The sequence below is a fragment of the Pieris napi genome, chromosome 20 (genome assembly GCF_905475465.1).
Source record: "Pieris napi chromosome 20, ilPieNapi1.2, whole genome shotgun sequence".
Classification (NCBI taxonomy): Eukaryota; Metazoa; Arthropoda; class Insecta; order Lepidoptera; family Pieridae; genus Pieris; species Pieris napi.
The window spans coordinates 2,133,741-2,343,280 of NC_062253.1; the positions used below are offsets into that span (position 1 = coordinate 2,133,741).

General features: G+C 34.3%; 7 protein-coding genes, 1 long non-coding RNA gene, 1 other non-coding gene and 1 pseudogene across 13 annotated transcripts; 5 read left to right on the forward strand and 5 right to left on the reverse strand.

Moving 5' to 3' along the window:
- Window positions 1-15,459: 15,459 nt before the first annotated feature.
- LOC125059535 (trypsin-4-like) lies at window positions 15,460-26,392 on the reverse strand. Its single transcript, XM_047663990.1, has 8 exons — window positions 26,005-26,392; window positions 25,013-25,202; window positions 23,352-23,448; window positions 21,476-21,649; window positions 19,355-19,504; window positions 18,254-18,344; window positions 17,452-17,581; window positions 15,460-15,873 (listed from the first exon to the last, which is right to left on the reverse strand). The coding sequence occupies exons 1-8, from the start codon at window positions 26,240-26,242 to the stop codon at window positions 15,549-15,551; spliced, it is 1,395 nt and encodes a 464-aa protein (XP_047519946.1). The 5' UTR covers window positions 26,243-26,392; the 3' UTR covers window positions 15,460-15,548.
- A 2,802-nt stretch (window positions 26,393-29,194) lies between these two features.
- Window positions 29,195-33,090, forward strand: LOC125059548. Its single transcript, XR_007118686.1, has 3 exons — window positions 29,195-29,327; window positions 31,138-31,265; window positions 32,824-33,090. It is a non-coding gene; the product is annotated as an uncharacterized LOC125059548 (long non-coding RNA).
- Window positions 33,091-43,513: 10,423 nt separating this feature from the next.
- Window positions 43,514-103,523, forward strand: LOC125059532 (facilitated trehalose transporter Tret1-like). The gene is made up of 10 exons (XM_047663985.1): window positions 43,514-43,549; window positions 91,084-91,154; window positions 95,112-95,308; window positions 96,251-96,414; window positions 96,573-96,723; window positions 97,527-97,737; window positions 98,764-98,935; window positions 100,235-100,349; window positions 100,699-101,100; window positions 102,220-103,523. Exons 1-10 carry the CDS (start codon window positions 43,542-43,544, stop codon window positions 102,472-102,474), a joined length of 1,746 nt encoding a protein of 581 aa, XP_047519941.1. The 5' UTR covers window positions 43,514-43,541; the 3' UTR covers window positions 102,475-103,523.
- Window positions 103,524-109,126: 5,603 nt separating this feature from the next.
- On the reverse strand, window positions 109,127-131,566 carry LOC125059530 (long-chain fatty acid transport protein 1). Of its 4 annotated transcripts, none has more exons than XR_007118683.1 (13): window positions 131,467-131,566; window positions 130,694-130,947; window positions 123,478-123,628; window positions 121,774-122,011; window positions 120,867-121,101; window positions 119,266-119,467; window positions 118,280-118,472; window positions 116,609-116,687; window positions 115,470-115,543; window positions 113,647-113,842; window positions 111,545-111,635; window positions 110,009-110,366; window positions 109,127-109,699 (listed from the first exon to the last, which is right to left on the reverse strand). XR_007118683.1 is itself a non-coding variant. In XM_047663983.1 (12 exons), exons 2-12 carry the CDS (start codon window positions 130,906-130,908, stop codon window positions 110,061-110,063), a joined length of 1,980 nt encoding a protein of 659 aa, XP_047519939.1. In that variant the 5' UTR covers window positions 130,909-130,947; window positions 131,467-131,566; the 3' UTR covers window positions 109,929-110,060. The 4 variants fall into 4 exon arrangements, 1 of the variants encoding a protein (XP_047519939.1); XR_007118682.1 differs by having other exon boundaries at window positions 109,127-109,723; window positions 110,001-110,366; XR_007118681.1 differs by having other exon boundaries at window positions 109,127-109,725; window positions 109,990-110,366.
- A 1,049-nt stretch (window positions 131,567-132,615) lies between these two features.
- On the reverse strand, window positions 132,616-146,391 carry LOC125059534 (facilitated trehalose transporter Tret1-like). 2 transcript variants are annotated; one of them, XM_047663989.1, is made up of 8 exons: window positions 146,092-146,391; window positions 140,661-140,890; window positions 138,766-139,086; window positions 138,002-138,116; window positions 135,840-135,911; window positions 134,393-134,610; window positions 133,230-133,412; window positions 132,616-132,876 (listed from the first exon to the last, which is right to left on the reverse strand). In XM_047663989.1, the coding sequence occupies exons 2-8, from the start codon at window positions 140,793-140,795 to the stop codon at window positions 132,637-132,639; spliced, it is 1,284 nt and encodes a 427-aa protein (XP_047519945.1). In that variant the 5' UTR covers window positions 140,796-140,890; window positions 146,092-146,391; the 3' UTR covers window positions 132,616-132,636. The 2 variants fall into 2 exon arrangements, with proteins under 2 accessions (XP_047519945.1, XP_047519944.1); XM_047663988.1 differs by lacking the exon at window positions 146,092-146,391 and adding an exon at window positions 144,096-144,224.
- Window positions 135,158-135,276, forward strand: LOC125060057. Its single transcript, XR_007118789.1, has one exon. It is a non-coding gene; the product is annotated as a 5S ribosomal RNA (ribosomal RNA).
- A 1,690-nt stretch (window positions 146,392-148,081) lies between the features above and the next one.
- On the forward strand, window positions 148,082-170,445 carry LOC125059545 (dystrobrevin beta). The gene is made up of 20 exons (XM_047664005.1): window positions 148,082-148,343; window positions 149,109-149,284; window positions 150,542-150,758; window positions 151,625-151,710; window positions 152,772-152,923; window positions 154,830-154,938; window positions 155,452-155,618; window positions 156,154-156,281; window positions 156,423-156,526; window positions 157,527-157,618; window positions 159,153-159,191; window positions 159,708-159,820; window positions 160,184-160,355; window positions 161,431-161,528; window positions 162,503-162,591; window positions 163,099-163,161; window positions 164,143-164,238; window positions 165,000-165,056; window positions 167,058-167,140; window positions 170,080-170,445. Exons 2-20 carry the CDS (start codon window positions 149,116-149,118, stop codon window positions 170,131-170,133), a joined length of 2,088 nt encoding a protein of 695 aa, XP_047519961.1. The 5' UTR covers window positions 148,082-148,343; window positions 149,109-149,115; the 3' UTR covers window positions 170,134-170,445.
- Window positions 170,446-176,211: 5,766 nt separating this feature from the next.
- LOC125059533 (facilitated trehalose transporter Tret1-like) lies at window positions 176,212-204,779 on the reverse strand. The gene is made up of 7 exons (XM_047663986.1): window positions 204,646-204,779; window positions 187,632-187,861; window positions 186,518-186,841; window positions 183,423-183,558; window positions 180,024-180,247; window positions 178,976-179,161; window positions 176,212-177,873 (listed from the first exon to the last, which is right to left on the reverse strand). Exons 1-7 carry the CDS (start codon window positions 204,716-204,718, stop codon window positions 177,622-177,624), a joined length of 1,425 nt encoding a protein of 474 aa, XP_047519942.1. The 5' UTR covers window positions 204,719-204,779; the 3' UTR covers window positions 176,212-177,621.
- LOC125059538 lies at window positions 189,314-191,605 on the forward strand (annotated as a pseudogene).
- On the reverse strand, window positions 189,440-192,180 carry LOC125059536. The gene is made up of 2 exons (XM_047663991.1): window positions 191,617-192,180; window positions 189,440-190,510 (listed from the first exon to the last, which is right to left on the reverse strand). Exons 1-2 carry the CDS (start codon window positions 191,967-191,969, stop codon window positions 189,598-189,600), a joined length of 1,266 nt encoding a protein of 421 aa, XP_047519947.1. The 5' UTR covers window positions 191,970-192,180; the 3' UTR covers window positions 189,440-189,597.
- Window positions 204,780-209,540: the final 4,761 nt, after the last annotated feature.

Here is a 209,540-nt window from a genome sequence, read left to right on the forward strand (position 1 = left end):
AAGGTGCAAATTCAATTGAAAATTCGAACAATACACAATGGTGTTGCTGTAAGCGGATTGCCCTACAATGAAAAGTGAAAGTGCAGTCCGCTTCGCTCACGGAGGGGGGCTGCCTGAGCAGAATAGAATGTAAATACGGATTTTGGCGTTTGATGACCCGCACATAATCAAAGGGATTATGAAAATGAAAGCTTTGTACGTGTCATGCGTGCCTGGTACTTTGTATTCATCATACGGTGATCTATGAAGGGAAAACTGGGAGAAAATTAAAAAAAAAAGAGAAACTCGAATTAAAAATCCAAATTTAAATTTTTAAAATAACCAAACTTTTTAAGTCTGGGCCTCAGATTTCTGTATCTGTTTCATGATCATGTCAATCGAATAGGCAAGTAGGTGAGTAGGCCTCCTGTGCCTGACACATGCCGTCGACTTTTTAGGTCTAAGGCAAGCCGGTTTCCTCACGATGTTTTCCTTCACTAACGCGCACATATAAAGAAAGTCCATTGGTGCACAGCCACATCGACTTCAGGATGCGAGTCGCTGCTCTTATCCAACAAGTAGGTAATCATATTTCTTAAACAAAAAAAAAGGGTGCGTGTACTATAAAGTTATACTTCTTTGGCATTATTTAAAATAGTTTTTTATTGCATGCAAATAATTAATTACAATTAAATAATCAAAGACTGGAAAAGGAGTCATTATAGTCAATAAAGTTCAGTTTACATTTGAAAAATTAAATAAATAAATATTTATTATTATTCTCTTACATTAAGTGTAACATAAATTATATTATTATTCGAATGTTGTTTTTAAATTATGTCCAATGCCGTAGCATCTTTCGTGGCCAACTTCATTCTGTTAATTTTGTGTCACGGTGCGCGCGCATCGTAAAATTTCACTCTCATCAATTTTTCATAACGCGCCTAAAGAAGTATAACTTCAAAAAGCTGCAGGAAACGACAATTAAATATTTTGGATTTCGTTTGAGCTCACGGGAGCAATTACTTATTATTTGCATAAAATAGCTTTCCTGTGCCCGTCTTCCTGGATTTCCCTAGACCCTTCAAACTGTCATGCCAATCTATTTAAGTGACGCAGTAAGTGTTTTAAAGGAGTATTTTGACGAATAGTATATGTACCGCACTGTTCGATAAGGTGTGACTTTACCGGGTTTTTTATTATTATAATACTCTACTCTGCCATTGTGTACAGGGACTTTTGGAACGAAGTTCCTTATCGCGCGTTGTGAAAGGGGGCTAGACGGAAAAAATTCTTACGAAAAGTTGTCACGACACTTTTTTGCTATTTGCTATTGTAATACACCGGTTCTCGTCCGATCACCGAAGTTAAGCAACGTCGGGAGAGGTCAGTACTTGGATGGGTGACCGCCTGAGAACACCTCGTGATGTTGGCTTTTTTTTTTCGTCGTAAGATTGGTGTCGAGAAAATCTATCATACTGTTATGATACCAATTAACATATAAATTAATCGAAAGGAATTTCGTTCCATCCGGGTGTCCCTTGACACCTCTAAAGTTTTTTTCTATCTCTCAAATTTAAAAAAAAGATACATTATATTAATTACAATAAAACTAGTTCACGGATGGTGTGTTACGTGTCTCGCGAAATACTCGGCTACATCGGTAATATTTTTATTTACTTTTATAATAATATTCATAGGCGAGCCGGGGAGCAATTCCTCGCGAGACCTGCTCTTTTCTACATTTTTGGGTTAAAAAAAGACTTGAAAAGACAGACGCTTGAAACATTTCAACTAAACAGACAACAGAAATGGAATACCAGGCCAACATATTCGTAAATGTCATGTACTAGGCGCTCATAATTGTCTAGGAGTTCTAGTTTCAGTGTGGGAACACTCCCACGACTACTCAGTGTATTACAATAACCTTTAACACAAGGGAATACAGTCTAAAATACAATTAAATAATTATGTAATCACAATTATTTAATTAAGCTACAGAGTCTACTAGTCATATAATAAATCGTGATTTTCGGACTATTAAAGTAGACCATAAACTATAGTCTTCAGATGTGGGTTTCTTATTCAAATAACTAGTCGTAATTTCTTACGAGTCGTAGATTTTTAAACCATGTTTTTCTTCTAATAAGTATTAATTATGAATATTGAAAAATCTTTTGATGCACAGGGTTCTAACACTCTGCTACCAGGAACACTTTTTATAAAATTGTTTAGTATGGACACAAATCAGTGTATCTTGCAAACAAACAAATATATATTACTAGCTGTGCTCATTTCAATCCTTTACGAGATATTCGAAAATAATTAACATTATTCAGCCCCAGATTTAGTGGAGATGGGTTATAATTAGGCCTCCAAAAAGAGATCCCCCCACATACTTGCTGAAAGAACTTATCTAGTTTTTTTTGGAAAATAAATTGGAGCCTTCACTTCTTTTTTACAGCGAAGACTAAACCTCTAAATCCGGCATTGTGTTACCAATATAATTAGATAAACTTCTGCAGCGAATCCAAATTTATTGACATTTTCCAAAAAATTCAAAATATCACATTATTTGTTTAAGGGCCTGTTTCACAATGTATGGATAAAGTACCAAATAGCTATGCGACACATAAATTATTTGGAAGATAAATTGTGCTATTTGACATTGATCGGACTCATAGCTTGTGATGGACTTTATGTGACGAATAGCGCTATCTGTCAGTCGTGAAACGCAACAATAGTGTTTATCCTACCAATAAGTAATAAATAGCTAATTTGGAACTTATATAGAATTTATCCGTACATTGTGAAACAGACCCTTACTATACAATAGTAAGAATTCAAAAATTTAATTAATTCAATTCAAACTTAAAATTAATACGTTTATGTAATAATATTTTTGAGAGTTTTAAAAACTCATCCTTCGGTATAGCTTACGGAACCTAAAATAACACGAAAAGTAATTTAAAAAATAAAGTTAATTCACGTAATAACGTAATAATTGTCAAACAAAACAGTAATGTAACACCAAAGTTTCAGGGTCTGGAGAATTATTCTTTTAAACTTTCTTCTTAATTTTACGTAATTTAAGTTTTTAAGTTTGTACGGAAACGGCTTCACAAAATGAAATTGTTTATGTAGCGGCGTATATGTATTAATTATTACGTTTTAGAAGTGAAACATCTATAGGCGCATGAGGGTAAAATTTTTACGGAACGTCACGAAGATGTGCAGCGTTCTAGTCGACAGGGAGAGGACTATTGAGACCGATTGACAGAGAGTGAGAAGGGTGAATAAAATTAAAATATAATATATAAAATTTCGTAAAGAGTGTTTATGAAATGTTAGTATTTTATATTTTATGCAAAATAATTTATTGAAATCTCAAATGACGAATTGTAAATTATAATGCCACGTGTTTTTATTATCAAAGAAATAAAATAGAAGAATTTAATGACAATTAAATTCTTCCTTTTTCCCTCCCTCTAAGTCTCGGAAATCTAAAGTTTTAGATTTGTATAAATATGAACAAGAGTTAAAAATTAGTTTTGCCAAAAAAGTTTCACTTCTGACATGTGTACTTTGTACGCACGCACTTTTTTGTTATATTTTTTTTTCGTCATTATCTTATTGGTATTTTTGTTAATGAATAACCTATTAAACTACAAACCAAATCTAAAGGGTTTGTGTACAACTAATAACCACGCGATGGAAATAGGAAAAGAGGAAGACAGACCAAGAGATGGGCAGACGATATAAAGAGAATAGGAGGCGCAACTTGGACAAGAAGAGCTAACATCAGAAAATAATGGAAGCAGCTGGAAAAGGCCTATGTGTCACAGGACACGCTGATTACCAAAAATGTGTTAGATTAATTTACATTACATAACTTAAATAAGTGTTAATATACTATACTGAGTGTCAGCAATAAAGGCTTCATAATAAAAAAATATATATTTAATAATTATATAGAATGATTATACTGTTACAAAAATATAAAAATTGATTTTTAATTCAAGTAAATAAATATATATGGGCGCAAATTTATATATAATGATGATATTGTAATTTAATTTTTTTTAATTTAATTAATAAATAATAAAATCTATGCTTAAAAAGGTTTTAATGTTGACTACATTAAAACCTTTTTGAGTATTTTTTTATTCTGTGCCAAATTCAAATTACAAATTACAACTATTCCAAATTCAAAATATCATAGCACAAAAAGAGTTCAAAATAATTCCTATTCTTCTATGCAGAAGTGCATTGGCCGAGGGTAAGGGCCTGCAGGGCCTTCACCTCGGTGAAAGTACCAGTTCGGTGCATCTCTCATTTGGTTCATTCACTCTGTTTGGAACAGGGGATCTATAGAGCACATCAAGTATTTTAATAGATCATTATTGTCACAAAAACCTTTTCCTTATTTATTGATTAACCAGCTTTGAATTTGAATGTCGCTAGTGGCTTCTGCGTGCGACTCTCATCCCTGAGGTCGGAGGTTCCATCCCCGGCTGTGCATCAAACGGCGAAGAAAAACATCGTGAGGAAACCGGCTTGCCTCAGATAATAAAAGTCGACATTAGTCCTGACTGGTATATATTACAAACTCTTTTATCTAAAATATATGACAATGTTTCCTACATTACACTACAACATAAATATTACAAAAAATAAAAATTCCTGCAGTTTTTGTTAGGCAAATAAAAAATTATCAGCAAAACAGCGGACTAGGTATGAGATAGGCACTAAACAATGCTTTCTTTAAAATTGTTCAGCCCACTACCGAATATATCTAGCTCCGGAAAGTACTGTTTAATCCATTATAATCGCGAAGAATATTATACAACAAATATTACATCTGATTAAGTATATTATTTTCAAACTAAGAAATTTGTAAGCGATAAATATTTTTTAACTATGACAAGAAATAAATTGAGAAAGCTCCACGGATACTCTGTGCCAAAATTTCAAGGCTGCGCCGGAAGAAAGCTCGGAAAGCGACAGTGGAATTCACCGGCGCCCGCGCACAGCCTCAGGGCATTTCTCTACAATTGTTGATTTGTGAACTTAACATGGGCGTGCGTCGAATTATTTAGATTTTTGAGTGTTATTTTGAACCTTGTGTTTTCCTCACAATAAATTATTAAAAATAAATGGCGCTGCAACATTTTTAGGTCTGGGCCTCAGATTTTTATATCTGTTTCATGTTCATCTGTCAATCTAATAGGCAAGTAGGTGATCAGCCTCCGGTGCCTGACACACGACTTTTTGAGTCTAAGGCAAGCCGGTTTCCTCACGATGTTTTCCTTCACAGTTCCGGCGTGTTAAATGCGCACATAAAAAGTCCATTCGTGCACAACCGGGGATCGAATCTACGACCCAACGATCCAAAATTAAATCCTAATGTACAAAATATAGAATATGATACATCTTTTAATTCAGTCCAGCACAATTTAATTACAAATATTAGAAATTAAAATTAATTTAACTAAATTACTATATTTAAAGAAAAAACTTTTTAACCGGATTAAAGTTATGTATTATTATAAATTTACAATTTTTTAACATAATTTTAAATTACGTGACCACGCACGCTGTAAAGCACGCGAAACGTCGGATAAATTTAAAATTATGTTAAATAATTGTAAATTTATAATAATACATAACTTTAATCCGGTTAAAAAGTTATTTCTTTAAATGTGTAAAGGTTATGTCAATCAAAGACAATACTAAATTACTATAATTATTGAATGGCGCCGATGTATTAACCTGCCGTAATGGTCACTTTCACTGAGATGTTGGTTATTGATTAGTCTTAAGGACCTATATGGTCGCCTAACTCCAAAAAAGTACATTGGGTCTTTCCATTTTTCATCATTTCTTGAAGTAGGAATGGAAAAAATATTTGGTGAAGTTGAGTAGCTTATGTATCCATTCTGAAAGATCGATACACGATTTAAATAAGTCCGCTTGATAGAAAAATCCAAACATAGCCAATTTTTTAAACTTTGAATTCATTTTATGAGGAAAATTTATATAGAACATGATTTTTATCGCAAGCCAAGTAATCCATTTCAAAAAAAAAAAATTAAATTACATTAATTTAATGTTTTACATAACTAATTGTTATTACGGGCCAGCGCGCCTCGGTGCTCCAGCTCTCCACTGCGCCCCGTAGTCCACCCCGAGACACTGACAGAGCAATTCATGCTGGGATAGGGCCTTAAGGTGATTTACATGTCATACTAAAACACTTTTATTCCCTCTAAAGATGTATACAACTCCACTGAGACCTTCACCGCAGTCAGGAAGAGTCGGAGGAAGAGCAGCCCCTTCTTAGACAGATCTTATACCCTTGTGTTGGTAACAGTTGCAAAATATCAGCCAACATAGGTACTTTATACTATGAGGTGAAGAACCTAGTATCTCCTTTCTGGGATTAAATCTGGAGTTACATCTGTCGACAAAGAGACATTGCGTCTCTACAAAGAGTATTATCCCTGCTATCTCGTTTCCGTGGGGTAGGCTCACTCACTAGGGTTCTTAATATCACTCTAGGTATTAAAATTAAATAAATCAGTGGCGCTATAACCTTTTTAGGTCTGGGCCTCAGATTTCTGTACGTGATTCATGATCATTTGTCAATCAAATAGGCAAGTGATCAGCCTCTTGTGCCTGACACACGACTTTTTGAGTCTAAGGCAAGGCGGTTGCCTCACGATGTTTTCCGTCACCGTTTGAGCGAATGCGAACATAGAAAGAAAGTTCATTGATGCACAGCCAGGAATGAACCTACGACCTCAGGGATGAGAGTCGCACGCTGAAGCCACTAGGCCAACACTGCTCTTGGTAAATATTTTTAACCAAGAACCAAGTGATGTCGCCGACATAAGACCGTAACACGAGCATTGTTGTTCTAATTTTCTTCCTAAGCCCTATATCTCCCTCGCTCTAACGTGTAACGCTAATGTGCGAGTGAGACAGCTGTAATCCAGTTTAAGTACGTCACAGCCTGTTCCCGAAAACTGCATAATGTCAACGCACAGGTCAGCGTACGCGCAGTACACTTAGACGCATAATTACTCTTTCATAGTATTGTCTATGTTTTATGTTTTACCATTTATTTTTACAAGAGTTAAATATAATTTGGTTGTCCTTTAAATATGTTTTTACTCATCTTAATGCTGTAAAACTGTTTTAAATTTATACAATGTTTTCGTTTAGTTTTTTGTATTAATTGTATATTTTTTAATCTTTAAGGAATTTAAAATTTTACCATTAGGTGTTTCTGTACTTTTAGTTTATATATGATATAACAAGCAATAATACATTAAAAAAAGGGATTTAGTTTTTCACTTCTTGCGCTCACCTTATCTATTTTTTTTCACTGTGGTTGCCTGGAAGAGATCGCTCGAAAGCGATGAGGCCGCGAGTAGCCCTTATTATATATAGTATTACTGCAGCGAAGTGTAAATAAATAAATAAAATTAACTGTTGGTTGTACATATAGTCTAAGCTCAAATTATTTCCATATGTCAAAATTTAATTTGTAACATTTGTCATACGTAGTTAATATTGCCTTGTCTATGAAAAGTCGTAACAAATCTTAAAGCAATTTCTCAGTCGGGTGTACGCACCACGTGCAAGGCCGGGTCGGCGACCGTAAGCTAGAGCCCAAATTGTAAACCTTATCAGAGCTTACGGAAGCTTTCGGAGCTTTTAAAGAAAAATGCTTTGTAAGGCTTTCGTTTACCTAAATAAGCTTATAAAAACTTGTATATATCTCACAAATGTTTTTAAACAAGTTGGTTAAAGTAATGTAGCCCTTGATATCCTCCTTCCGCGGTCTTTTCACATTTTCTTTTGCTGTGGAATCAGCTCGCAATGGTGGTCTTCAAACTCAAACTCAAACTCAAAATATCTTTATTCAAGTGAGTAACCAAATACACTTTTGAATTGCCAAGTTAAATTAATTGTAAATTTACATTTACTACCAGTTCGCAAGTCAAGAAGAACTGGCAAGAAACTTTCCGCCACTCTTTTTAATCGCCAGGTATTGTCATACAAATTGTTTGAAGTAGAGCAAATCATTCCCAAGGATTAGGATCATTTAAGTATTCCTCAAATTTATAAAACGCGTTATTGATTAATTTTCGTTTCGTAGGCAAACGGAAGCCATTGCAAGCGATACATAAATTAATTTGCTGCAATTCTCCAATGACAACATCCCTCTCCTAGTACCATGAAAATACGCTGACGAGAATTCAATTCGGTCAAGAGAGGTCATTGAAAAGAACAATTACAAATTGCACCGTCAGTAACCACCGACTGAGACAATTCATAAAAGTCCGCTCAGCAATTTAAAACAATGCAATATTCATTATAAATTCGTCACTGGCCACCTGGTTAACTCAAATTCTTTAGTTAATTTAATAAACATATTTTTAGCCGTCTAAAGCATACGTAGAATAAGGGCAGGTCTTTCGGTGAAATGTAGAATTAAAAGGCCGGCAGCGCACTCACGAGCCTTTGGCGAGGTGAGCATCCTGCCTGTTTGCCCCCTGTTCAATAAAAAACTGTATAAAGCATATATTCTGTTAAACGAGCTGGTGGATATCCATAGTTGCTCCCCTCAAAAGTAAAAAATCATGTAGGTAACACCAATGTACACTTATGAACGTCAAAAAAGAATACATTAAATTCTTCTAATTTTACATTTACTGCCAGTTCTCAAATCAAGGGCGTAGAACCGAAGAGAAGAACTGGCAATAAACTCTCCGCCACACTTTAAGATCGATTTTCGTTTAATTTTTATATAAATTAGATTATTATTTGCTTAATTTTCATTATATATGTTTGCCTGTAAGTGCTTGTCACATTAAACATTTTATTTTATTTTTCTTGTATCAATGTATCAGTGTGCCGAGCGTTGGCAAGCTTTTATAAATAAATAAATACATTTTTATTATTTTTTATAGAACCAGAAGTCCGGCTTTGAAGGAATTGGGACGCTTTTTCGTGACCCTAAGTCGAATTGTTTCGGAAATAATTCAGTGTATATCTGGTTCCACATAGTGGTGGTAGGCAACACAAATAACGGAACGACGGACGTGATACGGGTGGAATTTCTGCCTCGAAAACGAAAGAATTTTACCTGATCACCAAAGCTTTCGAAGGGGTTCGAGTGGGGCCTAAGAAAGCTGTCCTCTCCTCTCTTCCTGTCCCGCCAAAGATGGAGCTATTTTATTTTAATTTTGCTCTAAAACAATTCACTATATTAAAATTACAACCAAATACTTATGAAACTATGTCATAGTAAGGAAATACTCGTGTGAAAATGACACGAGAACTTTTTTTTTTAATGGCTCTGGCACGATTTGTGTCAAGTATAGGATTTTTTATAATTCGTGCTTGTCTTTAGAAATTCGACCGTGTCCCCCATGTACGGTTTAAACAATCGCCCTGTACCGCACAACCCTCCCAAAGGCCGAGAACAAATTTAAATTAAATTAAAACTTGTCCTCGAACCGGGTATCGAACCCGGTACCCCTCACCTAGCTGCCACTTAACAAGACCGCTAGGCTATGAGGCCCCCAACATGAGAACTTAAGAAGGCGACAGACCAGATGCATGCAATTTCCTCACAATCGAGTAGCCCACTATATCGCAGCACACTTCCGAGGGAACTCTTTGTATCGGAGAAGTCGCATTGGGACCCATGACACCCACGCTCACCGCATTTTACGTTGCGCCCGGCGGAAATTAATTTCCAAACAATTTTAAAGGATTGAAGAGGCGGAAGTTCCGATATAAATTAAATAATATTAAGTAAAAAGTAGGGTATGATATAATAATTAAATGATTTCGTAATCACTGACCGTGACAAAGAGATTCAGTTATTTTCGTGTCGTGAAACGTATACGTCAATTGTCACGTAATAATTAGTGTAGGAGCTAGCGTTGAAAAGGCTGCGCATACGCATATTATTTAAAATACGATAAAAAAAATAAAACACTGCAGCTTAGTTTAATAATCGGACGTCGATATACAATATTCCACCCATATTCAACCTCCGTCGTTTCACAACTGAGCCTTTTAAAGTACTTTTTGCGCACCACCACTTTGTAGAATCCTCTGAAGTATTTTCGAACCAATTCGACTTAGAGTCGATCAACATAAGAGCGTACCAATTCCTAAAAGGCCGGCAACGCACTTGCGAGCCCTCTGGCAATGAGAATCCATGGGCAGAGGTATCACTAATCAACAGGTGAGCCTCCTGCCCGTTTGACCCGTGTTATATAAAAAAGAATAGATACAGAAATTTGAGGTCCAGACCTAAAAAGGTAGCGCCACTGATTTATTTATTTATATATGTCATCTCCTAAACTATCCGTGGCAATCAGATAGCCATAAAAAGGCATTGCCACAGGGTGTTATATAAGTCGCGATTGTCGGGCAACAATGCAACTAGACCGGAACGCAGTTTCTTATAAAGGTTGTTATCTAATTCGTCTATGTAAAGTAATTCATTATTATTTATACAGCAGTGAATTGTTTTAGCTTATATCTGAAATGTAATCATCACGCCTTTTTCCCGAAGGGGTACACCAAGAATCTCAACTTGCTATGTTCCTATTCCTCTCTCTCTTCATCCACTTTCAAGACCATGCATGCGCGTCGGTGGGGTCCTTTTGGCACTTCTCGAGTACCCCTTGTATATGCTTCTTTTTTTATATAATAGGAGGCAAACGGGTAGGAGGCTCACCTGATGTTAAGTGCCACCGCCCATGGACACTCACATTGCCAGAAGGCTCGCAAGTGAGTTGCCGGTCTTTCAAGAATTGGTCCGCTCTTTTCTTAAAGGACCCTTAGTCGAATTGGTTCGGAAATACTTCAGTGAGCAACTGGTTGAAAGCTTCTCATTGGTCTACATGGCACACCCACCGAAGAATTCCCTTTCGCATCATTGTCCTCTTTTAACCCACACTACTCTTCACCATAACTCACCCTACCACACACACTTCTGAACGCTTTCATTTCCACGGCATATATTCTTTCATTTCTCTGCCACACCCAAGTTTTACTCCCGTATGTTAACGTCGGGATAAGCACTCCCGACACCCGGGTACAGCCGAGAGTTTAAGATTTCTTGGCTTAGAAGGAATTTTACACTAGATTCAGGTCTATTCTCTCATTGGTTTCAGGTTTATATAGCCAGTACTTCTTAAAAGATTTAACGTGTAATCTCTACGTGTATAGATGATAGGTTATTGAAGAAAGAGTCTTTTTGGAATCATTCATAATAGTATTTCATATACGTAAGGTCCCAGAACGAAGTCACCTGACTTCTACACGATATGAACACGCTCTGTTTTGTCGTTATATTTTTGTCGTCAACATTATACACATATAATGTACAATTTGGCTGTGAATTTTGATCAGAGTTTATTCAAAATAAACAAACATAGTATTTACAATATTTTTTAACTACAAAGTAATAATAATAAAATAATTGATAAATAGAAAATTAAAACAAATTTAAAAAGTTTGGTACCTGTGGCGTATACCTTTAATGCTGGCAGCGATTCCTCGCTGTTTTGCGATACTTATTCGTCGAGCGAGGAAAGCACCACTAACAGGTGCCCACATAAATCTTTAATTAGCGTCTGTGCACTTAAACCCCACGGCCCAAGAGTCTCTTCTCCAAAACAGGTGATGGAAAGACTTGTATGATTTTATTTATTGAGCCGTTTATTATTTTCCACCTGCTCTGCGGCCGCGCCAACATTTGAGCTTGTGGGTGGTGATGCTTTTTAATTGGTTTTTGGTATAAACAATTATCTACTAATTAATTCAATGTGAACTTCATCCAACAGTAAAAAAAATGGATGAAAGATTTCGCCTTGGGTGAGAAACCGTCGAAGACAATGGTCATATCGGTCGGCAGGAAATGTTCAACTATTTCTCAATTTTTTTCTTTTGTGTCACAGCCGTGAGTTCAGCAGCCCGAGTTGGGCTTAGTGAAAAGCATATTAAAAAACAACACTGTTTTCATTTAATTTTCTTATTATATGGTAGCAGAGTACTAAAGCAGCCTCCTGTGTTGTGAACGTATGTACGTTGTCAAGTATTTTCCTTCTCAGTTCAATTAAGTGTGAATATCAGAAATAAATCCCGTATCCAATATATTTTTGCCGGTGCACAAGAGTCAAAAGCACGTATCCATAGCTTCAAATACACAAGCGTTAAAAGCACTCTTCTTTTTCTAGCCATGTGATTACAGCCTGTATAATCTATCTCTGCAACCAGTTTTACGCAAGAGCGTGCAGAATGGCCACAGCGGATCATTTCCTTCACGTTGTTGGCCCACTTCTTGCGATTCGTTTATTTTTGCCAATTTACCGGTTTTTCGGTCCATTTTGCACAGAAAACCTTTTGATTTCAGTTTAGTAACTGATACTTCATAAGGTTTTTACGTAAATTGTTTAACTTTGTTTTTTTTCACATTCTTATGATGTTATAAGTTTAAGTTTCTTCGATCGCAATGCGGAATTTATTGCCAGTTCTCGCCTTCTCTATGGTCTTGATTTAAGAACTGGCAGTCAATGTGAATTCTTTTTACTGTTTTCTTTCTTTTATTTACGTTTATAAGTGTATATTGTGTATAATTAATATTTTGTTTATTTAAAGTTCACTTGAACACACAAAAAATACATTTCAATTCTGTCCCGACGTTCCAATTTTTTTATATTCTTTACGGCTTGAATGTAGTACCCCAAGATATATTACGGAGGTGCATGGCTTTGGACCCCTTAAAAATAAAAATAAAAAACGATAATATTACATGCATGATGTAAATAATATTATCTCAGTTCCCTGTGTGTTTTACATTAGGTTAGCTTAGCCAAAAATTTGTACCTTCTGTCATTCATTTCACAAATCGTGATGTTTTAATGAATTTCTATGGGGTTAGAGCATACGCCACCACATTATTGCATAGTACACCATCACCGTCTTATGTACGCGCGTAAGAAGTTATACTCCTTTGGCATTATTAAAAATAGTTTTTGGTTGCATGCAAATAATTAATTACAATTAAATAATCAGACTGGAAAAGGAGTCATTATTGTCAAAAAAGTTCAGTTTACTTTTGAAAAACTAAATAAATAAATATTTATTATTATTCTCTTACATTAAGTGTTACATAAATTCTATTATTATTCGAAAGTTGTTTTTAAATTATGTCCAATGCCGTAGCATCTTCCGTGGGCAACTTCATTCTGTTAATTTTGTGTCACGGTGCGCGCGCATCGTAAAATTTCACTCTCATTTCATAACGCGCCTAAAGAAGTATAACTTCAAAAAATTTGGAACTGTTTCGAGGTAGAGCCATGATTTGATAAATTTACCGGTTTTTCGTAGAGCAGGTAGAAAATAAACAATTTTCCTTTATATATATATATATATATATATATATATATATATATATATATTATATATATATATATATATATATATATATATATATTATATATATTTGTACAAAATATGTGTATAAAATAAGGTCCACACACCACAAGAGTTGGGAGGATTTAAAAAAAACATATACCGTAGAAAATGCATTATATATTATGATGTGGTGTACTTTTGATAAACACGTGCATTGACCTTAATGCAATTTTATCAGTCAGTGCATTTTTTATCGTTCTTTGATCTTGCAGTTTTTCCTGAAGTGCAATCATTTGCATCGCAAACATAGATACCGCGTGTAAATATTATCATGTTACAGATATCAGTGATATATCGACTTTTTAATGTATTTAAATGTTACAGTAATTATAACATAATTTTATAAAGAGTAAGTCTTTTTTGCTTTAAAGTATTATCAATGACGTCTATTCCATACTCCTTGGGTGGGTTACGCGACGTCAACTATCGTTTTCAAAGGGGTCCTGGAATTCCTTTAAATTTGTCTCTATTAATGAAAAGTATTTGTCTAACAGTAAATTTAACTAGCTCGTTGTTTGATTGATTGAATGATGATTTGATTGAAATATATGACAACCTGTATTATTATCGAAACATCTATAAAAATCTAGTTTCACTTATGAGCTACAACATAAAATGCATATGGTCTTAGGCATAAAATATATTTTCTTATCTCAAAAGTTTATTTATAAAATGACGAACGAACAGTACGCTTTTTAGCCTACCTATATAATATACTATCTTAGTAGTAATATATCAATAAACTCCTGCCTATTTATTGACTTTAAATGGAATAAATAAGCTACTATAATAATACCTTCTTACTAGAGTTTTTCTCGACTTAATCTACTTTTTTTGTAATATACTTTTGGAAAAAAATTGTATTAATCAATATTTGTGTGAAACATTATAATTGATATTATTTTGATAACATATATTTTATTACTATTATAGATAGATATTTAAATAATGTGATAATTTGTTACTATAAATAATATAAGAATTGACTATAATAATATGACTCATAATGTATGTAAAATTCCTTTTAAGACAAATTAGCACGCCATTATGTGAGAATATGCGAACTTTAGATTGTACCACTATAACATTTTTGTACGATATTCTTGCAAATAAATTATTATTACCCATGGTGCTACTGTGCTTTCAAATCCATTTTGATTTTACATAAAGTCTTTCAAGTATTTATGTGCAACGAAAGAAATGCAGAAGCCTGCATTTGATTGTGGCATATAAAAACATCTACTAACAGACAAAAAAATAATAATTACTTTTAGTTCTTCGATAATTATATCAAAATATTTCATTAAGACTATATTTTTAGTTAGATAAAATTTAATGAATAGATTTGCAATTCTACTTTAAAATGTTAATTTCAAAGATTCGGTCTATTGTCTTTATATACAAGACTGCATCCGCCATCTAGTGTTAGCTGATCGTAACTTTTACAAAGCGTTTTATTCAATGACGCCGTACTTTTGTTACTCTCTAGTAGATGGCGCTGATTTAAACTTATAATAAGTTAGTAAAGTTTTGTAAAAGTGGCGCTAATAATAATAAAAGTAAATAAGTATTAAAAAGCAAAATTAATTAGAAATATATTAGACATGTTAACGTAAAGATTATTTTAAAGGTCTAAATGTTTGGTAGAATTTGAGAATTGAACGTAATAAAATAGTTGTATAAATCTTACGCTAGAGGGCGTATCTACTAATCACAAAGATTCACCTCATTATAATGCACATTTACTATCATATTTTATTTTTAAATATTTATTATACTTAGTTGAATGTATTGAATAATTTTTATTTTTTTGTTTCCTTTTGTAAATTTTTAAACCTTTTTGTAGTTAAATGTATTATGTATTTCCATCTCTGGCTATATTTTCAGTGTAACTGTTTCTTATTATATATAATTTATGTTAGCTGTAGGATTACGAAATAAATAAATAAATATTAAAGTAGCGGAATAGATATTTTAGTACTCGTTGCGCTTTTGATTTCTTATTATAAGTACATTAAGGCTTGTACAGACACAAAACAATAAAATAATTATTCGATTTATTTTATCACCAGCGCTTCAATCACTTTCTCACTACTCCAATCCTGTCCATCATTGATAACCTCCTTCAGTGCCAATGTACTCAGAAAAACCTCTGCTTCATTTTTGGAGTCACTCTCAAGTATCCTATCATGTATTAAATTCTCGAAATTAACTTCATCTAGCGTGTTATCATCCATTAGGTTTCTTCTGAAACTCTTTCGAATATTGAATCCAGCTTCTTGTAGCTTCTTCTTGGCTAATTCTAGAAAGCTTGGCGAGTGTAATGTTTCGCGTAGCCAATTCTTGATTTTATTTTTCTTGTCCTCCACGCGTGCTTTGAATCTAGGAATTTTTTTGTTGAGTTATTTATGAGTAAGTATATAAAATAATAAACAGTAGGAGCCAGTGGCGTAACAATAGGGTGCAGGGCTGGCAAAATGCCACGGGCCCCCGATCCAAGAGGGCCCCTGCCCAAGAGCTATTATGTTCTATGGATAAATATGAAGTCTCCAATACGCATTGGGCTAGCGTGGTGTCTACAGACCATTCCCTCTCGCCTAAGAGACGAGGTCTATGGCCATTAGTGGGACATATACAACGTGTAATTGAGTACGCTGAAAATCTCGAAGTTTATTAATATTAAACTAAGTACAACGTGATGATTTTTACTGATAAGGCCCCATCAAAAGAATTTGCCACGGGCCCAAGATGATAGTTACGCCACTGGTAGGAGCTGTCACAACTCCTACTGGACCGTATATCATATCCTCAGCGAAAACTTGCCTCTCGAAAATGGCACACATGTATGGAAATAATTAATGAACTGCATTGACAGATGTTTTTAATTGTCCGTTGAGTCTGACAAAATCTCTGTTTCATGTTAGTTCCTATACTGTAAGAAATAGTTGGTCTTTTTGTACATATTTTAATCTATGACTGTTAATTGTTGTTGTTTTTCTATGTATTGTTTTGTTTGTAATATAAATGTTGCCGCATGCCGTGTAATCGGTAATGGTAGTTATTTGTTAAAAAATATATCCTTCTAGAATTATCTTCTTGAAGAATATCTCATATAAAGATGGTGATCTGAAACAAATGGAATCTGAGGCCATACTAACATACTACAAAAACTTTTTCATTTACAAAGAACCTTCCAAAAGTAATATGGCTTTTAATTTGTTTTATTTCCCCGTTCAGTTGTGGTTACAGTTGAATATTGCAGTTACCACAATATATTTTAATACAACCTGATAATTGCGACTTTATTTAGCTGAAAAAGAATTTTAATTCAGCAATTTGTGTTGTTTCATATCTACTATCAACCAGAAGAATCTTTTTATATGTCAATAATTCCAAAAAGCTTTTGTTACTGTATTTATAGTTATGGGTTTTTTGGCCCATTGTTGTTTCTAAAAAAAAATCAGTGGCGCTACAACCAATTTTAGGTCTGGGCCTCAGATTTATGTATCTGTTTCATGATGATTTGTCAATCTAATAGGCAACTAGGTGATCAGCCTTCTGTGCCTGACGCACGCCGTTGACTTTTTGGGTCTAAGGCAAGCCGGTTTCCTCACGATGTTTTCCTTCACCGTTCGAGCGAATGTTAAATGCGCACATAGAAACAATGTCCATTGGTGCACAGCCGGGGATTATACGACCTCAGGGATGAGAGTCGCACGCTGAAGCCACTAGGAAAACACTGCTCCATTGTTGTATCTATGTAGATATTTTATACATGTGTCTGTCTGTGTGTATGTCAACAACGACTTCTGGTCTACATCAGCACGTTATATTAAAATGTTGAAAAGTAAAAAAAAACGTAATTTGTACGCGCTCCAAGCATCACTCACACATGAAGAACGCAACACACAGCTATACAAAGTCGCAAGTTACGGAACTTAATATTGACAATAATTTTACTTCTGCAATTCCTTCTCTCTTTGCCTGGCCTTCTCAATCTTCGCCTTTAATTCGGGAACACTGGACGCCTCATTCGCCGATATGGTTTTTTCCACCCAGTTCGTTATTTCTGTCACTCTGCTGTATACACCTGCGAGGTTATGTATGTATGTGTAAGTATAGCAAAATATACTTTAAAATTAAGCTTATAAACAATTCGACTTAGGGTCCTTCAAGAAGAGAGCGTACCAAATCGACTTAAGAGGCTGGCAACGCACGTGCGAGCCTTCTGGCAATTTGAGTGTTCATAGGCAGTATCACTTAACATCAGATGAGACTCCAGCCTGTTTGTGAATCAATAAGTGTTTTATCTGCGTTGTTTGACGCATCTTCGCTTCTTTTTATAAGTATTTTATTGACTATCGCTCTGGCACTACAACCCTTGGTGCTGGTCTCAGATATGGTTATTTGTTTCGTAATGATTCTCTTATAGGCAAATAGATGATCAGCCTTGCGATTCTGTAACTCACTTTTCGAACTCTCACAGCGGTTTTCGCAGCGGCGGTCGCGCTCGAATCAGTCGTAAAGCAGTCATTTTACGATTTGGCATTCTGATAAGGAGGGAGCTTGTAGTTTATTGTTACAAAGTGAGTTACAGAATCGCAAGGCAGGTTTGAAGTAGGTATACTTGATTTTTGGAGCTAAGGTTTTCTCTCAATGTTTTTGCTTCTGTTGTTATTAAAAAATGAAGCGTCTTCTGTGAATACAATTTTGACTAAGTTATTTGCTGGGTATAGTGAAGTAAATAATATTAATAATTTACCAGGTGAGCGAGGGTCGCCGCACTGTTTACCACCGAAAGACACAATCCCCAGAAGTACACCGTCACGCACTGCCGGCCCACCTGAGTCGTGCTGAAGATTATATATGTATTGAATTACCTCATCATAAATACATAATACTATCTCTACGGTACATGTTACAAGCACTTTTATCGAAAATATATGACTATTTTGGCAGAAAATAACCAGCAAAACAGCCCTGCGATTCTGTAACTCACCTTTCGAACTCACATCAATCAACAACTCATACAAGCTCCACCTTTTCAGAATGCCAAATCATGAAATGACTGCTTCACGACTGATATGAGAGCGACCGCCGATGCGAAAACCGATGTGTGAGTTCGAAAGGTGAGTTACAGAATCGCAGGGCAGGTATGATAGGCACTTAACAATGCTTTCTCTAAAACCGACCAGCCCACTACCGCATATATCCAGTTCCGGATAAGTACTGTTTAATCAGTTTTAATCGCGAAGAATTCGAAAGGGTGCCTGAAATCCTAAGTTGGTTTTTGCAGACGGAATTTGGAAAATTCTGCTTATTATTGATATACTTTTCTGATATATCATTGATTCGTTAATTTTTAACTATTGGCATTATAAATAATGCAACTCTTGATTGACTCGTGAATTCTGTTAGTGTTAAACTAATTCCCCAATTTCAGTAACAATCCAGAGCACTGTTCCCTTCGATAGGGAAAACGGTGTTAAACGGTAAAAGTTAGCGAATAAATTATTATTATATTAAGGGTTGATTTATTTTTACAACAAACTCCCAAGCGAAATTAGTGAATGATCATTGAATAAATTCAAAACTCTCGTTAAACGTAAATTAATCTAAAAAGATTCTATAAATTTGACGATTATTTAAATGATCCCAATACTTGGGATCGATTTGCTCCAGTTCAAACAATTTGTATGACTCAGAGCTTAGCGATTAAAAAGAGTGGCGGAAAGTTTATTGCCAGTTCTTCTTGACCGCTCTACGCCCTTGACTTGCGAACTGGTAGTAAATGTAAATTTACAATTAATTTAACATCTTCTCTGACATTCATAAGTAACTCGTGATACATCCAGGTACTTACATTGCAAGCATCTTTGCCCCCTGTAGCGTAACCAGCACATATCATCCTTGGTGTGATGTAGAAGTTATAAGCCTTCTGACAAGCCTCTACTTGCATCACCGGCACGGGGACAAAACGGAGCCGATCCGGGATATGGCCGTAACCAGATTCCTGAAAGAGTTCGATGTTAAAATGTTATTTTTTGAAGCTATACTTCTTTAGGCGCGTTATGAAAAATGTATGAGAGTGAAATTTTACGATACGCGCGCACCGTGACACAAAATTAACAGAATGAAGTTGCCCACTAATTGAAGTTATACTTTTGTAGGCGCGTTATGAAAAATTGATGAGAGTAAAATTTTACGATGCGCGCGCACCGTGACACAAAATTAACAGAATGAAGTTGCCCACTAAATCGCTCATTAAGTTGAGGAAAAAATGCTACCAACAAAACAGAAATGGAACCTCTGTTAGTGGCGCATGTTGGCACGCACAGCGCCTCTGTTCACTGAGAATTTATCCACATGCTTTGAGTTTCTACATTTAAAACACGTGTTTTTATTGTGTTTTTTTATATACAAGTGAGAATTTTATATGTGCGTCTGAATTATAATCAGAAGTGATTTAAAACACGTGTTTTCATTGTGTTTTCATTATACAAGTGAGAATTTTATATGTGCGTCTGAATTATAATCAGAAGTGATTTAAAACACGTGTTTTCATTGTGTTTTCATTACACAAGTGAGAATTTTATATGTGCGTCTGAATTATAATCAGAAGTGATTTAAAACACGTGTTTTCATTGTGTTTTCATTATACAAGTGAGAATTTTATGTTTGCGTCTGAATTATAATCAGAAGTGATTTAAATTGAATATTTAAATCAATACTAATTAATATTAGAAAATATTTGTGAAAAGACTGTGCTCATCAACCTTCCTAAGCGCTTCAATACAATTGAGATTAACTATCCGTATGTATTTAGCGCGTATTAATTATCCGCGCGTATATAAGTACACGCACCCTTTTTTATATATAATAGGGGGCAAACGAGTCAAAGGGCAGTCATCGTAGCTCACACCTATGTTTAGCGGGTGCGCTGCCGGCCTTTGAGGGAGGAGTACACTCGAATTTTTAATAATTGGCGGTCGAATCTCTCAGGGAAAACCCCCACCGGGAGTCGATTCCACAGTTCGCTAGTTCAGAAAAGAAAATGCTTTGTGAAACGGACTATGGCAGACTTCCAGCCATCAAGGTGATGTTGATGAAATTTTGAATTCATACGGCTGGTACGGTTAATCCCATCATAAAGATAACTTGTTAATAAATAATAGTTTAAAAAAACTAAAAAACACGCTTTTAAAGCACATCAAACTAAAAAGTGAAAAATAATTCCTAATTTAGGCTGTAAATGGTAATGAACAAAAAATACTGTTATTATTGTGAAAAAGCGTGGGGCGCTCGATAGACGAAAAATATGGCACAGAGATTTTTTTTTTTTTTTTTTCATTTTTTTTTTTTGGATTATTGCATTGTCATCGATCTTTGATAGGTGCGCAAAGTTTGAATTAAATCTGTCCGTTAAAAGTGGGTCAAAATCGAGTCCGAAGGAGTCGGTTACATACATACATACATACATACAGGTGAAGCGTGTAAAAAAACAAGTCTCGCAATGCAGTTCCATATATATACCATAAAAAGATGTGAGATCCGTGTCCAAGTCCTATTCAGTCCCTACTTAAGAGACCTTCTGTCTTAAGTTATTACGTAATTAGCTTAACAATATCTTATACTGACCATATCAATATTTCAAATCTTTTATATTTTTAATAGATAGATATATATTGATTGACTTGGTAACTGAAAATTCAGGCTCATAATTTTATTCACAACGAAGTTTTAGGGGCGCTTTTCTGCCCTGCCAGAAGATACTAACAGTACACAGTATGAACATGGTTCTATTTTTTTAAAGAACGGGCAGGAGGCTCACCTATTAAGTGATACCGCCGCCCATGGACACTCTCAATGCCAGAGGGTTGGCGAGTACGTGACGGCGGTATACAGTGCAGCTGCAGCGGCGCGATTAAACGCGGGCAAATGTTTTGAGTTATGGTGACTTATAAAAATCTCGCCGAAAACTTACGTCAGTGCTCCCCCAGCCGGTAACAATAAGAATATCTTCGGGTTTGATATCATAATCCTGTGAGGGTAGATTTAAAACAGCTATATTTCTACCAATCGGCATGGGCCTGTCAAGGCGAATCAGGCTGTAGTCAAAGTCTGCAGCGCCAGGGGCAAATTCATTATGAAAGAATACCTGGAAATTATCAGAACTGCTATTAGCAACTGCATGAAAATGCCCAAAAATATAGTAAAGAAAATATTTCATCAGGGTAGGCCGTTCATGGCAATTCTTTATTCTTATTCAATGTATGTATTAAACATTTACACGTGGTTTTATAATTTTTATAAAAGCTGTTGGTGACCTTATTAACAAAAATCTAGACTTCTCCGAAAACATTTATTATTATTTATTTCTTACTTATTTAAAAAATATTCCTGTAGCATTTTATACAGTAGGGTCTTCTGTCTTCTTGAGTCTGGATATTTTATTAATATTTCGCAAATAAATAAATCCTATTTCAATCAGTCAAATAGTATTGAGTTTTTGGTAAATATATATGTATAAAAACATTATGTTAAGGTTCTTATTATATGACATTGCAAAAAAAATATATGACATTTGCATGCCTATTTATATATGGCTGATTGTGCGGATTTTCTTGTTGTTCAATCTAATTGTACTTTATTTATCTTGGCAAATAAAGGATTTAATATTATTTATTATTATTATAAAACCTTACCCTATTTTATTAATAGTAATTAGTTTTATTATATAAATTTAGACTAAACCTACAAACTGTTTACTAAATACATGTACATGTATCAACAAGTAATACCACATAGATTATTACACACAGTACATATATATTAAATTTAATCATAAAAAATAGAAGTTATGAAACATAATTGAATGAAACATGTTTATTACACTCAATTCCTTTCAGAATATCTTTTTATCGCGAGCTCTTCAAGGGTGCCCAAAGGCGTCTCGAAACATTTGAGCTATACAGCCTTCTCAATGGGTAATCATTAATTAAAAGATAAGTCTGGAATCTCCTTCATTTATCTTTCATCTTTCCTTTGATTTCAAATGCGTTACACATTTTTTAATTGAACAAATCTTTTTGTTTAAAATGTGGTAAATTTGTTAATTTAAATGCAAATTAACTTCAATATAATATCTAATAATAATAGAAATAATAATAAATATTTACTTAATAAAAATTATTAATTAATAGAAATTTCGTGCACCGTTTTTTTGAGAGAACGTGGGGGCCGGAAGATCACCTGATGTTAAGTCGGCAACGAACTTGCCAGAAGGCTCTCAAGCGCGTAGGTTTTAAGAACCTGTACATTCTTTCCTTGGATCCTAAGTCGAATGGTTTCGGAAGTACTTCAGTAGACAAGAACTACCTTAAAAACGCTCAGCTGTTGTGGAACGACAGACATCGAGTGTAATTTCGTATTTCTTTTGTGTAATATCTGTTTTACTCATGTTTACTCACTATGTACTATGTAAACTTAAAAACTATTATGCGTACCTTTTTGATAGGAAGAATAAAATTAAAATTGACAATTATGAATTTATAAAACTACGAAGCAATTAAAAGATTAAAATTAAGTTTGAAAAAGCAGCATTAGTAAAATAAACATATATAAGATTTCCTTAAGACACTGGCGTAAACGTCGTGAAAGAAACAAAACAGCGTGCATTTTTCACCATGTTTAATATTACTGCAATTCGATTTTCAAATCTTGTTAGGTATCGAACCTTTAAGAAAGGAGCGCACATTAAAAACAGGCAACACATCCGCACGTGTGCGCGCACGTGTCCATAAAAGCATGATGATGTGTCTACTCATTTGTCCCATTAAACTATTAATAATAAAACAAACCTTATTGATTCTGGCCTGATACCCGCCACGATTGTGAAACGAACTACCAGCTCTTACAATGAACTGTGTCAATTTCTTCTTATCATCATCATGAATACTGAAAGGGTAAACTTTTAAATTTAAGGCTTAAAACTTAACTGTAGAAATTTATATTCAAATAGTTTAGTTAAAAAGCGGGTTTGCTACACAATAAAAAAGATAAGATACAGGTATCACTTATTCCACGTCATTAAATTATTAATTAGGTCTCATCGGCAAATAAGACAGAGGGTGTATGCCGAGAGAAAAAGCCGGCGTAAAATACTCTCGGTACTCTTTTAAAATTGCAAATCATCAAACAACACGCAAATTGATTAGAAGTAGCCCGTCTAGCACTATTCCCAGGCCCTTTTATCAACTAGATAATCGTTAACTTTATAGTAAGCTATTTTTTAACAACTGGCTTTAATTGTTATTTAATTAAGGTAGTTGTTAAGGGTTCTTAAATCTAAGTGACACTTATTATTGGACATTATCGGAAACGAGAATGTTAAATTACAATTTATGAGTGTGGTAAAAGCTAAAGGGCTCGTATTGGCTTCAAGTGTGAGATTATTTCTTACATTTTGTTTATGTTTATGTCTAGTGGATTCAGTGTGTGACGTCCCTGAGGTTGTAGGTTCGAATCCCGTTTGTGCACCAGTGGCATTTCTGTCTATGTGCGATTTTAGCACAGGTACGGTGAAGGAAAACATAGTGAGGAAACCGGCTTGCCTTAGACCCAAAGAGGCTGATCACATTCTTGCCTATTACAAAACACAAAACCATACAGATATAATATCTGACGCCCAGACTTTTAAAGGTTGTAGCGCCATGTGTTTTTCTGGGATATGGTAAGTGAAAAAAAAAAAACAAGAACAGAGTGTCTCCCCCTTAATAGACACTGTTATTGTACACTTTCTTATATTACCTACATATCTACATTAGTTAATTAGACTTTACAATCTAGTAACTTATGGCTTAAAACTCTCTCAGTTTCTTTAGTCAGCCCCCGCGAACTTCGTTTCTCCTTAATGTGATTTTACTTCCCCTACCATTTTAGTACCTCTCTATATAAACCTCTGAGTTCAAGTTATAAGTTTTAAATTAACAAATAAAAAATAGGGGTTGAGAAGTGAAAATTAGGGGTTGTATGTATTTTTGTATGCTGTATCATAAAAAAATACTAACAAAATATTTTATCTAAAAATTAAAATTTAGGTGTATGAAAAATAGATAGTAGCCGATTCTCAGACTTACTTAATATGCGTAAAACGTTTCATAAGAATCAGTCGATCCGTTTCGGAGGAGTATCGGAACGAACATTGTGACACTACAATTTTAAATATTAGATCATAGTGATTTAGCTTTAAAAAATTTGCGAACTAATACGGTTGTTTAATATAATAAATAATAGTTTAAAAAAGAGTTTTTTAAACTATTATTTATTTTTTAGTTAATTTTTTTTTATTTTTTTCATTTTTTTTTCGGATTATTGCATTGTCATCGATCTTTGACAGGTGCGCAAAGTTTGAATTAAATCTGTCCGTTAAAAGTGGGTCAAAATCGAGTCCGAAGGAGTCGGTTACATACATACATACAGGTGAAGCTAATATAAAGCGTGTAAAAAATGAAATACATACGATTCCAAACAGTGACCTGCTGTCAGCACCCACTGCTCATCAATAATAGAGCCTCCACACCAATGCTTCCCATTCCTGGATATCGCAACGTTGTATGGATACATGCATATGCTAGTCTCCATGCCGCCCACGATTCGACGCACGGCATATGTCCGAAAAGCCCATGCCAAGTGACGATCACTAGCTGATTCTGGAAATACCGTAAGAACATTTATTCCAGAATATACAACTTAGGTGAAAATACTTATTATTATGAATTCAAAAGTAAGTACTATAATTAATATATCCTCATAGGAATGAATAATGACTTAAGATCTTATAATTTAGTAGGAATTTAATTGTTTATGGTTGTTGTATGATGGCGTACATCTGGGTATAACACTGCGTCCAAAAATTTCGTAAACTTTAAATTCAGTTTCATTGTGTGCGCTGTCATTGTCTATTATAAATCAAATCTAAATTGATATATATTGGTAATTTGTACAGTTATGAACGTCAGGATTAAGAAGATCTATATTCACATTTACTACCAGTTCCCAAATCAAGGCGTAGAGCGTGAAGATGAGAAACTTTCCGTCACTATTTTATAATTGCCAATATTTTGGGTTACTATGAAATTGTAAAGAAAGGTAAAAATTGTGGATTGCGGATGTTGAACGGATTTAAAAAAATATTTTGCTATTAGAATGCTAGATGAATCCACAATAAGCTATACGTCCAAAATATTTAAAAAAGCGCGATATTCCAGTCAAGTCTACGTGTCTATAGAACAGGTTCAAAACCATAGTCCATATAAAAATTGGTACGCTCTTCTCTTGAAGGACCCTACGCCTAATTGGTTCAGTAATACTTCAGTGGGCAGCTGGTTCCACTGATGAAACCATGTGCATCTACTAAACCGACAACTTGAACACTCTCCATTGTAAATAAGGTAGAAGGTGCAGAGTGACCCCACATCTCGGAATGGAGATCAAGCCGCTCAGAATACTCACTTGGATCTAATCTTTCCCCAAATTGTATTCTATACCTCGTTGACGTATTATCATTTCTAAATTTATATCTCTCTTCTAAGAATGTTTTGATCTCTTCTTCGCTACCTGTATGTCTTACGTCCAATTCACTCATTTCAGCTTCTCCTGTTTGTAAGGATTCATCCACTAACTCAACCAGTTCTAAAGCATTTACATTTAATATAACGGCTATGATTATTATTATATATGTTTCTTTCATCGTATTCTCGTGAAATTCCTTTTATTATATCGGCCATATTGAATTATGTTTCATATTCGTTTTATTGTTTTTGGTTTGTTAAAGAGATTTCTAATAGTAAACGGAAATTCTAACTATTGTTTTACATGTTTTATGAACAATTTTTATTACGAAATCTTTTGCAAAGACTATACTGAATTTACAAACTGATTTTTTAAAGTGTACTCAGAGAACAGCTCAATTTGTCTTGATGAATGAAATATTGGTAATGCACGTCTTTTGTGTATTTTTATACTGTTTGCTAAATTGTTCTAAAAATAGATTTATATCTTATATCTATACTAACAGACCGGCCAAGCGTTGCTGTGGCTAAGGTTTTAGTTATATTATATAGTATAGTAACCTATTCAAGGGAAACGGCAGGAGAACACCCCATGTCTGGTGTTGGACCATGCTTTTTTGGTGGTTATGCCATTAAATTGTAGCTTTGTGAAACGTTGGTACTTTCAACACAGCGCCATCTGTTAGAATTGTGACTATCAAATAATCAACAAATATTTCGCAATAAAATAATATTGCGGGTATAAATTGAGATGTAAGCTATCCTTTCTTTTAAGTTAGATCAAACCGCACAAGGTGTGCAAATTTGATTGAAATCGGTTCAGTAGTTAAGGGGTCCACAGCGGACAAACAACGTGACACGTCATTTATATATATTAAGATATTATACACCCTTGATTTGAGAACTGGCAGTAAATGTAAAATTAGAAGCATTTAATATGTATTTCTATAAGTATAAGTATACATTGTGTTCAAAAATGAATAAATGATGCTGAATTTGAATATATCTTTAAAGCAAGATTTTAGACGCTTTTTAAGTTCAAAAATAACTACTCACAAACGTACAGAACCAGTTTTTATGTCCTTAGTGCAGTGTCTACATTAAATAAAAGTTTAATGTACATTTTACGAGCGATTTCATTATTCAGCTAGATGGATTTTCCGAGTACTGTTTTATGGAAAGCGGAATTCGTGAACAATTGATTTTCATTCGATGTTTTAAAATGATTATGATATTTCAAATATAGATCTATATAAATTACTAGCTGACCTGGCAAACGTCGTTTTGCCATGTATATCATTTATAATAAACAATAGGGGTTGATCGTAGAGGGGTGAAAATTAGGGGTTGTATGTATTTTTAAATGCTGTATTATAAAAAAATTTTTTTTATCTAAAAATAAAAACAATAAAAATTTAGGGGGATGAGAAATAGATGTTGTCCGATTCTTAAGCCGCATTTACATTTATCTGACGTGTTGTGTTGTGATGCATCAGAACGGTATCAGTTTCATACATTTAATATGGAAGCGTTCACATTTATTCAATGCGGTGTGTTATGACGGCTTCTGATGTGTCGTGTCACAGGCGATCCCGGTCCGCGTCAGAAAGGGTGAGGTGCGGGGGGCGGTGCCGTGAGACGTCATACCGCATCAGACTAGTGTGCACGCGCCAGTGTTGTGTTATTACGCGTCAGAAATGGACGAAGAGCAACTAATTGAATACGTAAGACAATTTAAAGTGATTTATAATCCAAAATGTAAAGAATATAAAGATCAAGTTATGAGAGCAGCTATTTGGGAAGAGATAGGAGAAAAAATGAAAATTCAAAATCTGAATCAGAATCGGATGATTCTTGAAAAAACATTGCAAATGTGTGAACTCTCTGGGAGTCAAGACGGAACTGATACAAAAAACCGTCATAATGCATCATAACACGTCATATCAATGTGAACAGTAGCCATCACGACAGAGAGCATCACAACACAACACGTCAGATAAATATAAATGCGGCTTTAGACATACCCAATATGAACACAAAATTTCATGAGAATCGGTCAAGCTGTTTCGGAGGAGTTTAACTACAAACACCGCGACACGAGAATTTTATATATGAGACTACACATCTGATGTAGTACTGAATGGATTAGTAAAACCTAGACATAACAATCAAATATACAGTATTTACAATTTTCTTAACCTACGTAGGAAAAATTAATAAAAATAAAATTAAAACAACTTTAAAAACTTTGGTCCCTGTGGCAGTGTACCTTTAACGCTGGCAGAATTTCCTGCTGTATTGCGATACTTATTCGTTGAAGAAAGCACCAGCTCTACGGTCACCGGTACTATCTACCAGGCGCCAACTTAAATCTTTAAATAGAGCCTGTGCACTTGAACCCCACGGCCCTAGAGTCTCCTACTCCAAAGGGAACAAAATCGAAGTTGGAGGAAAGACTCCTAAAGACTTATTATGTTCCGTCTGCTCTGCGGCCGCCCCAACTTTTTGCTTGTCCGAGGGAGGTGAGACGGGGCGGGGCTATCGTGTCAAGTAGCATCCCACCAAAGCCTGTCCCATCTTCCAAGGGATCAACGACATCCCATCCGGCCGCTTGCCATCGCTTGTAGTAATTTAATTTCTATAGGTATGTTGCTCTTACCAATGTGCCGAGCAGCTTCAGCGTGCGACACTCATCCCTAAGGTCGTAGGTTCCATTTTTAGTGCCCGTATCACCTCGAGGTCCCTTCCCCAACTGAGCGGTTTTAAGGCAGTTTTTGCCGCGCACCACCACTATGTGGAACCAGCTGCCCACTGAAGTATTTCCGAACCAATTCGACTTTAAGAAAAGAGCGTACCAATTAAATGTCACCGTGACCACGCACGCTGTAAAGCACGCGAAACGTCGGAAAATTTTAAAATTATGTGAAATAATTATAAGCTTATAATAATACATAACTTCAATCCGTTAAAAAAGTGTTTTCTTTAAATGTTCGCTTTGTTTTATCTTAGTTTTCTTTTTCGAGGAAATTTCCGATTTCACTGAATTCTCGCTTCGATTAAAACCTTCATGGTTGGAAAATTATTATTCACTGAAGCTGCTCTATCTAATCTTGACTTGGTTTTTTATTCTGTATAATTATGGCTTCCAAAATGTCAAATAAAAATAAACTAATCATGTGTTTTGGAACTTGGAGATGACAAACTCGAGCGCCGTTTTAGTGGCACTCGCATTAATTGTTAGCGAATTAAATTTATTACACAATGGTGAGTTTGAAGTGTTTATAAACGTTAATTATACAATATAAACATAACCCCGTGCTACCAGACGTATTACCAGTAACATGAAAACAGTCACAATTCCTGAAGATACCTTTATTTCACGTGATCTCAGATTTACTAGCCCAAGAAGGCTGATGCCAGGACGTTTTATCGCCGGTGAATTAACTTAAAATCATCCCACCATCTAACAGAACCTCGTTCTTTGTGTTTCTGTTCCCGTTAATAGTCACTCATGGCTGTACTGAACTGCTTATTTGGAACTGGCACCATAAGATTTATGCACTATCCTGCTATTTCATGCTTTCAACAACAGGCCAATAACTCAACTATGACGTGCTACCAAAGTTCTTGTGCTCTATATTTATTGTAGTGCGATCTATAATAATTTAAAATGTAGATCTCTGAGGGAATTCAAGAAAATTAATATACGTACCTTTCCCTCGCAATATATTTATGAAAATATGTATGTATACAAAAATAGTGATAAGTTTACTAGAATACATACGCACAATGTTAATACTAAGACTATCTAAAGTTAGTATTTTTTTTTTGGAAAAGGGATACTTTTCTTTAACAAAAACCACTCTTTTATCTCTGACTTTTACTAAATTTAAGAAATGTATTAAAGAAAAGCTGTGTAAAAAGGCTTAATATAAAGTTAACGATTATCTAGTTGATGAAAGGGTCTGGGACTAGTGCTAGACAGGCTAATTCTAATTAATTTGCGATATTAGTTTAAAAATAAGTGTTGTTTGATGATTTGCTATTTTCAAAGAGGTTTTTACCCTGGCTTTTTCTCTCAGCCTACACCCTCTGTCTTCTTTGCTGATGAGTAGGGATGTCTACCGATTCAAATTTAATGACGTGGAATAAGTGATACCTGTATCTTATATTCCATAATAAACATTTTTTATTTTTATTTAAAACAGTTCTGGTGTAGTACAGTGTAACATTAAATTCATGGCAAATATTAAGTATAAAGCAGTCGGCGGCTACTTGACTACCAACGTTGTCTATATTTACTGTTTAGGTACCGTTCTTGTGGTCTATATTTATTATATGCTGTAGGATATTTGCAGGGAATATCTGATTCACAGGTCTCGGAAAGGTCAGGTCGCGGAAATCACTTCATTAAGCTAGTATTTTTCACCCCAATATAGCAAGCAACAGTATTCAAGATTCAAAGCCTTTATTTCAACTAATACAAGAGAAAGTTTACAAAAAATATAAATGTATATAAAAAAAGTTCTTTACGAAGGTTTAGTTGTACTCTTGTACAGCTTGCCTTTGTGGCACAAAGGCCTCCTTCAGCTGTTTCCAGTGCTTCCTATCCCTGGCAGTCAGCAGCCCACTGCGCACATGGTCTTCCTCTCTTTCTGTTGGTGTTGCAGCGAGGTGTCTATGGACTGACTTTTTTCGACCATTTTGCTCTCTGGCCTCTGAGCAGGTGTCCTGTCCATCTCCATTTAAGCCTTCGGAGATCTACAGCTCTTTTCCTATCATTCCGTGTGTATCCTAGTATGCTCCTTTCCGTACTATATATATACTAGTGGACCGGACAGACGTTGTCCTGCATGATATTTCAAGCAATTAGTAAAGCAAAGTATGAAAGTACCGACTGCAGCGCCATCTGGCGGGCTGATTTGTGAATCTAAACCATTCCCAGATCCCCTTGAACACACACAAAAAATTTCATCAAAATCGGTCCAGTCCTTTGAGAGAAGTTCAGTGACATACACACTCACAGAAGAATTATATATATAAAGATAATATAATAAGATATTCATTGTTACAGTAAACCTTTTATTAGAGGACTTCTTTCCGTCAAACATAGTTTTTCTTCTCAGTATCTGTATCCTCCTGGAAGAGCTGCGAGTAATCTCAGTGCTACGTTTGTACTCACCTATAAGCTTTATATTTGAGGTAAGCAAGCTCTTTAAACTAATAAGGTCCTGGTAGTTTTTACTTGTCTGTATTTCAGCGTGCGACTCTCATACCCGAGGTCGTAGGTTCGATACCCTGTGCACCAATGGACTTTCTATGTGCGCATTTAATTCGCTCGAACGATGAAGGAAAACATCGTGAGGAAACCGACATGTCTTAGACGCAAAAAGTCGACGGCGTTTGTCGGCTGGAGGCTGATCACCTACTTGCCTATTAAATTTAAAAATGATCATAAAACAGATTCAGAAATCTGAGGCCAAGAACTAAAGAGGTTGAAGCGTCACTGATTTATTTATTGTGTGTTTAGAATAATCAAGTTGTGTTAATATTTATTAGTTACAACATAATTAATTAAATACTACCCAAGCTCTAGGCTTAATGGAAATGTATAATATACAATCTATTTTAAAGTCTTGGATTTGATTCAAATTAGATAGACAAGCCGGATCTGTAGGTTTTGTAGTCTAGTAAAAACAGCTCAAAAATAAAATTTCTTGTTAAAATAGATACCGATGTCTCACGTCCCTGGGTTTCAGGTTAAACCAATGAAATTCTAATTCAGAAATAGACATCGGACAGTATCCGATTTATTTTAGCGCATAATCCAATCTCCACAGATATCATTCTTAGTTATAATTATAAAAAGACAACTTGAAAGAAAATTAAGTATCGCAACGCAGTTCTTCTACCGTAAAAAGTTGTGAGATCCATGTAATACCAAGTCGGTTCATTCTGTCCATACTTAAGGGACCTTCTGTGTTCTAACTTAAGGTTTAAGAATAACTTTATTTCTCATAAGAATTACAGACATAATTCACTTACTGAGAAACAATCTGTAAAACTAAGATTAAAAAATTAGAGCGCACAGATGTTGGTACGTATATAAAATAACAAAACAAAACAGAAACAAAAATGTGGATAGACATAATAAACTTGATCAGTAAACCAAGCAAAACACAGATGTTCGAATTAGTTTTTTTTTTTGAAGCTTCTATGTCTGATAGGAGTGCCTTAAAGTTCCGATGATCCGTCAGACAAAATTAAGAAATTCGACTAGTTATGATTCTTAAACTACTAACTTCATTCAATTTGAACCATCAAATTGAATGGAGTTTAAAATATACCGTGTTTGTACAATCCCTGCTTGGTATCTTCAGGCTTTTAATTTTATAATAATATGTAATCATAATTAAGCCTCATTTATTCCTTGAAAAATTTACAAAATTAAAATTTAGAAAAAGTTACAAAATATACACACACACATAAAATACATATATATATATATATATATATATGTATTTGGAAAAAAGAAAAGGACCTCTTATTGAGTATAGGCCTCCTCCAATTGGTTCCATCTCTCTCTGTTTTGAGCATTTTTCTCCCAATCCTCTCCACCAACTTTCTTAAGCTCGTCGGCCCACCGTGCAATTTTATCCACCACAAAGTTACAGGTGGAAAATGGTCTGAACTGCTTCGAAAACAGGATAGAACGCCGGTGCCGCTTTATTGCAGAACTAACTCCAGACACATATTTCAGATTCTTCTCTCGCTGTTTCTTTTAGAATGTTCACTGCTATACATCTGGCGGCCTCTACAATTATATCTACTCATCAACGCTGATGATATCCTAGTACAATTATATGAGAACGAGACATTTAACTGGCTAGTTTGTCCCCTGTGTTGTGGCACCCATAACCCTGCGCCGGACTTTGCACGCCTGGTACTAAAGATTTGTAGTTTTAGCTTTTTACTGTCTGTTATTTTTGCGACTAAATTAAATAAGTAGTTTTAAGTATAAAATTTATATTTCAAATGTGTTTTATTTCAAATATATTCAAAATTAAATACTAATAGTGAAAATAATCCAGCCCTATGATGTTTTTAATTTTTTTAATAAAACACGCATGCTTAAAAATAAGAAAATATGACGTTGCAAATTTTACATACTAATATTATTCATATAAATAAGTGTTGGAGTGGCTTCAGCGCGTCTCATCCTTGAGGCCGTCGGTTCGATCCCCAGTTTTGCACCAATGGACTCAAACTGTGTAGGAAACCGGCTTGCCTAAAGGCCGATTTACATTATCTTACGGCCAAAACCAATATGCAATCTCAATCCAATTTTAGCTGTCATAGACTGACAATTCAATCCATTTCTAAAGAAAAGCATGCCAATATTCAATACATGGACTGAGATACCAATCTAATTATTCAACCAATCGTTCAGAGGGCGGATAAGAGATTGAAGATTGCCCTCTGTATGAAAATGAATGTTTACTCATGCCAACAACCTATCTGTCCATTTTGACAGTGCTTCGATTGGCCAAATCAATCTCGGATTGCTATCGGTGAAACTCGTATGATTTGGGTTTGGGATTGCGACCTAACTTAATATTCATTGGGAAAATTTATTCATCTTCGTCATCTTCCAGTTCTAGTGATAGTGATTTGGAAGTTTAAATGCAATTATCCGATTGGGATAGTAATTCTGAAGCTGGAAGAAGACAACGTACTTCTGTGCGAAGACATAAGAAGACAAGAATTTATTATATCCAGGGCCTGAATGACGCCGAATTCACATTTAACAAAAGAAGCTTTGGAGACACTTTTACACAAAGTGATGTCTATCATATATGACTTCTTGCAGGTTTCATCTTTTCATCAACTTTTGTAAAAAAAATTTAAATATTAGCTACAACCAAAAATATTTGTTACTATAGATACTACCTACTAACTCCACTTCAAAACCTCAAGACTCCAGCAGAACATCTTTATAACGAATCTCAAATACGAAGCAGAAATGTGGTGGAAAGGACATAATATGGTGTTTGGAAAAAATCGGTTTGTCAAAAAAGGTTTTGCTTCAAGTATCTCGTGTACAAGCCGTGATAGTGGCATGTGCAGTGTTGCACAATATTGCTATTGATATGCGAGATGAACATTTTGAACTACTGCAACAAGTAGATGAACAAGCTGATGATATTGATCAAAGCGCAATTGACAACGTGGGAAATGCAAGTGTACGAAGTAATCTTATAAGTGATTATTTTGCTTTATTACTATAATATTTAATAAATTACAACATTTTTGAGATAAATTAAATAAAAATTCAATGCTTTTATTTAAATAAATATACAAATTTTTAATACAATACATCCTCGCTCCAGGCACAAAATCTATTATTTTTCTAATTTATTTAAGAATATATTTTTTTCTATGGCCCAGAATTCTCTTTTATGCTCTCTTTCTTCATCTTTAAATGCCCATTGCTTTCTCTTACTTAGAAGCTCTTCCTTTCAATTGACTTTAATTTCCTTCGACAGACAACAATATCATGTCTTTGACATTTTCCTCGATAGGGGGTAAGAGGAGTAGCAGCACTTGGGCCACCTCCTGTACGATATGTTTCAGCATGTATCAAGGCAGACTTTTTTCTTGTAACCCTCTTTAAGCTTTAGCACTGCGAAAGTTTACCCCACTTGTGTTATTAAACAGCGCCTCCAGCGTCTTCCAGCACTGCTCTTTCTCCTGCCAGGTGACTGAGTCACTCTTTTTATTTTCTAATATATTTTTATGGTCAGCAACAAGCGAAGTTAGAAGGTCAACGTCTTTCCGGCTGAAATTGACGCTTCTTTCACGTTTTTGCGTAGACATTTTTTTAAGTTAAAGAACCATCCTCGAATCACAAAAACAACATACACAAACAACTCAGAGAAAATTTATATTTGTAATAATATGTACTAAAATACTCAATAACCTAACAAACAATAATACCATATGAAAATGACAGCCCGTTTCGTTACAAGTAATATTAAATGACCAGCAAAAAGGTTAAGGTTCTATGTTTTTCTATAGAATTTTGTAACTTTATTTGTTCGTAACAAACAAAACGTTGCATAGCTATTTGCTACTTTATCCATACATTGTGAAACAGACCCTAAGTCTTACTTATTTTATTTCGTTCCAAAAACGCGAACTTTTGGTATGCTTGAACACAACATATTGCATTGAACGAAACGCGGTCGAGAGGCAAGGATCACGCAAAAGATTGCTGTCAATCTTTTGTCAAATAAACAATCGGATAGCAGAAATGTTTATTGGCATGCAGATTGGAGATCGGTCTTTAGATATGAATCAGTCCAAGATTGGTTATAATCATAGATTGAGGATACATTATTAATTTTGGCCGTTAGTGTATAGGAGAGTGCTTTAGGATAGTACTTTAGTTGAAACATGTAAACGCTACTTGCTTTAGTAAACGCTACGCTAAAGAACTTGCCTTTCAAGTTGTACTAAAGCACTCTCCTAAACACTAATGATAATGTAAATCGGCCTTTACACCCAAAAAGGCGACGGCGTGTGGCAGGAAGCTGATCACCTACTTGCCTATTTGATTGACAAATGATCATGAGACAGATACAGAAATCTGAGGCCAAGACCTAAAAAAGGTTATAGCGCCACAAATTATAAATCGACCTTAATAAATACAATTAAATTAATTTCAATAATAATCTATCAGTACAATTTCATTTTATGTTCGCCAAGAATAATAAAAGATTGTCTCAGACCGCTAAGAATCTCTCAACTTGGGTACTCGATATTTCAAGCTCTTCTCATAAGATTTTCAATAGATTTTTATATTAAGAAAGCGATATTCATTCTTATCTCAGGCATTGAGGTTTTATTAAATTTTTGTATTTCGATTTAATATTAAATCTGTTACATGAAAATAGCTGCTGGTTTAATATTGAATATTTTTAAAAGAAAATTTATTTGTCGTGTCCATTAATAATTAATAAAGCTTTATTTAATTCCATGCATAGTACATAAGTAAGAATACAATTTGGTATTTATTAGTCTATAATAATCAATAACAGTTTTTTTTTATTTTTATGATTGGACAATTCACACCAATTGACCTAGTCCCATGCTAAGCTGGTGAAGCTTGTGTTATGGATACTAGGCAACGGATATACATACATATTATATAGATAGATAGACATATAAATACATATTTAAACACCCAAGACCTAAACACAACACCAAATGCTCATCACATCGATGTCTCAGCCGAGGATCGAACCCGGGACCCATGGATTCGCAGTCAGGGGTACTAACCACTAGACCAATAAGCCGTGTTACGCTTGTATGAATTATTTTATTTCTAATCATGAATTGTATTTTGTAATTATTATTTGTTTAATTTATTTATTGTTTGATTATTTATTTATTTATTTATTTTAATATAATTATTATTATTTTTATAATTGAATGCCCCCATTTAATGGACCCCATACGGGTAAAAGTATCCCCCAAGGAATTCCATTCTTCTCTGTCGTTACCTCTATCTAGCCAACTTCCACCCGCGCATGCTACAATTTCGTCCTGTCCTGTAGGCATATAAAATGCAGTGTTTCCCAACGATTTATCCCCGAACCCCTATGTAACATAATAATTAATATTAAAAAATTGAATTACTCATTTAAGAAATTTAAGTGATAGGTTTTAGGAATAAATCATTAGAAAGTTGTTAACGAAATACAGTTAATAAATTTTCAAAACAGATAATGTAAAGCTGAAATTCAAATTTTAAATAATTTTAATAAGTTTTGGAATAACCCCCTTAACAATTAATTGATATATATATACTAGCAGACCGGCCAAGTGTTGATGTGGCTAAGGTTTTTGTTATATTACATAGTAGCAAACTATTCAAGGGAAACGGTAGGAGAACACCAGTCATGACCACCATGTTTTTTTGGTGGTTATGCCATTAAATTGTAGCTTATGTGAAACTTTGGTACTTTCAACACAGCGCCATCAGTTAGAATTCTGACTATGAAATAATAAACAAATATTTTGCAATAAAATAATATTGCGGGTATATATTGAGATGTAAGCTATCCTATCTTTTAAGTTGGATCAAACTACACACGGTGTGCAAATTTGGTTGATATCGGTTTCGTAGTTTAGGAGTATAGCGGACAAACAACGTGACACATAATTTATATATATATTAAGATATACATATTATACACACTGGCCTAATGGCTTCAGCGTGCGACGCGTCACTGGGGTCGTAGGTTCGATGCCCAGCTGCGCCAATGGAGTCTATGTGCGCATTTAACACCCGTACAATGAAGAAAGACATCGTAAGGAAACCGGCTTGCCTTAGACCCAAAAAGTCGCCGGTGTCAGGCAGGTTGACCATGATCTCCAGCTTGCCTATTAGAAATGATCACGGAACAGATACAGATATCTGAGGCCAAGACCTTGAGGAGTATAGTAATTGGCGGAAAACTAACTAGAAAATTTTTAATACTATTATTTAGTATCTTAGGCTTAATAATAATAATAATCTTTAGCTTAAAAGGATGGCTACATATACAAGTGTCGCTAGAGCAAAGATACATGAACAAAGTTCAAAGGAATATGACAACAGTCAGGGCCAGATTTAGGGGCTACAGCCCCGGGGCCTCCACAAAAAGGGGCCACAGTAGACTTTGTATTTTTTTTATATTTCGTATAGTTAACAACTTTTCTTTTTATACATTTGTATATTATGTTATTAAATACTAAAATTTACTTGGTTTTAACAATAACTTATTGATTGAAAAAATCTACTGAATTTTTTTTCATTTTATTTGGTAAATAATTTGGGGTCAGACCGCCTCCACTCCTTTGTTGCTCCGAGGCCTCCAGACCTCTAAATCCGGCGCTGGACAGTCGCAGGCTTTAAATTCACGTGCGTCGAGCCCTTTAAAAATATCCAGACAAGGACGTTGTGAAAGTATTTAAAATAGCCGAGTTTCATTTCGTGCCACAATGAGTTATTAATGCGAGTTTGTGAAATGTTTTAGTAATATTTAAAAGTAATTTAACACCCGCTGTATTAAAGTGGTTCAGCTTCGAGGCTATTTTATAGAACAAACGTTAAGGCCTGCCCTGCGATTCTGTAACTCACTTCACGAACTCACTCACAACTCACTTCAGTTACAGAATCGCAGGGCTGTATTCACTTTGATTAGTGATTAGTGCAAGTGATTAGTGCAGGTGATTAGTGATTAGGAGAAAACAAAGGGCTGTATTCACTTTGATTAGTGCGAGTGCAAGTGATTAATGCAGGTGATTAGTGATTAGGAGAAAACAAGTGTGGAAAGTGACTGATTAGTACAGGTGATTAGTTGGCTGCGTAGTAAAGTGATTAGAAGCGTATTCTATTTTTTGGCAAGTGAACTGCGAGTAGTGACGTCGCGTGCGCCCTCCCTTCCCCTTCACTCGCAGCGTGCCTGCCAAACTATATGACAACTGAATTTACTTAACAGAGCCACTAAACAATAATTGGACACCACTTGCACTACACACTTTCGTCGTCACGTCAATTACTAATCACTTGCACTCGCACTAATCAAAGTCAATACAGGCCTTAAACTCACCTGATGTGAAGTGATATGACACTCTCAAAGCGAAAAGGGTCGCCTTACCGGCCTTTAAGGAATTGGTACGCTCTTTTCTTGAACCCTAAGTCGAATTGGTTCAAAAATACTTCCATGGGCAGTTCCAGCCCCAATTGTGCCCGAAAGGATGAGCGCAATTCACACTTGCTCTTAGTGTGAAGGAAACTGAGATTGCGTACATCATACAGATTGGAGCTATGCTGCCAATTGACAATTATAACACACCGAAAGTGGATGGGCTCGCTCCGGAGGATTCCATGTCTCATTATCAAGCAAACTCACAACAGGAACCCCCTAAGCATTAGGAAATGTGGTGCATCATAGGAGAGGCAAAAGAAACTAACCTGAAACGAAATTAAAAGGGCTGTCCAAGGTATACCATGTGTGTTGAACACCTGGTGCCATTTGGATGCCGAACTTGATCTGGGAAAATAGGATGTAAAGTCAAGTTTTGGATTATACGTGAAAGGAAAATGTATGACACTCGTTTTATGCTTTTTATCACTCAGAATTCTTCCCTGGTTGAAAAGTTCGTAGGCACATAGATGTCGCTCCTTTTAATAATTTAGTATGATTTTTAGTTTGCCCTAATCTTCAAAAGACATGTGCATACATTTGACTATTAGTTTGTGTGATATATTATTTTGAGTAAAGGAACTTTTGTTTATGTAAAAAATGGATACAAAGGAATTTCTTTTCTTTCTCTCTTTCTTTTGTTTGTTTGAACAATAAAAAGGAAAAAGTACTTGTATACATCGTCATGATCGTAGAACAATTTCGGATTTGAAGAACATCCAAAATCCTACGATACTACGTTGACTAAACATTACGGCTACATTAAAATAAAATTCCATGTGTTATTTAAATTTCAAATTAAACAGTCGGTAAAGTGACGGATTTGATAGAAGCATGTGATTTTTCTAGAAAACTGTGTAATTTAATGATATTATTTTTATTTTGTTTCAAAACAAACCCTTTTGTTTGCTTGTATGCCAATTTTCATATTAACAGAATATGAATTAAAATAGTTATGACTAAAACTAAAATCGTTATATTATTTTGAAATGGCTGCCCTGTAAAGTTTACTATTTGTTAGATCCATCACTATTCTACGGCTATAAACGCGTGTTCCGTATTCTGTCATTTCAATTCTGCTTCACTCTTTTTGCTGATATTCCAAACAATAAAATGAAGGGCGGAAATGGAAATGCAAACAATGATGAAAGTGACCACTAATTGGCGATTCAATTAGTAGATGAGTCGCACCCAACACATACATATATTGATATCTGAACGCAATATCATTACGACATTAATTAAATGTCCTAGGATTCTTGGTACTTTTTGCGTCACAGAGACTGGATTGGATTTTTATTGACAGCATTACTAATTGACACATGACACGTTGTCATATTATGACGTCCATTTATCCAATCACAATTAAAGATTCGGCTTTGTAATTATTTAGACTTCGTTGCACGAAATACAGTACATAATATTTTTTCACAAAGCAAAACATAACGACACATAAATCATAGTTACGATGTGGACAGGTTAGGTACAATAGAGATTTAAAGGAAGATAGAGAAGGAGTTAAGTAGATAGGACAGAAACAACAAGAACAGGAAGTGAACTCTGAAAATCCTCACTAAAATGTTTATTATAACGTAATGCGATGTGGGGTCACTTTATCTGGTTATCACTGCATCTTCTACAGCATTTACCACGCAGAGTGTTCAAAGGAGTTGTGATCAAGAAAAGAGCGTACCGGCCGGCAACGCACGTGCGAGTCTTCTGGCAATGTGAGTGTCCATGTATCGCTTAACAACAGATGAGCCTTCAGCCCTTTTGCCCCCTGTTCTACATAAAAAAAGGAAATATTTTACATTGTAAAAAAATGCATTGATACATAATTCTAATCAAATATCTTAATTTATTATACTAATAGTTACACTTATAAACTTCAATATTTAAAAAAGAAAGATCTAAAAGATTTACTCTCTCTTCTCCTTAATCGGCAGCTCATGCGTGAGCGTCGTGGTCAGCAACAAAGCGTCTGGAGTCTGGAGTATCACCTAAGACCAGCGTTTTCTTAGCTACCATTAGGAACACTTTACTTTAAAGCTAAAGATTAGATCAACACAAAGAGCTATGGAAAGGAGTATACCTAAAAGAGACTATATTAGAAAACATTTCCTACCACTTCCCAAACCAAGGCGTAGAGCGAGAAGATCTGGCAAGAAACTCTTCCCTGTTCTTTTTAATAACAGCCGAAAGCTCGACCCCAGATGCGCTTAAGTCTCGTAACAGCAAACTAAAGATATACCGTCTATGGGTATTATATGGTGAGGCACTTGCGGGGGAGCCCTAACAGCATGCTGGCAGTAACAACAGGAAGGCTGGATTGCCCTAACGTGGGTCATTGACACCGTTGCAAAGCTAATATAATATCTAGGATAATATTGTAAACAATACTAAAAATAATTAAAAATTAGTAAAAAGAATATTAAAACAAATTTAAAAAACTTGGACCCTGTGGCATTTATGTGTTTAGCGAGGAAAGCACCAGCTAAAGACTAGTACTAAGATAGACTTTTGATTGTCTACTTAAATACATAAATTATTATTATTAAGCTGTTAAAAGTATCTATTATACTATAGCGTTGTGTATTATAACCAGATGGCCAGATTTATCTGACAAAATAGCGATGCTATGTTCGACACGATCAAATTTCCCACTAAATTGACAGCGCGTAGCCGCCTTGATTGATGTGATCAATTAAGATCCTTACATAAAGAGATTCCCTTAAAAACAAGAAGAAAACTCACCATTTTAAACCCTAACACAATGTATTAAAACCCAAAACAACTTGGCAGGCCTTCGAGTGTAATACTAAAATATTAAAGACACAGTTATTAAGACGCTTTAATGTAATACTGAGATGCGTTTCATTTCGGTAGGATTATACACGCTTTCGCGGGAGATAGAAGTGTTGCCAGGTGAATGTTTTCAGTTTTATAAAAGTAAAACATCACTACAATTACATTCTGTTACAATGAAATTGGTTATTAAAACCTAAACATAACAATCAAATATACACTATTTACAATTTTCTTAACTGACATAGTAATAACAAAAATAATTAAATATTAATAAAATTAAAATTAAAAAAATATTAAAAAGTTTTGTCCCTGTGACAATGTACCTTAAACGCTGGCAGCATTTACTCGCTGTATTGCTATACTTATTCGTTGACCGAGGAAATATTTTTTTTTAATTTTCACTTATATATTTTTAATTAAACAGCTAGAATGATTAATAATATTCTCGAAACAACTCAAAGTCTCCATAGGTATGTCTGAAAATTTTTCGATTGCAACATAATATGTAATATGAAATCCCGCTTAACCGACTCTAAATCTTCATAAACATTATAACTCTTTTTGCTTTATTTAAAAATAATATATAATACTTAAATAAATATAAAAGTTTGTGCCTGTGGCAGAGTACCCTTGCTGGTATTCCTTGCTGTATACTTATAGGTTGAGCGAGGAAAGCACCAGCTCAGGTCACTGGTTCCGATGTTGATGTCTTTCTTGCATACTTATAGATAATGTAATTGTGGCAACTTCCCTATTATAGGTAAAATTTTCAATTCTGGCAACCCCCGTACAAACTGTTGCTGGGGCGGCAGGCGTGGGGCTGATTGCGAGAGGCTACCATTTCCCTTGATTCAGATTGTAATTGTAGAGAGATGTTCTTACGATGTCACACATCAGTCGATATTACAGTTACTAGATGCACATAGAGAAGAATTAAGTCGTATGCTTACGTGGTGGTGACCCCAGACTTGGTGTAAGCGTCTTGAAATTTAACAATTTATATATTTAACTTTTAATAATAATAATATAGCCTTTATATTTCGAAACTCTGTGATCTTCAATTTATTTTCACTACACATATCTTGGAGACCGGTGTGCCTCTTGGCAAAGGCCTCCTCTACCAGTACCACTGTTCTCTATCCTTTGAGACTCTTCTCCAGCTGTAGCCTGCTGTTCATTTTAGTTCGTCCTCCTATCGGCGTTGTCAGCCTCTTCTTCGCTATCCATCTCTAAGGTACCCTTCCGTCAACTAAGCTCCATTTTCCATGGGGGCTCCGTAGAATATGACCCGTCCATCTCCCTTTAATTTGGTCTATCATAGTGGGAATGCTTGTCACACCTGTGTGCTAGCATGTCCCTGTGCTGGTAACTTTTAACATACATAGATTTTTCATGTTACTCTTTGGTTTATAGTATATAAGCTTTGTTATATAGTATAAAATAGAAATAGCAGCCCCATGCCCCTATCAGTGCGTCCCCATATAGGGGCAGAACCCCCCCACCCCTGAAGGCCTAACGAACCTTTATGTTTAATAATTAGTTTGTCAAATATATGTTTTATCGCTTACTCTAAGAAGAAGTTTGCACTTGCTTTATACACTAAAATTCCCAGCCTTTGTAGACAGAAGGTACGGTTACCCTTCCCCCCCCCCCCCTTCCCCTGACAGATGGCTGGCGAGGGTTGTGTGCAGCCAAAAATGTGAACAAACTCACCTAATAACAGCATCATGCATATATTTCGTATAAACATATACTAGAGCAAATTATTCTTTCACAGACACGAGAATTAGCACTGAACTTGAAAATTAAACGCTATTCATGGAGTAATAGCAGCTCTAGACAAATCCACTACCCTTACTTCAAGGCGCGGGCGTTTTCAGTCGCCCATTACATTTCACAGTGAGCAGACGCCACGATGCAACGGTAAGTATTATCGAAATATCTAGAAAATAAAATTCATTTTTATGCTGTGGTAATATGATGGATATTGACATTCTATAGATTTATATTTATATAATTTAAATTGTCCTTGATTAGTTTTTAATTTATGTGCTGACGTCAAATTGAACGAACATTACTATTAAAGTGTTTAGACTTAATTGTAACGTTCTTATCGTGTATTATTTTAAAAGTCTGTGTCTCCAAACTGGACATGGGACCAACGTTGGTCAGAATAGGTCCTAACACAACATGTATGTTTAAAAAGAAATAAATTTATTTTATACTACAAAAAGGTTTCTAAGGACACATAAAAATATGAGAATCAAACCTTAGATGTAAGAGAAACCATAGGATTTTTGGAGAATAATGCTAGCAATATTTAAATTAAAGTAAATTTCAATATAGATACAAATATTATATATACTATAATTCCGTTTAAATTTGGATACATTCACTAGGATTAAATGAGGAGAGTTATGTAGGCACCGCAAACATACAGCCGATTATCAGCCCTGCGATTCTGTAACTCACTTTTGGCATTCTGAAAAGGTGGGAGCTTGTAGTTTATTGTTTATTAGAATGCCAAATCATAAAATGACTGCTTCACGACTGATTTGAGAGCGACCGCCGATGCGAAAACCGCTGTGTGAGTTCGAAAAGTGAGTTACAGAATCGCAGGGCAGGACTTAAGGGGAGTCCAAGCTTTTCTGTCCAAAATTCCTTAATTTTATAAGCAAGCGTACCGTAAAAGTACCGCAATCGTACAGCCGAGTAATCAACTATTATGAGGACTTGATGGGAATCCAAGTTTTTCTATCAAAATAAAATCACAAAAGTCTCTTACAATGCTTTTAATGTCTTATGTAGGCTTTCATTACAAAAATGATTCTCTATATTCGCTTACGCGACAATTTTATATTTCCGACACGATTGTACTCGTACAATATGTTTCATCCGCGTTTGTTTATAGTCTACATCAATAAATATATACAGTGTGAACTCTTTATGACGAATTTCAAGGACCGAGCATTGTTTTTCGTCATATAGAGTTTTCGTTATAAGGAGAGAAGAGAAAAAAAACCAAATATAAAACATAACACTTTTCTTTTACTTACTGGCTATATACAGGGTGGCCAAAAAGTCGTGGATCAAACGCAAAAAGGGGATAGATGAGGTCAACAGCTGCAAAAAACTGTTTTACGGGAGGTCCTTAAACTCAATCCCTGCAGAGTTATAATTTATTTTGCGTTTTTATAAGAAAATTGACTTTTCTTACTAATTCTTATTAATACATAGGCTGCACTAAAAGTATCGGTAATGGAATAATACCACTGTTCCGGTCATATTTAAATCTTTTTAATTGTTAACTCCTTTTTTTTTAAACCGAATACCATGTTTTTTCGAGATTTAAGATTCTCGATCTTTTCATAAAGTTTTGTCAAACTTGAAAGTACCAACGTTTCACATAAGCTACAATTTAATTTAACCAACAAAAAAACATGGTGGTCCCCATGACTGGTGTTCTCCTACCGTTTCCCGAATAGTTTGCTACTTTGTAATATAACAAAAACCTTAGCCACAGCAACGCTTGGCCGGTCTGCTAGTAATAAATAAATATTGATAAAAAGTAAACATAAGCTTGAAAAAAGTTTGGTCCCTGTGGCAACGTACCTTTAATGCTGGCATTCGCAGTATTGCGAATCATTTTAGTTGAGCGAGGAAAGCACCAGGGTCAACGGTACTGTCTACTAGACGCTAACATAAATCTCTAGCGTGTGTGCACTTAAATCCAAAGTCTCTACTCCAAAGGGAACAAAATCAAAGTTGGAAAAAAGACTATATTGTTGCCGTTCATTATTAAAGTATTAATTAAACTAAACTATTAATATTATGAGTTTACTTTTACTTATTATTTGTTAATACTTATTAATAAACTTACCTTCAATTATTTAAAGAATGTTTTGTCTCAATGACACGTGAATGAGGAACACAATATTCAATTATGTCTCTTAATCTGTATGAAAATCCGTGAAGATATAATCTGTGTTAAAGCGGATTAAAAATCCGCTATTATTTCTGTAAAGAGAGATATTGCCGAGCAAAAAGTTTGTATAAGCCCGCTCGCTCTAGGTAATCTTCGGTCTCCAACATACATCTCAATTCGAACAATGTCAACACGCTATTTGACAGTTGAGAATAAAATGTTATTCAGAGGAATCTGTGTGTCTTTAGAAAGCGTTTTCAGCGTAGATAGAGTTTAAAACTAGATGAGCTTCTAAAATAACAATAATAAACATTCTGATAAACAATAAAGTACAAGCTCCCACCTTTTCAGAATGCCAAATCATAAAATGACTGCTTCACGACTGATTTGAGAGCGACCGCCGATGCGACAACCGCTGTGTGAGTTCGTGAAGTGAGTTACAGAATCACAGGGCAGGTCTACCAGTTCCGAGTTCTCAAATAAATCAATAATTGAATTCTGGTTCGTGCCGCGTGCAGCGTTTTCAGCGTAGATAGAGTTTAAAACTAGATGAGCTTCTAAAATAACAATAATAACTAAAGAGAGAAGGCATTAACGTGAAATACTTAAGTGCGAGCGAAACAGAGTATCAGTTTTTCTGTCTCTTTTTGCGTTTTATTTGTTTACCACCGAGCCCTTGGTGGTAAACAACGGTTACGGTTTTCAGTAGAATAACTGGAAATTCATTAATTTGTCAAGAAATCCACCATAAAAAATATCGTTTCTACGTCAAATGACATAATATAACGGTCACAGATTAGTCGACACGACAATAGCGTGTAATATGTTAATAATAAATCTATACTTGGAGTTTTATTACGCTGGAGATTGTTTTTTTGATCGAAATAAATTATATTTGGAATTTAAGAATGATAATATAATAAAATACTTGAAGTTTTGCGTGTTTACAAACGGTACGTCATAGCGAGAGCGACGCCATCTTGCTCAGAGAAGCATTTTGGCGCGTTCCTGAAATAATGTTTTTTTTTTCTCTTTATGGCTGTGGCACGGTTTGTGCATTAGCCAGCGTCAAGTATAAACGAAATAATGTTTGATTTGAATTATAGAAGTCTACACAGATTAAAATAAATTGCAAAAATAAATACTCTTGTCTTTGACACCAATAAAACTGAAATAGTTATTAAAATCTTATAAAAGAAGCTTATTGTATAGACCGTACCAGCCATGAGTATTACAATGTATTACAAAGTTGATTACAAAACCAGTGACGCAACAAAACAATATCCTTCTGCCTTCGGCCTAATCTAATAAAAAAATCTTTGAAGTACAAGCATGTAGATTACGCAGATAAAAAGAATACTTCATACGTTAGGAGGCTTATCTGATGTTAAATGATACCGTCCATGGGACACTGACATTGCAACAAAAAAATCCTTTTAAAAAATTGGTACGCTTTTGTTAAAGGATCTTCTGCCAAATTGGTTCAGAAATACATAGAACTGGTTTCATATAGTGGTGGTGCGCGGCAAAATCTGACTTAAAACTCTCAGTAGTGGAACGACAGTTGTCGACAGTAACATAAAATCGCTTCTACAAGTTAAAAAATACATTAATACAATGAAGGTTATATTTCCAATGATGTAACGTCGCTCGTTATCGCTGTAAATTGAAAATAATGTTGGGTTCATTTTACAAATGAGAAATACGATTTATTCGTTCATTGTCCGAATATCACCGTCTAGATAAACAAGCTTGGGAGGGGGGAATTCTGTGTCAGAGGCGCCGATATGTCTCCATTGTATGTGGCTCATGCAAAATCTGTGTGTACTTTATATTTATCTATTAGTACGGGGTTCTCGGTAGAACAACCTTTCCAAAACTTCTGATACACTTGCCGGTTGCTTGTGTAAGAGAATGGTTTTCATTGGTGGAGACCATTTAATCTGAAACTAATAATTTAAAAGCCTAATTATAATATGTTTAATATGTATTAAAAAAAACGTGTGCGTGTACTAGGTGTACACACGTAAGAAGTGAAACTTCTTTATGACCTTATTTTTCGAAAAATGATCTACTATATGCAACTTAACGAAATTGGTTAAATAAAGTTTAACAAAAGGCTTTTATTATCATAGACATGAATACAAATACAATTATTTCATTTTACCTTATTACTACTAAGAATATTACAGAATTTCATTAATTGTAATAGAATTATTACTATCATTGTTATCGTTATTATATATTTTTGTTATTAATGGCTTCGAATCTCTTCGGATCAACCGTGGTAGGGACAAGAAAAAGATGGCGCGTAACCGAAAAACGTGACGATTTACTACAAAATTTCTCCCATACGTCGATAAAGAACTTTCATTCCAACGCCGATAAAGAAGTTTGACTTCAAACAGCAACATGGCGCGTAACCGAAAAATGTGACGCGTAACGAAAAAATTTTACACTAAATTTTTTTCCCACCCCGATAAAGAAGTTTCACTTCAATAAATTTTTATAAAAATAAATCACTGGCGCTACAACCTTTTTAGGTCTGGGTCTCAGATTTCTGAATATGTTTCATGATTATTTGTCAATCAAATAGGCAAGTAGGTGATCAGCCACCCACACGTGCCTGACTCAGGCCGACTTTTTGGGTCTAAGGCAAGCCGGTTTATGCGAAATTCGAATGTTAAATGCGCAAAGAAAGAAAGTCCATTGGTGCACGGCCGGTGATCGAATCTACGACCTCAGTGATGAGAGTCTCACGCCGAAGCCACTAGACCAACACTGCACAAACATTTACAAAAGGAAAAAATAAAATAGTCAATAAAAATGATCAAATACATTTAACTAAGTAATATATTGTGTGAGGGGTGGGGGGAATGGTGTGTGCACATGATGCATTATTTAGAGCAATGGATATTCTTAATTCCGCGATAGCTTAAACAAGTATAACATATGTATAGGCGAATAGCAGCAGGTTTACCAGTTCTCAAATAAAACAATTGAATTCTGGTTCGTGCCGCCGTTCGAAAAAGTATGTATGTGGAAATATTCGATTTATTTTGCAAATATCAAAACCAATACATAGATATTATAATAAAACGATAGACAATAGTTTTACGATGCATTAAACTGAATACACGCTACTAAACGAAATGATAGATAGCTCTAGTTGGATTTACGATTCGATTGAAATTTTCCATCAAAGTCAAATCATAGCCGAATCAAAAATGTCACGAATTTTTATATAACCGGTTGTTTTGGCTTTCGTATACCTCCTCCTCTGAACGTGATGCATCCGACCTTGTCATTCCAGATTAACAGCTTCCATCTCTGACAATATCCAGCTATGTGATCGCAGAAACCTTAGTGCCCAGGTTTTGTGATGCCTGTTCCATCGTGTTGGGCTGCATCCCCTTGTTCTCTTTCCCGTCATTTGGTTATTATAAGTTTTGAAAGATTGCCATGATTCAAGGTGTGGGCGAAATATTGCAACTCTGAAGACAAATGCTTGAAAGATTCTTGGTGACATGCAGTTCCTTTAGATGTCCTATGGTCTTTCCACCAGCATGCAGCCCCACATTTTGAAAGCTGAAGAATAGAATAGCTGGTAGACGCCGGAAAATGGGAAAGTCAAGCATTTTGACAATGTATACTTTTGTCTTATTTGATATACGTATGTATAATTAATAAAAAGTTCTATACAACAGACGGCGGAATCAAATAAAAAACTTGTCTTATTTGATATACGTATATTTAATAAAAGTTCTATAACAGAGGGTGGAATCAAATAAAAAATGGAAACAATCATCGGACTCAACCAAACACGGTGAGATTTGCACATTTTAGAAAGAATAAAGAATGAAAAAACATTTATTTGATTAAAGCACACACACATACATATATATATTTAAAAGATATACCCAATCACTTTAATTAAAAAAGATCCTAACGCAAGCAGCGTCACTTGCAATACTGATTTTCATTGGACCCAAACTATCTTAGAGTGATAACTGGCTATGTCGCTCTTACAACTTAATTACAAACATTGATGAAAATATTGATGTGTTTTTCTTTTAAGACAATTCACACCAATTGACCTAGTCCCATGCTCAGCTGGTGAAGCTTGTGTTATGGATACTAGGCAACGGATATATAAACATATTATAGATAGACATATAAATACATATTTAAACACCCAAGACCTAAACACAACACCAAGTGCTCATCACATCGATGTTCGTCTCAGCCGGGGATCGAACCCGGGACCCATGGATTCGCAGTCAGAGGACTACTAACCACTAGTCCAATGAGTCGTACAAAATTCTACCAACTTACCGTAACTTTGTTTTGCAGGCTCTTAATGTGGTTTAAGTTTTCATTTATTTTTGTTTATTACTGTTATTGTTATTTTTTATCTTTTAAGTTATTACTAATTTTTGATTTTTAGTTATTTTTTTTTGTTTTGTTTTATTATTATTTAATAGATTTCTCATTTTCTAATGATGTGTGTTAAATTTGGATGTTATATTTTTTGTATTTTTTAGGCATACATTGTTTTATGTATAAATACATCAATAAACAAAACAAAAATTATCACAATTAAATTAAAAATTTGTAAAAACAGAATAAAAAATATTTCTTTATGCGCTCATAACTATACTATAGATATTTAAAGATACACAAAGGCTCGTTTATCCCATAAGCTTTTAATCGAAGCTTTTATCTAGAATAGTAATTATCTTCCATATAACATATCTATTGATTGTTCTCGGCCGAGAAAACGTTCTCGGTTCCAAGGTTCCATCACAAAAGCCATTGAGAGCTGCTGACTATATGAGCCATTTTCAAGTGCCCTTATGTTTTTACATACAAAGTACATTTTGGCGACTTAAAGAAACGTTAGCGAATGTTTGATGTCATGTGAAGTATGTTGTTGAGTTGCAGATTGTCTTTAAAAACACCTGACGAAGAGATTCACGGTAATTCGTCCCGTCTGTTCTACGATTTAAGAACTGGCAGTAAATATTAATTTAGATTTTTATTAGTAATCATAACAATCAAATATATGTATTTACCATTTTCTCAACCTACTTAACAATAATTAAAAGAAAATATAACCAAATTTAAAAAGTTTGGTCCCTGTAGCAGTGTACTTTTAACGCTGGCAGTATTTCCTCGCTTTACTGTGATACTTATTCGCGGAGCGAGGAAAGCACCAGCTCTGGGGTCACGGGTACCAGACGCCAACTTAAATCTTTAATTAGCGTCAATGCACTTGAACCCCACGGCCCAAGAGTCCAAAGGGAACAGAATCGAAGTTGGAAAAAAGGCTCTTATATTTAAAGTAGATTATATATTCATAAGTTTACACTGTTACCTGTATGATTAAAAAATATCTATATTTCCGGCAATTTCGAGCAGAAGAAAATATGAGTGTCTATGGACGGTTATAACTTAACTTAAATGAGAATCGCACGCTGAAGCTCCTATGCCCATACATATTTAGATTGTATTATACTGAAAAACTAAATATATTAAAAAAAAAGGGTGCGTGTACGTGCGTAAAAAGTTAAACTTTTTTGGCATTATTAAAAGTAGTTTTTGATTGCATGCAAATAATTAATTACAATTAAATAATCAAAGACTGGAAAAGGAGTCATTATAGACAATGAAGTTCAGTTTACATTTGAAAAATTAAATAAATAAATATTTATTATTGTTCTCTTACATTAAGTCTAAAATAAATTCTATTATTATTCGAATGTTGTTTTTAAATTATGTCCAATGCCGTAGCATCTTCTGTGGGAAACTTCATTCTGTTAATTTTGTGTCACGGTGCGCGCGCATCGTAAAATTTCACTCTCATCAATTTTTCATAACGCGCCTAAAGAAGTATAACTTCAAAAATATTAAAACAATCTTACTTAGACCTCGGGTCTTGTCAGGCTTTTAACGTAATCAATAAAATCTAACAACTAAATATAGATCAAAGTTCACGTTTTGGAAAGCTTTACACTGAAATTTGAATTGCAGTGCTTACGTCAATCAAGAGCAATTAATAACATGCAATTTCACAGCGATGACTATCCAAGCCAAATTACCGCGAACAGGGCCAAATTTATAGTCAAACATAGATGTTTTTGAAGCAAAAAGGTGTTAAAATAACCTTGTTCAGATATTGAAAGAACTATATCGAAAGTATTTGCGACAGCATTATTGTAATTCATTTAATGTAATATATTAGGTATTTCTTGTGAGATACTCGTATGTGTGTGATGGCCAAGTCGCGGTATCTATTTAAATAAAAAAAAATTGAAGTGAAACTTCTTTAGCCGCATGAGGGTAATTTTTTACGGAAGAAAAGCAATAATAATATTAGCGTCACGAAGATGTGCAGCGTTTTTGTCGAAGTGAGACTGATTGAGAGAGAGTGAGAAACGTAACATGAAGCAAATAACCATGGAGCGAAAGTAGGGAACAAGAAAGTGAGGAAGATCGAGAGAGAGAGAGAGTGAGATAGAGCGAACGTCACGCACAGTGCCATGCAGCGAGGGGTGGGAGAGAGCTATAGTGATAAATTTGAGTGATTTTTATTTATTTATATTATTATTAACAGCACGTACAGTATGTAAACAGTGTGCATATAGATATACAAATACATGGAGTGATCATATACTGGTACATGATCATCTATTGCGGATTTTACCTGAGTACTAATTAATTTACAAAGAAGTTTCACTTCTGACATGTCTACTTTGTACGCACGCACTTTTTTAATTATGGTCAAGATGTTGTTAGGTTAATTACGTAATAATATAGAATATAGGTCCCTAAAGTAGGGATTGAATCAACCGAATTGGTATCACATGGATCTCACAACTTTTTACGGTAGAAGAACTGAGTTGCGAGACTTGGTTTTTAGGCATAATATTTATGGTAAATTTGTCGAATCACGCCTCCAACTTAAAACAGCCCCAATTTTTTTCTATGGTACTTTACGATTTGAATGTAGTACCCCATGTAATATTAAGGATATGTGCCTCCTACATAATACTTTGCTTTGAACCTTATGGATATTGTCTCAGTTCCCAGTGACACTTTATTATTAGGTTAGGTTTTTGAAGTGAAACTTCTTTATCGGGGTTGGAAAAAAATTTAGTGTAACATTTTTTCGTTACGCGTCACATTTTTCCGTTACGCGCCATCTTTTGAAGTGAAACTTCTTTATCGACGTATGGGAGAAATTTTGTAGCAGGTTACGCGCCATGTTGCTGTTTGAAGTCAAACTTCTTTATCGGCGTTGGAAACAATTTTACACACATTTGTCACATTTTTCGGTTACGCGCCATCTTTTTCTTGTCACTACCACGTTTGATCCGAAAAGATTCGAAGCCATTAGTAACAAAAATATATTATAATAACGATAACAATGATAGTAATACTAATAATTCTATTACAATTAATGAAATTCTGTAATAATCTTAGTACTACATAGTAGTACAGTAATAAGTTAAAATGAAATAATTGTATTTGTATTCATGTCTATGATAATAAAAGCCTTTTGTTAAACTTTATCTAATTTAACTTTATTTAACCAATTTCTGTAAAGTTGCATATAGTAGATCATTTTTAGAAAAATAAGGTCATAAAGAAGTTTCACTTCTTACGTGTGTACACCTAGTACACGCACACATTTTTTTTATTTCTAAGTATAGCTGTGATCAGGTAAAGTTAATTTGAACCATCTTTCATTCCTTTCATATAATTTTATCAAACTTAAAAATTTCAATAACAAAAAAGAACAATAACTAACCTCAAAATATATTAGTAAACCCTTTAGGCAAGGTTCCGAAAATACTGGCAGCGTTCCTTTTGAATAGTTAGACTGAATCATATAATTAAGTCAGACATCTCAAAAAACTCTTGGAATTTGACATAGCGAAGTTCTTGAATCCCATCCTAAGTGAATAGATCTTTTTGACAATATTTAAACTTCAAAATCGTAATACAAACTCATGCTCCAAAAACTTCTCTCAAAGGGATTCAACATTCGCTGACTCGGAAATAACAACTTATTGTTTCGAGACAAATAGGCCGCGACTATAGTGAAAATAATCCAGCCTATATGATATAGTATATGTATTATGTATAGTATTTATTAATAAAAACACGTATGTTTCAATGCAAGAAAATATGACGTTATATTTTTATATACTAATATTATTATTATAAAGAAGTGAACTAGTGGCTTCAGCGTGCTATTCTCATCCTTGAGGCCGTAGGTTCGATCTCCAGCTGTGCACCAATGGACTTTAAATATGCGCTTTTAACAGTCGCTCGAACGGTGAAGGAAAACATAGTGAGTAAAACCGGCTTGCCTTAGACCCAAAAAGTCGACGGTGTGTGACTGGGCTGATCACTTACTTGCCTATTCATTGACAAATGATCATGGAACAGATACAGAAATCTGAGGCCCAGACCTAAAAATATTGTAATGCCACTGATTTAATTATGTAAAATATTACTTTATGTATTGAATATGTTTTGCTTAATTTTTATCAAGGTGTACAACTCTTTATAGATGCAATTGAGTATTGATATAATGTATATTTCGTTATAATGACATTTATTTCCAACATACAAATATATAGTATTTATAATATTCTTAACCTACTTACCTACTACTAGTTTTACTAGTTTCTATTTACTTCTAAATAATAATAATTATTAAAAATTAATACATAGAAAATGAAAACAAATTTAATAAGGTTGGTCACTATGGCAGTGTACCTTTAACGCTGGCAGCATTTCTTTATTTTTCGTGAAAATTGATATTTTAGCAAAATATATCGCAATCATTTGCCAGGACTGGAAAGAGATAGGTGACCATAATCCTATGGGCTTTAGAGTGTGTGAGGACTAGGGGTTGTAGCGCGATCTTTATAGAGTAATATTATCTCGTTAAATAGTGTAGTTAATAGCAGTGTTGCCAGGTGGTCTCGACGTATACCTAAACTAATTTGATTTCCCCCCAAAAATACAAAAAATAGGTTGCCTTGAAATACAAAAAACAATATTCTTGTATAGTGTTATTACTGAATTTTCATGTAGTTTTTTGACAGCTCAAACGAATATAATCAGTAAGGTAAACCACATGGATTCTATTCTTACGATGTGTTCGTACTTCAATTTAGCTCCAAAATCGGGAACGGGATATATTATATATATACAATAGCAAAAAATTGTATTTAGCGTATTTTTTTTTTATTTTCCCTAAAAAAGTCCCCAAATATTCTGCCCTTAGGGACAGAGTTAGCTCTGTTGAGAAACCCCTAAATCTAGAGGGAAATCCCCTGATCTGGCAACACTGGTTAATAAAAATAAATAAATCAGTGGCGCTACAACCTCTTTAGTTCTTGGCCTCAGATTTCTGAATCTGTTTCATAATCATTTTAAAATATAATAGGCATGTAGGTGATCAGCCTCCAGTGCCTGACTTTTTGGGTACACACGCCATTGACTTTTTGGGTCTAAGAAATGTCGGTTTCCTTCACCGTTCGAGCAAATGTTAAATGCGTACATAGAAAGAAAGTCCATTGGTTCACAGCCGGGGATCGATCATCGAACCTACGACCTCAGGTATGAGAGTCGCTCGCTGAAGCCACTAGGCCAACACTGCTTAATAGTTAACTTATTTGAAACTAACTAATCGTTATCACTTATCTTAATAAATGTGGAAAATGGAAATCTCAAATCCTAGTAAGAAAAAAGATTAAAGAATGTTAATAAAATAATCATTATAATTGGTAGAACTGACGCCTGTCGGCCTATAATTATTAATTGATTCACTATCAATTAAACGACCTCCAAAAGTTACTTTGTCTTAAATAATAAGTCCATTTGGTCTTATTATTTACGACAAAGAAGTATAGATATTTCACCGAAATGTGTTATACCAAACCATTTGAATGAAATGATACCGCGTGTTAAATTCGTGCAGCGCCATCTATTGAAATGTACATCTAAACTATTGTTGCATTCAAAATTTAGTACATTCGTTAATCGAGTCAAGTTTAAAGCCCTTAAGAACTTCTATAATAAATGTTTGAACTTTTGCTATAATTCGTATGGTTAGTTTTTAGTCCTAAAACTATATATTTATACTAGTGGACCCGACAGACGTTGTCCTGCATGATATTTCAAGCGATTAGTAAAGCAAAGTATGAAAGTACCGACTGCAGCGCCATCTGGCGGGCTGATTTGTGAATCTAAACCATTCCCAGATCCCCGTGAACACACACAAAAAATTTCATCAAAATCGGTCCAGTCGTTTGAGAGAAGTTCAGTGACATACACACTCACAGAAGAATTATATATATATAAAGATGTTACTAGCTGACTCCGCGAACTTCGTTTCTCCTTAATGTGATTTTACTTAGCCTACCTTCTTAGTACCAACCAACATATCAGAACATTTTGGTATGCTACCCCGGAGACTGATTGATTTTCCGGAATGAATACTTTTTAGGCTTTTCTGTGATTTTTTTCTCAGAGAGAGAAACACACATAAACACACACAAATAAAAAATAGGGGTTGATTGTAGAGGGGAGAAAATTAGGGGAAAATTGTATGTATTGTTATATGTTGTATTAAAAAAAAATATCCTTAAAATATTTTTTTTTGGGGTCACCTTATCACTTAGGGGTTTGAAATATAGATAGTAGCCGATTCTCAGACTTACTAAATATGCATAAAAAATTTCATGGGAATCGGTCGAGCCGTTTCGGAGGAGTATGGGAACGAACATTGTGACACGAGAATTTTATATATTAGATATTGATCATTTAAATTAGAATAATTGTGATAAATAATGGCCTTTAATATCTAATATATAAAATTCTCGTGTCACAGTTTTCGTTGCCATACTCCTCCGAAACGGCTTGACCGATTTTGATGAAATTTTTTGTGCTTATCCGGTATCTATGAGAATCGGCCAACATCTATTTTTCATCCCCCTTAATGTTAGGGGTAGTCCCTAATTTATTTTTTTTATTTTATAGACAAAATTTTTAATTTCTATTTTTTTTTATGATACAGCATTAAAAAATACATACAACCCCTAACTTTCACCCCTCTACGATCAACCCCGATTTTTTTATTTTATTATAAATGATATACATGGCAAAACGACGTTTGCCCGGTCAACTAGTGTACATATATAATCCATCGACACCGCGCAACAGCTAGTATATTTACTATATATACAGTCTGTATATGTAATCCGCTGGCGTCCCGCGAGATGGCGTTACAGGGGTAAAGGGGCCCATATTACCTATGAATTATGGGAAAGGGTGACCCTTTGAAGGAAGGAGAGATTTTTGCAATGGCAATGAGATATATTTAAATGTTTTCAAACAGTTATTAATAAAATTAAAATATATTAAAGCATATAAAATATAAATGTTGGGATGCACGCGAGTTGGGGGACTGAAGGATATCACTTGAGAATTAGGAGATATTCTGAATCCCTTCGAATGATATTTAATGATGTCTGTCCAAGATGAAATGCTTTCAAACGGTATGCCATTGATCTGCCCGACCAAATAGTAGATGTTTTGCAATATTTCAAGTTCCAACAAATGGCCAAGTATGGCGGCCATATTGTTTTTGTTTTTTTTTGGACCAAAACCGACAACCGGACCTCTCTAGGTTTCATTTAAATGCTGTTGAAATTTTTTTCGAATCTCTAGACCCTGGACTTGCCAGATTCTCTACTTGATTTTTTTTCGTATACTTTTTTGAGTATACGAAAACGTCAAATTCACTCTAATACGGGTTGCAGACCAAGTGCTAAGCTAAGTTAGTTTAGCTTAGCTCGCATAGCTGACGCAGTTTTCCATACTTGTGTGCAGACCGCAAACTATGCGAACTAAGCTATGTGAGCTAACTAAAATATGCGAAGCTAAGTTAGTTGTGTATGCCGATGCGCGGCTACTAGAGCTAAGCTAAGCCCCTCCCGCTACCCCGCACACCCTTTGCACATCCTTCGCCATACTGACTGAGCTTTGGCTTAGCTGTTGGTGTGCACGCTATTTATTTCTAGCTTAGCTTAGCCTAGCTTGCTTGGCATAGCTTAGTTTAGTCTTGGCATAGCTTAGTTTTCGGTCTGCAACCGGCTTTAACCTAATACAGAGGCCCTCGAAATAAAAGAATTAATGCCATAATTAAATAATTATGTATATGTATTTTAAATTTCATATGCATGAAATATAAAAAATGTATCACATAGCTTGACGGATTCGATTTCCTATTTGTGACAGATCAATTTGAGAATACCAGCTCAGACTTAACTCTTTTGTCTCTGAAGATTACCGTCAGATTCATGATTTTTCCAATAGATGAGAGACAGCTGTTACTTGCATCACACACTTTTTTTTCTTTTCGAGTCATTGTATATATCGTTTCAAAGAATAAATTTTCCAATTACTTGCTTGTACTCATCTAGCCAAAATTCAAATTAAAGACAGTTCTCTCTGTGAGTGTGGTATGGACGAGGGTTCGACAGACCATATATTTTTTAACTGTTCTTTAATTAATGACTCGTTATTTGACTATCTTTCTCCAGATTTCCCTCGTCCATGTAATTTTAACTCCCTACTTTCCCTCCCATCCAGCACGATCGTCAAAATTTTAGGGAAATTTATTTCTGTTAATAAATTAAAGTTATAAATAAGATTCTCCCCTCCATACCTTGTAGTAAAATGTTAACCTCTTGTATATATTATTAGATGTGTGTGTGTGTTATCTTTATTGTGATGTCATTTTTGTTTTGGGTAACCCTGCTTAGATTAAATTCAATCTATCAAAATTATCAAATCTATCCTCACTGTGTGAAGACTTAGAACGTGACATTGGCGGAATTGTGATTTACACAGATGTCGCCATCTATATATATAAAAATGAAACCCGTTTTCCGTTGTCACGACATAACATGAAAACGGCTTGACCGATTTGTCTGATTATTTTTTTATAATATTCCTTGAAGTACGAGGATGGTTCTTACGGAGAGAAAAATTAAAAAAATTGAGTAAAAAAGTCTAAAAACAACACTTTTCTATATTCCCATACAAAATATTCGTAGTAATATTTAAAGGCAATTTGAACTTTAATAACATATCATAAAGTTCAAGTGTTAGTGGAGGGGTTCCGGGAAGGTAAATTTTTATTTTTTGACATAATGTATTTGTTGTATTATCAACTTTCTTTTTTTTATCTTACTAGCTAGACCGGTGTCCTGAATAGCAGAATAAGAATTAAAAAAACATAAAGAATCGACTGTTAGGCGGTACGATGTTCGCCAGGCCAGCTAGTTATAAATAAATCTGATCTGATCTAAATTTTCCAATTGCCATTGGAACATAATACGTTTAAAGAAATAAGGAAAGTACGGTATGTTTAACACCGATTCAATTGAATTTAATAATTTTTAACCAATTATAAATATTGGTTAAAAATTGTCTGGTAAATGTCACTGATTTTCACTATCTCGTCTCGCTGTTAAATATGTCAAATATTATTTAATCACGAGATTCGAATCCGAGACTTCCGTCATGTATGTTAAATCCTTTACGTTTTTAGAGTATTGGTAAGTCTTGCGGTTTGTTATCCTGAGGAATTAGGCCGGTATTTATTTATATAATATATATACAGGTTGCCAAAAAGTCGTGCATCAAACGCAAATATGGATGTAGATTTTTTCGATTTTTTATAAGAATTAGTAAAAAAAGTCAATTTTCTTATAAAAACGCAAAACTCTTGCAACTTTGAAGGTTGAGCTTAGGGACCTCCTGTACAAATTTTTTTTGCACCTGATGACCTCATCTATCCCCTATTTGCGTCACACACCAACCATTCTCTATAACGAAGAAATATTGTCATATTTAGACATGAACAACATACTTAAGTGTAATTGTATTTATAATCAGCTTACGAAACTAACCTTTTGAGGTGCCGAAATTTCTAAGACACCTGAGGTCATAAACAGCCGTTTCGCCTTTGTTATTGTTAATTACATTAAAACGTGTGCCATTATTCTTAGATTACATTGCCTGTAGGAAATTTTGGTCTCAGTTACTAAACGCACCATCGTCATCTATCGTGTATTATCAGGCGCAAACAAACTTTGAAACTGTCAAGATAGCCAGTAAAAGAAAACCGTTATGTTTTATATGTGTTACCTATTGATAGTAATAAAATTAGAAATTATTGTAGGTAACTGGTTAAATTTGTTTTTTTTCTCTCTCCCTTTCTTATAACGAAAAAAAAAAGCTCGGTCCCTTGAAGTTTTGGCAGATCACTGATTGAAGGTGCACGAGATGGCTGAGACAGTAGGCATCTCAAAAGAAGTGGGTCATAGCACGATAGTCGAAGTCTGGGCATGATTATATAAACTAGCTGGTGCCCGCGACTTCGTCTGCCCAGGATTAAAATAATATTTGCCCAAATGTAGCGTGAAAAACATATTTATCTACTTTAAATACCAGAAGCGATAAAAGTATCTATCTTCGTTCAGGAATCAATTTATTACTAACAAAAGTGCATTTGAACCAAATTATGAATTTTATTGTAGTAATGGACTATTAAAGATAAATATTTTCATTACCAAACGATGCATATATGTAACTCTAGCAGTTTTGGCAGCGCACGCAATAGCTCGCAGATGGTAGATTTTGGTTTGCCTACTTACTTGATATTTCGGACAATTCACACAATATCTTTTATAAATTGTAGCCTATGTGTTATTCTTATATTTAAGCTATATAATTGTCAAGTTGTATTAAAATCCATTCAGTAGTTTTTACGTGAAAGACTCACAAACATCCATCCATACTTACAAACTTTCGCGTTTATAATATTAGTAGGATTAGGCCGAAAACTCACAAACTATACGCACGAAATTTATGATTCATGAGAAATGTTTAGATGAATTTTTTTTAAGGTTCACAGTTTCTAGTATAATGTAGAGTTGAGTTTAATTCAAATCTCTTTGAATATTTTCTTTAAGAATGAAAGTATAACGTTTAAGAACACTTTTTATTTTATTGCAATGTTTTAATTAGGCCGTTCTGTTTCAAAGTAGTCGAGAAATCTATTAAAGTATTTTTAATATTTAATTCTAGCATGTTTTTTAATCAAAATACTATTTTAATAAATTAAGTCTTGAGCCTAGAAAGACGTTCAAATGGGTGTCAAAAGTTATTTCTGTGTAATAGTGAAAAAACTCCCGCAAACCTACCAATAATATATACCATAAGAACAAAAGGCTCTCTATGAAAGTTATCTATGAAGTAGCTATCAGAAGAAGAATTGTTATCTCTAAAAGATATATTGAAACGTAGGCAAAAGATATATGGATACTCACACATATAAACATATTTAATGCAACTTTTATGATTATGTATTAAAATCCAACACTAATTATCATATAAGATATTTTGATAAAGAGTTAAAGAAAGAAGAAGAAGAAGAATAGATTACTCCTCCCTCAAAGGCCGGCAACGCACCCACTAAAATGGGCTGTGACGACTGCCTTTTTTGGCATCCCGTAGGCTCGTCTGAATGCCATAAAAAATTACTTTAAAATTGTACATCTATGGTTTATTACGAAGAGCATCCGGTGCTACGGCGCTACGCCGATGCTACGGAAAAAACGGAAATGACGCATATTTCCGGTCTCTGACAATATGAGATAATATCCTTATGACACGCGGATATTAGCGAATTGTTACGCTGTACTGTCTTTTTAGTAGAGTACATACTCTTGCCTTATCATTAAAATCCTGTCACGTACCGACCGGCTTGATCCCTTGGCGTTGCGTAGAGATGTAGGTTCTCTCTGTATCTTTACCGCATTTACCATGGAAAGAGTTCAGAGGAGTTGTTCGGACTAATACCATCAGGTGAGTTTCATCATCGGACGCCCAGGCAGAATACAAAATACCATCCGTATCACCTCGACGTCCGTCGTTCCACTACTAAGCGTTACTTAAGGCAGTTTTGGCCGCGCACTATATGGAACCAGCTGCTCACTGACGTATTTCCGAACCAATTCCACTTAGGGTCCAAGAAAAATGCGTACAATATCATAAAATAACGGTAACGCACTTGCGAGCTAGCAATGTAAGGGCGGCTGTATCACTTAACATCAGGTAAGCCGTTTGCCCCCTAATAAAATCAAAAAATAAATGCATTCAATCAAAAAACGGCAAAATGAGGCGGGATGTTTTCTATATTCTCTGAATTAACATCATCTCAATTTAGTTTACAAGACACTTCCGAAACACACGCTAAGAAGTCTAATTGTTTGGTGATTTGCTATTTTAAAAGAGTACCGAGAGTTTTTTACGCCGGCTTTTTCTCTCGGTCTACACCCTCTGTCTTCTTTGCCGATGAGTAGGGATCCCTACAAATTCAAATTTAATGACGTGGAATAAGTGATACCTGTATCTTATGTTCCATAATAACCATATTTTATTTTATTTTATTTAAATATACAGTTTCTTTTTGATCAGAATTATCTTGTAGATCATGTTGTCATTCGAACAGCTATCTCTGATATTAGATTTCACATCGTGAAGCCATTTTACAGAGTGCACTTTGCTTGCAACACGTCGCTCTGAGGCACAATTTTATCTTCGCAGCATCTGACATTTGCAATTTACTAGCAATGTTTGCACGAAATTATTAACGTAACATATGTAATATGTATGTTTGTTTAGTGGCAAGTATCGTGCACTAAGATTTCCTCCTTGATCTACAGGTAGCTGCGTAGGAAGTAGAATGAATTATTCCGAGCTAGGAAGCTTTTACAGTCTTTAGTCATGACGTAGGTCATCAGTATTACCTCGACGGCCGTCGTTCCACAACCGAGCGTTATTAGGCAGTTTTTGCCACTGTATTGAACCAGCTGCCCCCTTAAAAGGAAAGGAAAGAGCGTACCAATTCTTAAAAGGACGGTAACGCACTTGCGAGCCTTTTGGCACACTAAGGCCGTTTCTCCACTGCTCCGGTCCGGCAAACGTTAATTACCGATCCGATTTAGAAACTCACAACAGTACTTACGTGCTTCTCCACTACTCCGGCATCCGGTTTTTTACGATCCGATAACTTGCTAGATCGGAACGCGGTGTTTTATCGGTCCAAGTATATCCAAGAGGTTATAAATTATTATACATAGGTTTATTTATTTATAGTTATATTATATCATAAAGTATTAGTGAACTATTTATTAAGTAGATTATAATATTTCAAGATAGACAATATAAAAAAAGTAATATACTAGCCAGGCAATAAAATATTCAAAATTTAGAACGTTTTATTAATAAAATTAAGTAAATGGGTTTTAGTTAATATCAGTGTTGCATGATAAATATACAAGTATCGGTTATTGTCGGATCGGATATAGTGGAGAAGCGCAATCCGGCTTTCCGATATTTTTTTAATGACTCATTCCGGCTTCCGACGCCGGACCGGAGCAGTGCAGAAAGGGCCTAACAGTGTCCACGGGTGGCGGTATCACACATCATTTTTTTTAATTCATTATGGCTGATAAAGTAGCCATGATGAGCGCCAACCTTCGAAAGGAAGAAGAAGATTTCCTTCTTCGCAAAATTTTTGCTATCGTAATATTTTGTGTCACAGATGCTTTATATTAATTTATTTACACTTCGTTATCTTAAACATATAAAAGGTAACATACTTTATTAGGCAACAGCCGATAACAAAGGATATGTTCTAGGCAATCCTAGTAAGGAAACACAAAAAAAATAAAGTGCAAAAAGAACAAACTCAAATGTATATCCTTAAAATTAGTGAAACTGATTTAACATTTTAAAATTGTATTTTTGTATTTCTATATCAGGGACTCCAAAAGTGGTCGATATTTTACAAAAGCTTTGGAGATTGCCAAGAACCTTTATATAACGAATTTATAAATGTATTATTATTAACATGACGTATTCAAACTTGCTAGCTTAATTTTCCGGGATCATTCAAAAACCTCGAAGTATCATAAGACATCTCAGATTTGTCTGTTTTTTAATATTAAATATATCACAAAATTACTCACGACCTCAAGACTTAAGCACTAAGCATTTTTCTATTGATTATTCATAGTGTAGTATCACTGTATGTGTTCTATATATATAGTTTGTTGCATGTTCGACCATCGATCCAAGTATATTATTAACCTATTATGTCAGACACGAAGCGTGTTGTTTTGAAATTATTAAAAGTAGATTATAGTACTAAGGGTCTGTTTCACAATGTACGGATAAGTTCTACATAAGTTCCAAATTAGCTATTTATTACTTATTAGTAGGATAAACACCATCGTTGCGTTTCACGACTGTCACATAGCGCTATTCGTCACATAAAGTCCATCATAAGTTATGAGTACGATGAAGTGTCAAATAGCACAATTTATCTTCCAAATAATTTATGTGTTGCATAGCTATTTGGTACTTTATCCATACATTGTGAAACAGACCATAAATATAGAACATACAGTCAAATAGACATTATTTTAGAATAACTAAAATTTAAATAAAAGGTTTATTTGTATTTGATTATAATGTGTCCCTTAATAGACCAGTGCAGATAGCCTTCAAAATAAATAAAAAGTGAAAAAAATTACAGTAGGATGAAACCCATTGGAAAAGCAGGGGAATATGATCAAAATGAAAGGAAAAATAAATTACGGTCGATCTGAGGTCGGGAAGGGGTAGGGGGGGGAGGTTTAAGGGTAAAAAACGGTTTATCTCGATTTCCGGCAAAACTTAAAGTCCTATCGAAGAAAGTTAAATGGCAAAGTTGTAGGTAATAAAAAGATCTAAAACTTTTGTATTCACACATTTTTCACATAACCTCAAAATTGGTGTGAAAAATTCAAAAAACCAAGTTTTTGGTTTTTTATTTTTATCTTTTACAAAAATTTATTTTTTTAAACGAAATTTGGTGAAAACTTACCTTATTATGTCCCAAATATACTGTAATTTATTTGATTAAAAATATTTATTTTTTCACCTTATTTTGAATTAATATCGAAAAAACACCCTAATTTTCAATCGAAAATTCTGACGTCAAAATTTCAGCTTTTTTCAAAAAGTTGGTATGCTTTCAGTTCGTTGAAATCTCTACTTTCCTATGGTAAAAAAAATATATATATATTACCATAGTAAATCTTCTCAGAAAATGCAAAACATCGTATGCAGTAACGCCCAGACCCGTCATACCCTTCCCTACTTCTCTATGAATCTTCTTTAAATTATAATTAGATGCCTATTTATTACTATTTTAAGATAACTTATATATACCTGAGTGACCTAAAAAAAATGTTTAGCCTTTAGATGAGCTAAAATTTTCGTATTTCATAGAGAAGTAGGGAAGGGTATGACGGGTCTGGGCGTTACTGCATACGATGTTTTGCATTTTCTGAGAAGATTTACTATGGTAATATATATATATTTTTTTACCATAGGAAAGTAGAGATTTCAACGAACTGAAAGCACACCAACTTTTTGAAAAAAGCTGAAATTTTGACGTCAGAATTTTCGATTGAAAATTAGGGTGTTTTTTCGATATTAATTCAAAATAAGGTGAAAAAATAAATATTTTTAATCAAATAAATTACAGTATATTTGGGACATAATAAGGTAAGTTTTCACCAAATTTCGTTTAAAAAAATAAATTTTTGTAAAAGATAAAAATAAAAAACCAAAAACTTGGTTTTTTGAATTTTTCACACCAATTTTGAGGTTATGTGAAAAATGTGTGAATACAAAAGTTTTAGATCTTTTTATTACCTACAACTTTGCCATTTAACTTTCTTCGATAGGACTTTTAGTTTTGCCGGAAATCGAGATAAACCGTTTTTTACCCTTAAACCTCCCCCCACTACCCCTTCCCGACCTCAGATCGACCGTAATTTATTTTTCCTTTAATTTTGATCATATTCCCCTGCTTTTCTAATGGGTTTCATCCTACTGTAATTTTTTTTGGTTTCAAAAATTATCGGCACTGGTCTATAACGTAATGGCGTAATGTTATGCAATACATTTTATCTAAATAAATAAAGCAACAATGAAAATCATTGTTGCTGACAGCAACTTAAAGGTGTTTTTGGTCAATTGATTAGTGATTTGTATTTTTTTGTGTTTTTTAATTGCTTCCGTGTCTTTCTTAAAATAAATAGGAATGATTCTTACATTTATTTTTGTGGCACATAAACAATAAACAATTCAAAACAATTCAATACAGACAAACAACTTTAGACAATAAAACTACATTATAATCATTAAGAAAATCCATTAAACGCCAGAATAACACGGGGAACAAAAGAGAAAGAAGACCTTTTTGTCGTTCAGAGGGTTGCAACACAGTTTTAGCAAATTGTTAAAATTTTAAACTGTAATAGAAATACTTACAGTACAACCAAATCAAATAAACTATTCAACCTTAGAATCCTCTTGAAAAGAGTGGCGGATAGTGTATTGCCAGTTCTTCTCTTCCGATCTACGCCTTTGATTTGAGAACTGGCAGTAAATGTAAAATTAGAAGCATTTCATATATTTTTTGACGTTCATAAGTGCACATTTTGTTACCTATATGAATAAATGATTTTGAATCTTCTTCTCTAGTCACGTCTTCATTACTGAAGGTCGTTGGTGTTGCATATCTTCCTTTATTCCACCGTCTTCGGCAGGTATCAGCGAGTAAGGGATCGGCCTGGGGGTCTCCAAGATAGCACCTCTGCGTGCTATATTTCCAAAGAAGCTCAGGGTCCTTTGCCAACTGAAAGACGGTTCGTCTGTTGTAGTTATCTGGGAATTGACTTGTCCTTTTCGCTGTCTAGGAAATCCTGAGCATCCACTTCCAACACGCCCTTGAACATATTTCAAGGGCGTCTATCGTCCTCCTTTCGGATGCTCGCATAGTTGTGTCATGGCGTTTCCATTCATTTGTTATCTTCGCCGAATTTCCTATTCACAGCCTATATTAATTATTCAATCTTTATCTTAATATATATATTTCTTGTGTGCGTGTGTATGTGACTGAACTCCTCCTAAACGACTGGACCAATTTTGATGAAATTTTTTGTGTGTCTTCAAGGGGATCTGGGAATGGTTTAGATTCACAAATCAGCCCGCCAGATGTTAAGGGTAGTCCACCCCTAAATTTTTATTTTTATTTTTTAGACAAAATTTTTAATTTCAATTTTTTTATAATACAGCATTAAAAAATACATACAACCCCTAACTTTCACCCCTCTACGATCAACCCCTATTTTTTTATTATAAATGATATACATGGCGAAACGACGTTTGCCGGATCAGCTAGTATATGTATATAATTCTTCTGTGAGTGTGTATGTCACTGAACTTCTCTCAAACGACTGGACCGATTTTGATGAAATTTTTTGTGTGTGTTCAAGGGGATCTGGGAATGGTTTAGATTCACAAATCAGCCCGGCAGGTGGCGCTGCAGTCGGTACTATCATACTTTAATATCCTAATAGCTTGAAATATCATGCAGGACAACGTCTGTGGGGTCCACTAGTACTTGTATAATTTTTAACAAACTTAATTAACTATATACATTAATTGCTTTAGTTGTAAATTCTACGTCGTATAATTTAGTCGTATCATGTATGCGGAGGCCATAGTAATTACTGAAGCAACTAAAACTTTCCAAACTTTGGTTAATCGTTCACTAACTTTGGATGTTATAAGCTTTGAGCGCTTTTCATCGGTTAACTATATTCATAAAATTATTTATCAGAGATAATGAAAAAAGATGATCTCTTTTTTTCGATGTAATTTGTTTTATTAGAATCGCAAAACCACGCAATATCGTTGACAACTTACAGGTTGTAAATGGTCTATGCATATTGATTTCGAATTAACTAAAAAAATATTTCACAAACAAAGTGTTTATTATTCTAATGCTTTATGACATTCAACATTATTTGTGTGTTTTTCTGGATATCTGTAAATTCAATAAAACTGTATTCTTATTATTACCAAGTGTTATGTTTACGTAACGTGTATGTCTATCCAAACTAACCAAACTCCATATTAAATTGAACTTTTAATATTAGGCGTGATAGCTCCGAACTAAGAAATTCATTTTTGTTAGAAATCATAAATTAATTATTTTATATGTATTTTATCAATATAATAACTCCGATCGAAGCATTTGTTTTAAAGGATATTCATTTTTCTTACATCCTCTTTGACGATATTTGCAGCACGCATTCTGTTAATGTTATGTCAAACGCTATAAGGTTACATCAAAAATGTTTGAATTGTAAAAGCGCTCTATGCACTGAGAAAACTATCGTAACAAAAGTCAGGATTAGTACTTAATATTATAGTTATGTATTCTTAAATTTCCGTGCAATTTCCTTAATTTTTTTCATTCATAAGAACCTTCTTAAGAACAAACACAACAAAAAATAATTAGCGAAATCGGTCCAGCCGTTCACGTGTGACACCGTGACCAAGGGAAATAGGGATTCATTTTTAAATATATAGATTATGATAATTAATATGACATTGGAATATCTATTTTTATGTTGTGCGGTTATTTTATAATTCATCAATCTGAATGTTCTTTGCAAATCTATTGGTATATTGTAATCCCATTAAAATATCATAACCATGAAAATCATCGTAACCATGACAACGAACTCCGTCCATTTAAAATCATCCCTTGATAGATTTTCAATTTTATATTCAGGATTATAAACTTTATCTCAAACAAATTTATTTAAAGTAGATTTAAGTATTTGTTCTACATCGTGACCGCATCGCGGTTTTCTCTTAAACTTTGCTAATTCATTAAAACAGGATGGATTCAAGAGCGGTTCGAGTGAAATTTGTTTTGAGAAGAGACATTTATTTAACCTAAAGTTACGTAATGGGAATTGGCAGATATTTCTCTATATTTTATAAGCATTGAGCGTTGACGCGGCACTATGGAAAATGGTAGAACAACGGCATATCAAAAATAGTTTTTACTAAAGTTGTTATTGACGCACTTTTGAAAGTTTGTTGAATAATATAAGAGTGGAACTTATATACAATGAAGTAATTTTCAATGATTTTTATTTGGATATGTTTTGAGGTTATACTTCTTTAGGCGCGTTATGAAAAATTGATGAGAGTGAAATTTTATGATACGCGCGCACCGTGACACAAAATTAACAGAATGAAGTTGCCAACGGAAGATGCTACGGCATTGGACATAATTTAAAAACAACATTCGAATAATAATAGAATTTATGTAACACTTAATGTAAGAGAATAATATTAAATATTTCTTTAGTTAATTTTTCAAATGTAAACTGAACTTTATTGACTATAATGACTCATTTTCCAGTCTTTGATTATTTAATTGTAATTAATTATTTGCATGCAATCAAAAACTATTTTTAATAATGCCAAAGAAGTATAACTTCTTATGCGCGTACATAAGTACATGCACCCTTTTTTTTTCATTCAGTAAGTGTGTCAAAGAATGTCTATTTCAGATCTGTTCGCTTCAATCTCTTACAATTATTTGTTTAAAAATTTGTAGAAATAATTATAAAGTGTACATTTTTAGAAAGCCCATGCAGATTTTAACGCAAATATAAAATAGTAGGTTTTATGATTATATTTAAAAAAAATAACAGTAAGTGAGGGAAAAAAGACAATTTTTATACTTCGTAGAGACTTTTGACAGTTGCCGATGACTCCGGGCCCTTGATTCTGTTTTGTAGCGTAGATATTCAATAACATTTATTCATCAGCTGCGGATACGTGCAGTTTCGGATGCTATAAGAAACAGAAAACCTCTATATATTGTGGTTTCTAATGTTGAACTATTTAATTGATTGGTTTGCGGTTATTTATTGATAACGTTTTATCATCATTTTGCACTCATTTCGCGGTATAATTTACTCGTTAATGTACATTTTTAATAAATAAGTAAAAGTTTTACAAAATTTGGATTTTCTAACTTTAAATATTTTACGAAATAAAATTAATAATCATACCTTTTAATTACTTATTGAAATAGGGCTTTATTATTGTAGTTTTATAATAAAGTAATGAAAACATAACTTTTTATTCTCTATATTGTCGATAATAACGAAAATAAATGCTAAAAAAAAATTTCTTTAAACTGTTGTTTTTATCATTTATTTATACATACATACATAAAAGTAAAATCTGCTTTATTTGAAGACTTATTTTATACCCTATGCGTGTGCAAAAATTCAATTGTCTTTCAAATAAAAAAGTTATCGATTTTTGATATGAGATAGACCTCGATTTTCCATTTTCCAGTAGTAGCCTGGTGTATCGGTATGGACTCCCGAAGCGAACCGCTTTGTAGCTAACAATGTGCATTAAAGCACGCTAATTCGATCGTAGCATGATATAGGCAAAATTCCATGAATTGGGCTTCGAATAGCTTCCACATCCACCGTATTTAAAGGCCGGCAACGCACTTGCTAGCCTTTTAGCACTGTGAGTGTCATTACTTAACATCCTCGTGACCTTTTGCTTCCTAATACATTTAAAAAAATCTTCAGATTTTTCACTACTGCGATTTTTTTCTGTTCTTTGACCACCTGCGCTGATATAGAGGTAATACTATTTTGAGACTAAATACAAATCGAAGGCAAATCAAATTCTATAAAAAAAAAGTTTTTTTCTGTGTTAACCTACGATCTTTTCAGACCAGATCTATATGCTGCAAAGCCAATTCTTAATTGTTACTGAGTGTACGACTAAAGAACTTCAGAGATTCATTTATAACAAAACCTTTCATACTAAACAACAAAACAACTCACGTTATAAAGTACGAACTAACGTTACGATTCAGTCGAGAGTGATAGTATCTGAGTGCAAAGTTAAACACCAGTTTTAATCCACGATAGAGGGTTATAAAACTGTTTATATGTTATATATTGTGAGCATAAACCTTGCTATATTGCGGAAACCTATTAGAAATAATTTCTGCAAATGGCAACATTATGAAAGTCATTATTTATTGCCATATAGGTGTGTCGATTCGATTGTCTGTGCACTTACTATTGTAGTTAGAAGTGTATTAAAATACTGAAAACGATTAAAAGTCACTTATTATCACGAAGTATTTGTGACTAATGACTTTAATCGTTTAAAACCAGCCTTGCGATTCTGTAACTCACTTTTCGAACTCACACAGCGGTTTTCGCAGCGGTGGTCGCGCTCAAATCAGTCGTAAAGCAGTCATTTTAAGGAGGGAGCTTGTAGTTTATTGTTTATCAGAATGCCAAATGAGTTACAGAATCGCAAGGGCTTATAACATTAGTAGGGTTGCGACACTGGACTAACAAAAAACAAGAACATATTTATGGGTTTTTAAAATCTTTTACCTATAAAGGATACAAGCTATGTTATTGTACATTATCGGAAACGAGAATGTTATATTACAACTAGCTGACCCGGCAAACGTTGCCATGTATATTATTTCTAGGAAACATTTTTTTAGTTCAATAAAAGTAACTACTTCTCTACTAGAATAAAAAATAGGGGTTGATCATTTAGGAGTGAAAATTAAGGGTCGTATTTATAATAAAAAAAAATAAAAGTTTTACCTAAAAATAATTTAGGGGTGAACCGAACCACCCTTAACATTTAGGAGGATGAAAAATCGATGTTGTCCATTTGTAGACACAACCGATATGCACGAACCGAATTCACGAAAATCGGTCGAACCATTGCGGAGTTTAATTACAAACACTGTGACACGAGAATTTTATTAATTAATTAATGTATGAAAAACTAAAAGCTTTATTTATTACTAGCAAAACTCACCTTTTACAATTTATTGGCTTCAAGAATTTTGTCAACATTTGCGCTTATAATTAATAACTAAAATATATATGTAACTTAACTAATGTTAGATTAAACTTGCGTCATAAAACATAATTTTCCTTATATACGTTATATTTTCATTTTATGTTAAGATCTGTGCTAATCTTAAGAAAAGTTACCTTGAAGTTGTTCATGCGAGCTTCCAGCTGTGCAGCTATGGATTTTTATTTATATCTTTGCAATAAACACTCGCGTGAGGAAAGCACTGTGAACAAACAATTCTTAGGTTCGAATCTCTGTCAAATATATATAAAACAAATAATTTCATAACGCTTGAAACTAGATGTAGGGTCTGTTTCACAATGTATGGATAAAGTACCAAATAGCTATGCAACACATAAATTATTTGGAAGATAAATTGTGCTATTTGACATTCATCGGACTCATAACTTATGATGGACTCTATGTGACGAATAGCGCTATCTGACAGTCGTGAAACGCAACAATTGTGTTTATCCCACCAAATAAGTAATAAATAGCTAATTTGGGACTTATGTAGAACTTATTCGTACATTGTGAAACAAACCCTTATATTTGTCGTTCTAGATCTTACACGGGCCTTTTTTTATATATATATAATAGGGGGGCAAACGAGCTTGCGGGACGACCAATAAGGGTAGTCTACGCAACCCATAGACACCCATTTTTAGTGGGTGTTTTTAACAAAATTATCAATAAAGTAATTCTAAAGCCAGAAAACGAATTTTACTTGAATTCGTTAAGTATTCGTTTACGTCAATGCTAAGACTTCTTTTTTAATCCTCGTGTCTTCACCGAGACATTATGGAACATTACGATCTAGTCTAACTTAAGACTTATTAGTAATTTAAGTCTAAAGCTATTTACTAAATTGTATTGAAAGTGTCCAATAACACCACTAACAGTCTCTATTAAAGGGTGTTTAGCACTTAAGACTAACGTGGACTAACACTATAATACTATAACAGTTAAAAATAAGTAAATTAGTAAATCCAATTTCTTTAATCTATATATATAAAAATGTAACCCGTTTTCCGTTGTCACGACATAACATGAAAACGGCTTGACCGATTTGTCTGATTCTTTTTTTATAATATTCCTTGAAGTACGAGGATGGTTCTTACGGGGAGAAAAATTAAAAAAAAATTGAGCGAAAAAGTCTAAAAACCATTTTCTATATTCCCATACAAAATATTCGTAATAATATTTAAAGGCAATTTGAACTTTAATAACATATCATAAAGTTCAAAGGTTAGTGGAGGGGTTCCGGGAAGGTAAATTTTATTTTTTGACATAATGTATTTGTTGTCTTATCAACTTTATTTTTTTTATCTTACAAGCTAGACCGGTGTCCCGAATAGCAGAATAAGTATTTAAAACATATAAAGAATCGACTGTTAGGCGGTACGATGTTCGCCAGGCCAGCTAGTAATAAATATATATAAACATATAGTATTGATCTGTATACAATTTAATGTTTAAGATAAGGTATACATTAGATTTTGACTGAACTGACTGAAAACATCCATTATGTATATGTTTATTTACCTAACATAACATATATATGTTATAGTACACGTATTCCAATCGAACGTTGAATAATTGCTTTTACTTTAGTAACCAAACGCTTCTGACATTACTCATACAAAATACATCATAAATCTACTTGATCTAGACAAATCCAGTGCGAAAAACCTTTGAAGGTTAAATAGAAAAACTACTGTTAAAGCGAACTTCTCAAGTATACTAGTTAAAAGTTACTGTGATTCATACAATTCTTGCATTAATTTATGAAGTATAAAGTGTTGGATTGTTAAGAAAATTCTTTGGAAAATATTTCCATATTTTCAAGGAATTTGTTCGTATTATTCTTAGTCTTAATTATATACGAACGTGACTTAGCTGTCACGTTTCAGGTATTATAGGTAATAATCTTTATATATGTTAACGTAAAATTGTAAACACCGTTAGATTGTAATCTATCTCGCGAGATTATAAACTGTCGAAAGATTGTGAACCTCAGCGTACTGCTTACAATTTAACGTATTATTATTCGGTAGATTGTACTACACTAGCTTAGTTATCATTCATACTTCTTTGGTCAATTACAGATTAATTTTACTTCCCAACAATTTCATATAACTACCGAATAATAATACGTTAATTTGTAAGCAGTTCGTTGAGGTTCACAATCTTTCGACAGTTTACAATCTCGCGAGATAGATAACAATCTAACGGTTTTTACAATTTTACGGTGACATATATAAAGATACCTAAATATAATTATAATAAAAAATATATGAAAAAAATATTTCCGTTCGTCTCACTAAACTTCGAGAAAGGCTGGACCGATTTGGCTAGTTATGATCCAGAAATATTTGTTGTTGAAGTTCAGGGAAGATTTAAACGAAAACACATGGTTTCACAATTCAGTTGGTACTTGAAAAGAAAAAAAATATCAAGAAAACTGAGACAAGTGGTAGTAGCACCACTGATTTTAAACTCCCGCATTTATTGGTAGCAAAATACTATAAAAATATCATAGCAAAAAACTATCATAATAACATCTTACGGATGATAGTCGAGATAATGGAGTGCCCCTATTTACGACACTGCTCCGACATCTCCGCAGGGCTTTGTACCTAATATTTTTTTTTTAAATTACTTTTTTCTTATTTTTACTAATTCTACTAACATAGATCTTAAGAAACTATTGTTACTTAAAAACTTATCAATCACTGGACTGTATTTGTCTGATTAACAAAATTATTATTGTTATTATTATTACAACTATTTAAATCATAATAGCTATTGGACTACACCATAAGCATATATATTTGCTTTAATTTACTTAAAGCCAAGCCCTTTTTTGGATTGGAAGGGAAAATATCCAAGCGTAAATTTTAGTGCTCTTTTATGACCGTTATAGTCCCATATAACTGGTTATAACAGGTGTCTTAAAAGAAAGTTTACATTTACAATTCAGAGCGTTATGTGTAATGTTAGACGACTTCTTGGTACCAGCCTTGCGATTCTGTAACTCACTTTTCGAACTCACACAGCGGTTTTCACAGCTGCGGTCGCGCTCAAATCAGTCGTAAAGCAGTCATTTTACGATTTGGCATTCTGATAAGGTGCCGTAGTTTATTGTTTATCAGAATGCCATGCGATGCAATGCGCTGCGAAAACCGCTGTGTGAGTTCGAAAAGTGAGTTACAGAATCGCACGGCTGAACTTCAAAACTTTCCTGGCAATAACCAGCAGGTTGGATCAACGTTACACACGTTCAATATGTCTCTGCCACGAGTTCGTGAAATTTTCTCAGACAAATTGATTGAGGAGAAGTGATATAAATTGGCCTCCACGCAGTCCTAATTTAAACGCTATGGATTTTTGAAGTTATACTTCTTTAGGCGCGTTATGAAAAATTGATGAGAGTGAAATTGTACGATGCGCGCGCACCGTGACACAAAATTAGCAGAATGAAGTTGCTCACGGAAGATGCTACGGCATTGGACATAGTTTAAAAACAATATTCGAATAATAATAGAATTTATGTTACACTTAATGTAAGAGAATAATAATAAATATTTTTTTATTTAATTTTTCAAATATAAACTGAACTTTATTGACTATAATGACTCCTTTTCCAGTCTTTGATTATTTAATTGTAATTAATTATTTGCATGCAATCAAAAACTATTGCCATTACAAAACCAAAACAATGCCAAAAAAGTATAACTTCTTACGCGCGTACATAAGTACACGCACCCTTTTTTTCTTATGGGGTTATTTTAAATCTAAAGTCTACGCTAATAAGCCGACTTCTCTGGCGCAATTGAAAGAAAATATCCGTCACAAAATGGCAGCCATCACCTGCCGAGCCGTCATAAGTAATTTTATTGTTCGATTAAATGAGTGCCGCAAACACAAGGGTCTACATTTGGACGATATTATTTTTTTAAAATAAATTTCCAAAATGTGTCTTTAATAATGAATAAACACTTTTTGATACACGACTTACTTTTTTTTCAAATCGATCAACTAAATCTGAACTTTCTGTTGAACAACCTGTATAATGCATGCATACATGCTTGGATGAATTATGTGTAGCGTTTATCAAAGATGTTTAGTGTTTACTCCTATAAGGGTGCGAAAAACGTATCGATTTCAAATAAACCCTCAAAGTATAACAAAATGGAAAGCTATTTACTTCAAGCGTAACTTACATTTGACCCGCACTTTCGGAAACAAATACATCATACAGGGCCGAATTCGTATTAGATCTATTTTCTTTTCTTATATATGTCAATTATGAATAAGAAATAATAAGAAAGTGCGAAGTACACAAACCTATAAACATGAAAGTATTTTTTTTAATGTTACGAATAAACAAAAACATTATATATTAACATATATTTAATTGTAAACGTTCTTTTTTCTTTGGATAATTGTTTATATATGGTATAACTAGTGGACCCGACAGACGTTGTCCTGCATGATATTTCAAGCAAATTAGTAAAGCAAAGTATGAAAGTACCGACTGCAGCGCCATCAGGCGGGCTGATTTGTGAATATAAACCATTCCCAGATCCCCTTGAACACACACAAAAAATTTCATCAAAATCGTTCCAGTCGTTTGAGAGAAGTTCAGTGACATACACACTCACAGAAGAATTATATATATAAAGATATACCTTTATTGGTAATTGCTTTCGTAGATTATAGGGCGTGGTTTTAAAGTGTGAAGTAATAAGAAGTTTAATTATAGTTAATACAATACTGATCATTAAAAACCAATTAACACGAACAATGTTGGATTTGCTTTAAGAATCCCCTTGTCCTTATTTTGTTTATATTAACAAAGTTGCCATTACAGATTACTCCAAGGCGGTAACTTTATACATTTATATCACATACAAAACAATACATACACATAGAAAAAAAAACTCGACATTAAACAGTATTTACACTATTTCTGACAGTATAGGAACAGTCTTGCGATTCTGTAACTCACTTTTCGAACTCACACAGCGGTTTTCACAGCGGCGGTCGCGCTCAAATCAGTCGTAAAGCAGTCATTTTATGAGCAGTCATTTTATGTGAGTTCGAAAAGTGAGTTACAGAATCGCAAGGATGACGTGAAGCAGACATTTTGTCAGACCCAACGGACAATTAAAAACGTCTGTCAATGCAGTTCATTAATTATTTCCATACATTCATGTGTGCCCTTTCCGAGAGGTTAGTTTTCGGTGAGGGTAAGAATAGTAACGGCGGTCGATGTCGCCTCCTAATATAACCATTAAGCACCCAAATCGTGTTTGAATACGATTAATTTACATATTACTTAACTAATTTTTGTATAGTCTTCACAAATAGTCCGATTTAAAAGGTAAATGTTAATTTTCTTAACGCATTAAATGTTATATGTTTTTAAGAAATTACTGGTTATACATATAAATTATATATTTTCTTAATATATATAAATTACGCGTCACGTTGTTTGTCCGCTATGGACTCCCACCGAACCGATATCAATCAAATTTGCACACCGTGTGCAGTTTGATCTAACTTAAAAGATAGTATAGCTTAGGTACATATCTTAATTTATACCAGCAATATAATTTTATTATTTGACAGTCACAATTGTAACAGATGGCGCTGTGTTGAAAGTAACAACGTTTCACATAAGCTACAATTTAATGACATAGCCACCAAAAAAGCATGGTGGTCCCCATGCAGGGGCGTAGCTACCGCCGTATTTGCCGTATCAATTATACGGGGCCCTTTCTAATTTATTTTATTTTACAAATGACAAAATTCTATAAAGCAATTCCTTTTTTTCCCGCCTTAAGCGTGCGTTCAAAAGTTGGCAACACTACATCGTTATGGCGGGCTGCGGGACTTCCCCGTTTTACTTACTTCATCTTCAACTCAGCGGGGAATCCCCGGGAATCCTTCATCGATATCGCGATGTACGTGTACGTTGTTGTACTTTGCATTGGATGTTAAACCACGGAGTGCAGTGCACTGTTTATTTACGCGCTTTATATAAATGTGCATTACATTGTAATTCAGTACAAACAATATTGTTCTTCTGGTTTAGCAGTATTAGTAACGATTTGTAAAAGAAACGAGTGAAAGAAAAAGAGATTATCCCAGCGGCGCTGAGAAAAGAAAAATTAAACAGAAAAGGGACGAGGTTATAAAAAAAGTGCCCAAAATTTCTTCATTTTTTCAGAGATAAGATACTGTGAGTGATTTAGATTGGAAAGGTAAGTACTACACTACTACCCAACCCATTTATTAGGGGCCCGTAGTGATAAACAAGGAAATCTTTTTAATTTTGTCTCCCCCCTCGATTTTCACAATTATACTGTTTTTAGGGTTCCGTGCCTTGATTAAAAAAAACAAAATTCTAACTTATCTATAGGATCGATTTGTTTTGTTGTTTGTTTATCAGTCCGTATCGTATCGTTAATTGCGTGTTGAGAACTTCAGATGTGCAGACTCGCTTTCGGGTTCTCGTTTTGTATAGCCACTACACTACGCGCTGCGTTTAAATAGCACGCAGGTGTATAGTAATGCACGGACGGGCTGCAGGTGATTTTGTATCTACTAATAGGTACGAGCACAATCCGCGTAGTGTGATCTGTGTGCGTCTGAACTGAACACTTTCTAACTGTGACCCTTAGTAACGTTATTTATTTATATATAACTCTTTTTAGTTTAGTATCAAAGCATTCGTATTTATTTTTTAACAATTACTCGTTTATTTTTAGATTCTTCTGAAGCATGTTCTTCGTCACATATCCATCCGGAAATAGAAGAAAGCCAAGCACATATTTTATCGGATGTCCATCCAGAAATCGAGGAACCCCAAGTCGACGATTCTGATATATCTGCAGATAATGCAGATTGTAATATAATTTCATCAGATAGAGGAAATTTTGGTGGCAATTTAACTGAATGCGAACGAAAAATAATTTTTAAATTGGGTCCATTTAAACCACAAGGACCATTTCCAAAAGTTTCAGAAAATAACCGACCTTTTTCAGCTTATTATTACTCATATTTCAATCAGGCAGGCATAAAAATTATAAGACCATGGTTATGTTATTCTAACGTTTTAAACAAACCGTACTGTTACTTCTGTTGGTTATTAGCAGATCGTCAAAACAAATCGTACTCCTCTGCTTGGGTTAACGGTGTTTCGGTTAGAAGCAATTTCACACAAACTATTCTTGACCATGAAAAGTCACAGTAGCATATTAGTGCCTCACTCTCTTATAATAATTGGTTGCAAGGAAATACCATCGATACTCTATTGAAAAGTGAAATCGATAGTAAAATTACATTCTGGAGAGATGTACTGCATCGTATAATTAATGTTATAATTACTTTAGTATCTTGTAATCTACCTTTGAGGGGGCATGATTCTGATTCTGGCAATTTTATGGCAATTTCACGTCTGCTATCTAACTATGATGCAACTTTAAAAGAACTTTTTCTAAAACCGAAAGGTGAAATAAATTATTTAAGCCCTACGATTCAAAACGAAATTATTAGTTTGCTTGGTACTAACGTTAGGAACAGTATTATCTCAGAAATTAAAAAAGCTCCATATCTGACAATAATTCTGGATACAACACAAGACTTGTCAAAAATTGACCAACTATCTGTAGTTTTTCGATATATCTCGGTTACAGAAAATGATGATAATGTGCCTAAAGAAATAAAAATCTGTGAGTCCTTTTTAGGATTCATAGCAGTAACCGATTGCAGTGCTCCAGGTCTGAAAACTGTCATTTTAAATTTGACTAAAGAACATGGAATTGATTTGACTAAATGTAGAGGACAGGGATACGATGGAGCAAATGTTATGTCGGGTGTGTATGGAGGATTACAAACCCTAATAAAAGAGCATGCTCCAAATGCCGATTATGTTCATTGTTCAACTTGGTTTTGAACGATGCTGCGAGACATGTTCGTGAAGTATCGACTTTTTTCGATAATTTAGAAAAAATATATACTTTTTTTGGCAATAGTATAAAACGCTGGGCTATGCTAAGTGACGATTCATCTGAAAAATATTTGATTACCCTTAAAAAGGTATGTCCTACCAGATGGTCTTCTAGGAACGACGCTTTATTAGCAGTAAAGAAATTTTTTTTACTAATCATGAAAACTTTGTACCAACTAAATTTAATTTCAAATAAAAAAGATGAACGTGAAGAATGTAAAAGTATAATTAATATTTTAGAGAGTTTTGATTTCTTAGTGCTCGTTACATTTTTTTCTTCACTATTTGAAATTATTAATCCTGTTTCTAAAGCTCTACAGCATGAAAATAATGACTTACAGAAATCTAGTATTTTATTAAGTAATCTTTTAAATAGACTGTGCCAATTAAGAAATCAGAATTCATTTAATAGTTTGCTAAATGAATCCAAAGATTTAGCAAAAAAGTGGGGGGTAACACCTGTTTTTAAAAACAGTAGGCGAAAGATAACGAAGCGTTTTTTTGATGAGTTATCACAAGATGAGAGAATTTCCGACCCGGAATCCTATTTCAAAGTCAATGTATACTATTGCTGTTTAGATATATTAATTTCTCAAACTAAAGAAAGATTTCAGAGCCTTTGCAACCTGAGTAGTATATTCGAAATATTACAACCGGAGAAACTCCTATCTTCTTCAAGCGAAGAGATATTAAACGCTTCCGGAAAACTGTCTGCTAAATACAGTAAAGACATCTCACTTAATCTTTGTGACCAATTAAAGGCTCTAAAAACATGCTTAAATTCTGAAATTGAAAAAATTTATTTCATTAAAGAACTCATTGAATTATTGCTAGTAAAATTCAATAGTCTTGCATCCAGTTTTCCCGAGGTAATCACAGCATGCTTTTTATTCTTGACCCTTCCAGTTACAACCGCAACGGCAGAGAGAAGTTTTTCAAAATTAAAACTAATAAAAAATTACTTAAGAACTTCGATGGGACAAGAACGGCTGTCAGACATCTCACTATTGTCCATAGAGGCAGAAACTTTAGAAAAACTAAAATCATCATCAGCCATAAATGATTTAATAAATCAGTTTGCCGATAAAAGGGCAAGGAGAGTGAATATTTAAAATTCGATTTTTATTTGTAAAATGGGTAAATTATGTGATAAATAAATATTACTTCTCATAATATTTTTTTTCTTTTGTGAAAAATCTTTACCTCCATATAAGGGCCTCCAAAAAAATTTTTATACGGGGCCCCGACAAGGCACGCTACGCCACTGTCCCCATGACTGGTGTTCTCCTACCGTTTTCCTTGAATAGTTTACTACTAAGTAATATAACAAAAACCTTAGCCACAGCAACGCTTGGCGGAGTCTGCTTAAAAATCAGTAGTAGTAGCAGTATTAGTTAAAAATAACGTTCGATTAGCATTGCTGAACTATATTATCTATTTAGAACTTTGTTATGTTAAAGTTAACCGTTATTTTCGAAAAATATATTTATAACGTTAAATAGGTTGATTTGATTTCATTGATTGAGTTAACAATCAATCAATGAAATTTCTATGACGCTGATCTTAATACTATTATTATAAAAATATTATCTACTAGCTGTACCCTGCGACGCTTCGCTGTGGCACATTCTGATTGAATGGTTGAGAAATGAGAAACAACACAAAGAATACATTTCATATAAGTTTAATTTTGCAATACTTGTGGAAAAAAAATAAAAAAAAAACAAAAAAAAAGATAAAAAGGTTAGATAAAAACAATCCTTGATGCGGATTATAATATCATGCTAAAATTTCAGCTCGATCGGTGCAGAACTTTTTGAGTTTTTGAAGCGTATATATATATACAATAATAAATAAATTGATATAACTTTTATTACACCCCTCTAGTCTTATTCCTAAGGAAGGTAATAAATGATTATGGTATGAAAATTGCTTGAAATAAAACGATTTATAGTCAATTTTAGGCATTGAATTCGTCACTGTTAAGACAAACGCGGGTATCAGATACGTGAACCGCTTGAGCACGTGCCACAGAATAACGAGCACTCTCATAAATCCTTCAAATGTACCACAGATTATAGAACTTCAGTAAAATATTTATAGTAATTTCCGTTGAATTCCGTTAAGCATCGTTCTTTTTTTTAAACAACAGGGACAAACGGATGCGAGGACAGTCTCAATGTATATGCGAGTACGTTGTCGGCTTTTTAAGAATTGGTACGCTCTTTTCTTCAAGTCGAATTGGTGCAGACCTTTTTTTCGGTTGCTTCGTTCGTTTATTTCAGTCGACTGGACATAGGCCTCTTTTCTAAAATTCCAGTGCGGCTGGTTCCCCACGCTACTAAGCCTTCCACCAGGTCATTTAGGGGCTATTCAAGGTGTACGTAAGCAGATTAACTGCAATTTACCCCCCTCCCCCTTCCTCTTGTCAGCAAAAGTAGCAAAGCTCTCAAAAATAATGGTAGATAAACGTATTCATTTTTTGTACGAATCTTCGAAAATGCATTTCGTTTTCAAGCATAGACAATGTGTGGGTGATATGTGTAAAATGTAAATAATTACTGTTGACGTAATCACCAAATAAGAAAATCAAACACCCCCCTCCCCCCCTACTGTGGTTACGTAATACTTGAACGACCCCTTACCGACTAACCCTCGGTCTCTATTACAGGACTTTTTTGCCCCCTCGTCCATCATGAAAAAGATACAGAATTCTGAGGCTTAGAACCACAAAGGTTGTAGCGCCACTGATTTATTTTGAAAGCTTTAAGATGTATTCTGTGGTTTATAATGGCTAGAAGGTTAGTAAACTGTGGTGCATGATTAGTAGTCTGTGAGTCAAGATTTATGTAGTTATGCAAAAATTACCAAATTATGTTCCACACGTTCGAACGATATGTGTAATGTAAATTTGTAGAATATGAGATTTATTTAAAGGAGCGAAAAATTCTAATGTATTTTGTATTCAAACTCAAACTCAAAATATCTTTATTCATATAGGTAAACAAGTACACTTATGAACTGTCAAAAAGAAGTTAAATTAATTGTAAATTTACATTTACTACCAGTCGCACGTCAAGGGCGTAGAGCGGGTAAGAAGAACTGGCAAGAAACGTTCCGCCACTCTATTTAATCGCCAAGTATTGTCATACAAATTGTTTGAACTGGAGCAAATAAATCCCAAGGATTAGGATCATTTAAGTATTCGTCAAATTTATAAAAAGCTTTATTGATTAATTTATGTTTAAGGGCTTTGAATTTTTTTAATATTAGCGAATATAACATTTAAAAACAAAAATATCAGCCAGAGTTATAAATATATTGTCTAAACATCTCAGTGCTCCAGATGAGATGTCCAGACCTGCCTTCAATTTCAGTCAACGGAAGAAATTCTAAACGCCATAAATTCTTTTAAACCAGGGTCAGGGCCTATCCAGGTCAACATCGAAAAGATTTAACATCACACAGTATTAGAGAAACAAAGGCTCGTCTTTTAGAAGCATTAAAAAGCTTGTGTTTAAAATGCTACACGCATTTATCTCCCTGGAAGCGGCCAAATGGGATCCCTTGGAGCATGGAACGTCTTTGGTATGCGATACTACTTGTGTAAGCGGCGTCTGACCTTCTTCGGACACGCACAAAAGCTGGTGCAGCCGGAGAGGAAGTGGTAAATAATAAACGGCAAGAATATTAATCTTTCCTCCAAATTTGATTTTGTTCCTTTGGAGTAGACTCTTGGGCCGTGGGGTTCAAGTGCACAGGCGCTAACTAATGATTTGAGTTGGCGCCTGGTTAGTACTGGTGACCTCAGAGGTGGTGCTTTCCTCGCTCAACGAATAAGTATCGCAATCCAGCGAGGAAATGCTACCATCGTTAAAGGAACACTGCCACAGAGACCAAAAATTTTACATTTATTTTCGTTTACTATTTATATATTCTTTAATTATTATGACTATGTTTAGAACATTGTTAATATATTTATTAGTATAAGATTATTTGATTCAATCCGTGATTCAAATATACAAAGTCGAAAGTGTTTCTAAGTATTGTATTGTATAGAAGTCAAGGTGAGACATATAATTCATAGTTCGGCCAAAGACCTACCGCATTCTATTTACTCCCAAATAGACCTTGCCAAAATGAAAAACTCTTGCAAAGCGTAAATCGTTCCTTGACTGTGTAACAATACAAGTCAATTTCGATATTGGCAATTTACGATTCAGTCTCACGGGAGGTTCATAATACGATTTCTCTGTTTGTTCATTCTGTATTTTTCTTTAGCACTTTGGCCGTTTTAGTGTTAACCTTTTTTCGAGCAATTCTTTATTCAACGATAAACGATAGATGACGCCTACATGCTATTCAGGGTGGTACTCAGAAAGCGCCAACTATGACTCGTGTATGGCAAACTAAAACTCAAAATATCTTTATTCATATAGGTAAACAAGTACACTTATGAACGTCAAAAAAGAAATTAAATTAATTGTAAATTTACATTTACTACCAGTTCGCAAGTCTAGGGCGTAGAGCGGGCAAGAAGAACTGGCAAGAAACTTTCCGTCACTCTTTTTAATCGCTAAGTTTTGAGTCATACAAATTGTTTGAACTGGAGCAAATCAATCCCAAGGATTAGGATCATTTAAGTATTCGTCAAATTTATAAACAGCTTTATTGATTAATTTACGTTTAACGAGGGCTTTGAATTTATTTAGTTATAATTAAGATATATTAATTTTAAGATGCGGATATGAACTAATTTCTCATACAAAAAACTCTGTATCACCGAAGGTTTTTTCATTAGTTTTTCCGCTCCGTGAGCTGTTTGTTGTTCCCTTTTGTCGCTGTGAACAAAAACGACATATTATGTAAAGTTTTATTAAACTAGTAATCAGCAGTTTATGGTACACCCAAACTACATATAACTATACCTTAATAATAAAAAACTTTAGAGGTGTCAAGGGACACCCGGATGGAACGAAATTCCTTTCGATTAATTTATATGTTAATTGGTATCATAACAGTATGATAGATTTTCTCGACACCAATCTTACGACGAAAAAAAAGCCAACATCACGAGGTGTTCCCAGGCGGTCACCCATCCAAGTACTGACCTCGCCCGACGTTGCTTAACTTCAGTGAGCGGACGAGAACCGGTGTATTACAATAGCAAATAGCAAAAAGTGTCGTGACAACTTTTCGTAAGATTTTTTTCCGTCTAGCCCCCTTTCACAACGCGCGATAAGGAACTTCGTTCCAATAACAATGAATCCTAAGAATGATGATATTAAAAATGAAATGAAAAGGAGGGCTAACGAACTATCAATAGTTCCTATCATTTTGTCCACCACCGGAATAATCCTAAAACGGATATCAAATTGGTAGACCTCTAAAAATTCATTTAACTTCAAAAAGCAGTTATATTAAATATAGCAACGGGAATCAACATCTCGAAGTAGATATGGGGAGAAATTGGCTGTGCCAAAAATCAATCTGGAACTGTTTAGGTAAAATACCTTTTGTATGGCAATCAAGGTTTACAATAATTTACCAAAAGAATTAAAAGATCTTCCGACTAGAGTTTTTAATAATCGACTTGGTGCATTTTTGGAAAAAAGTATTATTCAATAGATGATTTGCGTGAGATACTGTAGTTGATATAAATTTAATAACGTATGATATGACATGTACGATACAAAAAATATAAGAATTGACCAATACATATGACTAATAATGTTAAATAACTTAAAATATAGTTTACTTTTGAGTGCTTTGATTACGGTACAATAAGATTCATTAATTAAAGAGGAAATGGCGCCTTATATATTAAAAATTTTATTTTTTCTACCATATTCTTGCAATAAATTATTATTATTAATACCCTTCGTTTATCTTAATGCTACGGTCGTGATGGACATCTGTCGCGGAGTTTACGAGATATGGAATGCGTAATAAACACTTGTGCATATCTCCGTATGGTCAGTTTCAATACACACACATAAGGCGCCATTTCCTCTTTAATTAATCAATCTTATTGTACCGTAATCAAAGCACTCCTTTAGTCACAGCGTTTATTTATTTACAGTATAGACACCAAACTATAACTATACCATATTATTATATACTACCACTAGCAGACCGGCCAAGCGTTGCTGTGGCTAACTAAGGTTTTTGTTATATTAAATAGTAGTAAACTATTCAAGGGAAACGGTAGGAGAACTTATGTGAAAGGTAGATAGCTTATGTGAAACGTTGGTACTTTTAACACAGCGCCATCTGTTAGAATTGTGTCAAATAATAAACAAATAATTTGCAATAAAATTACATTGCGGGTATAAATTGAGATGTAAGCTATCCTATCTTTTAAGTTAGATCAAACTGCACACGGTGTGCAAATTTGATTAAAATCGGTTCGGTAGTTTAAGAGTCCATAGCGAACAAACAACGTGACACGTAATTTATATACATATATTAAGATTAACTACTAACTAATTTTATTACTACTCAAAAAAACATCTTGCATTCGTTTCTTAGTCTTCCTGTCACATATATATTCACTTCTGGAGCACTGACCATTAAGTAGCAACATCCTAAGCGGAACTGGTGAGTGCTGGCGGAGGTCACTAAGCTTCAAACAGGGCATGCCTTCGGGCATCTAAAATATTTTGCGTGAACATAATTTAGCAAAAGCACTTTAGTTATAATGGTGCAGTTTTTTATCAGTATCACCTCGACGTCCGTCGTTCCACAATTAAGCGTTAATTCAGTTTTTGCCGCGCACCACCATTATTTGGAGCTGCCCACTGAAGAGTTTCGACTTAAGGTCATTCAACAAAAGAACATACCAATTCTTAAAAGGCCGGACCAATTCGACTTAGGGTAATTCAACAAAAGAACATACCAATTCTTAAAAGGCCGGACCAATTCGACTTAGGGTCATTCAACAAAAGAACATACCAATTCTTAAAATGCCGGACCAATTCGACTTAGGGTAATTCAACAAAAGAACATACCAATTCTTAAAAGGCCGGACCAATTCGACTTAGGGTCATTCAACAAAAGAGCATACCAATTCTTAAAAGGCCGGCAACGCACTCACTAGCCTTCTGGCAACATCAACTAAGCCCCTCTGGTTCAGTGAAGATGACTTTAGTTTTTCCACAGTTTTCTTTTTCTCTATATCAGTTAAATTAATTCTACTTTAAAAAAAACTAGTAAGACTATCTTTTCTATATTACCCCACTGTAATTACGGCGATAACTGTGTCCCACAAGGTTGAAATAACTGTAGTTTATTTTAATAAGTTCCCAAGAGAGCGGGTACAGCAATAAAGCCTTTGAAAATACAAGATTATATTTTATGAACGAACATTTACATTAAGTCTTTTGGATTCTATTACGCTTTTATGATTAAATTTGGCGAGTACTGATGGAAGATGTAGTCCTTGGGAAATTTCTTCTGTACAAACATTACCTGTCCACATCGTATCCCTAATTTTAATAATACTAACTAACCGACGTGAGACTGATCTTAAAATAAATTAAAATAATTCATGTTTTATTATTATTAGTATAATTTGTTTTTTTTTTTAATATCCTTTAATAGTTTAGTTTGTTTTTTCTTATTTTTTGTTGTTTTATTTTAAATGTTTATTTACACAAATACAGTATTTACAATTTTCTTAACCTATAAAGTAATAATAAAAATAATTAAAAATAAATAAAATGAAAATTAAAACAAATTTAAAAAGTTTGGTCCCTGTGGCAGTGTACCTTTAACGCTGGCAGCATTTCCTCGCTGTATTGCGAGACTTATTCTTTGAGCCAGGAAAGTGCCAGCTCTGCGGTCACCGGTACTATCTACCAGGCGCCAACTTAAATCTTTAATAAGCGCCTGTGCACTTGAACCCCACGGCCCAAGAGTCTCTACTCCAAAGGGAACAAAATTGAAGTTGGAGGAAAGACTCTTATATTTGTGCCGTTTGTTAGTTTCTGCCTGCTCTGCGGCCGCGCCAGCTTTTTGGCTTGTCCGAAGGAGATGAGACGGGGCAAAGGTGTCTACACAGGTGGCATCCCATACTAAAGCCCGTCCCATTTTCCAAGGGATCAAAGACATTCCATCTGGCCGCTTGCCATCGTCTCTTGCGATGCCTGTTGGCTCCAAAATTGCTGGAACATTGACGGAGGCAAGAGAGCGGCGTATAATGTCATTTAGCGCGGCATGGCGAGAAAAACGACCTGCACTCTTTTGGCAGTGTAGGCCATGGTGTCCAAGGCTACTTACTTCAAAACCACAGGGACACTTATGGGGAGTACATATGGGCACTCCTAAGCGGAGGCTGATGGCAATTCGAAGTGATTCAGGGTCTAAAAGGGTGCCAGTGTTTGGCGAAGGATAAGCATTAAGCCAATGCCCAGCTTCCCTAGACCCCACAGCCATCAACCTTGCACGGTCTGTTATTGGAATGTGACCTAATAACTTTTTGAATTCACTTTTGCAAAGAGGATCATCCCAGCTCCTTTGAAAGTTGACGCCAGAAGGCAAACTCAAGCCTGGGTTGGATGCTATATATATATATAATTATATATATCTATATATATATCTTATTTTTTTATGTTTCTGTTTAGTATCTTTTTCTTTACAAGTATATGTAATACATGTACACTTTTTACCTACCTCATGTAATTTAATACATTTTCTTTTGTTTTTCTTTTCTCACAGTGGTTGCCTGGAAGAGATCGCTCGAAAGCGATAAGGCCAGTTGCCTTTCCTTTACTTGTAATTTTGCTAAATTTTTATATCATTAAGCAACAAAGTGTAAATAAATAAATAAATAAATAAAATGATTTTTATACTTACAAATGATATGTTACATTTTGTAGCTTTAAGGTATATAAAGTACTTAACTAGCTGACCTGGCAAACGTCGTTTTGCTATGTATGTGTATCGTTTGGTATAAAAAATAGGGGTTGATCGCAGAGGGGTGAAAATTGGGGGTTGTATGTATTTTTTAATGCTGTATCATAAAAAAATATTTAACTAAAAATTAATAAAAAAATAGGGGTGGACTACCCTTAACATTAAAGGGGATGAAAAATAGATGTTGTCCGATTCTCAGTTATACCCAATATGCACACAAAATTTCATGAGAATCGGTCAAGCCGTTTCAAAGGAGTTTAACTACAAACACTGCGACACGAGAATTTTATATATTAGATTATGTATTACGTAAATGTTCGCACTTAAATGCTCTTTTGTTCCGTTGTGCGTAAATTATATTACATATGAAAACCTTTAAACATACGGACTGTCCAAATAGTCCAAATAACTAAATGTGTGTCTGCCCTAGACACATATCAACGTTTGGCATATAGTACAATTAAGGCACGTGGTAGTTATGGTCTAAAATCACCTCACGAAGACAGCTGGAGTTAGACATATGACATTTCAACTCTGGGGGAGTTGAAAGTGTTTTATTTATTTAGCGCCACTTTATCGGTTCGATCGTCACGTGTGACTGAATTAATGATGAAGGGACATGTTATAACGCGGCCTATTTCTTTGAAATATAAAAACTTATAAGTCATGTTAAAGAAGCTTGTTAATTTAATACAGGAGTAAAACAAAACCAGATCACAATAAATAATTTTATTCAATTTATTATAATAATACGTAATGTTTAATGTAAAAATTCCGTACTAGAGAATGGACAGGATAAAAGTAACCAATAACTAACAAGCATGGTGAGAATGGACCGTGAGAAATTCGTGGTGTCTGCCTTACATTATTTATATAATGTGTATCAGTTTAAACTAGTTATAATTTTTATGTATTTAAAATTAACACATTAAAAAATCCAAAACAATATGTTCATGGGTTTCGTAACTGTCAAAGATTTTAACAGTGTTCATTCCGTCGATTCGGTAATCACTGCCTTCAAATCAAAGAACGTAAAGTAATGGTCATTAAATCTTGAAAAATCATGTGTTTCCAACATATAAATATACAATATATACAATATTCTTAACCTATATAGTAATAATAATAAATTGAAAGTTAAAACAAATTTAAAAAGTGAAAAAACTTTTAACGCTAGCTCCTTGAAAATTTATCTAGCAACTTAAATATACAACAAATCAAAGCACATTGCAACTGTGAGTATTGCAATTCGTTGATAGCAGTGAACTTATTACTTTGTATTCACATTCATTGTAACACGACATTCATTGACTGTAAGACGGTACGAAATTCGCCGGGTCAGATAGTTTTTACTATGTTCCTGCCATAGATCATCTGAATTAATGACACACACACAGACACAGATGCTAAAATAGTTTTCATACACTCCATACATTATGTAACAGAGTTGCCAACGTTATTAACAAAACTATTATATTTCGTTCATGCAATATTAATGAGGTGAAATGCTAATTCTATGCAGCTCTTCCGCCTGAGCTAACTACGTATGGTGACCACGATTCATGGTGATTAAAATAGATGACCTACTTTTTAAAAATATTGATTTTACGGCTTATTTATTCAGAATTTATTGAACGTGTTCACAGTCATGTATACACGTGACCTCAGAGCTATGTTGTGTCTTAAAATTATCTATCACTAGTAGACTCGGCCAAGCGTTGCTGTGGCTAAGATTTTTGTTATATTACATAGTAGTAAACTATTCAAGAGAAAAGGCAGGAGAACACCAATCCACCATGCTTTTTTGGTGGTTATGCCATTAAATTGTAGCTTATGTGAAACGTTGGTAATTATTTTGATAAGGACAATACCTAGGTACGAATAAAGAGCCTTTTCTAGCGGTGGTATTTTAATAAAAAAAAATTAATAAAAGGACGCTTATTATGACGTAACTATAAAAGATAGAGACATGTGTCCTAAAAAAATGTAATACATCATTTTGTTCTATCATGAATAGTTTTCGCAGCGCACACGATTGAAGGAAGTTTTTTGTTTATTTTTTTACACCTTGGGTTAGATTATTCAAGTTTTAGTAAGCATCCCTATTTTTTTGTAAAAATGAAACATAGCCTATGTCACTCGGGAATAGTGTAGCTAGCCAACGGTGAAAGAAATCGATCCAGTAGTTTCGGAGAATATTCATTTCAAACAAACAAAAAATCAAACCTTTCCTCTTTATAATATTAGTATAGATATGGAAAGAGACAGAGGAGAGTTTGAGTTAAACCGGAATAATTAGACATTCTCTGAACATGGTGGTAAATTAATGTATTATTCTTTTGTATTGCATCGCAACAGCCGACTTCTCTGGCGCAATTGAAAGAAAATATCCGCCACGAAATGGCAGCCATCCCCCTGCCGAGCCGTCAGAAGTAATTTTGTTGTTCCATTAAATGTCTACAATTGGACGGTATTATTTTTAAGAAATAAATTCCCTAAATGTGTACTTTAATAATGAATAAACAATTTTTTCATACCAGACATACTTTTTTTAATCGATCAACTAATTATGAACTTCCTTTTGAGACACCCTGTAAACTAAATTGATTAGATATTGACTTATAACTTAGTTTGTTTTTGTTTCAGGAATCGAATAGAAAGGTCAGCTTCAAAACGATGGCGTGGCTCAGTGCGAAGAGTTATAGCGTCTTCAGTGTGTAAGTACTTACTTTTTATTATGTTTGTGTATGTTTATATATATATACTAGCAGACCGCCCAAGCGTTGCTGTGGCTAAGGTTTTAGTTATATTACATAGTAGTAACCTATTCAAGGGAAACGGTAGGAGAACACCAGTCATGGGGACCACCATTGTTTTTTGGTGATAATGCCATTAAATTGTAGCTTATTTGAAACGTTGGTACTTTCAACACAGCGCCATCTGTTAGGATTGTGACTATCAAATAATAAAGAAATATTTTGCAATAAAATAATATTGCGTGTATAAATTGAGATGTATGCTATCCTATCTTTTAAGTTAGATCAAACTGCACACGGTGAGCAAATTTGATTGAAATCGGTTTGGTAGTTTAGGAGTCCATAGCGGACAAACAACGTGACACGTAATTTATATATACATATTAAGATTAAGATATAGGTACTTAAGCTTGCCAACGCTCGGCACACCGATATAATGGTACAAGAATAACTCAATTAAATTTTTAATGTGACAAGCATATGCAAACATAACAAACACAAACAGATAAAAAAAACAAAAACTAAATGAAAATCGATTTCAAAGTGTGAGGGGAGCTACTATCTGGATATCGGTGAGTTTTGGCCAAAACGCGTTTCTGAACGAGTAATAAATGGAATGATGGGATAGGCCTGTATCTAGAGCAGTGATTCCCAACGTGGGGCCTGCGCCCCATGGGGGCAATTTAATTTTTAAGGGGGGCTACTTCTAAGACCAAGTCTGTGTTCAGCCAAATACGACTCACTGTTACAAAGACATTTCAAATGTCACACATATGTAGAAGAAGAAGAGGCACTTCTTCTGACCTAAAAGAAGGATCCTTGACCTAACTACTACATTGTCCGAAGGCCCTAGAGGCTTGTCGAGGAGTTAGGACGTTAAGTATATATCCTTGGTTGAAATTACTTTGTTAGCGCGTTTCAGTTTATGACGTCATCACAGTGATTGTAGCCATACATTGAAGGACCATTTGTTAAATATTATATACTTTCTTATCCTGTTTAATTATTAAAAATAATTGTTTAGTATTTACAATACAATAATAATAAAAATATATATAATTATTTATAATAAACATTTTTGATCCCTGTGGCAGTGTACCTTTAACAATGGCAGCACTTTCTCGCTGTACTGCGATACTTACCCGTTGAGCGAGGAAAGCACCAGCTCTGGGGTCACCACTATAGCCCAGGCGCCAACTAAATTCTAAACAATATAACCAGAAGACGCGAAGTCAAAAGGGTTACGGAAATAATATTAGTCTTTTATTGACATAACTTTTACACATTTAGTAAAACAATTTTTTACCGGATTAAAGTTGTGTATTTTTATAAATTTACAACTATTTAACATAATTTTAAATTTATCCGACGTTTCTCGTGCTTTACAGCGTGCGTATGAAGTAAAAAGTAAAAGTATCACAGCTGTAGGAAAAGTTGTACTACAGATTATTTATTTCCCCGGAGTTAGTTATAGACTAAAAGATGGAGGGTTTTGGCAGAAATGGTTCGCGGTGTCCTCTATTTTCGCGGATTGTTTATCTTGAGATTTTAATTTGGATATTATTGGATCCCAGGTGTTTGACAATTTAAGGCCGTCTTCTCTATTGAAAAATAATTGTAAAATACATAACTTCAATCCGGTAAAAAATAGTTTTATTAAAAGGGTTACGGAAATTTATCGAAGCAGTGGATTAATATATCTGTATACCCAATCGAATAATGTATGAGAATTTCGTTATAAAATATATGATATAATTATTCGCCATAAAATGAGTTCAGAATATTCGGGTCTTATCAATATGCCGCTTCGATGTCCCGTGAGTATGAAAGGTCAATTCGATATCATTGCATATCGAAATTAATACAACTCTACTATGTTCGCGATGTTATCTCAAAATGGTGTAGCTTTTCATTTTAATACTAGCAATGCCCCGCGGTTTCACTCGCATAGACACTGATGTCGTGGTAGTGAAAAGTCTATTAAGTCGGATAGATATATCTTTGTTAGTATAAAAGTTTATTTTACTTCCTTTCAGATTATTAGATAAACACTCACATAATCTAATCAATATACAGATTTTACTTTACAAGGAATATATAAAAAAAAACTTTAGAGGTGTCAAGGGACACCCGGATGGAACGAAATTCCTTTCGATTAATTTATATGTTAATTGGTATCATAACAGTATGATAGATTTTCTCGACACCAATCTTACGACGAAAAAAAAAAGCCAACATCACGAGGTGTTCTCAGGCGGACACCCATCCAAGTACTGACCTCGCCCGACGTTGCTTAACTTCGGTGATCGGAGCAACAAAAAAGTGTCGTGACAACTTTTCGTAAGAATTTTTTCCGTCTAGCCCCCTTTCACAACGCGCGATAAGGAACTTCGTTCCAATAATAATAATAATCAATGGCGCTACAACCTCTTTACGTGTGGGCCTCAGACTTCTGAATCTGTTTTATGATCATTTTTCAATTCGCAAGTAGGTTATCAGCCTCCTGTGCCTGACACATGTCGACTTTTTGGGTCTAAGACAGGTCGGTTACCTCACGATGTTTTCCATCACCGTTCGAGCGAATATTAAATGCGCACATAGAAAGTCCATTGGTGCACATCCGGAAATCGAACCTATTACCTCAGAGATGAGAGTCGCACGCTGGAGCCACGAGGCCAAACTGCTCATTATAATATATCTAATACATTTTTAAATTCGTACTTAGAAAGTCCGACATTAGTAAATTTAAAAATACCTAATATTAAATATAATATGTAGTAGACATTTGTAACAAAGCATACGTAAGAATGGGATTTGTGCTTCGAAGGGCTACGTTCACTAGTTTGTTAGTTTATTAGTTCAAGCTTGTACAACGCTTTGGTTAGAAGTATGTTAGAGTGAGTTGTCTGTTTGGGCTCCGCATGAAACTAATTACTGCCTTATGTTAGAGCGCATAAAGAATAAATTTACATAATACCTCTATACTCTCTCTCTCTGTTTGGCATCTATCCCTACTATCCTTTAATGTACCCAATAAATTATTTGTCTTAGGGGTGGTGGGGTACAATAAATTGGAACCAAACGGGACTTAGTTGGCCTACTACGTACTGAAAGTCTTGAGGGGTGTAGTGTGCAATCCAAGTGTACTCCAAGAACTGGGTTTTGTAGTACCTATGGGATATGTGCGACGGCGAAGGCCTAGGTTGCCATATCAAGGGCCAGAACCAGTTTGTTGCACAAATCCCGTCATCAAAGACGTAGCGCCTACTGAATGCTGTCTCCGACACTATCGACATATTTGTATGTTCGCAGAGTGCATTCATAGTAGCGATATTGTGTATATTATGTGTTTTAGTATATAATATTTACTTTACTTTATTATATTTTATTTTTCTACATTATCGTATTGCCTGTAAGGATAACGTATGTATTTCTGAAAATAAATAAATTTAATCAAACTAGAATATCTGCACAAGATACGATACATATTTTGTCATTTATTATGAATACTTCTTCAACATGACTATCCGATACATTGTTAAGTTCCATTCAAAAATCTATAATTGATTCTTGATAAGAGTACGTAAAATAAGAATATACTTATTTATTTCATAATCCTACAGCTAACATAAATTATATAAAACAAAAAAATATACTAAAGGAATACTTAATATATACAAAAAGATTCACATTTACGTAAGAAAAAATACTATAAAAATTATTAATATATTGAACTAAGTAATACCTAATTCGGCTGTGTTGTGTGAAAGTAGGTGAGTGTGTGTATGAAGGGTGTGCTCATGATGCAGGTTATATTAAAAATAACTTAGCAGAAAAGCAACTATAAACACTCAAGGTCACAAAATAGGGGTGGAAAGCTAATATAAGCATGCTAATTTACCAGTTCACTGCTTTCAGATAATCTATCATGCTTCACGCATGGCTGCAGCACAGGCTGGGTGTCTGGGGTTCTGGGAAACGAGGCCCTGACAGGCGGTGCCTGGCTTGCAGCTCTACCCTGCCTGGTGGCTCTGCCTGCCGCACCGATGTTCGCAGTACTAGCTGATGTTAAGGGAAGAAAGGCTGGCGCGTTTTGTATAGGACTTAGTTTTATTGTAAGTATTTTTTCTTTCGCCATATTAAATATAGAGGATTGGATCTTAAAATCAGTCGCCCGAATCAGATGATACTGGTTATGCAAGAGTCTCGGGGCATCTTGATTGGAACACCTCCAAGTGATTTTTGCTGCGGGAAATGCGTCTAAGTATTAAATTTTTTTTTTTTAAGTTTTGTGAAATGTATTGAAATTTGTAAACAATCCGCCATTTTCTACTTTTCTATTGGTTATAAGGGATGTGACATTCTCGGTAAATTAATCGATTGTTTTTTAGCATGAAATATCGATGAATAAAAATAATCGATTTATGTATTCGATTTTAATATTAAAAATAATTGAAAATCAAACATAGTTGATCAGTTTCAGTTGAACAGTTATTTAAAAAAAAAATATATATACTAACCTAACCTAACCGAGTGCATGGTCAGTATCATCAGATTCGGGTGACCGATTTTAAGATCGTTACTAATATAGAACGTTAATCATTTACCAGGCTGTAATAAACAAGAGGTAGGTGAAAACTAAAACCATTTTATTATTTTAGGCGATAACTACACATTCAAATAAATAATATCATTAATTAATTATTGGGAAGGTGATTAGGTTTTTAAATTCAAGGTGCTTTTATAGCGTGACCGAATATTTAGAACATAAGTTTAACAATTACTTATAAATGACTTGACTTCTTATTATGACATTTGCATGCCTATTTATCTATGGCGGATTGTGCGGACTTTTCTTGTTGTTCGATTGTTTTATGTTGTACCACTATCTTGGCAAATAAATGATTTATTTAATTGTTGCCAATAAGGCAAAAATATCGAAATAAAGAAGTAAAAAAAATATGCCAGCAATATTTATAATATACAGACTTACCTTCCATACTATCTTAAAGTACTAACAGTGTTATGTGAAGCTGGGTTCTCTCTATGAATTTCAGTTCAGCTGGTCTCTAGCAGCATGGTGTGGGGCCAGAGGTGTATGGGCGGCTAGGGTCGCAGCTGGGGCGGGCGGCGCAGGTGCGTTGGCACTCGCCCCACTTTACTGCGCTGAAATTGCTCCCAGAACTAGAGGGCTTGCAGCTATGCCAGCTTTGGCGTGCAGGTAATGCGTTTAATTGGTAAAAGAAAAAATTTTATGTTGTCAGGTGACGTCGAGGTCTCTCTCTTTCTTTTTTCTGTATCTGAAGTTTCTCTTATTATTATTTTATTGTACTTACTTCTCTATACTTCTATTATATTCTATGACACTTTATGTTTCAGTTGCGGCATTCTCTTCGCCTATTCTGCGGGCGGTCTTCTTTCTGCGCACGCGCTGTCTTTGTCAATGGCTATTGCACCCACACTTCTGCTCATATCTTTACTATGGCTGCCTGAAACACCTTCCTTTCTTATTAATGTTGGGAAAATACAGGTAATTTTTTTACAGGTTTTAAATTGAATAAAGTTTAAATTTCTTCTGTACAAACATTAACTGTCCATATCGTATACGTAACTTTCGTTCTAACTACTAACTGACGTAGAAATTTTAAATTAAATTATCATGATTCATGTCCACTTTTTACTTTTTATTTTTCATGTACCCTTTATTAGTTTAGTTTTTTTATGTAATATGTATTTTTACACTTCTTGCCTACCTTATCTAATTTTTGAAGTTATACTTCTTTAGGCGCATTATGAAAAATTGATGAGAGTGAAATTTTACGATGCTCGCGCACCGTGACACAAAATTAACAGAATGAAGTTGCCCACGGAAGATGCTACGGCATTGGACATAATTTAAAAACAACATTCGAATAATAATAGAATTTATGTTACACTTAATGTAAGATAATAATAAAAATATTTATTTATTTAATTTTTCAAATGTAAACTGAACTTTATTGACTATAATGACTCCTTTTCCAGTCTTTGATTATTTAATTGTAATTAATTATTTGCATGCAATCATAAACCATTTTTAATAATGCTAAAGAAGTATCACTTCTTACGCGCGTACATAAGTACATGCACCCTATTTTTTTTTCTCACAGTCGTTGCCTGGAAGAGATCGCTCGAAAGCGATAAGGCCGCCAGTTGCCCTCCCTTACATTTAATTATGTTCAATTTTTATATTGTTATGCAACGAAGTGTTGATAAAGAAATAAAGATACAAATCTAAAAACCTAATAACCTCCTCCATAACGAGTGTAACCTCCTTAACGTAATGGATTCCAGGAAGCAGCCAAGGTGATGTGCTGGTTTGACGGATCAGACTTCAGAGAAGATTTGACAGATGTCATTGAGCAGCAGGAAGTAAGGATACGAACTTCAGATTATGGACGACGGGAAATGTCATACGACTCTGAGACTTCTCAACCAATGTTGAAGAGGAGTCAGGAGTCTGATAAGGGAAATGAGAAGGAGAAGTCAGCTTGTAAGGAGTTGTGTAAGTATAATGAATTGGCAGGAAATAAAAAAATATACAACTTATAAAATTTACATTTGACGTTTCCTGTACAGCCTTGCGATTCTGAAACTCACTCTTGAAATTCTCACAGCGGATTCCGCTCTCAAATCATATTACGATTCGCAAGTCTGTTTTAAAATATATTAATATTGATACGTTAATTATTAATAATCAATAAAAACAATGTCATGTTTTGACTACCTTCAACTGATGACAACTGACATTTGTTTTAACTGAAATGTAGAAATAGTAAAAATGAGGGTAGAATCGTCTACCGTCAAACGGGGTTTCATATGAAATATATTATCGCGTCCTGTTATGACAAAAAAAATGCTTCAAGGTGATAAACCTTTAATGGGAAATCACTGAACATTCCGCCTTATGGAGGAACTTTCTCAAAGCTTTTTACCGTCGGAAAGGGTTTTCTGTACTTAAAATATTTTTATTATTATTTCAGTGTGAGTGCATGTTAGTGTTAAGTGCTAAACAGTGGTGAGTGGAAAAATAGTACACAAGAACAGAGTGTCTTCCCCTTAATAGATACTGTAGGTAGTGTTATTGGATAATGTTAAAAATCCTTTTAAGTAAATTAGATTAGTTTTTAATAACATATTAGTCTTAAGTTGGGAGTGGATCGTAATGTTAAATTGTGTCTTTGTGTAGAGACAATTTATTAAAAAAAAGTGTGTGTACTTATATACACGCGTTAGAAGTTATACTTCATTGGCGTAACAAGATAAAAATCATTTCAACAATTTTATCTTTCCCCTTTTTCTATGATGTACAAAAAACGACACTAACAATAAAAATTTACTCTCATAATTTTTCGCTAACGCGCCAAAAGAAGTATAACTTCAAAACTAAAATGTTAACTATAGCTAACTACAGGGTGTAGATTTTTGTGACGGTGCGCGCGCGCATCGTAAAAACTTATTCTCATCATTTTACGCGCCAAAAGAATTATAACGCCAAAAAATTAAGTCTACTTTATTCAATTCTTCATAGTCTCACATCGTCGCTCGCGTCGTGCACTTATTTCATGCTTCGTGGTCATCGGCGCGGCTGCGGGCACCGGCGCAGGCGCCTTCAACAGTTTCGCGGCTGCTGTGTTACGACATTCAGCTCATGAAATACCAGTACTTAATACAACTGCTTATAACTTCTCCATTTATAATGGGTAAGTTTGAACTGGAAATATCAAAAGTCTTATCTAGATTATATGTAAGCATGGCAATGTTGTTAGGTTCTTGTTTTATTGCGCTTTTAAGAATAAGCAAGGAAGTCCCACCAGACATAAGTTTAAACAAATAAGGTCCCTTTTAAGGGAGATTTAACACCGGGAGTGTTAAATTGTTAAACCTGCCAAAAAAAATTACAGGAAGACCTTAGTGATCCACATACAGGAATATTTAAAGTATTTGATACTTTATTAGATAAAATAGGGAATCGATAGAGTAAGAGTCTACTAGAAACTAGTAATCATTGATTAGTTACAAAGTTACGTGAATATGTGAGCACCATATTTATAGATTGATTTGATTGGTTTTTTTTATAACACCATGCGCCTTATTATATATATATTTTAGTATAATAGTTTTATTTTTTCTTGGCACATGGTCTTCACGTATAATTATCAAATCAATGTATACAAAATATTGTTAAAACTATTTTAATATAGTAAGTAGGTATGTAGTTTCTTGCCTATTCTTCTCCATATGAAAGTACCTTTTGGAAGGGGAACTAGAGTTTTCTTTTTTCTCAATTTTTTTACATGTAATTATGACTTGCAAAAGTGCCTAATTGAAATAAATGATTTGACTTAGTAGAGCAGTATTGGCCTGCTGGCTTGAGCGGGCTAATTCTTGTTTCTATGCTATTGTCACTTTCTCCTACGGTGAAGGCAAACCATGTGAGGAGACCGGCATGTCACAAACCCAAAAATCTACGACATCTGTCAACAAAGGCTGATCACCTACTTGTCTTCTTCATATTGTACCATCTCTTTGCGATGGTTGGTGATGATCATGGCTAGTTTAATTTTGAATGCCGCATTTCTAAACTATGACTTGGTATGACCAAACCATTATCTAAGGTTTTTCAACCAAGACGTGCGTCTGCGTGGTTCTCCGTCATACTTTGCCTTGTATTCATTGAAGGAGCTCGTAATTTTGGTGTTAGGTAAAACGTGTCCTCAAGTTTCCTCTACTTAACAATCATAAGCACTTCTTTGTTCTTCTGCATTCGGTCTGTCCAATTGTAAGCATACGTCTTTAAATCCAGGTCTCGAACGGTTCCAGTTTTTTGGGCATAGTCTCTGTCAGCGTCCAAGATTCTACGCCGTAGAGCAGTACAGAGAAGACGTAACATCGCGCGTTCTAAGCTGTAAATTTAGGCGCTACTGGTCTATGAAATAATAATACTCGAAGAACCACTATATTATTATTATTTTTACTTACTTAAGTGAAATAATTTACAGAACATTGCCACGAAATCTGTTCGAGTCATCTGAAGCTGGGTCAATGTTGTGCGGCACAGCGTTGGTACTAGGCGCAGCCGTTGCCACGGTGACTGTTGATAAAGTTGGACGAAAGGTAATACACACAGTTTTGTTATGACAGGAAAAATAAAAAGGTAATTTGACTATGTGACGGGAATGATAGATACGTGCTTCGCGTCTAAGTGTTTTTTTAGTGCCTTTTAAAGTAATCAATCTTGTTCTAAAAACATTATTTGCGTGTTTTTGATAGTTCTTACACCAAGAGAACGAAAAAAACACAGAGCGACTGTTGACATTTTTATTGAAATTTAAATGATTTTTCATACTTATTGTGAATGAAAATACCCCTTTTAAGGTCCTGTCACACCCTGGTGAAGTTTATATTTTTTCAAATAGGATTTATATTATTACTGAAGGTATAAAATATGGGCTATTATTTTCAGACTCTCCTCTTATGGTCGTGTTCCGGCATCGCTTTCTGCTTAGCCGTTTTAGGAGTGTACTGTGATCCACATTTACAAATGCACACGTTCTATAAACATCGATTCCTAACCAAAAAGATCACCAGAGATAAAAGTATCAGAGACAAGATAGAATTGCCAGAAAATTTGACAATTTACAACGATTCACTCAAATATGGGAACGACACAAAAGCGTGGTACAGAGTAGCAGAGAACTATAATGAGACAGAGGAGCAATGGTCTGTCAAATTTGAACAAACCATAGAGAAGGATGACATATCAATATGGCTGCCGGTTGTCATGTTGTCTTTGGTACTGTTTTTATATAATATAGGCCTTGGATCAGTGCCTTATGTGTTGATATCGGAGTTGTTTTATGTAAATGTAAGTATACAAAATATTCTTTTTCATTTCATGTTTACCTCCTACATAAGATTAGGTGTTAATTCTAGAATTACACCCATAAAAAAGGGTGCGTGTACTTATGTACGCGCGTAAGAAGTTATACTTCTTTGGCATTATTAAAAATAGTTTTTGATTGCATGCAAATAATTAATTACAATTAAATAATCAAAGTCTGGAAAAGGAGTCATTATAGTCAATAAAGTTCAGTTTACATTTGAAAAATTAAATAAATAAATATTTATTATTATTCTCTTACATTATGTGTAACATAAATTCTATTATTATTCGAATGTTGTTTTTAAATTATGTCCAATGCCGTAGCATCTTCCGTGGGCAACTTCATTCTGTTAATTTTGTGTGACGGTGTACGCACATCGTAAAATTTCACTCTCATCAATTTTTCATAAAGAAGTATAACTTCAAAAAAGTAAAGGATTAGGGTGTATATAGCAGATGACGAGGTACTGGATTCGATCCAATAATTCTAAAGCTACATACACATTATGTAAACAAAATGTCTATAAAACTACGTGTCTGTCATATGACCTATTTGAGGTGATTTCATTCAAATATTATACCCCGGCAGCAAATGTTCCACAACTGAGCGTTTTAAGGCAGTTTTTGTTGCGAACCACCAGTATGGATACAGCTGCCCACCGAAGTGTATTCGAACCAATTCGACTTAGTCCCTCAAATAAAGAGCGTACCAATTCAAAAAAGGCCTACTTACGAGCCCTCTAGTAGGTGATCAACCTTCTGTGCCTGACACAGGCCGTCGACTATTTAGGTCTAAAGCTTAGGTTTCCTGGAAAAGCACTTCTCTGTGCTGCTCTACAGCGTAGAATCTTGGACGCTGACAGAGATTATGTCCAAAACACTGAAAGCGTTCGAAACCAGGGTTTAACGACGTATGATTAAAATTGGACTTTAATTATTTACTTTAAAAATTGGATTAAGGCAAGCCGGTTTCCTCACGATGTTCTCCTTCACCGTTCCAGCGAATGTTAAATGCGCACTTAGAAAGTCCATTGGTGCACAGCCGGGGATCGAACCTACGACTTCAATTCTTGTTATTATAATATCTTTATAAATTTTCAGGTTCGAAGCTTAGCGTCCAGCTTCCTCATAACTTGGATGTGGCTCAGCAATTTCTTCGTGCTACGATATTACGGGACTATAGCCTTCTCTATTGGCCTCCACGCCACATACTATATCTGCTCCTCTATCACTCTTATAGGGGCTGGATATATCTATTTCACTCTCCCTGAGACGAAGGGCAAATCTCAGAGTCAAATCGACGCCTCACTCGACGGACCCTGGCTTTTGACGTTTGAGAGAAAGAATCAACGATGACAGCCGGAAGTGTTTACCATAGAGCCGAGTGAGTGAACTAAATGTGAAGTATCTAGTCGATAACTGAATCAAGAATGAACTTTTACAAAGTTTTTATTTTTGGATTGAATGATCATTATAGAAATTCTAAATGGCCAACTGTGAACTGTGTTGTCAAGTGTTATGCTATCATTTGGAGGATCAAACGGAAACTCCGAAATTAAATTTTATTAAAAGGAATTTAAAATAGCAATTATTGCGCCGCGTGTGAAATACAACTGAATTGGCTTATTCTAAAGGCGCGAGGATGCTCAATAAAAATTAATTACTTGTGTTGGTAGCATCACTGCAACATTTGACATACATTCTGTTCCAAAGAGTATTGTATTGAGTATTGTATTCTAAAGAGGTCCTAGAAAAAAGGTTTTATGCTTACGTAACCTACAATCCAGAATGATTTGCTCTTAATCACGTGACTCAATAAACTCGGTATTTCACGCCTTCCGTGAATAGCTTTTGTCCCAAGGCTCCTTGTTGTTAGGCAAAAGAGAAAAGAAAGAAGTGTTGTAATGGCGCGCTATTTAATAAATTATATTTTTACTATTGATATTGTAAAAAGAAAACAAATGAGAATCGCCAAAACTTTTGTTGGCTTCGACAAACAAGTCGTTTTAATTAGATATTTTCAGAAAGAAAATAAAACACCAATACCCTGATATCACGTAGCTCTTAATATATAGATTTTATAGATGTAGAAAGGATCTTTCGGAATAGTTCAACATTTCTGACAATCTAGTCAATAATTTGTGTCGCTGTGTGTATACTGTATAATCTCTTGTGGCAATTTGTGTTAGGTGTATTTACGAACTAAGTGTATACTGTACATCATTGTAAATTTAATGCTTGTTAAGGTACAGTCAATTATAGTGTCAAATGTCAATTGTGTACCTATTCAAAACATTGTTGTTTCGGATACTAAACTCTCTTATTTCTAAAAAAATATTTTTGTAATTTTCAAGTCGCTTTATCCTCGAATATTTATAATAAGACCAGCGTATTTTTCTTTGACCAATGATATTTTAATACTAGGATGTTTACGTAAAAACGTGTAACAGTTTGCAAGATGGCCGATCTTTGCCTCTACATATGGCCGTTATTTTAAATCTCCGTGTAGTGTGCAGAGTATCTAACTACGATTCATGCATGCGCTGTGGCAACGAATTCAGGCGTAGGATAGAAGAGCAGACGATTCCTAGTGGTGTCGTTCTCCGTCTCTCTTGCTCTCGTATACACTGGGGGATGGACCGTTTGCCTCTCTTTTCTTTGCCGCGACTGCTCCGCAGCCAAGCGGCAATTTAGGTCGCAAAAAGTTTGTCTTAAGAGCGCCTATAACTGTGCTTCTATACAACGTCTGCATTCGTTCGCTGTGGCCGGTCGACCAGCGGTAGCGACCGCACTGAAGCCTCGCGACATATTTCAATATGATAACGGTTGGCAACGCCCAACAGAGCGGATGTAATCGTGTATTTTTTAACGTTACTGATTTCATATACTTAACTCACAGAGAGCGAAAGTTAGCCGTGAAATTGGCGCCAAATTATATATGTTTTATTATTAATAATTTGAAACGGTATTTCTTCATATCCAGATTGAGTATTCTAATAAATGAGCTAGGTCTGGATATCCGTAACTCAATTGAAATCAATTTTAGTTTGGTTTAGTTTTTTTAGTGTTTTTACTTTTTATGTTTGCCTATAAGTGCTTGTCACATTAAATATTGAATTTTAATTTTCTTGTACCAATGTATCAGTGAACCTTTTGCAAGCTTTTATAAATAAATAAATTTAAGTTTTTATGAATAAGGGGGTATTTAAAATAATAATTGTTGTCGTGCTATAATATAAGGAAAATTACTCTAAGCAGCTACTCAGCGTCATCAAATTTATCGAGTTTTTCTAAGAGAGATGTTTATGAAATTACTTTTTGTATGTGTTTAATTAAGTAACGTCTCGTATTTTAAGATAACTAGTGGTATTGTAATAGTAAGTGTGTAACAAAATTATAATAGATTAAGACCGAAAAATGTAAACTTTGAGTTTCTATACTCTAATGAATCCTTCAAGATTTTCTTTACATTAATAGCTCAAATAACTTCGATATAGTTGTTGTCTATGTTAACTTTCTTAAAAGTATGGCAGATGTTCTATAAAATGTCCTGGTTCATACATAGCTCAATAAGTAGAAAAGTTTGAATATTCATAAAAACTCGTATAAGTCTTTGTCTCTTTCTGTCACATTGATTTGACCCTATGATGAAAAGAGACTTGCGTTTCTGTTAAACGGTGTAAAGGCCGATTTACATTATCTTAGTGTTTAGGAGAGTGCTTTAGTACAACTTGAAAGGCAAGTTCGTTAGTGCTTTAGTGCGTTGCGAGTCAACGTTTACATTTCTTCCAGTAGAGTATCATTACAGCGCCACAATGAACGCGCAACGACGTCGGCAAATACGCTCTATTCTACGCAAAATACCTACTAACTGTAGTTATGGAACAAACAGAAGACGAGATTTTATTCGAAATAAATAAACTAAATATAAATAATAAACAAAATAGCTTCTTTTAAGGCAGTGTATGCCGAATGCCTAGCTGGTTTGTTTTTGTATAAATTGTTTTTAACGTTCCACAAACATTCGTGAACAACATATTCAGACACAAATTTGATAGTTGTATCTTCCGACCATTTAGCCATCTTTAAAAATCAAAAAACACGCACGCGTTTCACGGCACTTATGCACTCTCCTAAAGATTTGACTAAATTACGTGTTTACACACAACGAGGGAAGATCTCGGGGGGTGCGCGGGCGCGGGAGGGGTATCACTTGAAAGAAAAATAAAAAGCGATTCTATTTGATTCAACTTAAAAGTCAAGTAGAACCGTACTAAAGCAAGTAGCGTTTACTAAAACGTTTACATGTTTCAACTAAAGTACTATCCTAAAGCACTCTCCTAAACACTAAGATAATGTAAATCGGCCCTAAGACGTAGTGTTTATTAGTAAATCTTTACATGTTATTATTGTGAACAAATAGCTCTTCGACACTTATGAGTGTACATATATCGCTTGCTCCGGTAAACAATATCGTAACAGCAAAAAGAAAAAGAAAAAGAGAAAAAGTTTTCAAGAAAAATTAAAGAAGCTTATTTATTACTAGGAAAGCTATTTTCCGATTCGGTAATTTAAAGATTATTGTTCTGTATTAAGTGTAAATAGTTAATAAATTACTAAATGTACATTACAGTAATTTATTTAGACAGACGAGCAAAAGCGTTTTAAGATTGTTTTACTGTTTAAACATAATTAAGGACGACTCGGTAACCGCACATTACGACGGTAATTTTGACGAAAATCTAAGTCGTAATAATTTATTACCACTTTTTATTTGTTTTTTAACTGTCGCTTTACATTTTATGATTATTTGGTAGAATTACAATCTAAACTAAATCTTTTTGATGGTTGCTATTTATTTCAGGATTGTAAAATTAGGCCAACGTTAGTAACGTTTTGCACAAAATAATGTCCGTAAATTAATTCGTCGTGTTTTTTTTTATAATGTTAAATTAGGAAAACATTAAAACAGTCGTAACAGTGCTTTACGACTTTGTTTCCCGGGGCAAGGCGATATACAATATATATTATAAATTAGATTATAAACTATAAGATACGATTGATATTCAGATAAGTGAATATTAGCATTTATTTATTTATTATCGGACCGTTTAATTTACGTACTTTATAAGGGAGTTACAACAGTTCCTTATTTACGCTTAAAATTTAAAAAAAAAATATTTTTATGACTGGCAATATACAGTCGTAGGTTTTGACTATAAAATGGCGGATTAAATTAATTAGTTAAATAGTAACCAAATTGTTTGTGGTCGTTGATTATACATATGATGACTAGGATTGCCACATGGACGCGATCATCAAACAAAATGAAAATGCTAACGCTTTTGCATACTTCTAATTTCTACCGAAATACATACTAAGGAAGGATATTTAATAATTCAATTCAATTCAAAAATCATTAATTCATATAGGTAACAAAATGTACACTTATGAACGTCAAAAAATAAATATATATGAAAGTATTTTACATTTACTGCCAGTTCTCAAATCAAGGGCGTAGAACGGAAGAGAAGAACTGCAGTCTGGTCTGAAGGCCTTGGTGGCCATTTTACTTTTGATGGAATCTCGCTGCTGGCCTGACTGACCAGCTCAGCTCAGCTTTGGCGAGCGTACCTCGGCTGGAACGGCCTTTTGCCCGCTACTAGCACAAGGTCAGTGCGTGACTCGAACCTCGGCTTGGGCCGTCGCGGGGTGGTCAACGCCTGAAGGGCATGACGGAAGCTAGGAGTGAAGTAGGAAGTAAACGTCCAGGTTCTAGATGAAGGCGGTTTTTTACATTAATCTGATTTTGCTTTGCCGCTTTTATTTGCCGCGTGGGTAACTTTCATTTTGTCATTGGTGATTGAATCATCCGGATCCGTTAGAACGTACGGGCCCTTTTGTCGGAAGTCATCAGTACTGATGATTGTGTCGCTACAATTGTATGGTAGCATAATACTATAAAAGCATGTAGCCCCAGCAAATTTTGTATAAAAGAAATATTTTGTAAAATAAATGTGGTCGCTTGCAGTGCCGCAAGTATGAGGCGTGACTTCATGTGTACAGTCATTTATATATTTGGTATTTATAATATAATATAGAATTATTTTGTCATGAGATCACTAGCCGTATTTTCGCACAAACAAAACATATTTTTTTAGAAACATTTGGATCAGTATTAAAGATCTATTTTGGTAAATTGTCTTAGCGTTCAGTGTCTTTAATAAATGTGTTGAATGGTAATGTGTTTTATTGATATTTTGTCTTCATTCATTACTAGAACATAAGCCTCCCACCGCAAAGTGTTTAGTTATATTCATTTACGGCCGCTTTCTACACTCAATCCCAATCCAATTTTTACTACTAGAGATTAATATTTCAATCCATTGCTCATATTCTACTTTTCAATAACTGATCCATAGATCGATAGTCAATCTGTTTTTGTGAACCATCTTTGGGTGGTCCAATCTGTATTTTTGGATTGAATTTGTATGAAAATCACAGATCAACGCTTTCTATAAAATATCTTTGAATTCGACAGATCGAATTTTGACATTAATTATAAATCTAAACTAGAGACATAAACACAACAAAAACAAATTTTTCTTTTTTCTTCTTGCCGGGTGGGATGTCCTTGATCCCTTGAAGGATAGGACGGGATTTAGTATGGACCGCAACTTGTGTGGACACGTTAGCCCCGTTTACCTCCCTCGGACAAACATACATATAGTGGATGACATAATATAAGAGTTTTACCTCCAATTTTGATTTTGTTACAGGGGTTTGATTTTGTGGAAGATTTAAAATAAATAAACCATTATATTATAATTTATTTTTAAATAATAATTTTATATCACATTTAATTATAATGTCTTCTAAGTGATCTTCTAACTACTCATTTTATTAACACCTAGGCTATTCATACTAATTTCAATCTATACATTTACAAATATTTTGTAACAAAACCTCTTTCATTGGAATGCTACATTATGAAACTTGACTTTATATTTCTTAAATATTTGAATACATGCCTAGACGAAACGGTTCACTCTTGTTTATTTATTCCCGAACCACTAAATAAAAAAATAAGGATTAAAAAAACTACAAACTAGAACCAATGCGTGTCTTCAATAATAGGTGGCGTGATCGACAGCTTATGATAAGTTAAGAAAAGAGAACAAAAATAACAAAAAAATACCAAAAATTACAAAACATGAGAAAAATAATATACTAAAAAAATGCCCTTCCTGTAATCAGATCGGCGGTAAAAAAATATCCAGATCTTTCAGGCCACTTATAAAATCATTGAAGTTATGAATGAATTCATTATTTAAACTAAAATAATCAATGAAACAGATGCAATCTAAGGCCTCCATGGTTTTAGCGCTGCTATCTTATAAAAAAAATATAAAAGGTGACACGCAATATCAAAATAATCGGTAAAAACTATGTGAAAGACAAACTCAAAGTACACGTACAAATATGTATGCACAAAGTATTATGTGAACAGGCTTGTATAATATACTATATATAATACATATATTTAAAATCAATAGAATTTAACAACTTTTTGGCGCGAGATTCTTAGCAATTTCTCTTAGAAATCTGTCAGAAAAATTTTGAAACTGTTTTAGGGATTTTATCTACAGGCTGTTTTAGGCTTTGGATCCCTTAAAAATTAAAAATTATTTATTTTATTTTATTAGGTTGTAGCCGAGCTGTTGTGGTGGAGCCGTGATTCGATAAATTTACCTTTTAGATTGATGTATATTAATATAATTAAAATTGTAAGTTTTAAAAACATACGAATTTTAGATTTGTAGAAAATCAAACTAAAGCATGAACGACAATTCGAAGACGAATTTAAATCGATTTAAAATTAATATTGTTTATTTATACAGTCAAAACCGTTTACGACGACATCGTTTAGACTTTAGAACAACATACCGGTTATATTGACCAAAAATATTGTATTAGGTAGTTAATAACGTCATCGGTTTTTACGACCAAATATGAGTAGTCCCGTCGATGTCGTTATAACAGATTTTGACTGCATTTATAACATTCTATTTAAAAAAACTTTGCGCAAATAAAATATAAATGTTGAACGCAATAGAATTAGAATAAGCATACATAGTTTTCAGATATAATGTTTTTAATCAAACTTAATTATAAATATAAAAATCTTATACGCTTATAATTTTAAATTACTATGTATAAATTTTTCTACCCTCGTTTTTGAGTACTTAAATGGAAAATATATGGGATTTTGGAATTTACCCGCAATTAATATTGTTTTTCTACGCACTTTGTGACTTAGCGTTCAATTCCCGTCTAAATATTTTTTTTGTGGGTAGACAAAAGTTGAAATTTCTTAAAAATAAATTTTTGGAACAAATAATACGAGACTAGCAATTTCGTTAAATTAATCTTTCTTCATTTTCTCTTTTATTACAAATATACTTATATATTTTTTTTATCGTAAATTTATAATTTTATTTATTCACTAATTGAGGCGAATTTAAACTCTAAATTTTTACAGCATGTTATGTATGATAATATATTTTTGAAATTTTGGTAAGAGTTCAAACTTAGGGCTAAGTATGTCTGGCAGCGTTCAAGTATTACGTAACGTATTTTGGGAGGGGGGGGGCGGTCCTTTTGTGAAACGTTACAATGCGGGGCGGGGATTAAATTTTATTTATTAGATATTGTTAAAAAAAAATTCGACTTCCACCACATAATAGTAACTAAAGAGTCACTAGGTGGTCACGAAACGTTTTACTGTACTTGGGTACTGAGTTAGCGAGTTCCATGGGGGGGGGGGTCAATAATCTCAAAAAATTGCGTTACGTAATACTTGAACGCTCCCTCTCTCGTATGTCAAAAACATTGGGTTAGACATACATGAGAATACTTCTAATTAATATATCTCCCAATAATCACAGCCGAATATTACCTTGCATTATATCATCATACATCTTTTGGGTCAACGGTACATACTTCCCAGTCTTCTGATCCAAAAAATATACAGGATCAGTTCCTAAACTAAACGCCTGTTCCACCAATTCCTTCTTCTTGAGCTTAAACGTCGCTGTTAATGGAGGTGCTGGTAGTATCCGTAGAAATAACGGTCTGGCGTAAGCTGGGAGGGATGTCTTGATGCCGGTCGCGAGAGATTCCAGGTCTAACTTCTTTTCTGGATCCGCTATTGCTGCCATACCTGCGCGGCCTTCGATGTTCGGTATCTGAAGATATAATAAATAATATCACCAGAAATTATATTTTGACTTTGACTTTGCATACGGGTACTCTCTTTCCTCAAACTCATATTGCCAGAAGGCTCGCAAATGCGTTACGGGCCTTTTAACAATAGGTAATTTCTTGAAGGACCCTAAGTCAAATTGGTTCGGAAATACTTCAGTGGGCACCTGGTTTCACATGGTGGTGCGCGTAAAACTGCCTGAAAAAACGCTCAGTTGTGGAACGACGGACGTCGTGTTAAGGGTGGAATTTCATATTATGCCTCGACGTCCGATGATGAAACTCAGCTGCAGGTATCTGAACTCCTCTGAACACTCGCCATGGTAAACGCGGTTTTACTATTGAGGCAAGCTGCTGTAAGGACTCGCTCCGTTACAGATTATTTTTGCGACCGTATTCGGTTCTAATTTTAAAACTCGCCACGGGTATATTTGCCGCGATATCGTAGGCTATACGATAGGGAGGACATCGTATCGTATCGTCGGATACTCGATGCTACCTGATTCGTAATGTTATTTTCTCACATATCTTACATATTTCATAATGGTTTGTCTGCTTAAACACGTGTTTGCGAGCAGAAATCCTAAATTGAGAAAGATACGTTACGGAAAGCCTGGTTGAGATGAACACAGGACAATTTCACAAACATGATGGGAAATTTATGCCTCCCAAAGAAAGTGAATGAAGAAGAGTGGGGGAGGCCTTTTAGACATAGAGATAATATTTATTATAAACAAAATCACACACACATAAACACACAAAATAACAATAATCAAAGAGAAAAAATAAAATGAGAGAATATCAAAAACAATAAAATAATTAAAAATTCCCTTTTCCCATTAGGTTCGTTTCAAGTGTGTAATGCGTGTGTGCTGTGGCTTTAATTGGCCCTGACTCAGCATTATGATGAGGAACAGAATAGTCCACAGCACTGGTCCTACTGCCAGAGACAACAGAAGTTAGTTTGCGCCTCAGTCGCAAAAAAAGAAAGAAAGATAATGTAATAAGCTAAGTACTTGTAGAAAAAAAAATTAAAGTAATGAAGTCTTGTGTATAGTAAATTTAATAAAAAACTTTTCTACTTGGCAAGTGGATGAGGAGGGAGGTAAATTCTCTATTAGCCGCATTAAAAATGATTAAATTGAAATAGTGGTACACTTACAGAAACTCCATAAACAACGGCGTCTTTCAGCCCGATTAAGTTACTGATCACCCCTTCCACTTCAGCTGTAGATACATTTTCCCCTCGCCATCTTAAAACAGTCAAAAATAATCAGTATCAGTGCGATATTTTTATATCAAACTAGCCGTTTCGCGCCCGCTTTGCTGGACGAATTAAAATAAATTTTATGTTTCATTATTTTATTTTTTTTTCATATTTTTATTATTCTTCTTTTTAACTTCCCGCTAAGAAAATTGAAATATTACGAAAATCGAGTTTTTAACAGATGTTGACGTTTTGCGGTTCTAGGAAGCCTCTTTTGTTTTATTAGCGGGAAAAATTTTCATAAAAGTAAAACAGAAATAAAAAAATGAAGGAACGTTGGAATTAAAAAAATAAATAGCCATAAACCATCTAGGAAAAATTTCGCATCGAATGGTGGTAGTTTCATGTCGACACGATCAGTGGTTTAAGCGTGAAAGAGCCTCAAACGAACACCATTTTCTTTTTATATATATAAGAAGCAGACCGGCCAAGCGATACTGTGGCTAAGGTTTTTGTTATATTACATAGTAGTAAACTATTCAAGGGAAACGGTAGGAGAACTTATGTGAAAGGTAGCTTATGTGAAACGTTGGTACTTTTAACACAGCGCCATCTGTTAGTATTCTATCAAATAATAAACAAATATTTGCAATAAAATAATATTGCGGATATAAATTGAGATGTAAGCTATCCTATCTTTTAAGTTGGATCAAACTACACACGGTGTGCAAATTTGATTTATATCGGTTCGGTAGTTTAGGAGTCCATAGCGGACAAACAACGTGACACGTAATTTATATATATTAAGATAAAAGTAATATTAAAATTCAGTGGTGCTACAACCCTATATGGGATTAAAGTTTTACCCTTCCCCTAGGAATATCTCGTCTCGTCTAGAAAATCCGTTTCTCGATCATTTTTATTATAGACAAATACAGCGAAACATACTTTTCTTGGCCGGTAGGAGCGTCGCTGTCATGGATATTACTATTGCCAGTAAATAAAAATTTACCATCATAAGGAGAATAATTTGAAGTCATCCAGGCATACTTAATAATTTATTGAAATGCCTAAATAAAACTATGTATACTAGTATCTAGTAAATACAGTTCTAGGCTTAAATAAATGTGACACAAACTTTTTTTTTTATGGCTCTGGCACTGTTTGTGCATTAGCCAGCGTCAAGTATAAGATTGTTTTATAATTCGCACTTGTAATTGCCATCCTAGAACGTATTGCTACGTTCTAAACCTTCAGTCTCCTTTCTTAGGTAGCATACTCACTGCTTGCCTTAGAAATTCGACCGTGCCCTCCATGTACGGTTTAAGCACTCGCCCGGTACCGCACAACCCTCCCAAAGGCCGAGAACAAATTTAAATTATGACACAAACTTAGGAACAACTGATGTGATAGGTTTTGTTACCTATACTATTAATATAATTTCTTTTTAGATACCTTGCAATCAGAACCGTTCGAAAATAAAAAAATTATATTGTAATTAATAATTCAAGGAATAATATAAATACATTTTAGATGGATTTTTATTAAATGTTGGTAGATACTTTTTTTTTATATGGCTCTGGCACGGTTTGTGCATTAGCCAGCGTCAAGTATAAGATTTTTATAATTCGTGCTTTTTGCCTTAGAAATTCGACCATGTCCTCCATGTACGGTTTAGGCACTCGCCCGGTACCGCACAACCCTCCCAAAGGCCGAGAACAAATTTAAATTAAAACTTGCCCTCGAACCGGGAATCGAACCCGGTACCCCTCACCTAGCTGCCACTTAATGAGACCGCTAGGCTATGAGACCCCTGGTAGATATTAAAATCATTTATTGTACGCACCAAGAAACTGTCAATGTCAGTCTGACATTTCAAAATGGCGACGGTTTAAGCCGCCGGCCAAGAAAAGTATGTGGCACTGTAGGTGATCTGCCTTTGATACGCTGACACATGTCATGTCATGTGTTTGAGATATGCCTGTTTCCTCACAATATTTTATAATAGAAGTATGTGGTGCACACAGAAATAAAATGTATGCAATTAAAAAACTTACCTAAAAGTATCTCCAGTCCGATCCTTAAAATAAAAGTATCCGAAATGGTCCATCACAAGAATATCTCCTGTGTTAAAGTAACAGTCTCCTTTCACTCTTACATCTCTTACCATCTTCTTCTCAGACGCGGTCTTGTCCGCGTAGCCAGCGAATGTTAGTATCGCTTTTTTAGGCTCTATTTTTCCTAAGAGTAGACCTATAAAGAACCGAAAGTTAAAGACATTATTTTTGTAAACATAGGATGTTTACAGCCTAGTTAGCCTTTTTGCGAATATTGTTTTACCGGGACTTGGAACATCAAAATTTTGTCTGATTTTATATCGATCTGTGTGTACGTACTATAGTCCTTTTCACGAAAGAAGTCCCCCAGACGCGGCGCTGCAATCGCATGACGTAATGTTGCCATTTATGAGTAAAAAATTTACCTATTTTATTTACATTTAGCAGATGTAATTTATCAAGTAGTATTATTTTCTGCATACTTCGATGAAACAATATTTCTGTTATGTAAAAAGTATATATGTATTTATTTACTTATATTAGCGGTGTTCTACCTACTTACAGGGAAAAGTTGAGAAAATAGGGTAAAGAAAAGCAATACAATTTTTTATTCAGAGTTTTATTGCATAATTGTTGGGTTACAATTTTTTTCGAAGTACACACCGCTGTTATACCTTCGTTTGTAATTCTTGTTACAGTTATTTCTGACACACCTGCAATTAAATTATGAACAATTAAAAATAATAATAACTTTAAGTTTATCATGCTTATGTAATATATGTTTTAATTTCAGTTACCTAGTTTCATCACGTTATGTATTTGTTCAATTTTGTCGCAAAAACGAATTTATATCATAAAAGTACCATCAATACAGCAAAAAAATATTAAATGGCAACTCTAAAAAGTACCTGTTATGGCGGCAATTCTCTTCCGAACATTGTTTAGTTGTATTTAAACACCTTGATTCTTATGTTCCGCTTCACAGAACTCTTTCACCTTTAATATCATTTCTCGAGCCGAACTTTTTACAACTTTTGGCATTGTAATCAATCTTTAAAATGCACTAAGCTAGTTAAAAATTCACAAAAATCTACCACAACAAACGAACTTGATAACATCGACGAATGACAACATTGCCGACCTGTCAAATTTAGTTCCAAAAATATCCGCGGGACTTCTTTCATGAAAAGCACTATACGTAGAAGTATTCCTCAACTAACTTACACAATAAAACACAGATTACAAACACCCAACAGAATATAATATAAGTGTGTGTACTTAGCGTATGGAAAAAATAACTAAAATGCAGTAGTGATTAACGATAAATATTAAAATTATTATTAGTAAATGCTATCACCGTCGTATATGAAATTGATTTAATAAAAACACCAAAATAATATTGATTTATTCACATTGTTTAATTGTACTGTTACGAAACACGTGTTCTAAATATAAAAATACTAGAATATACAACTTGAACATAGTTATTATCGATTTTCATGCCACCTAGAACTTTATTCTGTTAATTTTGTGTCACGGTGCGCGCGCATCGTAAAATTTAACTCTCATCAATTTTTCATAACGCGCCTAAAGAAGTATAACTTCAAAAATCGATGTATGATAATCAAAATTGAATTATAATATTTTTTTACCGCTATCTACTTCTTGAATCGATTTCGCTAATATTAGCATCATGGCAGGCAGAAATTCAGTTCATTATTTTTTTTTTTTGGTTTTTACTAAAAAAATAACCTTCAAAATGTTTGTAATATTTTTTGTTCGTTCATCTAATCTCACATTAAAAATCAAGCTATAATACCAACCGGGTTCATGAGGTCCACACGTGATACAACTTCCGCTCTCATTTCTCAGTATTTCACCCGTAATTTCATCGCACCTAAAAGTTATAAATAAATTGTGAAACAAATGAAACTTCATGTAACGTCATTCGATCGTCAACTCCCTAAAACGACATTACTCCATTTGTACTATAAACAAAGTTGTCAATGTCATGGTGTCAATTTTTTTTATGTAAACGGGCAGGAGGCTCACCTGATGTTAAGTGATACCGCCGCCCATGGACACTCACACTGCCAGAAGGCTCGCAAGTGCATTGCCGGCCTTTCAAGAATTCTTAATAAATTATTCGTATAATTGTTCTTACGCGGTGTAATGAACACCTTGGGACACTTTAGTATAAATTACTTAGAATTTAGATATAATCTAGACTTGTAAGAACGTGCACCTTGTAATTAAAGTATAAGTTTTAATTGAACTAAAGTAGTTTATTGAACTTTTTGGAGATTATTAACACCCCCCAAACCCCCCCCCCCCCCATGTAACGCGCTGTAACGTTTATGTACCCAAGTATAGTAAAACGTTTCGTGACCACCAGTCACTAAGTGGACTTTATACCTAAAAGTTACCATTATGTGGTGTAAAGTACTGGAAAGTCGAAAATAATATTAACAATAACGCGTAATTCAATCCCCGTCCCGTATCGTAACGTTTTACAAAAGGACCCCCCCTCCAAATTCGTTACGTAATAGAACACTATTTTGACCGGATTGAAGTTATGTATTATTATAAATTTACAACTATTTAACATAATTTTAAATTTATCCGACGTTTCGCGTGCTTTACAGCGTGCGTGGTCACGGTGACTGAAGACAAAAGATGTTGAATGTCAAAAAGTATCACAGCTGCAGAGAAAGTTGCATTATCTGTATTTATTTCCCCGGAGTTGGTATCGACTAAAAGATGGAGGGTTTTGCCAAAAATGGCTCACGGTGTCCTCTATTTTCGCCAAAACCCTCCATCTTTTAGTCGATACCAACTATACACTATACAATTTTCTTTTCTTTAGCACTAAGTAGCACTTCTATATGACAGAAAGATGTTGACATACACACCCAAGTCTCCGTGACTCTTAAATTTTAGATTCAAAATTAAATTAACTTACTTGACTAATGTTAATGGATAAATTGATGAAACCGTGCGACTCAGAAATCCAATGGCTCCAACCTTTGAGTCCAAATTCACTGAAAATTAAAGATATAATAATAAAAAAAACAATAAAAAATAATAAAAACTTTATTAATGACAGAAGGGTTTGTGACAGATACCATAAATCGCTAGTCCCCACACTAGGGAGGCCCTGTGTTGTGGGTTACTAGAAAAACTTAACTTAACTATATGTTACTTGTAATTACAACTTGTTGTGATTTAAAAAAAATCAATGGCGCAACCTTTTAGGTCTGGGCCTCAAATTTCTGGTACATGATAATTTGTCAATCCAATAGGCAAGTAGGTGATCAGCATTTTGGTCGTCGACTTTTTGGATCTTTTTGAATCCAATAGGCAAGTCGGTTTCCTCACGATGTTTTCCTTCACATACATTACTATTGGGCCGGAAAAATCTAATTAATACACACAAATTTCATCGATTTCCAGCCGTTTAGGAGGAGTTTAATAACAAACACATGCACATAAGATTTATAAATACTCTCTTTATTCTGTCAAATAGCCCGTTAAATTGTGTCTTATAAAATCAAAGGATTTTTCTCCTGCGAGAACTGTTTGTAATCTAACATATATCTAATATATAAAATTCTCGTGTCACTATGTTCATTCCCATACTCCTCCGAAACGGCTCGACCGATTCTCATGAAATTTTTTATGCATATTCAGTAAGTCTGAGAATCGGCTACTATCTATATTTCAAACTCCTAAATGTTAAGTATGGACCACACCTAATTTTTTTTTTTATGATGCAGCATACAAATATACATACAACCCCTAATTTTCACTCCTCTACGATCAACCCCTATTTTTTATTATTGTAGATAGTTATTTTTATTGAACTAAAAAAATTATTCCTAGAAATAATATACATGACAAAACAAACGTTTGCCGGTTAAGCTAGTTAATTACTACTAGTTATATATAAATTTCTCGTGTTACAATGTTCATTCCCATACTCCTCCGAAACGGCTCGTCAGTAAGTCTGAGAGTCGGCTACTATCTGTCTTTCAAACCTTTAAGTGATAAGGGGTGTTCACCCTTACATTTTATTTTATTTTTTTGTGATACAGCATACAAAAATACATACAACCTTTAATTTTCACCCCTCTACGATCAGCCCCTATTTTATATTTGTTAATTTAAAACTTACGACTTGAACTTGAAGAAAAATACACAGAAAAACATAAAAAGTTTTCATTCCAGAAAACCGAACAGTCTCTGGGGTCGCATAGCAATATGTTCCATGTTGGTATGTACTAAAAAGGTAGGCTAAGTAAAATCACATAAAGAGAAACGAAGTTTGCGGGGCAGTTAGTAGCATATAAAGATTTGTAAACTATATATATATACAGGGTGGCCAAAAAGTCGTGGATCAAACGAAAGATACAGGATGTAGATATTTTCGAATTTTAAGAAGACTTAGTAAAAAAAAGTCAATTTTCATATAAATACCAAAATAAATCAAGAGTTGACCTTAGAGACCTCCCGTAGAACAATTTTTTGCCGCTAATGATCTCATCTATCCCCTATTTGCGTTTGATCCACGACTTTTTGGCCACCCTGTATATATATATATATATTGTAGGTAGCTTAACATAACCTTTCTTACCAAGATTGCTGTTCCCCTCAGTAGCGCCGTAGAACTCCAGTACGCGTTCAATATTGAATCTCTCGACGAACTCTTCCCATATTTGGGGCCGGAGCCCATTTCCAATCAACACCTTCGCAGTATGAGCTGTGTCATACGCTGACGGTGGTACAGTGAGGAGGTAACGGCATATTTCACCAATATATTGCGCGGCCTGAAAATGTTTAATACTTATGTGTTATAATCGTTTATTCGCAAAGAAAGCCGTACAGTCAGTTTGATTGATTATAAAAACACCGCACTCTTCTTTAATAAAATCCCAGAGGCTCTTTTATCTCTGCCTTTTAATAAATTTAAGAAATGTATTAAAGAAAAGCTGTGTAAAAAGGCTTACTATAAAGTTAACATTATCTAGTTGATGAAAGGGCCTGGGACTAGTGCTGGACAGGCTACTTCTAATTAATTTGCGATATTTGTTTTAAAATAAGTATTGTTTGATGATTTGCTATTTTAAAAGAGTACCGAGAGTTTTAACGCCGGCTTTTTCTCTCGGCCTACACCCTCTGTCTTCTTTGCCGATGAGTAGGGATGTCTATTGTCTACCAATTCAAATTTAATGAGGTGGAATAATCAATAAGTGTCCTGTGTCTTATGTTCAATAATAAACATATTTTATTTTTATATTTTATGTAAGACATATCAACTTTTACAATGCAGTCTAAATACTGTAGTGCCTTATTTGTTGCCATCAGCCATGGTAATTTTCTTGAAAAACGCTAATGGATCATTAGTCCACGTTGAACGAGAAAAACACCATTTCTAAGGCTGTAAAAATACCTTGAAAAACTTATACTAATCTTAAATCAAAACAATACCGCGATTCAAGGTTCCACAGGCGACATCTATTGGTTGAACATAAACCTTTTATTATTTAAACACACGTTTTACAAAGTTAAATAGTCATTAACAAACTTATTTCGGGCAATATTATTCGTCAAAAGCATTACCGTGCATTTATAATTCGCCACATCCTTCCAATAGTTACTAGCGGAGAACTTCCTCCTCAGTACCACGGTGCAACCCAAAACGATACATTGACCGGCGCCGAGAACGCCGCCCGCTGTGTGATGTAGTGGTAGGGGGTCGTAGACAATATCAGACGAAGAGAGCTGCGCTGAGTTATGCACTCCTAGTGGTATTAGGAGGTATCTGTAGGAGATTATGACTTGTGAACTTTACTTATAAACGTCAATTAAATAAAGACCTGCAGCAATGTGAGTTGTCCATGGGCGGTATCACTTAATCATGTGTGCTTTTGCCCATTTGCCCGCTGTTATTAAAAAAAACTAATAACTACTCTAAATGTTCTCTAGAAACTAACTTATAAACGTAAATTAAATAAATAATGCCCTCCGGCAATGGGAGCACTTAATCAGATGAGCCTCCTGCCCGTTTGCCCCCTGTTATTAAAAAAAGTTATAATTACTCTAAATGTAATGTACCAGTAATGTAATGGTACCAATGTAGTAATGGTAATGTAAAGTAATGGTAATGGTGTCCATGGGAGCACTTAATAAGGTGAGCCTCCTGCCCGTTTGCCCCCTGTTATTGAAAAAAGTTATAATTACTCTAAATGTAATGTACCAGTAATGTAATAGTACCAATGTAGTAATGGTAATGTACTACCAAGTTGTGCCGTAGAAAACTTAGTGTTTTAACATGGACTTTGTACATTATAAATAAATTTTCATTGGGTTAATTGGCATCAAGCAATCAATCTGTAAGGTAAATAGGATTCTAGGCTTCTCATTACTCTTACCGCCGTAAAATCATTAATCGATTGGTTCATTAACCTTATTTTGCCGTTATTTCTATTAAAGATAATTTGTACAATGCGCATATGCCGCTCTCTTGCCTCTGTCAATTTTCCTGCCAACAGGCATCGCTAGAGAAGACGGCATGCGGCCGTATGGGATATTTTTGTTCCCTTGAAGGATAGGACGGGCTTTGGTATAGGATGCTACTTATGTGGACACATTAGCCCCGTCACAACTCCCCCAGCTTTTGCGGCCGCAGAGCAGGTAGAAAATAAACGGTTTTATTTGTTTACATAGGACTACAGGCTCTTGGGCGGTGGGGTTCAAGTGCACGGGTGCTAATTAAAGATTTAAGTTAGTGCCTGGTTAGAACCCCATAGCTGGTGCTTTCCTCGCTCAATAAGTATCGCAATACAGCGAGGAATGCTGCCAGCGTTAAAGGTACACTGCCACAGGGACCAAGCTTTTTAAATTTGTTTCTATTTATCTTTTAATTATTATTACTATTATTATGTAGGTTAAGAATATGGTAAATACTGTATATTTGTGTGTTTTAAACAATTTTTTTAAATCTACACTATTTATTGCGCACCGTATAATTAGGATGTCCCGAATTAAAAACATAGTAGGTAATTATTAACTGTATCACGTACAGCGGAGGAAAAACGAGCAGTTAGCTCACCTCATGTTAAGTAATCCCGCCACCCATGGCCACACATTGCTAGAAGGTTAACGCATTGCCCGCCTTTGGGCAAACAAATCTTCTGAAATAAAAATCCAGCGTTTTTTACCTTATGTTCGTAATGATGGCTGCCTTCGGGAACCCGGTAGTACCACTCGTGTAGATGTATAGCAATGTATCCCTGGGTTTGGCTGGTTCAGGGTCTGAGTAGGACTCGGAAGACATTTCAGTCAGCTCAGTAGATAGAGGAATTGTGTCCTGGAGTATTGGAGCAGACTCTTCGCCTGGCGGGTTGAATTGGAATAACGGTATGTCTGGTATTTCGTTCTGGATAGATTTTATAGCTGAAAAGAAATATAATCGAGGCTATTAATTACTAGTATATCAGTATTGGCCTGGTGGCTTCAGCTTGCGACTCTCATCCTTGAGGTTCGATCCCCGGCTGTGCATCAATGGAATTTCTTTCTATGTGCACATTTAACATTTGCTCGAACGGTGAAGGAAAACATCGTAAGGAAACCGGCTTGCCTTAGACCCAAGTCAACGGCAAGTCAAGGCACAGAAGAATCACCTTCCTCCGTCGGTTCTAACACAAAAAAAGTCGACAGCGTGTGTCAGGCACAGGAGGCTGATCACCTACTTGTCTATTAGATTGAAAAATTATCATGAAATAGATTCAGAAATCTGAGGCCAAGACCTAAAGAGGTTATAGCGCCTCTGATTTACTTATTTTTATTAATTACTACTACTATACTAGTACAGTAGTGTTGGCCTAGTGGCTTCAAGGTGCGACTCTCATCCATCATCAAAGTCGTAGGTTCGATCTCCGGCTGTGCAGCAATTGACTTTGAAGGTCTGGTGAAGGAAAACCTCGGGAGGAAAACTGGCTTGCCTTAGACCCAAAAAGTCGACAGCGTATGTTATCGTGTCGTTACTATTACCATCGTTACGATTACAGAACAAGCAAGAAGAGACTACGGCCTTGTCTCTCCACTTCAATCCTACTCCCGGCTTACCTTCAGTCATCTCAGCACCGAAGATCACAGCCTTACAACCAGCGATCCGCAAACAGTAGATCAGCTGAGATCCCCTCAAGTTGGTGTTCACCAATGCAGTTGTAACTCTCAGTTTCGCCAGACCGATCCAGAGAAAGACATATTCTGGTTGTGTCTCCATAAACAGGGCGATCACTTCACCACGCTTGAACCCTTGGCGTTTGAAGTACCATGCTATTCGGTTGCTAAGTTCATCACCCTGTGAATAATCATCTATATTAGTACTAGCCGTTTCGCGCCCGCTTTGCTGGACGAATTAAAATAAATTTTATGTTTCATTATTTTATTTTTTTTCATATTTTTATTATTCTTCTTTTTAACTTCCCGCTAAGAAAATTGAAATATTTCGAAAATCGAGTTTTTAACAGATGTTGACGTTTAGAGGTTCTAGGAAGCCTCCCCGAATGTTTCCGCGGTGAAGTCCGTATGGATAAATTTTCATAAAAGTAAAACAGCAATAAAAAAATGAAGGAACGTTGGAATTTAATAAATAAATAGCCATAAACCATCTAGGTGGTATTTCGCATCGAATGGTGGTAGTTTCATGTCGATACGATCAGTGGTTTAGGCGTGATTGAGCCTCAAACGAAGACCATTTTCATTATATATATATAGATAAATAGATTTGGCTTAGTGCCTTGCGCATGCGACCCCAGCTGTGTACTAATGGACCTTTCTTACTATGTGATCAAAACATCGTGAGGAAACCGGGATTCATTAGAAGTGTGTCAAAAAACATGTCACGAAACCAGTGGCGTAACTATACCATCTGAGGCCCGTGGCAAATTCTTTTCATGGGGCCCTATCAGTAAAAATGGTGACGTTGTACTCAGTTTAATTTTAATAAACGTTGAGATTTTTTGTATATGTCCCACTAATGGCCTCTCCTCTCTTAGGCGAGAGGGAATGGTCTGTAGTCCCCACACTAGTCCATTGCGTATTGGAGACTTCACATTCATCCATAGAACATAATATCTCTTGGGCAGGGGCCCTCTTGGGTCGGGGGCCCGTGGCATTTTGCCAGCCCTACCACCCTATTGTTACGCCACTGCACAAAACAGATATCTAAGGCCAAGTTATAATACCTCTGGTTATTTATATACAGTTAATAGGTATGCATATATGTAATGTTAGCATTGTTGGCTTAGTGGCTTCAACACGCGACTCTCATCCCTGAGGTCGTATGTACGATCCCCGGCTGTGGGACCCGGGTGTTCACCAATGGACTTTCTTTCTGTTTGAACATTCGCTCGAACGTTGAAGGAAAGCATCGTAAGGAAACCGGCTTGCGTTAAACCCAAGTCAACGGCAAGTCAAGGCACAGATGAATCACCTACTTGCCTATTAGATTGACAAATGATCATGAAACAGATACAGAAATCTGAGGCCCATGCCTCAGATTATAGATAGATAGCTATGGACCTAAAAAGATTGTAACGCCACTGATGTTTTTATATACCAATATAAGATACCAATCCCTAAGTAAGCTTAGTCAAAAGCTTACTTGAATGCAGTAGAAGATGCAGAGAGAACTAACATCTGTACGCAACGCCAAGGGATCAAGCTGGATCAAGACGGCGGGAAACTTTATGTGACCCGCCTGCTCCTGCTGTTCTGATCTTTATATAATACTTCAGGTTTAAGTTTTCGGTCTACCTCTCTTACCTCTCTAAACGTCAAAGATCTGTCAGCCATGATAAATGCCGGTTTGTCTGGCGTCATCTTGGCTACTTCCTCCCACCTGGTAACCACAGTTGTGCCATTGCGCTCCCATAGCCAAATACGAAACATCGTGGCTAAGAGAACTCGGAGACCTCTGGAAGTCAAAGCCAAAAATCATTTATTCATGTAGGTAACACAATGTACACTTATGAACGGCAAAAAAGTATAAGTAATATACATTAAATGCTTCTAATTTTATATTGCTTACTGCCAGTTCTCAAATCAAGGGCGTAGAACGGAAGAGAAGAACTGGCAATAAACTTATCCTATTGATTGAAAAATTAATCCTATTGGTTGAAAAAATATTACTTTCGTGAATTTCAATTGTTTTTGTGAAAAAGAAAAATACTCGTAAAAGCGCTGTTGATAGAAGCTTAAGAAATTAGTTTTTAGTCGATACCAACTCCGGGGAAATAAATACAGATAATACAACTTTTTCTACAGCTGTGATACTTTTTGACATTCAACACCTTTTGTCAGTCACCGTGACCACGCACGCTGTAAAGCACGCGAAACATCGGTTAAATTTAAAATTATGTAAAAATAATTGTTAATACATAACTTCAATCCGGTAAAAAATTTTTAATTAAATGTGTAAAAGTTATGTCAATAAAAGACTACTATTAAGAAATCTACTATATAATAATAATTTATACTAATATTATAAAGAGGAAAGGTTTGATTTTTTGTTTGTTTGAAATGAATAGGCTCCGAAACTACTGGACCGATTTCAAAAATTGGCAAGCTACGCTTGGCCGAGTCTACTAGTTATTTATAAAAACAACTTTTATTTAAATTTCTCTCAGTTTATATAAAAATAAACATAGAACCCATGCCACGTGTGTGGCATGGGTTCTATACCCATGCCACACCACTTCTTAGCCACGGAAGCATCAGCCAGTTAATAATTACAGATTAAATTTCACGTAACAGATACTTCACCGCAGTTTACCTTATAAACCACTAAGGTTAAACCATACTGTCGACATTTACTAGTCATTGGCGTAACTTTACTATCTGGGGCCCGTGGCAAATCTTTTGATTGGGCCCTATCAGTAAAAATCGTCCCTACTCAGTTTCATTTTAAAAAACTTCGAGAATTTTCTATGTCCCACTAATGGCCATAGGCCTCTTCTCATAAGCGAGAGGTAATCTGTAGCGTGCGGAACGCTAGCCTAATACGTATTGGATACTTCACATTCGTCTATACAACATAATATCTCTTGGGCCAATTCGAACTACTACTATACTAACACTAATACTTATATTAAGAAATGTTAACTAACCAATTTATGTATATTTATTAATAAAGCTCTGATTAATAAATAAATAGCACGTAATCATTTGATATATAAATCCGTTTCTATTTCGATAAATCTATATCAATTTGAGGCAAATTAAAGGATAAAAGATTTCGTATTCATCTAGCGTTACTCCGTGAGGGGACGCTTGACAAATAAAATGTGACCTTGTTCTAGGACAGGGACCTTAGCCATTCTAAAATTTGTATGTCCCCCCCCCCCCCTCCTATTGAAATATTTTTTATAGAAATACATAATTGAATGGTTCACTTAAGAAACATAAATGATAATAAATTACTGAGCTGTACTGAGCTGTATAATAAACTACCCAAAGATATAAAAAATATTACCTACTTCTATCAATTCATTCAAATCGAAGCTAAGTGAATATGTTAGACAAAATTATTAATTTTAATTAATTACTTTTAATCCATATTTCTTTGGTTACTTTTATTTTTAAGTTTATTGCTTGTACGTCTATATTTTATTGTGATTATTTTAAGAACGACTACAATGTTATGTTAATCTAAGGTATTATTCTCATGTAAGTGATATTTTTTTTGTCTTTTTGAGAAATAAAGTCTTTAAACCTAAATGATTGGCTTTAGGAATAAATCACTAAGAAATTAAAAACAAAGTTAAATTCCAATTCCAAATTTTTTTTTAATAGCCCCCCTTAACAATAGAATTGCCATGTAGGGCCCACTTTGGGAAACACTGTTCCAAGACATAAAACTCCACATTTTCGTAATGGTTTGTACAAATTATAAAATAGTTTGTCGAAAATCGCGCTTATTTTGGTCTGACTTCTTTCATCGAACCCCGAACTTCTATGTTAGCCTTATCGCACAACAATGGCTATTAATAAAACACAATTAACCTTGTCAATCGAGTCTCAAAGGGAAACTTTGAAGCATTACGAAACTAATTACTATGCATACATTGTAACTGATTGGTGAAATATATAATTCTGTATGTATACTTGTTCTATTAATGTATTATTGAAATAGATACAAAACAACCAATGGTATTTGCCTTCTCTACTATTTATGCCTACAAAACTGTAACAAGAATGATTTTTGTGTTTAAAACATGTTTGCAAACATTTTCTAACATAAAAACATTTACTAACAAATGTTGTCAATTATTACTTTTTGTTAGGAAATGTTACATGTTATAAGTGCTCCTACACTTATAGAAAATGTTTACTTATGTATACTAACATTTTATAACATTTAAATCTGGTATTGGCTCGCAGTTTGGTTTACGTTCTAAAGGCGTCTACACGAAAATGGAAGAGGATTTGCTCATTGGAATCAATTTTGTTATAATTTGTCAACTTGTTACTAAACATTTTCTAACATGAAAACATTTTTTAACATTTGTGATTAAATGTTTGCTAACAAATGTTTACTAACGTTACCAAACATTTTCATAAGAGGTTTTTAAAGTCGAAATATTTATAGCAAAAATCGTATTATTCGTCGACTGTCCCTGTTCCACCAATCTCCTAAAGATTGCTGCTCCCCCGGTATTTCTAGCTACTACGTTACGTCACATAGCCCCCTAACAAATACCAAGGTTGTAAAAATTCCATCGCCGGACGTTATTCATTATACCAGGATCGTAGCAAGCAAGAGGTGTTGGGTCTATTGAATGATTGCTCTATTAGGAACAACCTTTGATCGGACGATTTTTGTCCCAACACATATTTTTAGATAGATGGCCATAATTTTATAGATTATTAAAAAAATGTATATTATGTATAATTCTTTAATATTTTATTTTTCGAAAATAAATAATAAAAACATTTTTAAAATACCGATGATTTTACGTACCTACTTGAACAAACACGAATTATCTGCGTAATTCGCCTGTTTCGTGTTTTAGCTAACTATAATAGTAATAATAAATAAGTGTAATAAACCAAATATTAAAAAACAAAAATAACTATGTATAATAAAACTTTAAATAAAACAAATTTTCAAAAATTTCACGTTCCACCTACCTTAATTACCAAGGAGGATTTGAAGAAATATTGTTAAAAAGCGTTTATAAATTAAAAATGAATTTAGTTTTTTCTTTAAATATTAATTAAGTTATCCGTAAGTTTAATGTAGTTTCAGTTTTTTTCGTATATTTTGTTATATTAAATGAAATAATATGAATATTCTATACGAAGAAAGAACTTAAGTAATGATTAGTGAATTAGGTACATTAATTTTTTATTTATTTAACTTCCAAAATTTTTTTATTTTTAATTAAATACGGAAAACGGTTAAAAACTTCGTGTGCATTCAACGAAGGGGACTTTGGACTGCACAGTACCAGGACACAATGAGCTGTTAGAGATGTGACACTCTTGAACTTTGCACCAAGTAGTATAGAAAGATAACGCTTTCTCATGTTACATTTTTAAACTATGGTATAGTTGTGAACGAACCATAGAGTAAGACCCAAAAACGACAGTTACACATTTTTGTATGACTGACCATTTTATACAATTTGATTTTTCGTAGCATACAACATCGATTTCAGCTTTAAGGAACTTTAAGGAATATAAACAAACTGCATAAAAATGTAAATTTTTACTTACAAAACACACACACACATTCTTATGTTTAGTTTTTGAAGCTTCAGGTATAGTCATAATAAGCTTCATTTCATGTATAATAGTGTTGAAGAGGTCGAAAGTTTTGATTGTTTTTATTATACCAGTTCCTCATAAAGAAGAAGTAGAAGATGTATAGTGTAATTTAGGTATTTGAAATTGTGAAATAAATTTTGTTAAATGTAATTAAAATTGTTGTGTATCAAATTATAAATCTATTATATAATGAAAAAAATCTTTCAAATTTTTGCTGATTAAATTAAATTTTACCCATATAAATTGTCCGGTTTTGATTTTTTGCTGGCAATTTTAAGTAGCTCTGTCAATGTCTAGTGATGTTATGGATTCAAATTAAAAGTTATCCTGCCTGAGCAAAAACGAGTTTATTAATATCACGTGACATTTTTTAAAACTTAAGTTTTAATATCTGAAATGGGTACAGAAAATATCAGATATTTAGAATCTGAAGAGTTTTTTTTATTGTTGATATTTTTAATTACATTTACTTGTGTATTATGTAAAAAAACATACTTACTTATTAAAAATGAGTGCAACATAGACAAAAAATATTTGTCTATTTTTTATCTATGTGTTTCTTTGTCTTCCACAGATAGAGCGAAACAGTTGTTATGAGTTGAAGGTCAAACGAAATATTTACGCAGATAATGTTATCAATAGATCATTCGATAACAAATGTAAATAAAAATAATGCGGCCCTTATCAGTTATAAGTTGGCACGGTCACATTATGCAAAAAGTTTTATTAGTATCAGCCTTTACTGGCGATAAAAAGACTTAGACCAGGAATCTTATGACCTAGACTTAGTACTAAACAATACGGCACTCAGGTATAGTTGAGATTTATTGAAATGTTCACAAAATTCTAACCAGTTAAAAAGTAAACAATCGTATCCGATTATTCTGAATTTCTTATGATTGAAGTTTTTCGTTTAATTTTTGTAATTTTAATTGTTTTGTTTATTATTTGTATTATATCTTCGTGTATGTCATGTTTATCTAAGTGCTTGTCACATTAAAAACTGTATATTGTGGTTCTTTTACCAATGTATGTGCAGCGTTGTCGTTCTTCACTGATGTCTAGTATAAATGAATTTGCAAGGATGTTAAATTTATTGACTCATTTTACCTTAATTTCAGTGGCGTAACAATAGGGGGCGTGCCTTGGGACACTAAACTATAATAATTGTATACTAAATTTGAAGCATAAGCCGTTCATAATAAACGACTCAAATATAAGTCTTTCCTCCAACTTCGATTTTATTCCCTTTGGAGGAGAGACTCTTGGGCCGTGGGGTTCAAGTGCACAGGCGCTAATTAAAGATTTAAGTTGATGCCTGGTTAGTACCGTTTACCCCATAGCTGGGGCTTTCCTTGCTCAATAAGTATAGCAATGCAGCGAGGAAATGCTGCCAGCGTTAAATGTACACTGTCACAGGGACCAAACTTTTTAATTTTTTTACATTTTCTTTTTAATATATATATTATATATATAAACTACATAATAAGGTTAAGAAAATTTTAAATAACAGTTGATTGTAATGATTACTAATAAAACAATTGAAGCATCTATGTCTGCTAAAAGTGCCTTAGAGTTTTGATGATCAGTCAGTGAGCGAGAGTAAAAATTAAGTTACTTTAACTAGTTATAATTCCTAAACTAGTGGTTCAATTTAAATGAAATTTGACCACCGTGTTACAATGCTTGGTTAGTATAGGGTTCATGCACAATAAAGTCATAGGGAGGTCGAAAATATCCTGAACTGTTTCGAGAAGAAATAGAAGGATTACTTTTTACTCTTATTAAAACCATATTTTTACAGATTACTGTCCAATAACAATATATTTTTCAAACCTTATTAACAACATACGGGTTGATAACTGCCAATAGAGTTTTTTTATTGTTTTATACAGGGCCAGTTTTAGATGATTCAGAGGCCCCTTGGCCCCAAGGTATTTTGCAAATAAAATGAACCATTTTGAGTCAAGATTTTCAATCAAATATTTAGTGTGAAACATAGTATAACAATATACAGATCAATGATTTTTGTTAATATTTCAGAACGATATAATCAATCATGTTTGTACAAAGGTAAAGGGTAAAGGTAAAAAAAAACTGTGAAAAAAAGAGTGTGTGTACTTATGTATCTACACGCGTTAGAAGTTATACTTCTTTGGAACAACATAGTCGGAAGCAACAGAAGCAATAATTGAAAATTAATTTGAAATAAATTATTTCTCAATTATTCCTCAAATCTATAAATGCACTCAAAACAGTTTATTCAAATCAGTTTTATCACTAATAGTCAATTTAGGTATATAGATATACTAATAAATAATAAATTATTATTAGTAAATAATATCACCGTCGTATATGAAATTGATTAAATAAAAACACCAAAATAATATTTATTTATTCACACTGTTTAATTGTACTGTTACGAAACACGTGTTCTAAATATAAAAATTTGCTTCAATTCGATATATAATGAAAAATACTAGAATATAGGTACCACTTGAACATAGTTATTATCGATTTTCATGCCACCTAGAACTAACTTAACGATGTAGAATTTAGGTGTCGGTGTGCGCGCGCATCGTAAAAATTGCACCGGTACTGTAGTCCCGATTGCCCTCCCCTAAATCCAGCCCTGGTTTTATACTTTTTTTTTTTTAATAAAACAGCTTTATTTTATAAACAATGTTACGGAAACCGCTATGTATCCACACTGTTGTAACATAGCACCAATGTGGTTTAAAAACATCTAAGAATCTTAGAACTGAAATTTGAGTAAATTCCGCGTGAATGGTTGGAGTCTCGTTACTAGGAGAACATAAAATGTAAGATCTATAGAATTATTTTCTAAGTAAAAAAAAAGAAAATAATTTATGGATTTTCGTCAATATTCCAAGCGAGGCAAAAACATTATAAGACTATAACAATGTTTTTGCCTTTTGCCATTGTATTTGTTTATTGTAATTAGGTTGTATAATTATTGTAAAAATATTATTAATTATTATAATATATAATAATTGTATAAGTTTTCATTGTTATTTATAATTTAAAAATTTTGTATGGTAATATGCAATTATTGTAGTTAGTATTTCATTTTACATTTTTAAAGGCCGCGCTTGTCTCCCTAATAATGAGTGTTGCCTGTTTTATATGTACCTCCTATATATATATTATGGAACAAAGTGATTCGTGCAGACTAATAGTTAGTACTCACAGTAGATCCCGAAAGAAAGTCTTCTTGCAGATATAAATCCATTGATATCTGTCTCCGCTTAACAAAAACACAGTCAGAATAACCACTAAACTAAGTAGTGCCGTATAATGTCGAACGACAAAACATAATGTGCAACAGAGAATAGCGGTTAGAGTCAGAATCAGCCCCTTGCGTCTCTCTGCTTCCTCAAAACGAACTTCTGGTTTTTCTGACATCCTAGTACTTTATGTAGCGATGCACATAGTTTGAGAATACTGAAATTTAAATTTTAAAGCACAGTTTGGTTACAAAGAAGTGTTGGATATTAATTATTCTTTTTTTTAACTTATAAACAGTGTTCTAAATTCAAAATAACTATTTTTATATGTTTACCAAGAGCTCATTTGACAGATGTTCTTTTACTACAGAAAACAATCAATGACATCTGGCAGAATGCTGTTATATTTTTAGAAATAATTCATTATTATAATAATTATTTATAAAAGCAGCCTGAAATATTATATATTTCTGGACTAATTCCTAATTAAGTAAATAAATAATTCCATATTAATTACAACAAACAAACACTTCAAATAAAAAAAATCTTCATAAAGTTTCATTCTTCAAATAGATGCACTGAAGATTAATAAAAAGTAGCCAATGCACTAAGTTCGTGTCTACTTTTTAATTTAAGCCAGTAAATTAATTCCTATCAAATAAAATAAACGATTTGAGTCCATAAAATAATATATAAAACACTTATTAACAATAATTAATGTAATAATAATCCTTACGGAAAATACGTAACGACGTCCACTTTATACAAAAACAAAACAAGATAAGGTCACCCGTTTACTAGCACTGATTGTGAGTAACTGCGAGGGGAGGAATGACCCAGAGTGATAGTGACGTGCCATAACGATAACGGTTATTATATCGAACCTGTTACGTTTAATTTGAACTGCCTTTGTGCGTATGTCGTGTCCAATAAATGACAGATATATGATGCATAATAAACAGAATATAAATGACCTTTGATTTTCACCATAGTTAAAAAGTGTGGCGCATATGTGTCCAGTAATCTAAAATGGCGCCAATGCATAAATTGCTATTATTCTAATGACATAATTGTAACATTACTAAATTTTATTTTTTGTTTGTTATCATTACTATTCATTTAATATGTAACGTGATTAAGTTAATGCAAATTGCGTCATCTATGTTTAGCATTATGTAACTTGAAACATTGGCGTCATCTGTTTTCAATTATTGGAGAAACTTCCACTCTGTTTCATTGACTGAGATTGAGTGTCCATGGGCGGAGATATGTTTGCTCCCTGCTTTGTTTACAAAAAAAAATATTTTTCATTTCACTTATAAAAAGGATTTCGTAGTCTCCTTCAGATTTGTCTGTATTTAATTTGAGATTTGAGCCTCATCCACGAAAGAAATATTAGAAATATCGTTGATTCATAGTAAGATAACGTATCAGATATAATGACCACATCACTATGCCTCCTTTATCAGGCCACTTCATTCATACCGGTTGTCATCAAAAACTCGGTTTTTTATAAAATGTACCTTATGTTTCTAAATTTATGGTTCATTTTTACAGAATACAAACCTAAATTAAGATCAACAGATAATGTTACCTAACAATAAATAAATAAAGTGTTTATTCGATTAAATAATACCTTTAGGATATTATGTATGGTTCTACTATATAGTTTTTTTATATGCTAGGGTTACGTGAGTTAATCCTACGATTTCCATACAGAATTACACCATAATAAGTTGGCAGGTTAAAGTAGCCTATAATGATGGCCAGGGTGTATAACTCTCAACCAAAAGTCATCAGAATTGATTCGGCTAAAGGCGTGAAAGGAAATAGGATTACAATGCGTTCAATGCAAAACAGGATTGAGAAAAAAAAATCATTTTTTTTTAAATTTATTTAACTTAAATTATACATTATTAGCGTTCGTTTTTTTAACAAATAACGTTTGGATAACATCAACTGTCAACCCTTTAGTTTCGGGCAAGAACGAGAAGCAATATATGGCTGTCGCAAAGGCAACACTACCGAAGATGTAAAAGATGGGGCCTATACCCAGGACCGCCATAAGTGGGTTGAACATGAACAATATTATGAAATTGCATATCCATGCCCATTCGAATGCGATCATAGTGACTATGCCCTTTATCTGAAACAAAAATAATATCAGTCTTTGTTATTTGACATATTATGAAAGTCATACTTAAGTTGTGACACTGAGAGTAATTAGTCAAACTTAGCGCAGATGATAAGTTATAGTACGCGCTTCTGAATTTCACCTAACACTTCTGATATGATTAGAATCGAGACTTAATTATTAATACGCTAATTCCGACTCTGTATGACAGCCATTTTGGCATTTCGAATCTCAAATTTAATACATTTTTTAGTTAGACTTATTCTCCCATCTGTCAAAATCTGAGCATTAATTAAACAGGACTTAATTAATGGCATTAAACCGATGCAGTGTTAATGGTGTTTACCAGGAACTAATAAACTTACCTCAGGCAGAAATACCTCCGCAATAAGTACTAGGGGAACAGTGCCTGCGCCTAGCGAGTAGGCGACACAGTATGTGTATAGGAATATTGCAGAGATCCAATAAGGTCCCCAGTGCAATTGTAGCTGTGTTCCCAGTACTATACAACAGAATCCAGCAACCAAGGATGAACTTATCATAAGAAACTGCGAAAAGAATGATCTTCTTTCAATATTTATTTTAGTTGATTTTTTTATATTGAAATTTTTAAATTGTCTAGCTAATAATATCCCTTTAATATTCATTTTAAGAGTAAAATATGACATAATATGGTTTTTATTAATACATAATTAAGTTATAAAGTCTGTTAAAATAAACAAGGTCCTACAGTACATTAACATTTACGATTTCAAGCGTGCGCCCAAAAGAAAAATTGTTATAATTTAATAATAACAATAACTTTGTTAGGTAATAAATTAATAATTGCTAAGAAAATCTAATTATAATAAAATTAATAGAAAGAGAGAGAGAGAGCTAACAAAAACACCACCGACCGCTACCCGGCATAAGAAACTCATATTAGGAAAGTGACTGAAATACCAGGGTACCATAATATCAAAGGACATGTTCTCTTATTTGACGTAATCGCTCGCATCCAGCCAACAGTGCCAGTGGCGCTAAAACATTATATTTTGAGTTGCTTGTCAAACTTCAATTTTCGCGCCACTTTCATTGAAATGTTTTTGAAGTGAAACTTCTTTATCGACGTATGGAAGAAATTTTGTAGCAGGTTACGCGCCATCTTTTTCTTGTCCCTACCACGGTTGATCCGAAGAGATTCGAAGCCATTAGTAACAAAAATATATAATAACGATAACAATGATAGTAATACTAATAATTCTATTACAATTAATAAAATTCTGTAATAATCTTAGTACTATATAGTAGTACAGTAATAAGTTAAAATGAAATAATTGTATTTGTATTCATGTCTATGATAATAAAAGCCTTTTGTTAAACATTATCGAATTTAACTTTATTTAACCTTTATTTAACTTTATATAACCACGTACACATTTTTTTAAATTTCTCATCTATAAAGATAAAACTCACGCTTAAGCAACTATAACGCCAATAAGACAACCATACCAAAGTACTAGGGCGCCATAACGGCAGAGGAACTCACCCGCCTCCCAGCCTTCTCCATAAGATACCCAGCCATACATCCCGATACAACAACAACTATAGCGAATATTACGCTAGATATTGTTGTAGACACGTGAGGGATGGCCTCCTTGAATAAAGGCTGTGCGTAAACTTGTACTACGATGAGACCTTGGAAAATGGATGCCGTGTAGAGAATGAGACATAGCAGGAGAGCGCGTCTGGTTGAACGAGATTTTTCTGAAAAGATTTTATATGAGTCAAATTTAAACAATTTTGAAAAATTTTACATAGTTTGTTTCAAAATGACGCAGAAAATTGTTGTCGTCGAGGGTTGTATGTTGTATGAGTTATAAGTTTATTAATTTATAACTCGCTGATGTAAATTTAAAACGCCTAGTGACAAAAAAGTTTTGGAACGAAGTTCCTTATCGCGCGTTGTGAAAGGGGGCTAGACGGAAAAAATTCTTATGAAAAGTTGTCACGACACTTTTTTGCTATTTGCTATTGTAAAACACCGGTTCTCGTCCGATCACCGAAGTTAAGCAACGTCGGGCGAGGTCAGTACTTCAATGGGTGACCGCCTGGGAACACCTCGTGATGTTGGCTTTTTTTTGTAGGGATAAGAAATGAAAATTATTTTTGGAATCACTTAACTAAATTAGTCTTGTTGGAACGAAGTTATCGAGCGTTGCGAAAGGGGGCTAGACGGAATAAATTAAGACCAAAAGTTGTAACGACACTTTTTGCTATAGTTGTTATATTTTACATTTTCGATTTAGCTATCGCCAACGTCCATAACACGTTGAATACACCGGTTCTCGTCCGATCACCGAAGTTAAGCAATGTCGGGCGAGGTCAGTACTTGGATGGGTGACCGCCTGGGAACACCTCGTGATGTTGGTTTTGTTTTCGTCGTAAGATTGGTGTCGAGAAAATCTATCATACCGTTATGATACCAATTAACATATAAATTAATCGTTTTAATAAATAAATAATAAATAAATAAATAATAATTTAATAAAAGGGAATTTCGTTCCATCCAGGTGTCGCTTGACACCTCTAAAGTTTTTTTATATCCGCAGTTATACTGGCCACTTTTGTATAAAAAAAGTAATGAGAATTATTTGGTGCTTACATTTCCTCGCTATTGCAATAGCAATAAGTGCATTTTAATCGAAATTTAGTGACGACGATTTGACGACCTCAGGAATGAGTATCGCACATTGAAGCCACTAGGGCAACACTGCTCTATAGTCTATGGGTCTACGGAAGCCTTCAAAATATCGTTGTTATGTTGACCAGTAAAATGTCAATGCAAATTTTTTAAAAACGAAAAATTAATTTATATTTTACTATAATATTTAAAAAATACTAATAAATAAATATAGATTTAATGAAAATATCGTGTGTTTAATTATTATATTTTCCTGAAAATGAATTATTGCATTCCATACAAAATTACTTACTAATAAACCGCCAAAACGATAATTTCACCTTTTCTGTTGATTCTCTTAATTTTTCTTCTTCTGGTGTTACATCTGAAAGTTTTAACTCAATATAATGACAAATATTGTATAGTACATAGCAGTAGGTAATATAGATACAAAGTCTCGTTCTTGAAATTTTATTATCGGAACATTTTAAAATTTGAAATTAAAAGCTTATGTTTTCAGCGGCACTAACGCCGGGTGCTAGCGGATATGTTGCCGACCTATTACGGAATGGTACGCACTGTAACTGAAGGCCTCGTATCGGTTTGGAAATACCTCTAGGCTCTACTGGCAGTTCCACAAAGAGTTGGTGCAGAAAGTGAAATAAAAACACTGTGTTGTGAAACTCCAGGCGAACTAGATGGAATTTATATTACCTATTTTAAATATATAAATATACTAGCTGACCCGGAAAACGTTTGCTTTGCCATGTATTATTTTTAGGAGAATTTTTTTTTAGTTCAATTAAAATAACTATCTACAATAATAAAAATATAGGGGTATAAAAATTTAAAAAAAATTTTTGGGCCCCCTTATCACTTAGGGGTTTCAAAGATAGTTAAGTAAGCCGATTCTCAGCCTTGCTGATGCATAAAAAATTCATAAGAATCGGTCGAGCCGTGACGGCGGAGTATGGGAACGAACATATTATGACACGAGAATTTTATATATTAGATTTTGATTGAGTTTGTCCTTGTAATTTTTTTATAATCATTGCCTAAACTTAAAGATTCAAAATGTGAAATTAAATACCAAATTTATAAACCAAAATAAGGAAATAAGTTCATTTAATAAAGCACTCAAGCAATTACAGATAAGAATATTTGGAAATGGACGCCATAGATTAAATACGTTTATATATGTTATCTCATCATGCGTTAAGACGTGTAATTAAATGACATATAGCCTTATACACATAATAATTAAGATGACTTTAACATCTTTTATCGTATTGACGAAATAATGAAATTATTTTAAGCTTTAATGATTATATTGAGTTCAATTGAAGGTCCTTTTTATTATAGAACAAGGGGAAAACGGGCAGGAGGCAAACATGGATACTATCAATACCAGAGCATTCGCGAGTGCGTTGCCGTCGTTTTAAGAATTGGTACGCTCTGTTCTTGAAGGACCCTAAGTCGAATTGGTTCGGAAATACATCCGTGGGCAGCTGGTTCCACAATTACGAAGCTCCGCGTAGCTATTTTCGAAATGTCGCCTTATATAGTTGACATTACATGAGAAATTACAAGAGTGGAAAGTACAAGGGATTATTTTTGTATGATTTCGATTAATAATTGTGTAATGGACTTGTTAGAAACCATTTGGAACTCTATTTAGAAGGATTACAATAGAAGAAGTACTGCTCTTCTAATATGAAAATGTGGGAGAGGACTGCGAGCGGCGAGAAAAGCGTCCGCAATTGCGCGTGCGCATACAATGTGTGAATTAGATAGAACTCTTAAAGACCGGTAACGCACTCGAGAACTTTCTGGCAGTGTGTGTCCATAGGTAACCGTGTCTCTTAACATCAGATACACCTGGTCCTTTAAAATCGGTGACGCTACAACCTATTTTTAGGTCTGGGCCTCAGATTTCTGTATCTGTTTCATGATCATTTGTAAATCTAATGGGCAAGTAGGTGATCAGCCTTCTGTGCCTGACACACGCTGTCTTTTTGGGTCTAAGGCGAGTCGGTTTCCTCACGATGTTTTCCTTCACCGTTCGAGCAAATGTTAAATGCGCACATAGAAAGAAAGTCCATTGGTGCACAGCTGGTGATCCAACCTACGACCAGGGATGAGAGTTGCACGCTGAAGCCACTAGGCCAACACTGCTCTTGTTTTCCAGGGTATTTTTTTTTAATGATTGGACAATTCACACCAATTGACCTAGTCCCATGCTAAGCTGGTGAAGCTTGTGTTATGGGTACTAGGATAAACATACATATTATAGATAGATAGACATATAATACATATTTAAACACCGAAGACCTAAGCACAACACCAAGTGCTCATGACATCGATGTTTGTCTCAGCCGGGGATCGAACCCGGGATCCATGGATTCGCAGTCAGGGGTACTAACCACTTGACCAATGAGCCGCCAAAATATATTTTATTCTATAGAAAATTCTTACCTTCTTTAGCTTCTAATTGAGGATTCAAGGATCTTCGAATGTTGTCAATTTCTTGCATTACCACTTTAGATTCCACTTTCTCTCCTCTGTAAAATGCAACTGATTTTGCTGCGTCCTGTTTAATATTAATTAGGAATAGTTAACACATTCTACAGCAGTCACAGATTCCTTAGTTCTGCACCAGAACTGGATATATTTGTGACAAATTTGGGAGGACCACGAGATGATTGTAAGGTGATTTTTTGTTTGATGTTTTTTTTTAAGACAATTCACACCAATTGACCTAGTCCCATGCTAAGATATACATACATACATATTATAGATAGATAGACATATAAATACATATTTAAACACCCAAGACCTAAGCACAACACCAAATGCTCATCACATCGATGTTCGTCTCAGCAGGGGATCGAACCCGGGACCTATGGATTCGCAGTCAGGTGTACTAACCACTAGACCAATGAGTCGTTAGTAGTGACGGTAAGTATGTAAGTAGGTATGTACCTACTATATATAATATATATTATTATAATAATATATACTTACATACTAACTTTAACTACTAAAATTTTCTAATTAAAAATTTTAAAAAATATTGGTATTTTTTTTACTATAATTATTGTTTGGCATGTATGCTGTCAAAAGATAAATTAAAACCGACGTCGAGGGAGCAAATTTTTTTTTAATGATATTATTTGTATAAATTAAAAAAATAATAATATCTATTAAACGGCTATATATGAAATTCAAATAAAATATACCTTTTCCAAACCCTTCTTCATCAGATGCGTTGGGGACTCCTTCAGGAAACTGAGCATAACCACCCCAAAGACCGTCAGACTTAAGAACGCATAATTCATAGTGTGGTACTCCAAAGAGCCTCCCAGTACATATGACAATAGCATCCCAAGTCCATAGAAAATGATGGCAGATGACGTCATCATACCACGTATGGTCTCATCACAGAACTCGCATATGAATACTGGTACTACGAGGAAAATGCAACCACTAAGCCCAGATATAAACATGGCGATCAGAACTACCTCTACTCTGTAACATGTCGATATAATTGTCCAGGCTATCTGAAATTATAATGTGTGAATTTAGTTTCTGTGATTGGAATTCAATGATCATAGACGATATGTTGAACTTGAATTAAATCTGATAAGCCGTTTGGTCATCATGTTTTTTCGTTTTTATAACAAACACTAGCCGTTTCCCGCCCGCTTTGCTGGGCGAATTAAAATAGGAAATAAATAAAATTTTATGTTTCATTATTATTATTTTTTTTATTATTCTTCTTTTTAACTCCCCGCTAAGAAAATTGAAAATTTTCGAAAAGCCTCCCCGAATGTTAACGGTGAAGTCCGTATGTATAAATTTTCATAAAAGTAAAACAGCAATAAAAAAATGAAGGAAAGTTGGAATTTAAATAAATAGCCATACACCATCTAGGAAAAATTTCGCAGTGCCAAAAAAATGGCAGTAGTTTCATGTCGATACGATCAGTAGTTTAGCCGTGAAGGAGCCTCAAACGAAGACCATTTTTCTTATATATATATAGATTGTATGTATGGATTGACAATTTTTACAAGAGTGGGTGCTGTGTTGGGATACGCTTTTGGGCGAAAAGAAGGGACATATGACGCCGCGCTGGCCATAATCTTTTTACTACGTCGTATAAATCCCTTTAAAAAAAAGAACTGACGCCAAAATGGACTAGGCATTAGTACAAACCCTAGGGATCCTGTCACATCACTTGACAGTTTAATCTTCCTTCTTCCTTTCTAAGTAACGTAAATATTTGAACCTTTTTTATATTATGTATTCCATCTTTGGATATATCTTTAGTATGTCTTTTGTTGTATACAATTTATGTCAGTAGGAGTACGAAATAAATAACAAGTCGAATCGATCATCTATTTCGGCGGTACCCCGTGTTCTTAACTATATTCATTTGCGCATAATGGAATTAATATAAATCATTCGCGCGTGTGGTACTTCTATTATATAGTTTCTAGAAGATATATATTTGTTATATATATCTTTAAAGATAGTAATTCAATTGATATCATGGGTTACTTTCCATATGTACCTACGTATTTAAATAGGATTTAATGTCTTGTTCGCAAATATTGAATTATTTGAACAAATTTCATACATAACAATTGAATCAAAACTGTATTATTTCTTTGAAAGTTAGATATAAATGATTTACAGCATGTAAGTTTTCTAGATTTTGTGTGATGTGTATACTTTTGCTAGGAAACAACTAAAAAACGCTGCGCATCTAACATCCAACGTTAATGTTTTATTTTTAGCCTCTGCCCTGCGATTCTGTAACTCACTTGTCGAACTCACACAGCGGTTTTCGCATCGGCAAAACCGCTGTGTGAGTTCATAAACAATAAACTACAAGCTCCCACCTTTTCAGAACGCCAAATCATAAAATGACTGCTTCACGACTGATTTCAGATGCGAAAACCGCTGTGTGAGTTCGAAAAGTGAGTTACAGAATCGCAGGACTGGTTAAAGTTTGCGATAGAGATTTTACGAATTCATTCATTTATATTGTTGTTTATTTCCAACTGACTGAGAGAAGCGCTATCTACTTAACTCTAAATATATGTACAATGACGCTGTAATATATACTTACAACTTGCGGTAGCCCGAATAAAATACAAGAGTACTTCCTTCCCAAAACATCTAGCAGAATACCAGAGCATGGTGTACTGAACAAAGCAGCCACAGAAGTAAGACTTCCGAACAGAGACAGTTCTGTCTCAGACATTGGCCGGTTGAGGGTTGTGTTGGCTGACGCGAAGAGGCCTGACGTTGACGATGGCCAGGAGTTCAGAAGACCAAGGTTGGTGCAAAGACAGCATACTAGAAAACATTCATTTTTAGTCTTTGTCGATAGTGTTTAAAAATAAATACAAAACTTTAAAAAAATGTTTAATAAATTGGCCATTAGGCGAATAAGTTTCATTAAATTCAATAGTTTAAATAAATTTTTGAAGTTATACTTCTTTTGGCGCGTTATGAAAAATTGATGAGAGTGAAATTTTACGTTGCGCGCGCACCGTGACACAAAATTAACAGAATGAAGTTGCCCACGGAAGATGCTACGCCATTGGACATAATTTAAAAACAACATTCGAATAATAATAGAATTTATGTTACACTTAATGTAAGAGAATAATAATAAATATTTATTTATTTAATTTTTCAAATGTAAACTGAACTTTATTGACTAAAATGACTCCTTTTCCAGTCTTTGATTATTTAATTGTAATTAATTATTTGCATGCAACCAAAAACTATTTTTAATAATGCCAAAAAAGTATAACTTCTTACCCGCGTACATAAGTACACGCACCCTTGTTTTTATGACGCATTTTAACCATGGTCATTTAATATTTTGTAATAAACCAACATCCAGGAGCACGGCCGTACTATCTCTTTCTCGTTCAGGCCATTTTCGACCCCCTAACTTCGTTGTGGATAAAAGAAGAAAGAAGAATTGTAATATTGATACGGTGACTATAAGATGTTGTCAGGTTAGCTAATTACGTAATAACTTAGACAGAAGGTCTCTCAAGTAGGGACTGAATAAATTAACCGACTTGGTATGGTATCTTTCTACGGTAGAAGATGCGAGTTTTTTTTAAGTCTATACCATGTTCTGGTGATGGTATAAATGTTCATTCATTTGTAATAACAAAACTGTCACTTCAACACTTCTAAAACGGTTATATTTTCTTATGTTAATCACATATTTTTGGCATCTAGCACCGTGCTGTATTAAAAAAATCGGTTGTCTGTAAAGGTTTACTGACGATAGTTAAACGTGACAACGTCATAAAAAAATATTGATGGGATGGTTGCATTTTTCAAAAAAAAAATTACATTTTATGTGTTTGATAGGTATTTTGTATGGGTATAGAGAAGTAGGTAAATGGAAATCACAATTGAATAGATCAAGTTATAATTATAATAAATTATAATTTATTTGTACGCATAAATACAATTATGTCAATTTTAAATGGAACGCCTCAGAGCGAGGTAACGCCGCATGAGTCATGTTTTTTCGTGCGTGCAGCCGGCTCCATCGAATTATAAGACTTTGTCACGTCAAAAAGTGCGTACGTACAAAGTAAAACACACTACACAAAATGTCAGAATTGAAACTTCTTAGGCAAATTAATTTTTAAGTCTTGGTCATCAAGTATTTAGATATACAAATCTAAAACATTAGATTTCTGAGACTTAGAGGGAGGGGAAGGGAAGATATGTTAGGAATTTAATGAATATAATAGTCATTAAAATTTTAAAATTGTCGAAAATGAATACAAATTATAAATTTAATTTTTTAAATTTATTTCTTTGATAATAAAAACACGTGGCATTTTAATTTACAATTCGTCATTTGAGATTTCAATATTTTGCATAAGATATAAAATACTAATATATGATAAATTCTCTTTACGAAATTTTAATTTGAAAATAGAATTTCTATAAGGTTATATTTGCCCTTCTCACTCTCTTTCAATCGGTCTCAATCGCTCTCTCCCTTTTCTTCGACAAAAAGGCTGCACATCTTCGTGACGCTAATATTATTATTATTGCGTTTCATCCGTAAAAAATTTTTTAATACAGTTGCTCAAAAAGTGGCGTATTGCAGGGACGTATAGCGTTCGGGATGTGGGCTATTACACACTCGTGCTTTTTCTTTACCTTTTCCGAACTAGTGCGTTTTCTTTCCCAACTGTCAAGATAATGTCTATTAAAAAGAAAAAAACAACCACGAAGTTTTTACCAAAAAAAAATCATAGAAGTTTTTAGAATTCATGCAAATATTTCAAAAAAGAAGCTACTCATTTGTTTTAATATCAGATTTAATGATTTGATTAAATGAGTTTTAGGTTAGGTTTCATTTCATTTCATATCAATAAAAAAATTCTACTGAAGATTTGGCTGTATGGGCATAGTTCCCTTTGCCTACCCAGAATGGGTGAAGAAAAAAAAAATCTCTGCTCATATTCTTTTACAGTTGGCGCCATTTTCCAAAAATGTTCTTTGCTAGTTTAGTTGTTTGTTATATTATATATTAAATACACATGAACAATCATACGAAATTAATAATAGTTTGTCTCAAACAGTAAATATGCAACCTAAAACTTCCCCAGTAAGTAAAAAAACTGTAATTTCGATGAATATGTGAATTATAAATTTTATAAGAAATAACTGATTAGTTAGTTGAGGTTATTGTGTTTTAATATTTTATTAAATTGCTTAATTTTTTCGCAACTGTATTAAAAATAGTCGTTCAGTACCCGTGCGGAACCGTCATTGCAACTTGTTCCGACTGTCAACCCTCACCTTCGGCTGCGCCTCGGCTCGGGTAGACATTTGTCGGAACTCTTTGCAATGACAAGCTTTCCGCACTCGTAATGAAATATACTATACCCTCATGCGCCTAAAGAAGTTTCACTTCAATACGCGATGGCAATGAAACTATTTCATCACCTTCCCACAGAACACAACACAATGCTTTGAATGGGAAGGTGATGGTATTTTGAAAGGCACAGTGCTTCTATAAAGAAATCCCTGTTCTTAGTTTATAGGTATACTATCATAGAATATGATAATTTAACAAATTATCATATTATTTTTTTATTATCATTTTAATTTTATTTTTATATTTTAATTAATTTTTCAAAGAAAGTAAGTTCAAATTTTAGTATGAAAATCAATCATTTTAACATTAGAATAATTCGAGTTTTTGAACTTATTATTTATTCCTTGAACTCTGAGGAATGTTATTATGGATAGAGAAATTGGAGCAAATTTAGTTAGTACCATTAAAGCAATTAGCAAAATGTTCCATATGTTGGTATGTAGCTAAAAATGTTGGCTAAGTAAAATTATATTAAGGCGAAAAGAAGTTCAGGTTAGCAATAATTTAATTACTTTTAATTATTATTTGTCCAAAATATATTATGTACCAATTTCAAAGAAAATAAGTTCAAATTTTAGTATGAAATTCAATCGTTTTAATATTTTTAATATTTAAAAAAAAATTACATACCTATCGCCGTAAAACCTGCTTGCCGGAAGAACGACATCTCTCACGACAGAAAACAAATGAAGATCAAAATGATTCAATGACTGTCTTCGAAGTATTGTAAAGATTAGCGAGATAATGAAGTTTGTATCGTTTATTTGCTCGCGACATATAATTTGTAGTTAGCATAATGGTTATGGCCACAGGAATTTATTGAGTCCGTGAGTTATGTAACCTAACATTAGTTAATTTAGTTAATAATTAGCAGCGCAAACCAAATGTTAGCAATAACCGCACACTTGAAGCCAAAAGCCCTTAGTATTCCCACACTCTTAAAAAAAATCAGTGGCGCTACAACCTCTTTAGGTGTGGCCTCAGATTTCTGAATCTGTTCCATGTTCTTTTTTTAATCTAATAGCCAAGAAGGTGATCAGCCTCAAGTGCCTGACACACGCCGTCGACTTTTTGGGTCTAAGACATGTCGGTTTCCTCACGATGTTTTTCTTCACCGTTCGAGCAAATGTTAAATGCGCACATAGAAAGAAATTCCATTGGTGCACAGCTGGGGATCGAACCTACGACCTTAAGTATAACAGTCGCACGCTGAAGCCACTAGGCCAACACTGCTCCCACACTCATACATGCAATACATAAAATTCTCGTGTAAATTTCACTAAAATTCTCGACCGAATTTCGTAAAATTTTCTGTGCATATCTGTTAGGTCTGCGAATTTTTTTATGATACAGCATACAAAAATACATACAACACCTAATTTTCAACCCTCTACGATCAACCCCTATTTTTTATTATAAACTTATGACTTGAACTCTGAGGTTTAAGAGAAAAATTCACAGAAAAACCTAAAAACTTTTCATTCCGGAAAACCGAACCGTATCTGGGGTAGCATAGCAAAATGTTCCATGTCAATCACATTAAGGAGAATTATCACATCATTAATTTAAAAAAACTTTAGAATCAAGTTCATTACATTTGAAATTCAGCCAGGTGGTATTACATCACATCACAATATTTTGTTTTATGTGTACAACAACTTAACATAGATCTTTATAGTTTTCTAATATCTTAATATATATAAATTACGTGTCACGTTGTTTGTCCGACTCCTAAGCTACCGAACCGATCAATCAAATTTTCACACCGTGTGCAGTTTGATCTAACTTAAAAGATAGGATAGCTTACATCTCAATTTATACCCGCCATATTATTTTATTGCAAAATATTTGTTAATTATTTAATAGTCACAATTCTTACAGATGGCGCTGTGTTGAAAGTACCAACGTTTCACATAAGCTACAATTTAATGGCATAACCACCAATAAAGCATGGTTGTCCCCATGACTGGGGTTCTCCCTACCGTTTCTTAGCCACAGCATCGCTTGGCTGGTCTGCTAGTGTATATATATAATTAAATAACACCGCATTTACTCAATTCCATAGAAGCTTTTATTCGAAAAACGATGGCTTGTTTCGTTCGATTGTGATTGGTCACATTTTTAGTCCAATCACAGACACGACAAGTTCTATCTCTCCGTTTAATCAATCATCAAATGAAATGCGTCATCATTTCGTCTTTTGTTTTACATTCTCAAACTGTTTGGTTGTATGTACTATCGTACTAAGCCGTTAAGCAGTAAGAATTTTAAATATTATTATTTTACAATGACCTTTAGTCGCCGTGGCAGGTGTATTTAGCCCTTGTATTTAGTTATAAATAGACTTGCAAAGGCAAAGACACCATTCATGTTTATAACATACTTACCTATAGGTTGATACATAAACGTAAATTTATCAATTAATGTAAAGGGTACAGAAGGACGCAGCTGTTAAAAATTATATTTTAAAATATAGTGCTTAGAGTTTGGACTCAGTTTTATTCAAAGACAAATAAAAAGAGTATGAAATAAGTAATAGAAACGGTATCTTTTAATTTTGCTTACATATGAGTTTGAGGTTGATTTATGATTATGACAGTAGAAAATTGTACAAAATTATATTTACCAATTTGAAAGTCACGTACACCACATTATGCCAAAATCTATTTATACATTATATTGATTGTCTTACTATAGTGAATAGTATGTACAAATTAGCCATGTTATTAAAAACATGATAAATAAAAGAAATATTGCATAGTTATTTTGTCATGTTAAACATACGACATGTTAAAATCTCCCGCCATCGGTTGGCCGTCATTCGTCAGGCTGCGACTGTGCCATGGTTTAAATAGGGATGTACCATTTTACCGGTACTCGAAATGCTTTACACATCGCGTCTTTCGATCTTTCGATCATCGCATAGTAAAACGAATCATACGATAAAAAACTCAAGATAGAGAAAAATTTAATGATATGGATTAGTACAATAAAAGTTCATATTTTGTAATACTGCCTGTATTATAAAATTTGTATTTTTGTAGATATTATTATAGAACTCAGTAAATGAAAGGGATTACTATCCTTTTTCAAACGTTAAAGAATCAAAATAAAGTGGAAGACACTAAAATATCCTTTTTAAATACAAAAAATACACGTTGAATTAGTAACATACTTCGGTTTTTTGAAGTCGAGTATAAAAGAATCAACTCATGATCGATTATGGTTAGAACACGTCGCATCACTAATTTTAAATTTATTACTTGTCAAATTATGTGTGGATGGCACAGTGTTGCCAACTTAGTGGATATTCCACTAGATCTGGTGGTTTAGATATACGTTTTAGCGGGCGAATTTTGGTTTTAGTGGCTAGTGGATTTTTCTAGTGGTTTAGTTTGTTTCATTCGGTGGTATGCTACGACATTTAACCACTAGCACGATTGATATCTTTACAGGAAAAGACGAAAACGTTTACCTTATAAAGGAATATTTTGTCATTATGTAGGCAACTCTGTAAAATTACGTTCGTTATTTTCGGGAATTTCCCGAAACAAGTTTATCAATTTCTTAAATTATTTTGATTATGGACTTTATTCGTATGTCTAATGGGTCAAATTTGATTTGAATTAATGAGATTCGTTTCGTATGCATGCACAAAAATAGAAATACACAACACAGATACTTAGTAGTTTTGGTTATGCTATGCATCGGAGCGACCTTGTTTGTTTGCAAATGTTTAGTTTATTTTTAAAACAAAATGCCAAAACCGCAATATACGCAAAAGTTCCGTGATTGTTGGTTACGGGACTCCCAATTAAAGGACTGGCTGGAAGTGGTGGAAAGTACAGCTGGAGGCGGCTGGAATTTTGGTACGAGGTGCTGGATTTCGAAGACATTGCAGGAGAAAACCGATTTGAAGATTTAGCCACGTTTGCTATATCTTTATTAGTTTTACCGCACTCTAATGCTGAAGTAGAGCGATTATTCAGCATTATGAATATCGTGAAGACAAAACACAGAAACCGAATGAAGCTAGATCTACTGTCATCTATTATGACAATCCGCGCAGGTTTAAAACGCGAAGGAAAGTGTTGCAATAATTACATCTTGCCAAATTATGTAGTCCAGAAAATAGGAACGAAAGAAGTGTACTTAAAATCAGAAGGTGCAGAGGAATCCTCTGCTGAAGATGATTTTTAACGATTTTGTATGTCTTCTATAAGTTTTTTTGTAATGAAAATAAACGAATTTTATAATTCAATTTACAATATATAATAAAAGAACATTATTGTCAAAAAATATATCCTAGCTGTATGCTATCCATCTAAAGTAAAGAGTGACATAGTCCATAGACTACTGTTTACTTCAGTAAAACATGTGATTCCCGCGGTTAAAACAAAAAAATAGTGCTCGCCGGCTGCTTGCCTAACCTCCTCCTATCTGCGGACATAAAAATCACATCGATCCTATATTTCCTTTCGGCGTGAAAAAAGGATAATTAAACAAACACACTTACATTTATTTTATTAGTTAGTGTGGATTTTAGTGGTTTTCTGGTGGGTTGCGACGGCAAAATTGGTGGGTTCGTTAAAATTAAGTTGGCAACACTGGGATGGCATTAGAATTGTGTAGAGCGGGCTAAAATATTGCCGAAAATCGCTATAAAATTAAATTTTCATTCCTTTTCTACTAAGTAATTGAATTTAAAGTGTGTGAAATCTTTTTGTGAATAAAATATTTGTGAAATAATCGTCCATATTAGCGACAATAAGCTATAATTATTGCCGGAAAGTGGAAACATCTTTAGATCGATACAGCGAATCTTTGGAAGAATCCTTCCTTGCATAAAATATTCGTCAACAAAGATATGAGATAACGGTGAGTAATTTATTATACACCAAATTTTAGTTTAAACTAAGAAAAATCGGAGATAATTATTATTATTTTTTAAAGAGTACGTAAATTATACGTATTATCAACTTAAATTAGTACCTTTTACTTCTTTGTAGAAGAAACATTATAAAAAGAAGTTAGGTCTAATATTGTTTTCTTAGGAATAAATATGAATTATGGAATTCAAGATTATGAATTATCCTAAACCTCCTATGAAATTTTTACTTACTAAAAATTTACTAAAATATCTCGTCATTCAATATATTCTCTATATTATTAGTAAGTAGTAACTTTACCAGTTGAATTTACCAAGAGAAGAAATAAGACTAAGAAAATTAATAAACTTATAGTAAAACCTGTGACTTTCATAAAAACTGCATACATAGGATTTATTTCCATACTGCTTTTCTACCAAACTCGAGGGGTTAAGCGTAACTTAGGTTCTAGAATCTTCTGAGCTAGTAGATAAGAATGTTGCTTATTTAACAATATACTATACTGGGAGGACCCCAGAGAAACTATGGAGTATCTGCCTCTATTCCACTAAGCATTCTGATAACTATATCATCTGACATGTCTGACTGAAACATATGTTTTATTTAATTTTATAATATTTACCAAGAAGTAGAAGATTAGTTAAATTTAGTAAGAGAAAATAATTTTTGAAATGGTGATTTATTCTCTTAATATGCCAAAAGAATTAAGTTTGTGTTATTAATTTAATTAATTAAAAATATCAATTAATTTCAGTGCAAAAATGTCATTAGAAAGAGATAACTTGGGCATGATGCCCATTCCAACAACAGGATCTGTGGACCCTCGATCACAGTTATTACAAGAGATGCGGGAGCAGAACTTTGACATGATAAGATTTGCTTCCTACAGGACAGCTTGCAAACTTCGATATGTCCAGAAAAAATGCAATTGTGAGTTCATATTACATTTCTGTCTGTTTTAATACACAAAGGCTGTAAATTTTATTTATGAAACAACTTGCTATACGTAATATTCGGCCAGTGTTTGTGGGGAACAATAGTTATGCATAGTTGTTTTTTTGGTGAGAATTCTCATATACATAATCACTAAATTAAATCTTCAGTGGATCAAATTTTGTTTTGAAATATGTGGTATCACAAGTCTAACTTAAAATTTATATATTCCTATGGTCACGGTTCAGGCTGGTATGCCTGTTAAGAAAACATTTATTTGAATAATAATTAATGAGTAATCAAAATTATAATGTTCTTTAAATGAAATAGTGTTATAGATGCTTATATGTTGAAAAAGACAATACACCTTTATTTTTAAAGCATGTATTCCTGTTTATTGTCTTTAAAAATGAGCAATTACGTCTCACCCAAGTATGACTCATTGATTACCAATTGGTTCACTTGAGTCATATTACGTAAATTATTAAATCATTTCGGTAAACATTTTATATCAAAATTTTATGTATGTCAAGTAATTTATGCTGAGATTTAAAAAAAAAATGTATTTTTGCAATTTTGTTTATTAATTTTAATTGCTATGATGTTGAAACCACAGTGTAATGTTATTTGTTCATTTATTTTTCAAATAATTGTGTTTATCTAATCAAATTAAGTGATGCACTGTTTCTTAAGTACATGCTTGACATTCCATTAGATTCAGATATAAATGCTAAGTATCTAGGGTTATTTAGCATATTATTATTTCATACAGCTCCAGGGTGCGCCTCTGTATAACAATGTTTGTATACAAGGGTCCGTTCTCTATAAATCTAACAATAATTGTAGTTTAATAATTTTAATATGTTTACAGTAACTTAATACTAATACAATAGAAAACTATACTAAAATCATAATATAAACATAACAGGTAAAAACTTAAAATCTTAACCTTTTTATAACTAATTATAAATTATGCAATTCTTGTGAATTCAACCAGTGTGCAACTAAATATATCCGTCTCCGTTGTAATTATTATATTACCTAATGTATTTAAGTTGAATAACTGGACTAACCCCATACTATTTTGATTATGATACTCATCTGTCTCACTCAATGACTGAATAAATACAATCTTTCAGAAAGAGATATGAGACTAGTTGACTTAATATTGCAATTACCACGATAAAGTTTTTATTAATAAAATGTTAGTTTAAAATTTTTATAGCAATGAAATGGCCCATTTCTCAATTTCAGTACATGCAATAGATATTTGGAATGTCATAGAAGCATTCCGGGAAAATGCATTAAACACACTAGAGCCCAATGCTTGTGTTAATGTAACGAGATTAGAGACACTTGTGTCATCTTTGTACCACAATTTGAATAAAAGATTACCACCAGTTAATCAAGTGTCCGTAGAAGCATGTTCCGCTCTGCTCTTGAACTGGCTGTTGTCAGCTTATAGTACTGGGTAAGTAACCAATATTTTTCTAGGATATTCTAATTTTATATTTTATTTTAGAGTTTTTTTTACTTTTTGAATTTGTTTTTTGGTAAATAAGTTTAAAAATCTGATGAATAAAATAAATAAAAATATTTTACTGTTTCCTTAGCAATTTCATTATTTAAACAAAAGATATTTCTTAATCAACATAGTGTATGTCGTAAAAAATGTACCATTATCTAATAAATACATTTAGTCTAACTAGTATATAGTCTAAAAAATATATATATATATATATATATTTGACGTTTATAAGTGTACATTGCGTTACCTAAATAAATGACTTAGACTTTTCTACTAGTATATTTTTTTTGCCTACCATTTTGTATGACAGCCCGTTCCCACTAGTCGTAAGTCGCATAAGACTAAAAGTCGAAAGTCTGATGTCCCTGTTCACACTGCGTCGCGAGTCGTATAGGTCGTAGTTTCGCGCCATTCGGAATAAAACACGAATGTAGTGAGCAAGCAATGTGTAGCGATCTAGGAAGCGGGGCGGGGAGAGAGGTAACAACGCGCTCGAGTCGATTAGACGCACGACTAGTGTGAACAGCAACAAGCAGGCACCTATGCGAGCACGATTCGACGCGACTTTTAGTCTTAAAACGAGCGCTGGCCCGTCGGATGGTTTTTTGAGTCGTATTAGACTAAAAGTCGCGTCTCATCTAATGTGAACAGCTCCATATAAAGTGTATGGTGACCAGAGCATTCGACTTTTAGTCTTATGCGACTTACGACTAGTGGGAACGGGCTGTGAGTGTATTTGAGATTCATAGATATTTGGATATTTCATGATTTTCTGGAATAGATTTAAATTTATTTGTTTAAAATTACAGTGAAAACGTAGGAAAGATACGCGTTTTCTCCATCAAGGTTGCGTTGGCTACTATGTGTGCTGGGAAACTTATGGACAAGTTAAGATGTGAGTATTGCTTTTCGAAATCTCTTTGAAGATTTTATGGCTTGATGACGAGACCTTTAAGCCAGTCCGAACATTTAGTCGTGGTATTTATGCGTGTTAATATCACTAACTTCCATTATTTCACTTGCCAGAGAAAAAAACAAAAACATACTCCAAATAATTGCGGGAAGAAATACAATTTATTTACTTGCACTCAATATATATATATATGTATATACACTAGCTGACCCGGCAAACATGTTTCGCCATGTATATTATTGCTAGGATATTTTTAGCTCAATAAGAATAACTATCATCTATGATAAAAAATAGGGGATGATCATAGAGGGGTGAAAATAAAGGGTTAGATTAGGGGTACGGATTTTTTGTATACTGTATCATAAAACAATAAAAACAAAAAATTATCTAAAAAATAGAAAATGAGATGGGAGTATCACTTTCCTAAGCCTTCCAAACTACAAAATTCGACTACGACTAATTGGGTTTTTAAAAAAAAAATATTTGTGATAAATGAAAAGATCATATAAGTTTTATAACAAAATTATTTTTGTTTTATTTTTTTCGCAATAATTCAAAAGTTATTTCAAAATAAAAATTAATATTTGAATCCAGTACCGAAAACACGCCGAACAAACCCGAGCGCGTGTGACGTCATAATGTTAGTTTTCACTCATTGCAGTTGATAGAAAAATAATAAATACAGTGTTTTGATCTATTTAATTTTGTTAATTAATATTAATATTAAATATACTATAAATATACATATATATTAATAGCCGTTAACGCTGTACTGTTATTAAATAGCTTTAACATTATGACGTCAAAACTATGGTGATCATTCATGGCGCGTTTATAGTCACGTGATTTTTATTTAAATTTCATCAATTTTTAATTGTTTATAATTAATTGAAAAAGAATTTTTTTGAAGTTTTTTGCATTAAATATCAATATTATTAATAATAAAGTTTTAAAATACATAAAAAAAAGAAATATTTTTTTTTTCTCCAAAACCCAATTAGTCCAGGATAAAGCTTCGAATGACTTAAAAGAGTTCCTTTCAGATATCTTCTCCCAGTTGTCTGATGGCAATGGTCATTTGCTGATGAAGCGTTTGTCGGATTACCTCAGGGAGGTACTGGCTCTTCCTGCTGCTGTCTACGAATCCCCTTCCTTCAGTTATAATGACAGTCTGGCCTTGTCCATATTTAACCAGGTAAAACTTTGCTGTTTCAAGAATTTATTCTGGTAGTTAGACCTTAATTAGATTTGTATATGTCACCGTAAAATTGTAAACACTGTTAGATTGTAATCTATCTCGCGAGATTGTGAACTCAACGTACTGCATACAATTTAACGTATTATTATTCGGTAGATTGTAATCTATCGAAGTGAAACCGTCATTACAATCTTAAAATTGTCAAATTGTTAACTGTCCGAAGGCTGTCCCTGATTTTTTTTTTATTTTTTTTTAAAAGACAATTCACACCAATTGACCTAGTTCCATGCTAAGCTGGTGAAGCTTGTGCTATGGGTACTAGGCAACGGATATACATACATACTATTATAGATAGATAGATAGATATAAATACATATATAAACACCCAAGACCTAAGCACAACACCAAATGCTCATCACATCGATCTTCGTCTCAGCCGGGGATCGAACCCGGGACCCATGGATTCGCAGTCAGGGGTACTAACCACTAGACCAATGAGTTGGTTGCCTTAATATTAGACCGTTCTATGGCGAATGCTACACGCTCGATAATTATCGTGATATTTATCGTGATATTTATCTTGTATTTTTTTAGTATACTACACACTCGATACGGATCGCGTCAGTACGACGGTAAATTTCATTGAGTACACTCGTACATTTCGTGTTACAATATGAGTAACAATATTAAGAAAGCTTGCGTTGCCATTATTATTATTATTATTATCAGTATATGCTGATATACATCAATATCCAAGACTTTGAATTGTAAACATTTTCCGCTGCAGCACCAGATCGTTTCAAATCTGTTATTTTTTAAATTATTTTCTGTAGTTTGCCTAGTTTGCATTTGAGGTGTCCCATATGGCCGATTTACACGTATTAAGTTGACTAAAAATTTACTAAATACTATTAACTTAATTTTAAGTAACTTAACCCGTGTAAACAGTGAATTTAGTAAGAAGTTGCAAGTTAAAATTTAGTTGCAACTAAACAAGGTAGAATAGAATTTTGTCTATTTTTCGGTTAAGTTGGTGGGCGTGGCTAATCACTTGACACGTTTGGACAGGCAAAATTTAGTTAAATTTAAGTGAAAAGCATAAGCTGGCGGAGTCATTGCAAAGCTATGCTTTTGCTTTCGGCGCTGGAAGCTCAAAACTATTTGTCCGATATGCGTATACAACAATTAATGAACAGTAGTAGAACCCCTTCCCCAATGAATAATAGTAGCCGTTTTACTCCTTCGCCTTCTTCAAATACGTATTACGATGAGTCCCCAGAACCTTCACAATCATGTATTGGAGCATACAATACAGTAAATCCCCAATCAGGAAGAGAAAATCCTATAATATTTTGTTCTGTGGTCGTCCATCTTGAGCGAATAAATGAGTTTAACTAATTATTTAGTATTTTTATGTGTAAACGGTTACTTAACATTTAGTTAAGACTTGGCAACTTAATACATGTAAATCAGCCTATACTTATAGGTAATGTTTCTAATACAAGTATGAATTCTCTATATTATTCCGCCTCCATATATGCGCGTCCTCTTCCATCGCTGGCAGAATAAATACTGACGCGATAAATATCGAGCAGAGACTAGACGCTCGATATTTATCGACGATAATTGATACGGATCGTGGATTTTTAGATTTCTAGAAATCCAGCGATCCGTATCACGTATCGTGATACGCCTGTACTACACATCGTAATTTTGGATCACGATCCAAATATCACGATAAATATCGAGCGTGTAGCATTCGCCTATGTCCAATACTTGAACGCTCCGTTAGGAGAGGAGAGGAGAGTTGAGGACCGTGGCAAGTACAGATCCGTGGTCTCTGCCTACCCCAACTGTATAAAGGCGTGAATATATAAATGAATTTTATATATAATTTTTTCAGAACAACAAAGTAACTGTGAATGATTTCCTGGATACACTAATGTCGGACCCCGGCCCGCCCTGCCTCGTCTGGCTGCCTCTCTTACATCGACTGGCGAGCGTCGAAAATGGTGAGTGGCATATGGTAATTCGTATCTGAAGTCGCCATCTTGAGCGCTGTCATTATGTCAAACTTACGAAAAATTGGTTTGACAGATATTGATATTAGACTTAAAATTGATTGACGTTACGATACGAGCCTAAGTTCCCAAATTAGAGGAGAAAAATTAGCTATCTATTCAGACTATTTATTATATCTATCTATTTAGTATTTTTTATAGAACAGGGGACAAACGTACAGGAGGCTCATCTGATGTTAGGTGCTACAGCCGCCCATGGACACTCTTACTGCTATAGGGCTCGCAAGTGTGTTGCTGCCTTTTCAATCTTGTATCTATTTAGTCTAGTATGTGTGCTGATTTCTGTAAATGTATGTATGACCACAAATTCTCTTAGACTGTCATAACTCGCCAAGATTATTTAAAGTATAACCCTCCCAAATTTCATGAAATACTACCCAGTAGTTTTGTATAATATAGGTATGTCTGATATTTGGCAATGGTTTTATCTTTTGCTATTTTCAGTGGTACACCCGCTGGCCTGCAGCGTATGCCGCCGTGGGTCCCTGACGGGTTTTCGATACCGGTGTACGAGGTGTGCTGCGTACACGTTGTGCCAGGACTGCTTCTGGAGAGGGCATGTCACACCCCCTCACACCAATGAGCACGAGGTTAAGGAGTACGCAACTTATGTGAGTAATGTGGTTTTTTATTCGACAATTTCTTTTATTGTAAAAAAACTAATTTAAAACTATATTCGAAGGAACTTAATCACACCAGTACTATTGTAGGTAATCTTGCTAATTCAATGAAATTGAGGGTAGCTTCAAGAACATATCAAATCAATGTGTTTTTTATATCTTGGTGTTGAGAATTCAATTAAATTGAGGGTAGCTTCATGACAATATCAAATCAATGTGTTTTTTATATCTTGGTGTTGAGAATTCAATTAAATTGAGGGTAGCTTCATGACAATATCAAATCAATGTGTTTTTTATATCTTGGTGTTGAGAATTCAATTAAATTGTGGGTAGCTTCAGGAAAATATCAAATAAATATGTTTTTAAATCTTGGTGTTGACAATTCAATGAAATTGTGGGTACCTTAAAATAATATGAATACAATATATTTTTTATATATTAGTGTTGACAATTCAATTAAATTGAGGGTAGCTTTATTTTTTTTTAATTAACTTAGCATTCTTTATAAAGAAATAATTATTTTCAGAAATCCCCTTCCAAGCAAATAGGTGCGACGCTCCGTAAGTCCTTCCGTTGCGTCCCAGAGAGGGCGCGCGCTCCTTTACCGAGGTATCCCGACCAACCCGAACGTACCCTCAACCTCAGCCATATTGTGTAAGTACCCTCTATATATATATATATATATTTATATACATTAATTATTGTTCGTTTGTCTCGCAAAAACTCGAGAATGGCTGGAACGATTTGGAAGGTTTAAGCGGAGTAGTTATCGCTTTAATAAGATAAATATTTCAGTCCGCCATCCCCGGTCCCGGCACACAATGGATTCCCGGAATACGGTCCGGGATACGTCAACACAGGCTCTCTGGATAGTCGCTCTTCGAGATCTACACATAGAAGTATGTATATATGCCGTGTTTTTCATAACAATATGGGTAAAAATATGTCTTAAATATGGGTAAAAATATGTCTTAAATATGGGTATAAATATGTCTAAAAATATGTCTAAGAATATGGGTAAAAAATGTCTAAAAATTTGCCCAAAAATATGAGTAAAAAATGAGTTACAGAAACTATAAGTGTAATCTGTATAAGAAATAGCTTTAAATAGCGTTATGGAGTAAAATAATCTTTAAATTACCAAATTTATATAGATTTCATATGTTTATGATTACGAGGATTGTAAATAATGTCTACTGTCTTGGAATTTAATATCGTCGGAAAGTGATTGAAATAAAGGCCTTTATTCACTTTGATTAGTGCGAGTGCAGGTGATTAGTTGTCTGCGTAGTAAAGTGATTAGAAGCGTGCTCTATTTTTTTGCGAGTAAACTGCGAGTAGTGACGTCGCGTGCGCCCTCCCTTCCCCTTCACTCGCAGCGTGTCTGCCAAACTATCGACAACTTGCACTTGCTACTTGCACTACACACCTGCACTAATCAATGTCAATTACTTATCACTTGCACTCGCACTAATCAAACTGAATACAAACCTTATAATATATTTGTGTAATTTAAGAATAATTAAAAGTGTAGTGTAAGTAAGTGTAAATAATAAGTGCGTGCTCCTATTTCACCATGCCTCCTGCTGATAGAGGACAAATCTTTGTTTTTAATTTATTTTATTATTATTTATTACTTAAGATGTCATGTGGAACATGGGGTAATTAATGGTTGCAGCTCTTTATAAACGTTGTGTAAAAAAACATTGGCGATTAAAAAACAGTGTCGGAGAGTTTATTGCTAGTTCTTCTCTTCCGTTCTACGCTCTTGATTTGAGAACTGGCAGTAAATGTAAAATTAGAAGCATTTAATGTATATTTCATTTTTGACGTTCATAAGTGTACATTGTTACCTATATGAATAAATGATGTTTGATTGATTGATTGATATATATTCAGGTATAGCAGATCATCTCTCTCGTGGCGTAGATGATGAACACAGGTTGATAGCGAGGTACGCGGCCCGATTGGCTCACGAAAATCGGACAATGGTATGTATTTATTTCTGACAAAATTCTAATCAAGATGAATCTATGTTTTTTATATAACGGGGCTCACATGATGTTCAGTGATACCGCTAGACACTCTCAATGCTAAAGGCGAGTGCGTTGCCGGCCTTTTAAACTAAACTACGAGTACTCTACTAGTTATTCGTTCCACAACAAAGAGTTTTAAGCCAATTTTGCCGCGCACTACCACTATGGCAGCCAGCAATTCAAGAAATTTATTCTAAAACAGCAACGCACTTGAGAGCGCTCTGGCATTGGAAATCAGTTAACATTATAAGAGCCTCAGGTTTACCCCCTGTTCTTTGAAGAAAATCTTCGATAAAATAGAAAAATATAGGAAAATCCAATACATACTATATGTACGTACTCTATTATCACGGGGACAATCCGAAAAAATAGTGTCTGATAAAGTAAAATTTTTATTAAGAATAAGACATAACTTAATAAAACTATTTTCGTGGCCTAAAATACCGAATACCAACGAAGTAAGTTACAAGTTTTATTTATTTATATATGTGGAATTGCATAATACTTGCGTACGGTTTTGTACACGTGTGTAAACCTTCGTAAATGTATGTATTCACACAGTGCGTGTGTACAAAGTGCGTGCACGCATATATACGCTCGGAACGAGCAAGACCAGTTTTTTGTGGTTTCGTGTGTCGAATAAAAGATAAAATTTCAATAAAAATAATCTTGATATGTGTATAATATATAAATATTATGTGAAATAAATGTATAATGTATGTACATATATGCTACATGTATCCATAAAATCCTTGGAAACTGATCATATTGATTTAAATCACGTATATTTCTTAGTAAATAGTGCATCTATCAAAATCTCTTTTAATACTTTTCGAGATAACACATATCATAACATGACACCTAACAGAAAAAGTAAATAAATGTCGAGCACTTTTTTCGAGATTACATTAAAAAACGAGTTGATCATAACGTACATACCCGACATCGAGAGCAAACAACGTCTATGCTACCGCGGCTAATAAATTTTTATTAGATAGCCTAACGTTAACCAACATAAAAAGTAAATTGAAATACTTTTATATGAATTTGTGACGTTTCTAAAGAAGACTACTATGGGTACATTTATACACACCACAGAGGTTTTCTAATGTAACATATTATGATTTTATTATATTATTCTGTAAAATAAATAATAAAAAATATATTGGTACTAGGTACATACAGTACCAGGCCATTTATAAGTCGCATCGTGCTTTAGAAAGAGATACTCGCTTCTTAGAGCGTCATCTCTGTCCCACGAAACACTATCAGTCCGGTATCTATTAGGAGACAGAGACGGCGCTATACGAAGCCTAAGTTAGCCGAGTATCTCTTTCTATAGCACGATGCTACTTATAAATGGCCTGGTACTGTATGTACCTAGTACCAATATTTTTTTTATTATTTAATTATAAATTTCCGGGTACTGTTAATTATATAATTGTTATTTACTTCGGTATAATCTTTCATGCATTTTTATTACTTACAGCCTCGTGCAGGCAGATCGGCATCTTTAACTCCAGAATTGGTAAGAATCTTACTTAATTTGACACATTTCTTCCGAACCAATAAGGTTCCTTCACGAAAAGAACGGACCTATTCTTAAAAGACGCAACGCACTTGCGAGCCTTCTGGCAATCTAAGTGTCCATGGTCGGTATCACCTGCCCATTTGCCTCATGTACATAAAAAAAATGCTGGTTTTGTTATTTTAACGTGTGTTCGTACATATAAAGTATTCCTTTTATATGCGTAATCTACATGCTTGTACTTCAAAGCCATGTAAATATCTTAGATAGATTTTTTTCGTGAGTGACCACTCTAGCATTGAGATTGTCTATGGATGGCATACCGCATACTTGAAAACAAATAATAAAATAATTCATCATACTCTCAAGAAATAATAGTATCTCAAGAGTTATGTGATGTGTCAATGACCTTAGGGTGAATGACCTGTTAAAATATTTTTGGTGCTTTATTGGATAGGACCGTCACCTTAGGAAAAGATGTAATTTTTTTGTATTATACAAATGCTGTTTTTCTAGGGTCGTTCATCTTCAGAAGGTTCAGAGGTAGACGCAGCCCGGCAGCAACGTGAATTAATATCACAACTCGAAGCCAAAAATAGAGAGATTATGAGGGAAATTGCCAGGCTAAGGTACTTTATTATTAACTGTTTATTTTTCTTTTAAAAAAATCTTTTAGACGATTTTTTTAGGAATATTTTAAATGTAATTTTTTTTAATAACCTTTTTTTATTTTTTATTATGTCTCTGGCACGGTTTGTGCATTAGCAAGTATGAGATTTTTATCATTCGTGCTTTTTGCCTTAGAAATTCGACCATGTCCTCCATGTACGGTTTAGGCACTCGCCCGGTACCGCACAACCCTCCCAAAGGCCGAGAACAAATTTAAAATAAAACTTGCCGTCGAACCGGGAATCGAACCCGGTACCCCTCACCTAGTTGCCACTTAATAAGACCGCTAGGCTATGATAACCTTTAATAACTTTATCATGCAGACGTCAACAAGAAGCAGAGACATGCTCCAACACCGGTTCAGCCCCGCCCTTGGTGTCGGAGTTACGGGCTTTGAGGCAGAGGAAAGACGAGTTGGAAGGACATCTCTCCTCTTTGCAGGAATCCCGGAAGCATCTCATGCATCAGTTGGAAGGTCTCATGAGGATGTTGAAGGTAGGGAAAGTCAGAAATGTATTTATTTTCTACCACTACTTCTATAGAAAAAATCAAATAAGCATAATACAAAAATCAACCGGAACCATTTCATAACTAATAATGAACATAAAATACCAATACTTAAAAGGCTGGCACCGCATTCGCGAAAACTACCTATAATTTATAAATGGTTACTATATTAATATTTGCAGATAACTAATTTGCTGGTGTTTTTATGAATATGCTACATGCCCTAAACAATGGGTGGCTATTTAAGTCATATTATGTTTTAAACGTACATTTAAAATACTTACACTCAAGATTTTATAAATGAAATGATTAATGAGTAACTAAAAAATTAGGTAATCATACTTGCGACCCTGATCGAAGTACAATTTTTTTTTAATTTATTTAAAAACGTAAAGGCAGAAAAGCTCCAACAGAATATAATTAAAATACATTCAATACATCAACGGATAAAATCAACTATCATCGCTTTTCTGGAATTCTTAATCTCAAGATTTCGTACTAAGTTACCAAATCAAATCAAATCAAAATACGTTTATTTAATTTAGATGCTTCTTAGAGCATGCTTATGAATGTCAACAACGTTTACAATATTCACGAAAGAGCAAGTCTACGCCATCCGTTCGCAAAACTACCAGGAGGCCTTGTTCTGAGAAGAACGGGCAAGAAACTCAGCAAGTTTTACCCTCCCTCTTTATTACAATTATTCAAAGGAAAATGTTATAAACCACAACGTCATTAAAGTTACATAAGTAAAAAAAATAAAAAATCTGCTCTGTGATTTACCACATTCACCATTACACACATATTCATAACACTTCAAAGATAAAGAGTGATAAATACCGTTAAGAGAGTTTAAAAAAAAGTTATAACTTTACTGGTGTAACGAGCTCGTGTATGTACGTAAGTAGACGCTCATTTGGTCCGTTGCACAACGAAACCGAACGACCAAATGAGTCCAAGTGCGGAAATTAAATCCACAATACTACTACTATACTTCGTTTGTGGTTTTGCTTTCTGAAAATGCATTTTTTTTTAATAAATAAATTATAAATATAATTTTCAGACCCAACAATCTTCACCCAGATCTACGCCGAATTCGTCGCCTCGATCGACCAAAAGTCCTCCATTACCTGGATCACAGCCTTCGGCGCCTCAAGAAAGGTTCGATTTTCAGATTTACAATTAAAATCTACATTGTCCTATTATTTATTCTAAATAGACCTCTGGATGTCGAACGTTCTCATTTTGCTTTAAATATTATTTCTCTGAAATTGCTAAATTAAATGCTAAGTAGGTGCCTTTGCTATCTACGCTCTCGGGGCGTCCATACATTTAGGTAATCGCCTCGCTTCTAGAACTAAGAAAATCTGTGTCAAATAAAATCTACACCCTTCGCTCGTACAATTAGTAGATTTATGTGATGGGGCTGATTCTATTTAAAAATATATGATTTGAGTTTTCTATTCCGGTCAATCTAGACCAAAAAATGAGAGTGAAGGTATATAAAGTCCCAACAAACTGAAATTCAGTAAAATTGTTCAAAACATAATTATAAATAATATTTAAAAGTTCCCCATCATAACCGTGTATGGAATTTTTTTTATTCAATGTCAAATGTCAAAACATGGCGTACTCATCCATATTATGACGATAACAACTTTTATCACTTTTTTAATCGTTATATCTCAGAAACGGTGGCTCGTAGGAAAAAAATATTGACACAGTTTTAAGGTACCTTTATGGTAAAACTTACCGTTTTTCTGAAAATCGCGAAAAACTCATTTATGACCTTTGACATAGAATAAAAAAATTTCATACACAGGAATGATGGGGAACTATTAAATATTATTTATAATTATGTTTTAAACAATTTTACTGATTTTCAGCTTGTTGGGACTTTGTGTACCTTCGAATGTCTAAATTGACCGGACTGTTCGGTGTTGTTTTGAGAATTATTTTTGGAGTGAATTTCAAACTGTCAACTGTCTTTAATCAATATAATAATTATATTGTAATTTATGAATGTGGGAAAAACTAAAGGGCTCATTTATCAAGATAATTATTTCCATTATTAATATATAAGTAACGTTACGTTACGTAATTACGTAACTTTTGTTAATAATGAATGTTTACAGAGATTCCACACCACGTGGTACAGTCCGTAGCGCGCCGCAAACGCCATCTCTTGGTGAAAGGGAACGAATTGACATGACGCATAGCTTAGGTGAGTTACCTTTAATTCATTTTTAAGGAATCTCTCCTCAATACTCAAACTCAAACTTTATTCATATAGGTAAACAAGTACACTTATGAATGTCAGAATGGAAGTTAAATTAATTGTAAATTTACATTCACTACCAGTTCGCAAGTCAAGAGCGTAGAGTGGGCAAGAATAAGAAGCAAGAAACTCTCCGCCACTCTTTAATCGCTAAGTTTTGAGTCATACAAATTGTTTTAACTGGAGCAAATCAATCCCAAGGATTACGATCATTAAATATTCGTCAAATGCTTTAGTTATTACTAACTCCTATTTACTGCGACTTTCAGACGATAGAGAGTTTAAAATTAAATGTGTATTTATTTATTTACACTTCGTTACCTTATACAAAAACATACATATAACAAAGCAGGTAACATAAGTTATTAGGCAACGGGCGGCCTTATCGCTAATAAGTGATTCTGTGTATTAACCAAAGACAAAGATTTTCTAGAATAAATATTTTTCTTATAGGTGGTATGGATAGTATGAGCAATGAGAATAGAGGCTTTCATCAAAACCAAAGACCCACCACGAGTAAGTATTTACTAAGACATTTGACCGGGAATTATCAATTGTCATTGACTAAAGAAAACCTAAATAATAATATAATTTGTAATAGTATAATTTGTTATAATGAACGTCATAAATGTCCCGGCAACACACTTGAGAGCCTTCTGGCAATGTGAGTGTCCATGGGCGGCGGTATCACTTAACATCAGGTAAGCCTCCTGCCCGTTTGCCTCCTATTACGTAAAAAAAATGGTCTATTTCACGCGACTCTCAACGCTGAGGTAGTACGTTCGAATCACGGGTAGGAATTAATCAAGGATTTAACCCTTGTGCACTTGAACCCCACGGCACAAGAGTCTACTACAAAATGAAGAATCAATGGATATTAAAGAAAAAAAAAGGAGGCGTGTACCTGTGTACGCGCGTAAGAAGTTATACTTCTTTGGCATTATTAAAAATAGTTTTTGATTGCATGCAAATAATTTATTACAATTAAATAATCAAAGACTGGCAAAGGAGTCATTATAGTAAATTAAGTTCAGTTTACATTTAAAAAATTAAGTAAATAAATATGTATTATTATTCTCTAATATTAATTAGTATTGATTTAAATATTCAATTTAAATCACTTCTGATTATAATTCAGACGCACATATAAAAATATAAATATAATAAATATAAATACACAGTGAACAGAGGCGGCGTGCGTGCAACATGCGCCACCAACTTCATTCTGTTAATTTTGTGGTCACGGTGCGCGCGCATCGTAAAATTTCACTCTCATCAATTTTTCATAACGCGCCTAAAGAAGTATAACTTCACAAATTACGCGGTAGTTGTCGCATACGGGAATTCTTAAAGGAATTAAAGACAGCTAATATACTAATAAATAAATTAAAAAAAAATGTTTTTTAGCTAATATACTATGACAATTAAAAATATACTCGTTTTCACTGCAAAAAACCTATGGACTTCTACGCAATAATTTCATTTTTTTACTTTCAGTGGGCATAGACAATAGAAGTCTTCGTAGTGATCTATTGTACGCGGCCGATTCGGTTACAAATGCAATGTCAACTTTAGTGAGGGAACTCAATTCGGGTAAGTTTTATGTTTATTGCATGGTCATTTTCCATGGTCACTAGATTTTCTTAGAAATAGTAATTTCTTTAATATCAAATTATTAAAAGCGATATCAAAAATTTGGTATACAATTTTTATATGGAATGCTAGATTGCGATTTGAATAAAAATCCTTTTTGTAAATTTAATAATTTAATTTATCCTCATCCTATTTACATACAAAAAGAAATATATATCTACAATTTTATTACTCTAAGATGCTATTTTCCACCCTTGTGTATAATATACCGGGATGATGTGCAATTTAAATTACGCGATTTCTATATGTCTCTACTCATAATTTAATTTTCATTGTCTGTGTTTTGTTATAACTTTATTCTGTGATTATAAAATTATACGTATGGGAGAAATTTTGTAGCAAATCGTCACGTTTTTCGGTTACGCGCCATGTTGCTTTTTGAAGTCAAACTTCTTTATCGGCGTTGGAAAAAAAAGACCGTCACATTTTTCGGTTACGCGCCATCTTTTTTATTTATTATTCGACACTTAATATTTTAATGACAATTAAATTTATTAAATTCCTAACATATCTCCTTTTTCCGTCCCTCCTAAGTATCGGAAATCTAAACTTTTTGATTTGACACACCCCCTTGTTTTCAGACTATCATTTTAAAGTAGTGAGTTCAAACGCCCACTTTATCTACCCTATTAATTCGCTCTGCAAAGTAAAATTGCGAGAAAACATATCATTTATTATTTGACATTTTCATTATTTTCCAGAGGGTTCTGACGCTGAAGAAAATGTCAAAGGAAATATGGACGCTAGGAAACGGAGAGGTAAGGTCATTGGAGTATTATTTTTATTACTCATCGAATTAGTTGAGTTTTTTTTTCCACCAGAACTCATCAGCCCCACATTCATTCATCATTACAGTAGTAGAAAATAATCTTAACACTTTATAGCGGGCATGGCAAAGTCGTAAGGTGACGTAACACTGGATTCCAAATACAGTGTAAACTCTATATAACGACACTTAAGGGTCTGTGTCTGTGTTGGCGTTAAATGACAGTAGAAAAATCTAGAAAAAGAAAGAGTTTATTTCAGACTAGTGTTAGTTATTACATAAAAAAACATTATTATTTGAACGCTATTGCGTTGTCTGTTATTTTCGCCTGACGCCTTTTGCGGCACCAGTAATTATGTTGTATTTTTTTACTTATTTTATTCATATCTTGCGATATTGAGGCATCTTCGTGATAAATCACGCTCAAGCAATCCCAATTTGTAAACAAAAGAACGGATTTTTTAGAAAGTTCGGGACGTATAATGCTGATAGTCGAGTTTATTACGCGCTAGGACAATAAAGCGACAAAAGAACGTACACAGCTCCGCAGTTTTAACTATTTTCGGCAACTTAAAACGTACTTTTTATTATTTAATTGTCGTTATTGAGGGTAGGTGTAATGCTATGTAGAGTGTATTATTGTATGGTATTTAAGCTAAACCAACAAAGCAATTGATTTCGATGCTTTAGGGAGTTTGTCGTTAAATCGAGGGACGTTACATGGAGTTTACACTGTATTATCAAGTACCGTAGCTATTGAGCAGAAAAATGGTTTTTATAATAAAACAACTGGAACTAGATTGTGGAGAACGAGAACTAAAAGTGTTTTTATTCACGTAAAATTGTAGGGGCGATATAACACAATGAAAACTTTAAACAGATAGAAAGTTGACGCGCGGATGGAGTGCGGTTTCTCAAATTATGCTACTTTTTTATTTATTTATTATACATAATAATATAATAAAATCATTATTTGTTACATTGGAAAACCGCTGTGGTTTGCATAAATGTAACCATAGCAGTCTTGTTTACGAACGTGACATGTATAAAAGTAGTTTTTGAGGTTATACTTCTTTGGCGCGTTAGGGAAAAATGATAAGAGTAAATTTTTCCGATGCTCGCGCACACCGTCACAAAAAACCGACACCCAGAAGTTAGCATTGTCAATATTTAAAAAAAAAATCAATTTCTTTAATTATGTAGAAAAAGTGTTTTTTGTGATATTTAAATAAATTTTAACTAGATAATGCGTTATAATAAAACTTTCAATGTATTAAATACCTTTTTTCTATTGTTAGTGTCGTTTTTTCTACAAACGTAGAATCGAATTATTGAAAAAAAATTTATCTTGTTACGCCAAAGAAGTATAACTTCTAACGCGTAACATAAGTACACATATGTTTTTTATTTACTTTTTATGTTAGTTAACGTTAGGCTATCTGATAACTGACTGAGTAGTTCATATATTAGCCGCAGTAGCAAATACCTCAACGTTCTCTCGCCATATACGTTGTTTGCTCTCTATGTTGGGTTAATACATCATGCTCAACTCATTTTATGTCATCTCGAAGAAAGTGCTCGACTAGAAGACATCATTAATTTGCCCCAAAAGCAGGGTTTTTATTTTACTTTTGGGGATTTTGTAACCAAAACTTCCTTTAGTTCGCCTCACATAGGCCTCTCTCCTACCTATTTCCAGTACAAGCGCTAGAGCGCGGGGTAGCCTTCCCTCCACCCTCACTAGGTCAACTGTCCATTATTGGGAGGTCTTCCAACGCTTCGTCGACTGGTCCTCAGCCTTCCAGGGCTCTTTTCCCCATCAGTAAATTCGTTCCGCCCATGTCATGCTAATAATCATGTTATACCCCCTTTTTGGTATGTCAGTGACTAGTTCTACGGGTCTCTTCATTCCTAATTCCATCGCGTTAAGAAACAACGTGCATAGCCTAGAGAGGTAGATTTTTAAATAATACATTTCCTCTATTGTCAACAGATTTTGAGGAAGATGAGGACAGTGATGAACCAATGCCGAGACCGCAGTTGCCCAGGCATTATATACACGATAACAATGTTCAGGTAAAATTATTTATGGCAGGTTTTTTTTTTTTTTAGACAATTCACACCAATTGACCGAGTCCCATGCTAAGCTGGTGAAGCTTATGTTATGGGTACGAGGCAACGGATATACATACATAGATAGATAGACATATAAATACATATTTAAACACCCAAGACCTAAGCACAACACCAAATGCTCATCACATCGATGTTCGTCTCAGCCGGGGATCGAACCCGCGACCCATGGATTCGCAGTCAGGGGTACTAACCACTAGACCAATGACTCGTCGAAAATTCAAATTTCATGCACTTGAAACTTTGGTAATTAAACAAGTTTTTATACAGTCTTCTAAGAATTGTGTGAATTATTAGAATGTATAAAATCATAATGAATGACCTAAATTTAAAATTCTTCCAAAAAAGCATTTGCTGTGAACTGTTAAAAAATACGTGATAGTTTTTGAGTTTATCTGTATATATGTATTTTTTTGAAGTGAAACTTCTTTAGGCATATGAGGGTAAATTTTTACGAAAACGTCACGAAGTTGTGCAGCGTTTTTGTCGAAGAAAAAGGAGAGAGCGATCGTAATCTATAATATTAGTATTTTAAATTTTAAGTAAACTAATTAATTGAAATCTCAATTGATGAATTGTAAATTAAAATGCCACGTGTTTTTATTATCGAAGAAATAACTGAAATCAATTAAATTAATGAAATTCCTAACATCCTTTTCTCTATTATCTCTTTCTCTTTGATGGATCCCTCTAAGTCTCGGAAATCTAAAGTTTTAGATTTGTATAAATATGAACAAGACTTAAAAATTAGTTTGCCAAAGAAGTTTCACTTCTGACATGTGTACTTTGTATGCACGCACTTTTATTTAATTAAACACCAGTGAGTACAGCCTTTATTGATTTTTGCTTTTTAGTCTCACTTTGCACTTTTAATTTCAGAATTTACCTAGTTTGATATCGCAATCATGAGTACTGCTATAGAGGTTTGTGTTGCACTTTTTATTTTCACGCTTTTTTTTTGTTTGATGCGCTTTATAACTAAACATTTAAGAGTGCTTTTATTTCGTTATGATTGTGTTGATATATATAATAATAATAAAGCCCGTTTTATTTCCAATCATGACAAAAACAAATTATAATACACAGCTTAGATTATTTCAAATTTTTATACATATGTTTTTTTCTTTTGCTTGTTATCCTATATCCTAGCTTCCTTCAGTACCATCGATCGGAACCCCTTCACTGGTAAAGGCCTCCTCCAGCTTTTTCCAACTGACTCTGTCTATTGCTCTCTTTCTCCATTCGTTTCCTGCTACCGCTTCTATTTCTTCTATCCACCTTTTTTTTGGGCGACCTCTTCTTCTTCCTCTTGGTCTTTTCCATACTGTTGTCTTTTAAGTCCACCTGTTATCGGTGTATCTTGCTATATGCCCCGCCCATTGCCACTTCTGTTTTATGCAATGTACGGCATCTTTATTATATATATATATATATATATATTATTTTTTCGCTTTTAATTTTATGTATTTTTCTTATTTGAGGAAATTTGGACCATTGTTTAGTATTGAAGCGCTTGTTCAAGCTACAGCTTTAAAATTAAAACTATAGCTTTTTTTATTAGCTTTTAAATTCGAGTGTACTCCTCCCTCAAAGGCCGGCAACGCACCCACTAAAAATGGGTGTCTATGGGCTGCGATGACTGCCCTTTTTGGGCGTCTCGAAGGCTCGTTTGGCCCCCTATTATATAAAAAATAATATACAAGTCTCATTAATCTAAGTGTCAAAATGCATTTCACAATAGTTACAAATTCTACTTAATATAGATATATTCCTCAACTGCTTATAAGTATTGAGAGGTTAAGGGTCTACGTCAAAAATGTTTTGACATAATCATAATAATTTATTTCCAAGAATGGAATAAAAAGAATGGTGGCACAATCTAAAATTCGCATATTCTGCCACACATAATGGCGTGCATATTTGTCTTAAACGGTAGAATAGAAGTTACAATTACAATATTAGTCAATTCTTATATATTAAGATAGGTCGGTTATCGAAAGCTGGCGCGTTCACAGTACTCACACTAATGCAATTTCACTATACAGTATGTTTAAAAATATTACTTTTTTGCCAAGCTATATATTTGAGTCTACTCTGGTTTTAGTAAGGTTGGGTGGGTTGTAAATTAATAAAAATGTGTCAAATACATATAAGTATTATGTACATACGAGGGTGCATCCAAAAGTTCTAAGTCCCGACCAAGAACGTATAAGAGTAGTTTGTGTAAATAATTTTTCATTTTTCGACATAAGCTTCATTTAGATCAACACACTTCACTTTTACTTCACTATCTATTCTTTCAATACTCCTCTTAGAAACCCCAGTCGCATCAGATGTCAAATTAAATATAACATTTTTTCATTAAACTGTTTTTATTAAGATGCTTAAAATAATTAAAAACATTGTGCACCATTTCACGAGATTGCCCTGGTAATGTTTGAAAAAAGATCAACATGTATAAAATAATAATAATATAAAACAATAAAGATCAACATAAACAGTAGCAAAAGAAAAACAATAACTGTCTCTTTTATACTCATAAGCTTGACCGAGCGCGAGAGAGACGGACAGTCTTTTCGTGATGTATTTCAGTTTGACATCACGTCTCGCGCTTATTCACAGACACTACACAAGCACAAAGTGTAAATGTGTTGAAGCCGCCAGCTTTAGTTAACATACCTACCTATACGTTATCAAATCAAAATTAAATGTTTCACTGAAATAATCTCTAGTAGAATAATAATTTTTTCCCCAAAATTAGTATGAAGTCAATTTTTAAAACTCTAGTAGGAAGATCTTCCTTCTTCGGGATCTTACCTTCAGAATATCTGAAAGGTTATTTTGCCTTTATTTTGATATTAAAAGATTTTATTAACTTACAGGACACACCTCCGCCTCTACCAGCTCGCACGGGCCACTATTACCCAAGAACATAGCTTAAGACATAGTATATCTGTATCGTGATAAGTTAACGGATTTGTTATCTTAGATGAAATATTATATAGTTACGTATATCTTCATAACTTTTAAATTAAAATGGAAACTGTTTGTCCCATATCCCATTGGGGCATAAGTTCTTTCCTACGATGTCCTAAATGTCTTACTTAAATTGGTTTATGAGTAATGTATAATTGAGAGGTAGTTAGCGGCGAAGCAAAGACATGTTAAGTTAATGCATGTTTACTTTTAACATATTATTTGATGCCCATTTTTCGTCAAATATATCAAAACGAAATGTTATTTATTCATGGATGTTTCTCTTGAACGAAAAAAATATTGGTTGTTTGTAAAGTAGGTTTACGATCGAGATGTTTACGTGATAACGTCTTATTGGTGATATAAGTTTTTGGGAAGTAAGGAATTAATGAAGATAACAATTTTTTCAAATTTTAATTTACATCTATCGTTTTATTCACACTTTTGATGATAAATTTCGGGTGTAAAATGACAAGTTTACTTATTCGACTATGATATACATTTTTCTTCATACATTCACGGAATGACTGGCAGCGCTCGAGATGAGACGGGAGATCGGTCCGTCTCTCTCGTTATACCTGCGATCGCGCTCGTCAGGTAGTGGTGTGACACAAGTTTCTGAACATGTCACCCGACTAAAACGATTTTAAAGACGTTATCACGTCAATAAATGTCTCTTAGTTTACATTTACTGCCAGTTCTTGTCGTTCTGTCAAGGTCAAGAAGAACTGGCAATGAAATCCCCGCTACTGTTCGTTATACAAAATACTTGTAAGGAGCCTTTTCCTCCTTTTTGTATCCTAGTCCGCGTACTTAGCTACATTCTTGCCAGGGTCGTTGTCTAGCTATACTCTGATTTTTAATTCCGTAAAATTCTGACAGCTATCATTTTTTGACATGTCAGAGATTGCAAACCTTTTTGGCCGGGCACATTTTTCAATTTCAATACGAGTCCACATCTATACATACATTTTATTTGTTAGTGAATGCATCCATTTTTTGAGTGCGGTCACATTTAAGGCTGATTCACGCTACACCGTGTCTCGACCGGGCCGTGCCCCGGCCGGGGCACGGCCTAACATTAATGATATACTTTTGTATGAAGTAATTCAGGCCTGACCGTGGCTCGGCCGGGGCACGGCGTTGTAATGTCGGTGGGTATTGTTTCCCGGCTCCGGCACGGTCCGGCCCCGGCACGTCGTAACATGAACGTAGGCGCCCGGGCACCCGCAGAGCAGTCAACGTCAAATCTTAGTGAGGTTAAAAAATTTTTTGTTTTTTTTTTTGACAAAAACAGATATAGTCGTCCAAACACGTACGTGCGTACACCCAAACAGCCCGGTGTAACATGAACCACTGTCCCGGCCGGCGCACGGTGGCCGTGTACCGGCCGGGGCCCGGCCCGGTCGCGACACGGTGTACCGTGAATCATCCTTTAAAGTGGTTTAACGGCGAGCGATGATTACGTCCCTTTTCATCACAAACAGTAAAAAAGGCACAAGTAAAGATAACAATTATTTTTTTAAAAAGGTTTACTAAATCTGGATTAGTAGGCAGTGATGCCTGCTAAAGAATAAAATAAAGTAATTAAAGTTAATTCGATACATTGTTCGTGATATTGAAATATTTGTTATTTTTGTATTAGGTCACTTGAGTAAATATTTAGATTTACCTTTTTGTAGGTAAAACATTAAAAAAATACTCTTGTATTGGTGTTATTGCCCTCAAATGGGTGAAATTTGTCCCTTTTTCGGTGGAGAACTTTTTAGTAGAAACACTTATGAAATGTCAGAATTCTACGGAATGAAAAATCAGAGTATAGCAACTCTTAAGGCATCTTCTCAATAGAAGTCATTTTTATTTAAGATTACATAATCACTTATATTTAAATGATATAGGGAGCGTTCAAGTATTACGTCACGCAATTTTTGGAGATTATTGAACCCCCCCCCATGCAACGCACCGTAACGTTTTTCTGTACCCAAGTATAGTAAAATGTTTCATGACCACCGAGTGGCTCTTTATACCTAAAAGTTACCATTATGTGGTGTAAAGTACTGGAAAGTCGAAAATAATATTAACAATAACGCGTAATTCATTCCCCGCCCCGCATCGTAACGTTTTACAAAATGTTGGTCACTTCTGTTATGGCCCATGGTATGTGTCCAATCATCTTAGGGTGTGAATACCTCCGTAATGGCTATCTGGTATTTGCAAGGCAAGGAACAGCCCTCTGCATTTGTCCACATGCCATAATTGCTGCGAGACCTGGAAAAAATTGTGGCCTTCATGCAGGTCCCTCGCTTGATACTTCTCTCTTATTTCCCAACCCTTATGCTGCATAGTGGTGGGTCGTTTTATTCAACTTCTCCCACTTCTAGTTTTTGCTTGAGTCTCCTTGGTTCCGGGGCTCTGTATCCAATTTTTACTTTTACGTTCTTAATTTTCCAAATCCTATTCACTCTTAAACGTAATGCCTCCATTAAACGTTTGCGGATAACTGCTATATATTATTATATGCTTATATACTTACGTCCTTATATGCTTGCCTTATATACGGCATATTTTTGCAAGCATCGAAAGTAAATAGGCCCTTACACATGTTCTTACGTTTTCAACTAAAAGGGCAGGCTGAACTATAGATACGATTTTCGTTACTCAATACTTGTTTATTAATCGTACGTCCTTATTAAACGTGGACTAAAGATAGTATTGTATTTGGAAAATCCATCGTTGCCATAGTAACCATATAAGGGTTACGGGAGCTGGTCCAAGACCCGTTTCTGAATATTACCCTAAGTCCACGTCTAATAAACGGAGTGTATTAGACAAAAATGCAGGCAGCTGTACTTAAGATTTGTGTACAATTGAAGTCCATTTTGTTCCAAATTTATAAAAGGAATTTCAAACATTCTAGATATTTATATAATCTAAAACCTTACACATATTATTTATAATCTATATGTATTTAAATTCCAACAGAATTTGTAGAATCGGTGACACGGGATTTTGGAACTACAGTCACAATTAATAACGACATCGAAGGGACAACTCATATTTGGTCGTAAAAAGCGATAGTCGTAACAGCCGATGACGTTATTAAGTACGTAGGTGTTACATAGTCTGTACGCACCCTAATACAATCGAATTGAGCCGAGCCCTTTGATTTTGGTCGATATAACCGGTATGTCGTCGTAAACGATTTCGACTGTAATTTTCAATATAATGACAGCGGTCCTGAGACTTTAATAGGGTATTTCTTTGTTCTTTAGTGTTAGAGAATATCTGTTTAAGCCACCTTGCAAAATATCGTGTATTGATTACCGGACCTGAAAGACGTACTGAACACGCGTTGAACAAAAAAAAATGATTGTAAATTTAAATCATTCTCGAATCCACATCCATCACAAACAAAAAATGCGTCATTATGTCTGTCGAGTCATTAAGAAAGAGTTTAATTTCAAACATACGTAAAGAAGATATATATATAAAGATTATGTCTTCTTCTACGTCAAACTCGTTATCGATACGTACGAGTATACATAACGTACGTATACTCGTACGTATCTCTCGTAATTTCACGTCACCGATTGCAAGTTCTAAAGTAATATAAAACTATTACAAACGAAAATAAGACAATTTTGATTATTCTCGTTCGAGAAATCATGTCAAATTTTAGAGTAATCATGTATCATTCTATAATTAAAGTCCCTATCGGTGACCACAGATGCACAGATGCACTTAGATACTGTGCAAACGAAATGGGCACACTTCAACCCAATAACAATCAGGGCCGAGCTTTGCGTCAAGTTCAAAGCTAAAGAGAGATTGTTCAGGGCCTTGAGATAAAGTAATTTATATTGCATATCGTAAAAATTATGTTTAAGTTTCTGTTGATTTCTTTTAAACCTTTAAAAGTTTTGAGGTTAATTCTCTTCTCGAAGTAAATTGTCTGTCAATTGAAAAAGATTTCTGTCAAAGTCAAAGTACCTAAGTGGGTCTAGACTGAACAGATTAATAAGTTAACCTCAAATCTAGGACATTTTAGAACAAGCATAAGTAATGTATTTTGAAGGTTCGAATTTCCATAACAAAGAATCATGTTATTCATTCAACAGAAACCCCCTATTCACATATCCATTTTCTATTTTCCTGTCTTCCTCACGTCAATTCCTTCCAAAGTGTACAAAAAAAGTCAATTTTTTCCAATTTTAATTTTTATTTGCGCCAAAAACCTTGTACTTGTAACTTGTTGTGTTTGTATAATGTCAAAAAGACTGAATCGAAATACCAAATTGTTTCCACCGATTGATAGAAACCAAAATTGTAATATAACTGCGTACTTAATCTTGTTATACATAAAATAAGTGATGATTTGTCTTTTTTCTCGTGTCAGTGTCTACCTATATATCCTTTGACACAGCCTTAAAGGTTATAAGGTGATACACATGTACATCGTAAAAAAATTCGTTAATACTAAAAATATTTACAGAATCGCTCTTAAAAGGTAGTCTTCTAATTTCCAAATTCAAACTGTCGAAGACGAATGGCGTGTTTCGATCGATTCTTATTGGTCGACGTCTAGTCCAATCAGTCACGTGGTCCGTCTTTTGACCAATCACAAACGACATGCGTCATAGTTTTGTATTTAACATTCTTTTGTTTATTTTTAATGTTACAAATTATTGTTTTAGCTTTAAGTATTCTTATTTTACACTGTACTTAAAGGTTTTACGATTTTAATAGTCATAAGTCATATCATATTTTAAGTGCAATATACATCTTGCCATGATGTGTGATTTTTTTAGATTTATTTTCACTCCAAATATAGATATAGTTAGGGTAAGTTTTCTGACGTTTTCATACAAATGACATGGAGACTGGTACCAAAACGCTTACCGACACTTGTCCATAACAGCAGGGTTACTCTGTAAAACTATGTTCCAATAATTAAGACGTCGTCTGAAAAGGAAGTCCGTTCGACTCATTTAGAAAACTATATTGTATAGGTAATATTTGTAGCGCTGCTGTCTCAGACTTGGAAGTATAAAGCAATTCGCAGCGTACTACGTAATCTCAAGATAAATTGCTGTTGAAATGACAGTGTAAGCCTGCTGGATTTGTAGATAATTGTCTATAAACATTTGTTGACATACCATTTGCAAGATTGTAAAAGGAGATGTATTTTGAAGAACCCTTTTTATACCATAGATTTCATACTGTTTAGAATAGATGGTAGGTAAGGGATAACTATTATGAAGTAAGTGCGGCACAAACAATTTCTCTATTACCATTTTTGTATACGTTAGGTCACATGTTAAATTGTATGCAGTGTTTGTAATCGTGTATAAAGTGAAGTGACGCGATCTTGCCTTGTCAAAATGACAGATGTCAGATTTATGCAAGATAGATTATTCCATTTTTAAATAAATGTCTTTTTTAAAGTTAATTTTGTTACACCCTAAAGAAATAAAATTGGGACTACAAATATTTGTTGATATACATATATATTTTTTTATTATGGCAGTAACTTTATGCCAGTTTCAAGTTAAAGGTTGGGAAACATGAACGAAGTTTCCCGCGCTTTTTCTTGTTATGTTTATATGTAAAGTAAATGTTCTTAGTTTAAATTTTGTAATTCTTTTTTATAGTTACTAGTCATTCACATAGTCTTGCCATAGACAATGCAAGATGGCGTTTAATGGACTTGTAATCTATAACTATTATGTATTGTAACGACTGTGTCTTGCAATTATAAACATTCCATTGCTTGTGAGTTTGATTTTTATTTCCTCTATTATTTTATTAAGTTCGATATACATTCTTTAAATTTGAATGCCAGAAAACAGAAAATGCTTTGACTTCACGAAAAATGTATTAAGATTTTCACTGTTTTCACTTTTTTCTTTGAATGCCAAGGAAGCTTTTTTTAAGTTCCAATGCTGAGTGTTTTAAGGCACATGTGCCACCGCCAATGTGTGAAATCAGCACTCAGTAAATCGAATTATAAGGAGATTCGATTGAAAGTAAATAAAAAGTCAGAATTTTAAGCAATTTTATTATGTAAACGTCGCAGCCAACTGGCTTAATTTAACTGTGTAGTCTTTTAGCTAAACAGCCCCGTTTAACTAGCGGCCTGAACGATATTCAGCGTGTTGATCAAAAAGCTAGGCAAATGACTTGGATGGATGACGTTTTATTACTGGCTAGGCAAGTTGACTGTTAATTTAAATTTAGTTCCACTTTCTGCCACCTAGCGACTAACGTCGAAACTCTTGTCAATATGACGTCGGTAACCACAACTTACATGATGTTTTCCAAAGCTTAATGAAAAACAACAAGTACAATGGAATAGCGTAGTGACTATAATAATGTGAATTTAGCTGTGATTGACTCAAGCAATTTAATTTTTAAAGAAATATTTTTTTATGATAAATGTTTCATCCCTTTTATATCTGTATCGTATGAATGGCCTAAGCATTAGCCAGCCAGTTTATTAAATGTTGTTACAAACGCTACGGCTAAATATCTTTTAAGGCCGCTAGTTAAACGGCGGTGTTTAGTTAAAAGGCTAGGCTGTTAATTGAACGGCTCATTAAGCCAGTTGGCTGCGACATATACATCACATAAATTTAGAATCTAACAGAACCTTAAAGAAATAGTTCTACAACTTATATTAAACATACCGATTGTGGAGATCACATATCGAAAATTCTGGAACTTTAAAAGATGCCATTATTTATAAAATTACGTAAATTATTTTGATGGCATTTGGCGGGTATAAGCTACCCTAGTTCTTGTTAACACAATAACAATGTTATACGTTATAATGATGTTGATTTTTACAGTCTTAGCAGTATCGGATACTGTCATAGTTAAATATGTCAACTTAATTTAAACAATAACTTAAAAATTATTCTATTACAAAAATATTATACAAATACTTATTTACAGGAATCATTGTGGTTTGAGAACCCATAACACACATAATTTTATATAATTGTGACTGAAGACGCCATTCAATGCCTATTTAACGCATAACATATCCCTACACTGGGTGTGTTTCTCGGCGATACAATAATAATTGGTACATACAATGAACATCGTAGAACGCAGAAATGTCTACCAGATGCCTTATTTTATTTATTGACACCAAAAATCCTATATTACCTATCCCTTTACACAATTTATAAACAAAATTACATTAAAAGTAAGTAAGTAAAAAAGGTTTAAAGGGATATAATAGGCATCGCAATTTATAATGCATAAATTTGGACTATGTTATATTGTAGTCGACAACCTGGCGGCTGGTTCTAGTACAAAAACCGATCAAAGGACTAATCTTATTTAGATAAATATTTAATTTAACATTTTGTGATATCTATCAACACATCGCTCGTGTTTTTTTTGCTGTTTCTTCAGGTCTACAGATTTTGAAGACTCTTGCATTACAATCTGGTTGTAGCGGCTTCCTCATCTTTTTTCTTCCCGAAACCTTCATAGATCTCTTCGATTGTCTTCATTTTTGTCTCCGGCACATAACAGAAAATGTACACTGTACTTACAAGACAGACGCCGGCGAAAATCCAGAATATTAAGTACAGACCAACAGATGTCGCTAGCGGATGGAAGACCCGCAACTCTATTGACACAAGTGTGCAGGCGAATGCTATCACTATAGAAGTCACTGTTCCACGATGCTGGAAATACAATTCACTTATTAGTACTATCTCACACCCTTCTTTACTTGGTTTATTATAAGGTTTCGTTTACGAAGACAACAGGTACACTTGAGAATGTAATAGGTTAGTTATAATCAAAATGATTGCAAAAAATCTATAGTTTATTACCTTACGTAAATGTGTGACTATAACGACCAGGTGATATTCGCTAGACGAAACGAAATTTTGAAATAATGAGTGGACTCACTATATATATTATAGTCAAAGTATAGCGAGGTATTTTGGTCAATTTCACTACGCAGAGCAGTGTTATGAGTCAACTATGTGTAAAGTATTGGTCGTAGTATTCATTCGTATAGCTTTGAAAATGTATAGTTTATTTTTAAAAAATTGGACAGACGTTTGACCGGAATTCCACCTGTTGTTAAGTGAGATGCAGATGCCCTAATGCACGCCATGAGGTGCCTATTTTTGAAAGAACTCATTCTATAGTAACAAACAATCAAAAATCATTTATTCATGTAGCTAACACAATGTACACTTAAGAACGTCAAAAAAAAGAAATATACATTAAATGCTTCTAATTTTACATTTACTGCCAGTTCTCAAATAAAGGGCGTAGAACGGAAGAGAAGAACTAGCAATAAACTCTCCGCCACTCTTTTTAATCGCCAAGTTTTTGTTTTACACAACGTTTGTAAGGAGCTGCAACCATTACACCATGTTCCACATGACATCTTAAGTAATAAATAATAATAAAATAAATTACAAACAAGGATTTGTCCTCTATCAGCAGGAGGCATGGTACAATAGGAGCACGCACTTACATTCTCGTGGGAACAACACGCAAATACATAGTCGAAACAACTAACATCACCGCATACACGAATTCAGGTACGACCAGTCAGGACAAGGAGCACCCGTTCATGAGTATAACGCATGGCCAGCCATCGGCCCCCTCGCCATATTTTTTGGGAGAGAGACAGCCCGACGCATTGTCGCCGCCATAAGCAATGACATTTAAGCGAGCGTGACGATCCTTGAAATGTGGGAATTGAAATCTCTAGGGAAGCTAGAAGGGAACATCTTATAAATGACTTTAAACAGACTTCAGACTTACCTGAAAAGAGAACATCTCAGTCATAATAACGAAAGGCACCGGTTGAAGGCCGGCAGCGTCACAATAAATGCAAAGACACAGGGCGCAAATGGGCAACCACGCAAAATTACTGCTGCCGAACCAGAAGCATGCTCCGAGAATGGTCAGTGCGATTCCAGATACAAGACACGTTGTTCCTAGTAGCGGCTGAAAATAATAAACAGCTTTAAATATACAACCACGGAATAAATGTTATCTAATTACCCACAACACAGGGGCTCCCTGTATGGGGACTAGCGTTAGATCAATTTTGTCACAACCATATTTTGTTATTTTTATTTTACTGCTTTCGGCACTCAATTACATACAAAAACATCATTAATGTTGCTGCCTCATTGGGGTTTGGGTGATGCTAGGGAGGCGTAGTACATTTGCTAAAATATTGAAAAAGTAGCAGAAACTTAATAAAGATATTATATATATTATACTAGCTAACCCGACAAACGTCGTTTTGCCATGTAGGTATATTATTTCTAGGAAACATGTTTTTAGTTCAATAAAAATAACTTTCTACTATAATAAAAAATAGGGGTTGATCGCAGAGGGGAAAAAAGGGCTGTATGTATTTTTGTATGCTGTATCATAAAAAAAGAAACAAAAAATTTTGTCTAAAAAATAAAAAAAATAATTTAGGCGCGGCCACCCTTAACATTTAAGGGGATGAAAAATAGATGTTGTCCGATTCTCAGACTTACTAAATATGCATAAAAAAATTCATAAAAATTGGTCGAGGCGTATGAGAACGAAAATTGTGACACGAGAATTTAATATTTTAGATACAAAGAGACGTTTTTTTAGAATTTTTGCCCTCAAATATAACTTACTTGTTTGTTGGGAATTTTTCATATATTTTTTCGTAGAGAGTAGCTGCCAGAAAATAGTGTCATAGCCGACGAATCCGTTAACGACCACGATGACCACGACGTCCGTGGTACATACATACATACATACCTACATTTCTTGTTTATGGCATGGCATTTAATTGCATACGATAAATGATAAAAATTACCTTCCTTCCAGTCTTCTCAACCAGGCCAGATGCAGTACACGAGCCAACTAGCTGAACAGCTCCTAGTACAGCTGCCTGCTGGTTCGCAGTCAGCACCCAATCAGCACTGGCATCGTTGAAGATCATTGACGCAAAGTGTAAGACGGCGAGACATCCGCACAACTCACGCGCAAGTGTTATTATTAGGGTTATACGAAATGCGCGGAATGTGCATTTGTCGGAGACTGAAAATGATATTTGATAGATTAATAGGGCAAAAGGTAATTTTATAATAGGTTGAGGGTAGTAAAAGTAGTATTGGACACTTTTGAGTTATAAATTGTTCCTTGTGTTATATGAAATTTTGAATTTTTGTTATATAAACTTTGTAAGGGGTATGTTTTCTTTAATTATTATTTTGAGATTTTGTTTTATTCAATCGAAAAAGTGTCAGTAAAAAGAGACAGTATTTGATCATTTTCTGATTTAAAAAAACATTGATGTGCAAAAATATATAATAAGAGATTTATTTAATTCAATTATAAAATTAGATGAAATTTATTAATTTTATTTACATATCATTAATTATAAAAACTTTATTAATTATTTTAGTTTTTATCAAAATTAAAGATTCATATTAAACATAAAAATTCAAATTTACAATTGAGAAAAAAATATTTAAAGAAAAGTCTGATACTACATTTAAATAGTAAAAGAAAGTAGAATTTACATTTAAAATTGGATAATGCCCTCAAATTAGATGTCCAATCATAGGATAAACCAAAATCCTGCTCTCAAAAAGTTGGGCACCCTTATTGATTTAAGTTCATTATAAGATTTAGTTAAGTATATTTTAGTATTGTGTTATTGTGCTTTAGGTCGTAGGTTCGATCCCCGGCTGTGCACCAATGGACTTTCTTTCTATGTGCGCATTTAACATTCGCTTTCGGAAAACATCGTGAGGAAACCGACATTTAGACCCAAAAAGTCGTCGACACAAGTCAGGCACTGGAAGCTGATCACCTCCTTGCCTATTAGATTTAAAAATGATCATGAAACAGATTCAAAAATCAAGGCCTAAAGAGGTTGTAGCGCCACTGATTTATTATTTTAATTTAATAATTATGAAGCTCGACTCCAAAAGAGCTTTAACTATAGTCTGGACATTCCACACGGAATCCCGCTGCGAATGTAGCTGCGGAAGCCTGAACGAGACGCCACAACTAGTTAAACAGTTATGTTAATAGAAACCGGTCAAGCCTAACCGAAATCACGACACTTCCGAACCACTCAGGTGCTCAAATAGTGACGTGTGTGGCCAGGGCCGGATTTATATTGTCAATTTCAAAATTATTTTGTTTCACAAAAATGTATAGTGCTACATATCCAGTGTACATTATTACCTGGAATGTAACAAACTTATAACTAGACACGTTTTAAGTCGTTTTGCTTTTTTAAAAACATATAAAATAGATAAAACTAAAGTTATAATGTTTCGAAAGGTTTTAACAATGAGGTAAACTACCTGGTAACTATGCAATCTTTAGGTGAGATTTGCATTTTTGACATGCCGACATTGATAACTAAATATTTATTATTTTATTCAGATTTAGTCAGATGATTGACCACATTCCCATGATGTATGTGGCCTATTAGAGGGCACGCATGTCCATTTCAACCGCCGCTTAAATTAATCTATTTTTTATATGAATTTTTGGGTACACTAAAATTATTAAAACTGAGTGAGGTCACTAAAAGCTCAGGTTTTTTTTAAATATAAAAAGAGACAAACAGGCAGGAGGCTCAACTGATGTTAAATTATACACTCACATTTCCAGAAGCCTCGCAAGTGCGTTGCCGGCCTTTTAAGACTTGATATGTATCAAATATCTTCGAAAATAATTGATAGAGCATGAACCGTTATTTAAGTTTAATTTATATTCTATTATACGATTGTCTTGTTAAAATGATTATATTCTGTTCACAGTGTTTTTACTATTCTCACTACATATTTAAAAAAAGTCAAATTTTCTAAAAGTGTTTGAATTACTCTTCAATAACTCTTCTTCTTTCTTAAGCTCTTCCCCCTATATTCATAATAACTTATTACTGATATATCGTATATGTTAGCTAAAAAATAACTATATTTCACCAACGCCATTTTGAATGTAAGTTGAATGTAAGTCCGACCCTGTCGATCATTACCGTACACAAACACTTGTTGATTCGTTACTGGACGCTATGGGAACGAATTGTTAGCATCCACTTTGCGTCCCGTTAACGATAGTTTACTTTATGTTACTGCTTTTTGGCACAGACTACAAATACAAATAGTAAGGAGTTTAGCTAACCTATTTGGAACTTATGAATAAGCTCCGGTACATTAAAATGCGGTAATAAATCACATCGCACATACAATAATACTTTTCTATAATATAATAGACATTTTTCTACATTTTTTTTCTTGATCTAAAGAATTTTAAATAAAGAACCACTTGTTCATAAAAATCTATTTTAATGCACTAGTTTTTTTTGTCAATATGTATTTAAGAGACGTTGTTTTTAGTAACAATGTTTATATGAATTAATTTTATCCGTTGACCAAAAGTCCAAGCTAAATAAATTTTTATGACATCATGATAATTAATGGCATTTGCATGCACATATGGCTGATTGTGCGGGTTTTTTTTAATAATTAATCAATCTTTATGTACCATTTTCTTTGCAAATAAACGATTTACTAAAGTCGAGTCAAAGTCAAAAATCATTTATTCATGTAGGTAACACAATGTACACTTATTAATGTCAAAAAAGAAATATTATACATCAAACGCTTCTAATTTTACATTTACTGCCAGTTCTCAAATCAAGGGCGTAGAACGGAAGAGAAGAACTGGCAATTAGCTCTTCGCCACTTCTTAATCGCCAAGTTTTTTGTTTCCTTGGTAATTTCATTTCTTACGGTCTGTCTTTAGGAGCTAATAATTATGCATAAAGAAACATTTGTTAGACAGTGGATGTTCAAAGCCACAACCTGATTGACTACACTTGCAGTGTTACGTCCTACTTGCAGTGTTACAGCCATGTATCACTGTATGTTTAGGGTAAATTTTATAAGTCATTATCAAGGCAGAATACAAAATACCATCCGTATCACCTCGACATCAGTCGTTCCACAACTGAACGTTTTTAAAGACAGCTGGTTCCATATAGTGGTAGTGCGCGGCAAAAACTATGTGGAACCAGCTGCCCACTGAAGTATTTCCGAACCAATTCGACTTAGGGTCCTTCAAGAAAAGAGCGTACCAATTCTTCAAAGGCCGGCTTGCGAGCCTTCTGTCAATGTGAGTGTTCATGGGCGGGCGTACGCAACATCAGGCGAGCCTCCTATTTCATATAAAAATATAAAAAAATACTTACCCAATGTTTTGACTGCTTTGAAAAATCCCTCTGATTTACTCTGCTCCAACTCCATGAGGAGTAACTGCAATTCGCTCTCAATTGACGCATCTGTCACTTGACGACACCGCAGCCAGGCTAACGCATCGCGTGCCTCCTAAAGGGAAAACTATATATTAGCTGTCAGGAGTGTTTTTGTCAAGTCAAGGAATTTTCCATTCCGAAGAACGTGTTTTGGTCAAAGCTCTCGCTGTCCAGATTGAGCATTCTGATAAACGAGTTAGGTCTGAATATCTTTAGTTGCTCTCCTCACAGTTTAAAATCTATTTTCGTTTAGTTTTTGTAGTTTTTATTGTTTTGTTTAATATTTGTATCATCTCTTCGTGTATGCCATGTTTGCCTATAAGTGCTTGTCACGTAAAAAAATGTATATTGTGGTTCTTTTATCAATGTATCAGTGTGCCGAGCGTTGGCAAGCTTTGATCAATAAAAAAAAACATCGAATTTCCAAAAAACTGAAGGAATATAGGCATCCTTTACTTTGGTTTTGTTTAACAAAATCCTATTAAAGTAGACTTTCAAATTACGTGCCTCTAAAAGTGACAAAAATGCCTGACTTTTGTTATTTAAATGACATCGAATAATCCAAATAAGTTAAAACAAATGAACAAGATTGTTCCATTAGTATTTCAAACGTTTTTGATGTAGTCATGTTTTGTCGGTTATTGTAAAGTTCATCAAGCGCACCAATACATCGATTCTGACCCAACTCCGCATACGGACTCGCCTGCCTACCACATGCCGACAGCGAATTATATCATATTTCGGCCATACATGCGCAGAGGCAATGAGAACTTGGAGAAACTGATCGTGGTTGGTAACACAGAAGGCAAAAGAATGCGCGGTCACCAACCTGATGGACCGATGAAGTGAAAGACTCATCGTCCGCAAACTATACACTGTCTTGGGCCGTGGGGTTCAAGTGCACAGGCGCTAATTAAAGCTTTAAGTTGGCGCCTGGCTAGTACCGGTGTGCCCAGAGCTGGTCTTCCTCGATCAACGAATAAGTATAGCAATACAGCGAGGAAATGCTGCCAGCGTTAAAGGTACACTGCCACAGGGACCAAACTTTTAAAATTTGTTTTAATTTTCTTTTTTTTTTTATGGCTCTGGCACGATTTGTGCATTAGCCAGCGTCAAGTATAGGAATTTTTTATAATTCGTGCTTGTCTTTAGAAATTCGACCGTGTCCTCCATGTACGGTTTAGGCACTCGCCCGGTACCGCACAACCCTCCCAAAGGCCGAGAACAAATTTAAATTAAATTAAAACTTGCCCTCGAACCGGGAATCGAACCCGGTACCCCTCACCTAGCTGCCACTTAATAAGAGAGCTAGGCTATGAGGCCCCTAATTTTCTTTTTATTCATTTTTAAATTACTATGTAGGTTAAGAAAATCTGTATATTTGATTGTTATGATTACTAATATTATATGTTATCTTAGGGTTAAGATAACAGTCAATCGATACACTATTATAATAGAGGACAGAAACCGGTGGAAACAGATTGTCTGCTCCAGGTGTTTCCTTGCTGACAGAAGAGAGTAAACACCATTAAATCGTTGTTTTTTTTTTAACTGATCGTTTTTCAAGGCAGTTTTTGCCGCGCAACACCACTTTGTGGAACCAGCTGCCCACTGACTTATTTCCGAACCATTTCGACTTAGGGTCCTTCAAGAAAATAGCGTACCAATTCTTAAAAGGCCGGCAACGTACTCGCGAGCCCTCTGGCATTGAGAGTGTCCATGGGCGGCGGTATCACTTAACATCAGGTTAGCCTCCTGCCCGTTTGGCCCCTGTTCGTTGGTAAATATAATCCTCTAAAAGAGTAAATTGTAAATTCATCTCTGGCCATTTATAAATAAGTTTTTTAATTTATCGATTGCGTGTTTAGACATGAAAAATGTAATCGATATGATTTAAGTTTATTGGTTTTATAATTAATTACTATAAGTTGAAAATGCGTTTCAGATTTATGATTTAAAAGTTAACTGGTATTTTTATGATTCTCTAAATCTTACTATTGGTTCAGTGATTTAACCGTTTTATTACGAAATTTCTATTTTAATTAGATTAGTTATTTATTCGCTTCTTTTCAGTGTTATTGTCTACGTGTTAATATATTTATTCTTAGATAGATAGTAAATGGATTGAATAATGATTCTGAAGTTTAATTGTTCTAATAATTTGCGTAGCTTATGTGGCTTTAGTCCTACTTAAATACATAATTATTTTATGTTATATGTTTTTGTATGTTTGTAACGCATAATCTCAAAAACTATAGGAAATTCTTTCACTAAAAATGCTAACTTATCTCTAAGAAACAACAACTTTTCACAATGGGGTCCGAAGTAAACAAAAAGTTATGATTTGAGAATTTTTTTTATCATATACCTTAATATTATCTTCAATACACTCAATCAACAACTATAAATAGAATGTCTTACTCAAGAACTCATCAGTACCAATCTAGTGGATATTATGAAAAAGATATCTACAGAATGTAGATATTTTCGAATTTTAATAAGAATTAGTAAAAAAAGTCAATTTTTTTATAAAACCGCAAAATAAATTATAACTCTGCAGGGGTTGAGCTTAGGAACCTTCCGTAGAACAATTTTTTGCAGCTGATGTCCTCATCTATCCCTTAGTTGCGTTTGATCCACGACTTTTTGAACAACCTGTATATTATATTAGTGCTAGATAGGCTACTTCTAATTTGTGTTGTTCGATGATTTGCTATTTTTTAAGCCGGCTGTTCCTCTCGGCCTACACCCTTTGTCTTCTTTGCCGATGAGTAGGGATTAATAATTTAATGACGTGGAATAAGTGATACCTGTATCTTATGTTCCATAATAAACATATATTTTTTAATATTTTTATTAAGATAAATCCTTTGCTTGATAGTTTTTTTTTATTTGAATCAATTTTTGGAATGGTTTTACTCTTTGAGTGTTTTTTATATAGAACCTGATGTTGAGTGATCATAGACACTCAATGCCAGAGGGATCGCGAGGGCGTTGCCGGCCTTTTTATATAAAACTCTTTAGAAAATTACCTCAACCTTCCCAGTCTTCAGCAAATACGACGGTGTCTCAGGCATCGCGGGAAACACGAGCAGATGAATCAACGGCACAGCAAGGCATATCCACAAAATGGCGTGGTAGCACAAATATTCTCCCAGTATATACACGATGAGATTCCCCAGATTTTGCGATAGTACCACGAGGCTTCCAAGAGTACCACGGATAGAGTCTTCGCTGGTTTCTTTAATGTACAGTGGTGTCACCACGTAGGAACCCGCAACACCAAGTCCAACAATAGCCCTTGCAGTTATCAACGCCCATGTTTCCGTGGAGTACAGCTTGAGGCTCCAGCAGATCTGAAAATTTAGTTTGAATTACTTGTTTTATAGAAAAGAGGGAGAACGAGCCTACAAGACGCCCATAAAGGCCAGTCATCGTAGCTCATAGATACCCATTCTTAGTGGTTGTGTTGCCGGCCTTTGAGGGATTGGATTACCCCGTATCGGCAGAAAAATATTTTAAAGATAGTATATAATTATAAGTTATACATATTTAAAAATTCATTTCAGTGACTGCACTGATTGAACCAGATATAAAATATTCAATTAATTCCTAAAAAACATCAAAATTCAAAATAATTTATTCATTTAGGTAACAATCCAATCCAAATAAGGAAATCATATTAAATGCTTCTAATTTTACATTTACTGCCAGTTCTCAAATCAACGTTGAACGTACGAAAAGAACTGGCAATAAACTCTCCGCCACTCTTTTTCATCGCCAAGTTTGTTTTACACAATGTTTATGAGGAGCAACCATTACACTATATTCCACATGACATCTTAAGGAATTAATAGTTAATTAATATTAGCGGGTTAGTAAAATTATGAATATTCACTTCAATTTGTAATGTCAATACTTTCTAGAATTAACCAATTATATATAGATTATATACATATTTGTTAGTTATATGTTCCATGCTCACTAATGGTTTTAAAATCTTTTTAAATAGCCCATTATATTAATTTCCAAAATATTCAGCCGTCGAGAAATTAAGCTTAACTTTTGATAGGAAGAATGAAGCCCAATGTTATATCGATCATTAAAGGTTTCCTCTTAATCTATCCTAAAACAAATAAACCTTACAGCCATTGACAAAGACGTGGTCATCAACGCCTTTTTCCGTCCAAAATTATCTACAATAAACCCAAAGAGAAACACCCCTGGCGTCCCAACTAAGTAAGGTACTGATGCCATCCAGGAGATAACATCGGGATGTACTGGTTCCGGTGCCGGTCCATCTTCTGACATGAGTCGTGGTCCCATTGGAGACAACCAACCGACCGCTGATCCATATGAGAAGACTGGCAAGACCACTGCAAAAAAAAATACAATGTTATAAGGAAGGGATCTCACTTAATCTCATATATTCTTGGCAACATTTTTAATTTATAAATACATATAACAATAGCAAATGTTGATATTAATTTCCTAAATGACTTTATTTGGAAATATTAACGTCATCTCTCCTTTTACTTTTGTACCAATGTTTGAGATTTTTGGTAATTAAATTACGATATTGTAGAGAATATTATTATTTTGGGTTAGTTTACTTAAATATACATGTAACAAAAGTCTAATTAATGACTTCTCAGAGCTTAAAGCTTTTCGGCTTTGTAACTGTAATCTGTAGGCTTTAAAGTGTGTTTGAATTTTGCCGAGAATTGCTCAGCTTTTGACTTGTTAATAAGATAAATCTGGTTTATTTATATTTTCACCCAAGCCTCAGTATTGGCTAAACCCCGAGATCAATAATCAAAAACAAGTCGTTATTTTTGCGCACCGTATTTTGACCTGATGACCTGAGAAACTAACCGAACAAGAGGATGAGTCCGGTAGATACCAATTTTACGGTTACACTCAAAGTGACCCACATTGCGTTTCACGTGATCTTGGATTATAGATAGATTATAATCGCGCTTTCTTTTGAAATACCAATGTTTATTTTGTCAAATACCGTTAATATGTCAAATGGAAGATACTAGCTGACCACAACACAGGGAGTCCTAGTGTGGGGGGGGGGCGGTAAACTTTATTTTAACTTAAATATCCTTTCTTTATTTAATGTATAATAAAGTTTTGATATGAAAAATTGATGAGAGTGAAATTTTACGATGCGCACGCACCGTGTCACAAAATTAACAGAATGAAGTTGCCCACGGAAGATGCTACGGCATTAGACATAATTTAAAAACAACATTCGAATAATAATAGAATTTATGTTACACTTAATGTAAGAGAATAATAATAAATATTTATTAATTAAATTTTTCAAATGTAAACTGAACTTTATTGACTATAATGACTCCTTTTCCAGTCTTTGATTATTTAATTGTAATTAATTATTTGCATGCAATCAAAAACTATTTTTAATAATGCCAAAGAAGTATAACTTCTTACGCGCGTACTTAACACGCACCCTTTTTTTCTTTATTCTTTCTTTAATTAAGTTTAACAGTTTCAAGTCTAAGTTCACATTTACATATAAACCACTTAAGGCTGCCAGTCCACCAGAGCGGAGCGAGGCAGCGGAGCCGAGAAACGGAGAAATATTAACCAATAGGATTGCACAAAATCTCCGCTCCTCTTAAGTGGACAGGGACTTGCGAGCTAGTTTAAAATTTCATATAAAACCGGTATGCGGAGCGGGGAAACGGAGCGGGGAAACGTGCGGGGTTGCGGAGCGGGGAAGCGAGTGCGGGCGCGGGCGCACTTTGCGCCGGCAGTGTGCCGCCGTATTCCGACCAGTGCGTATGTGACCGAAGATAATGGATGAAAAACTTATTGAAAGTGTGAAAAAGTTTCCGTGCATTTGGAACACATCTTCAGAATTTTACAAATGCAACGAAACAAAAGATGCTGCGTGGGACCAAATTATCATTGAAACAAACATATCGGATGGTAAATAATATGTATCTTTATTCTATAATACCTTCTAGTAGGTACATATTGATATCTTTTTTTTTATTTAACAAAATAGCCTATATAATGTAATAGCCTAAATAGTTAAATAATGTCCGCAGCTGGCCAAATTATCTATATCTGTCTCACATCACTGACTATTATAGATTCTTTTCAAAATTCGAGTATCTTGCCATGGTACCTTCCCCTGATTATTAAAGTATGAACAATACATTTCACGAACTTGATAACCATCGTTACTAGAATGTTGTGTTTCTATAATATCACCAACTGATAATAATGATTGCTCCATGTTATTTTCAATATTGTTTATATAATTAGGTTGTCTTTGAATTAAATAATTGTGCAAAACACATGTTGCTTTTATTACCTTGTCAACTGTTTCTATTTTGCATTCAAAATCTTTATGATACACGTACCACTTTCTCGTCAATACACCGAAAGTTGCCTCAACAATACGACGTGCTCTTGATAATCGGTAATTAAAAATTTTTTTTTCTGCGTTAAGTCCATCACGTGGGTAAGGCCTCATAAAATTTTCCATTAATGGAAAAGCTTCGTCTCCTATAAATACGAACGGCATTTTTGCTCCACCTTGATAAAATGGTACCGGCTGAGGTAAATTCAATCTCTTTTCTTTTAGACTCTTTCCGAAAATGCTGTTATCAAAAATTCCTGCATCAGAAAATCTTCCCATAGATCCCACATCAGCCATTATGATTTTCCTTTTGGCATCAGCTAAACACATCAATACTACAGAAAATCTCTTTTTGTAGTTGAAAAACGAGGACCCGGTTTTCGAGGGAGCCTTGATATATACGTGCTTGCCATCAAGAGCACCTATACAATTTTTAAATTGCCATAGTTCATCAAAATCTTTTGCGATTTCTTTCCAGTCGTTTTCTGTTGGTTGTGACATGACAAGAGGTTGCAATATATTCCATAAAGCATCACAAACCTCCTCAACAATTCTTGATACACTTTTCAATCCAATTCTAAAATTCTCTCCCATCGTTGTAAATGACTGGCCGGTTGCTAAATACCTAAAAAAAAACGTATTTAATTGTACTTCGCGTAAGTGATGTAATATTTTTGTCATAAATAGACCATGTAATACATTTTTGTGTTTGTTGATTGTTTCAGTTACAACTGCCAAGTCGCGATGGAAACAACTGAGAGATAACCATCGGGATGCCTTAAAAAGACAAAATGCAACAAGGAGTGGACAGGCTAGAAAACAACGAAAAGAATGGAAATATCAAAAAGCCATGTCATTTTTATTGCCTTACATGAGTACAAAGAACAGAGACCGGTCAACAAATTTTACGCCCCTGGACCACTCAGTAAGCGAAACTTCAAATCCGCCAAATACCATTGAAGAGAGTTCACGGGAATCATGCAATTCTTTGCCATCAAATTCAAATAATCTTCCTTCTGCCGATGATCCTAAGAATCCAACAGCTTCGGAATCTCTTCCATCAACATCCAAAAAAAGAAAGAACGATGAAATTCTAGATTATTTAAAAAAAAAATCAAGAACGCCGCGAAGTGTTGGAACGAGAACGGATAGAACTTAAAAACATGATGTCAGCCAGTGATAAATACGATGAAATAGACTTATTTTTTTTAAATTTGGCTGCATCGACAAAAAAGCTGCCGTATTATTTTCAACTTCAAATTAAAAAAACCTGCTTTAATGCGGTAATGTCAGCTGAAGAAAGTAATCTTCAACATAGTTGGTATTCTCCGAATAATTATGGTTATTCTACAGGCTCAACACCTACATCAGATAACATCAACACTAGTATCGATACTCCTAGTGCTTCAGATAATATCAACACTAGTATCAATATTCCTAGTGCTTCAGATAATATCAACACTAGTCTTAATATTCCTAGTGCTTCAGATAATACCAACACTAGTGTCAATATTCCTAGTGCTTCAGATAATATTAACACTAGTATCATTAATCCTAGCGCTTTACAAATTCCAACAACCCAGGATATTGAAACATCTGCAGCAGAGCCAACAGAACCCAATGAAAATGCGGTCAATTTTGAGACAGATTACGATTTTTAAATTAATATAACATGGCTTCTATAACTGTATGCAAAAATAAAAGTTACTTTGATTTAAAATGTGTACTTACTTTAAACACACCGCTAATCTTTCACGGCTACTAATTGAATTTCTGTAATTTGTGTCTTGTTTCCGAATATATGGTTCAATCAGGGAGTGAAGTTCATAAAAAGTACATCTTGAAACTCTATAAGAATTTTCGAAAGTTTCTTCATCAGCTGTTTGGAAAAAAGTAAAATATTCACTGTGTTCTGAACGATGTTTGATATGATTTCTTAACCAAAATCTATGTTTCCTCATAGAATTGTTCAAATGGTATATGGTAAGTATTTCGGCTTCTTCTGACTCCAACTCTTCTTCCTCAAGCAATGTAAGGTAATAATGTATCAACTTTTTCGATGGCATGTCTGCTATCACTGACATTTCGCGTAGAATTAAACCAATCGCCCCACGCCGGGAGCTCGAAATCACTCGTCGCGTACTTGCTGCCTAGCTCCGCATATTGAAAAACACAGCAACTCCGCTCCGCATTACTTCCTCACTCCGCTCCGCAGCCTCGCTCCGCTCCGGTGGACAGTCACAGTACGCAACTCCACTCCGCATTAGTCCGTTTCTCGGCTCCGCTGCCTCGCTCCGCTCTGGTGGACTGGCAGCCTAAAACGCTGAGTTCAAAAGTCATACTTAGGGTCATTCACCGCTCAAAGGTCAAGACCTCATAACAATTAATTACGAGACAAATTTTCTTTAACGAAAGTTTTACTTTCTTTTTATAAACTTTCTTAAAATAGACATCCAAAAACTCAAGGCTATATTCTTAGCAGCCTTGCGATTCTGTAATTCACTTTTCGAACTCACACAGCGGTTTTCGCATCGGCGGTCGCTCTCAAATCAGTCGTGAAGCAGTCATTTTATGATTTGGCATTCCGATAAACAATAAACTACAAGCTGCCACCTTATTACAGAATCGCAAGGCTGGTAACACGCGGCTGTTGACATTTGATACGTATGACGTAACTGCTTGTATAACAATTTTGCATCAATTAATTGCGAACAAGGTTGCACCATGATCATTGCCAATGTTCCGTATGACCGAGCCTCGGACAAATCAATACAATTATGATAGCCCGTGTTTAATTAAAATAAACTGCTACACTGGTATGTGTCAGCCTGATTGACTGAAACTGTGAGGCCGTGGGTTCAAATCATGGAAGGCTAAAAAAGCTTTAATCTCACCGTAAGTTTGGATGCTGTCGTGTATTTTGTGAATGGCTTTCGAAGTCAAAATAAAGAATTAGATTTATTGTGGTCAAAATACACAGCATTGACAATATTCTTAAACTCCATAGTAATAATAATATATACAGATGAATAAAAAAAGCTAGTGCGGCCGCAGAGCAGGCAGAAATCGGATTTCGTTCCCTTTAGAGTCAACTCTTGGGCCGTGGGGTTCAAGTGCACAGGCGTTTTCAGGAAATTTATTAAAAGACTAGCTGATCCGGCAAACCTCGTTTTGCCATGTACATATTATATCATTTATAAAAAAAATTGGGGTTGATCGGAGAGGGGTGAAAATTTCCTAATTTTAATGTTGTATGAATTTTTTAATACTGTATCATAAAAAAAATAAAGGTTAAAAATTTATCTAAAAATTTAAAAATATAAAATTAGGGGTGGATTACTCTTAACATTTAGGAGGATGAAAAATAGATGTTGTCCGATTCTCAGACATACCCAATATGCACACAAAATTTCACGAGAATCGGTCGAGCCGTTTCGGAGGAGTTTAACCACAAACACCGCTACACGAGAATTTTATACATTAGATTAAATTTACTAGAGGTCACCTATGTCAACGGTTTTGCATAAAGCGTACGGCATAGCCGTCGAGATCCAAACATTATGGATAAGTTTCAGAAGAACTTATAAATTATGATCGACGCATTATTATTCTAAACACTGTATTATTTGCTCTTTAAGGGCTGATCCGAACTATAATGCCGTTAACAGAGTTTGTTTTCGTGATTCTTAAAGTCCTTGTAGAGAAGAAAGAAAGAAGCGTACCGAAATAAGAAGAAAACATGAAATAAAAAGCGAAAAAATAAGACGAAAAACCAAAGTTATGGATTACATTTTGCCCGAAAACAGAAGTGGAAATGGGCTGGGCATATAGTAAGATACACCGATAAAATGGGGACTATAAGGCCGCCCGTTGCATCCCTTATAGTTTTTATGTGTTATTTGTTTCTTTTATTTTTATTTCAACGAAGTGTGAATAAATAAATAAAAAAATCAGTTTAAGACATTTATATAATAAATGTTTGTTTGTTTTACAATGATTATTAATGAATCGCATCAAGAATAATGAGTTGTGTCAAAGGTCGGTAGTTTACAAAGTAATGTTCGTTGACAAGATTGGTTCGATGTTTCTGGATGTCTCTTCATAAATATCACTTACACTCTTGACAACAATTAAAACATATTTGAAATACATGTTAAAAAGACAGTTTTACATCGCATCGTGAAAAAAGAGTTTGTTGAGTTGAGTTGTTCTCGTAGAAAGATATTAGAGCAACTCATGGTTCATGGCCTTTTCAGAATCCCTTCTAAATGCGCCAAAAACTTTTTATGAAAAAAAATAAGACTATTTCTTTTTCACAGTGGGGTCCGAAGTAAACAAAAAGTTATGATTTGAAAAAAAATTATGATATATTTGCGTTTGATCCACGACTTTTTGACCATCCTGTATAATTATGTATAATTATATACTCACCCCAATAGGACTTCGGGCAAACATCAATGTATAGGATAGATACATTTTGCACCTGTTAATTGAATTAGTAGAGACTTTCTTATTTGTTTATAATTATACGTAATACTTTTATATAGTTTTGTATTAACAAGCAAAAAATATAACACTTCTTGAACTAAAAAATATATATTTATAATATTTTAAAAAAGTTAACTAATTGTACAACTTAAATTAATACTAGCTTTTATTTGAATTAATGTATCATAATTTTATTAACAAAACATTTTTTTAACCCATCGGAAACTAATGGAATATATATCCAACTTGATTAAATAAGAATTTTATTACAATTTCCGTTTTAGAAAAAGAAATTGAGTTTCTTTAAACGTTATCTGATTATTTTAGTTCTCTTACTTTACATTTATTATGTGTGAAGCTATTGAAGGTCATTTAATAATAGTTTCTTATATATATCTAGTAACTATTATATGTGTGTATGTTTTAACACGAAATTATTCCAGTACAAAATACTTACTTCCAATCAAAATTAATTAATTGTTAATGCGTCTAAGTGTTAAAAGCGTACCAAGAACCAACTATCGAATTTTGACAGCTTTAAAACAAAAATCTGTACTTGGTTACTTTGTTCTCGTATTCTCTACTAAAAATAGCGGACCTGACAGACCACCAGCCTTGCGATTCTGTAACTCACTTTTCGAACTCTCACAGCGGTTTTCGCATCGGCGGTCGCTCTCAAATCAGTCGTGAAGCAGTCATTTTATGATTTGGCATTCTGATAAGGTGGGAACTTGTAGTTTATTTCACGTCGAAATTAGAAAAGATTTAAATAAAATCATCTAATTGTAATTGACATTTTCTTCTAAACGTGCGCGCATACCATATACGTACGAAATTAGAACAAGATATTTCCACAGCGCAATAAATTAATTGGAAAATATCCAGATAATTTAAATACCTCTTATTTGGCAATACAAACAATTTTATTAACTTTTATAAATCAATGAATGTGCGCAAACAAATTTGTTAATGCTATACTGACACACATACCGACAGTTACTTCAAAACAAAACAATTTAACTCGTTAGTTACTTCTGGATGAATTTTTATATAGACATTGAATCTTCGATAAAAATAATAATACTATACTATATGGGCCTTAGAATGCATTCGATTCTTTGATCATTTTTATTTTAAGCAGTGGCGTAACTATACCGTCTGGGGCCCGTGGCAAATTCTTTTGATGTGGCCCTATCAGTAAAAATCGTCCGTACTCAGTTTAATTTTAATAAACTTCGAGATTTTGAGCGTACTCAATTACACGTTGTTTATGTCCCACTAATGGGCATAGGCCACCTCTCTTAGGCGAGAGGGAATGGTCTGTAGTCCCCAAGCTAGCCCAATGCGTATTGAAGACTTCACGTTCATCCATAGAACATAATATCTCTTGGGCAGGGGCCCTTTTGGGTCGGGGGCCCGTGGCATTTTACCACCCCTGCAACCCTATTGTTACGCCACTGATTTTAAGGACAGTGATCAGCCCTCTGCTTGATATTTATATAGATGCCTCATCTCAGAGGTCGTGAGTTGTAATCAGGGCTGTGCAACATAGGAATTGTATTTCTATGCGCGAAATAAGCTCTTGCTCTGGTAAAGGCAAAGATCGTGAGGAAATTTCCAAAGCCCAAAAATGTATGACATATCGCTTGCTCCAGGTACGGTCCACATAATAGGTATCACGGAATATGCTTGTATTAAGAATATTCATAACGCTAAATCACCTGCATCATGAGCCCACCCCACATACGTTCACACCATCACGGAGCACCACCGATTTAGGTATTACGTATTTAAACATTTTTAATGTTTTTTTTCCTTTCGTAAATATTTGTATCTATTTTGTATATTTTGGCCATGTTCGTTGTATCGCTTTTTGTTGATAATTTATGTTAGATTAGGATTACGAAATAAATAATATTAACAAACATATTATTTACCATTAAACATCGAAGTTATGTGTTTGGTTTTGGCAAAGGCAATAAAATATCTCCCTATTTAATGCAGTTTGTCTATATTATGGGCGATGATAGTTAGTAAAAACTAGTTATAAGAGGTGAATGAACATAATTAACGTGTTATGTAAACTATAACAATACTGGTTTAATTTAATTATCATATTTAAATTTACAACGATAAAATTAATTCCCCGCGATCTTCGTTTCGCCTTATATATATATATATATATTTACTTAGCCTAACATTTTAGTAACTATACATATGGAACATTTTGCTATGCTTCCCCATAGAGACGGTTCGATTTTCCAGAATAAAAACCTAAGTATTCCAATTTTTTCCCTATAAAAACCTTAGAGATATAAATTCTCGAATTGTTGCAACCGTCTTCGAGGTTTACGCTTAGGAACATATGTTGCATTTTTATTTATATAGATTGGGCTGGCGTTTGTTCTACTATGAACCCGAAGTTAACTATGTAAAAATCCATCAATTGCGTCCATTTTTGTACGTTAGTGTCTGAACACGCCTGAACAAAAGATATTGGTGACGTGAGCAAGGCATGCGCAATCAAACGGACGGATTAAAAATACAGATAATTTATGATCTAATGTTTAACACACAAATAAAAATTAGAATACTTGTCTATATGTTATATTACTAATATGCTAGCCACACCCAAGGGGCCGCATAATGATTGCATGATGATGTCATGAAGTTCGCAATAATTATTTTTTGCCCTAGAAATGTTTAGTGCTTAAAACACTAAATGATAATAAATGTAAGACCTCCCCAAATCCATTTATATCTTCCTCCAAAAACGAAAAAACCTTGTTCACTTGACTTAGACCCGTGCTTTAGACTCAAATATTTATTTATATTTTATTTATTACTGTCCCTTTCAATGTTTACAAGTTTTATTTGCGAAATACAAATCTTTATGGGTACTGTGTAAAATGTTACAAAAGAAAATTTAAAACTTTTATTAAAAATACGCTATGTAGACAAGCATATTTCAATTTAGAAGATTATCTAATATATTAAATTCTCGTGTTACAATGTTCCCATACTCCTCCGAAACGGCTCAACCGATTCTTAAGAATTTTTTTATACATATTCAATAAGTCTGAGAATCGGCTACTATCTTTCAAACCCCTAAATGTTAAGGGTCCACCCCAAAAAAAATATTTTTATTTTTTTAGATAAAATTGTTTGTTTTAATTTTTTTATGATACAGCATACAAAAATACAAACAAAATCTTTTTTTTACCGCTCTACGATCAACCCCTATTTTTTTATTATTGTGAACTAAAAAAAATTTTCTTAGAAATAATATACATGGAAAAACAAACGTTTGCCGGGTCAGCTAGTATTCGAGATTAAATTGCTTGGAAACATGCTCTTCCATAGGACAATCAAACTAGACAAAATCAACTGGTTGCAAATCTAGTCATACAGGTTTATATTTGCTTTTAATTTTATTTTTAAAAAGAAACTTGACTGTATGCTAATTATTTCATTTTTTTATAAAGAATCATGTAAAATCTATAGCATATTTGTAAATATTTGACTATGTATTGCATAATAATATATTTACTATATTGATATTTATTATATTATATTTTATGATTTTTTTATATATAACACGATGCGCCGATTTTATTTTAGTACAGCCTTGCGATTCTGTACCTCACTTTTCGAACTCTCACAGCGGTCTTCACAGCGGCGGTCGCGCTCAAATCAGTCAAGCACTCGGTTTCCTCACGTCGTTTCCTTCACCGTTAGAGCGAATGTTAAATACGCATATAGACAGAAAGTCCATTGGTGCATAGCCGGGGATAGAACCTCGCTCGCTGAAGCCACTAGGCCAACACTGCTCCACGGAGGTTTTATATAACCAACATATATACATTATATAGGAATCATAAAGACTCCAATATTGATTTCAATCAGTGTTAACATTTTTAGCTAATTTCACGAAAGGAAACACCAAGAAATCTGAAAGCATATTTAATAACTTCGTTTGTTCCATAATGTACTAAAAATATTTACGTTTCTTATTTGAATTGCAAAGAAAATGAAACGTCTTAAGCCTTATTTATAACCATGGTTACGCTTTTAAATTCATATCAAAAGAATCTCAACCATAGTAACAAATACGGTATTATGTATGTTTAATACGGCCGAATAATAAAAGTCAAAAGTCAAAAGTCCAAAATCATAAATCATTTAATCATATAGGTACCACAATGTTCACTTATGAACGTTAAAAGAAAATGTAAGTATATGAAATGCTTCTAACTTTACATTAAGTGCCAGTTCTCAAATCAAGGGCGTACGCGTGAGAAGAACTGGCAATAAACTCTCTCGTTTTTTTACACAACGTTTGTAAGAAGCTGCACCCATTACACCATGTTCCACATGACATCTTAAGTAATTAATAATAATTACATAAATTAAAAACAAAGACTTGTCCTCAGCAGGAGGCATGGTGAAATAGGAGCACGCACTTACTAATAGATTCTTTAAATAAATGGAGCGGGAATATATGAAAGAATGTTTGGATAACATTGTTAAATGTTATAAAAAAAGAATTACCTAAAATAAATTATAAAATCTGTAAGTAGCTTTGAGCTTCACTATTTTGACTCACTTGAAACTAATCAATGTAGGTATCTATACTTCTATACTAATATGTATTATAAAGAGGAAAGGTTTGATATTTTGTTTGTTTGAAATGAATAGGCTCCGAAACTACTGGACCGATTTCAAAAATTCTTTCACCGATGGCAAGCTACACTATTCCCGAGTGACATAGGCTATGTTTCATTTTCAAAAATTAGGGATGCTTACTAAAACTTAATTAATCTAACCCAAGGGGTAAAAAAATAAACAAAAAACTTCCTTCAATCGTGTGCGCTGCGAAAACTATTAATGATAGAACAAAATGATGTATTACAATTTTTCAGGATACATCACTATTTAAAAAAAATTTCACGGCAGCATGTCTCTATGTTTTATAGTTACGTCACAATAAGCGTCCTTTTTAATAAAAGGACGCTTATTGTGACGTAACTATAAAATAATAATTTATTTTTTTATTAAAATACCACCGCTAGAAAAGGCTCTTTATTCGTACCTAGGTATTGGTCCTTATCAAAATAATTACCAACGTTTCACATAAGCTACAATTTAATGGCATAACCACCAAAAAAGCATGGTGGATTGGTGTGCTCCTGCCTTTTCTCTTGAATAGTTTGCTACTATGTAATATAACAAAAATCTTAGCCACAGCAACGCTTAGCCGAGTCTACTTGTTTAGAACAAAAGTGTAGAAATCTCTAATTTTTATCGCTAATAATATAAATAGGATGGTAATTTAATATGTCTGTTACGCTTTGACGACTGAACCATTGAAGCGATGTTATCTAAGGACAATTAACAATTATCCTTATTGCATTATCCGCTAGAAAAACCAGCCCTTCGAATGGTGTAGATATATTTTTAAATAGTTTCGATTATGTACGGCAAACTACAACCTAAAACAATAGTATTTTACGAATGGCTAACAGTTCTATTTTAAAGGGACTAAAAATAAAATAGGCAGACATTAGAAAGAAAGTACCATTTCCCATTTCCCTACAACCCCTAGACCCTAGCATAAGTTTATCTGATGTGTTACGTGATGTTTCTTAACAGAGTTACCCTTTTGTGCCTGACACATGTCGATTTTTAGATGTAAGGCATGCTTTGTTCGTTGCGTTCTAGAAAGGGCAGTCCAACACTTCTCAAATGTAACTTTTGATTAAAAGAAAACTTTTATAAATGATAAGTATGTATGGTCTAAGGTCCCGATATACAGCGACCTTCACCGAGATGCTTATTTAATGAAACGTATTTTATATTTAATTTAATATGTCAATAAATATAATCCATATGGGTTGCCTAGCAAATTTCAGTCCAGAGTATGTTTAAAAAACATTTAAAAAAAAATATTTTTTTAAACATTTCACCGTTATGATTATTAGATAAATTCTATACCAATCGAAAGTATGAAGCCCATAGAATATGCAAACGTTAGGTTGTTTTTAATCAATTAATTATTTATGTGTATATTTTTTATGTGACACTAAAGTATATATACATCTTTAGTAAAAAAGAAGGTTATAGTGATACATATATAATACTACCCTGATTAAAAATATTGATTGAAAAAAATTAAAAAAATTTACTACATGCAAATTATAAAACTAGCTTCAAGTGCACAGGCGCTAATTAAAGATTTAAGTTGGCGCCATGTAGATAGCACCGGCAACTCTGATGATTTCCTCGCTCAACGAATAAATACCGCAAGACAGCGTGAAAATGCCAGCATTAAACAAACTGCCACAGCGACCAAACGTTTTAAATTTTTGTTAATTTTTTTACTATATTCCTTATTGGTTACTTATCCCAAAAAGCCACTCAGTTGGGGCTCCATGCCAAGAAATATTGAGATACGGTTCCTTTGTGCGTTCATACAAACTGAGTGGTTACTAAAGTTAGTCTCTATTTGGAAAATTATTTGTATAAGAGGCAGAATAGTTCTTTATTAAAACGGTTTAATTGGCCTGTTTTAGACGAGATTGCAACAATGATTCTTATTATTACTGGTCAATTGAGTATTAAAATAGTATCCGATGATGCAGGGTCTAATAAAAACGTAACTAAATACATCCAATTCATTAAAATTTGTTTAGACTTTAGCCTTTAGTGGGGTTCTGATCACGTTAAAGACAATCGAATCGCGGGTTGTTCTCGGCCTTTTAAGAGTTTATTTCTTTTACTTGTGAAACATATTTTTCCAGCTCTAACACCAGTGTAAGCTTAGGCATTGCGCATGCCCATCATCCCTGAGATCGAATCTTCGATAACGCCAGTAGGTGTAATTAGAAGTTTTTTTTTTTTTAAAGACAATTCACACCAATTGACCTAGTCCCATGCTGGTGAAGCTTGTGTTATGGGTACTAGGCAACGGATATACATACATATTATAGATAGATAGACATATAAATACATATTTAAACACCCAAGACCTAAGCACAACACCAAATGCTCATCACATCGATGTTCGTCTCAGCCGGGGATCGAACCCGGGACCCATGGATTTGCAGTCAGGGGTACTAACCACTAGACCAATGAGTCGTCAATTTTCTAACGGTTGAGCAGTGTTGGACTGCTCTGTCAAAAATGAGTGAACTCTCCATGGCATGCCTAAAGCTTAGGTTTCCTAGAAAAGCGGTGCCGTTAACGTTTACTTTTTTACATAATGCAAAAAAACTATCATTTTCGCTCGTCCAAGTCACGTTTCCACTCATTGTATTAATTAAATATGGGCACCGCTACACGCAAAAAACGTTGAACTACTGTTTATCACCGCTATGACGGCCGTCACGCTAATGACAGCACCACTATTTGACGTTACGGTGACACTCAACGTTCTCTAGAAAACCTACTCCGACGTATGGGTGACGTCACCCAACATTACATTACGGCCGTTGGATAACGGCACCGCTTTTCTAGGAAACCGTAGCTTTAGATTTAAAAATCGACGGCGTGTGTCAGGCACGGAAGGCTAACTTCTTGATTGTTAAGAAAAACACGTAACATACAAGAATCTTAAGATAAGACCTAGATTTTGTAGGCCATTGTTATGTTTGTGAAGGTAATGTGTGGAACTGGCATGCCATAGACACAAAACTTTTCGGCGTGTGTCAGGCACAGAAGGTCACCAACTTGCCAATTAAGAAAAAGAAATCGCGAAACCGATACAGAAATCTTATCTAACTTTTTTCAACATAAAATAATGTGAATCCAACTGAACAACGAAGATATAGGTATGTTAACTAAAGCTGGCGGCTTCAACACATTTACACTTTGTGCTTGTGTAGTGTCTGTGAATAAGCGCGAGACGTGATGTCAAACTGAAATACAATCATAAATACATCATGAATAGACTGTCCGTCGTGTATGAGTGGACTAAAATGTATAGCATGGCAAAAAAATCATATTTTGAAACATACTGTATGTGAAATTGCATTAGTGTGAGTACTGTGAACCCGCCAGCTTTCGATAACCGACCTATACTAAAATACCTATATAAAAATGTCACCTTATAATAAATCCGTAGGGTCATTTGGAATTTGAATTTATCAGTCGGTCAAAGCATGATCTCAAAAACCAGATTGAAACCAGATAAATTGATGTTAACATAACGGCTCGTCTTGTTTAAATAAATTATTTTATAATAAATTTGAATTTAAAATTATTTTTCTTTTTCGCATGCTTTACAGCAAACACGGTCTCGGTAATGCAGTTAAAAGTTAAAATAACATTTGTTAACTAACAGTTAAAGTAGCTGGGCACAGTGACGTATCAATAGGGTGGCAGGGCTGGCAAAATGCCACGGGCCCCCGACCTAAGAGAGCCCCCGACCCAAGAGGGCCCCTGCCCAAGAGATATTATGTTTTATGGATGAATGTGAAGTCTCCAATACGCATTGGGCTAGCGTGGGGACTACAGACCATTCCCTCTCGCCTAAGACAGGAGGCCTATGGCCATTAGTGGGACATATACGTGTAATTGAGTACGCTGAAAAACTCGAAGTTTAATAAAATTAAACTGAGTAGGGACGATTTTTACTGATAGGACCCCATCAAAAGAATTTACCACGGGCCCCAGATGATAGTTACGCCACTGGCTGGGCAGTTGTATTTTTAAAATTACTGCAATATTTTTTATGGGACGGTATGTAAAGCTGGAAGCACTTAAAGCTGAATTAAGTTAAGCAATAAAAGGAGGTTGCAAATGCGTTGCCGGCCTCTAAGTAAGGCTCTTCTCATGAAGGCTCATAAGTCGTAACGGATCCGAAATAACGGAACGGACCTGGTATGACAGTTCAATAAAGTTTGGTTCCAGTTTAATCAATAAAGATTAGTTTTAAAGGGAACAACGGCGAATTTTACTTTAAATATAGGATAATCAGGACTGGAATTAAGTATGGGATGCTACTTATCTTGACACGTTAGCCCCGTCTCACCTCAACAAGCAAAAAAGCTGGGGCGGCAAAATCAGGCGAAAAATAATAAACGGCTCAAAGACTTTCCTCTAACTTTAATTTGGTTCCCTTTGGAGTAGGGACTCTTGGGCCGTGGGGTTCAAGTGCACAGGCGCTGATTAAACATTAAAGTTGGCGCCTGGTAGATAATACCGGTGACCCCAGAGCTGGTGCTTTCTTCGCTCAACGAATATCGCAAAACAGCCTTGCGATTCTCGCGACCGCCGCTGTGAAAACCGCTGTGTGAGTTCGAAAAGTGAGTTACAGAATAGCAAGGCAGCAAAGAAATGCTAGCAGTAAACACAGCCACAGGGACCAAACTTTGAAATTAGTCATTATTATTACTATTTAGGTAATATTGTAAATACTGTATATATGTATGTTGGAAATACATTTTCATTTATAAAACAATTTCTTTGATACTTACTTCTCCTCTCCGGTCATATTACGAATATTTTCCTGTTAAAGTTATTACTGGGTACATTCATGCGATAACCACATATCAAAGGAGACATAGCTTTGAGGTGTTAATACAAAGTCAAAGTCAAAAATCATTTAATCATATAGGTTAGGTTAGGTCAATGTAAACTTATGAACGTTAAAAATATATGGAATGCTAACTGAAGAGAAAAACTGGCAATAAACTCTCTGCCACTCATTTTAATCACCGAGATTTTTTGTTTTAATTATAAATACGTAATTGTATATAAATGTTTTATAGAAATTAGGAATTTATTTATAAAAACATACAAACGCTCGGCACTCTGATACATTGGTACAAGAAAAATAAAATACAATATTTAATGTGACAAGCATTTATAGACAAACATAACATACACGAAGAGAAAAAAAAATTAACCAAAAAGTTACATTATAAAAACTAAAGGAAAATCGATTGTGAATATAAAAAAAGAAGTTTTGAATATGTTTTTATAAATCTATTATTATTAAATCTTTGCGATTTACTGTTGCTTATTGATTTTTAAACTGTGTTTAATTTATTAATTAAAACAGTTTTTTTTAATGTTCTTGATGAGTAGCTTCTTTCTTTTGACCAATATTTTTTTTATAATCTATGATTTCGTTGAATTTTAGTTTTGAAGAAAAGCTAAAAATTCTGTTTAAAAAAATCACTTTGCGTAAATTTATTTTTGATAAGATTTCGAATTTAGTATTTATGATTTAATAATAATTACTTTCTTGCTATACTTAAAAAAACTCACTCAAAACAGCAACCAGAATCTGATGCACTTTACTGCCTTCCGAGCAATACTTTTTCACTGTGTACTTCAACATTTTCACAGCACTGTTTGGATACGACCACAAACCACCAGCGTGTCTCACTAAATGAGCATTCCCAGTTACACAGAGTCCTATATACATTTAACAGGGCGATTCATGTCCAATACGTTAAGCAGCGAAGTTGCCGCGTTAAACGACAGATATGGCATTCTTTTAATAATCTTACGTTGGCATTAGTTCGCACGTTTTGATAGTGAATTTAATATCACATTATCCATTCGGTGTCGAGACCCTTGGTCCGTGGGGTCCTAACGCTTTAAGGCTGTTTAAAGAAAGTTCAAAAAGGTTAGTCGACATCACAGAAGACCGAAGATCTGGCAGCTACCTCGGACAAAGAATTAGTCTAGCAATTCAAAGGGGGAACGCTGCCAGTATCTTCGGAACCTTGCCTAAAGGGACTTCTTTTAATAATATATTTTAGTTTATGTTTAGTTATTTATTTCAATGTATATTATTTTTTTATTATTTATTTTAAGTATATGATTATATTAATTATCTTATATTTAAATGTCATAATAATTATTTTATTATTTATAATTTCATATGTTTGTTAAACTTATATCACATTTATATTATATTTATGCCTCAATATTCTTCTAAACCATGTTTCCACAACTATTAAATCAGTAGTGCTACAACCTTTTGAGGCCTAGACTCAAATTTCTTTATCTGTTTCATAATCATTTGTCAATTTACACACGCCGTCGACTTTTTGCGTCTAAGGCAAGCCGGTTTTCTCACGATGTTGTTTTTGATATTGTGATTGATGTTCCTTCACCGGTCGAGCGAATGTTAAATGTGCACATAGAAATGCACTGCACAGCCGGGGATCGAACATACGACCTCAGGGATGAGAGTCGCACGCTGAAGCCACTAGGCCAACACTGCTCTGCAAATACGTTCCTTAAAATAAATAAAAAATAAATCAGTGGCGGTACAACGTCTTTAGGTCTGGGCCTCAGATTTCTGTATCTGTTTCATGATCATTTTTCAATCTAATAGGCAAGTAGGTGATCAGCCTCCTGTGCCTGACACACGCCGCCGTCGACTCTTTGGGTCTAAGACATGTCGGTTTCCTCACGATGTGTTCCTTCACCGTTCGAGCGAATGTTAAATGTGCACATAGAAAGAAAGCACAGCACAGCCGGGGATCGAAACTACGACCTCAAGGATGACAGTCGCACGCTGAAGCCATTAGGCCAACACTGCTCTGCTCTTTACTAAAGTTTATAAAGTATGTTGATGCCGTAAAATTAATAGGTGATTAGTAACCCAAAAGAGTGATTACGCCACCAACTGGTGAACAAAAATACTAAAGGGGCCACGTAACATTGATGTTTTAATTAAAATTAGAAATAAAATATTTTTCTACTTTTTAATAAAGATATTAAAATTATATTATTATTAATGTAAGAACATAAAGGTCTCTTAAAGGACCCTAGTTCCGCGTTTATCAACAAATCACAAACAAATATTACATTATATTTTTACTATTTTACTTTTTGTTTAATTATTTTCACTTAATTTAAATCGACGATATACTAGAACTAGACGCGACGTATTACTAGAACATATTATGAGTTAATTATGTAAAAAAACAAATTAGGACAGAGTTTTTAGATAGATAAAAACTGTAATAAAACTAAATTATTCCAACATTTACTGAAATGTTGGCGCCAGAAGGACTTTTGTAACAAACCGTTTCATGTGGTAATCACCACAAATATTAGGTCCTTAAATATGAAATTGGCGTACTGGCCACTTTAATCACGATGTTCTCCTCTTTGGTCAGGAATTCCAAATTCAAATTTCTACAGCTATTTACTCATGTATTTGTGCTTCGATGACCGTCATTCGTTTGTTTTTTTCTTCTGTTTTTTTCTGTTTGTATCACTAATTTTACAAAATGGAAAACTTAAAGTATCGCATTATTTACGAGTACGAGTTCCGCCGTGGCACTAGTGCTGCGGAAACGCCTCGAAGGGTGAATGATGTGTATGGCGGTCATGTTGCAAAAGAAAACACAGTTCGTTTTTGGTTCCAACGTTTTCGTTCGGAAACTTCGACCTGCAGAACAAGCCCCGTGGACGGCCTGAGATCCAAGTTGATAATGAAGTATTGAAGGCTATTGTGGATGCGGATCCATCGCAAACCACGTCCGAGTTAGCTGCAGGCTGCGGTGTTAGTAATAAATCTGTTTTAATTCACTTGAAGCAAATTGGGAAGATTAAAAAGCTTGAAAAATTGGTTACCTCACGAATTGACTGAAGTTAACCGGCAAACGCGCGTCGACTGCTGCGTTACATTACTGAACCGGCACAATAATGAAGTTATTTTAAACCGAATCATTACCTGTGACGAAAAATGGGTTCTTTACGATAATCGGAAGCGCTTAGCGCAATGGTGGGATCCTGGCCAGCCAGCCAAATCCAAGCGAAAATTAACCCCAAAAAAGTTACTTGTAAGCGTTTGGTGGACTAGTGCCGGTATTGTTAATTGCAGTTTTCTCAAATCTGGCCAGACTATTACGGCTGATGTCTATTGTCAGCAATTGCAAACCATGATGGAAAAGCTAGCGGCTAAACAACCTAGGCTGGTCAATCGCTCCACGCCACTGCTACTTCACGACAACGCTAGACCACACACTGCACAACAGACGGCTACCAAATTAGAAGAACTTCAATTGGAATGTCAAAGACATCCTCCGTACTCGCCGGACCTTGCTCCAACAGATTACCATTTTTTTCGAAATTTGGACAACTTCTTGCAAGGGAAAAAATTTAACTCTGATGGAGCAGTCCAAATCGCCTTCACAGATTTTAAATAATGCAGGAGCTCAAATACACGCTAATCGCTGTCCCTATAACCTAACCTAGCCTAAACCTTTTTTTAATTCAGCTTATAATTCATTCATTAAAATTTAAATATGGCGCCAATATGGCGCGGGACTCTAAGGTGTTTATAAGAATGTATTTCCTAAGTTCTGACACGCATGGACTGTAATACATCGCGCGAAAACGCTTAGCGTCATTGTGAAAATCGTCGCTGCCCAGCACTGTATACGGCTCTTGTACTAATATTGTATTTAAGTACTTCATTGGTAATTATCAGTAGGAATAGTTTTTTTATAGGATACGGGCGCAGATAAGCCTACGGGACGTCAGTGAAGTCATCACAACCCATGAACACCCATTATAGTTGCTGCCTTTCGGATCTTTTGAGGTTGAAGTATACTCTTGTTTATTTTATTTATTTATAAAAACACTCCTGCCCTAACAGGCAACCCTAAATTGACAAGAAATTAACTAACTACTATAGGCACTAACAAATAATAGAACTATTGCCAGTTCACTCAACGGACAATGATAAGGTCCGTTACCCAATGTAATTCGTTAACTAAATTAATACACCGAACATTATATGTGCCCTGTGCTAAGGGACATTATATGTGCCCTTTTCAGAAGGTTATAGCGGCGGACGATGTCGCTTTCTGACGTACCCATCAGGTACATTAAAGGTAATGTGCTGAAGTACTGCCGAATTAATATCCTTGCCATGTAATATTTTATTAAGAACATCACAAGCACGAATTCTCGGCGTACTCTTAGCTCGTTGTAGCCCACAGAACCAAGAATAAATAAGGTCAGATACATGAGTGGGTAAAAAGGGTACACACCGTACATCCTAAGAAAGATGTGCCTCAAAAATTTGTTTTGTCAAACAATTGGAGGCCGTACCTTAAAGGGAAGATTCCCACCGTGAGTCGATTCCACAGTTCGGTAGTTCGCAAAAGAAACGAGTGAGATCCCGAATTAAAATACGCCATTGTTCTAAAAAAACTTCAATGATAACTCTTATTTTAAGTACTACTTACATCGACTTACTTACTTGACTTAATGTCCTATAAAGCTAGATGGGGCAGAGGGCGTCCACAGTGATTGTCCATCGCGTTCGTTCTTGAGCCTCGCATTTCACCTCGCTCCAAGTCTTTCCGGCCCTCCTTGCTTCATCTGCAACTGTACGATGCCAGGTTTGCTTGGGACGGCCACGCTTCCGATCTCTTTGCGGGTTCCAATCTCGCACCTGCTTGGCTATATACTGGGAATCTCTTCGGAGTGTATGGTCTATCCATATCCACTTGTATCGCTTGAACTGCTGCCTAATCGGTAGTATATTGCCTAAGCAGATAAAGCTGACCGGTGCTAGCTTTCGTGTAACTCAGATCATGTCGTTTCTCCATGGATGTTTGCGAGTGATGTTATACAGAGAACGTCTCTTTACACAATGTAAAATCCATAATTTTTTCGACATATGGGCATCATACTGGTGATATATAATGGTAAGTGTCGACTAAGAATCTTACCCTTAGAATGCGAACAGTCCACGAGAATGGAGGTGCGTGCTCCTATTTCACCATGCAATGATAAAGGACAAATCTTTGTTTTTAATTTATTTTATTATTATTTATTACTTGTGTCATGTGGAAAATGGTGTAATGGTTGCAGCTCCTTACAAACATTGTTTTAAACAAAAAAATTGGCGATTAAAAAGTGCGGCTGAGAGTTTATTGCTAGTTCTTCTCTTCCATTCTACTCTCTTGATTTGAGAACTGGCAGTAAATGTACATTTAGAAGCATTTAATATATATTTGTTTTTTGACGTTCATAAGTGTACATTGTGTTACCAACATACCAACTCCGGGGAAATAAATACAGATAATGCAACTTTCTCTGCAGCTGTGATACTTTTTGACATTCAACATCTTTTGTCTTCAGTCACCGTGACCACGCACGTTGTAAAGCACGCGGAACGTCGA

Bases quoted from the DNA above. Each gene is read 5' to 3' on its own strand.
- LOC125059535 (XM_047663990.1), bottom strand. From the start codon at position 26,242: ATGAAAGAAACATATATAATAATAATCATAGCCGTTATATTAAATGTA. The intron at 21,650-23,351 runs GTTTGTTTTATT...GATAATTTCCAG, and splicing joins ATCAGGCCAGAATCAATAAG to GTATTCTTTCATAATGAATT. The intron at 17,582-18,253 runs GTAAATTATTAA...ATAACCTCGCAG, and splicing joins CGGCGACCCTCGCTCACCTG to GTGTATACAGCAGAGTGACA.
- LOC125059532 (XM_047663985.1), top strand. The intron at 97,738-98,763 runs GTAAGTATAATG...AATTCTTCATAG, and splicing joins GTCAGCTTGTAAGGAGTTGT to TCTCACATCGTCGCTCGCGT. The intron at 100,350-100,698 runs GTAATACACACA...TATTATTTTCAG, and splicing joins TTGATAAAGTTGGACGAAAG to ACTCTCCTCTTATGGTCGTG.
- LOC125059530 (XM_047663983.1), bottom strand. From the start codon at position 130,908: ATGTCAGAAAAACCAGAAGTTCGTTTTGAGGAAGCAGAGAGACGCAAG. The intron at 118,473-119,265 runs GTAATGCTTTTG...AAACATTTTCAG, and splicing joins TGGCGAATTATAAATGCACG to GCCGCGCAATATATTGGTGA. The intron at 116,688-118,279 runs GTAAGAAAGGTT...TTTAATTTTCAG, and splicing joins TGAGGGGAACAGCAATCTTG to TGAATTTGGACTCAAAGGTT.
- LOC125059534 (XM_047663988.1), bottom strand. From the start codon at position 144,132: ATGTCGTTCTTCCGGCAAGCAGGTTTTACGGCGATAG. The intron at 135,912-138,001 runs GTAAGAATTTTC...TAAAACTTTCAG, and splicing joins TCAATTAGAAGCTAAAGAAG to ATGTAACACCAGAAGAAGAA. The intron at 132,877-133,229 runs GTAAGTTTATTA...TTTTTGTTTCAG, and splicing joins CGGAGGTATTTCTGCCTGAG to ATAAAGGGCATAGTCACTAT.
- LOC125059545 (XM_047664005.1), top strand. From the start codon at position 149,116: ATGTCATTAGAAAGAGATAACTTGGGCATGATGCCCATTCCAACAACA. The intron at 154,939-155,451 runs GTGAGTGGCATA...TGCTATTTTCAG, and splicing joins ACTGGCGAGCGTCGAAAATG to TGGTACACCCGCTGGCCTGC. The intron at 157,619-159,152 runs GTATGTATTTAT...TATTACTTACAG, and splicing joins CTCACGAAAATCGGACAATG to CCTCGTGCAGGCAGATCGGC.
- LOC125059536 (XM_047663991.1), bottom strand. From the start codon at position 191,969: ATGTCAGTGATAGCAGACATGCCATCGAAAAAGTTGATACATTATTAC. The intron at 190,511-191,616 runs GTAAGTACACAT...GTTTTTTTTTAG, and splicing joins AGATTAGCGGTGTGTTTAAA to GTATTTAGCAACCGGCCAGT.
- LOC125059533 (XM_047663986.1), bottom strand. From the start codon at position 204,718: ATGTTGAAGTACACAGTGAAAAAGTATTGCTCGGAAGGCAGTAAAGTG. The intron at 183,559-186,517 runs GTAATTTTCTAA...TTTTCCCTTTAG, and splicing joins TGAAGACTGGGAAGGTTGAG to GAGGCACGCGATGCGTTAGC. The intron at 179,162-180,023 runs GTAATTTTTATC...TATTATTTTCAG, and splicing joins TTGAGAAGACTGGAAGGAAG to CCGCTACTAGGAACAACGTG.